This window comes from Rhinoderma darwinii, chromosome 4, assembly GCF_050947455.1.
Source record: "Rhinoderma darwinii isolate aRhiDar2 chromosome 4, aRhiDar2.hap1, whole genome shotgun sequence".
Classification (NCBI taxonomy): domain Eukaryota; kingdom Metazoa; phylum Chordata; class Amphibia; order Anura; family Rhinodermatidae; genus Rhinoderma; species Rhinoderma darwinii.
The window spans coordinates 103818369-104106726 of record NC_134690.1 but is presented as its reverse complement, the minus strand read 5'-3'; the positions used below and the strand labels follow the sequence as shown (position 1 = coordinate 104106726).

Below are 288358 nucleotides of genomic sequence, written 5' to 3'. Positions count from 1 at the left end.
GATGAATCCGCCAAGGCTACCACTAATTGGGGCGAGAGGGATACATTGAGAGCTTTCTGACTTTTGGAAGTTTATTTTAAAATTGGACAGCGCTGCAAACGAACGAAATTCGTCCATCAGGTTCGGAACAGAGATGCGGGGCTGTGAAAGGAAAAAGAGTAAGTCACATAGCATAGTAACTTACATAGCCACGAACCATATGTAGATATGTACTTCTTTATAGATCACTAACACTGTCTACGATTTAGCACTTGGTTTTGTATTGTGAGACGTCTTTTGAATAGGTGGGAGGAGCGAGGAGAGGGGCCGGGTTGTTAATACTCTACCTTTCACTTTTTCGTCTTAGCCGACCAATGAGGTGCGCATTCTGTCTGTGTGTGGCCGGCGGTGACGTCTGCCCCGTTCCTGCCTCCTATAGTGCACTCGTCATGTCCGGAATTCCTGGTACGGGTCAGGAACCCGGATGTTCGCTACAGCACTGGAGGCCGGAAGTGTGGCATTCCTCGCTTCCGCTTACGCCAGTGGATATGCGCCGATTACTCAGTGGCGCTATGTAAACCCAAAACACCTGTGACATACCCTATTTAAATAGCAATCGCTGCAACAGGACACTATACACCCCCTGAGGAAGCACTGATCGCGAAACGCGCATTGGGGTCTTGCACATGTTATGCAGGTTTCCAGGACCATTGAGATGGGTAAGGTGCCGTTTAATTCCTGATATTTTGCCTTCTCCTACCTTTAAATGGACTGTTTGGTCCTGATTACATGCACTTGCACTTTGGATAGGGTATTGCCACTCTCAGGCCATTGCACGACCTACTCTTTACATCCTTAATATGGAGACTACAGTATACTTTTTATATTATATGGTTTCTTATCCTGTCATGACATGTGAACATTTATAGAGTCTTCTCTTTTTGATACCAATTTTTAAATGTTTGTCTAACCTTCATGTCAATAAATTTGTTATACTTTTATATACATGGCTTTGTACTCCGCTTTTCTTTAATGTAACATGTGGCTACACTAAAAAGCGCAAATTCTCCATGTATTTTTTAAGCCAAAACGAGGAACGCAAGCGTGGACATGCGGCGCATGGAAGTCATTCCCGGGGGAGGAACAGAAGAAATATATAAAGGAAGGCTTTCAAGGTCTGCTCTGCTGGATCCAGTTCTAGTTTTAGCTTAAAGGGAAGGTGTCATGAAATGATAAACATTTTTTTTATCATATTTCTTTTAATATGATATTAACTTAAATTTTATTTATTTGTGTTCTTGTGTTTTACTTTTTACTTTGTTCTTACTTTTACTTCTCTATGCGGGCTGGCATTTTTTTCATCTCTGTACGTGTTCCATTCTCTAAAGCATACGCCGTCTGTGTGGGAACGGCGCATGCGCTGCTCCCACACAGACGAAAACTAAGCTCGTTCGCAGAGCGAAATTCGGCGCCATTTTCATGTGGACCAGAAGCCGCTGCCGGACAGTAAGATGACGACTTCCGGCCGCGGCTTCCGGCCATATCTTCAAGGAAGCGAAGGCGCAAGGAATAAGAGCTGAGGCGGCGGCGGCAGGAGAAGGTAATTTATGTTCATATATGTGATGTGTGTATTATGTTCGTGTATGTTCGTGTTATACTGTCATCTGAGCACTGTATCTAATCCTCCTACACTGTGCAGTCGCTCAGAAAATGGCGGCACACAGTGTAGGAGGTTTGAAGATTCAAACCCCTCCTTCTCCTGGCACTAGCCAGAATAAGGGAGGGGGGAATGTGTGAGGACACTAGAGAGAGTGTGTCTACCCCAAATTTGCAGCATAAAGCAATGAGGTTGCTTTACCACATTGACCATGCTGCAATTTTGGGAACTGCTCCCTCTAGTGACCAGCACTTGGAAATGTTATAAATTAGAATCTAATTTATAATATTTCCTGACTTGTGAAAATATTTAAAAAAATTAAAACAATGTGTAATCACTTAAAGAATAATTGTTTAACTAAAAAACAAAAATAATAATTTTCTAGCGACACATTCCCTTTAAGACCAGGGCTACACCTAGACTTTTTGTAATACTACATAATTGATTTTAAGGCTGGATTCACACGAGCATGTTCGCTCCGTAAAGGACGGAACGTATTTCGGCCGCACATCTCGGACCGAACACACTGCAGGTGTTAAGGATCTGCCAGGCACAGCTTCTGTATCTACGTCCATAGGTAATCAGTCTGCACCTGCTTCTATGTCTGTGAGACTGACTCTATCTTCCACCACTCAGGATGGCAGGCTTAGGAGTGGGAGAGCCTATAACAGCCTGTCCAGACTGAGCTAGCTCCCGCCCTCTGTCTATTTATACCTGCCTTTCCTGTTCCTCCTTGCTTGTGATTCTTCTCGTTTGGTTTCCTGGCCCTGCTGCAGCTTCTTGATCTATTTGACCCTGCTTCATATTGACCCTGGCTTACTGACTACTCTCCTGCTCTGCGTTTGGTACCTCGTACACTCCTGGTTTGACTCGGCTTGTTCACTACTCTCCTGCTCTGCGTTTGGTACCTCATACACTTCTGGTTTGACTCGGCTCGTTCACCACTCTTGTTGCTCACGGTGTTGCCGTGGGCAACTGCCCCTTTTCCCTTGCTTCTGTGTACCCTTGTCTGTTTGTCTGTCGTGCACTTATTGAGCGTAGGGACCGTCGCCCAGTTGTACCCCGTCGCCTAGGGCGGGTCGTTGCAAGTAGGCAGGGACTGAGTGGCGGGTAGATTAGGGCTCACTTATCTGTTTCCTTACCCCCATCATTACATAATCACAAGCCCATATACCTAGTCTACCCTGGTCCCTCACACTACTATGGACCCCCTTGAGACCCTGGCTCAGCAAATGCAGGGTCTCACCCTACAGGTCCAGGCCCTGGCTCAGAGGGTCAACCAGCCTGATGCCACCATGGTAGTGCCCCTCACCTCACCTCTTGAACCCCACCTCAGGTTGCCTGACCGGTTCTCAGGGGACCAGAAGACTTTTCTCTCCTTTCGGGAGAGTTGTAGGCTCTATTTTCGCTTAAAGCCCCACTCCTCAGGTTCTGAGAGCCAGCGGGTGGGTATAATTATGTCCCGGCTCCAGGAAGGGCCCCAAGAATGGGCCTTCTCCTTGGCTCCTGACGCCCCTGAACTTTCCTCCGTTGATCTTTTCTTTTCTGCTCTCGGACTCATTTATGACGAGACTGACAGGACTGCCTTTGCCGAGAGTCAGCTGGTGACCTTACGTCAGGGTAAGAGACCTGTTGAGGAGTATTGCTCTGACTTTAGGAAGTGGTGCGTAGCTTCTCGGTGGAATGACCCTGCCTTAAGGTTCCAGTTTAGGTTGGGTCTGTCGAATGCCCTGAAAGACCTGCTAGTTAGCTATCCCTCTTCTGACTCCCTAGACCAGGTTATGGCTTTAGCGGTACGACTTGACCGACGTCTCAGGGAACGACAACGTGAACATTTTTGTGTTTTCTCCTCTGACTCCCCCATGATGCCTCCCGAGGTTTCGTTGCTTCGTTCTTCCACGGAAGACTCGGAGGTACCTATGCAACTCGGGGCCTCCGTGTCCCTCCAACAACGTAGAGAGTTCCGCAGGAATAATGGTCTCTGCTTCTATTGTGGGGATGACAAGCATCAAGTGAACACCTGTCCTAGGCGTAAGAATAAGGAGCCGGAAAACTTCCGCGCCTAAGTGATCATCGGGGAGGTCACTTGGGCGCACAGGTATTTCCCGTAAATATGAAACGTAATAAAATCTTGCTTCCCTTTCAGGTCTCTTTTGGTGGTAGGTCTGCTGCCAGCAGTGCCTTCGTGTATTCAGGGTCGTCTGCTAATATCATGTCTGTGGAATTTGCTATGTCTCTAGCTATGCCTTTGATTGATTTGCCTAAACCTGTCCCGGTAGTGGGTATCGACTCCACTCCTCTTGCTAATGGTTATTTTACACAGCATACCCCTGTTTTTGAACTCCTTGTTGGCTCCATGCATTTGGAGAAGAGCTCTGTACTGTTGATGCAGGGATTATCGTCCGATTTGGTTTTAGGCCTTCCCTGGTTGCAGTTGCATAATCCCACGTTTGACTGGAATACTGGGGATCTTACCAAATGGGGTAATGAATGCTTGACGTCATGTTTTTCTGTTAATTCTATTTCTCCCCCTGAGGAGGTGAACACGCTACCTGAGTTTGTTCAGGACTTCACTGATGTTTTCTCTAAGGAGGCCTCCGAAGTGTTACCTCCTCATAGAGAATACGATTGCGCTATCGATTTGGTACCAGGAGCTAAGCTCCCTAAGGGTAGAATATTTAATCTCTCTTGTCCCGAACGTGAAGCCATGAGAGAGTATATCCAGGAATGCCTGGCCAAGGGTTACATTCGCCCCTCTACTTCTCCGGTAGGTGCTGGCTTCTTCTTCGTAGGGAAGAAGGATGGTGGTCTTAGGCCATGCATTGACTACCGTAACTTGAATAAGGTCACTGTAAGGAACCAGTATCCCCTTCCTTTGATTCCTGATCTCTTTAATCAGGTTCAGGGGGCCCAATGGTTCTCTAAGTTTGATCTACGGGGGGCGTATAACCTTATCCACATCAAAGAGGGGGATGAGTGGAAGACTGCGTTTAACACGCCCGAAGGTCATTTCGAATACCTCGTCATGCCCTTTGGGTTGTGTAATGCTCCCGCGGTCTTCCAGAATTTCATAAATGAGATTTTAAGAGATTACCTGGGGGTATTTCTTGTAGTGTACCTTGATGACATACTTGTGTTTTCCAATGACTGGTCCTCCCACATTGAGCATGTCAGGAAGGTGCTCCAGGTCCTTCGGGAAAACAAACTGTTTGCGAAGACCGAAAAATGTGTGTTTGGGGTGCAGGAGATACCATTTTTGGGTCAAATCCTCACTCCTCATGAATTCCGCATGGCCCCCGCCAAGGTCCGGGCTGTGGCGGAATGGGTCCAACATGCCTCCCTGAAGGCGTTACAGTGCTTCTTGGGGTTCGCTAATTATTACAGGAGATTTATTGCTAACTTCTCGGTCATCGCTAAGCCTCTTACGGATCTCACTCGCAAGGGTGCTGATCTCCTCCGCTGGCCTCCTGAGGCTGTCCAGGCTTTTGAGGTCCTTAAGAAGTGCTTTATCTCGGCCCCGGTGTTGGTTCAGCCCAACCAAATGGAGCCATTTATCGTGGAGGTTGACGCGCCCGAGGTGGGAGTGGGGGCTGTCTTGTCCCAGGGTACCAGGTCCCTCACCCATCTCCGTCCCTGTGCCTACTTCTCCAGGAAGTTTTCGCCCACTGAGAGTAACTATGATATTGGCAACCGCGAACTCTTAGCCATTAAATGGGCAATTGAAAAGTGGCGCCACTTCCTGGAGGGGGCTAGGCACCAGGTAACGGTCCTTACCGACCACAAGAATCTGGTTTTCCTAGAATCTGCCCGGAGGCTAAACCCGAGACAAGCTCGATGGGCGTTATTTTTTACCAGATTCAACTTTTTGGTTACCTATAGGGCTGGGTCTAAAAATATTAAGACTGATGCACTGTCGCATAGCTTCATGGCCAGCCCTCCTTCTGAGGAAGATCCTGCTTGTATTTTGCCTCCAGGTATAATCACTTCCTCTATTGATTCTGATTTAGTCTCTGAAATTGCTGCTGATCAAGGTTCAGCTCCCGGGAACCTTCCTGAGAACAAGCTGTTTGTTCCCCTTGCAATTCCGGCTAAGGGTGCTTAGGGAAAATTATGACTCCGCACTATCTGGTGATCCAGGCATCCTGGGTACCAAGCACCTCATTGCCAGAAACTATTGGTGGCCTGGGTTGCCTAAAGACGTTAAGGCCTACGTCGCCGCTTGTGAGGTTTGTGCTAGGTCCAAGACTCTCAGGTCCCGACCAGCGGGCTTACTACGTTCTTTGCCCATTCCCCAGAGACCTTGGACCCATATCTCCATGGATTTTATCACCGATTTGCCTCCATCTCAAGGCAAGTCGGTGGTGTGGGTTGTAGTAGACCGCTTCAGTAAGATGTGCCACTTTGTGCCCCTCAAAAAACTACCCAATGCTAAGACGTTAGCTACCTTGTTTGTCAAACATATCCTGCGTCTCCATGGGGTCCCTGTCAATATTGTTGCTGACAGAGGGGTACAATATGTTTCTTTGTTTTGGAGAGCCTTCTGTAAAAAGTTAGAGATTGATCTGTCCTTCTCCTCTGCCTTCCATCCTGAAACTAATGGCCAAACTGAGAGGACTAATCAGTCTCTAGAATAATATTTAAGGTGTTTTATCTCTGACTATCAATATGATTGGGTCTCATTCATTCCCCTCGACGAATTTTCCCTTAATAACCGGGTCAGTAACTCGTCAGGGGTCTCCCCCTTTTTCTGTAATTTTGGGTTTAATCCACGGTTCTCCTCCGTTTCACCTGGTAGTTCCAACAATCCCGAGGTAGAGGTCATTCATCGGGAACTGTGCACAGTCTGGGCCCAGGTTCAGAAGAACCTAGAGGTATCCCAGAGCATACAAAAAACTCAGGCAGATAGAAGACATTCTGTTAACCCCTTGTTTATGGTCGGGGATCTAGTGTGGCTATCGTCAAAGAACTTGCGCCTTAAAGTCCCGTCCAAGAAGTTTGCTCCCCGGTTTATAGGGCCGTACAAGGTCATTGAAGTCCTCAATCCTGTCTCGTTCCGACTGGAGTTGCCCCCATCTTTTCGAGTACACGACGTGTTTCATGCCTCCCTCCTTAAACGCTGCTCCCCGTTCTTGGCTCCCTCGAGGAAACCTCCTGTCCCCGTTCTCACCCCTGAGGGGGTAGAATTCGAGGTGGCCAAGATTGTGGACAGCAAGATGGTCCAAGGCTCCCTCCAGTACCTGGTTCATTGGAGAGGATACGGGCCTGAGGAGAGAACTTGGGTACCCGCCCGGGATGTTCACGCTGTGGTATTGGTCAGGAGGTTCCACCTTCGTTTCCCCAATAAACCAGGTCCATCTAGAAAGGGTCATAAAAGGGGGGGTACTGTTAAGGATCTGCCAGGCACAGCTTCTGTATCTACGCCCATAGGTAATCAGTCTGCACCTGCTTCTATGTCTGTGAGACTGACTCCATCTTCCACCACTCAGGATGGCAGGCTTAGGAGTGGGAGAGCCTATCACAGCCTGGCCAGACTGAGCTAGCTCCCGCCCTCTGTCTATTTATACCTGCCTTTCCTGTTCCTCCTTGCTTGTGATTCTTCTCGTTTGGTTTCCTGGCCCTGCTGCAGCTTTTTGATCTATTTGACCCTGCTTCATATTGACCCTGGCTTACTGACTACTCTCCTGCTCTGCGTTTGGTACCTCGTACACTCCTGGTTTGACTCGGCTTGTTCACTACTCTCCTGCTCTGCGTTTGGTACCTCGTACACTCCTGGTTTGACTCGGCTCGTTCACCACTCTTGTTGCTCACGGTGTTGCCGTGGGCAACTACCCCTTTTCCCTTGCTTCTGTGTACCCTTGTCTGTTTGTCTGTCGTGCACTTATTGAGCGTAGGGACCGTCGCCCAGTTGTACCCTGTCGCCTAGGGTGGGTCGTTGCAAGTAGGCAGGGACTGAGTGGCGGGTAGATTAGGGCTCACTTGTCTGTTTCCTTACCCCCATCATTACAGCAGGGAGCCGGGCTCCTAGTATCATAGTTATGTACGACGCTCTCCATGGAACTACTGTCTCGTACTGAAAACATGATTACAGTACGGGACAGTTGTCCTGCAGCGAGGCAGGGACTCCTAGCATCGTACATAACTATGATGCTAGGAGCCCGGCTCCCTGCAGTGTGTTCGGTCCGGGACTTGCGGCCGAAATATGTTCCGTCCTTTACGGACCGAACATGCTCGTGTGAATCCAGCCTAACTATTGAGCTACAGCTGAAGTGCAAGTGAACGAATTTAGTTGCATGCAATCTTGGACTGCAGCTGTCACTTAAAAGTTAAAATCAATTAGGTAGTACTACAAAAAGTCTAGGTGTAGCATTGACCTATAAAATGTATGAAAAATCTGCATTGTGTGGACAAAGCCTTAGGGTGCACTCACACGCCGTGTACTTGCTTTGTAAACATATGCAGTGTAAAACTTTACAATGTAAGTTTATGGTATAAATTGTAGTTTTCTAACCCCTTCCCGTCGTAAACAACTTTCAGATTTTAATTTTCGTTTTTTCCTCCCCACCTTCCAAAAGCCATAACTTTTTAATTTTTCTGTCAATATAGCCCTATGAGGGCTTGATTTTTACGGGACGAGTTGTAGTTTTTCGTAGCGTCATTTATTCTGCCATATAATGTAGCAGAAAACAGTAAAAAAATTATTTGTGAGGTAGAAAACAAAAGAAAAAGCAATTCCTCCATTGCTTTTTCATTTTTACAGAATTTACTGTGCAATTAAAACAACATGTTAACTTTATTCTGTGGGTCAATTCGAATACGGTGAAACCAAATATATAGTTTTTACTACTTTTACAAGGAAAAAAGTAAGTGTAAAAAACAACATTTATTTTGTGTCGCCAAATTCCGAGAGCCGTAACTTCTTTCTTTTTCTGTCGATTAAGTGGTATGAGGGCTTATATTTAGCGGGATAAGCTGTAGTTTTTAATATCATTTTGGTCTACATGCAAGGTTTTGATCACTTTTTATTACATTTTTTTGTGGGAGATGAGGTGACCAAAAAAACTAGCGATTCTGGTGTTTCAATTTTTTTTTTTACGGTGTACACCGTGCGGGTTAAATTATTATATATTGTAATAGTTCCAACTCTAGGGGGAAAATGGGAAAAGCAGGGTTTTTTGAACCTCTAATATTTATTTTTTTCTTACATAAAAAAACAACTTTATTTTACAAATTTTTACTTTTTTTATTAGTTCCCCTATGGGACTTCAACCAGCGATCGCTGGATCGCTTGCACTATATACTGCAATACTAATGTATTGAAGTATATCGTTTTTCTGACAGCCTTCTATTAAGCTAAAAGGTAAGGCCACACGGTGGGGCCACGTTGCGTTTATGTTGCGTTTTTAAACCGCAGCAAGTTATTTTTCAATAGAAGTCAATGGTGACATTTGTGTTATGGACAGTCTGCAGCTATTATATTACAATGTGGTTTTTGTGCAGTTAACTGCATCTTCATAGTGTTCGACCGCATGCAGTTAATGACCGCGCTGCCAAAGTTGTTGCGGGACTGCTTGTGTTTTTGCTAACAGTTCTGCAATGCCTTGTAATGAACTATATACAGGAAGCACCTAACAAACTTCAACAAGGGTGAAAACGATGTCCATCAATTATTTGCTTAAAAACGCAACAGAACGGCAGCATTACAGAGACAAAAAACGCATGCAACAAAACCACGTCAAAGATGCACCGTGTGGCCTTACCCTAATAGGAGAAAAAAGATGGCAGACCTGGGGGCCGTCAATAGGCCCCCAGGCTGGCATAGCAACCATCGCCACCCCGCGATTGCATTGTGGGGGGCACGTTGAGCTGCTAGAGGGGGTCGCCCCCCTCTTTCGAACGATTTAAATGCTGCGGTCGCTATTGAACGAGCGAGATTGCTCTCGAGCGATCGCGCTTGCTACTTTGAAGTGTTGGCTGTAACATACAGCCGACACCCGCATCGTGAGCCCGTTCCATACTTTCCCTACCTGGCTATGACGTAACCATACGTCAAATGTCGGGAAGGGGTTAAACACAAAGCAAATACGCCACGTGTGACTGCACCCTAAGGGCTCATGCACACGACTGTAGTCAATGGTGGATTAAGTTGACCGTAGGCTCTGGGCTGTTCCACAAACTTGGGCCCCCCTTCCCCACCGCCGTTTTGCTGTGTCTATAGTGAACACCACCTTTTTGTGCAAGCATTGACAAACGGTTGTTACGATTCCCCTTGTCAAATGGCTGTGTCCCTACATACTGACAGTCTCCAACCATCGCTGACTGTATCACACTGTGTAGGGACACTTCCTCTTGACAATGGGAATGGTAACACAAATTTATCTATTAGTTCTGGGTACACAAAGTTATGTAGAATACAAGGATTTCCTACAACAGACATGTCAGGAGATGGGACAGATCCTCTATAGATCCAGTGACTCACAGGTGATGTCTTCTCTGTTGGGAGTCCTTTTCTTTTCTTCTCCATCTGACCCAGACCGTTATGGCGACTTCTCCTGATGAGACATCTTTGCCCATCACTTCTGCAGCCATTTCCAGCCTCTATAGAAACACACAAATTTAGACACCAAGGCCCAGAACCATACATTAAAGGGGTTGTCCGGGCACAGACCGGTTTTTATAATGATGACCTATCAATGTGCCCGGACAACCCCTTTTACTCAGACTAATAAATTTGGACCACAGACTAGATCATAGAATCAGTGGCCGATTAAGTAGACCATAGGCCCTGGGCTGTTACCCATAGTTAGGCCCCCCTTCTCCACCGCCGCCCTGTAACTATTGTTAACACTTCCTTTTTGTCCAGACATTAACAAATGGGTGTTACTACTCCCCTTGTCAAAAGGCTGTGTCCCCACATACTGACAGTCTCCAACCATCGCTGACCATATCGCACCGTGTAGGGACACATTCTCCTGACAAGGGGAATAGTAACACTTATTTGTCTATCTGTCCTGGACTGCACAAAGACTTTGTGAAATACAAGGATTTCCTATAATAAACATGTCAGTAGAGATGACAGATTGTCTATAAATCTAGTGACTCACAGGTGACGACGTAGTTTTTTTCCTCTTCTCCATCCAGTCCAGACTTCATGACGACTTTTCCCAGCCATGACCCATTTCTGAAGGATTTGCCACTCAGATGTCTTTGGCTCCTCACTTTTCCAACATTTCCACACCTATAAACAAAGATAACATTATCATGGTGCTACACACTGTGCCCCTAAATATAATAGCACCAAACACTGCACCCCTGAATAAAATAGTACAAACACTGTGCCCCTAAATATTATAGCACCATAGACTGCGCCCCTGAATATAATTGTGTCAAACAAAACAACACAGCCCCCTGTAAATAGCGCTACACAGTCCTCCCCCTCTGTAAAAAGCGTCACATAGCCCTCCCCTCTTGTATATAGTGCTACATAGCAATCCCCCTTAGATATAGTGATACACAGCGCTCCCTTCTATATAGTGCTACACAGCGTCTCCCCCCTTGGACCTGCAGCTCTTGTAATTGCTCAGTATAATGACCCCCGTAGCTGCCCCCACAGTATATTGCCACCCATAGCTGCCCCATACAGTATAATGCCCTCCATAGCTGCCCCATACTGTATAATGCCCTTCATAGCTGCCTCTACACAGTAAAATGCCTCCATAGCTGCGACACAGTATAATGACCCCATAGCTGCGACACAGTATAATGTCCCCATAGCTGCGACACAGTATAATGCCTCCATAGCCGCAACACAGTATAATGCCCCCATAGCTGCGACACAGTATAATGCCTCCATAGCCGCAACACAGTATAATGCCCCCATAGCCGCAACACAGTATAATGCCTCCATAGCTGCAACACAGTATAATGCCCCCATAGCTGTGACACAGTATAATGCCTCCATAACTGCCTCTACACAGTATAATGCCTCCATAGCCGCAACACAGTATAATGTCCCTCATAGCTGCCTCCACACAGTATAATGCCCCATAGATGTGACACAGTATAATGCCCCATAGCTGTGACACAGTATAATGCCCCATAGATGTGACACAGTATAATGCCCCATAGATGTGACAATGTATAATGCCTCCATAGCCGCAACACAGTATAATGCCCCCATAGCTGCGACACAGTATAATGCCTCCATAACTGCCTCTACACAGTATAATGCCTCCATAGGCACAACACCGTATAATGTCCCTCATAGCTGCCTCCACACAGTATAATGCCCCATAGATGTGACACAGTATAATGCCCCATAGCTGTGACACAGTATAATGCCCCATAGATGTGACAGTATAATGCCTCCACATGTGCGTACCTAATAAATAAAAAAAACATAATTACTTATCTATCCTGGTTCCCACGACGGTGGGGGATGCTTCTCCTCCTCTGCACTGTCCCGTGAGTGACTCCGTGCAGAGAGGCGCGATGACATCACTACATCGCGTCTGCCTGCACTGAGCCGCTCACGGCAGAGTGAATGCTGGAGCGAGGCTCCAGCATTCAACCCAACTGAATCTGCATCCTGCGGACGCAGATTCAGTTGGAAGCGGGCAGCGCGGCAGCTAACAGCGCTGCATAGTTTTTAAGATTGTGTGCGGTTAGGGGCGGCGATGGGCCCCCTGGCAGCCTCGGGCCCCGGGCGGCCGCCCGAACCGCCCATATTATAATACGCCATTGCAAAGAATACATGCAGACCCCAGACCTTCTAAAGCATTGTAGTCCCCAGACCAGACCCCCCTAAACAAATACAGACCCCAGAACAAACACCCTAAATAAATACAGACCTCAGACCAATACCCTAAATAAATACAGACCTGAGACCAGACCCTTAAATACAGACCCCAGACCTAACCCCCTACACTAATAATGACCAAAGACCTGATTCCCATAATACAGACCCCAGACCAGACCTCCTAATCTAATACAGACCCCTAAATGAAGACCCCTAAACTAATACAGACCCTAGAACAGGCCCCCTAAATAGGCCCCATAAACTAATACAGACCCCAGACCAGAAGCCCAAAACGCCCTATGATGATCCGTCATTAACTGTAGTGGTGTGCAAGGCATGTGATTTGCGGCTCGGACGGCCACAGAGCGTCACCCGACCGCAAATCACGGGCCGTGCACATGGCTGTGTACATTCATTTCAATGAGCCCAGACCGCAAAATGTGGCGTAATAAGACATAAGCCGTATCTTTTTGCGGTCCAGGCTCCCGGGCAATGCACGGACTGTGGGAACCACGGTCGTGTGCATGGGCCCATAGAAATGAATGGGACCACAATTCACCTGCAGATTTGCGGGTGAATTGCGGCCGCAAAAACATGTTTGTGTGCATGGGGTCTTAGGTTGGGTTCTCACAGTGCGGACTTGCTGCAGATTTTGCCTGCAATTTGTAAGCTAAAACCAGAATTGGATCCAGGAGAGCAGACCTGTAAGGCCTTTCTTAATATATTTCTTCTGTTAAGGTTCCGTTCCTGGTTTTGGCTTAAAAAACGCATTCAAAATCTGCAGCAAATCTGCACTGTGGGCAGGGCCGGCTCCAGGTTTATGTGGGCCCGTGGGCGACATAGACTTAGTAGGTCCCTTTGCGGGGGAACTCACGGCGGCAGTAAAATGGCAGAAAACGTCACTTTGTGCCCCCATATAGACATTAGGCTCTGTTTATGCCCCATATAGAAGTTAGGCCCCCAGTTTGTACCCCCATAAATTGAGTGCCCTCTGTAGATAGTGCCACACAGCACCCTCCTCCCAGGTGTACCACAAAGCACCCTACTCCCAGGTAGTGCCACAAAGCGCCCTCCTCCCAGGTAGTGCCATACAGCCCCCTCCTCCCAGGTAGTGCCACACAGCCCCCTCCTCCCAGGTAGTGCCACAAAGCCCCCCTCCCTGGTAGTGCCACACAGCCACCCTCCCTGGTAGTGCCACAGAGCCACCCTCCCTGGTAGTGCCACACAGCCCCCCTCCCTGTAGGTAGCGCCTTTGGGGTTCCCTGTAGGAGTGGAATCCCCAGCCAGAGAATTACTGACGCTCTGGCTGGGGATTCTGCTTCAGGAGAAGTCCCTGACTTCACTGTCCATATATGGACAGTGTTGTCAGGGGCAATCCCAGAGCCATACTCCCGGGCAGAGCACTACTAGCACTCTGCCTGGGACCAGGGGCGTGGCTAAAGGATCATGTGCCCTGGTGCAAGAATTCAGATTAGGCCCCCCTACCGCTCCCCAACACCACCAGACCCCTGCGCACGTTGTGGCGATACGCGTGGGGCGCTTTATACCTCCATAACCACTCTGTTTGGACACTTCACTACGCCTTCAGGACTCATTTATTCAAATGGTCTGATGCAATATTCTTTTTATCTGTGTCTATATCTTTGTCATCATTACGTGAGGGTTATTTAAGGTAGGTTCATTTCTGGGGGAGTTAGTATTGGGTTGTGTTTGCGGAGTATTTTTGGTTAATAAATTTATACGCTTTATTATATATTCTTTGTGTCTATACACTTTTTGCCATATACATACCCGTGCGTGTTCTTTGTTTTCATCCATTGTAGTTTCTAAGGGTATGTGGCAACATTTATGGGGTGCCCGCTGGTGCATTTTATTCAGTTACAGAATACTTTCTGTACTACTTTTGTGGATTTTTTTCCCGCAGCGTGGGCATGAGATTTTCTAAATCTCATCCACTTTGCTGCTACTGTAAATGCTGCAGAATTTCCACACAGAATTCTGTTACATAAATTCTTCAGCGTTTGCGCTACGTGGGAGTAAAGTGGAAATCCAAGTGAAATGATCTGATGTGTCACAGATAAGTTTAAGATCACGCTGGCATAGAGCCCTGATTGCCCTTTATCACTACTCTGAGACTTATGTAAGTAGACATTATTATAATAGTAACTTGCTTATGTTGTGTCAGTTTTGTATGAAGATGTAATAGCGTGGCCATAGACGTGGTTGCTGTGTTCATAGCACTGCTCTCAGCTATAAACGGACATCGCTTATCTTTATCATTAACCTCTTCCCGGGCTGCTCCGCAAGAGTACGTCCTGCAGAGGGGTTAGTTCCCGCATCCAGACGTACTATTGTGGAGTAGATCCCGGCGCACACTGTCCTAATGGACAGTGTCCGGGAAACGGGAGGTCAGCTGTCCCTGACAGCTGACACTCCAGCCCTGTCAGTCAGCGGACCATCGCCGCTGATTTTGGCAATTAACCCCCCGGATTGCCGTCGCCGCATTTAAGTGGTTTGAAGCACATCGGCAGCCCCCACGAAGTGATCGGGGGGGCTACCGATGCTTGTCGTGGCAATCGGAGGTCAGACAATGACCTCCGGGTTGCCATGTACGGAAGCCTCGGAGGAGCAGCCTCCTGCCGCTCCTCAGGCTTCCTGTCAGTGTGACTGTCACGTCACAATGACAGTTGGAGTGCATTACACTACGTGTGTAGTGTAATGTACTCTAGCAGCGATCAAAGCTGCAAGCACTGGCTTAGCTATAGGGGTCGCAGCGGTCGCAATTGCGACCGGGCCCCGAAGCCAGGGGGGCCCACGGCCCCCCGCACCACATCAATAAAAAGTTACTATAGTAACTCGGGCCGCGGGCCCCTATTACTATAGTAACATACTTTACTTACCTTCCTGGTTCCGGATGGCAACGGAGGTCCTGACGTCAGGCGCTGTGCGCAGCGCATGACGTCACAGCGCTATGCGCCGCGCACAGCATCGAGACGACAGAACTCCCGCCGCGGCCGAAGAGGAAGGTAAGGTTAGCCCTGACTGGCGGGGACCGACTCCCGGGACCCGCCAATCAGCTGTTTTGAAGGGGCCGCAGCACTCGTACGAGAGCTGCTCCCCTTCATTCCTGTCACTTCATTCCGGTCACACTGTGAATCCGTGTCGGCGTTTCAAAGTGTGAGCGAGTAGTGAAATGAAGGGGAAGCAGCTCTCGTACGAGTGCTGCGGCCCCTTCAAAACAGCTGATTTGCGGGTCCCGGGAGTCACATCAGCTATTGATGGCCTATCCTGTGGATAGGCCATCAATGTTTAGGGACTGCACAACCCCTAAGCCTACGATGTAGCAGGCTTAGGGGGCCCATGAGACAGGATCACAGATTGTGTGATCCTGTCTGCTGGGCCCTGTATCTAAGCCAATCACATGGTAGGCTTAGATACATGGCCCATGTGTGATCCTGTCTGCTGGGCCCTGTATCTAAGCCTACCACACTGTGGGTTTAGATACAGGGCCCCAGCACACAGTAATCTTATACTGTATAAGATTACTGTCTGCTGGACCCTGTATCTAAGCCTACGTTGTGGTAGGCTTAGATACAGGGTCCCACAGACCGTATCACACATGGGCCCTATATCTAAGCCTAACACACGTGTTACTAATCATTTTTTGTGTGTTTTCTTACAGGTTCGGTCGTTGGACTACGTCGGATTCCAGGACTACTTCGATGACAGCTTTTTTTTTATTATCAATAAAATGGTTAATGAGGGTTGTGTGGTTTTTTTTTTTATTTTAATAAAATATTTTTTCTATGTCTTTGTGGTTTTTTTTAAACTATATTACTACCGCCTTAGTAATGGCCGCCGGCTGATTGACGACGTCCATTGCTAAGGCGGGGCTTAGTGTTAGCCGATGCAGAGGCTAACACTAACCCCCTTTATAACCCCGGTACCCACCGCCACCAGGGGTGCTGGGAAGAGCCGGGTACGATCCAGTACCTGACCATCTGTAGTGATGGTCGGCCACTGGGGTGGCCGCAGGCTGGTATTACCAGGAGGGGAAAGGCCAAAAACAGTGGCCCTTCCTACCCTGGTGATGCTAGGCTGCTGCTGCTTTATTGTATCTGGCTGGTTATGAAAAATGGGGGGGACCCCACGTCATTTAAAAAAAAATAAAAAATAATTGAAAAGAACGATGTGGGGTCCCCCCCAATTTTCATAACCAGCCAGATGCAACACAGCAGCAGCAGGCAGCATTACCAGGGTGGGAAGGGCCACTATTTTTGGCCTTCCCCAGCCTAATACTACCAGCCTGCAGCCACCCCGTCACTACAGATGGTCGGGTACTGGTTCGTACCCGGCTCTTCCCAGTACCCCTGGTGGCGGTGGGTACCGGGGTAATAATGGGGGTTAGTGTTGGCCTCTGCACCTGCTAACATTAAGCCTCGCCTTAGTAATGGACGTTGTCAATCAGCCGGCGGCCATTACTAAGGCGGTGATAATAACGTTTAAAAAGATACAAGCACATAGAAAACATATTTTATTGAAATAAATAACACAACCCTCATTAACCATTTTATTGAGAATAAAGAAAAACGCCGTCATAGAAGTCCTCGTATCCGAAGTCCAACAACCGAACCTGTAAAAAAACACAAACACACAAAAATAATCAGTAACACAAAGAAGCAGAATTATTATTCTTACCTGTCCTGGGTCCAGCGCTGGAGCCGCAATGTCAGCGAGCTGGGCCCTGTATCTAATCCAATCATGTGTGATACTGTCTGCTGGGCCCTGTATCTAATCCAATCATGTGTGATACTGTCTGCTGGGCCCTGTATCTAATCGTATCTTGTGTGATACTGTCTGCTGAGCTGTGTATCTAATCCTATCATGTGTGGTACTGTCTGCTGAGCCACGTTATCTAATCCTATCATGTGTGGTACTGTCTGCTGAGCCACTGTATCTAATCCTATCATGTGTGATACTGTCTGCTGAGCTGTGTATCTAATCCTATCATGTGTGATACTGTCTGCTCAGCCACTGTATCTAATCCTATCATGTGTGATACTGTCTGCTGGGCCACTGTATCTAATCCTATCATGTGTGATACTGCCTTCTGAGCCACTGTATCTAATCCTATCATGTGTGATACTGTTTTTGTTGGGCCCTATAGCTAATCCTATCCTGTGTGATACTGTCTGCTGAGCCAATGTATCTAATCCTATCATGTGTGATACTGTCTGCTGAGCCACTGTATCTAATCCTATCCATAGTTTATAGGGTCGTAGTGCTATAGATATGCTGTCTCTTATACACACACTTTTTTTTGGGCGGACACATATGTATTGGGGCTATTTCCCCTGACATTTTAAGCCCTGAGGGTATGTTCACACGGCAGCGTCTGTTACGGCTGAAATTACGGTGCTGTTTTCAGGAGAAAACAGCACCGTAATTTCAGCCGTAATGGCATGTGCAGGCGTCCATTACAGACGTAATTGGAGCTGTTTTTCTATGGAGTCCATGGAAAACGGCTCCATTTACGTCTGAAGAAGTGACAGGCACTTCTTTGACGCGGGCGTCTTTTTTACGCGCCGCCTTTTGACAGCGGCGCGTAAAAAAAATGACCGTCGGCACAGAACATCGTAAGACCCATTCAAATGAATGGGCAGATGTTTGCCAACGCTTTTGAGCCGCATTTTCGGACGTAATTCAATGCTAAAACGCCCGAATTACGTCCGTAAATAGGGTGTGTGAACCCAGCGTTAGTGACGCCCCGGCTGCTAGTGCTGCATTGTTGGGTCACTTAGGAGACCCAGCGATGCAGCTGAAAGCTGCGGACCGTCGGCCATGAGAAGTTTGCGGGGGGGGGCCCAGTAAGAATTCTTGCATCGGGGCCCATGAGCCTTTAGCTACGCCCCTGGCTGCAAGTCTAAGTGTCCCCTAGTGGGACAAGTGAAAAAAGTAAAAAAAAGATAATAAAAATGTTTTAAAAAAGTGTAAAAATAAAAGTTAGAAGTTATATAAACAAACACTTTTTTTCCTATAATAAGTCTTTCATTATAGGAAAAAAATGAACCCGTTAAAAAAAGTACACATATCTAGTATCACCGCGTTCGTAACGACCCCAACTATAAAACTATAATGTTATTTTTCCCGCACAATGAACACCCCAAAAAAAATCAATAAAAAACTACACCAGAATCGCTATTTTTTGGTCACCACCCCTCCCAAAATAGAGAATAAAAAGTGATCAAAAAGTCGCATGTACCGGAAAATAATACCGATAAAAACTACAACCCGTCCCGCAAAAAAACAAGCTCTTACACCGCTTTTTTGACTGAAAAATAAAAAAGTTACGGCTCTCAGAATATTGTGACACAGAAAATAAATTATTTTATAAAAAAGTGATTTTATTGCGCAAACGCTGCAAAACATAAAAAAAAACTATATACATATGGTATCGCCGTAATCGTACCGACCCGCAGAATAAAATATAATGGTCATTTATAGTGCACGGTGAACGCCGCAAAAAATAAACTAAAAAACATTGTCAGAATTGCTTGTTTTTGGTCACCCGGCTTGCAAAATTTTTTTATAAAAAGTGATCAAAAAAATCGCATGTATCCCAAAATGGTATCAATGAAAAGTACAGATTGTCCCACAACAAATAAGCCCTCACGCAGCTCCGGTGGTGAAAAAATAAAGACGTTCTGGCTCCCAGAATATGGCGGTGCAAAATGTGCAGTGTTTTCTAAAAGCGGGTAACATCCGACACCATTTATCAGTGCGACACCGGCCACGCATCTATGAATTATTATTTATTTACCGCATTTTTATACCCTCTTATTATGCCCTGATGTTCTCCGCACAGATTACATATACCCCCACATTATAAACTAAAATACCAGCGAAACCCAAAACAGAAAAACTACCAAGCAAAATCTGCGCTCCAAAGGCAAAATGGCGCTCCCTCCCTTCTGAGCCCTGCAGCGTGCCCAAACAGCAGTTTGCGCCCACATATATGGCATCGCCATACCCAGGAGAACCTGCTTAACGTTTTATGAGGTACTTGTCTTCAGTGGCACAAACTGGGCACGACATATTATGCACTAAAATGGCACATCAGTGCAAAATTTTAATATTCACACCATCCGCTGCGCATTAACCCCTTTGAGCACTATGACTTAATAGCGCGTCATGGTGCGGGGGTTGATGTATGGAGCCGGCTCACGTGCTGAGCCCGCTCCATACGCTGCGGGCGTCGGCTGTGTATTACAGCTGACACCCGGTACTAACGGACAGGAACAGCGATCGCTCTGTTACAGAAGCCTGTAAAAATAACAATATACTGCAATACATTAGTATCGCAGCATATTGTACCCGCGATCCAATGATCGCTGGTACAAGTCCTCTAAGGGGACTAATAAAATGTGTAGAAGAATTCAAGTTATTAGTAGTGAGAAAGAAAAAAAAGTTAAAAAAAAAAACCTTTTCCCATTTTTCTTCAAAAGTAATGTAAAAAAATAAACAGAATTGATATCGCTACGTCCGTAAAAGGCCGAACTATTACAATATGCCATTATTTAACTCGCACGGTGAACACCGTAAAAAACTTAAATAATTTAAACCGCCAAAATCTCTGTCGTTTTCGTTTTTGCCGCGCGGCGAAAGCTGTAAAAACGAAAACCCCAAAAAATGGAATGAGATTTTTTTCCTATATTCCTATATTTTCCTATTTTTTTTCAGTTTCCCAGTACTTTTTATTGCACTTTAAATGGTTTCAATAGAAACTACAATTCCTCCCACAAGAAATAAGCCCTCACATCACTCTACTGACGGAAAAAGAAAAAAGTTATGGCTCTTGGAAGGCGGGTAGTGAAAAACGAAAATAAGAAAGCAAAAAATGGATCAGTCCTGAAAGGGTTAATTCATTTCTAATGAAAAAAAAGTATGATCACATGTGGGGTATTTCCGTACTCGGGAGAAATTGCTTTATAAAAATTGGTTGTTTATTTCTCCTTTATTTCTTGTGAAAATGAGAAAATGCAACATTTTAGTGGAAAAAAATTGTGATATTAATTTTCTCCGCCTAATTCTAATAAATTCTGCAAAAGACCCGTGGAGTCTATATTCTCTCTATACTCCTAGAAAAATTCCATGAGAGGTGTTTCCAAAATTGGGTAACTTGGGGGGCTTCCACTGTTTTGGTCTCTCCAGGGCGTTGCAAAGGCGGCATGGCACCGAATAACAATCCATCAAAATCCGTGCTCCAAAATCCAAATGGCGCTCCTTCCCCTCTGAGCGCTGCCATGGGTCCAATCAGCAGTTTATTACCACATATGGGGTATTGCCGTAATCAGGAGAAAATGCTTTACAAATGTTGTGGTTCTTTTTTCCTTTATTCCTTGTAAAAATTTAACATTTCTATGCTTTTTCATAAAAAAAGTTGATTTTCATTTTCACTGCCTAATTCCACTAAATTCTGCAAAAAACCTGTGTGGTCAAAATGCTAACTATACCCCTAGATAAATTTCTTGAGAGGTGTCGTTTCCAAAATGGGGTCACTTTTGGGGGGGTTTCCCCTGTTTTGGTCTCTCCAGGACGTTGCAAATCGACATGGCACCGAAAACCAATCCAGCAAAATCCGTGCTCCAAAATCCAAATGGCACTCCTTCCCTTCTGAGCCCTGCTGTGGGTCCAATCAGCAGTTTATTACCACATATGGGATATTGCTGTAATCGGGAGACATTGCTTTACAAATGTTGGGGTGATTTTCTTCATTATTCCTTGTAAATATTAAAAATTTCTAAGTTTTTTCAGAAAAAAAGTAGATTTTAATTTTTACAGACTAATTCCAATATATTCTAATAAATTTAGCGAAAAACCTGTGCGGTCAAAATGCTAACTATACACCTATATAAACTCCTTGAGGGGTATAGTTTCCAAAATGGGGTAACTTTTGGGGTGTTTCCTCTGTTTTGGCACCACAAGACCTCTTCAAACCTGACAAGGTGCCTAAAATATATTCTAAAAAAAAAAGGAGGCCCAAAATCCACTGGGTGCCCCTTTGCTTCTGAGGCCTATGCTTCAGTCCATTATCACACTAGGGCCACATGTGGGATATTTCTAAAAACTGCAGAATCTGGGCAATAAATATTGAGTTGCATTTCTCTGGTAAAACCTTCTGTGTTACAAAAAAAAAAAAAGGATTAGAAATTAATTTTTGCAAAAAAAATAAAATTTGTACATTTCACCTCTACTTTGTTTTAATTCCTGTGAAACGCCTAAAGGGTTAAAACACTTTGTGAATGCTGATTCGAATACCTTGAGGGGTGAAGTTTTCAAAATGGGGTGACTTCTGGGGATTTTCTAATATATAAGGCCCTCAAAGCCACCTCAGACTGAACAGGTCCCTGAAAAAATAGCCTTTTGAAATTTTCTTTAAAATATGAGAAATTGCTGCTAAAGTTCTAAGTCTTGTAACGTCCTAGAAAAATAAAAGGACGTTCAAAAAACGATGCAAACATAAAGTAGACATATGGGAAATGTTAACTAGCAACTATTTTGTGTGGTATTACTATCTGTTTTACAAGCAGATACATTTAAATTTAGAAAAATGCTAATTTTTGCAAATTTTTTCTAAATAGTGGTGTTTTTCAGAAATAAATACCAAAATTATCGACAAAATTTTTTCACTAACATAAAGTACAACATGTCACGAGAAAACAATCTCAGAATCGCTTGGATAGGCAAAAGCATTCCGGAGTTATTACCACATAAAGTGACACATGTCAGATTTGAAAAAAACGGCTGGGTCCTGAAGGGGTTAATTACGATTTTTTAATTTGTCCGTAAAAATTGTTGTGTCTGTGATTTTCAGATAAGTTGTAGAGAAAAAATAAAGTCATATGAGTAACCCTCTACTGAACCTGTGCGGTGACAGCCCATATGGCCTCCATACACTACTATACAGGCTGCGCACACTGGGCTCTGCTGTGTGAGTCCTAACAAATCTCTGAGCAGTGCTATAGGGGTTTGTGATCTCTATATAAATCTTTTGGAAATCAGTGGTGATCCCAGCTCACAGACTCCACCATAACATCTCACATACATCTATCACATGTCACTTTTGATTTTAAAAATGACCCCCTTCTTTGCCTCGATTGCTGCTATGTCTCTCATAGCGTCTAGTAATTGTCAGCAATGTGGGGCCCTGTTCACACTGCACACAACATTGCCGGACTAGTGGCTGCACAGTTGCCGGTTCCTCTATAGAGCAGTAGTGGTGCGTATTACTACGCTCATGCTTCGCACGCCCCTAAGGGCGGGGCCTGGTCACGTGGTCTCGCGTATAAGAGGGAGGTCACTTATGTACGACAGCATCTGCACAGCTGGGTCAAGGGAGAAGGTGACCGCAACTCAGGAACCACGCAGTAATCGTCTTCACCGCGGAGATGGCAGGTAAGTGCCCGCGGTGGTGAGGGGGAGAGCCGGGGACATAAGCAGCATGGTGGTCAGAGCTTCAGGTAGTGTGCGGGGCGGGAGGTGCGTGTGGTGTTCCAGCTGCAGCGGTGTCCGGAAGCCGGCACAGTGGACCTATCCCTTCCATGGATATCATTCCACATCTCCTGGCCGTCGCTCCGCTGGCCGCACGCTGCATTGGGTCCTCCGCTGACGTTCATTACTTCTCTCTTACTATGGCTTCCTCTGAGAGTGAAAGTGATCCCCGGCTCGTCAGTGCGGGCTGCGTCCCATGTGCAGCTCGTTAACCCTTCCTGTGCCCCTGTCCTTACACCTGTGCTGGAGGTCCTCACTCCTCTCTGGATGTCCACCCAATGTACAGAAACGTTATCATAATTGACCGGTGTGTACAGTGATCTTAGCGAAGATGACCAATTCCTGGGACAAGACCTATAGACTCCAGGATACTGCAGCTGCATCTCCCTCCTCCCGCTGCTGTTTACTATAGAACAGTGGTCTGTAGCCCGTGACTCCAAATGTTGGGGGCCTGAATCTCCCAGCAGGCCATGGTGTGCAAGGAGTTCTGTCCCCCCACAGCTGGGGAGCTAATGGTCTGCAGCCCACTGCTCTGGTGCCGTTTTACCAGGACTGATTGGGGTTCTGGACATCTATCGAGAGCCTGCAGGGAAGGGGTGATGAGGTTATCGGAAGATGAGGCTTCTTTACCTTATGAGATGTGGAAGTTTCACATGTTGGGATTTATGCAGATTCTGTAACTGGTATCTTTTTAAATGATCTTCCGGTCTGATATACATTAGAAATATATAGTCCACTTACCTACTGCCTTCTAAATGGTGCGTTCTGGTCCCTCTGCTTTCCAGGATGTCAGCTCTGACTATGGGGGGGGGGGGGGGTTTCTTTGGTAGTCTGAGACCTGCCCCCCTCTAATGGATAAGCATTGATTATGTTTGTGCTGATGTAATTGGCCCCCATCCATTGGGGGGTCTGGGGTGGGTCTCAGACTTCCAAGAAAATGTTCCAGTCTAAGACTATGGTGGCCGTCTTGTAAAATGGGGGGGGTCACAACAAAGGCCTGACCATTCAGGAGTGGGGCAGCATGCGTGGTAAATCCTGAAATATACAGGGGGGGGGGCTGGATGGCCTCTGGAGTGATCTAGTAGAACTATTAAAGGGGTATCCCAGCTGCAATTGCTTTTTTTTTTTTTTCGTTTGTAGCAAAGTTTCTGCCAGTTCAGTAGCTCTGAAGACTTGTGAGACTCCTGGCAGTGACAGCCGTCCAGCGCCATCTTCTTCCCTACATGCTGTACACATTACTTGGGTAGAGATGCTTATTTGTGTCTGTGCCCCCTAAGGTTTTTTTTTTTTCCCTGTCTAATCTGGCATTACTATAACATGTAGTCAGGTTGGACATATTGGGCACAAGCTATTTTTTTTTTTTTCTCTGACTCCTTTGTGCCGAATCAGCAGGGTAACTTTTACCTGGCAAAACCCTTTGACTACAAATCTATAGATGCCACAAGACTGACACTTCTGTACAAAGGAAAAATGGATGAGTTTTAAGCAGGATCAGTTTTACATTCTTATAAATTCCCCCTCAAAGTTCTTGCTAAGTGTGCTAAAAAAAAAGTGCTACCTTAACTGCTCTATCTTGGGCCCTTGTAGCATTGGTGAGGTTCTTGGCTTTTTTTTTTTTTTAAATCTAATACATATGGAATCTGACCAATTAATAAATCATACAGGAGACCCCATAGACTCCCTATGTAAAGTATGTCCCCGTCTGACTAATAAAATGAATAATATTGAAAAGTTCGACACAAATACACAGCGAACATGAGTCTTAAATACAGGCAACAAACCCCTTGTGAGCCTATTCCAGATCGCTCTAGACCAGTCCCACATTTAGTTTCCTTTTCTCTTCTATTTGCCCATCTGACAGTTGGAGGGATTGTGTTGCAGCGTTTCTTTGTCACGTGTCTTGATCTGTCATCCAGTTGTGATATTCTCAGAGCTCCATGTAGATTTGTTAATGAGTTTGTGTAACCGGAGTCCAGATACTACGACTAGTACTAGAATGCTACACACTTAGTGTCCTTGACTGTTTCCTAGAGGGGCTTGCTGCTGGTCAGGTGGTACGGGCCTGCAGTGCCGTATAGTTTCCAGGGGCAATTTAACGCTTGCATGCCTGGCTTTTAAAGTAGGAACCGTTACACACATACATACATATATATATGTAATTTTTTTTTTTTTCCTCTTCCAAAGACCTTTAAACAGTATGTGAGGTCAATATTTTTCTAGAGCATCTTTTTGATATGTGGTTAGAGAGATGGACTCCGAGGCCGGGACAGTAAATGGTTAAACAGCTGCTATGTTGCCTGGCTCGCTTCCTCTATTCATGACGTGCTGTGTCTTGTAAGGAAGGTGTAAACTAATAAAACGAACCATTGCTGATCTGGAAGCTGCAAAGTCCATAAGATGTGTAGTTCTCTATCTGCATAGAGGTAAACCACCCTGCAGACCAGGGCCTGTGCCCCGCCAGCTGTTGGTTCATTGGCGTTGCTTCCATCTCCTATTTTTAGCTCCTCCGTGCTGTCACTCAGCACAGTTCTCTAGTAAACAATATTTCCACATTAGATAGGCAGGTCTCTCCAGGACTAACTGTCACGTCCGGGCTGCTATTGGGATGGATGTTTTGGGAAGTTTCTATGGGTGATGCCTAAAGATGCAGAGGGCGGAGTCTACAGAAGGGAACAAGTGCATCATTTTTATTTATTTTTTGTAGCTATTCCAACGTAAGTAACCACTGCCTGGCGACATGTTGGCTGGTGGCTTGCTTTGACTGGTGGAGTAGATGGGATTATTCTCTGCCTGCGACTTGTATGGGGGGGGGATTGCTTGTAGAAAGCATCTTTGGGGGGGATTGTAGCTTGTAGAACGCATCTTTGGGGGGGGGTTGCTTGTAGAACGCATCTATGGGGGGGGGGGGGGATTGCATGTAGAACGCATCTATGGGGGGGGGGATTGCTTGCAGAACGCTTCTAGACACCGGTCACCATCTCTTTACAAGGTTTCATTCAGCAGCAGAACTACTTGTATGAACCACACAACATATTTCCTATTGATATCAATGGGATGCTATTTGCAGGCGTATTTCCACTGGCCAATCCATGGCCAGACTTTAAGCCCTGGATTTCTGCCTCGGACGTGTGTGAACATAGCCTTATATTGTGTTTTTAATAGACTGGTAACTCCTTTGGCTGCTACTCGCACAGCCCCTTGTGAGCAGGTAAGCCTTCTACTCTGAATGAATCGTGATCTGTTCTACCGTGTTTCCCCGATAGTAAGACACCCCCGATTGTAAGACGTATCGGGGGTTTCAGGGGGGTCGGCTAATATAAGCCGTACCCCGAAAGTAAGACATATGTCTTACTTTCGGGGAAACACGGGGGTATTGCCGCCTCCTGCCCACTTCCACTCCCACTTAACGCCGAAGGACGGATATATCCGTCCTCAGCAGCTGCTAGTTCGCGCCGGAGGACGGATATATCCGTCCTGTGATAGCGCGGGTACTGAGACTGTACCCACGCGATCAGCGGCAGGAGCACGGCTGTTATACACAGCCTGGCTCCTGCTGCAACTGCCGGAATCGAAGCGCGCGCCGATTCCGGCAGTTTAACCCATTAAATGCCGCTGTCAATAGTGACAGCGGCATTTAATGTGTTTGACAGAGGGGGGAGCTCCCTCTGTCACCCGATCGGCGCCCCCGCAAACAAATCGCGGGTCGCCGTCGGGTTTCCATGACAGCCGGGGGTCTAACAAAGACCCCCAGGTCTGCCTTCAGCATCTGCCTGTTAGGCGATGCCGGAGGCATGACCTAATAGGTTGCCTGTCAGTTTTACACTGACAGGCAATAATGCTTCGGTATACTAAGTATACCAAAGCATTATATATGCGATCGGCACATCGCATAGTGAAGTCCCCTGGTGGGACTAAAAAAAAAAAATGTAAAACAGTTAAATAAAGTTTGTGAAAAAAAAAATAAAAAAAAAAATAAATATTTTTTTGCCAATGTAAGACATACCCCGAAAGTAAGACATAGTGGGGCTTTTGGGGATAAAAAGAAAGTAAGACACTGTCTTACTTTCGGGGAAACACGGTAGGAGAATGTGCAGTATGAGGGAATGCAGATGTAGGTCACGACTGCAAGTCTCTGAGGGCTTTATAGTCCTGCTACAAGGACTATTTACAGAGCGGTATTTTTGTGGTTCGTAGCAGGAGATTAGACTATACGAGCTGTAATTCCACCCTAGTCTTTGTATGGTTTGCAACTAAAGCAGGTTACAATATCTGTAGGGACATTGGTCACCGGTATCCTGTACAACGGCCCCTGGTTTGCTCAATCTTCCTGGCAGTTCTGTCACTAGTGTAGTTTTTACACAACTTCCATGCTTTTTAATGTGGTTGTATTTTATGTGCAAATCCCAGTTAAATTTAAAGTTGCAAATCCAACACTTTTTTATTTTTTTTATTTTGTCCAATGTTAATTTCAGTTGTGCCTGGGACTTTCACGTTTTATAAAGTAACATCCCATTCTAGTATTATCTCGGTTATCCTATATTCTTTGAGATTAGTAATCGTTGCAGGATTAGGGCCCATTTACTCAGCTGCCGTTTTTAGTCTGTTTAATCTAAGTTAGTGGCCAAAGTTGGGATCAGGGAGTAAAAATTCACTTGTGAGTCCTGATCCTGTCATGGTGGTGTCTGTGCACACGTAGCAGAAAAATCCACATGTTAGCCCTTATTGAGAAAATCCACAGCTGACATTGATTTGGTGGTAAAAATCCGTATTACAGGAAGATATCAGCAGCCTATAGATACATAGCTGGTGCTATGCGCCGCTAGATTTTCCATCCACAAATCGGCATGTCCGCTATGTATGAACTTTACCCTTCTAGTTTTCTTTAGTGGTTTACAATGTTGTCAGGAACCTTTTGGTAAAAACTTTTGAAATGTACACCCCCAAAAAGTCCATATGTACACTGTATAGTGATTCTCTTTATAACCATTACAGAAGACTTTCTATATTAGTTGATAGTCAGTACTGTGGGGACATTGCCACCTTGAGGGTAATATGAGCCACTGATGCCACCCTCACTTATAGGCCCAGTGATTTGGGGAAAACAAGGCTGGGTGAACTGCTCTAAGCTTAGGTTGCTCTTCTATCCTAAAGAGATGATGGGCTTTTGGATGAAGGCAGTATCAGCCAGGTGGAGCCCCCTTTCTCTTTACATTAGAGGTGCACAACCTGCTGCCCAGGAGCTGCCCGCAATTCTGTTCTGTGCTGCCCCAACCATCCAGACACTGTACAATTGGGACAGACCATCATATCTAAGTGCAGTCAGGCAGCAGCTCCATTCTCTTCCTGTCACTAATCATGGATATCTGTGCAGGTCTAAGATACATGTGAGTGCCCTCTGGTTTCCATGTTGAAGGGGAGTGCCCCTTGCCCCCAGTAGTGCCAGCTGTTTACCAATGTGTAGCACACACGCGCTATCCAGGGTAACCTTTCATGGTATTTCCATCTAAGATCCTTATGGCATATCCCCTCCCGAGAAGACTCTTGAGAAGATGAGGTGGCTGCACATGAATACCATCCCCATTGTTTATAAGAGTTGCAGAACTCTTGACCATCTGTTTTTCTGCTAGATGGGAGTCCCAATAGTGGAACCCCCAACTTGTCATGACATATCAACAGTGTGTAACATAAATGTGTAAGTGTTCCTGATAAAGTTTAACTAGCCCTTAGAAATGGTACAATGTGGCTCTCAGGCCAAAAAAGCCTGTGCACCCTCTGATCTAAATACTGGTCCCTGCTTATACTATAAGACCTCTTGGTGTACTGTATGTACAATGTATAAGGACCAGTTATTGTGATATGTTAGGCCTTGTAGTGAAGGATCTGATATAGAAATATAATGCTTTTAACCTGTGTAGGTACCAGACACCGCTACTGCAGCCTTGGCATAAACTAACCTGACTCGGATTATGATGGGTTTTTAGACAAATCTGAGTTTTGCAGGTAGTTTTGGCTTATGTTAAAGGATTCTTTCTCCGATAGGAATTTCGGTCTCCTAATAACTAGAATTCTTGGCAAGTGGATCTCTTAGGAATGTGGAGGTGAACCCAAGTGTTCCTCTGTCCTGGTGTGCTTTACTCCATGCCTCTTGTGCAGGGACAGGTTATGTAATGGGTCAGACAGGAACGGCATTGTTCCTAGATGAATTGGATACTATTGCATTTGGTGGCGTCTAACTTCTTGTTCTCAATGGACACACCCCAAAGTACTATTGGGCTTTCTATTTAGCCACAAGGTAACTGTATGGTCTGCTGTGTCTGTATTCCTCAAGGAATATGGGATGACGTATAATGTTGAAAGCTATATATTTATTTTTTGTTCTGTATACATAGAAACTATCTTTCTGTTTAAAGCCAAATCAGTCATGTCAGCTGTACAAATGGCTTGGCTGGAAGCTGCGTGTCTGACACGGAGGATCCAGATTATATCAATCGCCTCTAAATTCGTAGCAGTTACTATAATTTGCACCAGAGACTAGTATAAATTATAGTAAAAATCTGACCACTGCCCTTTCTGGTGCACTGACGGCAAGAGGTGAATCTCTTAATAAACTAGGCACCTTATACGCTAGTGTGACTGGCATATGGAACGCCTGTCTTACACAATGGGGGTTTTATTTGCAGTATCTTATGCTAAATAGTGTTCAGTACCCATCAAGTTGCTCTAACAAAATGCATTCGATGGGATTTGAATTAGAAAAATGGTGCGAGTGATGTGCCACAACATTTTGTTTTGCAACACATGAGCAACTTTAAAAATAGTTGCATCATAGAAATGCAGGGCTTGAAAATCCCGACATGCACATGACTAACATGCCACTTAACCCAAATGTGCCAGTTATTTGGTCTAGAGTTTTGGGGTGACTTTAACTGTACATGCACACAGATTTTATTTAATGAAGGATATAGGGGGCAATTAAGACCAGCGTTTTATACACCAGTCTTAATAGAAAGATTGGAATTAAGTGCGACATTTAAGAGACAAGACTCTTGATGTCTTTCCACCGGGTGCAACAAACATGGCCGTGCATCACCCATAACATAAAAAGAACTAAACAAAACCTACTTGCCTCACTGCTCCCCTTCTGCCCTCCGGGTTCCTTCATCACTCCAAGCACTGCTTATACAAGGGCCTGACACCATCAATACTGCCACATAGGACGTCTGTACGTTGTATGAGCGATGCTGGAACGGGTGTGCTAGATTGTATGTCGCTGCCGCTTTCTGGCGTGAATTACAATTTTGTTGGATCTTGGTGGTCCTACAACTTTCAGAAAAGCCACACCCTCTCTGTGGCAAAACGGCCTAACCATTATTTGCCCCACTGTTTGCGACTTCTACACCAGGTCGATAAATTACCATAAGTGTCAGTGGATTATGTGAACAGATTTAAGGCACTTTTGTGTAAATGTCTTTATTTTCTTCCCTAGATTATGCTTTTGTTACACTCACCACAAATGACTCTTATGGGAAAGGAGCGTTGGTACTCGGCTCGTCTCTCAGGAAAAATACTTTAAAGAAGCTGGTTGTGCTCATCACTCCGCAGGTTTCAGACTCCATGAGGCGAGTCCTGCTCTTTGGTTACATTTACTGAAAGATGGGGAACGGTGACAATATCTTGCTCTAAATTTTCTCTACAGAAAAGTCCTCAACAAGGTTTATGATGACGTAAGAGTTGTGGATGTCCTGGACAGTGAGGACTCTGCTCATCTGACGTTAATGGAGAGACCGGAGCTCGGTGTCACATTAACAAAACTTCATTGCTGGACGCTGACCGAATATACCAAATGCGTGTTCATGGATGCAGATACAGTGGTAATGTACATTCTCAAATATTCCAGGGACCTAATGGCCTTGGATGTTACAGCTCTCCTTTTTAACCCCTTTCAGACTCTAATTTCTGCATACAGTTGCAAAGAGAAGTGACCCCCCCCCCAGAATTATCTGGTTTTCTGCATTGGTTACTAATAAAATGTGATTGTTATGAAAATCCGTCATAAATGAACACCATATAGCTAAACTAATAAAACAAACAGTGGGGCCTGTTTCAAAGTTTCTTCCAGGCAGAAAAAATGTGCCTCAGAATTCCATCAGAAATGTGCTCCTGCGTCCCCCTCCCCCACTGGATCTCTAATGGAAGGACTGGAGGCAAAAGAAAATGCTCAAAATGCCATGGTTTCCTACCTCCAATGGATGCCCTCTGCATTATAGCAAGAATGAACATGGAAGAGAATTATATAGTGGTGGCTTTTGAGTAGTTACATTATGAAGGAGTTGGGGTTTCCATTTTTGCACACCCCCCCCCCCCCCCCCCCATATAAAACCTAAAATATAGTACAAAAAGAGAATCTAGCTTTCTAAAGCCTGATCTGTTGTGGAATTTTGTGGCCATTCAGGCACTTGCAGGACTTGGTCCTAAAAGGATTTCATTTTTTTAATTTATTTTTTTTCCTTTAGGTTTTATCAAATATTGATGACCTGTTTGAGCGAGAAGAGCTGTCTGCAGCCCCAGACCCCGGCTGGCCTGACTGCTTTAACTCTGGCGTGTTTGTGTACCAGCCGTCAGTTGACACTTACAACCAGTTGTTACAGTTGGTCGCAGAAAAAGGCAGCTTTGATGGTAAGTGAAACCGATTAATGATTCTACATATACATCTGCATGACTCTTGGGGCCAGTGTTGCCCTCCAGATAAGTGGTCTCAAAACTAAAATTCAACTCTCTACAGAAACATGTTAATTATTTTTGCACCTCTGCCGGTTTCTAGTGTCCTTATTCTAAATTTGCCAAGGAAATTGACAGCTGTTGTCCTGGTCTTTAAACTATACCTGCACTTAAAATATACATTGGTGCAAACAGGCTACCAAATTTCAGGTGCCCAGCAGTCGGGTTGCTGGGCACCCTGGTGAGAAGACAGAAGCAGTTTTACTGCTTCCGTCTTCTCTGTTCCCACATACATCTTAGTCATTGGGCACTGTATGGAATAGAGGGAGCGATTGCTGATCACATGATCGCCAGTTAGAGGAGGCTGCTGCTGGGTTTAACTAAGCCGAGCACTAACTGTCAGTGAAACAGGGCAGATTTTCAAGCCCAGTTACAGCAGAATAGTATGAAAAGTCTCCCCAACAAAAATGACCCCCCCCCCATAAAACACAGCCCACCAATGATTGTACTGCTAACCCCTGCCAAACCACCCTAAGTTGGACACATCAATATTTACAGTAAAAAAAAAATGAGTGATTTAAGGTAACACTATTGCCCAAACCTACTTTATTTTTCTTAAACTACGACTAGTTTAACAATTTCCCCCTCATGGTGTGTCCATTTTAGTAAAAGTACCACAAGTTGAACCTCTGCTCTAAATTACTGGCAGTGAGCAAGTAGTTACTGATGGTAGCCGGCTAAGACCCCAAACATTGAAACAGACCTACTTGGTGCAATGAATGTCAATTGTGCATAATGGGTGATCCCTCTCTAAATGATCTCACGTGGTCTCATGTTGTTTTGAGCAGACTTAACTAGCAATAAATGATCTAGACAATTGGTAATGGGGAAGAATTACACTTTTACAGCAGTGTAAAATCAGGGTGGTCAGGCCTATTCTATAGCAGTGTACAACCAATGTACCCCCAAGATTATCAGTCAATTGTAAACCAAACTGATCAATTATTGCAGTGCTGCTTAGGTTAGTAAAGCAAATGCCTACGTAAATCCTGAATGAAGGCTATAGCATTAGCTACTACTTACCAGGTCTATTATGGGAACCTTCTCAGGTTCCACAGGGCCTTCCTCTACCTCATTCAAGCCAACTGCAGAGTAACATGCCAGAGGACCATACTTGCCAACACTGCTTACTAGGAGTCACTCCCTGCCAGGAGGAAGAAGTCTTGGTAGACCACCTATCAGGACAGAAGCATGAATTTGGGGCACTGTACCGCTGTTGTGCACTGCGGGTCAAGCACCTGGGTTTTGGCTTGGGTTCATATATACCAACAAACGCACCATATTTCGGACTCTGCCCATACTGATGGCAAGCAATAGATCTTGGTACAGCCCTTCTCTTCCAGTATGAGCTCCACGTGCAGCGTTTTAGGAAACTTTCTGCAAAACAAATACTGCAGCTGGAAATATATTACAATTTTCTGAAGTTGAGAATTGTAAAGAGGATTCTTTACATCACATGATTAGCCTTGTGAATAACACCACCAAAAAAATGCAAGTAGCCTAGAGGTGGTAATATCAGTTTTATTGTGAAGCTTCTCTAATCTCTGGGGTAAATTCAACTGTGTGCATTTTGTTTTTCTGTTTTTAGGAGGTGACCAAGGTTTACTGAACACCTTCTTTAACACCTGGGCAACAAAAGATATACACAAGCATCTACCCTTTATTTATAACTTGAGCAGTATCGCCATATACTCCTATCTACCAGCATTTAAAGCGTAAGTACATGTTGGCCTGAAGCTGTAATTGTGCAAGTCCACTTGGGTGGGGGGTGAAGACTTAGTTACTCTGTATCAATGATGAGATGTCACATAAATTCAATCCCCCACACACCAACATCAAGTTACTTGAACTCCTTGCAATTTCTAACATAAGCGTGACTAAACTCTGCTTCTCACCTTACACTTACACATCTCAAATTTTGCAATAATTGATCCATTCCTCCTCACTCCAATAAAAAGGAAACTGACTCCCACTTTTCTGGCCAAAGGCCTCTAAAAAAAAAAAAAGTAATGTCTGTTCATAGCAGGTGTAGAAATTTCAATTAAATTACAAATGCATCTTTAATAAATAAGGTGCAATTCTTGCCAAACACCCGGTCGCAAAATACACCACTATTGACAGAGTGCCTCATTTCTGTAGGATATACCAACTCTGCTGTATGCTTACCTAACATAACTTGGTGTAAGGACCGCACTTCCCAGAAGACAAGTTACCACAGCAAGTCTTGTACATATTGGGCCAGCAAGGAATGCTGGCAGATGCCCGCTCTAAACTAGAATACCGGCTGTAGCTGGAGATCAGTAAATGCAGATTTTTCATTTAGGGCAACCTACTGATGGCAGCCGGACTGGGAGAACATAGGCTCCTGTGGTCATGAGTAGTTTAAGATGCTGTATCTCCTGCAATATTGAGCACTTGGGTTTCTGACACTTGGATGTCCACCATGGTGCCATAGCTCCTTGTGGCTAAACTAGGAAAGCTGGGTCTGCCACAGGAATAATGTAAGAGGCTGCTAAGTTTCTAGAAGGGGACATTGAGTGGTTAGGGTGGGGGGCTAAATATCCCCTCCCCAAGAGGTTGAATTTGGGGGTACCACAGGGTTGCTGTCTGAGCACTACATTGTATGCATTTTATACTAATGACTGTTGGACATGTCATATTAAAATATGTGGATGATGTGATGCTGACTGGTCTGAGATGGGTATAAAAAAAATCTTACCTGCCTGAGTCATCAGTTAGAGCAAAACTGTCTTTCACATTAAGAGCCAACTCCTCCAAAGGACATTAATGTAAGGAAGCGGGGCCTGGAGCATTTGTATATTTGCATGGGTGGGAGCTAAGTGGAGGCAGTAAAGGAATTTAAGATCTCGCACAATCTGAAATGGTTTGTATCAAAATATTTGAGTGAAGGCCCAACAGCACGTCTGACACTTGTGAAACTTCAGTACTAAATTTGTTTTATACTGAGTTGTCAGGCAATTGAGTTTTGACTTGCATCAGTCTGGTATGGAAACAGCAAGTCTTTTACGATATAGGGCGGCTAAAACGGTTAGAGCCATTATTGGTCGTAAAGTCTCGCGTATCAGGTATTGAGGAGCGGACCTAGGCGACCGATCAAACAGGCTATTACATGGGTGTAAAGCACCTTCCAGATGGTAGTAATTCAGACTTGGGGAGTTGCTATTGTATGGCATATTGGCCTAATGTGTTCATTTGTGCTGTTAGATTATATCTGCAACTTACATGTTGGGAAACGTAATTGTCATAGTTGGCAATAAAGGTCTCTGAAGTTAACTTCTAGAATAGTCCTATTGCGAAAAACTGCAATATGACCAACTTGTGACTAGACCCTTAGCCTGTCTAAAGGGAAAGCTGCAAGAAGGTCCCAATTTAAAAACTCTAGGTAGAGAAATGTAGTGCAGCGCTCCACTAGCGGCACATGAATGAGCACTTCAGTTTCCAGTGTTGACCGTGGAATATGATCAGTTGTTCTTGCCTGGCTGGGACATCAGCCAAGCTCCTGTCTACTTCATCACTACCCTCTTTCTAATGCAGATCTTTCTCAGAAGGTTCCTGTTAGACTTAAATATTTTTATGATATCAGTTTGCCTTTTTTTTTTTTTTTAATTGCATTGGGATGCTGAGCCAATACTTTGCATTACTTTGGAAAGTTCGGACAGACCTGTTCTACTGACTGCTAACACTTTTTTTATATTGTATAGAGAACTGCATAATGTTACTGAGATTTGACAGGCACTTTGTTTTTCGTTAGGTTTGGTGCTGATGCAAAGGTAGTGCATTTCCTTGGTAAAGTGAAGCCGTGGAACTACACCTATGACAGTAAAACCTGCACTGTGAAAGGAGATGTACATGACCAAACCCTCATTCATCCTGAGTTCCTCAACCTCTGGTGGAACATCTACACCTCCAGAATCCTGCCACTGTTAACAGAACATGGGGTGGTTAAAGATGCCTCAACTGGCTTAAAAGCGGTACGTCTGCATGTCTCGCCTATGACTATCATTCCAATACAATTTTTAACCTGCTTGTTCAGAGGAAGACTGGGATGGTCCAAATAGAATTAGATACTGTGGGTACCAATGTGCTATTTAATAGTTCCAGAATAACAGCTAAACTCTGGTTGCCATTGGCACCACTATTTGTATTACAAGTTGGGGGTTTTAATCCCCTTCCTACTGCACATGAGTCTTCAAAAGTTGTTTTTTGTATTCCTGCTTAAAGAATAGATCTGGCAATATGCATTGTTTGGCACCCAGCATGAGCATATGGCCAACCTGGCTCTAATAGAATTACTTGATCATGACCAATTGGAAAGTCTAATGCTGATCTGTAAAATGTATTTCCGTGGTTTGGGCTCGGCTTATTTAGAGGCATTGCTAATGCAATCTAAATGCATATTTGTAGGCTTTTTCTGCATGGTATTGGTTGACACTTTCTGGGACTTACTATGGGCTTCAGCAGCAATGTCTTAGGGCTTGTCTAAACAAGGGAATTGCTGCATATTTTCCATCCGCAATTCAAATTGCGGACAGAACACACAGCAGAATACAGAAGCAGCAAAGTGGGTGAGATAAAAAAAAATCTCCCACACATTGCATGAAAATTCCAACCAGACATTGGCCTGCGGTTTCATACTGAGGCATGTCCATTCCTGCTGCAGAAAGTGGACAGAATTGCTGCGTTTTTCAGATGAGATCACAATCTCCTATAAGGAAAAAACGCTGCAAAATCCCATTTTCTGCAGTAAAATTGCAGGAAATGGTGTCTCTTCCACAGCAGAACTTCTGCAGCAATTCTATTCCGTGTGGACACCCTTAGAAGGAATAGTATTATCCAAACAGCGCTTGGCTAATGCTATGTTCTGTTCTAACCATGCATGTGACCACTTAGAAAAGGTAGACCTGCGTGCAAGTATACAATCGTATTTGTCTTAATAAAACTTACCTGGGGAATCTTACAGCAGTAGTTGATAGGTTTTGTAAACCATTTGTCAAGTGCTGCATGGATGGGGGTCTCCTCCTGAAGCAGAGGGTTCCTCTTTAATGGGGTATCATAATTCTTCAACCTTTCCACTTTTCTATAACTGTTTACAGCTGTCGGGCTTGGTCTGCTCACTGGCTTTCTCTTGTCGCTTCTGTAGAGAAGAGGTATGAAGAACTTAAAGTTGTCAAGCTGTTATGTACAATTGGCAGACCTCATGCAGTTCATTATTTTGTAATTTTACACTTTCTTGTTTTTTGTTTTTTCTTCATCTTGGGTTTCTATAATTTTGAAATTCTGGCCAGCTTGGTGTTTAGCTCTGCTTTGCCTGCCTCTTTGCATGGAAGCTATCCATTGGTTTCCTCATTTCCTTGTTTTTTTTTGTTTTCCTTTGACTTGCATGTAGTGAACATAACTTCATGTAATTTCTATCCTGTAGGAGGCTGTTACAGAAGCCGTGTCAAAGATGTCTATAGCAGGAGCAGCACCACCGCCGCCACCACCACCACCGATAACTTCAGAAGAACGCAGGGAAAGGTGGGAACAGGGCCAGGCTGACTACATGGGAGCAGATTCCTATGACAACATCAAGAAGAAGCTTGACTCTTATCTCCAGTAAGGATTGTAATGTCTTCCACAAGAGCACAAACCTAAATGGACTTTGTTAAACAGCTGTTTGGCATCTAGGACTGTTCTACCACAATGTTTACTAAACTGCTAGGAGCTTTACTAAACCTCATTTGGTGGATTTGGCCACCCTTGTAAGTGGGATATGTAAATGGAGCATCCTTTTTGTTACATGCCCAGTTATGTGCCATGTCTCCAGGTTATTCTTTTTGAGACTAGCTTAATGGCTTAACTGGTTTTAGGGGAACTGGTTACCAATCTGCTCAGGCTTAACATGTAAGTAGCACGTAACTGGTTATTTAACCGATGTTCGAACAATTGATGCTATTGTTCCCACTGCTTCATTGTCTTGGGTGGTCATGTATGTGTGAATCTTCAGTTTGCCTTTCCATACATCAACTCTGTACACATTCCCAGCGTACAGATGTGACTGGTCAAGCAAGTTCTCACAAACTTGATCACGCAGTGCAAGCTGGGAGCACACTACACCTTGGAACGCTTCCCTTTCTGTTCTGTACCTCAGAGGGCTAATGTAATGCTTCTTTCAAACCAACTGTAACATGGCACTTCAAATAAACTGGTTTTGGTCAGTAGCTTGAATCCCTTCTTTGTATTCCCAAGCTGATGGGAAACACAACGGGCCTTAATCAGAATGCTCCTTGTTCATAGTAACCAAACAGTCTTGATAGGGCTCATTGTAAAAGCCTTGTTCCCATTGGATGGCTCTATGGAATACAGTGATGGGAGTATAAGGCCACGTACAACCCTATTCTACAGAGCAGCATGCGGTCAAGTCACATGACCATTCATTCAAAGAATGAGTCGCCAATCAGATGCTGAAAGTTGCAGAATTACTTGATGGATCATCCCAAAGCTACAATTTGGCGCTCAACCTGTGGTATCTGCAGCAGGTCCGGGGGCCACACAGATGGCCCCTAGTGTAACAGGCGGTCTCCACCGGTTTTATAGCGGTTTACTCCATTGCAGTAATACCACAATAAGGGGACACAGGTTATCAGTCATGGCTCTCCCTTCAGCAATGAGCAGAGCTGGGTAAAGAATTTAACGCTCTGCTCAGATACAGCCTGGCCATGGCTGCCTGTGACCTTTGTATACATGTGTGCTTTAATGTTAATACAGCCTAATACTTGGAGGCATATCCAAAATATAATAAAAATAGTTTTGTTCCTCCTGCAAATTCACAGGTTGTGGCCTTAACATTGAGCGCTAAATACTCCACCTTGCTGGCTTAGGCTAGCCATACACACTACATGCCAACCATCTTGTCTGGACTCCACAATGGCAGATGTCCGAGCAAAAGGCCAGGCATCTTGAATTTCAGGATGCCCGATCCTTTGTTCATTAGAAGTCTGGCAGCAGCTTTTTCACTGAGCACACGCGTGCTCTGCAGAGTAAGTCAGAAGAAATAGTTGTCAGTGGACAACAATCTAAAATGTGGCCAGCTTTGTCTTGTTCTAGTGGCTTCTGGCACTATACTATAAGCTGGTTGAAAACTTACCCCCTTGGCAATATATGACATACTATTACTGCATTGTCACCAAGGGGAATTATGCAGCGCGCTCCATACTCAGCAGGTGACTGCTGTTTTGTACAGCTGACACCTCGCTCCAGCAGGCGGAATCAAAGTTCGCTTCGATTCTGCCCATTTAACACTTTAAATGCTGCAGTCAATTGTGACCGTGGCATTTAAATTGTTAATCAGCAGTCTACAATGGTTGTTATGGCAGCCTGGAGGCCTAATAAAGGCCCCCAGGCCAGCCATCTTTGTACTCCTTTGAAGCGCTGTATGTAAACATTGCACTTAGGTCTGTACAGGTCCCACCCTGACATCTGTGCAATGTATGGGACACCTGTACACATCAGACAGACTAAGGGTCATGTATGAACCTGTGCAAAATAAATCAGGGCTTCCCAATATCTATTTTGATTTTTAAAGATGGCTAGATAAGTGCTTTAACCCTTTCACAACCAAGGACGAAAACGAACATCATGGTCGGCTGCTAGTTCCCGCACCAGGACGTTCATTTTCGTCAGTATTTAAAACTGTCACGCTGTGTAAACAGTGACAGGCGTGCACTGACAGCTGTCCTAGACAGCTGACATATCAGTCTCGCCAGACAGCGGACCATCGCCGCTGCTTTCGGCAATTAACCCCCTTAAGTGCGGCGACTGATTGCCGTCACCGCATTTAAGTGGTTTGAAGCACATCGCCAGCCCCCATGAAGTGATCGTGGGGGCTACCGATGCTTGTCGTGGCAATCGGAGGTCAGATAATGACCTCTGGGTTGCCATGTACGGAAGCCTCAGAGGAGCAGCCTCCTGCCGCTCCTCAGGCTTCCTGTCAGTGTGACTGTTGCGTCACTGACGGAGTACACTACACTACGTGTGTAATGTACTCCAGCAGCGATCAAAGCTGCAAGACTAAGTGTCCCCTAGTGGGACAAGTAAAAAAAGATAAGTTTAAAAAAAAAGTGTAAAAAAAAAAGTTATAAGTGATATAAACATGCTGCTTTTTTTCCCCTATAAAGACTTATTGAAAAAAAATGAACACGTTAAAGTACACATGTTATCACCACGTTCGTAACAACCCCAACTATAAAACTAATGTTTTTCCTGCACGATGAACACCCCAAAAAAAATCAAACTACAACAATCACAATTTTTTGGTCACCACCGCTCCCTAAATAAAGAATAAAAAGTGATCAAAAAGTCACATGTACCCGAAAATAGTACCAATAAAAACTTCTATCCGTCTTGCAAAACACAAGCCCTTACAGTTTTTTTGACTAAAAAAATTATGTCTCTCAGAATATGGTCTCAGAAAATGTCATTTTATTGAGCAAACGCTAAAAAAAAAAAGGACCAAACCTATATACATATGGTATCGCCGTAATCGTACAAACACGCAGAATAAAGTAAAAATGTCACTTATAGCGTATGGTGAGTGCTGCAAAAAGACCTAAAAAAACTGTCAGAATTCCTGTTTTGTTTTTTTTTTGCTCAGGATTGCAAAAAAATAGAATAAAAAGTGATAAAAAAAAAATTGCACGTATCCCAAAATGGTACCAATGAAAACTACAGATTGTCCCGCAACAAATAAGCCCTCACATAGCTCCGGTGGTGAAAAAATAAAGTTCTGGCTTTCAGAATATAACGATGCAAAATGTGCAGAGTGTCAAAGTGAATAAGATCAGGCGCCATCTATCAGTGTGACACCGGCCATATGAAATATTTATTTACCCCATTATTATACCCTCATTATGCCCTGATGTACTCTGCACAGATTACACATACCCCCACATCATAAACTGAAATACCAGCAAAACCCCAAACAAAACTACTGCCAAGCAAAATCTGCGCTCCAAAAGCAAAATGGCGTCCCGCCCTTCTGAGCCCTGCAGCGTGCCCAAGCAGCAGTTTGCGTCCACACATATATGGTGGCGCCATACCCGAGAGAACCTGCTTAACGGTTTGAGGTATTTGTCTTCTGTGGCACAAACTGGGCACAACATATTATGCACTAAAATGGCATATCAGTGGAAAATTGCAGTTTTCACTTTGAACCATCCGCTGTGCATTAACCCCTGTGCGCACTATGACTTAATTGCCCGTCATGGTGCGGCGGTTGATGTATGGAGCGGGCTCACGTGCCCGCTCCATACGCTGTGGGTGTCGGCTGTGTATTACAGCAGGCTCCCTCGGTACTAACGGACAGGTACAGTGATCGCTCTGTTACAGAAGCCAGTAAGAACCATATACTGCAATACATTAGTATTGCCGTGTATTGTACCAGTGATCCAATGATCGCTGGATCAAGTCCCCTAAGGGGATTGATTAATAAAATGTGTAGAAGAATTATAGTTATTAGTAGTGAAAATTTTATTTTTAAAGTTAAAAAAAAAACACCTTTTCGCATTTTTCTTCTAAAGTAATGTAAAAAAATGAACAAATTTGCTATCGCTACGTCCGTAAAAGTCTGAACTATTACAATATACCATTATTTAATTTGCACAGTGCACACCTTAAAAAAAATGTAATAATTGAAACCGGCAATCGCTTTATTTTTATTTTTTTCACCTTCGCTCTAAAAAAAAAAAATGTAATACAACTTGAGTCACTTTTTATGTACCAAAACATGGTACCAATAAAAACTGCAGCTCCTCCCGCAAGAAATAAGCCCTCACACCGCTCTATTGATGGAAAAATAAAAAAGTTATGGCTCTTGGAAAGCAGGGAGTGAAAAATATGAAAGCAAAAAATGGATCAGTCCTGAAAGGGTTAATTCATTTCTAATGAAAAAAAAGTATGACCACATGTGGGGTATTTCCGTACTCGGGAGAAATTGCTTTATAAAAAATGGTGGGTTTTTTTCCTCCTTTATCCCTTGTGAAGATGAGAAAATGCAACATTTTAGTGGGAAAAAATTTTGATATTAATTTTCGCGCCCTAATTCTAAAACTCTGCAAAAGACCCGTGGAGTGTAAATGCTCACTATACCCCTAGAAAAATTCCTTGAAGGTTTTTCCAAAATGGGGTCACTATTGGGGGGGTTTCCACTGTTTTGGTCCCTCCAGTGCATTGCAACATGGCACCGAAAACCGTTCCAGCAAAATCATAAATCCAAATGGCGCTCCTTCCCTTCTGAGCCCTGCTGTAGGTCCAAACAGCAGTTTATTACCACATATGGGGTATTGTCGTAATCAGGAGACATTGCTTTACAAATGTTGGGGTGCATTTTCTTTGTTATTCCTTGTAAATAATAAATATTTCTATGTTTCAGAAAAAAAGTACATTTTAATTTTTACAGACTAGTTCCAATATATTTAGCGAAAAACCTGTGTGGTCAAAATGCTAACTATACCCCTAGATAAATACCTTAAGGGGTCTAGTTTTCGAAATGGGGTCATTTATGGGGAGTTTCTATCGTTCTGGCAGCTCAAAGCTTCTCCAAATGTACAGTGGGGCCTAAACATTTTCAAGTAAAATAGGAGTCCTGAAAGCCTCTGGGTGCTCCCTTCCTTTTGGTTCCTGCCGTGTGTCCAGGCAGCGCATTAGGGCCACAATGTGGGTATTTTTGAAAACAGGAGAAAGAGGGTGATAGATTTTGGGGTGTGTCTCTTCATTTTCATGTTCGCTTTACAGAGAAATCGGTCTTCAAACTGATACTTTTATGAAAAAAAGTGAATTTTTTTTTTTCCACCTGCTATGTATTTAACAAAAAACTGTGGGGTCAAAATACTTACTGTACCCCTAGATAAATACCTTATGGGGTCTAGTTTTCTAAATGGGGTCATTTGTGGGGGTTTCAATCACTCTGAGGCCTATGAGCCTCTGAAAACCTGGCTTGGTGCAGGAAAACAAAATGTACTTCAAAATTTATAAAATTATTCAATTTGTAAGTCCTAAATTGCTGAAAATTTTTTATTTTTTCAAAAGTGCTGCCAAAATAGAGTAAAGAGATGGAAATATATATTTAATTAAAAAAATTGTACATTATGTGTGTACATATGTGACATATTGCAGTTAAAAATAGGGGGAAATGGTAATTTTTACAAAATTTCCATTTTTCTATTTTTGAATTAATTTCCGCAAATTGTATCAGTCTACTTTTACCACTAAAATAAAGTACAACATGTGACGAAAAAACAATGTCAGAATTACTTGGATATTCAAAACTTTCACAGAATTATTCTCTGATAAAGTCACACATACCAGATTTGACAAATCTGGCTTGGTCATTAAGGTACAAACATGCCCGGTCATTAAGGGGTTAAGGTGTGTGTCTGACAAGCTTGTCAATTGTTCCCAAATAGCCGCCTAGTCAGAGCAAAGCTGCATGCAGTTCCAAGTAACTTTTCCCAGTGTTTCTCAGTTCGTCTTCAAGTGTGAATTAGGACATATCCCATAGAGAACCTGTATCAGTTGATGCACAAACAAGAGATTTTACCTATGCAATACTAAGGATATTATGAAAACGTGACTTGGGAGTACTTGAGGATTAGAGCTGAGAAATGCTGATTAGTATTAGCAAAATGAAACCGTGTGCAATCTACACCTAGCTCGACTGTTCTTCCAAAGAAAACATAGCTTAATTTTGCAGGTTGACTTCTAACACCTTCCTGACATTCACTTTTGACTTCAGCTGTACAAAGGTGGAAGTATGGCATGGGCTCAGAGGCTGAGCCTGTTCTATACAGTTTGGGTAACCACTGCATGCCAGTCAACGCCTCACTGTAATGGGCAAGCTTGGAGATAATGAAGATCCTGGCTGTTTAACCTTCAATGCCCCTCTGGGGTGCAAATCGGTTTTCAGGGTGGCTAAGGGATTACTGAAGGCCTCCAGCTCTGCCATCCGTGTCCTATTAAAGAGGGTTTGAGGGGAAAAAACAAATATTCCCTGGGGGGAATAACTGGTATAACTAACTGGTAAAACGCTTCTTGAGTAATGAGGATTTAAAACAAGCAAATATCAGATATTGGTTTAATTACTACGCGTTTCAAGGCCGGACCGGTCTCTTCATCAGGTAAAATACAAATAGCATTTGTATTTTAGCTGAAGAGGCCGGTATGGCATTGAAACGCGTAGTAATTAAAACAATATCTGATATTACATTTGCTTGTTTTAAATCCTCATTACTCAAGAAGCGTTTTACCAGTTAGCAGCGCCAGGGAATATCCGTTTTTGTTTTTTTTTTAGTTTTTTTTTTCCTCAAATGACCATTTACCACTGGACCCTTTGGATCCGGATCGGAACCCAGGCTGCCACAATATTTTAAAACACATTTTCAAGGATGTTGTGCTCCTAGAACAACCAACCAGGTCAGCAGAACTGATCACCTATCTGTGGCTTTTTTATTTTATCATTTGGTGCACTTTGTGGTGTTTTTTTTTTTTTTCTCCTCTACTGTTTAGTGATTAAAGAGGATTTGTCACTAGTTCCGTAATGCCCAATATCCTAGCTAATCTGATTGGTGCTGTCACACTAATGCTAGTGAAAATTGTTTCCCAAAAAGTTGAGCCCCTTTCTAAATATGCAAATGAGGCTATACTTGACAAGTGGGTGTCAACACCGGCGATTCTCCTGAGGTAGAGCTACGTCGCTGACTCTGTCCGAACAGCATGAAGCGGCTTGATGCAGTGTGAGAGACTGAGGCTGGAGGGAAGTGGATCACTTCAAATAGCCATAGCTCTGGCTGATGACCACCTAGAACCAGGGGCGGACATACCGCATGTGCAGCCGGTGCAGCTGCACAAGGGCCCCGCGTGGGAAGGGGGCCCGTTCCTCTGCTGGCCGACTCAGTTCTCAGCTGCGCGATGCTGAGGACTGAGACAGAGGCCCGTGGACAGTAGCTGCGAGCCAGTGGCGTAACTACCACAGTAGCAGCAGTAGCAGCTGCTACGGGGCCCGGGGCATGGGGGGGCCCGTGTCGCCCTGACAGTCAGGCACATTACATTATATGCCACTGCCAGGCCTGGAGGCACGGGCCCCCTCATGCCTAGTAGTAGCATCACGAGTCACGAACATCACGAGTCACTAACATTACACTAGGCATCCGGGGGGGGGGCCCGGTGACAGCCACGGGGGGGGGGGGGGGGGGGGGTGTCCGGGGGCACGGTGATATTCACTGCACACTGTGCACTCCACTGATAGTCCTCCCACACACAGTGGAAGAGGACATGGTAGGAGGAGCGCTCAGGCAGGGGAGAGGACAGGGGGCGGAGCTAAACGACCGACGCGAGACTTAGGGCGGAGGACAGTACAGTCAGGAGCCAAGGACTGCCGGAGTAAAGTCAGGACTGCCGGAGTACTAGCATCCCATAGGACGGGCGGAGGACGTGCAGACTGCAGAGGACAGGTACATGATGTACATCAAATAAAAAAGTTCATTTGAGAAGGGAAAAGTTTTTAGGTAGAAAAATCTGCCTCATAATTCCTTCCGGAATTTTGAGGCATATTTTGAACACTTCCCGCGTTTTTGTTGCGTTTTTTGGTGACGTTTTTCGGCCTTCGGGCCGTGGGCAGAAAAACGCAGCAAAAAATGCATTTTCTGCCTGCCATTGTTGTCAATGGGAAGTTGGAGACAGAAACGTCCGAAGAAAGGGCATTAGGCTATGTTTACACTGAGTATTTTGACGAGTTTTTTGACGCGGAAACCGCGTCGCAAAACTCGTCAAAAACTGACAGAAAATGCCTCCCATTGATTTCAATGGGAGGCGTCGGCGTCTTTTTCCCGCGAGCAGTAAAACTGCCTCGCGGGAAAAAGAAGTGACATGCCCTATCTTCGGGTGTTTACACCTCTGACCTCCCATTGACTTCAATGGGAGGCAGAGAAAGCGTATTTCGCGGTGTTTTATGCCCGCAGCGGTCAATGGCCGCGGGCCAAAAACGCCGCAAGAATCGGCGTGCAGGCAGAGGAAAATCTGCCTCAAACTTCCAAACGGAACTTTGAGGCAGATATTCCTCCTGCAAAATACTCTGTGTGAACATAGCCTAACGCTTCTTTTTCCCGCAGGCGTTTTTTATGGTTTTCAATAGGAGGCACTTTCTGACGTTTTTTGCCATGGTTTTCGCGTAAAAAAACTCAGTGTGAACTCCCCCTAACATAGTGGCGTAACTACCGCTATAGCAGCCGTAGCGGCTGCTACGGGGCCCGCGGCATGAGGGGGCCCGTGTCGCCCGCCGGCACGGGCCCCCACCATGGCCGGAGGCTCCGCTAGCTGCCGCTATGGCTGCTACAGCGCAACACCACTGAACACTACGGCAGAGCAGGGAGGTATCTCCCCGCTCTGCCATTAAACATAAGACATGTATCCCCTCTCCACAGGATCTCCACAGGACATGTATCCCCTCTCCACAGGATATACACAGGACAGGGGATACATGTGTGATCGCTGGCATTGATAGGGAGAACGGGGGACTGAAAGTCCCCTGAAGTTCTCCATCACAAACCTCGGACTTCCGGGGTCTGTGTCGGCAGCTCCGTAGAAATTAATGGAGCGCCGGTCGCGCTTGTGCGCATGCGTGACCAGCGCTCCTTTCATTTTTCTTGAGCTGCCGACACAGACGCCGGAAGTCAGAGGTTAGTCATGGAGAACTTCAGGGGACTTTCAGTCCCCCGTTCTCCCTATCGCTGCCAGCGATCACACATGTATCCCCTGTCCTGTGTATATCCTGAGGAGAGGGGATACATGTCTTTTGTCTTTTCACACTGTAGGTCGCATTTTTTGGGGGGGTTGGGGCTGTATGGCGTTCCCTACAGGGGGGGCTGTATAGCGTTCCCTACAGGGGGGCTGTATGGTGGTCCCTACAGGGGGGGCTGTATGGCGTTCCCTACAGGGGGGGCTGTATGGCGTTCCCTACAGGGGGGACTGTATGGCGTTCCCTACAGGGGGGCTGTATGGCGGTCCCTACAGGGGGGGGCTGTATGGAGTTCCCTACAGGGGCGGCTGTATGGCATTCCCTACAGACCCCCCTCTAGGGAACGCCATACAGACACCCTGTAGATAACGCCATACAGACACCCTGTAGATAACGCCATACAGACCCCCCTGTAGGGAAAGCCATACAGACATCTACAGGGGGGACTGTATTGCGCTATCTACAGGGGGGACTGTATGGCGCTATCTACAGGGGGGACTGTATGGCGCTATCTACAGGGGGGACTGTATGGCGCTATCTACAGGGGGGACTGTATGGCGCTATCTACAGGGGGGACTGTATGGCGCTATCTACAGGGGGGACTGTATGGCGCTATCTACAGGGGGCTGTATGGCGTTATCTACAGGGGGGGCTGTATGGCGTTCCCTACAGGGGGGCTGTATGGCGGTCCCTACAGGGGGGGGGGCTGTATGGAGTTCCCTACAGGGGGGCTGTATGGCGTTCCCTACAGACCCCCCCTGTAGGGAACGCCATACAGACCCCCTGTAGATAACGCCATACAGACCCCCCTGTAGGGAAAGCTATACAGACCCCCCCCCTGTAGATAACACCATACAGTCCCCCCTGTAGATAACGCCATACAGCCCCCCTGTAGATAACGTCATACAGCCCCCCTGTAGATAACGCCATACAGCCCCCCTGTAGATAACGCCATACAACCCCCCCTGTAGATAACGCCATACAGTCCCCCCTGTAGATAACGCCATACAGTCCCCCCTGTAGATAACGCCATACAGTCCCCCCTGTAGATAACGCCATACAGTCCCCCCTGTAGATAACGCCATACAGACCCCCCTGTAGATAACGCCATACAGTCCCCCCTGTAGATAACGCCATACAGTCCCCCCTGTAGATAACGCCATACAGTCCCCCCTGTAGATAACGCCATACAGTCCCCCCTGTAGATAACGCCATACAGTCCCCCCTGTAGATAACGCCATACAGTCCCCCCCTGTGGATAACATCATACAGCCCCCCTGTAGATAACGCCATACAGCCCTCCCCCTGTAGATAACGCCATACAGTCCCCCCTGTAGATAACGCCATACAGTCCCCCCTGTAGATAACGCCATACAGCCCCCTCTGTAGATAACGCCATACAGCCCCCCCTGTAGATAGCGCCATACAGCCCCCCCTGTAGATAGCGCCATACAGTCCCCCCTGTAGATAACGCCATACAGCCCCCTTTGTAGATAGCGCCATACAGCCCCCTCTGTAGATATCCTCATTGGTGTGCTGCTGAGGACAGTAGTTCCACAGCAAATCGCTGTTGAGGGCATTGATTGGCTGCAGCGGTCATGTGCCATCGACCGCGCGTCACCACAGCAGCTTTGTAAACACAGAAAGGGATAGGGGCTGCGGAGGGGGAACGGAGGCGCCGGAGGAGGTGAGTATAGGTTTTTCATTTTCTTTGCCCACATTTAGGGACTTAGTTTAGATAAGAATTTAACCCGGAAAAAAATGTGTTACTTGTGTTCTAAACTGGTAATAAAATGTACAATATAAATCTTCCTTCATAATTTTTATTAGTAAGGTTTATTTTTATATGCATATATATGTTTAGGTAACTTTGTCGGTATTGGGGGGGGGGCGGGGGGGCCCTGGCACATTATCTGCACAGGGGCCTTTTGCAGTCTGTGTCCGCCACTGCCTAGAACAGTAGTTGTGGTGGCACATGAAAGAGGAGTTTCTAATCATATGGCATTGCAGTGCTAGCTGAAAAAACACTGGAGGTATCACCAGTTAAAGTTGAGACAGGACGCTGCATACTATATGATTACACTGTTGCTAGGAAGGGGGAGAAGCTGTATGCTGATTGGACAGGGTCCTACAGAAAACTACACTGCCCAGAGTGAAGAGTAACCCATTTGGAAAGTATAGCCAAATTTACATATTTAGAAAAATGCTCATATCTTTGAAAAACACTAGTGATTTGCAAAGGTTTATCAATTATAGTGCTTATTAGATTCGATAGGGAATTAATAATCTTGTGACAGAGCCTCTAAACCTGGTCTCGTGTGTGTTATATGCTGTTAAACACCCCAGCTGAACGACATAGGAGAATTCACAATGTAAGCGTGCGGTTTTCAGTCACCTCTTCCCAAAAATATAATTTTGGGGTACATGCAAATTTGCAGCGCACAATTGCTGGAAAATAGTTCTTAGAATATGCCCCTTTGCAGTCATTTGTTTTAAGACTTGTGCTGCCAGCCATGATGCAGTGTAAGTAAGTCTTGTGCAGCAAGTTGGGGTAAGTTTACCATGCATGCAACATGCACAATTTTGATAAATATTGCACCGGAATTAATAAAAAGGTCATTGTCTGTAAAGGCTCCTGAATGACTTGAAATCGCTCTCGTGCATGTTCTTAACCCACGTCCCTCCATCAGTGACGTGAGGTCAGGTGACTGCACTGGTCCACCCCCAGGCTGGCACCAACCACCCTCCCTCACACACTGCTGCTCTGTCCACCAACTTCTCCTAAATGTGAGCAACGTCAGGGAGAGCGGTGATGGAGTGTGAGTGAGTCAGACTCGCCAATCAGAGCCCCGCGTGCAGCTTTCCCTATGATAAGTTTGCATGGGAAAGCTGCAAGCGGAGCTGTGACTAGTGAGTCTAGCACAGTGCACAGGCAATGATTTTGGTCTACATGATTTTTAGCTCAGTTGTCCAGAAATAACTGAAGTGGAGGTTGGTGACCCTGAGTATGGCCGCTACCAACATGTCATGTGACTACTAGCATTCAGGTAATACCTTCCAGTTTTCTAGCAAGTGACTAGAAGTTTGAAGAGCAGAATACAGTATTTCTACCTACAGCAGCAGCTCATGAGGTCTGTTAGTATTTGTTTCTCTTCTCAGTCTGGTGGTTTTTCTTTCTGTGCCCCTCACAGCAGACTTGCTTTCAGCAGCTATAACTTTTGTTTGTTTTTTTCATTGTGGCTAAATGAGGTCTTGTTTTATGCTTGGGAAATTGTATAATTTCCCAGTTTGGCAGTACAAAAAAAAAAATGTGTGTGCAGGTTATATGACTCCTGTGGCTTGAATATATAAAAAAAAAAAAAGGCGAAAAGATTTTTTTTCTGTAATCTATCTTTATTTTTTAATCCCATGAAGGTTAACACTTGACTTGATTTTCTACTCCTCTAATATCATGCCTCCCAACCGTCCTGGATTCAGCGAGACCGCTCTGATTCCGGGTGGCTGGTGGTATGTCCCGGTCTCAACTGAACTGTATCTGTGTCTGTGTCCTCAGGACACCGATACAGTTGAATCCAATGCTGAAGCAAGGAACCGTCTGCTCCATGCTTCAGCATTCACTGTCCATTTGTCAAGGACTCCCCGGGCACAGCGTATTTTAAGGGCCGAGTCCAGGAAAGCCCTTGATGTCATTCCTTATATGGACAGTGATGTCAGGCTTTCAATTATGGAGTCTCGGCCAGAGCAATGCAAGCTCTCTGGCTGGGGACTCCTGTCTTCGGAATACATGGACAGTGATGGCAGTTGCTCCTCCAGGAGCCCTGGCCAGAGCGTTGCCTGGCTGGGGATTCCAGCATTTCAATGCCCCTAACATGACTGACCGTAAATGGACCGTGACGTCAAGGGCTACTCCTGGAGCTGACTCCTCTGGCTGGAGCGTTGTGACAGTGACATCGAGGGCTCCTCTTGGAGAGGAATGTCTGGCCAGAGTGGGCGATGCTCTGGCCGGCGATTTCGCTCCTATAGGTGGACCGAATGGCGCTATCTACAGGGGGGAGTATAGCTATCTTCAAGGGGTGTGTGGCATTATCTACAGGGGACACTGGCACTAGGGGCAGCTGTGGGGACATTGTACTGTATTGGGGAAAGTGGGGGGCATTATACTGTACAATGCAGCTATGGGGCCAGCATACTCTATGGGGGCATCTATGTTGGCATTATACCGTGTGGGGGGACAGCTATAGGGGCATTATACCGTATAGGTGGGGTTAGAGGTGTGGCTTAAAAGGGAAAATTTCCTGCCACATGCTCCCATATCGGTTGTCCCTTTTTGCGGTACTTTAAAGTTTGGCGGTATCTAATGTTATTTACTCCTGTATGCTAACACATTATACTGTGCCACTGACCACAAGTAACTGTTAGGGCACATTCTGTGTTACTCTAACAACATTCTCTAAAGAGCTGTTACTAACTCCGAACCCAGCTGTGTTACCCCTTTTGATCACTGAGGTCTGTGACTATGGCATGATCAAACTGTACTCCCCTCTTCGATTCTGGACCTGCGCTGCCCGGACAGTGAGCGGTCAGCAAGGGGTTAACTACATCTAGAGACTGGCAACCATGTTGTATAAGTAAATACAGATGTGAACAGAGAAAAAGTAGCAAAAAGCCTCAGTGTGCTCACCCAATATATACATTCTGGTATCTGTTGCACTCCAGTGAGGAACTATAAAGAGGGGGCTTGCAGGCTGTCAAGAGATTCACATGAAGGAAAAGAAGAAATGGATTCCTCAGCACATCCATAAAATATAAGAAAAAGCTTTATTCGAGCATCATTTGAAAATCCAGGGTGGGCATAAATTAGGCGTGTGAAGCTTAGGCCTTATTCACACGAACGTATAACAAGTCCGTGCTACGCGCGTGGAAATCACGAGCGTCGCACGGACCTATGTTAATGAATGGGGCAGTTCAGACTGTCAGTGAATTTCAGGCAGCATATGTGCGCTGCGTGAAACTTATGGCATGTCCTATATTTTCCCGTGTTTAGTGCTGAAGTCAATGGGTGCGTGAAAATCGCGCTCGGCACACAGAAGCACTTCCGGGTGCCGTGCGTGATTCGCGCAACAGCAGTAAAATAAATGAATGAAAACAGAAAACTAGAGTGTCGTCATGATGCCAGCTGCGCGAATATCACGCAGCCACGCACCATATGCTGATGACACATGGACCTTTGGCATGCACAAAATACAGCGTTTTTTTGCGCGCGCAAAACTGACACGTCCGTGTGAATAAGGCCTTAGGGTAAGAATAGTCTTGTTCGAAACTCATAAGAGTGCTATAAGTATGTTCACACAAGCTATTTTCAGCCGTTTTTCGGGCCGTAAACACCCCTAAAAATGTGGGGGCTAAAGGCCTACAAACATCTGCCCATTGATTTCAATGAGAAAAACGGCATTCCATTTGTAAAAAAAAAAAGTGCATGTCACTTGAGCCATTTTTGGAGCTGTTTTTCATTGATTCGACAGAAAAACGGCTCCAAAAATGGCTTTAAAAAAATGCAAGTTGCTTAATAAAATGGCTGAAAATCAGGAGCTGTTTTCCCTTGAAAACAGCTCCGTATTTTCAGCTGTTTTTTGTTAAGCGTGTAAACATACCCTTACTATGAGAGAAGTCTTGTTCGAAACGCGTAAGCTTCACATGTCAAATCTGTACCCTCCCTGGATTTTAAAATGATGCACGAATAAAGCATTTTCTTATATTTTATGGATGTACTGAGGAATCTATTTTTTGTCCCTTCAAATATAGGAGGAGCTTAGCATACAGATGAATTACAATGCACAGCAGAATGGTATTGGGATGTGAGCAGAATTTCTAACACATGTATAGTAGAAAACTGATTTGCTATAAAAGAAAGAAAAACAAATCACGAACAGATAAAAATCTTCCAAAACAAGATCAAGACTCCAAAACGATCCTGGAAGCAGTCAGACTGTTTTCACCAGAGATTACTAACTCAACAGCATACAATTTATTGTCAAAATTCGGTCCCCATCCAAAACCGATCAAGAGTATGATTTCGAAATTATATAAGTCCTTATTACTCCGATCCACCTTCCTATATCTCAAAATGGGAGAAAGACTTAGATACTAAATTCTCAGCAGAACAAACCAAAATAATCCTAAACCACTCTCAAGCCTTCTCAACCTCAACAAGAATCCAGGAACTTAACTATAAGATCATAGCAAGGTGGTATAAAACTCCGGAGGTTCTGAATAAAATTGATCCGTCTTACTCTCCCACTTGTTGGAGATGTGGAACAGAAAAAGGCACGCTTTTGCATATATGGTATAAATGTCCCCTAATACTCCCATTTTGGCAAAAGGTCCAAGTCATTTTAAGAAAATTTCTAGCCAAAGACATTACCCTTACTCCAGAATTAATCCTACTCAATTTAGACGTGTCGTATCAATATATAAATCGCAACTCTGCTTTGCCACATCTTATAAGTGCAGCAAAGACCTTAATAGCTAGACACTGGAAAAAGGTTGATCCCCCTACAATCACTGAGTGGTTAAGAGAAATAAATCTAATACAATCATACGAAAAAACGAAATGGCTTTTAAACCACGAACTAGACAAATTCCAACATATATGGGACAATTGGATACAATTTTATAAATCTGTAGATTTATCCTAATTAGCTAATACTACAGCTTGATCCCCCATCTACATCTTCATCAGCTCTTGTTCCTGAGGCAAGCCATCTACTCACCAGATCTTCCATATATAGATTCAAGGGATTTAATGCCATATTCTTTAAGATCAACACATTATTGTTTTCTCAAAACACATTATTACACCTGATTATATTGTTTGAGATGCATTATTATAGTAATAGATGTTTCGCATTGTGAAGATGATCTGATACCCCTTCCCTTTCCTTTTTTATTTCTATATCCTTCCTTTTTCTTTGTTGGAAAACCCTTAAATAAATAAAGAATTTACAAAATAAAAATCTTCCAAAACGGACTCTTCTGTTTCAGCCATTTATCTGCCTTTAATTTGACGCGATAGATGGAACTCCCCCATAAATTATTATACTTCACAATCAGCCAAAGTTGGTGATTAAATCTGCCCGCTGTACAGCTGGACAACCAGTTTTAATAGAGTATGTTTGACAGCTTTAGCATCTGTAACGCTCATGATACACAAAATTATTGGCCAGAATGCTGCCGATTAATCGTACTTCAGTTTGTGTATAATTTTTCAACTGTATGATTGTATCTAGTGTACTGGCAGCTTATTAGTTCAGCCACCAGCTATTTATCTCCCATGGAAACAAATAATCGGATGTGTTGAATCTGATCGACTCTTTGTATGTCTGCTTCGGTCTCCTTGAACCATGTGCTCTGGAACTCCCAGCCCGCGTCCAGCATACGTCCCTTGATTAATGACTTAGGCTGGATTCACACGAGCATGTTAGGTCCGTAAAGGACGGAACGTATTGCGGCTGCAAGTCCCGGACCGAACACACTGCAGGGAGCCGGGCTCCTAGCATCATAGTTATGTACGACGCTAGGAGTCCCTGCCTCTCTGTGGAACTACTGTCCCATACAGAAAACATGGTTACAGTACGGGACAATTGTCCCGCAGTGAGGCAGGGACTCCTAGCGTCGTACATAACTATGATGCTAGGAGCCCGGCTCCCTGCAGTGTGTTCGGTCCGGGACTTGCAGCCGAAATACGTTCCGTCCTTTACGGACCGAACATGCTCGTGTGAATCCAGCCTTACTGTTTAAGGAAAGACAAAAAAAATACATGGCGCACATAGTGCATCATCTCAGGGGATTTGAGAAGTAGTACTGGAGATGCTGGAGTTGTGCTCCTAGCACAACATCTCCAGGTGAGCATAACGTCCTGATGCATCTATAAGATGTAAGGTACTGCAGCCCGGGGTTCGTACGGAGATCCACAGAGGATTCCGTTGGCGATATAGTGAGATTGAAAAAGAAAATCCCCCTTACTGGTGCTATTCCTCTGTAGAGTGCTTTGGATATTCCTAAGGGTATGTTCACACGGGCTACTTTCGGCCCTTTTTCGGCCGGTAACACGGCCGAAAATCGGAAGCAGAATGCCTCCAAACATCTGCCCATTGATTGCAATGGGAAAAAACGGCGTTCTGTTCCGAAAAAGAAGTGAAGGTCACTTCTTGGGACGTTTTTGGAGCGGTTTTTCATAGACTATTGAAAACAGCTTAAAAAAAGTCTGAAAATCAGGAGCGGTTTTCCCTTGGAAACCGCTCCGTATTTTCAGACGTTTTTGAGTTTGCGTGTGAACATACCCTTACACTTCCATTTGGTACTATTGGATAGTTAAAGAAGGGTGATCCGTGGTATAAAGTAAAATAGCTACGCGTTTCCAGACTGGACCAGTCTCTTCCACATTTTAAAAATACTGACTGAAATCAGTCCTCATCAGTACTTTTATAGCTGCCTCAGACGTCAGAGTTCATATAAACAATATTAGACAGAAGCCTAGATACAAGGTGTATGTTTTTCACTTATACAAGTATATATACATAGACCGAGATGGTGACTCTAACGCAACCCTAAAGGTTGAATTAGTTTAAACAGTATATTGTCGACCTGTAGCAATATCTATTTTTTATCAAAACTCAAATAACCATATAAAACAGACATTTCAAATAAATGAATTAATGACTTGCAGGGCCGGCCCTAGGATAGATGGCGCCCTGTGCGAAATGATCTTTCGGCGCCCCACCCCATCATTAAAAAAAAAAAATGCCCCATAAAAAAATTATAATGCCCCTTTAGTGCCCCCATACAGTATAATAATAATATAATATATTACAAACCCTTCAAGGACACAGTATTTTGTCCTCTAATTGTGCCCACAGTATTATTTCATCTGTAGTACCCCTACACAGTATAATGTCCGCTTAGTGGCCCCCACACAGTATAGTGCCCCCCTGTAGATTTTGCCATACAGCCTCCCTGTAGACAAGTGCCATAATTCCCCACCTCCTTTTTGTAGATCGTGCCATACAGCCCCCCAACTCCCCCTTGTAGACATTGCCATACAGTCCTCCACCTCCCCCTTGTAGATCGTGCCATACAGTCCCCGCACCTCCCCCGTGTAGACCGTGCCCCAAAACAAAAATTCTACTCACCTAGGCCCCGTTCCAATGACGAACTGAGCTGCTCCATGACGGGACTCTGTAGCCTAGTACACAAGTCCGAAAAGGTTGGGAAACTGAGGCAGCACTGGAAAAACCAAATTTCCTCAGGGCCCCCCTACCAAAGATTGTTTTGAGAAAGGCAGAAAACGGCTAAGAACAAGCACTCCACTCGTAGGGCATGTTCACACACGTTTTTTGTAAGACAAAAAAAATCTGCCTCAAAATTCCTTCAGCAACTGACAGCGTTGTGTTCTTTCTTAAGCTGTTGAAGCGAATGCAAAAGACGTAGGAAAAAAAAAACGCTCCAAACGGGCGCCGCAGGTATTTTCTGCCTCCTATTAATTTCAATTGGAGGTCAGAGGTGGAAACCACTTGAAGACCATCAGCCCCCCACTCACAGATTCCCCCTGTAGGTAGCGCCACACAGCCCCCTGGTAGGGAGGGCCGCGCAGCCCCCTGGTTGGTAGTGCTACACAGCCCCGTGGTTGGTAGTGCTACACAGCCCCCTGGTTGGTAGTGCTACACAGCCCCCTGGTTGGTAGTGCTACACAGCCCCCTGGTTGGTAGTGCTACACAGCCCCCTGGTTGGTAGTGCTACACAGCCCCCTGGTTGGTAGTGCTACACAGCCCCCTGGTTGGTAGTGCTACACAGCCCCCTGGTTGGTAGTGCTACACAGCCCCCTGGTTGGTAGTGCTACACAGCCCCCTGGTTGGTAGTGCTACACAGCCCCCTGGTTGGTAGTGCTACACAGCCCCCTGGTTGGTAGTGCCACACAGCCCACTGCTCCCTGGTAGGTAGTGCCTCACAGCCCCCTGGTAGGTAGTGCCCCACAGCCCCCTGGTAGGTAGTGCCCCACAGCCCCCTGGTAGGTAGTGCCCCACAGCCCCCTGGTTGGTAGTGCCAAACAGCCCCCTGGTTGGTAGTGCCAAACAGCCCCCTCGTTGGTAGTGCCACACAGCCAACAGCCCCCTGGTAGGTAGTGCCACACAGCCCCCTGGTAGGTAGTGCCACACAGCCCCCTGGTTGGTAGTGCCACACAGCCCACAGCCCCCTGGTTGGTAGTGCCACACAGCACGCAGCCCACAGCCCCCTGGTTGGTAGTGCCACGCAGCCCACAGCCCCCTGGTTGGTAGTGCCACGCAGCCCACAGCCCCCTGGTTGGTAGTGCCACGCAGCCCACAGCCCCCTGGTTGGTAGTGCCACGCAGCCCACAGCCCCCTGGTTGGTAGTGCCACGCAGCCCACAGCCCCCTTGTAGGTAGTGCAAGGACTACGAAATGGCCCTGATAGCTGGCAAGCAATAGACATTCAAAAAAGGACAACTGTGCAGGAGCACTCAATACCCAGCTATCAAATAAATGTATGGAAATAAACTAAGATATAACTTTTATTTAGTCTGAGTAAAGGATTAATCCTTTTAGCTAGATTAAATAAAAGTTATGTCTTAGTTTATTTCCACACCTTTTTTTTTTGATACCCGGGAAAGCTGGGTATTTTTTGTGTGCTCCTGCACAGTTTTCCTTTGTAGGTAGTGCCCCACAGCCCCCCTGTAGATAGCAAGCGCCCCCCACCACCCTTCCAGTAAAGCTAGCGCCACTGTAGCTCCCTGAAGGAGCGGAATCCCCGCGCTGCTTGATGCCTCTGTCCATATATGGACAGTGACATCAGGGAAAACTCCTGAAGCAGAATCGCCAGTCACAGCGTTGCAGATGCTATGACCGTCGATTCCACTCCAGGAGAAACTCCTGTCGTCTGTGTCCATGACATCATTGGCTTCTCCTGGAGTGGAATCTCCGGTCATAGAGTCTGCAAGGTTGTGACCGGGGATTCCGCTTCAGGAGTTTCCCCCGATGTCACTGTCCATATATGGACAGAGACATCAAGCAGCGCTCCAGGAGCGGAATACCCGGCCACACGGGGATTCCGCTCCTTCAGGGAGATACAATGGCGCTAGTAGATAGCAGAGAGGGAGATACCTCCCTGCTCTGCTATAGTGCCGTCGTTATCGCTGTAGCAGCCGCTGCGGCTGTTAGCGGCGACACCGCCCTCATGCCCAGTGTCACCGCTAGCAGCCGCTATGGCTGCTACAGCGGTAGCGACAGCTGAGTAAAGAGCGCCCAGGTGGAAAGGCGACTGCAGTTAGTGTGTGTATCCCCGCTGGTAGTTGCAACAGCGCGGGGATACACACACCCACTGGCGCCCCACTTGCAGTGTGGCGGCCAGCGCCCTGTGCGACCGCACTGGTCGAACATAGCTAAGGCTGGCCATGATGACTTGTTCCGTTCAAGCCTCTGTCAACCTCCTGCCTCTTACATGGTTTCAACAGTCTGACGCTGCTTCCTCTAGCCTATGGTGGGCTACACTTTTCTCATACCCCCACACCTGAGAACAGGCATACTACTGTCTCCAAACTGAGCTTTCCAGGTCATTCCCCTGGTATCTTCATTCACATTGCACTCCTTTTGAGGTCCACACTGTGAGGGTATGTTCACATGCACTAATTACGGACGTAATTCGGGCGTTTTTTCCCCGAATCACGTCCGAAAAAAGCGCCTCGATAGCGCTGACAAACATCTGCCCATTGAAAGCAATGGGCTGACGTTTGTCTGTTCACGCGAGACGTATATTTACGCGCCGCTGTCAAATGACGGCGCATAAATAGACGCCCGCGTCAAAGAAGTGACCTGTCACTTCTTTGGGCGTAATTGGAGCCGTTATTCATTGACTCCAATGAATAGCAGCGCCAATTACGTCCGTAATGGACGCGGCGTTCAAACGCCTGCACATGCCGTTACGGCTGAAATTACGGGGATGTTTCCTCCTGAAAACATCCCCGTAATTTCAGCCGTTACGTACGCTGCCGTGTGAACATATCCTTAGACTTTTCCACCCATTCTCTCTGCAAGTGGTGATTTTCTACCACCGCCTGGCTCACTTTGCTGGCTGGCTTCCACACTTCCTGTCCTCTGAAATACCCACTCCTTATGGGTGACTTTAACATCCCATTAAAACCCCAAACTTCTCATCTACCTCTCAATTTCTATCCTTTAAATCAACCCTCCGTTCTTAGTACAACATCTTAAATGTGATGGGGTACATGGAGTAATATTACCCGGTGTCCTCCAGTTGCCTCCTCTGCTGCAGATCTGCCATTTTAGGGTCCCCTCTGTGCTGTCTCAAAATGGCCACAGAACTTGTCAGACTGTGTCAGTCATTTATCAGATCTTCAAGAGGTTCAATTACTGTAAAGCTGGACATTATTGGGCGTCCTGAAGCCTTGAAGTGCCAGGACCGTCTCCTAAAGAGAATTCAGCTACGGGATCGATTCTAAACCAGAGCAGAACTTGCTCAGTAATGGCAGCAGGCAGGGGTCAGTGCATCTGCACACGCGCACGCACACACACAGTGAGTTGGAAGCTGGCCTGGTGTCATGAAGGGCAGCAAAGAAGCCACTTCTCTCTAAGAAAACCCTCAAGGACAGACTGACATTCTGCAGAAAGTATAGGCATTAGACGGTAGAGGACTTGGGTAAAGTTATTTCCTCTGATGAAGCCCCATTCAGACGGTTTGAGACATCTGGAAGAATAATTGTCCGGAGAAGAAAAGGTGAGCGCTACCATGAGTCCTACCAGGAGTCCTGTGTCATGCAGACAGTAAGGGTATGTTCACACGATAGCAGGCATTTACGTGTGAAAAGACACTGTTTTCAAGAGAAAACAGCTGCCTCGTTTCACACGTAAATGCTCCTCCTCGTATTATGTGAGGCGTCTGTGACGCTCGTAAATCTTGAGCTGCTCTTCATTGAGTTCAATGAAGAACGGCTCAAATTACGTTGCAAAGAAGTGCCCTGCACTTCTTTGCCGAGGCAGTCAATTTACGCGTCGTCGTTTCACAGCTGTCAAACGACGACGCGTAAATTACAGGTCGTCTGCACAGTACGTCGGCAAACCCATTCAAATGAATGGGCAGATGTTTGCCGACGTATTGTAGCCCTATTTTCAGGCGTAAATCGAGGCATAATACGCCTCGTTTACGCCTGAAAATAGGTCGTGTGAACCCAGCTTAAAGCATCATGAGACCATTCATGTGTGGGGTTGTTTTTCATCCAAGGGAGAGGGCTCACTCACAATTTTGCCTAAGAACACTTCCATGAATAAAGAATAGTATCTAAACATCCTCCAAAAGCAACTTCTCCCTACGATCCAGGAGCAGTTTGGAGATGAACAATATTTTTCCCAGCATGATGAAGCACCATGTCACAAGGTAAAAGTGATAACTAAGTGGCTCAGTGAACAAAACATTGAAATTTTGGCTTTGTGGCCAGGGAACTCCCCAGAGCTCAATCCCATTGAGAACCTGGGGTCAATCCTCAAAGCGGATGGACAAACAAAAACACAGAAATTGTGATTAACTAGGCACATATTAGGCAAGAATGGGCTGACATCAGTCAGGATTTGGACCAGAAGCCGATATCCAGCATGCCAGAAGTCTCGAAAAAGGTCAATATTGTAAATATGGTCTTTGCATAAACTTTTTAGGCTCTATTTAGACAAATGAGTGTAAACTCCGACGTGAAGGACGGCCGTTCTTCACGTCCAAGTCGCACCCGTGCGGGGCTCGTTTTCACAGATTCCTCATAGACTTGAGTTTATTGAAGAATCCGTGAAGACAAAAATAGGACATGTCCTATTTTTTCACGGTCCATTAGAACAATAGTTGTGTGAATAGCCCTATTGAAATATATGCGTCCATGCGATGGCCGTTAAAAAAAAAAAAATAACAAACGTCTGTCACACGGACTATATTTACGTCCGTCTGAATTAACCCAAAGTCAGATGTCTCTGATATACTGAAGCAGCAAACTTTGTGAAAACCAAAATTTGTGTCGGTCTCAAAACTTTTGCCCATGATTGTACACTCCTTGCACCCTAATGCACTTCATGTCGGTCATACAGATATTGGCTGGTGCCAGGCTCATGCAGCTTTATATTTTATAAAAGATGGCTTGCCACTTGTTCAAAAAAATTATAAAGTTGTGTCACCCCATTTCCCTCATGGATTATAGTAGCTTGTACAACAGGGCCGTCACTCTTCTTGCTTGAATGGTTCGTTTTATCAATATGTAATGTCTGATATTGTCTGTATTGTAACGTGCTACGGATTACGTTGGCATTATATAAAGATTATTATGTCTGATCCCCTGCGAATTCTCCCAACGCATGGCGTTTTGGGGGTTGAGGAAGTTCTCATACACAAAACTCGGCTGAATCCAATGATCTTTTGTCCAAAGGGTATGGGCCTCTGAACATGCTCTGTGGTAGTTCTTCCTATTGTGACAATAAATGCAAATATTTGTGAATAAAAACCTAATGGCCAAAGTGGGGAATCACCAACTAATATACAGGGTGGGCCATTTATATGGATACACCTAAATAAAATGGGAATGGTTGGTGATATTAACTTCCTGTTTGTGGCACATTAGTATATGGGAGGGGGGGGAAACTTTTCCATGTTGACCATGGCGGCCATTATGAAGTCGGCCATTTTGTATCCAACTTTAGTTTTTTTCAATGGGAAGAGGGTCATGTGACAGATCAAACTTATCGAGAATTTCACAAGAAAAACAATGGTGTGCTTGGTTTTAACGTTACTTTATTCTTTCATGAGTTATTTACAAGTTTCTGACCACTTATAAAATGTGTTCAAAGTGCTGCCCATTGTGTTGGATTGTCAATGCAACCCTCTTCTCCCACTCTTCACACACTGATAGCAACACCGCAGAAGAAATGCTAGCACAGGCTTCCAGTATCCGTAGTTTCAGTTGCTGCACATCTCGTATCTTCACAACATAGACAATTGGCTTGAGATGACCCCAAAGATAAAAGTCTAAGGGGGTCAGATCGGGAGACCTAGGGGGCCATTCAACTGGCCCACGACGACCAATCCACTTTCCAGGAAACTGTTAATCTAGGAATGCTCGGACCTGACACCTATAATGTGGTGGTGCACCATCTTGCTGGAACAACTCAGGGAACGTGCCAGCTTCAGCGCATAAAGAGGGAAACATATCATCATGTAGCAATTTCAGATATCCCGTGGCCTTGAGGTTTCCATTGATGAAGAATGGCCCCACTATCTTTATCAGAAACTTGTAAATAACTCTGAAAGAATAAAGTAACGTTAAAACCAAACACACCATTGTTTTTCTTGTGAAATTCTCGATAAGTTTGATATGTCACATGACCCTCTTCCCATTGAAAAAACTAAAGTTGGATACAAAATGTCCGACTTCAAAATGGCCACCATGGTCAACACCCAGCTTGAAAAGTTTCCCCCCTCCCATATACTAATGTGCCACAAACAAGAAGTTAATATCACCAACCATTCCCATTTTATTTAGGTGTATCCATATAAATGGCCCATCCTGTACAACCAATTTTGCCTTTAATAAGTATACAACTCGCTCAGAAGCTTCATGGATACAGCGATCTGCACAGTCTAAGGCCTCATGCACACGACCGTATTTTTTCCCACCCGTAAATACGGGTCCGGTGTCACACGTATTCGACCCGTTTTGCACCAGTATTTACGGACCCGTGCCCGTAAATATGGGTCCGGTGTCACCCGTATTCCACCCGTATTTACGGGCACGTTTTTGGCTGCAAAATAGCACTGCACTAATCGGCAGCCCCTTCTCTCCATCAGTGCAGGATAGAGAGAAGGGACAGCCCTTTCTGTAATAAAAGTTAAAGAAATTCATACTTACCCGGCCGTTGTCTTGGTGACGCGTCCCTCTCTTCACATCCAGCCCGACATCCCTGGATGACGCGGCAGTCCATGTGACCGCTGCAGCCTGTGATTGACCTGTGATTGGCTGCAGCGGTCACATGGGCTGAAACGTCATCCAGGGACGTCCAGGACGTCGGGCCGGATGTCGAGAGGGACGCGTCACCAAGGCAACGGCCTGGAGACCGGACTGGAGGAAGCAGGAAGTTCTCGGTAAGTATGAACGTCTTTTATTTTTTACAGGTTGCTCTTTATTCTGATCGGTAGTCACTGTCCAGGGTGCTGAAAGAGTTACTGCCGATCAGTTAACTCTTTCAGCTCCCTGGACAGTGACTATTTACTGACGTCGCTTAGCAACGCTGCCGTAATGACGGGTGCACACATGTAGCCACCCGTCATTACGGGAGCTCCATAGACTTCTATGGCCTGTCCGTGCCGTTATTACGGCCTGAAATAGGACATGTTCTATCTTTTTTAACGGCACGGGCACCTTCCCGTAAGAAAACGGGAAGGTACCCGTGGCCAATAGAAGTCTATGAGCCCGTTATTACGGGTCGTAATTACGACCCGTAATAACGGGAGTTTTTACGGTTGTGTGCATGAGGCCTAACTGAACAGAAAGTTGCAACCATAGTCACCCATCTTGGAGGCTCTGGACAACTATCCTTGGTCACCCACCTGCATACAAGTATATGTACTGTTCTAGTCACATTTATGTTGTGTTGGTTACCCCTATATTTATACCGCTACTTAGAATAACACACAAAATGAAGCCTACCCTATACTGGGGATGGGCACATGTATGCCTGGGCAACTACACCTGCAAATGCCTTGTATTGAGACTCCCATATATACACCAATAAAAGGATAGCATAGCAAAAACCACTGCAATATGATAAAGCATAAAAAATCCATAAAACATATCTACAATAAACGTAATAGCAAATTAGAATACGCTTCAAGTTGCTATTTGAGTTTATTCAAGGCACTCCCCAGTTTGGAAATCCACCTTTCTTTGGACAGGTTTTATGTTTTAGATACTTTAAAAAAAACAGAACAACACAGCTCCATTTTAAACTGGAGATTTAACCAGTTTTATTGAATATCTTGTAACTGTACAGAAACCCCTGCTGTGCACATACAACATAAGGGCGGTGTATGAAGACAACCAACAACAAACAGGTCCGTCAGGTCTTCTGACAGATGTAAGCGCGGCATATGACGGAGGGGATGACGAGCTTCGGAAATCGTTTTCTATGATTTGATTTTATATTTTCATGTAGAAGGGCAGTTTCAGATGGTGACAATAACTAGATTTCCTGAATTTCTACTGAAAATAGATCATCATAGGATTCTAAGTGCAGTAGAACCACCTCAGGTCTAGGTATGGCAGCTCTAATAAAAGCTAAAATGCAGCCGTATTGCTGCTGACCTAAAGCCTCATGCACACAAAGCATATTTGGGATCCAAAACACATCTCACAAATATTGTGTCACCGCTTTTCAATTGGGCTATGTATAACAATATAGAGGTAATGTTTGCAGCGGGGTGGTTTAAAAAACAACAAAACCTGCAGATAAAAATAGTTCGCCCCTAGAAGCACTTGATCCATTAAACAGAACCTTAATCACACCTAAGTGGCCACAATACAGTTTTGTTTTGCGCACTGTATTACAAGCCAAAGTTATGAACCCTCATGCTATTTAAATGCGAATAGAGTTCAGAAGAAGCCTGTGAGTCCCGCTTACTCCGCCCACACAGATTGATTGGCAGCTTCCCTGTGAGTCTGTTCTAAAGAGCAATCAGTCATTCTGTGGTTGAGGTGGAACAGGACTCACAGGCGCTTTATTTGGCTGGGTTCCCACGAAGAGTAAATGCTGCAGAATTTCCACAACGGAATTCTGTGCAGAAACTCTGCAGCATTTACAGTACCAGAAAAGTGAATGCGATTTAGAAAATCTTATGCCCATGCTGCGGTATAAGGGAAAAAAAAGAAGAAGAAGAAGAACGCTGGAAATCCACAGGTGCACATGTACTTTGCTATTATCGACGTTTAACAGTAAGGGTATGTGCACACGGTAGCAGGCATTTACGTCTGAAAAGACAGACTGTTTTCAGGAGAAAACAGCTGCCTTGTTTCAGCCGTAAAAGCTCCTCCTCGCATTTTGCGAGGCTTCTGATAGCCGTAAATTTTGAGCTGCTCTTCATTGACTTCAATGAAGAACGGCTCAAATTACATCTGAAAGAAGTGTCCTGCATATAATGTATATAAGTGTCCTGTATATAATGTATATAAGTGTCCTGTATATAATGTATATAAGTGTCCTGCACTTCTTTTGTCGAGGCTGTATTTTTACGCGTCGTCGTTTGACAGCTGTCAAACGACGACGCGTAAATGACAGGTTGTCTGCACAGTACGTCGGCAAACCCATTCAAATGAATGGGCAGATGTTTGCCGACGTATTGTAGCCCTATTTTCAGACGTAAAACGAGGCATAATACGTGTGGACCCAGCCTAAATCTGCAGGTAAAACAGCTGCACTTTCCACACCAAGATACTCAGAAAAAAAACACACTATTTGCTGCAGATTTCTGTGACAGATTTACCAGCGTTTGTTCTTTTTATTCTGCTGCATATTTTATGTTGCAGAAAACCCGCAGCGTATCCTGTGTGTGGGAACATACCCCTAGTCGGGGTTCTCACAGTTCTGATTTCCTGCAGATTTTGCATGTATTTATTTTAAGCCAAAACCAGAAATGGAACCTAAATAGTAGAAATATATATATATATATATATATATATAAAAAGAAGGGCCTTATAGGTCTGCTTTCCTCGATCCAATTCTGGTGCAGGCATAATCTGCAGCAAATCTGCACAGTGGGAACCCAGCCTTACTCGGCAGATTTGATGCAGGAAATTCTGAAATGGATTTTCCTTTGCAAACATCAGAATGGAGTTGTTTTTATGGATTTCTGCAAGCCCCATTCAGACATATGGGACAGTTGCAGAAATTTCTGAAACAAATCTGCAGTACGTGAATATACCCTGAAAACAGTTTTTGACATGAAAATACTGTATCTAGAAAACTATAGATCCCTCGAATTCAGCATCCTCCCTCTCTTTCCTATGTTGCTCCTAGATGGAGTAGCAAAGGAGACCTGACAGATCCACTTTGAGGGGGAGAATAACCGATATGAAAAAAAATCAAAGACACAACATTAATCCTACATCTTTTGTAGTCTCTCTCTACAAGAAGATTCAAATGTTAAAACTTAAAACTGGAGCGATGTTTTGGTGGCAGGTCTTCCCCTCCACATCTTAAACTTCCTCCGATGCTCTTTGAGGTGCAGTCAGTGCACAGGAGTCCCAATAAATAAGTCTCTCTGCTTCTTCAGGAACGTAGCTGGAAGAATTTTCCCGTAAAGGAACATCTTGATAAAACATTTGCAGTGTAACCACACAGAACACTTTATAAATCAACGAGTGTCCTTATTTCGTTAATCCGGGCTTGTTTCATGTCACTCTCGCTTAGCTTGTTTGTTCCAAAGGCCCCCGCCGCAAGCTCTCGCTTTTTGCTCTGGATTTTCAGCATATTTTCTTCAACAGAATCTTTTACAACAAACTAAGGAAAAAGTACAAAATACTTTCATTTACAGGTCAGTAACGAAAATTATGTTGGTCAAAGACGAAAAGTTATATATCTGAACAACAATAATCCATCCAGCAGCAGGCGCACTAAAATACGGCGTTCCATTCTCACTGTTTTCCACGATATTTATTGTCATTTCGGCAGGTTTTTTTTAACCAGACAAGTGTCAAATTGTAAGAAATTGGTGCACAGATGTCGGACCTTGTGTTGGCCAGAAATCCAGTTTTTAGGCTGGATTCACATGTTACATATTTAGCTAAAAAAGGCAAGAGTGGAGAGGAAGTATTTCTTTATATTTCCTATTCTTTTTTTAAACTGCTTCTGGCTTTGGCTCAAAAATCGGCAACAAATATGCGATGTGTGAACTATTGGGTTCCCGTGTAGCATAAACACGGCAGAATTTCTGCAACGGAACTCTGTAGAGAAATAACGCAGCATGTAAAGTAGCAGCAAAGCAAAGGGATTGAGCAAATCTCAGTCACAAGCTGCAGAAATGTCACATGGAAAGTATTCGGCGGTAGCACTTTAAATTCCACAGCGTGTTGCGGGATCGGTGCGTAGATGCTGCGTGTTTGGCCCACAAACGTTAATGAGGAGCATAAACTCCACAACAGATTTGATCTGCCGTGTTTACGCAGTGGAAACAATAAAAACCGCTAGAAGACAGCAGGTAAAAATCGCTGTGAAAAAAACGCATCTCTGCAAAAACAAAATTTGCTGCAGATTTCTGCGACAGATTTATCTGCGTTTTTTATTTAGATTGCGCTGCACTTTTTCTGTAGCAGAAATTCTGCAGCTTACCCGGTGTGTGAAAATATACCCTTAGGCCTTATTCACACGAACATGTTTGTCATGCGTTGCAGTTCCATGTGGCATTAGTTGTTGATGTCTGTTTATGTACACATTTATGTATTTTTAATTTTCGGTCTTCATTTGTTGTGACTCACGGACAGCACACTGATGTGTGTCCGTGATTTTCACGCACCCATTGACTACAATGGGTTAGTGATGCGCAAAAAACGCACAAGAATGGCACATGCAGTGAGTTTCACGCCACGGAAACACACTGCTTGAAAAACACTGCATTTGTGAATGGCCCCATTGAATCGCATAGGTCCTTGTGATGGCCATTGTTTTAAGGTCTAAGAGTAGAAAGTGCACATGCATGTGTGTCAAACGACACCATATCCCCCAAAATGAAAAACCTTAATGTGGAAGTTTAAAGGAGAATCAGATTGGGTTTAGATGATTTACAGCATTGATATGTAGCAAAGGTAGGGTGGGAAGGGTTAAAAGGAACCAAAAAACAAAAACACACCACAGGGTAGGTGGGGCTATAGCCGTATAAGGCTCTATGGTTTCTCCGGCGTGCGCTAGACCAGCCATCAGTGTCTAGTGCACGCCGGAAAACCAAAACACTACTGCATAATATGTGCTGACCGGCAGTTAGATAGATCGAGGCAATTTATACCACTGAGGACGCTCCCCTGTGTATATAGAGGCGCAGAAACGCGTTGGGAATTTTGCTGGTTTGTGGCAACCAGGCAAACTATTATTTATTTATTACGTTTATGGAGTGTTGTAGCGATAGGTTAATGATGACCATTTGGCTTCAGACACTTGCAACCTAGTGTACTCAGTATCTGGCTATCGTCTACACTCCATAAAGCTTCTATGATCTGTGTTGCCAACGCCTGTATTCAGATCCTTGGCAATTAGTGCCCTATCTTTTATAATAATTCTTTAATAAAATTTACATTTTAAGCGTTTGGACAGGCAGTGTATTTTCAGAATTTAATTCAAACGTGTACCTTTCACACTGACTATTTTGGAATATTATGAATAATGATGTTTCATACAGCACAAGGACAGAATTAATGGACCTCCGCAGTAGTGCACATGGTTTATGTTTGCATTGGGTGGGATGTTTTTCTGCATGGCGGGATTGAGACTTCTCTTTAAAACGTAAAAATTTCAATAAAAAAACAATTCTAAAAAAAAATTATATATATATATATATATATATATATATATATATATATATATATATATATATATATATATATATATATATATATATATATATATATATTATATACACTGAACAACAGAAAGATTGCGGGCCTACCATGGAACAATTCACAATAACTAACCCAATGCCCCGCTGTTCTAATAAACAAATGTTGGAATAATCAAGAATACATGATTTTTGCAAACCACTGAACAATCCTTCACATATTGATGGGTTCCCTTTATACTCATTTCCAACCAGGTTTACCTTGGTAATAATCACTTCCCTAGTTTGTCCAAGTCGGTGACAACGATCAAAGCATTGCTCTTCGGCAGCCGGGTTCCATGCCTATCGGTAAGAGGGTATACAAGGGTCACATTCATAAAAAGGAAATATTTAAAACACATGAAATTCATATTAAAAATACAAAGTCTTGCTTGCATGAGAGAAATTAAATTTAAAAAAAGTATTAGTACTGTGTCTCTATGTACACCCTCAAGACGGGCACATGAAAAATATGATGGAACAATAAAGTGTTATTCTAAATACTCGTCTGATCAGTCTAAATGAACGTTTTTCAGATTTTTTTTTTAATGACAGGATTGTTTTACCATCAATGAGCAAGAAATCAGAGTACTATTAAGAAAAAATCTTCCAAGAGAAGTACTCACATACGACATAGTTACAATGGCCAAGAACAAACCTTTTCATTTGAACAGGACCCCCCCCCCTTGCCAAGTTCTATGCCACGTCTATGAATGGATGCAAATGACTAAAGGCGTTTTGGATATATAAGTTATATCACCTTCCCGCACCACAACATATTTGTACATCATTATGGACCGGGCTCATTGGCTGAGCCCGCTCCCTACGCTACAGCTGTCAACTGTGTATCACAGCTGACACCTCGCAGTAACAGCCGGGATTAGAGAGAACTCGGATTCCAAGTGTTTAACTTCTTCGATTCTGTGGTTGCTATTAACCGAGGCATCGGAGTAGTTAGAGAGGGATCCCCCTACTTTCCATTACTCCATTGCCTGCCCCTTCCCTCATCCAATTTTGATACCACTTGCAGACTTCCTTCACGACACAATGGAATTTAGCACAATTGATTTCAATGGCTGTGTTTAGATAAGCCACGTAAAAGTTATAAACACCTTTGGGGACACTTTTTTTGTTATTGTATTGGCTGAATTTTGAGCTAAAAAAAAAAAATAAAAAATACCTTTGCAACTGGTTATTATTAAAAATGTTGCTCAATTTGGCTTCTGCAGCCTGAATATATTCTGGTATAACTTTGATCATAATTGAGCTTAGATGATCGCTCAGGAGTCTATGGAGTTTGAGTCGTCAAATGGATTTGACTGTGAACGGCATTATGCAGCCTTCTATGTATTGCATCATTTTTAATCTGCAGATCACTTCTTGGCGATCCAGTTCACAAACAGGAGGAGGTATAGAAATTATAAAATGCATCCAAAAAATAATATTCCGCTACTTACAGGATCCATTAAAAACACACGAGAAGCTGCCGTCAAGTTGAGACCTACTCCTCCAGCTTTCAGTGACAGCAGCATAATGGTTGGAGAGTCTACGTGAGTGCTCTGGAAAGACTGAATTGCTTTGGTTCGCTTTTTCTGTGTCATTGAGCCGTCCAAGCGTGTAAACATGAAGCCAGACGCTCTGCACACAAAATTAGGACAGTGTATAGTTTCTATGACAACAGATATTACAAAGATGAAAAAAATCTGACTTGGCACCAAGCCTGTGTTATGCTCACAAAAAAAACAAAACTAGGTTACATAATGGCTAAAGGGAAAAAAAAAAAAAACAAGAGGGCAAAAGGCTAAACATGGCTGAATTTATAAAATGTCACTAGACTTGTGAGACGCTGGATGACTCTAGTACAATAGAAATTCCATTTTCGTACACGCAAATCTAGACTTTAATAAGATTTAAGTGATCTACATCCATTATAATACAAGCAGTACTAGAAAGAAGATTAGGACACAACTTTTTTATTTTTAAGAGTAAAAAATCCCCCGATTGATGTGGTTTTACCTAAGAGCGGTTTCTATCAGTGATAGGTATGAAGTGAACTGTGAAACGACGAGACTCTTCACATGTGGATCTTTATTTCGCTGTTCTATTAATGCGCACGTAAGAGCATCTATCTGAAATATTAAGAGAACACAGTAAAATACATAAAATTGTAAACGGCCCACAAATAAAATATTCCTCGATACCTGTGAACATAGTGTAAGACTCTCTGGACTCAGTCAGTATATTGCATTAGTATGTGTAAGCCAAAAGCAAGACTATAAACACAGGGGAAATCTAATAAAAAGATTTATACATCTCTTCTTTGCATCCACTCCTGGTTTTGGCTTCAAAATAATGATGCAAAATACTGACCAAATCAGCAATGTGTGAATGAGGCCGTAAGTAGTCTGGTTCTCTGCTCGAAATGAGTGCTGGAATATAAAAATAAAACTTCTGGATGGTGTGGAGGAAAGAAGAAGAAAAAAAAGAAGACGACACCGTGTTGTTATGGGCAACTACTCTTTTTTTTTTTTAACAAAATCATGTATAAAAAAAAAAAAAAAAAAAAAAAAAAAAAAAAAAAAAAGCATTGTTATCGCTGTGTTCATTAAAGTCGAAACTATCAGAATATACTGTTATTTAACCCACACGGTATGTGGGCGGAAAAAAATAAAGACTGCCAGAATTGGTCACCTCACATCCCTGAAAAAGTGGACTTAAAAAAAAAAAAAAAAAGGGAACAAAAAGTCGTATGTACCCCAAAATGGAACCAAACAAAATGCCAGTTCGTCCCGCATAATATAAGCACTCACACCGCACCATCAATGGAAAAATTGAGAGAGTTATGCGTCTGAGTTTAACGACACAAAAACAATTTGTTCAAAAAAAAAAAAATAAATTTGTTCTATTTTGTCAAATAAGTAAAACCTAAAATAAAAAAATATATAAATTTGGTATCGCCGCAATCACATTATCCCCCAGAATAAGGGTGATGTGAAATTTTTAGCACATGGCGGTGTATAAACTAAACCCAATAAACTTTGTAGGAGTCGCTGTATTTTATTTTTTTTTCATTTCACCCCACAGAATTCTACTTTAAAGTTTCTCAGTACATCATATAGTACATTAAATGATGCAATTAGAAAATACAACTCATCCTACAAAAAACAAGCCCTCATATGTCCGTTACTGGAAAATAAACATTATCTTGGACGACTGGGAGGATAGAGAGTAAATATAAATAAAGGAATATAGTAATAAAGGAATATAGACTTGGTCCCCTTCCTGTCACAGTAACTTTTAGTTTTTATATATTTTTTTACTTCAAACCTTCCAAAAGGCATAAATTTTTTGTCATTGTGGGTATGGAAGGTGTGCGATAGGCTGTCTGAACACCTATTCATTGTTGCCATGGGTAAAAGGGGTGATTTGTCAAAGTTGCAAAAAGGGATTATTGTTGGTTTTGGGACCACGGGTGACAGTATTTCTCAAACAGCGCAGTTTGTGAACTGTTCGCGTGCTGCTGTGGGGAAAGTGTATAGTGAGTGGACAAATGGCACCATTGGGAATAACCGACATGGAAACTGCGGAGCACCACGTGCCACTGATGTGAGAGGTGAACGTCGGTTATAAAGGTGCGCGAGGGACGCTACAGCGGAGCAGCTCACCGTGAAAATCAGCCAGGGGGCTACCAGACATATGTCTAAAAGACAGTTGAGCGAACCCTACTGTGTATGGGGCTCCGAAGCAGACGGATGGTCACTGATACTATGCTAACAAAGGTGCATCAGAAAAAAAGGCTTCAATTTGCACGGCAGTATGGGAGTAGGACCATCGATGATTGGCAAAGGGTTGCCTTCTCCGATGAGTCATGTTTCTGCTTCATTGAATGGATGGACATTGGCGTGTCAGACGAGAAACATCAGAGAACAAAACACCCTGCAACCATTGCTGGAGAAACACAAGCTGGTGGCTGCAGCGTTATGGTCTGGGGAATTTTTTCATGGCATTCTCTGGGCCCACTAATCTATGTGGAAGGCACTCTGAACCGATCTGGGTATGAATCCAGCGTTGAGATCACGTCTACCCATACATGCTGTTTGTCTTCCCTGGGGCAGATGGAATCTTCCAGCAAGACAATGAGACATGTCACACAGCTAGAAATGTCCGACAGTGGTTGGAAGAGCACGATCAAGACTTCCCCTAATTCACCAGACTTGAACCACCACAATCGTCTTGTTCACTCTATGGATCTTCCCCCTCACACCCACCAGCAAATGTGGGATACACTACAGTCAGCATGGTTCCAGATACCGGAGAAAACCTACCAGCACCTCATTCAGTCACTCCCAGGCCAACTAGCTGCTCTCCGTGCTGTACATGGCGGATACCCTGGGTATTAGCTCGTGGTCATAATAATGTGACTTGACTGTGTATATATATATATATATACACACACACATACAAAAATTATATATACACATAAAAAATATATTATATATATATATATATATATATACATATATATATACACATACATACACACACACACACCTCTGGGACCAGCACCTCTCTCTAGAACGGGGCACCTAAATTCCGTTCTACCTTTCATTGCTCCCGCTGCTTCCCGGCCACTTCCGGACTATATGGTCGGGAGTTACGAAAACAGAATAGCTCACTGAGTTACGCGGTTTCCATAAGTCCCATAGTAGTGAATGGCAGTTATGGAAGAAACGTAGCATGCGGGCTACGCTTTTTCTGTAACTACCATTCAGTTTTATGGGACTTCCGAAAACCGTGTAGCTCAGCGAGCTACGCTGATTTCTTCTTTATGGTCGGAAATCTCCTGCTCGAGCCGCAACACAGAGCTGCAGAACTGCAGAACTGGGTTTAGGGGGCCCGGTTCTAGAGATAGGTGCGGGTCCCAGAGGTGGGACCCAAATCTATCTGCCTTTTATGACATATCCTGTGGATATCTCATAAATGTCTCTGATGGCAAAACCCCTTTAACTAACAGAAACAGCTTATAACTGGATGGGGAACAGCCAAACTCTGCTACAAAGGTGAGGTTGTGGAAGAGTTTCATGTCACAGGTCCACCATGGCAAGACTCAGCACAGCAACAAGACGCAAGGTAGTTATACTGCTTCCGCAAGGTCTGTCCCAGGCAAAGATTTCGAAGCAGAGTGGGGTATTAAGATGTGCTGTTTAAGCTCTTTTGAAGGAGCACAAAGAAACGGGCAACGTTGAGGACCGTAGATGCAGTGGCCAACCAAGGAAACTTAGTGCAGCAGATCAAAGACACATCATACTTACTTCACTTCAAAATCAGAAGTTGTCCAGCAGTGCCATCAGCTCAGAACTGGCAGCAGTGGGATCCATTTACACCCATCTACTATTCCGAGAAGTATGAGAAATGAGGCCAAAAAGCCATAACAGACGTGGAAACAGGGCCAATCGACTCAACTATGCATGGAAACTGGGGTACAGAAAAATGGGAGCAGGTGCTCTGGACTGATGAGTCAAAATGTGAAATATTTGTATGTAATAGAAGGCAGTTTGTTCGCCAAAGGACTGTAGAGCGGTACAATAATGAGTGTCTGTAGGCAACAGTGAAGCATGGTGGAGGTTCCTAGCACGTTTAGGGCTGTATTTCAGCAAAGGGATGTGGGGATTTGGTCAGGATTAATGGCATCCTTAATGCTGAGAAATACAGGCAGGTAACCAACATGCCCTATAAATGTTATACACATTCACCCATTGTTGCTTGAGAAATGTCCTGGGCACAAGGACTGAAACGTTGCATAAGGGCTAAAAAGTCCAAACTTTTTCCGCTTATTTTTTTTTTTGAGTGCTGCCTATTTTCTTAGTGTTGTTATCTATCTATCTATCTATCTTTTTTTTATTATTTTTGTTGTTAAGTTTCTTACTTTTGAACTGGATATCCACTTCTGATCTTTTTTTTCAGTAGGATCACATTCTTCCTCAGGACATTCCAGCAAGTGTTCCAGACATATTTCACTTCTGCAGAGAGGGCATTTGGCACATGGCTGGGAGAAGGAAAAAAAATAAATAAAAAAAAGTTGAAAATATTTTAAATTACATTTTCTTTAAACCATGGGAATATATTAATTAAAACATTGATTTGAAATAAGAGTTTCAAACAATAGTCAATCCCCCCCGTTAACTACATCTACTTACTTTTTCACGGTGGATAACCTGACAAATGCAGGGTTTACAAAAGACATGTGCACAACGGGTAATGACTGGAATGTTCAGAGAGTCCAAACAAATTGCACATTCTTCATCCGACCCAGAGTTCAGAACCAACTTTATCTTATCCACAAGTTTCTCACGTAACTCTTCTGGGGTTGATCTTGCTAAAAAAAATAAAAAAAAATAAAATAATTCTGTATAAATTTGACTTGGCATACTGTGTATACATGGCATCAATGGTTTCCCCAAACATAATCCTTATTTTACCCACATTTACAAAACGGAAGAACCATACACATAAAAGGCTTTTCCCAGAATCATAAATGATCACCTATCCACAGGATAGCTAAAAAGTTTGATCGCTGGGACCCCTCATCAATCGTAAGAAAGTGAGTCTCGAACTCTCCTGTTCCTCCTCACCAGTCCACCATATTGTGGTCAAGATTGAATGGAGCGGGAGTCGTGGAAGAAAAAAAATCTGGTTTATCAACTTAGATGTGGTGGTTATAAGCCGGATCCTGCGTGTCACAAACATGCAGGACCAGCTTTCAGCCGAGCAGTCAGTCCAGCTGACCTGATTAAATCGGCAACAAATACAGCTTCTATATACACACAGGATACATAGAAGCTGCATCTTAAAAAGTAAAAAAAAAGTTTCAAAGTCACATGATAAAGTTGCTTAAAATCACCTAAAACATTTTAATAAAAATTTTAAAGAATTTGAGTTCAAAGGTGTACATAGCCTGGTTTCTGCTCTAGAGATAGTGGGGGCATCAGGTCTATGAAAGAACATCCATTTAGAGACAGTAAAACTTTTGCACTGCTAATCTATGAACTAATTAAAGACTTCAGCCCTTTTACACAAGAGATCCCTTCCCCGACATGTCAATCAGCGCATGGAGCAATGATCCTGTTAACATATAGTCACGATCGTTCCTCCGTCCGTATACAGTTTTCTTATTTTCAGCAGCACATTCCCTGCTTACAGGCGGAGATGCGCTGTCGACAAACGATCATTTTTATGGCAGCATAAAAGACCAGACGATAGTTTGCTTGTTGACTGATCGCTGCCATGTTTACACAGGCCAATCGGGAACAAGTGTTCGTATGAGCGCTCGTTCAGCCCATCATCGGGCCCGTGTTGGAGCCTTTGCGCTCCATACTCATTCGGTTGTATTTTTAAATGACCATTTACTACACCACGTCTGTTCTTTTGCGTGTCTGTTGCTTTGGATACTTTGTTATACCACGTCTGATAAACAAACCTAAGTGGTCTGGAAAACTCAAGGTTCAACATCACTTCTTTTTGTTAGCCATTAAAAGGTATTCAATCTGCAAGACTGCAAATTTTTTTCCTCATACGGAGACCAATAAAAAATTTTTTTAACTGGCTAACACAATACCAAAAAAATAATAATAATTTATATATATATATAGTACTAGGTAGTAGCAATTTATGTTAAATAAGTTTTTATTGATTTTAGAACAATAAGCAACATACAAAAGGAAGACTTCAAAGATAAACATTCCACAAGGGTCGGTTGCAGATTTTGAGCAAAATAGCAGAGTTTAACTCCAGTCTTGTTTACTGGGCACTAATCCATATTAAAGGACATGATTTTGATCCTTGTCCATCCTCTGAACAATACTTGGTGTCCATGCTAAGGGGCCATGACATCAGCCTGCACTGATCACCTATTCATGGCATATCCTAAGGAAACCACCACCTGATAAGGACTATGTTATTACACAACAACATGGTATTGTAAAACTGAAACAGAGTTCTCACCTGCTAGGGAAATTGAAGACAAATTGCTTGAAACAAGATGTGGATGACAGCAAAGCTGCCTTAATCGCACCAGCAAAGCAAGCACATCTGCATAATGTGTCAGGACAGTCCCTTCTTGAAAGTATCTGGATAATACAAAGCATTTTAATTCATCTTATTTGGAAGCATAATGTGAACATAGTACTGATCACGTAGAAGAAAAAAAAAAGCAGCATAGTAAATTAATTTAATACCTCTCTCCCATCTTATAGGTGCATTGGCTGGAAAGCTGCCGTGATTTATCCAGTCCTAAGATAATAGGATTTTTGTACTCACCTTAAAATATTTTTCTCGTTGAATTCTTTGGGGGACACAGCACCATAAGTATAGGCCATTGCCACTAGGTAGGAAAAAAGTCTTGGCTTTGGCCAGCATACCCTTTCTACAGACACTGGGTATATCAGTTTGTGCTAAGCACTTCGGACAAGACAATAAACGAACAAACAATGTCCTGGTCCATATATATATATATATATATGAGAAAAAGAGTAAAGCAGCACAGCAACAGTAGTGGGTGCAGGCCTCCTAGGTTGAGGCTAGGAACCCTTGTTAATGAAATCCAAAAAAATGAAGAGGCAACACTCCAAGGAAATTGGTGAAAAAAAGTGGTGTGTTTATTCACCCCAGGCAGGCAACGTTTCGATCCGTCTCTATGGGATCTTTGTCAAGCCTGACGGGCTTGACAAAGATCCCATAGAGACGGATCGAAACGTTGCCTGCCTGGGGTGAATAAACACCACTTTTTTTCCACCAATTTCCTTGGAGTGCTGCCTCTTCATTTTTTTGGATTATATATATATATATATATATAAAAAATATAAATAAATGAAGGCGGGTGGGATCTGTGTCCCTTAATTAATACAACGAGGAAAAGATTTTACGCCGAGTACAAAAAAAACGTACTTTCGCATTAATATTATTGGGGACACAGCACCATGGGACGTCTTAATGCAGTCCCGGAGGGTGGGAAGAAAACTAAAAGGAAAAAGCACAGGAGGTTGGGACGAGATGGAAGACACCAAGATAAGTCTGTAAAGATTAACTAGGTCGGCGTTACCAGTGCCACCAGAATCACCGGAGTGCCTTCACTCTGGAGCACCCTCAGCAAAAGTGGAAGGGTAGGATAGAGATACAGGAAAGCAAACTCGTCCTACAGAGAAACCAGGGTGTCAACTACAATGTCCCTGGGATTGGGCCAACTGGCCACGCATGTTGTAACCTTGCGGCTGAGATGAGTCGCAGAGAGATGGACGTCTGGGGTGCCCCCCTTTTGCAAAGTTGATAGAAAACCTCTGGGTGAAGAGACCTGGATCCAGTCTTTCCAGACTGATAAAATCTGTGGCACAGCTGTCCACTCATATGTAGAATGCTGACAGCACTGGTCCATGATGCTATGACCATAGAAGGATGCAAGAGAATTTCCACAGTGCCACCCAACTCCTGGTGTCACCTTGGTGGTTCAGATAGGCAACCACCATGGAGTTGTTGGTCTGGATTCTGGCCACATGACCCTGAAGAAGAGTCCAATAAAAGAGGGCCAGGAAGACTGCCCTCAATTTCAGAAGGTTTATCTGCAAGGAAGCTTCCTCCTGTGACCAAGTGCCCTGGCCCGCGTGGGCCCAAAAATTGCACTCCACTCGGAGAGGCTGTCATATATTGAGAGGTCAAGCTACTGGAATAGAAGCATGTTGGCTGGTGAGGTCTCCCACCAGAGCAACTTCTGAAGAATCTGAGAGGGAAGGAGAACATACTTGTCCAGGAAGGTCTGAGGCTTGTCCCAGCGCAAAAAGATTGCCCCCCCCCCCTGGTGGGGCCTCGAATAGAACGCGCATATGGGACTGCCCATTCTGCCCAGCACCCACATGCAAAAACGCATGGATCTTGATCTTGTCCTCTGGGAGATTGGCCTTCGCGGACCTCGTATTGAAATTTAACCCAAAAAACTCAATGCTCTGAGTTGGAACCAAGGAGACTGATGTGGGGACTGAAGATTGTCCTTTCCTGAGGGGGCAAAACTAAGGAAATGTCGGTGGGTACTTTCTAATAGGGATGAGGAGGTATGGATCGTGAATAATTAATTTCATCCAGGCGCCTTACATTCCAGGATACTGTGGTGCAGTTGTTTTCTCCAAAATAAGCAAGACTAATTCACCTAAGCGGATAAGAAATCTGGGAGCAGAAGCTCAATTCACATATGCAGACTTGGTTTTAGAATCCAACTTCTTATCAAGAGGGTCACCGAGTGTTGCCGCATCTGACAGTGGGATGGTGATGCTCTTTGTGGATCCACCACTCATCATTGTCATAGGGAGAAACAAACCATTTTGAGATAAACACTAGGATAAAACAGATTTATCCAGTGTCTGTGGGCAGGGTATGGCCTGCCTTTGCAGAGCTGAGACTTCTCCTACCTAGTATCAGCCTCCTAGTAAAAGGGTGGCCTACTCTTACAGTGTGGGTGTCCCAATGATCTTAATAAGAAAAGCAATTTATTGACACTAGTATTTCCAGTATCAAAAATATCAAGATGACAGTATGGCAGCCAGATTAGCGATTAGATTAAAAAATAAGACCAACAGGGCACATCACTAGCTGACCGCAGACTAAGGAAAGTGAGGAGAAGAATAAAGGGGCATTAGCTTACATAGCGGTCTCCAAAAAGTAATAAACAATTATAGGATTAAAACAAATCACAAGCAGCAGACATGTCTCTGTACAACAAGTCACCTTAAAGAGGCTCTGTCACCAGATTATCAAATCCCTATCTCCTATTGAATGTGATCGGCGCTGCAATGTAGATAACAGCAAAGTTTTTTTTAATAATTTTTGCCCAAGTTATGAGCAATTTTATATTTATGCAAATGAGCTTTTCAATGGACAACTGGGCGTGTTTTCTCGTATTTCCAACTGGGCGTGTATTGTGTTTTTACCAACTGGGCGTTGTGAATAGAAGTGTATGACGCTGACAAATCAGCATCATACACTTCTCATCGTTTCCACCCAGCTTTTTTCACAGCAGACACAGCGTGACGTCACCCACAGGTCCTTCAACCTTGTCGTCGGACAAAGAAGATACATCGGCTCCAGGCATCCAAAACGTTAATATGCTCGTCTCTAGGGAGTTTGCTATGCTTACCTGCACATACCCTGCACTGTACTCTCTGACGCCTGGTGCTGATGTGTCTTCTCTCTTCCGACGCTAAGGTTGAAGGACCTGTGGGTGACGTCATCATTCCCAGCCAGCTTCTTTCACTGCAGACACAGCGTGACGTCACCCACAGGTCCTTCAACCTTGGCGTCGGAAGAGAGAAGACACATCCGCTCCAGGCGTCAGAGTACAGTTGAATTTTCAGCAGCATCACCATGTGCAGGTAAGCATAGCAAACTCCCTAGAGACGAGCATATTAACCTTTTGTACACCTGGAGCTGATGTATCTTCTTTGTCCGACGACAAGGTTGAAGGACCTGTGGGTGACGTCACGCTGTGTCTGCTGTGAAAGAAGCTGGGTGGGAACGATGAGAAGTGTATGATGCTGATTTGTCAGCGTCATACACTTCTATTCACAACGCCCAGTTGGTAAAAACACAATACACGCCAAGTTGTCCATTGAAAAGCTCATTTGCATAAATATAAAATTGCTCATAACTTGTGCAAAAATTATCGTTTAAAAAAAAAACTAAATAAAAACTCTGCTGTTATCTACATTGCAGCGCCGATCACATTCAATAGGAGATAGGGATTTGATAATCTGGTGACAGAGCCTCTTTAAAGAGAGTCTGTCATAATTTTTAGAGCCTCCAAAACTGCTAACGCCACTAGTTAGCTATAGGGAAAGGAGTAGAAATATTACTATTTCATATCTTAGTTCTAGCATCAGTGTAAAAACGGTTTTATTCTGCCATGTGCCATTCAAGTGTCTAGCATCTTGCAGTCCAAACCCTCCCCTTTGCAGTTGACTGACTGCTCTACTTGTATGATGATGCTTAAAGAGGCTCTGTCACCACATTATAAGTGGCCTATATTGTACATAATGTGATCGGTGCTGTAATGTAGATTACAGCAGTGTATTTTTATTTAGAAAAACTATCATTTTTAGGGAGGCTTAAAACGGATGACAAACGCTCTTTAACCCGTTGGCGACAGGTCATGTACAAGACAGCCGCCATGGGGATGCATGGAGCACGCGCACAGGCTGAGCGCGCTCCATAATGAACGGGCCTCGGCTGTATGTTACAGCCAACAACCCACTGCAGCAGGCGGAATCGAAGATCACGTCAATACCGCCTGTTTAACCACTTAGATGCTGAAGTCCATGGCGACAGCAGCATCTAAGCCGTTATAATAAGGGGGTAGCCCCCTCTGACTGCCGTGTTCGTAAAAAAGTCCAAACTATTTGAATATAACATTATTGAAACCGCACGGTGCATGCCGTAAAAAATTATTTCAAAATACAGAATTGCTGTTTTTGGTGATGAAAAATCCGTATGTACCCCAAAATAGTGCCAATAAAAACTAGAGCTCGCCTCGCGTCTCATACCGTTCAATCAACGGAAAAATAAAAAGTTATGGCTCTCAGAATGTAGAGTACCCTTTAAATTCATGTAAGAAATAGAATGGGTCATAATGGGAAAAAAAGTTGTTTTTTTATTTCTATAAATGCAGAAATAAATATCACCTTCCGATAACGGCTTTTCCTTCGTTCTGCATAGATTCGTATATTTGCCGTTCATCTGTAGACAGTTTGATATATTGGATATAAACTTTGCGCTCTGGCAAATCCAGTACAGGTTTCCCGTTGACTTTGGTTGTTTTTGTCCTTCTTAGAGTGATATTTTTAATAAGTGCTTGGAGCCGTCTACAGAAAAAAAATGAAAATAAAATAATTGTATTTCTATATAATGAACTCTAATTTAATATAGTTATTAGGTATAATTACTTTTAAGCAAAATCAATAAGTCATTATTTAATTTTGCCGCATCAAAGAAAATGCTAGCAGCAACCACATAAAGCTTGACGCAGATTGGTTGCTATAGGCAACAAGGCCATTACAAGATCTCTAGGTGAGCCCAGGCTCTGATACAATAATAGGCCCCTTATACAACAGGGCCAAAAAGGTGCCCCAACAGACAAGCCCTATTTAAAGCCAATCACCTGCCACTAGGGTATATTTCTTATGAGTTGATTCACAAATAAAAATTATTATTTATTATAATCACGTTAAACCTTCCGGATTATATATCCTGTATGTACAATGATAACAGATTACAAATTAAAGTGGACGTGCACAGGTTCTATATAGATAGATGGGGGGGGGGGCCTTAGAATCATTTCCCCCGGGGGCCAAGGAATTTTGAGATTTTGGGTCAAGGTGTGATTTAACTTGTAAGGTAATTTGGTCATTTGTTATAGCTATTCCAAATTAAAAGTAGATGGACTGATATAAAAGGCTCATGGTCCAGTACTATGTGATACGGTTGATGTGAAAGTGATTAAAATAATGTTAAGGCCCCATGCACACGACCGTAAAAAGACTTGCGGACCGCAATACAGTCTGCAATTACGGACCCGCCCTGTTCTATTGGCTGCGGACACCTTTCCGTATCGCTACGGATAGATGTCCGTGCCGTAGAACCGTGCGGGGAAATATGGAGCACGTCCTACTTTTTTTTTTACGGGCCGTGCTCCGGGATCACAACACAAAGATGCGGCCCGCGGCCATGCGCGCAACCGCGGGCCGCGATTACAGGCACGGCCGTGTGCATGAGGCCTTAAATGATTTCATTTTGTGCAGCAGCCATCTTGCCTGGAGTCTCTATCTTGTTTCAATTGTAGTGAATAAGAAAGTCATTGTTCCTTTAAGACAAGTATATTAATGCTGATTTTGTATGTTTCTAAGTTAAGTTATCGTTGGCCTTCATTCTCATGTAAACTTGTGGAAAGAAGGAAAGGGGAGGGAGCGAGATAAGAAGGGTGACACGTTCACATATGTATGTCAGTAAAACACCCCATCTTAGAAGAACAATCTATTGTATCCCTGCCAAGAGAAATAAGCCAGCTGCAAAACTGACGTTAATTATAATATTATATTTTAAAGTGTAATGTGTGTCTGTGATTGGCTTAAATATTCTCATTGTATGCTATTGGCTGAATAAGAGTTATTATCATATTGTAAATGATTGGTTAAGCTCACGCCTACAGCCCTTTTGAATGATATTATTGTAATGGAGTTTGGCAATAAACCTCAGAGGAGTATTTTAAGCATACGAGCAGCGTCTGTGTGTTATTCCTCTCTCGATATTTCGATAAAACATGATTTGGACCTGGATAAATCCCTGGAGGGCGGGTATCATGACATACCCATTACAAATTTCCATCTAATATATTTTGGCTCAGTTGCTGCGTCAACAGTTGGTATTCAGTGTTCATTTATCAATTGTACGACATGCGCCAGAATTAATGATTCTCATAAGGCCAGACAGAGACACACAAACAAAACAAAGCTAGGGATCCATTAGCTTGATAGACAAACCAGAAAAGGAGGGAAAAAATAAAATTTCTATCCGCCCAAATAGACTCGTGGAGGTAAGGATTTTCTCGCTCGCGCATTAAGGGACACAAAAGATTTGGGATGTCCCTTTGCCGTTCCTGAGGGTGGATTGTAATTTGTAATGGCATAGAGTTGTATACACAGTTACGCCTATATCTGCTACTTTTGTGGAATGATAACCTCACTAGTGTACCACTCCAGAAAGAAATAGGAAGTTCCACTGTTCTACCTTAATCCTCCTTGATCTCCCATGGTGACTGGTCTCTGAATTGTACGGTGCCACCACTCCCTGTCAGTGAATGGTTTCAGTTTCAAGAAAGAAATAATGGACCATAAATCCTTCAAGGAGTTCTGAATAGGTGTACCTGTGTTTAGAAATGTGAAAGTATGCAACTAAAAACATTTTAAAAGAAACCAAATAATTATAGGGGTTTTCCAATCCCATACATTTTTTTAATCAATTAAATAAGGGTAAGAAATCCAAAGTTACATTTCAAGTCTTGCTGCTGCTCGCACATCAATGTTTTCCTTGTTCCCCTGCTGGTCTCTAGACATGACCGCAGCAGTAAATCGCTGGCCACAGTGGTAACATGTCCAGCTCACTGAAGCCACTGCTGACGCCAGTGAGATTGTTTACACCACTTCAGCAACGACATGTCGTCTCAACACGTGACCACAGCAGCCAAAGACTGGCGGGGTACCAGGGAACCTTTGACATGTGAGATTTGAAAGGCAAATCAACTTTTTAAATCAAGTGCATAGATGTTAAAATTACAATCTTTTCATAGCTCTAGAAAACCCCTTTAAAGCCACTCCAGATGGCCATACCAGTCTCTTCAAATTCCAATTTATTTTGGAGATGGCTGCAAAGACAAAGGGAGCAGGGGGATGCAATAAGGCCACATGCCACTGTGATGAGCCAACCACTGGGGGCATGGGGACCGGTGGTTGTAACCACTGGTTACCAATGCACTGCGGGCTCTGCCTTGGTCATGTCAGGGGAACAGCGCATTTGACCAACACAGCGTCTACATATAAGAAGGCCGTGCGCCTTTGCCTTAAAGAGAACCTGTCACCCCTCCACACACGTCCGTCTTAGTAAATAATTATATTCCCCATGAAATAACAATTCTGGAGAATCTTTTCTTAGATTTGTACATTGAATCAATCCTCTGTTATTCCTATTAGAAATGTATAAATAAATTGACAACTTGGGGTTACCAGTTTTGGGTGTGCCCATTCATGGTCTAATCTGTGGTGAAAGACAGACTTGTAGGAGTCTTACAGCTGTGACAAGGGGCATGGTAACACCCAGGTATCAATTAAATTCACACATTTTGGGGAGGAATTACAGAGGAAAGGCACAACGCACAGTTCTAAGATAGGTGACCGATCCTTTTTAAAATAAATTCCGATCTCAGAGTTGTTTATCTTTATTGATTACCATCTACCAATGAATATTTACTAGAGCGAAGATAAAGAAAATGTCCTAATACATTATAAAGCTTGGCATCCATTGGAGAAGGCAATACATTAAATCAGATTCAATAATTCAACAACGAGGCAGTTTACCTTGCAAGATACCCACATTGAGGCTGGGTTCACACGACCACTTTAACGTCCGTAATCGACGGACGTATTTCGGGCGGAAGTCCCGGACCGAACTCAGTGCAGGGAGCCGGGCTCCTAGCATCATAGTTATGTACAACGCTAGGAGTCCCTGCCTCTCTGCAGGACAACTGTCCCATACTGTAATCATGTTTTCAGCACGGGACAGTAGTTCCACGGAGAGGCAGGGACTCCTAGCATCGTACATAACTATGATGCTAGGAGCCCGGCTCCCTGCATTGAGTTCGGTCCGACACTTCCGCCCGAAATACGTCCGTCGATTATGGACGTTAAAGTGGTCGTGTGAACCCAGCCTAAAGCTCACCAGAACCTGTAATGGTTTTATTGTACCTGTTAGAACCCATCTTCTAACTGCTTCTAGACTATGAACAGCTTTTGTCTGCTGTGCATTTGGGTTTCGGATAGTGTGCCCTTCATCCAACACCACTCTCAACCATTTTATTTTATGCAGTGGGCTGTTATTCTGCAAAAGAAGAAGAAAAATATATAGGTTTTCCCCAAGTATAGTCTTCTATAAAAGGTTCCTCCCTGGCTGCTCAGTTGGCATCACTTGTTTCAGCTTATTCCTAGGACGGATAGAGGGCCTAGTTCTTGCAATAACTGCTAGACAAGTACCAGACAATTCTACCAGTTACCGCAAACACTAGACAGCCTCTTCACTCTCTTATCGAGGCGGAATAACCATGTTACGTTAGACGCTGTATCGGACATGGTAACGCAGTTATTGCGGGCACCAGGTAGCCACATTATCCACTTCTTAGACGGAGGAATGGTGTCATGGCAGCTCCCTGTACCTGACATGGGTGGGCATCCATTGAGTCACCGTGCGAGCGCTAGACACTACATCCATCGTTGCTACCGTTTTTTGCACCTTTTTTTATAGGTGGTGTTATTGCTGAACTCTGTTCCTGATGTGGCTATACAATTCATGCAAACATCAGAAGGTCACATTATCCCCCCAGGCAAGGTTTTTTTGGTGTAGTTTACGCTCCTTTTTTTTTTTTTTTTTTAGAGGGTGTACATGACTAATACTGGAATGGTCTGAGCTTAGTGAGAGAACGACCCTTATTTTCAGGAAGGCTCTCTCAATTACAGCAGTCAAGACTGAAACACGAGATAGAGGAAACTAGAATTACAGTGCCTGGCAACGGGCTTCTAAAAACTTGGACCGAACATTATTGTTTATCTAGTTGCAGTGCTACGACCGGTTTACTCTGAGCCGGACCGAGCACGATCTACGTCTTTAGAGGTGACCCTCTAAATGTCAAGTATATTCAGGGCCACCTACACCCGGACCCCTTCCCAGGTAGCCGATCACAGCACCAAGGCTTGACTTGCTGAGGTTCATGGTGAAGGGCATCAGGTCTGATTCCCACTCAATCATCTACGCCCCTTGACAAGAGTCTCGTTCGGTCACCTCCCTTGTCTAGGATTTTGTCTATGCGCCAGCATGGTCTAGATCTGGGGCTCGGCCTTCACAGGAATTATGAACATGCAACTGCAATGACTGAAGGCTCAAACGGAAGACAGGACATTCTGGAGAAACCATCAATATGGTCGCCAGGAGTTGAAAATGACTAGACGGCACTAATCGCAATGATGATGAGTTTTATAAACTTTATGTAAAGATCTGGATTATTGGTACTTGTAAAGCTCACATTTTGCTAACAGCCTCTATATGTTACACCTACCCCATAATCGTGGGTCACAGTGCTATAGGAGGTCAGCACAACATCCTGCTGAGAAAGAGTATTTGGATTTTTGCTTCGCTCAGGTCCATAATATACATAGATATTTAAATCCACTTCAGTTTTGACATGCTGCTCAAACTGATCCTGAAAAGTAAGATTTATACATTTGATTATTAACTGGTATGTTATGTTGACACAGACAAGTTTTGTTTTTTCCTCCCCTCCATCTAAATGGCATTTTTTCGGCACAAATTTTTTTGGCAGGCCTTGTTTTTTGTGGGACAAGTTGGAGTTTTTCACGGCACCATTTAACGTATTATAAAATGTACTGGAAAACGTAAAAAAGTTATTTGTGGGGTGAAATGGGAACAAAACAAAACAAAACAGTGATTGCGCCATTATTTGGTTTGTTTTGCTTTTATAGAATTCACTATGCGGTAAAAACTACACGTTTACTTTATTCTACGGGTTGATACAATTACGGCCAAGTTTCTATATATATTATTTTTTTAAAGTTTTACCACTTTTATAAATAAAAAAACTATTTTTGTTTAAAGCAGAAAAAATAGTTTTCGGTCGCCATATTCTGAGAGCCATAAATCTTATTTTTCCATTAATTGAGTAATGTGAGGGCTTATCTTTTGCGGGCGAGCTGTAGTTTTTATTGGTACTATTTTGGGGTACACGCGACTTTTTGATCACTTTTTATTCTAATTTGGGACAGTTAAGATGACCAAAAAACAGCAATTTGGGTGTTTTTAATGTGTAAAAATTTTATTTTTTTAGTCATTCACCAAGAAGGTTAAAGAATGCTTTATTGTAGTAGTTCAGACTTTTACGGACGTGGCGATACCAGTTATGTTAACTTTTATTTTTCTTAACATTTCTTTAGGGGAAAAACTAGCAAGAGATTTTTTTTTGTTTTTTTTAACTTTTATTTTTTTCCCACTAAGAACACTAAGCGCGTTAGCACGCTCCATATTTCAACCCCCACACCAGGACGTATTGGCACATCTCTCCTATAATAACCTAAGAAAATACATGTGATTAAAGAGGTTGTTCCAAAGAGGACTTTCAACATGTCTGTCCTGTTGCAAACCACCAATTAAGGCCGGATTCACACGAGTGTTGCGCATATCGGACATCCAAGGTGCACCCGTGCTCAGCGCTGCGGGACGCCTTATTACGCATCCCCATAGACTAGAATCCATGGAGGGACGCGTGAAGCGGAAAAAATAGGACATGTCCTATTTTCTCACGGACCCTTCCACGGTCCATTGAATCAACGGCCGTGTGAACAGTCCCACTGAATTACATAGTATTACATGTTCGTGTGAATTAGGCCTAAGAGTGACAGTGCAAGTGTGGGGGCACTTCCTAAGGGGAATGTACCAGGACACAATGTCTATTCACACTCCTGACACTTCGGTAAAGTTTTTGTGGGACTTACTCACACTGCACTGTCATTCACAGCGTGATCTCGCGAGATCACGCTTGCGGTCATTAAGTCCCACACAAACTTTACTGAAGTATCAGGAGAGTGAATAGACATCGCGTCCTGGCTGGAGGCAATGTCTATTCACTCACAGGACACTTCAGTAAATTTAATGTGGGTGTATGTGACAGCAAGCGTGATCTCGTGAGATCACACTGTGCGGAGTACAAATGGACATGAATGAAGAGAAGTGTATGACGCTGATCGGTCAGCGTCATACACTTCTCTTTACAACACCCACTTGGTCAAAAGGTAAAAAACACCCAGTTGTCTATTAAGAAAATAATGAGCATAAATCTAAAATTGCTCATAACCTGGTCAAAAATTAATAGTTTTTCAAAATAAAAACCACTGTTACCTACATTACAGCGCCGATTAGATTATGTAGGAGATAGGGCACTTATAATGTGGTGACAGAGCCTTTTTAAGGCTACATTCACACGAGCGTGACATATTTACGTGCATAAAAAACGTGCGTAAATCTGTCCATGTGCGTTGCGTTTTTGCATCAGTGTGCTCTGCGAGTGGCGTGTGCTTTTCACACACTTGCAAGCAGTTTTTTTCTCCACTAGAATTCATGTGTGAAACACGGACTGCACATGGATGTGCGTCCGTGTGCTGTCCGTGGTTTTCACGCACCCATTCACTACAATGGGCGACTAGGTGCGATAAAACGCACCAATACAGGACATGCATTAAGTTTTACGCAACACACACTCGCTGCGCGACACCTCATTAATGTGTGAATAGCCCCATTGAAATCAATGGGTCCGTGTGAGGTGTGTTGTTTCAACACAAAGCACAGACGAGAATCACGCTAGTCTGAATAACCCTGAATGTACGTCCGCCGAAACCACCGGGACTGGCCGAGTAATGCGCATGGCGACGTCTCGATTGCTGTCAACCAACTATTCCTACTGACTCCCCCATACACGCTTGGCCAAGCGCGCACGTGTTCTTATGGAGAAAGCCACTGCCAGTCACCTCTCGCAGTGGATTATCCAATAACGAACAAAAGGATCAGGTGTGTTGAAATTCAATATGCCCTACCCCATTTCCCTCTCTACAACAGATGTCTGCATACGTGATTCCAGCCTGACTATTGATTGGCACCAGAACATGCGTGCACACACACTTTTTGATGATATTCTAATTCATTGAGAAGTTAATTTATTTCAGGTATTTAATTCAAAAGGTGAAACTCGTATATTATAGATTCATTACACACAGAGTGATTTATTTCCAGCATTTTTCTCTTTTAATGTTAAAGATTATGTCCAACAGTTCATGAAAACCCCAAATTTTGTGTCTCAGAAAATTAGATTATTATATAAACCCAATTTCAAAAATTATTTTTAATACCAAAATGTTTGCCTACTGAAAAGTCTGTACAGTATCTGCACTCAATACTTGGTCGGGGCTCCTTTTGCATGAATTACTGCATCTGGGCTTACGTAACACCTCAGCAGTGCCACAGGCTGATCGCCCTCATGCCACGCCGCATTGATGCAGTAATTCATGCAAAAGGAGCCCCGACCAAGTATTGAGTGCAGATACTGTACAGACTTTTCAGTAGGCAAACATTTTGGTATTAAAAATAATTTTTGAAATTGGGTTTATATAATAATCTAATTTTCTGAGACACAAAATTTGGGGTTTTCATGAACTGTTGGACATAATCTTTAACATTAAAAGAGAAAAATGCTGGAAATAAATCACTCTGTGTGTAATGAATCTATAATGTACGAGTTTCACTTTTTGAATTGAAATAAATTAACTTTTTGATGATATTCTAAATTCATTGAGAAGGACTAGTGTATATATAGATCTATCAAAAGTGTTTTTGGGAGAAGCCCCTTTGAAGTAACATTTAAAGGCCCTGTTCACACTAGCATAATGTCTTCTGACAGATTCTGGCAAATCGCGACAATTTTCATTAACTTTAATGGGGTCTGCCGGTGTTTCAGTATTTTTGACAGCAAGAAAAGTGTCATAGACTGCACTATTCTTGTCAAAAATACAGAAAAAAAATAAAAATGATGGCAACCCTAATAGAGGCTCTAAGGGTCCTCTTACACAGCCCGACATGGGCCGTGAATTTGAGTGCCGATCAACGAGACAGCTCGTTGATCATCGTCATTTGTTCTTTTAACAAGGAGCCAGTATGGGGACGAGCGCTTGTCCCCATTCATTTCCACAGGGAGATGTGTTGCCGACAAGGATAATATTTAATGCTGCATAAACAACACGATCAGCAGATGAACGAGCGTTTGCTCGTTCACAGACCAATCGTTTCCTTGTTTCCACAGGGCAAAGATTGGCAAGGAGTGTTCATATGAACGCTCGTTTGCCCGATAATTGGCCCGTGTAATGATCGTGTAAACTGAGCCTTACAAGGGAGTACAGTTTTCTAGAACAAACATAAATTGAATCCACGTATCTCTGGTCCAGATCTAAGACAATTGTTTTGCGTTTACTTCTAAAACAGACTCACAATTTGAACATACAATACAAAAATTTCCAACATACAATCCAGTTACTTATCACTGATAAGGGGCAAATGATCAGCGTTGGTCTAGGAAGTATTGGTTCACACTTTGAACGACTCTGCACTGTAGTTTTTCCTGAAAACGAAAAAAGTAAATGCATAAAACATTAATGCTTACATTATTCTGCCCATACAGACTGAGTCGACCAAGACACACGGGCTAATTATCGGGCAAAGGAGCGTTCATTTGAACGCTTGTTCCCGATTATTGCTCTGTGTATACCAGGTAACGATCAGCCGATGAAGGAGAAAACGCTCATTCATCAGCAGATCGTATCGTTCATGCAGCTAAGAAATATTATCAGTCAGCAGCACATCCCCCTGTGTAAACAGGGAGCTGCGCTGCCGACACTATGGAAATGTAGGAGGACGAACAATCGTAGTAATAAGTGCTCGTCCACATACATAACCAATCATTGCTCCTTGTGAAAGGAGCAAACGAATGCTGATCAACGAGCTGTGTCGTTGATCGGCGATCGCTTTCACGGCCCATATTGGCAGTTGTAAAAGGACCTTTACTTGTTGATAGTGGGTAATCTGCAACGGATTTATCCATCTATAATCATGCACACTGATATATCTGGAAAACGTATCACATGAATCTAGAATATGATGCCCATATAATTCTATGAGCCCAAGCTGAAATATCTGTGCGTCTCCCACTTTACACAGTTACGCAATGGCGATGATCATGTCAAGAATTTAATTCTATATTAATGGCAATAATCATGTCAAGAATTTAATTCTGTATTAAAGAGGCACCATATGGCGACACTCCATGTCAATGGGAGTATTTCCCCACACGCAAATGCAGCAGATAACAAGTTTTAAAACATGTCATCTCTGAAGTGAAAATTTGGATTTTTATTTTTTTATTACTTTCTATAAAATCCCTTTCAAACAGCGTTCATTGGAGGACACAGGTGACCATGGGAATATCTGCTGCCACTAAAAGGTGTACATCAAGTAACAAAAGTGTTACCTTCTCCTACCATGCTATACCCCTCCTGCAGACACAGAGCTAACCAGTTTTTAGAGAAGCAGAGAGCATAAAACAGTCAGAACTAATAATGACAGTCATGAACCACATAAGAACCTGAGAAAGAATACACCCTGGAGAAAACCGTCGCAACACCTAAAAAATAAAAAAACATTGGACGAAAAAAGTATTTTACAGTAATGGAAAAAAAAAAAAAAAAATCCTGTTCTCTCGTCCATGTCATTGGGATGAACAGATGACCTTGGGACACCCAAATGTAGTCCCCTAGGAATGGGAAATTAGAAATACTGAGCATGGACTAGTGCAGAGCTGCTTTCAGGACCCTATGAAAGACAGGCATTAGGAGACGGAAAAGGTATGCACCTTGTACAATTCTGAGAGTGTGTGGAGGATAGACTAGGTAGTCGCTTTGAAAAATGTAAAGAAAGACTCTATGCTAGACCATCTACGAGCCACTCACTGCTCTGGTGGAGTGGGCCATCACAAGAAAGGTAAGTTCTTGCCCTTGCACAATACACCTTGCCAATGGTGGACAGCATCCAGCAGGCTATGGTTACATTAGATCAGGGGTCTCAAGCACGCGGCCCGCGGGCCGCATGCGGCCCCTGGGGCTGTCATCTGCGGCCCGCGGGACACAGAGCCGCTAGTATCGGCTCTGCACTGAGACTCTGGAATTCCCTGACATCGCTGTCCACATATGAACAGCGATGTCTGGGGCTTCCCCAGAGCCGGAGTCCCGAGCAGAGCGCTGGTGTCAGCTCTGCTCCGGGACTCTGTGGAATTCCCTGACATCGCTGCCCATATATGGACAGTGTGTCAGGGTCTTCTCCAAAGCGGAGTCCCGGGCAGAGCGCTATTATCGGCTCTGCTCCGGGACTCTGGGGAAGCCTCTGCCATCGCTGTCCATACATCGACAATGATGTCAGGGGCTTCCCCAGAGCAGGAGTCCCAGTGATGTCAGGAGCACAGCTGGAGTCCCAGGAAGAGCCTACTAGCGCTCTGCCTGGGACTCCAGCTCTGGGCAAGCCCCTGACATCACTGGGGCAGCCTCTACAGAGGGCACTGGGGCAGCCTCTACAGAGGGCAATGGGGCAGCCTCTACAGAGGGCAATGGGGCAGCCTCTACAGAGGGCAATGGGGCAGCCTCTACAGAGGGCAATGGGGCAGCCTCTACAGAGGGCACTGGGGCAGCCTCTACAGAGGGCACTGGGGCAGCCTCTACAGAGGGCACTGGGGCAGCCTCTACAAGTGGGTGTGTGACAGCCTCTGAAGAGGACACTGGCATTATCTACAGAGGGCACTGTGGCCTTATCTACAGAGGGCACTGTGGCCTTATCTACAGAGGGCACTGTGGCCTTATCTACAGAGGGCACTGTGGCCTTATCTACAGAGGGCACTGTGGCCTTATCTACAGAGGGCACTGTGGCCTTATCTACAGAGGGCACTGTGGCCTTATCTACAGAGGGCACTGTGGCCTTATCTAGGGGTGTGTTGCATTATCCAGAGGGCACTGCGGCAGCATCCACAGAGGGCACTGCGGCACTATCTAAAAAGGGGCTACCCAATCTTGACATGTGTGCTAACTGAGCCGCCGGACTGCATTTAGCGACACTTAAACTGGAAAGCTGGATTGTTGAAATAAGCACGTGGAGAAATATCTCAAATTTTAAACCTAGCGCTATTATTATAGTAATGTAGTATTATTATTCTAGTAATATAGTGTTATAGTAGTTCAAATAACTAATTGATTAACAATAATTTTGTATTGTATCAAATTTGAAAGTAATGCGGCCCGTCAACTTCCCATTTTTTCTATATGCGGCCCACTTACCCGGCCGAGTTTGAGACCCCTGCATTAGATGCTGCCAGAACCTGCCTAGCACTGTTCGGAATAACAAAGAGTGAAAATGGCGAATAGAGGAAGTTTGCGCAAGATAAATTTTTTATGAATGGACAATATCCAGATATGTAAAAAGGATGCTTACTAGGACGGGAAGGAACAAAAAGGAGAGAAGAACAATGTCCTCATTGATTTGAAAAGTTGACACCTTGGGAAGGTAGGGACAGGACAATGGAGGAACACTTTGGTAGATCAGGCTGTCAGTTCTGATACACAAACGGAGGCGAATACCCAAAAAAAAACAAAAAAATTAAAACCACACACTTCCAGGCTTCATGACCTCAAGGATGAGGTCCCAGGGAACAGTTGGCGGACAATAGGGGGCTCCACATGGGCCACCCCGTGGAGAAAGTAGGTACAGTTGCATTGATGGCCAAACACACACTAGAATACAATAGAAAGACTTTTGCGAGAGCGAAGTCCAAGACCCAGACAGTAAGCGCTGGTGAGCTGGACATATTGAAATGTGGAGGTAGGTGCTTGATGTCTACTGAGGAGAGATATTCGCATTGCTCCAAGATTTGGTGGTAACTGCACCTCCATCTGAAAGTACAATTATATGAGAAAACAGAAGGATCAGCAGTGCGCTATCTCTTGGAGCACTATATATTCCAGCACCATGCACGTTCCCCGACACAACTCACATCAATCAACAACAGGTGGTGCTCTGTGGTGTATGGAATCAAGTTCTTAAAATGCGCATCTGAAAGAGTCTGATGTAGTGTTTGAGATGCTTTCGGTCCAGCATAGGGCCAACTGGAATAAGGCGTGGAACCTCGCCTCATGAGGAACATGAATGATTACGCCTTGGATAAGAGGGGCCATTGTATGTGATATATGTATTGATTGCTTGCTACAAAGTTTGCAAAAGTGACATTATTTAAAACCATTTTTCCTTTGCAGTTTCCTTCCTGAGTAGCTGACTAAGGGGGAGGTGTTAGCTGGTACCAGGTGCTATAAATCAGGCCTCAGTACTCTGTAGAGCCTGCTCTGTGGCTTGGAAAAACAAGTGGGTTGTAGATCAAGTGGAGTTCCAAAAATCGGAGTTAAAAAGAGGAGTTAAAGCCCAAGTAAGTGCTCTTCTACTTCTTTTTCTTTTTGATTAACACCTGTTCGCTGTTTTTTTTGTAACTTGGATAATGGATAGCAAGATTGAAGGTTTTCTTCAGTGCACAGTTTGCCATATGTATGCACGACTGGAGCCGGAGTTCCAGGGTGAATATCTCTGTGGCAGATGTGAGCATGTTGGTCACCTGGAAGCTCGTATTAGAGATCTGGAGGAGCAGAATGCAACACTGAGGAGGATAGACAATCTTGAGCTGAGCTTGCTGCTCACCGAGCATGCAGTTAGTGGGTTAGAACTGGAGGGTGAAGACATGGGTGAGCAGGATCAGGTAAGTAGCTGGGTTAATGTAGTTAGGGGCAGTAGAAAGGGGTCAAAGAAAAGGAAGGCCGATCCGGTTTCTGACATTCCAGGCAAAATTGCCAAGTTGGGTGATGATGCGAGGGTGTCAGTCTCAGAAATGGCAGCCCTAGTGGATACTGATCTCTCTAACAGCCGGGAGAACAGCCCATCTAGTAGTCGGTGGGATGGTAATGCAGGTAAGCCAAGACAATTGATAGTCGTAGGGGATTCTATAATGAGGAAGACGGATAGAATAATTTGTCGCCAAGACCACCTCAACCGAATGGTTTGCGGTCTCCCTGGTGCCAGGGTTCGGCATGTGGTGGAACGGGTGGACAAATTGCTGGGAGGGGCTGGTGATGATCCAGCTGTCGTGGTCCATGTCGGTACCAACGACAGAATAAATGGTAGGTGGAGGAGCCTTAAGAATAATTTTAAAGAACTAGGATACAAGCTTAAGGGAAGGACCTCCAAAGTAGTATTCTCAGGAATACTGCCTGTGCCATGCGCATCACAGGAAAGACAGCGGGAGCTCGGAGTTAAATGCATGGCTGAAGTCTTGGTGTAGAGGAGAAGGATTTGGGTTCCTAGAGCACTGGGCTGACTTTTCATTGGGGTACAAACTGTATTCTGCAGATGATTTGCACCTAAATGGAAGGGGGTCCGCTGTGCTGGGGGAGAGAATTCTAGGTGGGGTGGCGGAGTATTTAAACTAGGGCTGAGGAGGGAGGTCAATGTAGAAAAAAAAGGGGTAGCCAGGTTAGAGAGGGGTCAGACTATATTGGTGGGGGGAGAAACAGAATGTGGGGAGAGGACTAGACAACAAGATAAGGAGATCCTTTCGTTACAAAACATCAGTGTAAATAAAAAGGCCCGATTAATGTCAAATCACATTTCTGATAATAAAAGTGAAAAACTGGGAACTTCCGGTTCCGGCGCTGGGATGTGAGGACGGAGCTGCATGAGCTCCTGAAGCCCTGATCCCCTAACCCATCTACGCCGCACACCCGCAGGATATAAACACCCAGGCATTAGGAGGAGAGGTGGGGGACAAGAACCGGGAGGTTTATGGAGAGATATCTCCTCCGGAGCGGCAGCAGAGAGATCTCCTGTCCGGCCGAGCACAGCACACGAGGTGAGGGGCTATCCAAGATGGCGGCGCCGCTGCAGCCACCACTTTCACAGAGCCGGTCTCAGAGCCCAGAAATTCAGAGGGAAATGCTATCGCCGTCGGTAATGACTGACTCACAGATTGATTATCGGAAGCTGGCAATTGAGGTAGCTACCCAACTGGCCCCCGACATCAGAGAATCCTTAATAGCCACAGTCACAACAACGCTCCAAAAACTCCAAAATGAGGTGACATCTCATGGCAATCGACTAGATGAATTGGAGCAGCGGGTTGGCCTCATGGAGGATGAATCAGCAGGGGCACATACCTGCATTAGAGACCTAATGCGAGATAACACAAAACTCAGAGACCGCTTAGAAGATCTTGAGAATCGGTCCAGAAGAAACAATTTAAGGATAGTGGGACTGCCTGAGCATATTAGACCGCAGCTCCTCCAGGGCATCTGCGAGACGGAGTTACCAGAAGCGCTAGGTCTGACCAGATCTTGCAGAGTGGAAAGGGCACACAGAGTGGGCCCCCCTGGTCCGAGCGCCAACGCCAAAGGAGAGCCGCAAAGCAGACCGCGCCAGGTGATCATGCGGTACTTGGATTACAATGACAAAGAGGAACTTTTGCGCACTTTCAGGAACCGCAATACCCCTTTGCATATAAGGGGGGCAAAAGTCATCCTGTTTGCAGATTATTCGGCAGAAGTCACAAGGCGGCGGAGAGCATTTGGAGGGGTTTGCACCTCCCTCTACAAACGCAAAATTAAATTTCAGCTACAGTATCCGGCCACTTTGAGGATCATGCAGACGGATGGCGCCACCAAGGTATTCCACAATCCTGAGGAGGCGGCATTATATGTAGACAAGATCCCTGGACTTCGGGGCCCTAGACAATCGGGAGAGGAGACGGCGAGTCAAGATACAGGAGGTGAAGGTCCCCGTACACCAGTTTCTTCATCGAGGGACTGTACATGGTCAGATATCGCCCGCAATTCCACTTCCTCACCCAAGCAACAACGGGCAGAATCGTCGAAGATGCCACATCGACAACGCTCAGAAAACCGGCTTGCAACCATCCCGGACTGATAAGTATCGCATAGAGGCTCCATGAGCGCATTTGATTGTGCCTTATATATTAATGTGGCAATTGGTTCTGGTGGGATATTATGCCGACAAAATTCCTGCTATAATAGGCATAAGCACTTGTACCCGTGTTGTATAGGAAGCACAACTTATTTTTTGATACTTTAAAAATTAAAATGTTAAGTTCCAATATATCACCAAAAGATGGCGGGAAGGGGAGGGGGGGAGGGGTCACAGACCAGAAAAAAGTGAAGTTATGTATGCCAATTTAAAGTTTGTCTCACAGGAAATGCTGGTGACATTCCTGGATGGGCATTTTGTTGTTAAAGGTTGTGCCAATTTTCTGGCACCGAATGTAAATGTTGTTATTGTAATGTTGGGAGCAATCTGGAGCAGACGCCGCCGGGCGGCTACCAAGGCAGCAAAGCACGCTTGCCTAGAATTAGATATTTATGACCAGTCAATTGTGAACCTTTTCGGAACGCCCACTTTATGCAGCTGACCTCGTGGAATGTAAAGGGGCTTAGGTCCCCTAACAAGAGAATGATGGTACTCCGTCACTTAAAAAAACTCCATACGGACATCGCTCTTCTTCAGGAGACACATTTGGAGGAGAGCGACTTCCACCGCATGAAAAAGTTGTGGGTGGGCCAAGTATACGGCTCTTCAGCTTGTGGCCGTAAAGCGGGGGTACTTATTTTAATAAATAGAAACCTGGTACACGAGGTAATTCATACTGATGCAGATAAGGAAGGGCGATTGCTCCATATTACTCTAAGCACACCATGTGGGGTATTAAGCATTTATAATGTGTATGGACCTAATAGTGATAATATTGAGTTTTTCAATGGTTTGGAAAGGGCCCTTATGTCAGATAATGTCCAGCACAAAATAGTGGGAGGTGACTTTAATTCAGTTTCTGATCACAAGGAGGATAGACGCACACACAGTTCACAAAGCACGGGATCCATTCCAACAGGGGCTCCCAGAAAACAGGACCGAGTGTTGGGACCTCTGATGGAAAGAATACACTTAATAGATCCCTGGAGAAGGGGTAACCCGGATGCCCGGGAATTTACACATTACTCCCACGCTCAACAGTCCTGGTCCAGGATTGACTACCTCTTAATATCCCCAACACTACAACCGAGGCTGAGAGCCGCTGAGATAGGGGACCTAGTGATCTCAGATCACGCCCCGGTACGAGTAGATTTTCAGGAAATATATCCCAGAGGATCAGACTTCATATGGAGATTCCCGGCTCATTTAGCAACTGATGACACCTTTGTGAGACAGCTAAGAGGGTGGTGGTTAGAATACACGTCGACGAATTCAGAACACAGAGATGACCCCTCACTGTACTGGGATACGGCCAAGGCAGTGCTGAGGGGAAGGATAATGGCGTATACTGCCAGCAAAAAACGGGAAATAACACAAAAATTTAATGCTTCTAGTGCTGCACTGAGGGCAACCTATACAGCATATTTGGCACACCCTACATTAGATGCCAGACAGGCCTGGATTCAGGCAAAACACTCTTTTGACGAGTGGGCAGCTCAGAAAGAAACAATATATACTCGAGACTTTGAAGCTACTTTACATAAGTTCGGAAGTAAGGCGGGGAAACTTTTGGCCAATATGGCTCGAGGAAAGCGCTCAGTGCAGCACATAGCGAAATTAAGGGATCATAATGGGCGAGAAACATGCGATCCAACTAGTATTAATTCCATCTTGGCTAAATTTTATGAGGAGCTGTACTCTGATACATCTTCCCTTCCGCTGACAGACACACTGTTAGACAAGGTCACTTTACCGGTCATCTCCGCGGAACAGTTGCAACTTCTAAATGCCAGGGTCACAAGGGGGGAGGTGGATGAGGCAATAAGAAACCTTAAAAATAGTAAGGCGCCTGGTCCAGATGGACTGACCGGCGAATTTTTTAAAGTAATGCGGGAACAGATTACGGAGACTTTGGTCTCCTTGTTTAACAATGCTCTGGGAGAGGAGGGGTTACCACCATCAGCAGACACATCTTATGTGAAATTATTGCTTAAACCTGGAAAGGACCCCCTACTACCAGGATCATACAGACCCATATCGCTCATAAACGTGGACGCTAAACTCCTTTCCAAAATCATAGCTGATAGGTTAGCGAATATAATGCCGTTCCTCATAGCCCCAGAACAAGTAGGTTTTATTAAAGGTAGGTCGGCGGTCACCAACATCAGGACGGTTCTGGCAGTGCTAGATAGAGTACAGCATAACCCATTTCCGGGGGAACATTCGGCTTTACTTTTACTTGACGCGGAGAAAGCTTTTGACAATGTCCGTTGGAATTGGTTGGATGCTGTCCTGGATAAGATGGAAATAACGGGGGCATTCAGGATATTATTACACCACATATACAAAGACTCTAAGGCTAGAATCTCCACACCAGGCTTTCTGTCTAAACCATTCCGTCTATGTAAAGGTACAAGACAGGGGTGCCCGCTATCGCCACTGCTGTTCAATCTGGCTTTGGAGCCGCTGGCACGTTATCTGGCGTCATCCAATTTATATACGGGCATAAGGGTGGGGGAGATGGAGGTCAAGGAAACGTTGTTTGCAGATGACATCTTGTTATTTCTCGCAGACCCCCTTAAAGATGTTCCGCGTATCTTCCAGGCATTGAACGACTTTGGGAGCTACTCAGGGTACAAAGTTAACACGTTAAAATGCCAGTTATTAGATTTAGGAACGCAGGACCCAACATATAGGCGGTCCCTAGCCTCCCTGGATGTTGAGATGGCTAAGTCAAACATTACTTATCTGGGTATTAAAGTGGGTCGGGCACCCAACTCGCTGTATGATCTAAATTATCCCCCCCTTATACAAGATATCCAAGCAGATCTTCTGAGATGGCACAGTCTACCTCTATCACTGATGGGAAGGAGCTGTTTGGTCAAAATGTCAGGATTTGCGAAATTACTCTACCCGCTCCAGACTATCCCACTTCTGGTCAAGCACTCAGATATCAATACACTCAACTCATCATTTACCAAATTCATATGGGGGGGGAAGAAACCAAGAATAGCGCTCACGAAACTCATGATGAGGAAGGCGGAAGGAGGGGTCAATTTCCCTAACATTCGGGGTTATAACCTGGCCTGCTTGAGTAGACATCTGCTAGATTGGAAACACAACACAGAGTTCCACTCCAATACTAGACTGGAGAGACAGCTAGCAAAACCTTGGGATCTCATGGCTCTGGTACACACAACGTTCACTTGTCTCCCAAAGATCGTCAAGAAATCATCTCTGTTACGAGATACCATCATTGCCTGGAAGGTATTGCGCAAACACTATAACCTCTCTTATCGCATTTCAAAACATATGCCCTTATGGCAGCACCCAGAGTTTGCAGCAGGAAGATCTAACAAACTAATGTCAGAATGGAGAGAGAAAGGGGTAGCGACTCTGGGGGATATGTTCCACGCGCAGGATAAGAGGTGGTTAACCTTGCAGGAGCTCCAGAATAAATATGTTTTTGTTCGGCATCAGCACTTACAGTACTTACAAATAGTTAATCACTGTAAAACTAAACTAGCGGATGTAGCGGATGAGGTCCCCCCCAACCTGTTTGATTCATGGTTCACGGACAATCACAGACACTCCATTTCCCAATTATATAGTACACTCAGACCAACACTAGTGAAGATGTCCCCGGGGCAGGCCTTTGGGAGATGGGAAAAACTGTTTAATTTACCAGGCATTGAAAAGCATATTGAAAAAGGGCTGGTGGATTTCAGGGCACACGTGCACAACGAAAACTGGAGGGAAACTCATCTGAAGATCATTCACCAAGCAATATATGCATTTACCCTGGCCCCCTCCGCCTCACAACCAGATAGGAAAACGTCATGCCCTAGATGTAATATCTCAAAGACAGACATGTATCATGGCCTTTGGGCGTGTGCACATATTCAGCCATTCTGGGGGGAGATAACATCCTTATTGCAGCAGGTGGGCAGGTTCCATGGGAATTTAGGGCCAATGGAGGTCTTATTCCATATACAACATGATGGAGAATTAGAAGAGACAGAAACGACACATTTAGCTCCCATGGCCCATGCCACACTGATAGTGGCAAAGAGGTGCATACTCCAAAACTGGCTGGTAGCTGAAGTACCGACTCAGAACATGGTGGTCCAGGGGTTGAGGAAACTGTTTTATCTAGACCGCATTGGTATATTACAGAATAAAGACACGCAGAGCAAAAAATTCTTTGAGAAATGGAAGCTTTTCCTCACAAAATATTTCACCAGTGAAGAACGAAGGGACATCATAGATCCGTTTACGGGAACGGCATGGTACTTGATTGAAGATCTTAAGGGCACTTTAGGGGCACTGAAAATATCACGGGAGTAAAGCATATATATCCACTGGGATTTCTTTATTCTTGCGGACTAGCTGCCTGAGTTGGTGAACTGCTTCACGAAGCTCCAATTGTTATGTATGCTCCAATTTCTTATTTGTTCTGTGTATTGTTTAGTTATGTAAGTTAGGCAGATATGCAAAGTTATGTAACAATGTTTACAGGAATACCCGACAGGTGGGGTTAAAGGAAGGGAAGGATAGAGGAGATAGAGGAGATGAAGGAGGGCTGATAGCCCATGGGGAATAACTTCCAAGATCAAACCTAGTTTGCTGGGAAGCACTCACTATCACATGTTCATTTATACATTTTTTGTAATGTTTATTATTATGGCAATGCATTACTGTATGATTTGTGTTTTTTTTGTGTGGTGAAAAAAATTCAATAAAAATATGTTTAAAAAAAAAAAAAAAAAAGTGAAAAACTGACAGACAAGTTAAAGTGTATGCTCACAAATGCCAGAAGTCTAGCAAGCAAAACGGGGGAGCTGGAGGCCTTGATACTGGAAGAAAATATAGATATAGTTGGTGTTGCTGAAACATGGCTGGACTCTTCACATGACTGGGCTGTAAATCTACAGGGTTTTACAACTTTTTCGGAAAGACAGGACAAATAGGAAAGGCGGTGGTGTATGTCTGTATGTGAGAAATGATATGAAGGCGAGTGTGAAAGAGACAATAGTGGGTGAATACTGTGAGGAGGTTGAAACCTTGTGGGTGGAACGAGAAAGGGAGGTAAACACTGAAAAAATAACTTTGGGTGTAATTTATAGACCCCCTAATATAACTGAGGAGATGGAAGGTCAGCTATATAAACAGATGGAGCGGGCTGCACAGGCGGGTACTGTAGTGATAATGGGAGATTTTAATTTCCGAGATATTAATTGGTGTCATGGTTTGGCTTCAACTGCAAAGGGGAGACATTTCCTCAACCTGTTGCAGGAAAATTTTATGGGCCAGTTTGTGGAAGACCCGACTAGAGGTGAAGCTCTGTTGGATCTGGTCATTTCTAATAATGCAGATCTTGTTGGGAATGTCAATGTTCGTGAAAACCTCGGTAACAGTGATCATAAGATAGTTACATTTTACCTATACTGTAAAAAACAGACACAGGCTGGGAGGGCAAAAACATTTAATTTTAAGAAAGCCAATTTCCCCAGGATGAGGGCTGCAATTCAGGATATGGATTGGGAAGAACTAATGTCAAATAATGGAACAAATGATAAATGGGAGATTTTCAAATCTACTTTGAGTTATTATAGTGCAAAATTTATTCCTATAGGTAACAAGTATAAACGACTCAAATTAAACCCCACATGGCTTACACCTTCTGTGAAAGGGGCAATACACGACAAAAAAAGGGCATTTAATAAATACAAATATGAGGGTACAGCTGTAGCCTTTGTAAAATATAAAGAGCTTAATAAAATCTGTAAAAAGGTAATAAAATTATCAAAAATACAAAATGAAAGGCAGGTGGCCAAGGATAGTAAAACAAATCCCCAAAAATTCTTCAAGTATATAAATGCAAAAAATCCAAGGTCTGAACATGTAGGACCCCTAGATAATGGTAATGGGGAGTTGATCACAGGGGATCAAGAGAAGGCAGAGTTACTAAATGGGTTCTTTAGCTCTGTATATACAACTGAAGAAGGAGCAGCTGATGTAGCCAGTGCCAGTGCTGTTAATATATCAGTTGATATACTGAATTGGATGAATGTAGAGATGGTCCAAGCTAAATTAAATAAATGTGCACAAGGCCCCGGGATCAGTTATTTCTGTCCCCCTTTTCATAATATTCAGAGAATCTCTAGTGACTGGTATAGTGCCAAGGGACTGGCGCAGCGCAAATGTGGTGCCGATTTTCAAAAAGGGCTCTAGGTCTTCCCCGGGTAATTATAGACCAGTAAGCTTAACATCCATCGTGGGGAAAATGTTTGAGGGGCTATTGAGGGACTATATACAGGATTATGTGACAAAAAATAGCATTATAAGTGACAGCCAGCACGGTTTTACTAAGGACAGAAGTTGTCAAACTAACCTGATCTGTTTTTATGAAGAGGTGAGCAGAAGTCTAGACAGAGGGGCCGCTGTGGATTTAGTGTTTTTGGACTTTGCAAAGGCATTTGACACTGTCCCCCATAGACGCCTAATGGGTAAATTAAGGACTATAGGTTTAGAAAATATAGTTTGTAATTGGATTGAGAATTGGCTCAAGGACCGTATCCAGAGGGTTGTGGTCAATGATTCCTACTCTGAATGGTCCCCAGTTATAAGTGGTGTACCCCAGGGTTCAGTGCTCGGACCACTATTATTCAACTTATTTATTAATGATATAGAGGATGGGATTAATAGCACTATTTCTATTTTTGCAGATGACACCAAGCTATGTAATATAGTTCAGTCTATGGAAGATGTTCATGAATTGCAGGCAGATTTAAACAAACTAAGTGTTTGGGCGTCCACTTGGCAGATGAAGTTTAATGTAGATAAATGTAAAGTTATGCATCTGGGTACCAACAACCTGCATGCATCATATGTCCTAGGGGGCGCTACACTGGCGGATTCACTTGTTGAGAAGGATCTGGGTGTACTTGTAAATCATAAACTCAATAACAGCATGCAGTGTCAATCAGCTGCTTCAAAGGCCAGCAGGATATTGTCGTGTATTAAAAGAGGCATGGACTCGCGGGACAGGGATGTAATATTACCACTTTACAAAGCATTAGTGAGACCTCATCTAGAATATGCAGTTCAGTTCTGGGCTCCAGTTCATAGAAAGGATGCCCTGGAGTTGGAAAAAATACAAAGAAGAGCAACGAAGCTAATAAGGGGCATGGAGAATTTAAGTTATGAGGAAAGATTGAAAGAATTAAACCTATTTAGCCTTGAAAAAAGACGACTAAGGGGGGACATGATTAACTTATATAAATATATTAATGGCACATACAAAAAATATGGTGAAATCCTGTTCCTTGTAAAACCCCCTCAAAAAACAAGGGGGCACTCCCTCCGTCTGGAGAAAAAAAGGTTCAAGCTGCAGAGGCGACAAGGCTTCTTTACCGTGAGAACTGTGAATCTATGGAATAGTCTACCGCAGGAGCTGGTCACAGCAGGGAAAGTAGATGGCTACAAAAAAGGGTTAGATAATTTCCTAGAACAAAAAAATATTAGCTCCTATGTGTAGAAATTTTTCCTTCCCTTTTCCCGTCCCTTGGTTGAACTTGATGCACATGTGTCTTTTTTCAGCCGTACTAACTATGTAACTATGTAAAGCACAACAGACAGATGCCCTGGGAGGGGGGGGGGGGTGACGCATGTGAACAGACTGAAATAGATAGCCTGGGGGCATGGATCTAAATTTGAATTTGTAGCCCATAGAGACCACCTTGCAGACCTATACGTCTGAGAAGCGTCCGATCTAAAAATCATGAAAACGGAGGGGCCTGCTTGCCACATAATCAGATCCCTGTTTGGAGGGTTGCGGGCGTGAGCGCCACGTGAGAAGTGGCTTGAAGCCTGGTTTCCTCCTTGACTGGCTGACAGACCAAGTAGAACGGGGGAAGATAGTCACAATGGGTGCCATGAAGAACACCAGCTGTTTACCTGCATCTGGAAAAGCTTCAGAGATACTTTTTTGCATTGGATAGCTGGTGAGACAGGTAAGCCAATTCATACTGGGGGGCCCAGACATGATAACCTCACAAAGGCGATGGGCCCATTCCATGCAGGCCTTGCTGACCCAGGCAGATGCAAAGACTCGCCTAAGAATGGAACCTCCCATCTCGGCAAAGGATTCCAAATGTCGATCAAGGGGGCCACGGTAGAGTTAGCCATAGGAAGAGTGGTAACCTTGATAAGGCATGAGAGACTGGAGACTCCACTGAGGGGGAAGTGGTCCACTTGGTTAGTATTTCCTTAGGGATTGGGTACATCTGATCCAGGAGTTTAGTGTGGGAGAAACACCTATCTGGGCGCTTCCACTCTTTGAAGAGGACATAGTCAAAAGTCAGAGCGGTTAGAAAAAATCTTAGCGAACGCTTGGCCCAGGAAAATGAAAAACACTCTCGGGGAAAAAATTAACATGACTGCCAGGAAAGGAGAGAACATCCTCCCCCCCCCCCCCATCTGCGATACTGACACACTTTCTACTCTTCAGATTCCACAGGGAACCAGCAGTGTCACCCATTCAGCACATCTCAAACTGTTGTGAAAGTGTGCTGGAAAGGGGAAGCAGGCAGGAAAATGGGCACCCCCATGGCTGGCAGGAAACAGTGAAGTTAGGCTGCTCTGTTGCTACTTTGTCTTCGGACATGAAGGGGCAACATTGCGATAAAATCGACACGGTACACCTTCCGCAAGAGGGGACACCAGGAAGACCTTCAAAGGGCAAGGTTAATTCTCCTCAAAAAAGAAGTAAACTTAACAAAATATTGGATAGATGGAATCATTCCACCGCCACAATAACACCTGCATCCAGGTAGGTGTCCCACTCGTATCCTCTTAAGAAGAAGCCCCTTTACATCTTCCAGACAAGACCCCTCATAGACTAGTCTCATCTCTCGGTGTTATAACCTTGCTTGCCTTTTGCTACAGAATGGCTAGTGATTTAGTATTGAAAAAGATGTGCATTATCCTGATCCACCAGTCTTTGCTCAGATACATGGATCTCGTTGCTTTGTTATCTGCACATCGTATATATGTTTTTTTTTCCAATTCAAAGTTTTATTGACATTTTTAAAAGACAGTAACTCATCCAGATGGCATTCACCCGACCGTAAAATGAAACACAAAAAGCATGGACATAATTGAGGAAGGGGCAGGAAATGGAACAGGGGAAGTGCAGAAAAGGGAAGGGAGGTAAAGGGATCACAGCATCATATGTTGGTACACCCCAAACAAAAAAAATAATAAAATGTTTGAATACAATAGCGGTATGGACTGGTGGATAAGAATGGACCTTTAATCCATATAGCAAATGAGGAAGAGACGAATCACAGAGAAGAAACAGGAGTCGCGAGACCCATGAGGTCAGGGAGAATTTGTGTGGAACTTATATGAATATTGCAAGTCAAACCAAGCTCTCCAGGTACGGACAAATCTGTCCCTGAGCCCCGAAGTGTTCGCTATATAAGATATTCGATTCTATGAATGTGGGAGACATCAGTATACCATTCCTCTATAGGAGGGGGGTTCTCACTCTTCCAATGTTGAGGGAGGACATCTTTCTCTGCCTGGAGTCTAAAGCCTTTTTGGCAACGAAAGAAAGGACCGTAAGGGGGATACCCCTGGACTGGACATTTTGGATAATGTCCAGGATTTTCAGAGTATTGTCGCGGGCCTCCCTCCCCAGGACGAATCCCACCTGGTCTAGATGAATGTGCTTAGAAAGAAGAGGCTGGAGCCTATTGGCTAACATTTTAGCATAAAGTTTAAGATCTATGTTCAGTAGGGAAATGGGCCAATAGCTGGAACAAAGGTAAGGAGCCTTACCAGGTATAGGGAGGGCCGCCATAGGTATATACAGTTTTTATTCATTGTCACGACTTGTGAATCCTACATGCTGATTTACTGGTCTGAACTGATATTCTGTTTCTTGTATGCTCTTAAATTTCAATAATAAACGTTGACTTTGAAAAAGGGGAAACGCCAAGTATAAGTAAGTATAGAAGTAATGCAATTTAAGTAAATCGACATATATAATGAATGAATATCTTCGCGCCCGCAGTGGTGGCATCCTCCCGAGGAGAAGACATGATAGAAGAGGGGAAAAAAAAAAAAAAACAAGCAGAAATGCTGTAAGAAAAATTTTTTTACCGTAATTATGAACCCCTTGGGAAGTCACAAAAAAAAAAAAAAAAAAAAACACAGCTAAAAGGGTGGCTACCAGACCCTTGAAGTAGTGTACACCTGCCTGTAGATCAAAACAGGAGAGGGACAGCCCACAAAACTAGCTGCAGCAGAGCAGAAGTCCTCTAGTCCGTTTTGAATATGGCGCTGGCTCAGAAAACGACGCCATCCCTCTACAGATGGGCCCCCCCCCCAAAAAAAAAAACCCTGCCTCTCAAGAAAGCCTCCCTCCATTTAAAATCAGACATGGAGGAGGGTGGCCATAGATTGAAAAGGTACACCTGGCAGGCAGGGGCAAAACAGAAAGCAAACTGCTGCCTAGGCTAGACTAAATTACAAAGCCAAACCACAGTGTCGGAGGAATGAGCCAACAGAGGAAGCGATGCTGGTCCCGAAAAAGGACCAGAAACAAAGCCCCAGATGTGGGTAAGTAGGCATTAAAAAAACAATATCCCCTATAAAAAATAAAAAAAAAGGGGCTTAAAGCACTTCCCAAGACAGGTCCCTGTCTGAAAGCTGGAGATGGTTACAAACTTACCCTCAAGTGTCCCCAGTTACACACAAGCTAACCTTCTCAGTAACCCCTAAATAAAACTAAAATATAAAATAGCAGCAGACCTGAGTATCAGGTGATGTCTGCCTCCTACAACACTAGGCTAAAAACTGAATATGCCAGTGTATGGCCCGGTATGTGTCGCCACCTACTGGCAGGAGCATATACTATGGTGCAGTGTCCCCCAATGATTAACGAGAAAAGTGGAAAGCCATTAGGGATCTTAGGTGCGACTCCTTTGGAACTAGCATTTAATCTATAGGGTCCTGCAAACGGCAACAGAGAAAGCAAAGGCATGGGCCAGCAATTATGTCTTGTCAAGCGAGGCCTTACAAAAGTACTGACCTGAATGAGAGTTGGCGGGCCAGTTTCTCCAGAAAGCACTAGCAAGGATGTCGTGACTCAGTTGTCTGGCCCATTCAGTAGCAGCCCTACTCACCCTGGTGCCTGGGAGAAAACACCTAAATGTGTACCTGCGGTGAAGGTAGATAAAGCAGGAGAGACTGACTGTTTATGGGAATGAGCAGATCTGGCCCGTTGCAGGGTCTGCCATGTAGTGGGTCTGTGGGGAGGAGGCACTGCAGATGAACGTGGAGGAGTCTTTCAGGTAACCAGTACAACATGCCTAGCATGGACTGGGAGAACTTGTTGAGGTCTGAAACCACCAAGGTTTCACTCAGGCCTACACTCAGGCCTCTGTGGGGGCTGAGAGGTGGGAAACAGGAGTGAAGGTTCACCAACAGGCTGTCTCTGTCCCAGGTAGTGCAGAGGGGTCCAGACTGGCAACACTGAAGTTTAGTGCTACAGCAGACAAAAATAGGTAGTCATGGCCGTTACTTGCCAGGGTGCTTCACCGCTAAATTCAGGAAACTATTACACCACTGTATGTAGAGGATTATGAGGCAGGGGCACTCTATGTGAGGCTAACAGCTGTAGGGGCAAGCTCAGCCTTGAATTGTGGCCATGGGCTGCAGGGGAGAACCACCAGAGACAGTAGATACACTGAGCTGGAAGCAGGGTCCTTATAAGCAGACCGATTGTTCCAGGTACTGTGCTGGCTGGCTCGCTGGGAGGAGAGGAGGAAAAAGCTACTGCATGTGGAAAACCCAATGAGAAGGGAAAACGCACGCTCCCCTCTTATTGGATCGGCATGCCCCTGAAACTGTAGATTGGCACGGGGCCTTCCAGTCATGCTGGAAGAGCAGGAAAGAGCCGAGAAACATGAAAGGTAGACAGCACCCTGCCATCAGAGGGGAGAGGACCCCCCTAGCGTTGTATTCCAGAGGAAGAGTGGGCTCACGAGGAATGGTGACAAGGGAAAGGAGAAAAGAGCTGCTTCCTTGGAGAGTAAGGAGAGCCAGTGCAGAGATTATGGGAAGAATCACTGCTATGAGAAACCCCAGTCCCAAGGAAAATAATAAAAAGATAGGAGATCACATGGAAGGGGTTGGAGGTGGATACTATACTCATCTCAAGGATACTTTCCGGAATTTAGCAGTTTCATCCCTTCAGCTACCTTGAAAAGGGAGGTACCGCCGTTAGAAAGCCAACTAGATAAATGGGTAACCCCATGGCTGGCGGGTTACAGGGGAGCAGGAGCTCTGCTGTGCCTCCTTTTGTTTTTGGAAGTATGGCGGGCAACAGCAAGTTTAGGACTCACTGTCTTCCCTCCATATATTGGGATATCATGTCATCTACTCAACCCTGTATTCCTAACCTAAAAGGGAAGGGGAAAAAAAAAAAAGTTGATTTGTCGGCCTCCTTCGAACACGAAGCAAAAACTGCTTAGCTCAGTGTCTGCAGGAGGGGTATAGCCTGGTTAGAGGAGGGAACACTTTTCCTACTTAGCATCTGACTCTTTTTTTGGCAGCAGGTACATCCAAGGTCATCTCTGCCCCCCCAATGACACAACCGAGAAATACATATGTACCATTATTATAGAGACTGCACTACACACCATGTGCTACCCAGGAAAAATACAAACCTATGGTTTTTTTCTTAGATTTTTTTTTCACTCCAGGAGATGCACCAGACAGAGCCATCGCAAACTGATCATCATCAACAAGACTGCAAGCTGGAGAAGCTAAATAACACAAAATAGTAAATGTAAACTGCCTTTATATGCCTTTACAGCAAAAGAGAAACAAAATACACACACACACACACACAATGTTGGTTCTTTCTATGTCATACTCACATTTCATTTTTCGTGGAAGCCACTCTTCTTCTTCAGAATCATTGAAAACACACTTAGCTTTTCTGGGTTTCTGCCTGGGGAAAAAAAACCTTCATTATAAACATGCCACAGTTGTTGGAACACAAAAAAACAACAAAAAAAATGTAGAGCCTGACGTATTAGAACATGATATTTCTCTGTATACTTACCCATTACAGAATAAACACAAGGACCCTGCCACCCTATGGTGGATGTGTAAATATCGGCTAATGACAAGCGAGGCCATACAGAAACACTACATGGTTGAATATAAAAAGTAGGGCTGTAGCCACTTAACAATTTTTACTGCACAGCCGCTGCACAAGTACTGCGGTGGTCCCAGTGGGAGTTCTGCCACCTATCAGAAAGTGAAGGCATATCACAGTGATAAACCGTCACTTAAAGGGAATGTGTTGCCAGAAAAACATGTTTTTTTTTAAAAAAATTAAACATTTAGTGTGTGGGTGATTAAACATTGTTCAAATTTTTTTTATTTTTTTCACGAGTCAGGAAATATTATAAATTAATTCTAATTTATAATACTACCCATTTTTGGTCACTAGATGGAGCTATTCCCAAAATTGCAGCATTGCAACATTGGGTTAAAAGCCCTCGCTCTAGTGAGCTCTCAGCATCCCCCCCTCCTTTATCCTGGCTAGTGCCGGGATAAACGAGGGGTTTGAACGGTGTAACCTCCTACACTGTGTGTCGCCATTTTTTGAGCTAACACACAGTGTAGTAGGTTTACATACAGTAGTAAACACACACAAACACGAACATACATTGAAATCTCTTACCTGCTCCTGCCGCCGCGGCTCCCTCCGGCCCGTCCGCTCCGTTTGCTGCCGCTGGTCCAAGTGCACAAATCCGGAAGCCGCGACCGGAAGTAGTAATATTACTATCCGGCCGCGACTTCCGGTCCACAGGAAAATGGCGCCGGACGGCGCCAATTTCGAATTGGACTGTGTGGGAGCGGCGCATGCGCAGTTCCCACACAGACGCCGTACACGGAAGTCAATGGGACGGGAGCCGTTCGCAGTCCCTATGGGACTGTGGCTGCCGTATTCCATGTCTGTATGTGTCGTTAATCGACAGACAGAAATGGAAAAAAAATGGCAGCCCCCATAGGGAAGAAAAAGTGTAAAAATAAGAAAAAGTAAAACACAAACACACAAATAAATATAAACGTTTTTAATAAAGCACTAACATCTTTAACATATAAAAAAATAATTTGTGATGACACTGTTCCTTTAAGGTAAAATCCAATGGCGCTATCTGTTCTCTACAACACATTAAAGGGAAATCTGTCAGCCATTTTGAGGCCTTAAAACCGTTGACAGCGCTATATTGGGGAGGGCTCTGTAACAATACCGGTAGTCTATGTCATGCAAATTGAATAACCAAGAAATCTACGTTTAAAAAAATATGGACCCGTATTTACGGGCACGGGTTCGTAAATACTGGTGCAATACGGGTCGAATACGTGTGACCAAGGACCCGTATTTACGCCAGTATTTACTGGAGGACAAAACTACGTTCGTGTGCATGAGGCCTAACTTTGTTGTTAGCCGATTTGCTATGTTTATGAAAATCTTGTTTTCTCTCCTGCACTCAATAGTATATTGAACTGTAATTTGTTTATAGTGCTGTACAAATGGCATCTGGTTTTGTACTCGGGGGAACACTTGCATGCAGAAATGATGAAGAAGTAAAGATATTAAGCATTAATACATACCTTTTAGGCCTTGTACCTGTAGCTTCTTGGCTATTACCACTCTCAAATGTTTCTTTAGCTTAACAAAAGAAATTAAAAATAATATTTATATATACATATACACACACACACACACACACACACTATGTGTATAATACAGATTTTATACACACGCACACAAAAAATATTCTCCCAGCTTAAAGTGGTTGTCTGGGAACCGGACGGTTTTTGATACGGATGAGTATATATTAAAATAGGTAGGGGTCAGACACCCGGACCCTGCACCGATCAGCTGTGTAGACTGCCTAGGGCACCGGACGTCTGTGCCAAAAGCAGATGACTCAGGGTCCCAGCACATCGACCTGCAGCTCTGCTCCCATTATACAGCACGACCGATATACAGTGTATGTTTTACACTGCACCGCGATTTATAAAATCCACAGTGAAAATCGGTGGCATTTCCCAGTTTTGCTTTGACTAGATCCAAGCCTATTCTTTATGAGGAGATAATAAAACGGGCTGAGGCCAGTTGTACGAGACACTTTGTATTGGAGTGAACTTCCTTTGTGTGTTGTAAACTATAAAAGTTTCTTAGAAGTTGATAAGTTGGATTTATATTCGTATATAATTACCACTGCACTGCCCTTGTGAAGAATTATTTCTTGATAGTTCACTTGGCTCATTTGTCAGAGATTTATCAGCTGTATTCATTTTCTGTACAGAAAAAAAAAAGGGAAGAGATATTACTACATTTACAACGTCAGAAATCCCCCCCCCCCCAAAAAAAAGAACCCAAACTCTCGCATGATAATAAAGAAGAACTCCCAGCAAAAATGGCTTCCCTTCCTTTACCCATTTGTAAATGAGGTGGTATAAAGGATACTGGGGTTAGAAAACTCAACTAGTAGTCTTGTAGTTTCAGCCTCCGTTCCGGAATGTTCGGTCACATGACTCCTGCTCGGAATATTTGAATCTTACACGTCTGATGTGTGGATAGGAAGTCAGTCTCTCTATTTATTCCTACGAGAGCCCTGATGCGAGTCTAACGAATAGAGACCGACTTCCTGTCCACACATCAGACGCTGTAAGATTTAAATAGAGTGGGAGTCATGTGATCGAACAGCAGGCGGAACATAGGCCGAAGCTACAAGATAAAGTCATAGGTACGTTTTCTAACCGCAGTATCGTTTATGCCACCTCAAATACAGACGGGGGAGGGAGGGTTATATTTTAGCTGGAAGCGCTTCTCTAACACAAACCTCACCTGTCGTCCCAATTTTACCTTCGTAGTTGGCAAAGGATGTCCATCATGAAAGTTTGTAAGAATTAACGCAATAATTGACAGGGTTTTTCCCTGGAAAACAAAAAATAACAAAAGAAAAAGTAAACAACACTTACATAATAGATCACTAAAACACTGAACGTTACTTTCCTAGGGGTGTACTACATCAAAGGAGCGTTCGCTCATAGCAACCAATTCGGTTTTGCATTTCTTTCAAAACAAATATGGATGAATCACTATTTGGTGCAATGAAGGGGCTGCGGCACAGTCCAGACTGCTGTGTTTTTCACCTCACACTGATTTCACTCAATCAACATCAAGTCGGCCCATTGGATAGAACAAATGTTCATTAAAATAAGAGGCGTCAGTCAGGAGGTTGCAAGAACATCTCTACAAGCCTCATGGACGCCTGTAAAGGCTCCTGAACGCCTTAGAATCAGTCTCACGTGAATTCTTTCGCCTGAGACGGAGTTCACTTTGAGCGGGAGGTGGGCGATGGCAGAACAGTATGAGAGGTAATAGAACATCATAAGAAGAGGTGCTCAGAACATAACTTTATGTACTTCTTTGAACTCCAGTGCTGATCTGCCAGCGCGGCTCTGTCGGGCTACTCCTAACTACATCAGTCAGGCGCTGGCACATGGAACCAATAAACCTCTATGTGGGCGCATGTGTGGAGTCATTTGGAGGCACCCAGCAGTCCCACTAGAAACGGAGGAGGGAGACAAGTCGGTGGCAGCGCCCAGGTCAGAGCCCTCCGCAAAGAGAGATCTGGAGAGAGGAAGATCGCCTGTGGTTCATTCCCTGCGCCATAAATCCCATTCCTTTATTGCCTCCTCCTCATTTCTCACCCTCCCCCAGCCCCTGTGCTTATGTGTGCCCATGATTATTGCCCAGCAATGTGATCCTCTAGGGTATTTTGTGATCCTCTAGATAAAATTGCCCCATTTTGCCAATATTTTTGTTAAAAATTGTGTCCAAATTGTCCGTATGTTTTCACCATTCCAGGCAAAAATAAAAAATAAAATTTTTCACCACGACATGTGTGAAGCCAACCTGATTGGAATTGGATCTATGCAAATCCCACTTCACACTGCTGCAAATTAATTTCTAATGAAGATAAATTTAAAAAAAAGAAAACATGTATGCCTACATGTTATTAATTTGATTTACCGCAAATTGCGCACACCTCCATGAAAAAAAAAACAAAACACATTTCAAAAATGCTAAGAGGATTATTTTTACTCTGATGGAAAATATGTAGTGACACCTGGCTGCGCTGTCCTTTCAAGTAACCGTCACTGGCTTTACTTAGATGGTGTGATTAACTATAATTAGCTGACCTTGTGTCTCCCAGGTGACGAGTGCGGGCAAGGGGGAGCAGCGGAAAACTATGTCAGCCCCTTAGTTTTAGTGATTGTTGGCGGCCTAGTGGTTGGACCACCCCCACTGATCATACATTTACAGCATAACTTTCCATAAACATAAAAACAAAGGAAACTTGAATTACTGCAGCCTTGTACATGTGGACGTGTAACATGACAGACAATGAGAACTTCCCATTAATGAAATAGTAAGGACAAGAGGTATGAAGAAGAGATTCAACTCAAAAAGGAGGCACGTCTTAGAATCTCATTCGGACTGTAAGGTTAAGGTACATTTTATTTAGTATTTATGGTCATTTCAACACCGAAAATAAGATTAAATAATGCTTAGTAGTTAGACTTAGCAGAACTGAGAAATACAAACCAGGCCCATGTCATCCGCCAAAATCCCTCCACAGACACTTTCAGGTCTTTCTTTTTCTGCAAAGTTCGTAAGTGTGTTGTAATAAAGGTTGCTCCTCTGTTCCCAAAAAGGGGGCAGCTCTTTACTGTTCTCACGTGAAATCATCCACGCCAGAGCCTGCTTCTGATGTGGGAGAAGTACTGTTTGCACGGCCTACACAAAACAAGAGGCAAGTGATTTCATTGAAGACACAGTCGTATTTTGAATCATACTGAAGCTCAGCCTTTAAGGGCAATGTATTGTGATTATTTTAACAAAATTAAATGTATTAACATTTACTAATACTTGTAATATAATTTTCAGCTTACACACAATCTACAACACGTACCATAGTGAATGCTGTAGTCGTCATTACTCAGCTCCCCTCCGTTATTAGGTTGTAGTATGGGAGAAACCGTGCCGAGTAATTACATATTCAGACTACAATACGTGGTGTAGACTGCCATCTATAAAAAACGAGTGGGACACGAGATGCCGTAGAGTAGATGGAGGTGAGGACCATATAATGCCAGCCACAACACCCTCTCTACACTACAGGCAGAAAAGCACTTTCCAAATTAGACAATGTATACAGCAGCATAGCTTTTATTCTCTTTTTGCGTTACTATTGCATTACATCAGGTCACCACAAGTTGTATATCATCCAATTGCCGTTGATAGTCAGAACCAGTACTGGTAGAACCATCGTAGATAGTGGATCCACGTATCGGTCAGACTGCAGGTAAGGGATCAGAAAGGAATTTTTCCAGTCTAATGGATAACGCAGCAAATATCGGTCAGTTGCCAGACATCGAGAACCTAGGTGGGAACCCCTTTAATTCCATCAATTTATTATAGCTCCTCTGATAATTTCCTTACAGCTTCACCCTATTGGCCTTAAACACACTGCTCTCTCTTGATTTTCTTCCTACCTCTATGACCACTTGTTCGGTGTGTCATTTACTGGCACTACTTCTGCTCTTCCCCACGCTGTCGGGGTTCCTCAGGGATCAGTCCTAGGTCTCCTCTTTTCTCTCTAAAGAGCCCCCATTGGGCAACCTATCAGTAGATTTGTCTTCCAGTGACATCACCCCCGCTCAAATACAAAACACCAGTGATTGTCAGCTGTCTCTAACATCATGTCCTCTATCTAAAACTGAATCTTTAAAATATACTGAGCTCTTTGTATTTGCACCATCTACTATCCTACTTAAACCGGATGTCTCCAGGTCAGTGTGTGGTACTACTATTACTACTAGGTGCATGCCCACGGTCTTGGGGTTATGGTTGACTCAGATATTTCCTTTACTTCGTATATTCAACTACATTCACACTCCTATCACCTGCACCTCAAAAATAATATCCAGAACCCACCCTTTTCTTACAGTGGAAACAGTCAAAATTATTATTGTCATTCTGATTTACTCACGTCTTGACTACTGTAACTCATTACTAGTCAGTCTTCCCCTCACTAAACTCTTCCCTCTCCAATCTATCCTGAATGCAGCAGCCAGGCTCATCTTTCTGACAAACCGCTACACCAACGCCTCTACCCTGTGCCAGTCACTGCACTGGTTGGCCATTCACTTTTTAAAACAATTTACTCTCACCCACAATTCTCTCCATAGTGCTGCTCCTTCTCCATCTACCACCCTACGTTCTGCCAATGATAGAAGATTAACATCCTCCTTAATCCGAACCTCCCACTCCGGTCTCCAAGACTCTTCTCATGCTGCACCAGTCCTCTGGAACGCGCTAACCCAGGTGATCAGATTCTCAACCTTCCCAGTTGTAAGCGTGCCCTGAAAACACATTTTTAGACAGGCCAATAACATTCCCTAACCTGACTACTTTCCCTGGCCCCCCCATTTACATTAGTCATCAGAGCCTGATCCCTTCTTTCAACATTATCCCCCACACACATACACAGACACTGGCTGGTGACCGGCTCATGCAGCTTTATGTGTACTACCCCAAGTTTATAAAAGTTGGATGGACCATTGTACAAGCACTTTTTACATTATGTCACCCCTATTTCCTCATAGACTAAGCTCCTGCGAGCAGGTTCCTAACTCCTCGTTTGAATTGCGGATTATTTTGTCAATATGTAATATCTAATATGGTCTGTGGCGGGCAGAAAATAAATGGACAGACAGAGTGTGACTTTTGACACATTAGGCCCATCTTGAGGCAGCACTTCCAAAAAATATCAGTAATTTATTCACCCGTGCGACGTTTCAGTTCGATAGGACCTTTCTCAAGCATGCTTTCACGGATAGCACCCTGACCCATTCATTTCAATAGCCCCATGCACACTTCCGTTATTTTCACAGATCCGTTCCGTCAGAAGTAGAGCATGTCCTACTTTTGTCAGTGGTTCCGTGACCCATAGAAGTCAATGGGTCCGTGAAAAAAAACCAGACGGAACATGGAAGGCTTCCGTGTGCCGTCCGTTTTTGACGGATCCGTTGCCATAGCAACGGCAGGGCGTGCCAATGTTCACAGACTACAGTACACATTCATTCCTGAAGATGGACGTTGAGAGACTTAACGGATCCGTGAAAAACGGAAGCACAACGTCCATTTAACCCCTTAGTGACCAGCCCATTTTAGGCCTTAATGACCAAGCTATTTTATTTGTTTTTCTATAGTCGCATTCAAAGAGCTATAACGTTTTTATTTTTTCGTCTACATAGCTGTATGAGGACTTGTTTTTTGCGGGATTAGTTGTGCTTTTTAATGGCACAATTTTTGGGTACATATAATTTTTATATTAACTTTTATTAACCTTTTTGGGGGGGGGGGATTATAAAAAAAACTGAAATTCCGCCATTGTTCTATGCGTTTTTAAATTGACGCCGTTCACTGTGCGACGTAATTAACATGTGACCTTTATTCTATGGGTCGGTACGATTACGGCGATACCACATATGTGGAGGTTTTTTTATGTTTTACGACTTTTGCACAATAAAAACACTTTTGAACTAAAATTATTTGTTTTTGCATCGTCGCTTTCCAAGAGCCGTAATTTTTTTATTTTTCCATCAATGTAGTGATTTTTTGAGCTTGTTTTCTGCGGGACAAGACGTAGTTTTGAATGGTACTGTTTTGGGGTACATGGGACTTATTGATTCATTTTTATTATGACTTTTTTGGGGGGCAATGGAAAAAAATTGCAATTTCGCCATAGTTTTTTGCGTTTTTTTTTTACGGTGTTCACTTTGCGGTTTAAATTACATATTAACTTTATTAATGGAGTCATTACGGTCGCGGCGATACCACATATGTGTACTTTTTTTTTTTTTTTACACTTTTACTAAATAAAAACCACTTTTTTACTTTTTTACTGTACTTTTTATTAATAATCTTTATTTCACTTTGATTACTTATTTTATTAGTCCCACTAGGGGACTTTACTGTGCGATATTCCGATCGCTGCTATAATGCTCTGGTATATTTCGTATACCAGAGCATTATTGCCTGTCAGTGTAAATCTGACAGGCAATCTGTTAGGACGTGCCTCCGACGCGTCCTAACAGGCATATGTCCAGGGCAGACCTGGGGGCTTTTATCAGTCCCCCGGCTGCCATGACACCCCATCGGAGACCCGCGATTGCATTCGCGTGCCGCCGATGGGTGACAGAGGGAGCGCACTCCCTCTGTAAACAAAGTTAAATGCCGCGGTCGCTATTGACGGCGGCATTTAACGGGTTAAACGGCCGCGATCGAAGTAAACTTCGATTGCGGGCGTTGGAGCAGGAGCTCAGCTGTCATCAGACAGCAGAGCCCCGGCTCCTGCCTGCACGGGAGACCCGTGCAGGACTTAGACTAGGCTGACGTGAAAAGGCGTCAGCCTAGCCTAAAGCCCATTAGTGAATCACGTAAAAAGGCGTATTAGTGGTCACTAAGGGGTTAAAATGGAAACACGGAATGGACACGGAGTACACACGGATACCATAATGGACACGCGGATCCGTGAAAAACGGTGATGGAAGTGTGCATGAGGCCTTAGGCCTCATGCCCAATTCAGATATTTTCTTCAGGCTGCTATCCGTTTTTATAACTGATAGCACCTCGACACATTAATTTCTATGGGGACATGAACACTTCAGTCTTTTTGACGCTTCCGTCCGTCCGTTCCGTCAAAAGTAGTGCATGTCCTACTTTTGTCCTTCGTTCAGTGACCGTGGGGCCCATTGAAGTCCAAGGGTCCGTCAAAAAAAACTAACAGCACACGGACGACATCTGTGTGCCATTCATTTTTCACGGACCTGTTGCTAAGCAACTGCAGAGTAGGGATGTCACGATACCAGAATTTGGACTTCGATACTGATACTCCGTGTAATATTGCGATTTCGATACCAAAACTATACTTTGCCAACAGTAATAAAAAAAGTTTTCGTTTTCTAATGTGAGGCGCGAGGTGTGATTACTATTAATGTGAGGCACATTCAAAATTCATTAACCCCATCATGTTTCGCAGTCATAATGGGTTAATGTGTAAGGTAGATGATGGGGTTAATTACTATTAATGTGAGGCACATGGAGGTTAAATTCATCACACCTCGTGCCCCACAATAAGTGAAAGAAAGCAGTTTTTATTTAATTTTTTTACAGCGTACACATCATAAATGACGCAAAAAAAAAATTGTTGTTCAGGTTATTACGGCCGCGCCAATACCGAATACGTATATTTTATGTATTGAGACTTAGTTTAATGTTAATTGTAAAAAAGGTGTATGTGTATTTTTTTATTTAACATTACTTTGTTTTTACATTATTTTTTTTAACGTACTGGCATATATTTATATACCAGTACATTAGCCTGTATACTGATAGTACACAGGCAGTTGTTAGGACATACCTAAGTATGCCCTAACAACGGGAAATATGGTAGGAAAGCCCTGGGGTCCTTCAATGGACCCTGGGCTGTCTGCCCATATATGGTATGGCCCTCAATCGCGTCACAGGGATTCCTGTGATGCGGTCCAAGGGGCATCCCCCCTTCTCACTTCCTCTTGAATGCTGCGTTCAGCTTTGACCGCAGCATTCAGGAGAATAGCGTTGGAGAAGAGAGGTTTCTCTGATTTACGCCGTTATAGAGCGGGGCTGCGGCTGTGTAATACAGCCATTGCCCCGTTCCTGACAGTAAGGGCTTATTCAGACGAACGGGATATACGTCCGTGCAACGAGCGTGATTTTCACGAGCGTCGCACGGACCTATATTAGTCTATGGGGCAGTGCAGACAGGTGCGTGATTTTTACACTGCGTGAGTCCGCAGCGCAAAAGTCACGACATGTCCGTTCTTTGGCCGTATTTCGCGCATCACGCACCCATTGAAGTCAATGGGTGCGTGAAAATCATGCATGCCCCACGGAAGCACTTCAGTGCGACCAGCGTGATTTGCGCAACAGCTGTGAAAAGGATGAATGAAAACAGAAAAGCACCACGTGCTTCTCTGTTTACAAACATCCAAACGGAGTGTCATAAGGAGTGTCATAACGAAAAGCACGCAGCTGCGCACCATATGATGCTGACACACGGAGCTGTCAAGTGCCTTTTGCACAGGCAAAACGCTGCGTTTTTTGCGTGCTAAAAAAGCACACGCTCGTGGGAATCCGGCCTAAGTGCGCGTGCGGTCAGCATGATGTGATGCGGCCGGCGCTGCACTAAAAGCGGCTGCGCAGGCACTAAAGACAGAACATGGGGGTGTTTTGCACAGCGCCCGCCATGTTCTGTCTTCAGTGCCACCGCTCATTAGTGCAGCGCTGATCGCATCGCAACATCCTGACGGCGCGCACTTGACAGGACTCAGGAGCGGGGCAATGACTGCATTACACAGCCGCAGCCCCGCTCTCATACATTCATGTATTACAATTCTGAGCTGTGCGGCCGCACAGCTAAGTATCGAAATACATGAAACAACGGTATCGAACCGTTTGGGGAGGCACAGTATCGAAGTTTAGATGCATCGTGCATCCCTACGGCAGAGCATGCCAAAGTTCTCTGCATTCAACACACAAGATGGATTTTAAAAAACCATTTAAAATGGAAGACAAACGGAAGCACAACATCCGTTTAAAACGGAACGGACGCGGAGTGACAACGGAAACTACACAGATGTCACAATGGACACATAGATCAGTTTTATACGGACGTGAAAATGGTGATGGATGTCTGCATGAGGCCTTATGGGCAGGGACCACTCTTCTTTATTTGTTTGATTATTTTTAATTTTCCTACAAAATGACAGAAGTTCACCAAATGTATAATTCACAAATACCAGCATAAAACCTCACCTTTGCAGGCTCTAATGCTTGTGTTTTATCATCTTCTTTCAAATCTTCAAATAATTTATCAAATTCAGTCTTTAGCTGGAATCAAGATATTAAAAGAAAATATATATCAGAGCACATGTATCAAACTATCCTGTTTCCACCCAAAAATTCTAAACCGTAGATCCAAGATACCACTTCTGAGTAAGGCCTCATTCACCTCCAAGTGAATGCAAAACATTTTGCGCGAAAAACCAACGCCTTCCCATAATGCGATCCAATCCCCTTTTTGGTGCTAAATATATACTCAAAATATCAGGTTGCCAAAAAAGCAAATCAGGGGGGGTAGTGTAGAGCTATAGAAGTCGGCAAACACATTTTGACATGTGCCCCGCACCTTTGATCCGTGTAATTATGCCACACCCTAGTGACACCCTCCGGGGTTCAGCTCAATGTACGTACCCGCCTCTTCCACCGTACGTCTCCTTACGGCTCATCATTCTTTCCCGCCCCTTCCGGTACCGCTTCATATGTAATGCACGTAGAATGATTGTGATTTGGTGCTCGCTGTAACAAAGATGCGATTGGTGCGTACTGCGTTGTGGGTGTGTTTATCGAACTAAAACATGCCTGGACAAGTCTGGGACGTGTCGGAACATGTTTTATAAAATTATAAGTTTGCTTGTGCGCATGACAGGTGCATATTTAAACACATTCAGTAATTATTTAAAATAAAGCGCAAAAAAATTATTTTTGTATATTTATTATAAAAAAAAAAAGTTACGATTTACCTGGGGAGGGATTCAAACACTCGCCGACATACGCCGAATGGATTTTGAAGTCCAACGCCTTAGGCTGGGTTCACACCGTTTTTTGCAGGAGGAAAATCTGCCTCAAAATTCCATTTGGAATTTTGAGGCAGATTTTGCTCTGATGGCACGCCGATTTTCGTGGCGTTTTTCGGCCGTGGCCATTGAGCGATGCGGGCAAAAAAACGCCACGAAATTCGCTTCTTCTGCCTCCCATTGATGTGGGAGGTCAGAAGCGTAAACGCCCGAAGATAGGGCATGTCCCTTCTTTTTCCCGCAAGCCGGTTTTTGCGCTCGCGGGGAAAAAACGGCTCCGCCTCCCATTTAAATTTTTGTCCGTTTTTGGCACGTTTTCCGAGGCGGTTTCCGCGTGAAAAAACTCAGTGTGAACTGGCTCTAAGACCGCTCGCCACCTTGTTATAGAATGGTTGTTGTGGAGGTAGAATAATACCAAAAAGTGTATTAAGGGGATGATTGAGACTTACCAGCATCTACGAATCCATCAACTTACTAGTGTGCACTTTATATTTATTAATTATATTCAAGGGTCTGGTCCGGGTTGGTCCTCTTAATTTATTTATTTATGGGGGGTTTTCTAAGACACATGGTATTTTGCATTAGATTTGGTACAATTATATTTAATTATTTTTCCTTTTGGTTATAGTTGGTGGTATAGTATTTGTTTAATTACTATCTTTGTAATGTATTATTAGAATTTTTATGGAATTTTAATATATGGATGGTATTTAAATATATGTACAATCATGCAATTATTTATTTAATGAGCAATCCATTTTTGGTATTTTGTAATACGCATATAAGGATATTTCGATATAGTCAGGTCTATTTCATGTGCATGTACATGGGTATTTTTGGCTTTCTAGGGACCGGTATGATTAACGACACTTTCCCCATTGACAGTACGCTTCTTGTCTCACCTGTTGGGTACTTGGTGTGCGCATGCGGGTCGCGTGATCTCCCATGTGTCGGACCGGAAGTTGTCTTTAGGTTTGAGAACGACTCCTGGTTTCCAGGTACAACTTCCGGCCGTGACGCGGATGGTCTGACGCATGGAGATGGGCGTGACCTGTCTTGCGCCGGTTAACATCACCTCATTTGGAGGTGTACTTAAGAGGGGAAACACTAGGCATACTTCACCTCCTGACGAAGGAAGCGAAACGCGCGTCGAGGTGGTCCTCGGATCGGAGTGTGTTCTTTTCACCATGTCCACTTCAGGTAAATGACTAGCCCATTTAGACATTGATGTTCTTTTGCATACTCATTGAGTTATATTTTGCCATCTAAAGTTGATCATTCTAGATATCTGATCTTCTGGTTATTCTACTATAATATCATACTGCTGCAATTATGTTATAATTTATGGTCATTTCCATTGGACTTGGTGAACATTCCCATCCGGGGTGTTTTTAGCTCTTTGTATTTTAAATGTATGTTTTTGTGGGTAATTTTTCCCGTATGGGACAATAAAGATTTATTTATTTTATATTCTTGCTGTCTACTTGATGTTATTTATACATCAGGTATATTTTTGGATTTTGATGATTGAGATGCTACCTTAGTTCAGGCTTAGCTAAGCAAGGCGGCGCAATGTACATTTAACGTAGTCAACCATTTAGGGTTTACCACCTGCACAGTAAATATTTCACCGGTGAACATCTGTTTATAGCCTTTGCTGAATAGATCCTTAAATTTCGAAATCCTGAGCTGGTCGCCGTCGTTCAACAACAGTTTAACTAATTTCGCTTTGAAATATTCTCCGTAAAAATTCTTCCAAACGTCTAGCGAATTTATGTTTGTGACATCCACCGGTGGACAGCGTATTGTCTGGTGTACTGTATGGTTATAACTAAACATTAAATCCTGCAGTACATATATATATATATATATATATACACACACACACAGTTCAAAAGCAAATGAACACAGCACTCCAACATACCTATATATTAGGCCATGTGCTCGTTACTAGAGGATGAATCAGTTCCCCAAATTGAATGTAGAAAAACCATAGAGCAAAGTAACGGCACCAGGACTTCAGAGTAGATGAAATAGGGTGGATTTATTCACCTCAAGATAGCGACGTTTCAGTTAGTCAAGCTTGAGAGAGGTTGTGACGTACCGAAACGTCGCTCACTTGAGGTGAATAAATCCACCCTATGTCATCTACTCTGAAGTCCTGGTGCCGCTACTTTGCTGGTTTGCAATTTTTGGGGTATGCATCCATGGAGTAAAATGATCTGAAAGGCACCTGCGACACTTGAGCCTGTTTTCGCATGTGCCCAGGCATATTTTAAGAAAATACATTGATAACGATCAGAATATATATTTTCCGCCTCCGTTGAAATTGGCAAAATCAATCATGGACACAAGATATGCCTGCCACTGAGCGTCTACACTAGATACACAAATCATATTTCTCTTGAAATTATGTCGTAATCCCTTAAAGGGAATGTGACGCTAGAAAAAGATATTTTTTTTTTTAGTTAAACAATTAGTGTATAGGTGATTAAACATTGTTATAATTTTTTTAATTTTTTTCACGAGTCAGGAAATATTATAAATTAGATTCTAATTTATAATATTTCCCAGCGCTGGTCACTAGATGGAGCAATTCCCAAAATTGCAGCATTGCATGTGGTAAAGCAACCACATTGCTTTATGCTGCAAAATTTGAGAAAACTCACTCGCTCTAGTGAGCTCTCAGAATCCCCCGCTCCTTTATCCTGGCTAGTGCCGGGAGAAACGAGGGGATTGAACGGTCAAACCTCCTACACTGTGTGTCGCCATTTTTTGAGCTAACACACAGTGTAGTAGGTTAACATACAGTAGTAAACACACAGTAAAACACTTACATACACAGAAATAACTTACCTGCTCCAGTCGCCGCCGCTCCCTCCGGTCCGTCCGCTCCATCTGCTACCGCCGCTCCAAGTGCACAAGCCCGGAAGCCGCAACCGGAAGTAGTAATCTTACTGTCCGGCCGCGACTTCCGGTCTACAGGAAAACGGCGCCGGACGGCGCACAGTTCAACTTGGACTGTGTGGGAGCGGCGCATGTGCCGTTCCCACACAGACGGCGTACAGCATAGTGGATGGAACGGGCCCCGTTCGCATTCACTATGGGACTGTAGCTGCCGTATTCCATGTCTGTATGTGTCGTTAATCGACACATACAGAAATGGAAAAAAAAAATGGCAGCCCCCATAGGGAAGAAAAAGTTCAAAAATAAAAAAAATGTAAAACACAAACACACAAATAAATCTAAAAGTTTTTAATAAAACACTAAAATCAAACTGATGTGAAAAAAAATGTTTTCGTGACACTGTTCCTGTAAGTGAATAGGCATCTTGATCCAATAACCAATTTTTGATTAACCGGTTAAGGACTAGGCTGTTTTACAGCTAAATGACCAGAGCAAATTTCACAATTTTGCTATGCGCTTCTTTAGATGACTATAACTCAGCAGGTGAATAAAGTTCATCTTTGAATTTTACACTCTTTTTAAAGGACAGATAGGGCTTTGTTTTAGTGGCATTTGTCAGTATATATCATTTTTTTTTTTTTCACTAAAGTGGGCAAAATTGGAAAAAAATGCAAGAATTTAACAATTGCGTCGGTTTATGCTAGCATTTTTCACACACGGTATGAACCACGGCCAAAATTAATCTCCTTTCACATTCTTCCACTTCTCCCGTGCATGGGGATACCAAATATGTGAGCCTTATTCACTGTGCGGGCATGTGCCAGGGCTTGGCATAAAAGGAGGCTTTTTGGCCTTTTCGGTCCAGGAATTTTGCATTTGATTTTAGAGCCGTATACTGTTTTCTGGGGGGCCTAATGCTGCTGAAACATTAGAAACACCCCATAAATGACTTCATTCACACAAGTAGACCCCACAAGGTTTCCTTCAAGGGGTTTATCATATTTTTAGCAAGTCCAGTTTTCTTCTGAAAGTTTCTTGAATAAGATGGAACAAAATAAAATCAGCACTTTTTTAGCAAATGCGTCAGTTTAGGCTAGTATTTTTCACACACGGTATAGACCACGGACAAAATTCATCTCCTTTCACGTTCTTCCACTTCTCCCGTGCATGGGGATACCAAATATGTGTGCCTTATTCGCTGTGCGGGCATGTGCCAGGGCTTGGCATAAAAGGAGGCTTTTTGGCCTTTTCGGTCCAGGAATTTTGCATTTGATTTTAGAGCCGCATACTGTTTTCTGGGGGGCCTAATGCTGCTGAAAGATTAGAATCACCCCATAAATGACTTCATTCACACAAGTAGACCCCACAAGGTTTCCTTCAAGGGGTTTATCATATTTTTAGACAGTCCAGTTTTCTTCTGAAAGTTTCTTGAATAAGATGGAACAAAATAAAATTACCTTTTTTTTTTAACAAATGCGTCAGTTTATGCTAGCTTTTTCACACACAAAATGGACCACGGACAAAATTAATCGCATTTCACATTCTTCCACTTCTCCCGTGCATGGGGATACCAAATATGTGTGCTTTATTCACGGGCATGTGCCAGGGCTTGGCATAAAGGGAGGCTTTTTGGCCTTTTCGGTCCAGGAATTCTGCACTTGATTTTATAGCCGCATACTGTTTTCTGGGGGCCGTAATGCTGCTGAAACATTAGAAACACCCCATAAACGACTTCATTCACACAAGTAGACCCCACAAGGTTTCCTTCAAGGGGTTTATCATATTTTTAGACAGTCCAGTTTTCTTCTGAAAGTTTCTTGAATAAGATGGATCAAAATAAAATTAGCAATTTTTTAGCAAATGCGTCAGTTTATACCAGCATTTTTCACACACGGTATAGACCACGGTCAAAATTAATCTCCGTTCACATTCTGCCACTTCTCCCGTGCATGGGGATACCAAATATGTGGCCTTATTTATCACATAGAGATGTAGGAGGGCGGAGGATAGAAGATTATTTCACAAATCGCTTTTTTTCAAAGCTGGTTTTACAAAACTCAACAGAGTTTCTATAACACTTCCAAAATATCTGCTCTTGAAGCAGAGATCCCAAAATATTCATCTAGGGGTATAATGGGAATGTATTTTTTGGGGTTTTCTAAAATAAGAAATTGCAGGTTTATGCAAATGGGGCTCTCCAGCAGATGAACTTTAGAAAACATCAAACATGACATCCACCCCCCACCCATCCCCTCCCTCACCCTTGGAGTAAAATCAGGGGAAAAATAAAAACGTAATGTAGGGCAAATATATTTTCAACAAATTAACTAAAATCTAATAATTCAGAACAGTGTGGTATTTTTTAAAACATGGCTCAATGCACAGGCCTGGTTGTGAGGGACAGAAATATCGGGAATCTTTGCGGTGCCCGTCTTTTCTGCAGACGCGGCACTTTTTCTGGGGGTTGCTTCTGGTTGCTGTTGGGGGAATCCGACTGATGAAGTGTCTTTCAGTCAGTCGCGTGACATCCTCAGACTGGGGGCATTCTCGGGTGTCCTGAACATCAAAAATGAGGCCTTCAATAATTTTCTCCTGGAAATCCAGGTATGTGTCTCTGCCTCTGTTTTTTTTATAGAGCACAAATGAGTTGTGGATGGCCACCTGTAACAAATAAATGGCCACCTTTTTGTACCAGGTTTTAGTTTTGCGTTTTACTAAATAGGGCTGTAAAACCTGGTCGCTTAAATCCACCCCCCCCCCATGTACTTGTTATATTCGGACACGCTCACTGGTTTGTGCTTGTCCGATGTTGCCCCTCTTTCCCTCACTGCCACTGTTCCTGCGGTATGAATCGTGCTTAGCACATACACATCTTTGCGATCCCTGAACTTGACCGCCAGCAATTCTTCAGATGCATAAGCACAGGAGTCCCCCTTTACCATGCGCTTCCCCACTAATTGCTATGGAAAACCAATTCTGTTTTCGCGCATGGTACCACATGCCCCAGTCCTTGCAGCATGCAAATGCCTAAACAGGGGCACACTCGAATAAAAATTATCACAGTACAGGTGGTACCCCTTGTGAAGCAGAGGCTGCATTATCTCCCACACAATCTTACTGCTGGTGGAAAGATCAGGGGGGCATCCAGGAACATTTATTGTGTGGTCCCGCCCTTCATAAATCCTGAAGGCGGTGGTATATCCTGACCCGCTTTCACACAATTTGTAGAGCTTAACGCCATATCTTGCCCTTTTGGAAGGTAGATATTGGCGAAAGCTAAGTCTGCCATGAAAGTTGAGGAGGGATTCGTCCACACTTACATTCTGCTCAGGGGTGTAGAGTTGCAGAAATAAATTATTCAGGGAATTTATTAGCGGTCTTATTTTGAACAACCGATCCCGGTTTGCATCGGTACTTGGGGGGGCCTGTGCGTTGTCATTGAAGTGGAGGAACCTCATTATTGTCTCATAACGAGACCTGGGCATTACTGCAGAATACACTGGGGTGGCTTGGGCGGGTCTTGTTGACCAGTAAGACCTAATGGAGGGCTTTTTGACAATACCCATATTTAGGGTGAGCCCCAAAAAATTTTTTAATTCCTGCAAATTGGTGGGCGTCCAATCTCTGGCATGGGTGGATGAAGGTTTCTGCCTTATATATTGCGTGGCATATAAATTTGTTTCGTGGACAATCTGATTTAGGATGTCGTCCGTTATAAATAAATGGAAGTAATCCATTTGGACAAAATTTGTATTGTCCACGGTTATGCCAGGAGTGGCCGTAAATCCGTGGATTCTAGGCCCAAAAGATGGGGCAGGTGCCCATACAAGAGCCTGGACTGGAGGGACCAGGCTGTCCCGTGCTACAGCGCTACTTGGCCCTGCGCTTTCATGTTCTGCAGTTTCGACTGCATCAGGGACAACGTCCCCTGAAGATGAACCTGAAGTGACGCTGTCATCGTCACTACCTAAAACAGGTTCCATCTCGGACGCCATCTCTGATGCGGTCTCCGACTCAGACCACAGCATGGCGTATGCCTCCTCGGCGCTAAACAACTTCCTCGCCATAACGTAACCAACACTAACACTAACTAAACAAATGTTTTTTTTTTTGTTTTTTTTATAAAACACACAAACTAACTGCTATATATATCTACACTACCGCTAACAAAAAAATAAACCGCTATTGCTATATATATTATATATATGTGGATATATATATAATTATATACTCCCTACCTGCCTATTCTAATAGAATAAAAGAAAGAAAGGTAGATAGATAGAAAAAAAGATAGATGGATAGATAGATTGTATAGATAGATAGAAATCTATCTATACAGAGAATGTTTTAGTGTAACTGTATTTTTTTTCACTGTATTCTTCTGGCAGCAATTCTCCCGAGTCTCTTCTTCTCCTCAAACTGAAACAATGTTTGAGGAGAAGAAAAGAGGCAGGAGATTTACTGCCAGAAAAGTCAAAATAAAACAAATGTGGTCGCTGTGATAGGTTTTCACAGCGACCACATGATCAGGGACCATCAGATTGGTCCCTGATACTCTGCCCAGTGCCCAGAGCTGTTGGTAACAGCGAGGGCACAGGGCTGTGTGCACGCGATCGCGTGCACACTGTTTTCTATGCAGAAATGCATGTGATCGCTGTGATTGGTTGTCACAGCGATCACATGTTCAGGGGCCAAAAGATTGACCCCTGACATTCTGCCCAGTGCCCATGGCTGTTAGTAACAGCCAGGGCACAGAGCTGTGTGCACGCGATCGCGCGTGCACAGTCTCTGAAGTGCGGCCGTATATATACTATACGCCGGACTTTAGAGACCCTGACTGCTGGCCGTATATTTACGGCCAGCGGTCGGGAACCTGTTAAGCCATGCTTATTCGCCTCTTGGTACAAATTTTTGACCCCTCCAATACCACGGACATGCTTAGCATGAAATATTTTGTTGTTCCTGTCATTTTTGATCTGTACGTGTATTGTTCTGTAAATATTTACTAAATATACCTTTTTTTTTAAAGTTTTATTATTCGCTTGAAATATTTCAAATAACTTTGCCTTTTCATTATACTTTTATGCCTTTGTTTTTATAAAATAAACGTCTGCTTTTAAATTTGTTTTTTTGATGTTACCTCATGGTTCACACAGAGTTTTTTGCAGGCAGAAAATCTGTCTCTGCCTGCACACAGTTTTTCGCTGTGTTTCTCGCCCGTGGCCATTGAGCGCCGATGGGCAAACACACAGCGAAATACGCTTTCTCTGCCTCCCATGTCAATGGGAGGTCAGAGACGCAAACGCCCGAAGATAGGGCATGTCGCTTCTTTTTCCCGCAAGCCGGTTTTACCGCTCGCGGTAAAAAAACGCCTCCCATTGAAATCAATGGGAGGCATTTTCGGCGCGTTTTCCGTGTGAACTGGCCCTTATTGTTGACTACGTCAAATGTACATTGCTCAACAATGTTAGCTAAGCCTGATCTAAGGTAGAATCTCAACCATCCCCTTAACACCGTTCCAACTTAGCTCGTAATATTCTACCACCACAATATCCATCCTATACCAGGGTGGCCGAGCGGTCTAGGGCATTGAACTTCAAAATCCAATTAGAACAGATCATATATGTCGGCAGGGATTCGAATCGCAGGCACGTTCCCGGTAAACATTTTTTTTTATAATAAATATATGCAGCAATTTTCTGTTTATACAAAAAGGAGTTGCGCTTTTAGTCAAAAAACGTCATGTCATGGGCACAAGCATCCTTATAATTTCAGAAAACATGTCTGGACATGTCCCAGACGTGTTCGGGCATGTTTTTGTACAATGAATACTCCCACATCGCAGTACGCATCAATCGCATCTTTGTTAAAGCAAGCACCAATCACAATCATTCTAGGTGCACATCATATGAAGCAGTACCGGAAGGGGCTGTATGGCGAATCCGAAAGAGGCGGGTACATTCATTGAGATGGACACGGAAGGGCGTCGCTGGGGTGTGGCCTAACTACACGACTCAAAAGCTGGGGCACGGCTAACCCATAGCACCGCCCCTAATGGGGCACCTGTCGAAATTTGTTTGACGACTTCTAAAGCTCTATACTACTAGGGGGTCTCTTAGTCCCTAGTAAAGGATTAAATACAGCCTTCCATATGTAAAGGCCAGAATATTACAGGAACAGGTCTAACTCTACTATTTATCCAAATGGCACAAAGAAATATTGTGTCGTTTAGGAGGTTGTGTTTGTAATCACATAGGCTATACCATATGGGGATTAGCTATGACAAATGGTCCTTTAAAAAAACCAAAACCCTATTTTTATACATTCTGCCGACAGAAGTTTTTTTTGTTCTTGAACTTCTGAAATACAATGCATCACCTATCTTGTGCAAATACGACATGTATGTTACAGATTGTGTAAAGAGCCTTTTACACCGGCCGACAATAGGCCGGTGCAGCAAGCGCCGATCAACGAGACATCGTTGATCGCGCGCTCGTTTGCTCCTGTCACACTGAGCTTTGGATGGGGACGAGCGGTCATTACTCCGATCGCTCGTCCCCATCCATTATTATCACGGCAGCAGGATACGGGAGAATTGCTGCCCCATTGGGGCCATACACACGACCGTGGTTTCCACGGTCCGTGCATGAGCCTGGACCGCAGAACACGGCCGTAAAAAGACATGCCCGTTCTTTCTGCGGTCCAGGCTCATAGGAAATAACGGCTGCGGCCATCTGCACGGCCCACGATTTGCAGGCGGCTCGCGGGTGACACTCCCCTGCCGGCCGACCCGAAAATCACAGCTGTGCACATGGCTACGGTCGTGTGCATGAGGCCCAAGCTGGAAATGTCCAGCATTTCTTGCCAATTCAAAGTCTAAGGCGGGAAAGAGAAAAAGGAGAGAGAAACAGAGGGAGACAGAGAGACAGGGAGACAGGCAGAGAGGGAGAGAGCGAGAGACACACACGGAGAGACAGAGAGAGTCGCACAGACCTGTTCAATGGTCAACTGCACAGCTGGAAGAGAAGCACTGCAACTGGATCCAGCACCTTCTGACAGGTTTGTTCCAAAACCTGGTTCAAAAACATGTATATGAAAAAATATGAGAAAAATATCAAAATATGACATGTAAATTCAAGCAGATCTCTATACATTTGGTAGGTTAGGAAGTAGGGGACATTAAAAATTAAAACGGCTGAAGATTCAACTAGTGTGTTACCATGGAGACACATAGGTCTGCAAGGGAACTGTAGAAACCAAACAAAAAATGTATTTTCATTTAAGACCATAGTAAAAGGCTCTGTTCACATCTGCGCTAGGTTGTTCTGTCATAGGAACAGAACGAGAAAAACAAACGACAGATCCGTTGCATGACTGACACAAACAGCGCCCGATGGAACCCATTGACTTTAATAGGTTTCAGTTATGGTGTCGGTTTTCCTGGACAAAATAGTCTGAGTAGCTCTTATTTTAACTGAGATTATTATATCTAAAATTGTGTGTATTTCACTGCATACATTTTTTTGTCTTGTCTCATGAAGACAACCCCTGTCCATAATTCCTACTAGGGCATATGGACGTCACAGAGTGGGGGGGTCACCCACTCAATGAGCCAGAACGGAGAGCAGCTCTGCAAGACCAGCTAGCGTTCAGTTAAATGGCTGTCCATGTAAGACATGAATGGCTCATTTATGTGTTACATGGACAGCCATTTAACTGAATGCTGGCAACAGCTCCCCCCTGGCAAAATCAACTGTTTGCTGGAGGTGCCAGGAGCCGGGCCTGCATTGATCAGCGGATTGCCGCAGCTTCTCCACTCTGATGAGACAAAACTAAAAAGGTATAATTAGTCTGAGAACATAAAAATTTATCATCCTATTTGTGTACAATCTGATGTGTCAAAAGCGAGCAGCGCTACTAAGCGCCCGGTCATTAACACATCATGTATCTCCTCAGATAGGGCAGCATAATCTTAGTGACAGCTAAGAAACATGTGCGATTATGTTCACCAATACAAAATAGGAAGTACTACTACTCACTTTTGGGAACTGGTTCAAGCTTATATCCATGTTTCTTCAAGTGGTCTAAAACACCTTGCTTGTTTTCTTCTCTTCCCCAAAAACTCAGGTTTACTGGCATAGTAAAAGCATTGCGAGCACCATAGGGAACTAGACTAATGAAGGGGAATACCATTATTAGCACCAAAAATAGATTTATATACTTTTTATAATCTTTAATAGACTAAAGTCCAACGCACACGACCGTTGTGCCACTCGGGCTGTTTTTGACGGACCCATTCACTTTAGCGGGTGAATCGGGTCCGTTAAAAACGGTCCGAGTCTCCGATCAAAGGAGAGCTAGAACGCGTCCTATCTTTCCTCGGATCACTGACGGCACACTCGGTGGTGTGCATGAGGAGTTATAACATAAAAGAGAGTAAGATTACACTGCATCATGGTGGCTTTAGGCCGGATTCCGCGCGCAAAAGGTCAGTGTGTCATCAGCACATGATGCGTGGCTGCGTGATTTTCACGCAGCCGGTATCATTATGACACTGTCTCACGTGGTGCTTTTCTGTTTTTATTCATTTATTTTACTGCTGACGCGCGGCACCCGGAAGTGCTTCCCTGTGCCAAGCGCGATTGGCACGCACCCATTGACTTCAATGGGTGCGTGCAGTGCGAAACACGGGCAAATATAGGACATGTCATGAGTTTCACGCAGCGCACATACGCTGCATGAACTTCACTGACAGTCTGAACGACCCCATTCATTAACATAGGTCCGTGCGACGCACGTGAAAATCACGCGCGTAGAACGGACGTAAAGCACGTTCGTGTGAATAAGCCCTTAGAGTAAATATAATTAAGGACTGCAAAACCGTAAATAAGGCCTAATCTAGATAAATATAAAAGGTCAATAACTGCGATCAACTTGGATTAAACACATAACAGGGTTTAACCCTTTCCCGCTGCAGCCACTTTTGGGCTAAATGACAGTGCCCCATTTTGCAAATCGGACATGTGTCACTTTATGTGGTATAAAATACCTTTGGAAGGCTTCTACCTATTCAAGCGATTTGGAGATCGTTTTCTCGTGACAAATTGTAGTTTTTGTCAGGGGTAAAATTTGGTCGATAAATTCATTGATTATATGTAAAAAAAAAAATAAAACCTAAATGAAGAAATTTTGCAGTAATTAGCATTTTCCTGAATTTAAATGTATCTGCTTATAAGACAGATAGGAATACCACACAAAATAGCTACTAATTAAAGGGGTTTTCGGGAAGTAAAAAATTACATTCATTTAAATTAAACAATGAAAATGATAAAACTTTACAATGTACTTACGTTTCATCAGATGGCTGTAGCGTCGTATATCCTCTTCCACCACCGCCCCCTTAGTAAAGCAAAATCTACACTTCCTGTGCAGACCCGTCCATTTGGTCTTCTGCCTTACTTCCGGTTTCCGGCTTTCACACTGTACGGTTACGTCACAAATGACGTAACCGTACCACGTGCTTCTTTATCTGATTAGAGCATGCGTGGTTAACACACTCCACCGCGCATGCTCTGTGAAATTAGCAATGGACTATGAAGTTGCGGGAATAACGGCCGTTTCGGCCGTCTTCCCGACAGATGCAGGAGCTGTGACAGCTGCTGTCTCGTACAGCAGCTGCCGCAGCTCCTACAGCGGGGACCGATCGCTGTGTCCCCGCTGTTTAACCCCTTAAAAGCCGCGTTCAATAGAGATCGCGGCTTTTTAGGGGTTAAGTTACCATCGCCGGCCTGCTACACGATAGCGGCCGGCGATGGTTACTATGGCAACCGGACACCAAACAATGGCGTCCGGCTATGCCATAGACGGAAGCCTAGTGGGTCCTGACAATGTCAGGACCCACTATGCTTGCTGTCAGTGAGTAGCTGACAGTTCTAATACACTGCACTACGCATGTAGTGCAGTGTATTAGAATAGCGATCAGGGCCTCCTGCCCTCAAGTCCCCTAGTGGGACAAAGTAATACAGTAAAAAAAAAAGGTGTAAAAATAAGAAAATAAAAGTTTGAAAAGTGAAAAAATCCCTTATCAGTCATTTATTATTAATAAAAATATATAAACAAATAAACTGTACATAATTGGTATCGCCGCGTCCGTAACGGCCTGAACTACAAAATTGTTTAGTTATTTATCCCGCGCGGTGAACGCCGTAAAAGAAAATAATAATAAACCGTACCAGAATCACAATTGTTTGGTCACTTCACCTCCCCAAAAATTTATTAAAAATAGATCAAAAAGTCGCATGTACCGAAAAATGGTACTGATGGAAACTGCAGTTCGTTACGCAAAAAATAAGTCCTCGCACGGCTTTATTGATGGAAAAATAATAAAGTTCTGGCTCTTAGAATAAGGTAACACAAAAAGTGAATGATTGTTTACAAAACGTATTTTATTGTGCAAACGCCAAAAAACCTATAAACATCTGGTGTCACCGTAAGGCCGGGTTTACACGAGCGTGTGCGTTTTGCGCAAGCAAAAAACGTGGCTTTTTGCGTGCGCAAAAGGCACTTAACAGCTCCGTGTGTCAGCCCTTTATGATGCGCGGCTGAGTGGTTTTCGCGCAGCCGCCATCATTATGACACTCCGTTTGTAAACAGAAAAAAACGTGGTGCTTTTCTGTTTTCATTCATCCTTTACAGTGCTGTTGCGCGAACCACGCTTGTCCCACGGAATTGCTTCCGTGCGACATGCGTGGTTTTCACACACCCATTGACTTCAATAGGTGCGTGATGCGCGAACAGCGCACAAATATAGGACATCGTGCGTTTCAACGAGCGGACATACGCTGCGTGAAAATCACGCACCTGGCTGCACGACCCCATAGACTAACATAGGTCCCTGCGACGCGCGTTGCACGGATGTATAACACGCTCGTGTAAATGAGCCCTAATCGTATCGCCCCGCAGAATAAAGTGAATGTCATTTATAGCGCACGGTGAACGCTGTATCAAAAATAGAATAAAAAAACAATAGTAGAATTGCTGTTTTTTAGTCACCGCGCCACCTAAACAGAATAAAAACTGATCAAAAAGCCGCATGCACCCCATGAAAACTGCAATGGATTCCTCAAGGGGTCTAGTTTCCAAAATGGGGTCACCTTTTGGGGGTTTCCACTGTTTTGGTACCACAAGACCTCTTCAAACCGTTTAACCCCTTAATGACCGGGGCATTTTGCACATTAATGACCAAGGGTTATTTTTGTTTTTTCACGGTCACATTCCAAGAGTCGTAACTTTTTTTTTATTCCGTCGACATCGCCGTATAAGGGCTTGTTTTTTGCGGGACGAGTTGTATTTTGTAATTGTACCATTTTTAGATGCTTATAATATATTGATTAACTTTTATTAACTTTATTTTAGGAGAGCATTGAAAATAAGCAGCTATTCCAGCACTGATTTTCACGTTATAAGTTTACGCCGTTTACTATGCAGCGTAAATAACATGTTAGCTTTATTCTATGGGTCGGCACGATTACGGGGATACCAAATATGTAAAGGTTTTATATGTTTTCCTACGTTTACCCAATAAAAAGCCTTTTAGAAAAAAATTACTTGTTTTTGCATCGCCGCATTCCAAGAGACGTAACGTTTTTATTTTTCCGTCGATGTGGCCGTATGTGGGCTTGATTTTTGCGGGACAATGTGTAGTTTTCATTAGTACTATTTTGGGGTACATAGGACTTATAGATTAATTTTTATTTAATTTTTTATGGGGGAATGGGAGAAAAGAGCGAATTTTGCCGTTGTTTTTTTTGCGTTTTTTTTGGACGCCGTTCATTCGGCGGTTTAATGTGTTCATTTTATTGTTCAAGTTGTTACGATCGCGGGGATACCATATATGTGTATGTGTGATTTGTTTTGACACTTTTACTAAATAAAACCACTTTTTGGGCAAAAAAAAGTAGTTTTATTTGATTTTCACTGTAATTTTTACATTTTTTTTTCACAAACTTTATTTAACGGATTGACATTTTTTTTTTTAGTCCCACCAGGGGACTTCACTATGCGATCTGCTGATCGCATATATAATGCTTTGGTATACTTAGTATACCAAAGCATTATTGCCTGTCAGTGTAAAACTGACAGGCAACCTGTTAGGTCATGCCTCTGGCATCGCCTAACAGGCAGATGCTGAAGACAGACCTGGGGGTCTTTGTTAGACCCCCGCTGCCATGGAAACCAGACGGCGACCCGCGATTTGTTTGCGGGGGCGCCGATGGGGTGACAGAGGGAGCTCCCTCCCTCTGTCAAACACATTAGATGCCGCTGTCACTATTGACAGCGGCATTTAATGGGTTAAACTGCCGGAATCGGAGCGCGCTTCGATTCCGGCAGTTGCAGCAGGAGCCAGGCTGTGTATAACAGCCGTGCTCCTGCCGCTGATCGCGTGGGTACAGTGACAGTACCCGCACGATTACAGGATGGATATAGCCGTCCTCCTGCGCGAACTAGCAGCTGCTGAGGACGGATATATCCGCCCTTCGGCGTTAAGAGGTTAAAAAGGCAGATATCCAGTGATTTCAGCTTGTGCTATCAGTAATAGAATGAGAGCACCAAAATGAAGACTGAGATTGCAGAAGTTAGTAGAGCTGGGTGTAGTAGGCGGAGCAAGTGCACTGCTGCATACACATTGCATGCTGGGACTAGAGCAGTGCATGCAGGGAGGAGAAACACAGGAAGAGAAGAGGAATGAACTTACTGAGCAAAACAAACCTCTCAAGGTAAACAATAGGGAGTAATGTTACTAAAACCATTTATTATCAAGAAAAAGATAGTCAGAGTGCACTAATATATTAATAGAGCAACATTGCATTGATTTAAGAAAAAGAAAAAAAGGATTGGAAAACCCCTTTAATATTTCCCATATGTCTACTTTATGTTGGCATCATTTTTTGAACGTCCTTTTATTTTTCTAGGACATTACAAGGCTTATAAATTTAGTAGCAATTCAGTTCTGAAGTGGCTTTGAGGGGCCTATATTTTGGGATACCCACATAAATCACCCCATTTTAAAAGCTTCACCCCTCGAAGTACTCAAAACAGCATTTATAACGTTTCTTAACCCTTTAGGCGTTTCACAGGAATTCAAGCAATGTAGGAGGTGAAATTTACAAAATTTTTTTTTTTTTTTGTTTGCAGAAATTCAATTTTAATCCATTTTATTCTGTAACACAGAAGGTTTTACCGCAGAAACGCAACTCAATATTTATTTCCCAGATTCTGTCGTTTTTAGAAATATTCCACATGTGGCCCTAGTGTGCTAATGGACGGAAGCACCGGCCTCAGAAGCAAAGGAGCACCTAGTGGATTTTGGGGCCTTCTTTTTATTAGAATATATTTAAAGAGACTCTGTCACCACATTATAAGTGCCCTGTCTCCTACATAAGGAGATGGGCGCTGTAATGTAGGTGACAGTAATGCTTTTTATTTAAAAAAACGATCTTTTTTCACAACTTTAGGAGCGATTTTGGTTTATGCTAATGAGCTTTCTTAATGCCCAAGTGGGCGTACTTTTACTTTTGACCAAGTGGGCGTTGTACAGAGGAGTGTATGAAGTGTCAGGATTCTGAGTACACATGACGTCCAGGCTGGATGGTCATGTGTATTCATTATCAGGACACTGTAGTAATGTTAGGGTTTGTGTATGAGGCTGCACACAGTGATATATCTATATCGCTAGTGCAGTGTAAATGAATGGAGAGGAGTGCAGGATGCCGATTGGTCAGCGTCATGCACTCCTCTGTACAACGCCCACTTGGTCGAAAGTAAAAGTACGCCCACTTGGGCATTAAGAAAGCTCATTAGCATAAACCAAAATCGCTCCTAACGTTGTGAAAAGAGATCGTTTTTTTAAATAAAAAGCATTACTGTCACCTACATTACAGCGCCGATCTCCTTATATAGGAGATAGGGCACTTATAATGTGGTGACAGAGCCTCTTTTAGGCACCATGTCAGGTTAGAACAGGTCTTGCGGTGCCAAAACAAAGGAAACGCCTTACAAAAAAAAAAAAAATACCCCATTTTGGAAACTACACCCCACAAGGAATTGATCTAGGGGTGCAATGAGCATTTTGACCCCACAGGTGTTTTATAGATTTTATTAGAATTGGGCAATGAAAATGAAAAATTTAATATATTTTTTTTTTAGTAAGAAGTCTCTACAGATGAAAATTTTTCATTTTCTCAACAAATAAAGGAAGAAAAAAAAGCACCCCAACATTTATAAAGCAACTTCTCCAGAGTAAGGAAATGAAATACCCCATATGTGGTCAAACTGTTGCTTGGACACACGGCAGGGCTCAGAAGAGAAGGAGCGCCATTTGGCTTTTGGAGCACAGATTTTGCTGGATAGGTTTCTCAGCACCATGTCGCTTTTGCATAGCCCCTAGTGTACCAGTACTGTAGAAACTCCCCAAAAGTGACTCCATTTGGCAAACTACACCCCTTGAGAAATTAATCTAGGGCATAGTGAGCATTTTGACCCCACAGGTGTTTCATAGATTTTATTAGAATTGGGCAGTGAAAAAGAAAAATTACATGTTTTTCCAATAAGACATAGTTTTAGCTGAAAGAATTTTTCATTCTCTTAACATATAAGGGAGAAAAACCACCCCAACATTTATAAAGCAACTTCTTCAGAGTAGGGAAATACCCCATATGGGGTCATAAACTGCTGCCTGGGCACATGGCAGGGCTCAGAAGAGAAGGAGCGCTATTTGGCTTTTGGAGAGCAGATTTTGCGGAATGGATTCCTGGGCACCATGTTGCATTTGCAGAGTCCCTGAGGTACCAGTACAGTGAAAACCCGTGAAAGGTGACTGCATTTGGTAAACGACACCCCTTGAGGAATTGATTTAAGGGTATAGTGAGAATTTTGAACCCACAAGTTTTTGCTGAATTTATTACAATTAGGACGTGAAAAATAAAAAATAAATGTTGTTCTAGCTCAAAATGTTTTATTTTCACAAGGACTATAGCAGAAAAGCACCTTAACGTTTGTAAAGCATTTTCTACCGAGTACAGCAATACCCCATATGCAATCGCAAACTGCTGTTTGGACACACGGCAGAACTCAGATTGGAAGGAACGCCATTTGGCTTTTTGATCGCATATTTTGCTGAATCGGCTTCTGAGTGCCATGTCGCATTTGCACAGCTTCCAGAGGTACCAGTACAGTAGAAATTCCCCAGATGTGACCCCATTTGAGACTATACCCCTCAAGGAATTAAATTAGGGGTGTAGTGAACATTTTGACCCCACAGGTGTTTCATAGAATTTATTAGAATTGGGCCATGAAAATTTAAATCGACATTTTTCCTAATAAGATGTAAAAACCTGAAATGTTGAGCTAAAACTACAAGGAGCACAGAAGAAAAAAGGCATCCCAACATTTGTTACACAATTTCTCCTGAGTAAGGCAATACCCCATATGTGATTGTAAACTGCTACTTGGACACACAGCAAGGCTCTAAATGGAAGGAGCGCAATTTGGTTTTTGGATTGGAGATTTTACAAGATTAGTTTTCTGACACCATGTAGCATTGAGCTAAGGTACCAATACAGTGGAAACCCCCAAAAATTACCCCATTTTGGAAACCACATCCCTCAAGGAATTAATCTAGCGGTATTGTGAGCATTTTGAACCCACAAGTGTTTTGCAGAAATTAGTGCACAGTTGATGTTGCAGATTAAAAATTGCCATTTTTCCACAGATATGCTATTTCAGTGCCCAATGTGTTGTGCCCAGCTTGTAGCACTGGAGACACACATCCCATAAATTGTTAAGCGTGTTCTCCAGAGTACGGTAATACCCCATATGTGGTCATAAACTGCTGTTTGGGCAGACTGTCAAGGTTCAGAAGAACCGCCATTTGGCTCTTGAAGCGCAGATTTTTCTTGGTAGTTTTGTTTGGGGTTTTACTGGTATTTCAGCTTATGATGTGGTGGCATATGTAAGCTGGGCGGAGTACATCAGGGTATATGTTAGCTGGGCGGAGTACATCAGGGTATATGTAAGCTGGGGGAAGTACATCAGGGTATATGTTAGCCGGGCGGAGTACATCAGGGTATATGTAAGCCGGGCAGAGTACATCAGGGTATATGTAAGCCGGGCGGAGTATATCAGGGTATATGTAAGTCGGGCGGAGTACATCAGGGTATATGTAATCTGTGCGGAGTACATCAGGATATATGTAAACTGTGAGGAGTACATCAGGGTATATGTAAGCTGTGCGGAGTACATCAGGGTATATGTAAGCTGTGAGGAGTACATCTGGGTATATGTAATCTGTGCGGAGTACATCAGGGTATATATAAACTGTGAGAAATACATCAGGGTATATGTAAACTGTGAGGAGTACATCAGGGTATATGTAAGCCGGGCGGAGTATATCAGGGTATATGCAAGTCGGGCGGAGTACATCAGGATATATGTAAGCTGTGAGGAGTACATCAGGGTATATGTAAGCTATGAGGAGTACATCAGGGTATATGTAATCTGTGCGGAGTACATCAGGGTATATGTAATCTGTGCGGAGTACATCAGGGTATATGTAAACTGTGAGGAGTACATCAGGGTATATGTAAGCCGGGCGGAGTACATAAGGGTATATGTAATCTGTGCGGAGTACATCAGGGTATATGTAAGCCGGGCGGAGTACATCAGGGTTTATGTAAGCCGGGCGGAGTACATCAGGGTTTATGTAAGCCGGGCGGAGTACATCAGGGTTTATGTAAGATGCGCAGAGTGTATCAGGGCATAATAGGATGATGTAATAATGGGGTGAATGAATAATCCATGGATTGGTGTGGTCGCTTTGAACCAATCCTTTATGCACAGGCCGGGTTTATTGGGTATTATACAAAATATCTGCGCTCCAGTGTTGCCTAATCTTTGACTTCTTCACTAGCCCTATAAGCAGCACAAGGCCCTAAAGTGTCCTCATCTCCGCTGCATCTGCAGGGTCCAGCAAATGACGATGTGGGGTATTTAGTGAAAGACTACTGGACCTAAAAAAAAAAAAATAATTGTCTGGACCGTCATTTAGCATTGAGTTAAGAGTCATAACGTGTTATTTTTTTCGTTCATGGAGCTGTGTGAGGGCTTGTGTTTTGTGGAACGAGCTGTAATTTTTATTGGTTCCATTTTGACGTACATGCGATTGTTTTTTATCACTATTTATTCCATTTTTTGAGAGACGAGGAAACCAAAAAACAGCAATTCTAGCACTGGTTGTTATATTTTTTTTTACAGTGTTCACCGTGCAGTATAAACAACATGTTACCTTTATGCGGTGGGTCGATACGATTACAGCGATACCAAATTTGTATTGTTTTACATTTTACTACTTTCCCACGATAAAAATACTCTGTTCTAAAAAATAAATCATATTTTAGTGCCTCCATTTTCTGACGGCCATAACTTTTTTATTTTTCAGTTGAGATCACTGCGGGAGGGCTTGTTTTTTGCATGGCGAACTGTAGTTTTTGTGGGTACAATTTTAGCGTACGTGTGACTTTTGGATCACTTGTTATTACATTTTTTTTTAGACAAGATTACCACAAAAAAAAATCTGTCATTGTTTTTTTTATGGTGTTTACCATGCGGTACAAATAACATGATATTTTTATAGTACAGGCCGTTCCGAACGCGGCGATAGACATATATATATTTATATATAGTTTTTAAAATGTTTTCCAATTCTAAAAAGACATGATCAGGGAAACAGGGCGATTGTTTTTATTACTCAAAACTTTTATTTATTTTTCTTAAATATCTTTTTTTTTTACCCTTATTTGGGGACTTGAAGATCTGATCTTCTGGTCCTCTGTACAATACACTGTACTACGTATGTAGTGCAGTGTATTGCAACGGTCATTTTTCAACTGACAGTTAGCCTATCAGGACCTGCCTTGGGCAGGACCTAATGGGCTTCCATACACGGCCAACCAGGAAGCTTCCATCGGCATCCCACGAACGCGGGGGGCGGGGCCAGTGGTGTACAGAGCGAGCCACCTCCCTCTGTCAACCACTTAAAATGTTGCAGTCGCTATTGACCGCTGCATTGAAGGGGTTAAACGGCAGTGATCGGTGGTAACTGATAGTTGCCATTGCAGCAGGATGTCAGCTGTATATTACAGCTGACACCTGCTAAAGATAAAGCGAAGACAGCTCCTGTGCCCGCTTTATCTTCAGGATGTGCCTGGTACATCGGATTGCACTAAGTTACTTGCAATCCCGACTTACCAGGCACGCCCATTTGCGTGAAGGGGTTAAAGGCTTTTTTATAAAAAGGTTAGTGTGTTTTGTGCAACTTCATAATTTGTTTTTATTAAAATTTATTTTTACTTTTTGAGATACAGCTGCTTTGTATCCTGTATACAAAGCAGCTGTATCTTATGCTGAATCCTGTACCTGTCAGGTCTGCATGTCTGGCGGGTTCAGTGTCAGCGAGTCCTGCCTGTCTCTGGCCACCGGTTATCCATCCCATCTAAGTTTATAATCTAAGTTCCCATCTAAGAGTATAGGTGGATTCTGCATGTCAGACATGCAGTATCCACTGACACTGAACCAGTCAATCCCGCGGACCTCACGGATTCATGTCTCCGTGTACGATACAGCTGCTTTGTATACAGGATACAAACAGCTGTATATCAAAAATTAAAAATAATCTTTAATAAAAACTAAATATAAAGTTGCACCAAGTACACTGATATATATATATATATATATATACACACACACTAAAAATTCCTTTTAAAGGTGTACATAGCCTTTATAAGGGGTAATCCCTACAGCGGAGCCGACACTTACACTAGAAATGCAATATAGAGCAGCTTTGCACAATTATCAAGATTTCCGAATTGATGGCCTATCCTTAGGATAAACCATCAATATTAGATTGGGGGCGGGGGGGGTCCGACTCTCAGCAACCAAAAATCAGCTGTTTAAAAAGGGCTATCACTTTTGAAATCCTGGATAACCCCTCTAATATAGTTTGGCGCATTTTTGGCTGTCCGTGCGACAAAAATGCAAATCTGCGTCTGCTATGAGCAGGTGTAGATTTGCGGCATAACCTACACCAGTTTCTGGCATTCATTACAATAAATTTGTTGTTACGGCGGAGGTCCCACAAACGTTGGCAAAATCCCACCCTTCTCATGCCACTTTTGGAAAGTGTAGAGAAAAGTAATATGTCACAAATTTTAGCTCCACTATGGCGCGCGACAATATTTACTACGTTATTACGTAAATCTGTTGATATATTCCCAACATTGTTTTTACTGGCCTGTGACAGCGCCATCATGTGTTCAATAATGATATCTATGAGCAGTGACACCTATAGCTCTGCTCATGCATGTACATCGGCATTCTTTCTGGCTGTCATGGAGAAAGCAGAGTGTGAGCAGTAGGACGCTCCTGCGGCAACAATAGAGTGGCGCAGAGATAATGCCAATGCACAATGTGATTTGTAGAATGAAACGTCTGAGCTGCGATCACGAGTGCTGCATTCTCTGCCCACCCACCCACAACATCGCTCCATGGGCACGGTGAAGAAAACCAGCAGAAAATTTACCTAAAAATTTACTTAAAGAGGCTCTGTCACCAGATTTTGCAACCCCTATCTGCTATTGCAGCAGATAGGCGCTGCAATGTAGATTACAGTAACGTTTTTATTTTTAAAAAACGAGCATTTTTGGCCAAGTTATGGCCATTTTTGTATTTATGCAAATGAGGCTTGCAAAAGTACAACTGGGCGTGTTTAAAAGTAAAAGTCCAAGTGGGCGTGTATTATGTGCGTACATCGGGGCGTGTTTACTACTTTTACTAGCTGGGCGTTCTGACGAGAAGTATCATCCACTTCTCTTCAGAACGCCCAGCTTCTGGCAGTGCAGACACAGCCGTGTTCTCGAGAGATCACGCTGTGACGTCACTCACAGGTCCTGCATCGTGTCAGACGAGCGAGGACACCGGCACCAGAGGCTGCAGTTGATTCTGCAGCAGCATCAGCGTTTGCAGGTAAATCGATGTAGCTACTTACCTGCTAATGCTGATGCTGCTGCAGAATCAACTGTAGCCTCTGCTGCCGATGTGGCCGTCACGATGCAGGACCTGTGAGTGACGTCACAGATCTGCACTGCCAGAAGCTGGGCGTTCTGAAGAGAAGAGGATGATACTTCTCATCAGAACGCCCAGCTAGTAAAAGTAGTAAACACGCCCCGATGTAGGCACATAATACACGCCCAGTTGTACTTTTACTTTTCAACACGCCCAGTTGTACTTTTGCAAGCCTCATTTGCATAAATACAAAAATGGCCATAACTTGGCCAAAAATGCTTGTTTTTTAAAAATAAAAACGTTACTGTAATCTACATTGCAGCGCCGATCTGCTGCAATAGCAGATAGGGGTTGCAAAATCTGGTGACAGAGCCTCTTTAAGACCGGTATACATGGAGTTTTTTTAATGTTGATATTAAAGTTACACTAATATAGGATGTTTAATGTGTGAAAATGCATCGTGGTCCAATCCCTTTAACCCCTTAGTGACCAGCCCATTTTAGGCCCTAATGACCAAGCTATTTTATTCGTTTTTCTATAGTCGCATTCAAAGAGCTATAACTTTTTTATTTTTTCGTCTACATAGCTGTATGAGGACTTGTTTTTTGCGGGATTAGTTGTGCTTTTTAATAGCACCATTTTTGGGTACATATAATTTTTATATTCACTTTTATTAACCCTTTTGGGGGGGTGATTATAAAAAAAACCTGAAATTCCGCCATTCTATGCGTTTTTAAATTGACGCCGTTCACTGTGCGACGTAAATAACATGTTACCTTTATTCTATGGGTCGGTACGATCACGGCGATACCACATATGTAGAGGTTTTTTTTATGTTTTACGACTTTTGCACAATAAAAACACTTTTGAACTAAAATTATTAGTTTTTGCATCGTCGCTTTCCAAGAGCCGTAATTTTTTTATTTTTCCATCAATGTAGTGATTTTTTGGGCTTGTTTTCTGCGGGACAAGACGTAGTTTTGATTGGTACTGTTTTGGGGTGCGTGGGACTTATTGATTCATTTTTATTATGACTTTTTTGGGGGGCAATGGAAAAAAATTGCAATTTCGCCATGGTTTTTTGAGTTTTTTTTTTACGGTGTTCACTTTGCGGTTTAATTGACATATTAACTTTATTAATGGAGTCATTACGGTCGCGGCGATACCACATATGTGTACTTTTTTTTTTTTTTACACTTTTACTAAATAAAACCATTTTTTATGGAAAAAAATGGATTTATTTTTTTACTGTACTTTTTATTAATAATCTTTATTTCACTTTGATGACTTATTTTATTAGTCCCACTAGGGGACTTTACTGTGCGATATTCCGATCGCTGCTATAATGCTCTGGTATACTTCGTATACCAGAGCATTATTGCCTGTCAGTGTAAATCTGACAGGCAATCTGTTAGGACGTGCCTCCGGCGCGTCCTAACAGGAATATGTCCAGGGCAGACCTGGGGGCTTTTATCAAGCCCCCGGCTGCCATGGCACCCCATCGGAGACCCGCGATTTCATTCGCGGGCCGCCGATAGGTGACAGAGGGAGCGCACTCCCTCTGTAAACAAAGTTAAATGCCGCGGTCGCTATTGACGGCGGCATTTAACGGGTTAAACGGCCGCGATCGAAGTAAACTTCGATCGTGGGCGTTGGAGCAGGAGCTCAGCTGTCATCAGACAGCAGAGCCCCGGCTCCTGCCTGCACGGGAGACCCGTGCAGGACTTAGACTGGGCTGACGTGAAAAGGCGTCAGCCTAGCCTAAAGCCCATTAGTGACCGATGTAAAAAGGCGTATTAGTGGTCACTAAGGGGTTAAAGGATGAACAAAAGCAAACACAAGCTGCAGAGATTTGTAAGATTAGTAGTTCACCTGGTGAAAAAAAAACAAAACTGGTCCTTGTGCCTGCAGCCCTGAAATGTACGCGTTGACTTAGTTGGAACGCAGTGCCATCAGCCATCTACACACAGGACAGGTCATCAGTATGTGATCGGTGGGGGTCCGATACCTGGACCCCGCACCAATCATCTGTTCCAGTGCCCGGAAGCAGCCGGAAGTTACGCAGTGTTCGGTGCCAAAAGCAGATGGCTCCGTGCACTGTATAGCGGCCATGCTGGGTTACTGCAGCTCTACCGCTATACAGTGGTTGGAGCCATCCGCTTCCAGTGCCTGGATGCAGCAGAAACAGCAGATCGGTGCAGGGTCCGGGTTTCGGACTCCCACTGATTATATACCAATGAACTATCCTGTAGATGACAAAAAACTTGAGGACAGCGTCCATAATGGCAAAATAGTTGGGATGTGTTAATGAACACCAACACTAATATACAAAAAAGCTAAGATTCGACCCCGTCTGGGTCTTTCTCGCGCATGAAACAAAGTGAACAAGGCAAGTTTAAATACATATATCACCTTATACATACGCCAATCAGTAATGGCGTACAAAACACTTCTCTTAAAACACGTGTATATAATATAATCAATCCCCATGTGAACCGAGTGAATAGAAGATCAACTTACTTGGGCCCAATTCAGATGAGCGTGTTCGGTCCGTGATATACGGGGTCATTGCCTCGCTGCCCCGTACTGTAATCATGTTTTCAGTACAGGACAGTAGTACCGCGGAGAGGCAGTGACACCTAGCGTAATAGATAACTATGATGCCAGGAGCCCGGCTCCCTGCAGCGTGTTCTGTCCGGGAAATGCAGCCGACACATGGACCGTATTTCACGGCCCCAACACACTCGTGTGACTTAGGCATTAGATGAATGTCAGGGCAGCGTCACAGGTAGCACATCTGTGTCAGCGTTCATCAGTACCGAGGGCGCTTGTGCGCACTGATAGAAAAAAAATAATGTAACGCCAGCAACTTCATTGCGCATGTGTCGGGGCCATTTTTATTACTGGCCACGAACTTCATTTAAAAACTACGAATGCGCAAAAGACCCTGGAAAAAAAAATTTGTGCAGTAATAATATATGTGCTAATCCACCAATAATCTCTTGACACATCATGAGGGCCCGACCACTGTGCACCAATAGGAATGAATACAAATATTTTTTAAGCGTTCTTGTCCAGGCGATACTTTCTATTTTGAGTTACGTGAACCCAAAAATGTCAATAACTATACTTCTTTATCTCGTATTGTCAACCCACAGTCAACGGAGATATTAACTCCTTAACGCCGAAGGACGGATATATCCGTCCTCTGCAGCTGCTAGTTCGGGCAGGGGGACGGATATATCCGTCCTGTGATGGCGCGGGTACTGAGACTGTACCCACGCGATCAGCGGCAGGAGCACGGCTGTTATACACAGCCTGGCTTCTGCTGCAACTGCCGGAATCAAAGCGCGCTCCGATTCCGGCAGTTTAACCCATTAAATGCCGCTGTCAATAGTGACAGCGGCATCTAATGTGTTTGACAGAGGGGGGAGCTCCCTCTGTCACCCGATCGGCGCCCCCGCAAACAAATCGCGGGTCGCCGTCGGGTTTCCATGGCAGCGGGGGGTCTAACAAAGACCCCCAGGTCTGCCTTCAGCATCTGCCTGTTAGGCGATGCCAGAGGCATGACCTAACAGGTTGCCTGTCAGTTTTACACTGACAGGCAATAATGCTTTGGTATACGAAGTATACCGAAGCATTATATATGCGATCGGCACATCGCATAGTGAAGTCCCCTGGTGGGACTAAAAAAAAAAATGTAAAACAGTTAAATAAAGTTTGTGAAAAAATAAATAAAAAAAATTAGTCAAAGTCAAATAAAACTACTTTTTTGTCCCAAAAAGTGGTTTTATTTAGTAAAAGTGTCAAAACAAATAACACATACACATATATGGTATCCCCGCGATCGTAACAACTTGACCAATAAAATGAACACATTAATTAAACCGCCGGATGAACGGCGTCCAAAGAAAACGCAAAAAACAAGTCAAAATTCTCTCTTTTCTCCTATTCCCCCCATAAAAAATAAAATAAAAGTTAATCTATAAGTCCTATGTACCCCAAAATAGTACTAATGAAAACTACACATTGTCCCGCAAAAATCAAGCCCACATACGACCACATCGACGGAAAAATAAAAACGTCACGGCTCTTGGAACGCGGCGATGCAAAAACAAGTAATTTTTTTCTAAAAGGCTTTTTATTGGGTAAACGTAGGAAAAACATATAAAACCTTTACATATTTGGTATCCCCGTAATCGTGCCGACCCATAGAATAAAGTTAACATGTTATTTACGCTGCATAGTAAACGGCGTAAATTTATAACGTGAAAATTAATGCTGGAATAGCTGCTTATTTTCAATTCTCTCCTAAAATAAAGTTAATAAAAGTTAATCAATATGTTATAAGCATCTAAAAATGGTACAATTACAAAATACAACTCGTCCCGCAAAAAACAAGCCCTTATAGGCTATGTCGACGGAATAAAAAAAGAGTTACGACTCTTGGAATGCGACCATGAAAAAACAAAAAATAATCCTTGGTCATTAACGTGCAAAATGGCCCGGTCATTAAGGGGTTAATCATGTGTAATATTAGTTATATTACATGGGGATAACACTTACTATCAAAAGATGTATATCAATAGGTTACGCTCTACATTCAATACAACGACCAAAACCTTATTTGCTTTTTTCTGTTTGAGATTAAGTGAAGTGGAACATATATATCGTCTTAGCACTAACTTATTGGGTCTCTATATAGATTGGATTGTGAGAAGAGTAGTGATTTCAACTTTTTGGTGTAGATGAATCGCCATTCGGAATCCATAGTATACGGGTCACACTGTTTGGGAGGTTTTTGCACACTAGGAGTGTTTACGATCACTTTGTGGTTTTTGTGCATTACATATGGAAGTTTGACTTCCGTAATAATCACCCATTGGTTGTGTTCCTTTAGTGGGATAGTCTATTATATATACTATGTTATATATCTTGAGAGCAAATAAGGTGTTGATAGGTATATTACATGGGGATAACACTTAGGGTATGTGCACACACACTAATTACGTCCGTAATTGACGGACGTATTTCGGCCACAAGTCCCGGACCGAACTCAGTGCAGGGAGCCGGGCTCCTAGCATCATACATATGTACGATGCTAGGAGTCCCTGCCTCGCTGCAGGACAACTGTCCCGTACTGTAATCATGTTTTCAGTACGGGACAGTTGTCCAGCAGCGACTCCTAGCATCGTACATAACTATGATGCTAGGAGCCCGGCTCCCTGCACTGTGTTCGGTCCGGGACTTGCGGCCGAAATACGTCCGTCAATTACGGACGTAATTAGTGTGTGTGCACATACCCTTACTAATATTACGCACGATCAATATCTCAGTTTGACAATACTTTGTATTCATTCCTATTGGTGCAGTGGTCGGGCCCTCATGACGTGTCAAGAGATTATTGGTGGATTAGCACGTATAACATTAGTGCACGATTTTTTCCAGCACCTTTTGCGCATGCATAGTGGTTCAATGAAGTTCATGGCCAGTAATAAAGATGGCTCAGGCGCATGCGCAATGAAGTTGCTGGCGTTACACTATTTTTTTTTCTATCGATGTGTAATGATAGGCGCTCACACCGATGTGCTGCCTGTGACGCTGCCCTGACATGCATCTAAGGAAGTTGATATTCTATTCACTCGGTTCACATGGGGATTGATTGATTATATTATATACACGTGTTTTAAGAGAAGTGTTTTGTACGCCATTACTGATTAGCGTATGTATATGGTGATATATGTATTTAAAACTTGCCCTGTTCACTTTGTTTCATGCGCGAGAAAGACCCAGACGGGGTCAAAACTTCGCTTTTTTGTATATTGGGATGTGTTAATAAAACACCAGCGCTATTTTGCCATTACGGATACGGACGCTGTCCTCAAGTTGTTTTCCATTTAAGAAATATCTGGATGGGATTTCTGGATATGGAATTTGCATTCATCCTTCTGAGCAGGAAGTTCTTGTTACAGTGAGTGCTGTGGAAATCTTTCTATACTATCCTGTAGAGAGGTCATCCGTATATAAAACCGCCACATGCTCGTATAACCCCATTAAGTCTGGTTTCTCACATTTGAACCAATTTGCCAAAGAATCCATCATATTAACAGAATTGTAAAATGAGGACCATTGACAACAGCGAAGTAAACAGATCTGGCTGACGCTAAAAGAAAAGACAAGTGTTAGATCCGTGGAATGATTCTAGGAAAATAAGACTTGTCTTCTGTAACTATCGCTTACCCTTCAATCCTCACCAACTTCCGGTCCATAATCTGTGCCAACGCTGCAGCAAGTTCTTTCCGGATGTGACCAACTTGTTCTCCATTTACATTATTCACTTTTACTGCGTTCCGATCGTACGGATTGTTGGGCTCTCGCTGCAACGCTACCATTTCATTATTGTTCACCTGCAAAAATTAACATGGTGTAGTTATTCGAGAAACGTTCAACTTTACAATTTTTATTATATATCTTACATTTCTGTATTTAAGAAGATGAATAAATGTATGTAAAAGCTGCAGCGATGTTTTTTGGTTTTTTTAAGGCTGGGTTCACACAGTTTTTTGCAGGAGGAAAATCTGCCTCAAAATTCCGTTTGGAATATTGAGGCACATTCTCCTCTGCCTGCACGCCGATTTTCGCGGCGTTTTTTCCGCCCATGGCCATTGAGCACCGCGGGCATATAACGCGACAAAATACGCTTTCTCTGCCTCTCATTGATGTCAATGGGAGGTCAGAGGCGTAAACGCCCCGAAGATAGGGCATGTCCCTTCTTTTTCCCACGAGGCGGTTTTTCCGCTCGCGGGAGAAAAACGCCGTCGTCTCCCATTGAAATCACTGGGAGGCATTTTCAGCCGTTTTTTGCGGCGTGGTTTCTGCATCAAAAAAACTCTGTGAACTTCCCCTAAGAGGAAATATGTTACAGCTGCTGAAAGTTATCTTAACCCCTTCCCGCTCCTTGACGTACTATTACGTCATGGCAGCTGTATCGTTCGCGCTCCATGACGTAATAGTACGTCACGGGAGTAACGGCCGTTTCGGCCGTCCTCCCGACACATACTGGAGATGTGACAGCTGCTGTCTTGTTCAGCAGCTGTCACAGCTCCTACAGCAGGGAACGATCGCTGTGTCCCCGCTGATTAACCCCTTAAAAGCCGCGTTCTATAGAGATCGCGGCTTTTTAGGGGTTAAGCTGCCATCGCCGGCCTGCTACGCGATAGCGGCCGGCGATGGTGACTATGGCAACCGGACACCAAACAATGGCGTCCGGCTATGCTATAGACGGAAGCCTAGTGGGTCCTGACAACGTCAGGACCCACTATGCTTGCTGTCAGTGAGTAGCTGACAGTTCTAATACACTGCACTACGCATGTAGTGCAGTGTATTAGAATAGCGATCAGGGCCTCCTGCCCTCAAGTCCCCTAGTGGGACAAAGTAATAAAGTTAAAAAAAAGTTAAAAAAAAGATGTGTAAAAATAAGAAAATAAAATATTTAAAAGTAATAAAAGTAAAAATCCCCCTTTTTCCCTTATCAGTCATTTATTATTAATAAAAATATATAAACAAACAAATAAACTATACATAATTGGTATCGCCGCGTCCGTAACGGCCTGAACTACAAAACTATTTCGTTATTTATCCCGCACGATGAACGCCGTAAAAGAAAATAATAATAAACCGTACCACAATCACAATTGTTTGGTCACTTCACCTCCCAAAAAATGGAATAAAAAGAGATCAAAAAGTCGCATGTACCTAAAAATGGTACTGATCGAAACTACAGTTCGTTACGCAAAAAATAAGTCCTCGCACGGCTTGATTGATTGAAAAATAAAAACGTTCTGGCTCTTAGAATAAGGTAACACAAAAAGTGAATGATTGTTTACAAAACGTATTTTATTGTGCAAACGCCATAAGACATAAAAAAAAACTATAAACATCAGGTATCGCCGTAATCGTATCGCCCCGCAGAATAAAGTGAATATTTTATTTATAGCGCATGGTGAGCGCTGTAATAAAAAAATAATAAAAAAACAATAGTAGAATTGCTGTTTTTTAGTCACCACGCCACCTAAAAATAGAATAAAAACTGATCAAAAAGCCGCATGCACCCCAAGAAAACTACAATGGATTCCTCAAGGGGTCTAGTTTCCAAATTGGGGTCACTTTTGGGGGGTTCCCAATGTTTTGGCACCACAAGACCTCTTCAAACCGGACATGGTGCCTAATAAAAAAGAGGCCTCAAAATCCTCTAGGTGCTCCTTTGCTTCGGAGGCCGGCGCTTCAGTCCATTACCGCACTAGGGCCACATGTGGGATATTTCTCAAAACTGCAGAATCTGGGCAATACGTATTAATTTGCGTTTCACTGATAAATCCTTTTGTGTTATAAAAAAAAATGGTATAAAGAGGATTTTATGACAAAAAAAAAAATGTAAATTTCACCTCTACTTTGCTCTAAATTTTTGTGAAACACCTAAAGGGTTCATAAACTTTCTAAATGCTGTTGTGAATACTTTGAGGGGTCTAGTTTCTAAAATGGGGTATTTCATAGGGGTTTCTAATATATGGGCCCCTCAAAGCAACTTCAGAACTGAACTGGAACCTAAAAAAATAAATAAATGAGGCAATACTTCGCTTCTTACATTATACTGATAATGAGCTGTGCCCACCCGGAGATGACCCCAGTTTTGACCGTTTGTATAAACGGAGACCCCTATTAGACCGTTCCAGTGCCCGGTTTTCCCAAGCATACACCCCCGAGAAGTGTATTTCTATTGATGAGTCCCTGGTACATTTTAAAGGGAGGGTTCAATTCCGCGAGTACCTGCCGGGTAAGAGGGCAAGGTATGGAGTGAAGATGTATAAGCTGCGAGAGTGCATCAGGGTATACCTACAGGTTTAGGATATATGAAGGAAAGGCCACCCCCAAACCAGACTGCATCCTGGACTACAATAGGTACATGGGAGGGATGGACTTGTAAGATCAAGTCCTGAAGCCCTACAGCGCCATGCGGTGTGGTATAAGAAGCTGGCCATGCACATCATACCGATGGCTTTGTACAATGCGTACCTGCTAAGTCGATGTGCAGGCCAGACGGGAACTTTCCTGGAATTTCAAGAGGTGATTATCAATAACCTAATCTTTAGGGACCAAGAAGGGGGGGCACCCAGTACTTCTGGAAGCGGGGCCACACGCATCGTACCAGGGCGGCAACACTTTCCAGGGGAAGTTCCCCAAACTGGCAAGAAGGGAAAAAGTCAAAAGAGGTGCAAAGTCTGCTATAAGAGGGCGATAAGGGATGACACAATATATCAATGTGACACGTGTCCCGAATAACCAGAGCTCTGTATGAAAGAGTGTTTTAAAATTTATCACACATCCCTTGGTTTATAATTTACCCCAATTTTACTTACCCTGATGCACTCCACACAGCTTATCCCCCCTCGTCTTTCCCCTCTGAGCCCTGCTGTGTGCCCAGGCAGCTGATAACAGCCACATGTAGGGTATTGCCATACCCGGGAGAACCCACATTACAGTTTATGGGGTGTATGTCTCTAGTCAAAATGCTCACTACACCTCTTGATGAATGCCTTAAGGGTGTAGTTTTTAAAACGGGGTCACTTCTTGCGGGTTTCAACTGTACTGGTACCTCAGGTGCTTCTGCATACATGACTTCGCACTAGAAAATCCCCAGTAGGCCAAATGGTGGTCCTTTCCTTCTGAGCCCCCCCATGGGCCCAAACGGCAGTTTATCACAACAAATGGGGTATTGCGGCACTCAGAACAAATTGCGCAACAGAATGGGGTATTTTGTTTCTTGTGAAAATAAGAAATTTTCAGCCAAAACTACATATTATTTGAAAAAAATAATTTTGTTTTCATTCCCAGCCCAATTCAAATTAGTTCTGTGAAAAAACTATGGGGTCAAAATAGTCACAACACCCATAAATGAATTCCTTGAGGGGTGTAGTTTCCAAAATGGGGTCATTTGTGGTGGGTTTCTATTGCTTTGATAGCTCTGGGGCTCTGCAAATGCGACATGGCACCCGAAAACCAATCCAGCAAAATCTGGACTCCAAAGAACACACAGCGCTCCTTTCCTTCTGAGCCCTCCCATGGGCCCAAACGGCAGTTTATCACCACAAATGGGGTATTGCCGCACTCAGGACAAATTGGGCAACAAAATGGAGTATTTTATTTCTTGTGAAAATAAGAATTTTTGAGCTAAAATGACATATTATTGGAAAAAATATATTTTTTTTTAATTTCCAGCCCAATTCAAATAAGTTCTGTGAAGAAACTATGGTGTCTAAATGGTCACATTATCCATAAATGAATTCCTTGAGGGGTGTAGTTTCCAAAATGGGGTCACTTCTGGTGGGTTTCCATTGCTTTGATACCTCTGGGGCTCTGCAAATGCGACATGGCAGCCGAAAACCAATCCAGCAAAATCTGGACTCCAAAGAACACACAGCGCTCCTTCCCTTCTGAGGCCTCCCATGGGCCCAAACGGCAGTTTATTGCCACAAATGGGGTATTGCTGCACTCAGGAGAAATTGGGCAACAAAATTGAGCATTTTGTTCCCTGTGAAAATAAGAAATTTTGATAAAAAATTACATCTTATTGGAAAAAATGTCATTTTTTTAATGTCACAGCCCAATTGAAATAGGTGCTGTGAAAAAACTGTGTGCTCAAAATGCTAGCAACAACCATGAATGAATTCCTTGAGGGGTGTAGTTTCCAAAATGGGGTCACTTTTGGTGGGTTTCCATTGCTTTGATACCCCTGAGGCTCTGCAAATGCGACATGGCACCCGAAAACCAATCCAGCAAAATCTGGACTCCAACAAACATATAGCGCTCCTTTCCTTCTGAGCCCTCCCATGGGCCCAAACGGCAGTTTATCACCACAAATGGGGTATTGCCACACTAAGGACAAATTGGGCAACCAAATGGGGTATTTTGTTCCCTGTGAAAATAAGAAATTTTGATCACAAATGACATTTTATTGGAAAAAATGACATTTTTTTCATTTCACAGCCCAATTCAAATACGTGCTGTGAAAAAACTGTGCGGTCAAATGGTAACAACAACCATAAATGAATTCCTTGAGGGGTGTAGTTTCCAAAATGGGGTCACTATTGGGGGATTCCTACTGTTTTGGTGCCTCAACACCTCTTCAAACCTGGCATGCTGCCTAAAATATATTCTAATAGAAAAGAGGACTCAAAATGCAATAGGTGCTTCTTTGCTTCTAGGGCTTGTGTTTTAGTCCACGAGCGCAGTAGGGCCACATGTGGGACATTTCTAAAAACTGCAGAATCTGGACAATACATATTTAGTAGTATTTCTCTGGTAAAACCTTCTGTGTTACAGAAAAAAAAATGAATAAAATTGAAATTCCGCAAGAAAAAAGAAATTTGCAAAGTTCACCTCCACTTTGCTTTAATTCCTGTGAAATGCCTGAAGGGTTAAAAAACTTTCTAAATGCTGTTTTGAATACTTTGAGGGGTCTAGATTTTAAAATGGGGTGTTTTATCAGGGTTTTCTAATACATAGGCCGCTCAAAGCCACTTCAGAACTGAACAGGTACCTTAAATAAAGCGCATTTGACATTTTCTTAAAAATATGAGAAATTGCTGTTTATGTTCTAAGCCTTGTAACGTCCAAGAAAAATAAAAGAATGTTCAAAAAACGATGCCAATCTAAAGTAGACATATGGGAAATGTGAACTAGTGACTAGTGTGGGTGGTATAACCGTCTGTTTTACAAGCAGATGCATTTAAATTCTGAAAAATTCAATTTTTTCAAAATTTTCTCTAAATTTTGCAATTTTTCACCAATAAACACTGAATATATAGACCAAATTTTACCACGAACATGAAGCCCAATGTGTCACGAGAAAACAATCTCAGAATCGCTTGGGTAGGTTTAAGCATTCCCACGTTATTACCACATAAAGTGAAATATGTCAGATTTGAAAAATGGGCTCTGAGCCTTAAGGCCAAAACAAGGCTGCGTCCTTAAGGGGTTAAAGGGGTTGTCTTGGTACAGATATTGATAGCATATTGCTTTTAAAAGGAGTGGTGTCATGAAAACAATTAGGGCATACCTACATGATTGAGGCTGGTGCACTGTTCAGGACTTCCCCTATTAGCCACAGTGGGGAAAGCTGCTAACAACAGGCAGCTGTCTCGGACCTAGCCATATATGTATTATTTAATTGGCCATTTATGGGAATGATTAGCATTTAATATTGCATTTTCCCTTGCAGCGAATGAGAAGTATGGAACTAATCGTCTGTCTCATAGTTCCCATGTCGCTCTCTCTTGTTTTACGCCGCAGCTCTGCCTGTTCACATTGTGGTAATCTAGTGTTTATACATAGCAACTAAAGTCAGTGCCTGGATAGTGGATTTTCAATAGAGTAAAAACACAATGATTATAAACTACAAATAACTAAACCAATGAGAAGACTATGACTATCAGGTAACTGCCACACATATACGGAGCCAAAACAGCCATTAATAAAAAGGGGGAAGCCTAAAATTCCACTTTATTATCAAATACGCTTCTTTCGTAACTGCCATTCACTTCTATGGGAGTCACGAAAACAGCGTAGCTCAGCCAGCTTACACGGTTTTCTGTACAATTCCATTGAAAAACAAACAAACCATTTAGAGGGGAGAAATAAAAATACCAAAACTGCAATAATGTGGTTGAAGAAGTGTGAACAGCCTCTTATAATTGTGGATGTGGTTGTGTTCAGAATTAGCCAATCACATTTAAACTCATGTTAAATAGTAGTCAGTACACAGCTGCCATTATTTAAAGTGATTCTGAGCCACCCCATATAAAAGTTCAGCTGTCCTATTAGGATTTTCCTGACATTTTTCTTTGTTGCATGTGACAGCAAAAGCCATGGTCCATAAAGAGCTTACAACACATCAAAGGGATCTGATTGATGAAAGGCATCAGTCAGGAGAAGGGTACCAAAGAATTTCCCAGGCATTAGATATACCATGGAACACAGTGAAGACGGTCATCAAGAAGTGGATTATATTTGGCACAACAGTGACATTACCAAGAACTGGACGTCCCTCAAAACTTAATGAAAAGACAAGATGAAAATTGGTCCGGAAGGCTACCAAGAGGCCTACAGCAACATGAAAGGAAATGCAGGACTTTCTGGCAGGTACTGGTTGTGTAGTGCATGTGACAACAATCTCCCGTATTCTTCGTATGTCTGGGCCTGTGGGGTAGGGTGGCAAAATGGAAGCCTTTTCTAACAAAGAAAAATATCCAAGCCCGGCTATGTTTTACAAAGACTAACATCAAGTCTGCCAAAAGCACGTGGGAAATTTTTTTATGGTCTGATGAGACCAAGGTTGAAGTTTTTGGCCATAATTCCAAAAGGTATGTTTGTCGTAAAGCCAAAACTGCACATCACCAAAAGAACACCATCCCCACAGTGAAGCATGGTGGAGGCAGCATTATACTTTGGGGATGTTTTTCTGCAGCTGGAACTGGGGCTTTATTCAAGGTGGAGGGAATTATGAACAGTTCCAAATATCAGTCAATATTGGCCCAAAACCTCCAGGCCTCTGCTAAAAAGCTGAAGATGAATTTCCCCTTTCAGCACGACAACGACCCAAAGCATACCCTCAAATCAACAAAAGAATGACTTCACCAGGAGAAGATCAAAGCTTTGGAATGGCACAGCCAGAGCCCAGACCTGAATCCCATTGAAAATCTGTGGGGTGACCTGAAGAGGGCTGTACACAGGAGATGCCCCCACAATCTGACAGATTTGGAGCGTTTTTGCAAGTAAGAGTGGGCAACAATTGTCTACCAAAAAGACGAAGGGTGCATATTTATGCAACCACATTATTTTTGCTCTTTATTTTTCCACTCTAAAAGATTTCAGTTTGTTTTTCAATGGAATTGTACAGATTATAGGTGACATTAAAAGGTGGAAAAAGTTCTGAAATGATTTAACATGACAAAAACCTGGCGTTTTAACAGGGGTGTTTAGACTTTTTATATCCACTGTACATAGAAGCTGTGACGTAAGTAGTAAAAAAAAAGTTAAAATAAGTATTAAAAGTGGACTTAACCCCTTCCTGCATTATCAAATATATGAACGTTATGGGAAGGCTCCCCTTCCCCCATTCTGACATGCATGATGGTGATCGCGCAGGGACAAAAGCTGTACCCTCACGATCCCGCTCTAACGGCAGGGGTGGATAAACCCTCATTCCCGGCCGTTTAACCCCTAAATTCTGCAGTATTTAAAGAGGCTCTGTCACAAGTTTATAAGTGCCCTATCTCCTACCTAATCTGAAAGGCGCTGTAATGTAAATTAGTTTTTTTAAAACATTTATTTTTGACCGAGTTATGATGATTTTTAGTTCTATGCTAATTTGTTCAAAATGCCCAACTAGGCGTTTTTTCACTTTTGACCAAGTGGGCATTGTAAAGAGGAGTGTATGACACTGACCAATCAGCGTCATACACTGCTCGTCATTCATTTACAGCTGTAATCACAGCACAGCGTGATCTCGCGAGATCGCGCTGTGCAGTCACTTACTCCCACAGTAACTTTACCGGAGTGTCGGAAGAATGAAAAGACATCGCCTCCTGGCTGACGTGCATGTGTGAACATACCCTAACACTATACTGAGCTTACTAAAATTAGCGATCAGAAGATCGCATTGTGAAGTTCCCTAGTGAGACTTAAGATAAGAAAATAATAATTAAAAAAAGCCCTCCCGATTGTGATGTACATGAAATGGCGGAATAGGGTTAAATAACCTTGTGTATTATACATACCACTCCAGTATAGTAACGTAATCCAACCACATTCCCTCTCAACAAGCCGAATAAAACAAGAGAATCCAGATCTTCATCTCCAGATGTAGACTCATCCGCTGAAGCCACGCTGCCCTGCACCTCATCGAAAAACATATTCGGAGCTGTGTACGACATACGGCTACCGCTTCTGTTATACTGTGGGGACTGTAAGAACTTCCAAGCAGAACCTCTGGAGATTACAATACAAAGATAAAGAGTTTAGGAGACTTGGCTCAAAATAAACAAGAGCAAAAAATCTGTTGGGTAGATATTGTGCCAGAATTAGCCCCTTCGCACACAGCACTGTAAATGTATGGTACGGCGATTGTGCGGGCTCAGGAGCTGTGCTAGAACTGTCAAGTGTCACGCTGTGATCACATCAGCGTTGTCTTTCCGTTGCAGGGTTTTGTAAAAGAAGTTTCTATCGGGGGAATCCCTCAACGGAAAGGCAAACGGGAACCTTAGCTTCCGTTTGCATCACCATTGATCTCAATGGTGACAGAAACAGGCTAATGGTTTCCGTTTGTCACCGTTGTGACAGGGTTCCGTTGATTTTGATGGAATCAATAGCGCAGTCAACGCTGATGTGAACAGGCCCTCAGTCAGCTGTCACTAACAGTCAATATCCCTCAGTGGTCAATATGCTGTGGTCAATAGCAACAACAAAACCTAAAAAAATAACCCCTTAACGACCGCCCGCCGTCTTTTGACTACAGGCGGTGAGGGTGCTTAGTTACTCTACAGCAACGTCTTTTGGCGTCTCTGTAGAAGAGGATGATGAGCGCTTATCCTCTAAGCAGAAGCTGTAACTTACAGCTCCTGAACTTAGAGCAGCCTGCTGAACACAGCTGGGATAGGAAAACATTCCGACCCCAGCTGTTTAAAGGGAGTCGGTCACCAGATGTCTGTATTGGAACAGGCCATTATAGATTAGGCTAACCTGATTCTGACTGTCTTATGTCTTTCCACAGAGGGCCTCCTTTGAAAAGAATAAGCTTTTATTACATTGATGGAAATTAGCATTTTGGAGCAACGAGGGCATCACCATTGCTCCAAAATGCTCTCTCGTCATTCCCCAGTTCAACCCCCCTCCCTCCCTGCTTCCTTTGATTGACAGGGGCCAGGCATGCGCAGTACAACCTTTAAGTCACTGTTCTAAATCGGGACTACTGCTCATGCGGCGATTAGGATGTAGGGATGCGTGCGCGTTCACTACGAGGAGAGGAATGAACTCTAATAGTACGCTGCCTGGTCCCTGTCAATCAAAGGGGGAGGTGGAACTGGGGAATGACGGGAGAGCATTTTGCAACAATGGTGACGCCCTCTTAGCTCCAAAATCTTCATTTGCATAAATGTAATAAAAGCTTTTTCTCTCCAAAGGAGGCACTTTGGGGAAAGACAAAGACACGTCAGAATCAGGTTAGCATAATCCATAATAGCCTGTTGGAAGTTCAATACAGACATCTGGTGACAGACTCCCTTTAACACAGTTAGTGACCACGGCATGATCAAAGGGAACTCCACTCTTTGATCGCGTCACCGGAAACCCAGTGACGTGATCAAAGACCAGTGAATCCCTCTGCAGTCAGCCCTGGTGACCTAGAAAGGACCTCAGGGCTGTCTGTTCAGTTTGCCTGCCGTTAGGGCACACTGTCATAGTAGCCTATGACACAGCAGCCATTATTATCCCAGTACACACTGCCACCAGGGGCATCGGGAAGAGCCGGGTACGATCGAGTACCCGACCATCTGTAGTGATGGTCGGGCACTGGGGCGGCCGCAAGCTGGTATCATTAGGCTGGGAATGGCCAAAAACAGTGGCCCTTCCCACCCTGGTAATGCTAGGCTGCAGCTGTTTTATTGTATCTGTCTGGTTATGAAAATGGGGGGACCCCACTTTGTTTTTAAAAAAAATAAATGAATAAATTGACGAAAACGACATGGGGTCCCCCCCCGCCCCATTTTCATAACCAGCCAGATACAATGAAACAGCTGCAGCCTAGCATTACCAAGGTGGGAAGGGCAGTTTTGCCGCGTCTTTCCCATGCGGCCAAAAACCACATCGAATAGCGATTGCGTTATTACCTAAATTTTTTCAATGTATTTTCCGCTGCCTGTTGAAAACGCGGCAAAAGTGCACTGTTTGAATACACCCTAAGAAAATATTTTTTTATTCAAATGAAAACTCCCCCGAACAACAATTTTTATTTTTTTTAAACTTAGATCAGCGAAGTAGTTAAGCATATCTACGACGTAGTCAAAACGGCCGAGCAGAACCTGCAAAATTAAAAAATCGTGTTGTATGTACTAACGGCACGCTTTCACATTGATGTAAATGGGAAGCTTAATCAAGCGTTTGACTCGTTTTTCAGCGTGTAAAATGCGTACAAACCGTGTCAAATACACGCCTTGTGAACCTATCAACTGAAAAGCCATTCATCACAGGGGCTTCCCTCTTAAAGAGGCTCTGTCACCAGATTTTGCAACCCCTATCTGCTATTGCATGTGATCGGCGCTGCAATGTAGATTACAGTAACGTTTTTATTTTTAAAAAACGAGCATTTTTGGCCAAGTTATGACCATTTTTGTAGTTATGCAAATGAGGCTTGCAAAAGTCCAAGTGGGCGTGTATTATGTGTGTACATCGGGGCGTTTTTAATACTTTTACTAGCTGGGCGTTGTGTATAGAAGTGTCATCCACTTCTCTTCAGAACGCCCAGCTTCTGCCAGATCACGCTGTGACGTCACTCACAGGTCCTGCATCGTGTCAGACGAGCGGGGACACATCGGCACCAGAGGCTACAGATGATTCTGCAGCAGCATCAGCATTTGCAGGTAAGTAGCTACATCGACTTACCTGCAAACGTCGATGCTGCTGCAGAATCAACTGAAGCCTCTGGTGCCGATGTGTCCTCGCTCGTCTGACACGATGCAGGACCTGTGAGTGACGACACAGCGTGATCTCTCGAGAACACGGCTGTGTCTGCACTGCCAGAAGCTGGGCGTTCTGAAGAGAAGTGGATGATACTTCTATACACAACGGCCAGCTAGTAAAAGTATTAAAAACGCCCCGATGTACGCACATAATACACGCCCAGTTGGACTTTTACTTTTAAACACGCCCACTTGGACTTTTGCAAGCCTCATTTGCATAACTACAAAAATGGTCATAACTTGGCCAAAAATGCTCGTTTTTTAAAAATAAAAACGTTACTGTAATCTACATTGCAGCGCCGATGTGCTGCAATAGCAGATAGGGGCTGCAAAATCTGGTGACAGAGCCTCTTTAACTTTCATCATTCTTAGCCTTTTGGCGTGTCCTAGAGCTCTGCCAGCTACATTGTAAAAGCACTCCCAAAATGGGAGCCGGACAATGCTTAGCAATTTGAAGACACCTTTTCCTGGCTTGTAGCCAAAAATAGGGAGGGCGGGTGAGTCTCCCTCCCACATTTACAGCAGCTACTGTAGGTCAGGCTGCTCTGCCTGATTCACCATGCTGTAATTCTGGAAAGTGCTCCCTTTGGTGGCCAACATAGGAAAACATGTCAAATTATTATTTCATTTTGAATACTTTCCACCTTGTGGAAAAAAATAAGAAATACAGCAAAAAAAACATAATAAAAATAAGTAACTTACTTAAGATTTTTTTTTTTATTTGGCGACATTCCCTTTAAAGGATGTTGTCCACCCACAGACAACTGATGATCTAGCCACAGAATAGGTCATCAGTATTTGATCAGTGGGGGTCATGCACCGATCAGATGCCTCTGGGCACCAGATGTCCATGCCTGAAGCAGATGGATCCAATCACGGGCCTAGCGAGCGAGCTGCAGCTCTACTTCTATTCAAGTGAATAGAAGCAAAGTTGCAGCACGGCAGCTATGCAGTAGTTAGAGCCATCTGCTTCCGGTTCCAACTACTGAATACCCTTCAAAACATCTGGCGCCCAGAGGCAGCTGATCGGTGCAGGGGTCCGTGTGTTGGACCGGGCAGCGATCATATACCGATGACCTATCCGGTGGATAGATCATCAGTTGTCCGTGCATGGACAACCCCTTTAAAGGGGGCGGACTCAGAAAGAGACACCCCCCTTTAAATCAAATCACACATGGACCTGCTCATAATCATAAGAAAAAGATCCTAATCTATCGCCACCAATGTAACAGAGTGTCATCTGTAAGAACTGACCATTTTAGTAACATACATATAACAAGCAACACTACTTCACATACATACATCAATAATCCACACTAGCTCACACACATATACAGGGTGGGCCATTTATATGGATACACCTAAATAAAATGGGAATGGTTGGTGATATTAACTTCCTGTTTGTGGCACATTAGTATATGGGAGGGGGGAAACTTTTCAAGCTGGGTGTTGACCATGGCAGCCATTTTGAAGTCGGCCATTTTGTATCCAACTTTTGTTTTTTCAATGGGAAGAGGGTCATGTGACACATCAAACTTATCGAGAATTTCACAAGAAAAACAATGGTGCTTGGTTTTAACCTTACTTTATTATTTCATGGGTTATTTACATCAATAATCAACACTAGCTCACACATACATACATCAATAATCCACGCTAGCTCACACATACATCAATCAATAATCCACGCTAGCTCACACATACGTCAAATAATCAACACTAGCTCACATACAGCAACACTAGCTCACACATACATACATCAATAATCCACACTAGCTCACATACATAATCAACACTAGCTCACACATATATACATCAATAATCAACACTAGCTCACATACGTAATCAACACTAGCTCACACATATATACATCAATAATCAACACTAGCTCACATACATAATCAACACTAGCTCACACATATATACATCAATAATCAACACTAGCTCACATACATAATCAACACTAGCTCAAACATATATACATCAATAATCAACACTAGCTCACATACATAATCAACACTAGCTCAAACATATATACATCAATAATCAACACTAGCTCACATACATAATCAACACTAGCTCACACATATATACATCAATAATCAACACTAGCTCACATACATAATCAACACTAGCTCAAACATATATACATCAATAATCAACACTAGCTCACATACATAATCAACACTAGCTCACACATATATACATCAATAATCAACACTAGCTCACATACATAATCAACACTAGCTCACACATATATACATCAATAATCAACACTAGCTCACATACGTAATCAACACTAGCTCACACATATATACATCAATAATCAACACTAGCTCACATACATAATCAACACTAGCTCACACATATATACATCAATAATCAACACTAGCTCACATACATAATCAACACTAGCTCAAACATATATACATCAATAATCAACACTAGCTCACATACATAATCAACACTAGCTCACACATATATACATCAATAATCAACACTAGCTCACATACATAATCAACACTAGCTCACACATATATACATCAATAATCAACACTAGCTCACATACATAATCAACACTAGCTCACACATATATACATCAATAATCAACACTAGCTCACATACATAATCAACACTAGCTCAAACATATATACATCAATAATCAACACTAGCTCACATACATAATCAACACTAGCTCACACATATATACATCAATAATCAACACTAGCTCACATACATAATCAACACTAGCTCACACATATATACATCAATAATCAACACTAGCTCACATACGTAATCAACACTAGCTCACACATATATACATCAATAATCAACACTAGCTCACATACATAATCAACACTAGCTCAAACATATATACATCAATAATCAACACTAGCTCACATACATAATCAACACTAGCTCAAACATATATACATCAATAATCAACACTAGCTCACATACATAATCAACACTAGCTCAAACATATATACATCAATAATCAACACTAGCTCACATACATAATCAACACTAGCTCACACATATATACATCAATAATCAACACTAGCTCACATACATAATCAACACTAGCTCAAACATATATACATCAATAATCAACACTAGCTCACATACATAATCAACACTAGCTCACACATATATACATCAATAATCAACACTAGCTCACATACATAATCAACACTAGCTCACACATATATACATCAATAATCAACACTAGCTCACATACATAATCAACACTAGCTCACACATATATACATCAATAATCAACACTAGCTCACATACATAATCAACACTAGCTCACACATATATACATCAATAATCAACACTAGCTCACATACGTAATCAACACTAGCTCAAACATATATACATCAATAATCAACACTAGCTCACATACATAATCAACACTAGCTCACACATATATACATCAATAATCAACACTAGCTCACATACATAATCAACACTAGCTCACACATATATACATCAATAATCAACACTAGCTCACATACATAATCAACACTAGCTCACACATATATACATCAATAATCAACACTAGCTCACATACGTAATCAACACTAGCTCACACATATATACATCAATAATCAACACTAGCTCACATACATAATCAACACTAGCTCAAACATATATACATCAATAATCAACACTAGCTCACATACATAATCAACACTAGCTCAAACATATATACATCAATAATCAACACTAGCTCACATACATAATCAACACTAGCTCAAACATATATACATCAATAATCAACACTAGCTCACATACATAATCAACACTAGCTCACACATATATACATCAATAATCAACACTAGCTCACATACATAATCAACACTAGCTCAAACATATATACATCAATAATCAACACTAGCTCACATACATAATCAACACTAGCTCACACATATATACATCAATAATCAACACTAGCTCACATACATAATCAACACTAGCTCACACATATATACATCAATAATCAACACTAGCTCACATACATAATCAACACTAGCTCACACATATATACATCAATAATCAACACTAGCTCACATACATAATCAACACTAGCTCACACATACATACATCAATAATCAACACTAGCTCACATACATAATCAACACTAGCTCACACATATATACATCAATAATCAACACTAGCTCACATACGTAATCAACACTAGCTCACACATATATACATCAATAATCAACACTAGCTCACATACATAATCAACACTAGCTCACACATATATACATCAATAATCAACACTAGCTCACATACGTAATCAACACTAGCTCAAACATATATACATCAATAATCAACACTAGCTCACACATATATACATCAATAATCAACACTAGCTCACACATACATAATCAATACTAGCTGACGCATACATACATAAACACTAGCTCACACATATATACATCAATAATCCACACTAGTTCACACAACAATAATTAAGATCAGTCATTGCTGGACGTGGTGTTAACAATTATTATAACGCGAAACTACTGTATGGTGAGGAGAGAACAGTCAGGACTACCAACAACCTATAATAGACCGGCACCAAAATACCTGTACATGCGCAGTACAGTGCTGGACGACATACTGTTCTCTATGCCCATGGATTGCACTGTACATAGATGAATATTCAGCGCAGAATTACCTCATGAATCCCCACGACATAGTGACACCGACTGGTAGTGATGAATGACAGAACACGGCGGAGAATCACCACTTCTACTCTTTGGTACAAAACCCAACAGGCCGCTTTCCCGCCCTCCGCAATGGTCTCGTCCACGATTTAACCATAGCCAATCAGCGCTCGGCAAATATCACAGCGCAGGCGCCCAATATTATAATATCCAATAAGAAACGCGCAGGGCGGGGCGATGACCGGTAAGCGCGACGGGCTCGTGTTTACAGGAGGGGCGTCACGTGTGGGGTTGAACTGTTTCGGGTTACAGATGTATCCGGTCTACACTGCCCCGTGTCGCAGCTATAGTCGGGTGTTATTGTTCTGTCTGCCCGGATCTAATGTCTTATGACCTGATGACTTTTTTTTGTGTTGCAGAATAAGGCTAGAGCTACAGCGACAATGGCCCCGACACAGATCGCACGACCAGAGATCGCTGTGTTGCCCTGCCTGTGTCGTAGGTAATGAAAGTCAATGTGACCGCGTTGCCGCGGCTGCGTCACTACAGTCGCAAGGATTTCGAACCTGATGGATTTTTTTGCGACTGTTGTTTCATGGCCGATGTCACTGCAGCCCTAGCCTGACAAATGTCCTGCATTCACATGATTGACAAGTGCATGTTACTAGTATGCAAATTACAACACAGCCAGTGATAGGATAGACCATCAATCAAAAACCGCTCACCAGTGACACCTAGGCTGGATTCACACGCTGCAGATTTTGTAGCATAATTTTCTGCTACTGAAAATCTGTTGGAGAAATTTCTGCAACTAAATCTGACGCATGTGAATTCAGCCTTATGTCCCCTGCACCCGTAGCGGAATTGCTGCAGATTTTCCATCTGGTTTTGCAGATTAATAATCTACAGCATATTACAGTAGCAGCAAAGTAAAAATCTCATCCACATGTTACGGAATAGGCCGTGCAAAAATTGACCTGCGGTGAGGATTTTTTCATCCGCAGAATGTCAAGTTATGCTGCAGAAAGATTACATATTTGTTGCAGATTTTCCTCATTGAGTTCAATTGGAAAGTGAAAAACTGCAACAAATGCTGCTATTTTTGTTGTGGAGTAGCTGCTGCAAAAATCGCAAGTAGAAAAAATAAATCGATATTGACGTTTCGTTCCATGTGACCGATGCAGCGAATCACAGGCTGCTGTGTCACATGGAACGAGACGTCATCCCAGGAAGCCGGCTGTACGCAGAACAGAAAGCAGGGACTCTTCACTTCGGGGGGCGAGTACTGATCTTTGTGTTTTTCTTTTTATCCCCTTTACGCTCCACAGCGGCAAATCCGGCCAAAATCTGCACCAAATGAAACCTGATTTGGTGCTGATTTTTTGCCCTAATTACCTGTGGAATCTGGGTCGGAGGTGCTGTGGGGCTTTACAGTGCTTCCTTTTAGGGTATGTTCACACACAGTGGTTTCAGACGTAATTCGGGCCGTTTACGCCTCGAATTACGCCTGAAAAAACGGCACCATTATGCCTCCAACATCTGCCCATTGCTTGCAATGGGATTTACGGTGTTCTGTTCCCACGAGGCGTAATTTTATGCATCGTTTTCAAAATATGGCGCGTAAAGAGACGCAATGTCAAAATAAGTGCAGGTAATTTCTTGGGAAGTTTTTGGAGCCGGTTTTCATTGACTCCATTGAAAAACCGCTTCAAAAACGGACGTAAAATACGCAGCGAAAAACATGAGTTGCTTCAAAAACGTCTGAGTTCATAACTAAGGCTTCGTTCACGTCTGCGTCAGGGTTCCGTTCTGATGCTCCGTCTGAGCTTTCCGTTAGAACAGGACCCTGCCTGAAGCAAACGGATACCATAGGTTTCTGTTTGCATCACCATTGATGATTTCAATGGTGACGGATCCGGTGCCAATGGTTTCCGTTTAAGGAAGCAAAATGGTGTGCAACGGCACAGAAAATCCCAATTTCCCAGCTGCTATTGAATTGTTGAGTTCATTAAAATATAACTTTTATTATTTTTACACAGCAGAGAGAAAATAAACGTACAACATTGAGATACATAAAAAATGTTCAGAGTCGCACGCGCGTATATTACGCTCATGTAAATGATGCCTAAAGCACAGGAGCCCAATTGTGAGGGGTCCATCAGAGTTAGGGCCTGTTCACATCAGCGTTGGCTTTCTGTTCTGGGGTTCTGTCGGAGGTTTCCGTTTCCAACGGAATCAATAACGCAGTCGACTGCGCTATTGATTTAGTCGTTAAAACGGAAACCAGAAGGAATGGTGATCAACGGAAACCATTAGCAATGTTTCCGTCCGCATTGATATCAATGGTGACGGAAACGGAAGCTGTGGTTTCAGTTTGACTTTCCGTAGTGGGGTTCACCCGAAGGAAACCTCCGATAGTACCCCGGAACTGAAAGCCAACGCTGATGTGAACAGGCCCTTAGTAGAGAGGTAATTCACCAGACCAGTGTACACCAGACGTTCTAGAAGTTTAGAAGCACGGAGGATAGAGACAGGGCGATAGTTAGCAGAGGAGAGGTCACGTGTGGGCTTTTTGAGAATTGGGTTGATTAGAGAATGCTTAAAAGAGGATGGGAACATTCCAGATAAGAAAGATTGAAAATGTTGGTCAAGTGGGAAATGACAGCTGTGACACAGCACATAAGTGAACCGTGACGATAATAGGCCAGTATAAAGAGGCCGTCAAGCATACTGATGATGTCCACCGAACTTCTGAACCCAAGATTCTTCTGGAAAGATGCCCATCATTCAATGCAGGAGAGAGGAATAAAATGGTAGTATGTGAAGTGAAAAATGTTGGGACATAAAGAAATGGCGTGAAATCTGTATGAAGTGGCATCCACATGGTAATTTCCTGAGCTGAGGAATTTTTATTGTAGTTTTGGATGTACTGGACCACGGTTTATAGCAGTGACCAGAGTTTAGGGCTTGTCACTTGGAGAAGATGTAGTGTCACCTTTAACACCTTCGACTAGTCTCCGCAAACTTGAATTGATGGACCAAAACACATCTCCACTTCTGGACTAAGGGAATCAGTGAGGTGAATTAAAGGACAATCTCCTTATTATGGTCCTTCTCCCTTAATAGCTCACTGTCTACTCATGGAACCTCGCATTTGCCTAATAAATTGGTGGCCAGCTCTGGAAACTTGAGCCAAAGTCTAAGGTTCCGAAATATGAATTGGAGAATAAAACACGTATTAACTAGACGGCCCACATTCAAATAGGCTAATCCGACGGCTTTTCCATGCAGAATCTGGGAGAATAAGGCCCCATGCACAAGACCGTGCCTGTAATCGCGACCTACGATTGCGGGCAGGGCCATCTGACGGCTGCCCACATTTTCGGGCTGTGCTCCGTTACAAAGTATGGGAGCACGGCCCGTAAAACAGGAAAAAAACTGACATGCTCCATAATTCCCGGCACAGTTCTATGGCACTGCATAGCGATACGGAAATGTGTCCGTGGCCAATAGAACTGAATGGGTCCGTAAAACAGCGGACCGTGTTACGGTCCACGGTTTCATGGGGCCTAAGAAGCATGCTACTTATTCTTGCAGACGTTTTTTCAGTGGTGCAGATTTTTTTCCACTGCATGTGAACGTGGTTAGAAAAATCCCATCCCGGAATGTTAGCAGATTCCATGAACGTAAGAATGGGGTCTCACTGTCATCTATCCCCCTGTACAGCCTTCCAGTGACCCAAAATCTTATCAAATTCTGAACGTGTGATGGGGCCTTACTGTCATCTCTCCCACTGTACAGCCTTTTAGTGCCCCAAGGGGTGTTACAAAAACGTCTTCATATTATCACCCCTATTAGCAATGAGAAATATATGAGGATATATTCCCTCCGATTGCCACATTTAGGGTTTGTTTTTTTCCTACTGAAGGTATGACAAGATTAAAGAGAACCTTTCACTTCCCCATACATGTGCAGCATGTAATGGGCAGGGCTGCACAAACCCTGGGACACATTACATTTTTTTTCTACCCTCCTCCGTTATTTAGATGGTGATGATCGGTGCCATTATATTTGGCGCCCGATATTTAAATAACCCCCTGAACTGTCAAAGGGGCGTATATTGTCAAGGGGGCGTGTTACTATGGCTGTGACACTATCCAATCAGATACGGACAGTGTTACAGCAAGAGCGAGGATAGAGGACAGAGTGTGCGCGCGTGCTCTCACTCTTCAGCTTTCAAGATCAGTCTTCTGCCGAACTGGCAAGGGGGCGTGTCACTGCTACAGACAGTGCAAGCATCTGTGGCAGTGACACGCCCCTTACTAGTTTGGCAGACAAATTACAAGACTGATCTCTCGCAAGAGCTGAAGAGAGGAGAGCGCACACGGTGCTCTCCTCTCTCCAGCTCTTACACTGTCCGTAGCAGTGACACGCCCCTTGCCAGTTCGGCAGAAGACTGATCTTGAAAGCTGAAGAGAGAGAGCGTGCACGCGCGCACACTCTCCTCTATCTTCGCTCTTGCTGTAACACTGTCCGTATCTGATTGGATAGTGTCACAGCCATAGTAACACGCCCCCTTGACAGTACACGCCCCATTGACAGTTCAGGAGGTTATTTAAATATCGGGCGCCAAATATAACGGCATTGATATCTAAATAACAGAAGAGGGTAGAATTATTTTTTAAAGTGCCCCAGGTTTTGTGCAGCCCTGCCTATAACATGCTGCACTCAGCTGCACATGTATGGGGAGGTGAAAGGTTCTCTTTAAGGGTATGTGCACACACACTAATTACGTCCGTAATTGACGGACGTATTTCGGCTGCAAGTCCCGGACCGAACACAGTGCAGGGAGCCGGGCTCCTAGCATCATAGTTATATACGATGCTAGGAGTCCCTGCCTCTCTGCGGGACAACTGTCCTGTACTGTAATCATGTTTTCAGTACGGGACAGTAGTTCCACGGAGAGGCAGGGACTCCTAGCATCGTACATAAGTATGATGCTAGGAGCCCGGCTCCCTGCACTGAGTTCGGTCCGGTACTTGCGGCCGAAATACGTCCGTCAATTACGGACGTAATTAGTGTGTGTGCACATACCCTAACAGTTACAGATCTAATCACTTCCTGCGCCTTATCAAGCCATTAGTCAACTCCATGACTCTGATGTTTACCGGCATCTGGATCATGAAGATTTTTGCTCTTTTCAGTTCCGGTGATTGTAAATATATGTTCCTGTAGAAATAGGTATAAGCTTGTCACATCCTAAACTTTTATTTTGTAGAAGGGGTTGCGCGTCTCTCAGGCTCTGCTTGTGTCCGACTTTTAGCTACAGACATTTATTTTTGTGTTTTTCCAAAACTTTAGGCTTTAATGCAAAATTGCATGAAGACTCCCATGAGTTGGGTGGCCTTTTCAAAATGCCCTGGGTGTCTAATTTCAGAAAATATGATTGTATAATATGATTTTAATATAATTCAGGTTTTGCAGAATATGTAAAAAAAAATCCCTGATAGTTGGCGGTACCACCTCCGATGCAGTAAGTGAATTCTGTAATTGTAAATCAGACACTTACAATAATTACAAGTTTTGCCCCTATACAGCCAAGTGGGCTTATAAAGTGTGGGGGATAAATCCCCAAGTTAAAGAGGATCTGTTATGACTTTATCAATTCCCTATCTCCTAACTAATCTAATAGGCGCTATGATGCTGATAACTACAGTGTCTTTTTTTTTTTTTCAAAAACGTTAATTAGTTGCAAAGTTATGAGCTTTTTTCTTTGTATGCTAATTTGGCTATACTTGCCAAATGGGAGGTGACTCGTTCTTTTCCCTCTGGGCGGTGTAATGTTTTCTGTACGACGTTGTCTAATCAGCATACCGCTGCTCCCGCTTCCCTGCCCAGCAACACAGCGTGATCATATAGTATACAGCTTCCATTCCCTACTGGCGATATCTCCGGTTGTGTCACAGCTAGAACTGCGATCCCGGTGCCAGATATGGCTGTTTTAAGTGATCTCCCTTCCCTCCACCCGGAGTCTCACACACTGTGTGAAGCAGCTTAAACATACCTCCCAACTTTTGAATTCGGAAAAGAGGGACATTTTAAAGGGAAGTTGTCATGAATTATTTTATTTTTTTTATAATATTGCTTTTAGTATGATATTAAACGAAATTTTATATATTTGTATCTTTGTGTTCTACTTATTCTTTTTTTCTTACTTTTACTTTTCTATGGGGGCTGCCATTTTTTTTTTCATCTCTGTATGTGTCGATTAACGACACATACAGAGATGGAATACGGCACATACATCCCCATAGAGAATGCGAACGGGAGCCGTTCCATTCACTGCAGCGTACGCCGTCTGTGTGGGAACGGCGCATGCGCCACTCCCACACAGACCAAAACGAAGCTCGTTAGCAGAGCGAAATCTGGAGCCATTTTCATGTGGAGCGGAAGCTGCTGCCAGGCAGTAAGATGACGACTTCCGGCCATATGTTCAAGGAAGCGAAGACGCAAGGAATAGGAGCGGAAACAATGTGTAATCACTTAAATAATAATTGTTTAACTAAAAAAAAATAAAAAAATTCTATCGACACATTCCCTTTAAGCCACGCCCCCTAACCACGCCCAATATCCCGCATAAATACATCAAATCACGGCCAGATCCTTCTGCAAATAACACGCGCACACTGCGGATCTATAGACTGGATATCACAGATATTATGGATCCGGTTATGTCGTCTTTATGTTACTTTTCCTATCTTGGGTATAACATTTGCTCATCACGGCGGCAGCAGCTACAGGACAAACCAAAAGGCTGAGATCAATGAAAGTCAAGAGGGAGACCCTGTGGTGGATGACTTTTCAATTGACAGGTAGCAGAGTTACATGATGGGGATTTTATTTTTCCAGTTGTGTAACTCTGCTACCGGTCAATGGAAAATTCATCCACCAGAGCCCCCCTGTAGATTGCTCCACACACAGCCCCGCTGTAGATAGCGCCACACATAGCCCCCTGTAGATAGCTCCAGATACAGCCCCCCTGTAGATAGAGCCACACACAGCCCCCCTGTACATAGCTCCAGATACAGCCCCCCATACATAGCGCCAGACACAGCCCCCTGTAGATAGCTCCACACACAGCCCCCTGTACATAGTGCTACACACAGCCCCCCTGTACATAGCGTGAGACACCGCCCCCCTGTAGATAGCTCCACACACAGCCCCCCTGTAGATAGCGCCACATACAGCCCCCCTGTAGATAGCGCCACACACAGCCCCCCTGTAGATAGCTCAACACACAGCCCCCCCTGTAGATAGCCCCACACACAGCCCCCTGTAGATAGCACCACAGACAGCCCCCCTGTAGATAGCGCCACACACAGCCCCCCTGTAGATAGCTCCACACATAGCCCCCTGTAGATAGCGCCACACAGCCCCCCTGTACATAGCGTCAGACACAGCCCCCTGTAGATAGCTCCCTGTAGGTAGCGCAACACAATCCCCTTATAAGAGGTAGCCGGCCCTACTGCTGCCACTCTCCGCTCTGCTTTCACTCACCGCCAGAAGAAGGCAGGAGTCTTGCGGCGGCATTCTCACTGGTGTCGATGCCGGCCCGGGAGTGGACTAGTCCAGTCACCAGACCTGTCACCTGACCGGTGAGGTCAGATGACAGGTCAGGTGACTGGACTGGTCCACTTCCGTGCCGGCATCGATCCCAGTGAGAACACCGCTGCAGGACTCCTGCATTCTTTTGATCGCTGCTCCAGTCGTCTGGCATGCAGCGCGCCTGTCAGCAGCGATCAGCTGTTTTGATACATCTGCAGCGCCCAGCGGGACATTTTGCAGATCGCCCCGGACAGCGGTGAGAAACCGGGACTGTCCCGCCGGATCCGGGGCTGTTGGGAGGTATGGCTTAAAGAGGCTCATTATAAGTGCCCTATCTTGTACATTATGTGATCGGCGCTGTAATGTAGATTACAGCAGTGTTTTTGATTTAGAAAAACGATCATTTTTGACTGAGTTATGAAGTATTTTAGCTTTATGCTAATGAGTTTCTCAATGGACAACTGGGCGTGTTTTACTATATGACCAAGTGGGCATTGTGTAGAGAAGTGTATGACGCTGACCAATCAGTGACCAATCAGTGTCATACACTTCTCTCCATTCATTTACTCTGCAGATAGCGATATAGCTATATCGCTATGTGCAGCCACATAAACACACTATAACGTTACTGCAGTGTCCTGACAATGAATATACATTACCTCCAGCCAGGACGTGATGTGTATTCAGAATCCTGACCACTTCTGTAGCGTCTGTGATTTTCAGCACAGCACAGCGAGATCTCGCTGTGAATGACAGTTTACAGCGTAATCTCGCGAGACTACGCCTACTATGCTGTCAATCACAGAGACGCTTCAGAAGTGGTCAGGATTCTGAATACACATCACGTCCTGGCTGGAGGTAATGTATATTCATTATCAGGACACTGCAGTAACGTTAGTCTTTGTGTATGAGGCTGCAGATAGCGATATAGCTATATCGCTATCTGCAGAGTAAATGAATGGAGAGAAGTGTATGACGCTGATTGGTCAGCGTCATACATTTCTCTCCACAACGCCCACTTGGCCATATAATAAAACACGCCCAGTTGTCCATTGAGAAACTCATTGGCATAAAGCTAATATAGGTCATAACTCAGTCAAAAGTGATAGTTTTTCTAAATAAAAAACACTGCTGTAATCTACATTACAGCGCCGAACACATCATGTACAATATAGGCCACTTATAATGTGGTGACAGAGCCTCTTTAATGCTGATAGGACAGTGTCAGAGGCTGTGAGGTAGCTCCACCTCAGGAGAATCTTTGGTGTTGACACCCTCTTGCAGAGGCGTAGCTAGGTTCTCCAGCACCCGCGGCAAAGATTCAACCTCTTTCCCGACATCTCCTTCCCCCTCGCCATGTTTTTGTTTTCTCTACCAATCAATGACGTGTCATTTCTTTTCCACATTTCTTTTTATGTAACGCGAGCATAAAAACATTTGTACATCTTACAAGCAATATGGTTCTATACACAACACCTGAACCAAGCTCAGTACATAAATACAGCACCAGCACAAATACAGCTCAATTTAGTGCAACCCCTGCTGTATAGGTTTGCACTAATTTGTTTCCAGCTCCCATCATGGCCTGAACAATGGTAAGGATATGCTGGGAGTTGCTGTTTAACCCTTTCACGACCAATGAAGAAAATGAACGTCATGGTCGGCTGCTAGTTCCCGCACCATGACGTTCATTTTCGTCAGTATTTCAAACAGAGTGACAGGCGCGCGCTGACAGCTGTGCTAGACAGCAGTCAAATCAGTCTCGCCGGATAGCGGACCATCGCCGCTGCTTTCGGCAATTAACCCCTTAAGTGCGGTGACGGATTGCCATCGCCGCATTTAAGTGGTTTGAAGCACATCGGCAGCCCCCACGAAGTGATCGTGGGGGCTGCCTATGCTTGTCGCGACAATCGGAGGTCAGACAATGACCTCCGGGTTGCCATGTTACGGAAGCCTCGGAGGAACAACCTCCGGCCGTTCCTCCTCGGCTTCCTGTGTAGTGTAATGTATTCTAGCAGCGATCAAAGCTGCAAGTCTAAGTGTCCCCTAGTGGGACAAGTAAAAAAAAGTAATAAAAATGTTTTAAAAAAAGTGTCAAAATAAAAGTTATAAGTTATATAAACACAAAATGCTCTTTTTTCCTTTAATAAGACTTTTATTCTAGAAAAAAAATGAACACGTTAAAAAAGTACACATATTCGGTATCACCGCGTTCGTAACGACCCCAACTATAAAACTGTAATGTTATTTTTCCCGCACGATGAACACCCCAAAAAAAATCAATAAAAAACTACGACAGAATGGCAATTTTTTTGGTCACCACCGCTCCCTAAATAAAGGATAAAAAGTGATCAAAAAGTCGCATGTCCCCGAAAATAGTACTGATAAAAACTACAAACCGTCCCGCAAAAAACAAGCCCTTACACAGCTTTTTTGACTAAAATTATGGCTCTCAGAATATGGTGACACAGAAAATTATTTTTTTTATAAATAAGTGATTTTATTGTGCAAACACTAAAAATAAGGACCAAACCTATATACATATGGTATCGCCGTAATTGTACCAACCCGCAGAATAAAGTAAAAATGTAATTTATAGCGTACGGTGAGCGCCGCAAAAAGAAAACCTAAAAAACGGTGTCAGAATTCCGTTTTTTTTGGTCAGGATTGCAAAAAAATTGAATAAAAAGTGATCAAAAAAAATCGCATGTACCCCAAAATGGTACCAATGAAAACGACAGATTGTCCCGCAACAAATAAGCATCACACAGCTCTGGTGGTGAAAAAAAAAAAAAGTTCTGGCTCTCAGAATATGGCGATGCAAAATGTGCAGAGTGTCCAAAAGCGGATAAGATCAGGCGCCATTTATCAGTGCGACACTGGCCACACATCTATGAATTATTATTTATTTACCCCATTATTATACCCTCTTATTATGCCCTGATGTACTCCGCACAGGTTACATATACCCTGATGTACTCCGCACAGATTACACATACCCCCACATTATAAACTGAAATACTAGTAAAACCCCAAACAGAAAAACTACCAAGCAAAATCTGCGCTCCAAAAGCAAAATGGCACTCCCTACCTTCTGAGCCCTGCAGCGTGCCCAAGCAGCAGTTTGCGGCAACACATATGGCATCGCCATACCCGAGAGAACCCACTTAACGTTTTATGAGGTATTTGTCTTCTGTGGCACAAACTGGGCACAACATATTATGCACTAAAATGGCATATCAGTGGAAAATTTAAATTTTCACTTTGAACCATCCGCTGTGCACTAACCCCTTTGCGCACTATGACTTAATTGCCCGGCATGGTGCGGGGGCTGATGTATGGAGCGGGCTCACATGCTGAGCCCGCTCCATACACTGCGGGTGTCAGCTGTGTATTACAGCTGACACCTGGGACTAACGGACAGGAACAGCGATCGCTCTGTTACAGAAGCCTGTAAGAATAACAATATACTGCAATACATTAGTATTGCAGTGTATTGTACCAGTGATCCAATGATCGCTGGATCAAGTCCCCTAAGGGAATTGATTAATAAAATGTGTAGAAGAATTATTGAGAATATTTTTTTTTTTAAGTAAAAAAAAACACCTTTTCCCATTTTTCTTCTAAAGTAATGAACAAAATTGGTATCGCTACGTCCGTAAAAGTCAGAACTATTACAATATACCATTATTTAATTTGCACGGTGAACACCTTAAAAAAATTTAATAATTGAAACCGCCAAAATCACTGTTTTTTTTTTTGTCACTTTAGCTCTAAAAAAAAAAATGTAATACAACTTTTTTATCACTTTTTATGTACCAAAAAATGGTACCAATAAAAACTGCAGTTCCTCCCGCAAGAAATAAGCCCCCACACCACTCTATTGATGGAAAAATAAAAAGTTATGGCTCTTGGAAAGCAGGGAGTGAAAATCTAAAATAAGAAAGCAAAAAATGGATCAGTCCTGAAAGGGTTAATTCATTTCTAATTTAAAAAAACGTATGACCCCATGTGGGGTATTTCCATACTCGGGAGAAATTGCTTTATAAAAAATGGTTGTTTTTTTCCTCCTTTATCCCTTGTGAAAATGAGAAAATTCAACATTTTAGTGGAAAAAATGTTGATATTAATTTTCGCGCCCTAATTCTAATAAACTCTGCAAAAGACCTGTGGGGTCTAAATACTCACTATACCCCTAGAAAAATTCCTTGAAGGTTTTTCCAAAATGGGGTCACTTTTGGTGGGTTTCCACTGTTTTGGTCCCTCCAGTGCATTGCAAATTCGACATGGCACCGAAAACCATTCCAGCAAAATCAGAAATCCAAATGGCTCTCCTTCCCTTCTGAGCCCTGCTGTGGATCCAAACAGCAGTTTATTACCACACATGGGGTATTGTCGTAATCGGGAGACATTGCTTTACAAATGTTGGGGTACATTTTCTTCGTTATTCCTTGTAAATATTAAAAATTTCTATGTTGTTTCAGAAAAAAAGTACATTTAAATTTTTACAGACTAATTCCAATATATTTAGCGAAAAATCTGTGTGGTCAAAATGCTAAGGGTATGTTCACACGGCCAAATTTCAGACGTATACGAGGCGTATTATGCCTCGTTTTACGTCTGAAAATAGGGCTGCAATACGTCGGCAAACATCTGCCCATTCATTTGAATGGGTTTGCCGACGTACTGTGCAGACGACCTGTTATTTACGAGTCGTCGTTTGACAGCTGTCAAACGACGACCCGTAAATTTACTGCCTCGGCAAAGAAGTGCAGGGCACTTCTTTGCCACGTAATTTGAGCCGTTCTTCATTGAAATCAATGAAGCACGGCTCAAGGTTTACGAGCGTCTCAGACGCCTCGTAAATTACGAGGAGGAGCTTTTACGTGTGAAACGAGGCAGCTGTTAACAGTCTGTCTTTTCACACGTAACTGCCTCTCAGCGTGTGAACATACCCTAACTATACCCCAAGATAAATACCTTAAGGGGTCTAGTTTTTGAAATGGGGTCGTTTATGGGGAGTTTCTATCGTTCTAGCAGCTCAAAGCTTATCCAAATGTACAGTGGGGCCTAAAACATTTTCAAGCAAAATATGAGTCCTGAAAGCCTCCGGGTGCTCCCTTCCTTTGGGGCCCTGCCGTGTGTCCAAACAACGCATTAGGGCCACAATGGGGGTATTTTTGAAAACAGGAGAAAGAGGGTGATAGATTTTGGGGTGTGTTTCTTCATTTTGATGTTCGCTTTACAAAGAAATCGGTCTTCAAACTAATACTTTTATGAAAAAAGTGGAATAATTTTTTTTTCACCTGTTATGCATTAAATTTAACAAAAAACTGTGGGGTCAAAATACTTACTATACCCCTAAATAAATACCTTATGGGGTCTAGTTTTCTAAATGGGGTCGTTTATGGGGGGTTTCTATCGTTCTGGCAGCTCAAAGCCTCTCCAAATGTACAGTGGGGCCTAAAACATTTTCAAGTAAAATATGAGTCCTGAAAGCCTCCGGGTGCTCCCTTCCTTTGGGGCCCTGCCGTGTGTCCAAACAACGCATTAAAATAGACAGATGCAATGTGCTTGAGCACAGATATCCCAATTTCCCAGCTACTACTTGAACAGTGACTTTAGATAAAACGTAACTTTTAATATTGAACTTTAGAATTGAGGTACCATAAAGAACAGTGAACGTACAACATTGAATTAGAATAAAAATATACTGAGTCGGTTAGCGTGGTATTAGAGATGTGAGAGATATTAACATCTCGTGGATGTAATGGGGCTCGTATGTACGGCAGCTGCAGACTGCCTGAAGAGCCTGTGTCCTCCGTAGGATAAGGTGCAAAAGCTAAACAGCGACTGAGTTAGATTTTAAAAGAGCACTAGCCCCCCCGACATGTTTCACTGCTGAGCAGCGTCTTCAGGGGATAATTCGATAATTCAATAGCCCCGAATTATCCCCTGAAGACGCTGCTCAGCAGTGAAACATGTCGGGGGGGCTAGTGCTCTTTTAAAATCTAACTCAGTCGCTGTTTAGCTTTTGCACCTTATCCTACGGAGGACACAGGCTCTTCAGGCAGTCTGCAGCTGCCGTACATACGAGCCCCATTACATCCACGAGATGTTAATATCTCTCACATCTCTAATACCACGCTAACCGACTCAGTATATTTTTATTCTAATTCAATGTTGTACGTTCACTGTTCTTTATGGTACCTCAATTCTAAAGTTCAATATTAAAAGTTACGTTTTATCTAAAGTCACTGTTCAAGTAGTAGCTGGGAAATTGGGATATCTGTGCTCAAGCACATTGCATCTGTCTATTTGAATTACACATCCCTGCCAGCTTCTAGGGTCTCCCCTATCTCAATTCAAACAACGCATTAGGGCCACAATGGGGGTATTTTTGAAAACAGGAGAAAGAGGGTGATAGATTTTGGGGTGTGTTTCTTCATTTTCATGTTCGCTTTACAAAGAAATCGGTCTTCAAACTAATACTTTTATGAAAAAAGTGAAATAATTTTTTTTTCACCTGTTATGCATTAAATTTAGCAAAAAACTGTGGGGTCAAAAAACTTACTATACCCCTAAATAAATACCTTATGGGGTCTAGTTTTCTAAATGGGGTCGTTTATGGGGAGTTTCTATCTTTCTGGCAGCTCAAAGCCTCTCCAGATGTACAGTGGGGCCTAAAACATTTTCAAGTAAAATATGAGTCCTGAAAGCCTCCGGGTGCTCCCTTCCTTTTGGGTCCTGCCGTGTGTCCAGGCAGCGCATTAGGGCCACAATGTGGGTATTTTTGAAAACAGGAGAAACAGGGTGATAGATTTTGTGGTGTGTTTCTTCATTCTCATGGTCGCTTTACAAAGAAATCGGTCTTCAAACTGATACTTTTATGAAAAAAAGTGTTTTGTTTTTTTTTCACCTGCTAATTATTAAATTTAGCAAAAAAACTGTGGGGTCAAAATACTTACTATACCCCTACATAAATACCTTAAGGGGGTCTAGTTTTCTAAATTGGGTCATTTGTGGGGGTTTCCATCACTCTGAGACCTATGAGCCTCTGAAAACCTGGCTTGGTGCAGGAAAACAAAATGCACTTCAAAATGTATAAAATTATTATTCAATTTGTAAGTCCTCTAAATTGCTGAAAATTTATTTTATTTTTTCAAAAGTGCTGCCAAAATAGAGTAAAGAGATGGAAATATATATTTATTTAAAAAAATTGTACAGTATGTGTGTACATATGTGACATATTGCAGTTAAAAATAGGGGAAAATGGTAATTTTTACAAAATTTCTTCCATTTTTCTATTTTTTTATTCATTTCCGCAAATTGTATCAGTCTACTTTTACCACTAAAATAAAGTACAACATGTGACGAAAAAACAATGTCAGAATTACTTGGATATTCAAAACTTTCACAGAGTTATTCTCTGATAAAATCAGACATACCAGATTTGACAAATCTGGCTTGGTCATTAAGGTACAAATAGGCCCGGTCATTAAGGGGTTAACAAAAAATAAATCATATCATACTCATACCACCCATCATCTCGCTGCAGATCATACAGTGACTACATTACTGATTAGAGGCAGAATAAAAATTTACATTAAGTGACTCACCGGTGACGTCCAGATTCTAGTTATTTTTCTCCATCCGATCCAGACCTCTATGATGACTTCTCACGGTCACAGCCCATTTCTGCAGTTTGCCGCTCAGATGTCTTCAGCTTCTCACATTTCCAACATTTCTACACCTATAAACAAAGATAAAGCTCTCATTATACCACACACTACGCCCCTAAATATAATAGCGCCATACACTGCACCTCTAATTATAATAGCACCATACACACTGTCCTCCACACACACTGTGCCCCAGTAGATAGTGCCTGCAATAGAGCCCCCTGTAGATAGTGCCCACTGTAAATAGTGCCCCCCATAGAGCCCCCTGTAGATAGTGCCCCCCATAGAGCCCACCCCTGTATATAGTGTCCCACAAATAGCTCCCCCTATAGTGCTCCACAGATAGCCTACCCCTGTATATAGCCCCCTGTAGATATAGCCCACCCCTGTATATAGTGCTCCACAGATAGCCCACCCCTGTATATAGCCCTCCTGTAGATATAGCCCACTCCTGTATATAGTGCTCCATAGATAGCCCACCCCTGTGTATAGCCCCGCTGTAGATATAGCCCACCCCTGTATATAGTGCTCCACAGATAGCCCACACATATATATAAAGCCCCCCCTGTAGATAAAGCTACACACTTTTTTATTACGATAAAATAACAAACTATTCAAACTCACCTTAATCCCGTTCCCACGCCGTCCGGCAGCAATGGAGACCTGCTCTCTTCTGCGCAAGTCTCCTGTGGTTGAATGAAGCGTCTATGAAAGGCGCTGATGGCAGGGCAGAGTGACTTTCCCTGTCATTCAGCGCCTTTCAATGACGCAAGCGGCGAAAAGTTTTGCGCCGCTTCACTTGTAGAAAGCGCTGAATGGCCGGGCACGGAACGTACCCGGCCATTTATTGCTTCTAATTGTACCTGTGTCCTATAGGCGCTGGCACCCCCCTCTAAGTTGCGCCCGGGGCACATGCTCCGCCTGCCCCCCCCTAGCTACGCCCCTGCCCTCTTGTCAAGTATAGGCTCATTTGCATATTTAGAAAAAAGCTCATAATTTTTGACAGCGCCTATTAGATTAATTAAGAGATTGGGCATTACTAAACTAGTGACAGATCCTCTTTAGGGTATGTTTACATAGAGTTTTTTGCAGGCAGAAAATTCTGCCTCAAAATTCCGTTTGGAATTTTGAGGCAGCTTTCAATCTGCCTGCACACCGTTTGCCGCGTTTTTTGCTGCATTTTCCGCCTGCGGCCATTGAGCGCCGCGGGCAAAAACGCAGCGAAATACGCTTTCTCTGACTCCTATTGATATCAATGGGAGGTCAGAGACGTAAACGCCCGAAGATAGGGCATATCGCTTCTTCCCGCGATACAGTTTTTCCGTTCGTTGGAAAAAAACGCCTACGCCTCCCATTGAAATCAATGGGAGGTATTTTTGGCTGTTTTTTGGCGCGTTTTCTGACATGGTTTCCGCGTCAAAAAACTCTGTGTGAACTTACCATTAGTTTATATTCACACAGTTTTTTTGGCACTGTTTTTAACCCAGAAACCGTGAAACCCAGAAACCGTGGGGGGCATTTTTTTCCCGCGAGCGTAAAAAAACGCTTATGGGAAAAGGAAGCTTCATGCCCTTTCTTCAGGCGTTTTCATCTCTGACCTCCCATTGATATCAATAGGAGGCAGAAAAAGCTGTTTTCCTAACTCCCATAGTAGTGAATGGCAGTTACAGAAGCAACGTAGCATGCGAGCTACGCTGTTTCCATAACTACCATTCAGTTCTATGGGGCTTACGGAAACAGCGTAGTTCAGCGAGTTATGCTTTTTCCGTAATTCTGAGTCGGGAATCACATGTGTCAGCCACAACACAGACTGGTAGAACGGGGGTTTAGGGGGCCCCGTTCTAGAGATAGGTGCGGGTCCCAGAGGTGGGACCCACATCTTCTTGACATTTATGACCTATCCTGTAGATAGTTCATAAATGTCTCTGATGGGAAAACCCCTCTAAAGGGAATAAGACTTTACATGTTACTGTATTTTTGGCCCATTGTGGCATTGTACCCATCTGATGTGATGATTAGTTAAGTAAAAATAGGCAGTAATTTTTCATCTTACTAGGCCTGTATTGCGGACCAACCCCTACATCAGGGAGCGGTGCCCATGGCCCCGTCTGCGACAGTATCACAATAAGCCAGCCATCATAAACACCTGCCTGAGCCGTGTCTAAAACAAGTGCCTCCCATATTGGGAAGATCTGCATTATCACACGGCCGCGTGCACCATAAACACCGGTCTAAAAATAAAAGTCTGTGTTTAGCAACCAATCCTCTGCTTTATTTCATATTTTACCACAACATTCCTGCAAGAGCTGTTCACCATTCAGGACACATCTTACGGGCTCATACTTGAACACTATTGTGTGTGTGTGTGTGTGTGGTGTGTATGTGGCATCATCTACAGAGGGGGTGTGTGTGTATGTGGCATCATCTACAGAGGGGGTGTGTGTGTGTGTGTGTGTGTGTGTGTGTGTGTGTGTGTGTGTGGCATCATCTACAAGGGGGGTGGCATCATCTACAAGGGGGGTGGCATCATCTACAGGGGTGTGTGGCATCATCTACAGGGGGGGGTGGCATCATCTAGAGGGGTGTGTGTGTGGCATTATCTACAGGGGGGCTGTGTGGCATAATCTACAGGAGGGGCTGTGTGGCATCATCTACAGGAGGGGCTGTGTGGCATCATCTACAGGGGGGGCTGTGTGGCATCATCTACAGGGGGGCTGTGTGGCATCATCTACAGGGAGGGCTGTGTGGCATCTACAGGGGGGCTGTGTGGCATCATCTACAGGGGGCTGTGTGGCATCATCTACAGGGGGCACTGGGTGGCATCATCTACAGGGGGGCGCTGGGTGGCATCATCTACAGGGGGGCGCTGGGTGGCATCATCTACAGGGGGGGGGCTGTGGCATCATCTACAGGGGGGGGCTGTGGCATCATCTACATGGGGGGCTGCGGGGCATCATCTACGGGGGGGGGCTGCGTGGCATCATCTAAGGGGGGCTGCCTGACTTCATCTACAGGGGGGGCTGCGAGGCATCATCTACAGGGGGGCTGCATGGCATCATCTACATGGGGGGTTGCATGGCATCATCTACAGGGGGGGCTGCGGCATCATCTACAGGGGGGGGCTGCGTGGCATCATCCACAGGGGGGCTGCATGGCTCTGTCTACAGAGGGCACTGTGTATTATCTATAGAGGGCAATATGGTACTATCTACAGGGGGTCATGTGGAACTATCTTCAGGGCACACTGTGGCATCTACAGGGAGCATTGTGTGGTAATTTCTACAGGGAGCAATGTCCTCAGGGCGCAGCGTGTGGCAATGTCTACAGGGCACAGCGTGTGGCAATGTCTACAGGGCGCAGCGTGTGGCAAGGTCTACTGGGGGCAGTTTGGAGCGCAATCTACAAGGGGCACTGAGTGTAGCACTTTCTACGCTGGTTTTTAAGCTACCCTTAGTGGTCTGCACATATCACCTAGCCCTAGTGATAAAGTGAGATATCACCAGCCTGTAAACAACCAAATAACCAGAGACATACCAGCCACGATAGTAGTTGTCAGCCGAACTCGTGTAGACATTTTGTTTGTTCTTTCTATGCAATGTTAAATACTTTTGTGTCAAAAAAGTATAATAGGTATGATACCTTTATTGGCTAACCATAACCATGGTTAGCCAATAAAGGTATCATACCTATAATACTTTTGTCTTTTTTGACACAAAAGTATTTAACATTTCATATTGTCTCTGGCTAACACGGTACTACACTATTTTTTACTGTACTTCTTTCTATGCAGAAATTCTGGAAAGCCACGCCCACCAGATATACCATGTCCCCATAAGACACACCCACCAAAGACACCACACCCTAAGGCCCCATGCACACGACCGTGCCCGTGATTGTGGGCACGGCCGACTGACAGCCGCATTTTCGGGCTGTGCTCCCATACAAAGTATGGGAGCACGGCCCGCAAAATGCAAAAGAACGGACATGTTCCATAATTCCCGGAACATTTCCACGGCACGGACACCCTTCCTTAGTGCTACGGAAAGGTGTCCGCGTTCAATGAAAGTGAATGAGTCCGTTTTTGCGGACCGCAATTGCGGTCCACAAAAGCTGAGCTTTTTTACGGTCGTGTGCATGGGGCCTAAGGCCTCATGCACACAGCCATGCCCGTAATCACAAAGTATGGGAGCACGGCCCGTAAAATGCAAAAGAACGGACATGTTCCATAATTTTCTGAACATTTCTACCGCACGGACACCCATCCGTAGTGATACGGAAAGGTGTCCGCGGCCAATAGAACTGAATGGGTCCATAATTACGGACAATTTTTACAGTCGTGTTCATGGGGCCTAAGTGTCCCTGGAAAACATTTTCAAATATTGGCAACTATGCAGACTCAAGGTGTACAAACATTTGTGTAGGAGCCGTAGACTCCATATATATTCAAGGAAAGACGACAGACAATACAACGCAGTGACCTGACTATAACTGGCCATAGACGCCAACGATTCAGCCATGACGCACTCGGCATTCAGAGATTTTTTTAAACGATTTACCATTTATATTGTACGATTGCTCCACCACAATTTAGCACATAAATGTTCTGAACAATCGAGATTTCCATCTAATCATTTTATTATTAGATACTTCATGACATTGCCATTGCGCCCATATTGTTTACATAGGACTGCAGCTTTCTGACAGCAGGCTACCCTGGCACAATCTGTAAATAGGTTTATATTGGTGTCTTACGTTTCATTATCTATACAAATTGGCCCAAAAATCGTCGGATTGCGGAATAACTGTTCTATCTGCCAAACACGTCCAGCGTGCCCAATAAACTCAGAGCAAGCTCTATGAGAACTACGTGAGCTATGTGCGTCGCTACACCCCCTTCTCCCTCCTGTAATGAACGCGCCCAGTCTCCGGAGCATGTGATCTCGTAATGGGCGTCACATGCTGCGCTAGGAAGAGGGGGGAAGTGTCTTGTCCTGGATTTAGGTGCAGCCATAAATGTCATGTTATTCTACAGCAGCCGCTGATCTGCAGGACGTGCTGACGTTAGAATGAGGAGGGGGACAGGTGACAATTCTCATCATACGTCACCTTGTGCTTGTTGATCAGAGTTAACGTTTTCTATCTATGTTTATGTGCAGAGCTTCAGAGGACTACTCTTCTCATCATAGCTATGGATCTCAGCAGCTTCATACTCCAGCTTCCTAAATAATCCCCTATATGGATCCAAACATGGGGGGCTGCAAAAGATTGTGATGTCCAGTTGTGGGTTCATCCTGCAAGTCCCAGTCTAAGACAATGGTGCAGCTGTACAACTGTCACCCCTTTGGATCCCAGAGGGTCGTGCCCACCAAGCAGGCACCAGAGGTGTTTTGCTGCGGCCGGGATAGCGTGTTTGTCACCTGCGCTGGTGGCTGTAAAGTGGAAGTGTTCAACGTGGAACAGGAGCTATGTCACCCGCTCTGCAGCTTTAACACGCTGGGGAAAGTAGTACATATGAGCTACAGTGATGTAGGTAAGTCTCCTGGGGCCGTCAGCTGCTCACAGAGGTGACAATATTTTTGTTTCAGTGTTTGGACCCTAAAACAAATTTCTGAGCCCTCTGACGTAAGTTTTTGAGTTGTTGTCTTCTAACAAGTTGTTAAAACTTCTACGTTCTCAGCCGTTTCTTAGTTATATTTGTTCCCGTGAAAGCTTTGTGGGAGCTGCTGTCACCCAACTTTTCTTGATAAAGAAGAAAAAAATGTTACATATTGGGATCTCTAATCAAAACAACGCAAACTAAATAGTATACACTTCTTTGTCAGGACCTTATTATGACTACATGGTTTTCCCATAATCATAATTCTCGTTCTTATAATAACTGATTAATGAGGATCTAACTGCTGGGTCCCCCGCCTATCACTAGAAAAGACTTCCCTTGCCCTTCCTGGGAGCCCCATAGCACTTACCTTCCCGTTAGGAATAGAGTGGTAGTGTACGTGTTCGGCCACCACTCCATTGGTTTCTATGGGGCTGCAGATGGTAGGGCTTGGCATCCCATAGAACTGAATGGAGAGGTGGTCAAGCATGCGCACTACTGCTCCATTCCTATGGGATTCCCAGGAACGGCAAGGTAAGCCTGCTCTCGGGATCGGTGGGGGTCCCAACGATCGGACCACCACGGATCAGATATTTATCACCCATCCTATGGCCTCATGCACACGACCGTGTTTTTGCGGCCGCAATTCCCCTGAAAATCCACGGGAGAATTGCGGCCCCATTCTTTTCTATGTGGCCGTGCACACGACCGTAGTTTTTGCGGTCCGTGCACGGCCCGGGAGCCCGGACCGCAGAAAGAACGGGCATGTCTTATTACGGCCCGGTTCTGCGGTCCGGGCTCATTGAAAACAATAGCCGCGGCCATGTGCATGTCCCACGATTTGCGGGCGGCCTGCGGCTGACAGTCCGCTGACAGTCCGCAGCCGGCCGACCCGAAAATCACGGCCCTGCACACGGCTACGGTCGTGTGCATGAGGCCTATGGATAGGTGAGAAATAATAATTATGGGGAAAACCCATTTAAGGCCAAGACTCCACTGTGACTTTTTGTAGCACAACTTTCCAGTCTTAAAGCGAACCACTTTAAAGAGAACCTTTCACCTGCACATACGAGTGCAGCTGAGTGCAGCATGTAATAGCTTCACAAGCACTGTCTCACTTTACATATTTTTCCTATCTTCCTCCGTTATTTACATATTGGTGCTGGTATATTTGGTGCCCGATATGTAAATAATCCCCTGAACTGCCAATGGAGCGTTTCTATCTAACTAAATAGCAAGGGGGCGTGATCTCTTCGCTCTGACACTATCCAATCAGCTATGGACAGTATCAGGGCGTCTTGTGCTGTGTTCCCTCCCGCTAGAACACACACAGACTGAGAGCGCTGCAGAACCACCAGCCTGTGTGTGTTGTCGCGGGAGGGAACACAGTGTTAGAGCGAAGACATTACGCCCCCTTGCCATTTAGTTAGATAGAAACGCCCCATTGGCAGTTCAGGGGCTTATTTACATATCGGGTGCCAAGTATAAATATAAGATGGGAAAATAATTTCAAGTGAGACAGTGTTTGTGAAGCCCTGCCTATTACATGCTGCACTCAGCTTCACATGTATGGGTAGGTGAAAGGTTCTCTTTAATATAAGAGGCAGCATATGACAGGGACAGGTCTGTTCTACCAATAGTTAAAACGGCACAAAGAAATATCGTGCCACATGGCTAATAGGAGCAATCAAAGAATACACTCAACTTTTACACGGGCCAATGATTGGGCAAAAGAGCGTTCCTACGAACGGTCATTCCCATTCGTTGCCCTGTGTAAACAGGGCAACAATCGGCTCATAATCGGGCAAATTCTCGCTCATCAGCTGATTTGATAGTTTACGTGGTCAATAAAATGGTCGCTAGTTCTCAGCACATCTCCCGGTGTAAACAGGAAGATGTGCTGCTGACATAATGGAAACGTATGAGGACGAATGATAGTAGTAAGGAGCGCTCATCCCCATACATAACTGATCATTTCTCCTTGTAAGGCCTGATTCACACGAACGTGTTAAACGTACGTGGGACAGCTGTTGAAACAAGATTTATGCTAATGACTTTCTTAATGCCCAATTGGGAGTTTGTGTTAGCTTTTGACCAAGTGGGCATTGTACAGAGGAGTGTATGACGTCGACCAATCAGCGTCATACACCCCTCTCCGTTCATGTACTCCGCACATAGTGATCTTGCGAGATCACGATGTGCTGTCACTTACTCGCGCATTAACTTTACTGAAGTGTCTTGAGAGTGAATAGACATCACCTCCAGCCAGGACACAATGTCTATTCACAATCCCGACACTTTGGTAACGTTTGTGTGGGACTTAATGACAGCAAGTGTGATCTCGCGAGAACACGCTGTAAATGACAGGACAGCGTGATCTTGATGTGCTGTGTGAGTAAGTGACACACAAACATTATGTAGGAGATAGGGCACTTATAATGTGGTGACAGAGCCTCTTTAAATACTTGGGATTTGTTTTACTATCCTTGGCTATCACCTGCATTTCATTTGGTATTTTTGCTGATTTTTATGACTTTTTTTTACAGATTTTAATAAGCTCTTTATAATTTACAAAGGCTACAGCTGTACCCTCCGATTTGTGTTTTTCAAATTTGTGTAAGCCGTGTGGGGTTTAATTTTAGTTGTTTGTACTTGGTACCTATAGGAATAAATTTTGCACTATAATTATACAAAGCAGATTTTAAGATCTCCCGTTTATCATTTGTTCCATTATTTGACATTAGTTCTTCCCATATTTACTTGACAGATCTACTTCAACTATTAAGTAACAGCTTCAGTCCACTGAGTCACATGCAGCCTGCTTAAAGTATTCCTCCGCTCTGTAGCCTGAAAGTTAGAACTGGAAAGCCTGACTAACAAAAAAGTCAGGGTAGAGCCCCAGCCTAAGCTGTAGCTATTCTTATGAAGTATGCCGGCTCACCCGCAGAAGCTTAGGGGTGACAACAGGAGATACTCTAGGGGAAGCATGGCAGACCAGGAGCTTTGTAGATGAGACTTTAGCATCCTACAGTTGCCTAAGCAACCGGCCTGCCCTACCTCGGCTGTCGCATCGGTTGTAAACTTTAGGTGGGCCGTTCACACATGGTGATATTTGTCATGTTTTGTTTCTGTGTTATATTTCTTTTAAATGGCAGGAAAATGCCACATGTGACCATACCCTTATTGCTAGGTGTAAACGGGTTTCAGTTTATTGTATTGGATTCTGTATGTATACCTCCGACGCATGGCACTAAAGCCGTACAGCAGCAGTACAAAAAAAAAAGTTACAGTTATAAAGGTATAGTTTGTTTTTTTGCCGTGGCCCACTGTATAAAACAGTCTGTTGCGCTTTCCTATACCAAAAAAAAAAAAAAAAGGTATGCCAATGCATACTACCCTGGAAGAGGTTAAAATGACACTCTTTTGGCCTTTGTCGGGTGAATGGGAACCTCTGTGTATGTTCAGCGTATGCATTGGGAGCTTTCCCAAACGTGTTCACTAATTTTGATGTGAACACAGCCTAGTATTGTTCTGAGCGCTTGTTATTTGTATTCTATAAAAAAAGTTTTCTTGTTCTTTTAAAATTAAAACAAAAAAAAAAAAAAAGATTGCAAAGCCTATACTTGTGGATCCTAAGCGGGTTCAGCAAGTGATGGCATTTTGCCAGAACATTCCGTCACCTGCTGATCACTGGGAACCCCACTGATCACTAAAAGGAAGCTTTAAAGAGGCTCTGTCACCAGATTTTGCAACCCCTATCTGCTATTGCAGCAGATCGGCGCTGCAATGTAGATTACAGTAACGTTTTTATTTTTAAAAAAAGAGCATTTTTGGCCAAGTTATGACCATTTTTGTAGTTATGCAAATGAGGCTTGCAAAAGTCCAAGTGGGTGTGTTTAAAAGTAAAAGTCCAAGTGGGCGTGTATTATGTGCGTACATCGGGGCGTTTTTAATACTTTTACTAGCTGGGCGCTCTGAAGAGAAGTAACATCCTCCTGTCTTCAGAACGCTGGGCGTTCTGAAGAGAAGAGGATGTTACTTCTCTTCAGAGCGCCCAGCTAGTAAAAGTATTAAAAACGCCCCGATGTACGCACATAATACACGCCCACTTGGACTTTTACTTTTAAACACACCCACTTGGACTTTTGCAAGCCTCATTTGCATAACTACAAAAATGGTCATAACTTGGCCAAAAATGCTCGTTTTTTAAAAATAAAAACGTTACTGTAATCTACATTGCAGCGCCTATCTGCTGCAATAGCAGATAGGGGTTGCAAAATCTGGTGACAGAGCCTCTTTAATGTTTTCTCTGCATAGCGCCTCTTCTGACCGGTTCTTTGGGTACTTTTTGTCAAACCTCAATTTTCAGGTTTTGGTTGGAGTTAAAGGATCACATGCATTTACTAAATAAACATGTCTTCATTTTTAGGAGACTATTTGGTTACAATTGAAGAGAAAAACAATATTTCCTCTCTAAGAGCATATGTGAACTGGAGATGTCAGACTACAGAGAGCTCTCGGATCAGTGTACGGATGCTTGGCCTCCAGTTAGAATCTCTCCATAGTGGAATTTCAAAGGACCAGATGGAAATCATAGAGATGCCCCTCTCTGAAAACCCGCTGTGCCTCTCTTGTTGTCCTGTTCGAGGAGATCTTCTGGTTGGCTGCAAAAACAGACTAGTGGTCTTCAGTTTGAAGTACATTGCCATCCATGATACAACAATGCTGGATTTTGACAGATCCTTGGTTTTACACGTAAATGGGATTGTACCTAGTCAGCTGTGTTTTTGCTCCGGGCACATTGGTATCTCAAATGATCTGGAAGTTTTGGTGTTTAGACTGAACTCAGAGCCCCCAAAAGGAACCAACACTATCTTGAAAAACACAACAGAAGTCGAAATGTTGCCAGAGAAAGGTAATAATTTAATGGGTCTTTTTTTGATCGTGAGTTTAAGTACAATATTAGAATTTTAAAAATGTGTGATTAAATGTAAGGAATAACTTTTCATCTTGTATTGTGTGTCCACATTTTGCCTGTAAAATTCTGTTGAGTTTTACAGGCAAATTCCGTGCCTAAATCTGGACGGAAATCGTAGCATTACGCCAGCAATGCATGTGAATGGGCTTTCAGATGCTGGACATGGCCTCTGGTGGCTAATTTTTGGAAAATCATAAATCTTTTTGCTGTTTCCCTCAATATTTTCCTTGCTCTGAACAATAGACTGCAGTGTATGGCGATATTGCACCAAGTTACTCGCTGAGCTGCGCTTTCTGTAACTCCCATAGTAGTGAATGGCAGTTACGGAAGCAGCGTAGCATGGGAGCTACGTGGTTTATGTAGCTTCCGTTGCGTTCTATGGGACTTACGGAAACTTCGTAGCTCATTGAGCTACACTGTTTACGTAACTCACGACCATACAACCTTTTTCATGGTCGGAATTCACCTCCTTCAGCCGCAACGCAGAGAGGCTGAACGGGATTTAGGGGCCCCGTTCTAGAGATAGGTTCGGGTCCCAGAGGTGGGACCCGCATCTATTTGACATTTATGACCTATCCTGTGGATAGGTCATACATGTATCTCATGGGAAAAGCCCTTTAACTCTGGCCCATTGATGTAGCTGAGCTTTTTTATTTTTATTCTAATTTATTGAACTATAGTTTTGTCATCATCAACATTTTTTTTTAAATCTCTAGTTGTACACCCTACTATGGACTGGGCAATTTGTGGTTTTTTTTTTTTTTGGCCCATCAAATAAAACTTTTATAGACGGGATAGTAAATAACCCAGAACGTTCGCCACCAGTAGCACGTTTCTTCTTATGTTGGCTACGAGGCTCCTGATAATTGTCCAGCCCTATGTTAACTATAAAAATAATGTATAAATTAATCTTGCTTCTATTTTCCAGGTAGTAAAAATGATCTTGTTGCGGCAGCATCCCATCCGTTAGGGTCTGAGGACTTTGTCATGTGTCAGAGGCCGGTGGAACTTGTCGGAGAGGACTGCAAATCGTGCAATATAGTAGTGACGCCAGAATCAATAGGACTGTCCATAGATGCACAGAGTCCTTACCATGTGAATTTTATGTTGTACAGGTAATAAAAGTAACGATTAACAACCTTACCTCTTTCATGACCAAGCTGCCCAATACTGAAATGTCCAAAGCAATTTTTTTGGATGCCCCTGATGACATCATGATTTTCTGTGTTTCCATGGCAATGACCCAACCTGCATTTGGGTCCCATTACTAAACACCCTTTGAACACTATATTGAGCACTTTGTGACCAGGAATTGATCATTTCATCTCCCTGTCACCTCTTTAATGGTAGAGCACTATACAGAGTGATGACATTATTACAGCATGTATTATCGATGTATAGGGGTCCAGGGATCACTATAAACCAAGCTCTAGTAGCGTCAGGGCGGATGATTGCTCACTGTACATAACTTTTTATTCTTGCAGTATTACCTATTGCTATGTTTTTGGGGTGTGGGAAGAAACCGGAGTACCCGGAGGAAACCCACGCAAACACAGGGAGAACATACAAACTCCATGCAGTTGTTGTCCTTGGTTGGATTTGAACTCAGGACCCCAGCGCTGCAAGGCAAGAGTGCTAACCACTGAGCCACCGTGCTGCCCTCTGCCATTGAGCGCCGCGGGCAGAAAACGCTGCGAAAAAGGTTTTCTCTGCCCCCCATTGATTTCAATGGGAGGTCAGAGGCTTAACCGTGGCAAGAAAGAGCATGCCGCTTTTTTTTTATTATTATTATTTTTACTGAGATCAGCTATAAGACGCCTTCAGGGGGAAAAAAACGCCTCCGCCTCCCATTGAAATCAATGGGTGGCATTTTTTTTTGCGTTGATTCAGACGTGGTTTCTGCGTCAAAAAAAATCTGCGTGAACTGGGCCTTAGAAAAGTCTTTAACGTAAACTTTGGTTTGTGATGTTTTATTAACCCCTTCCCGCACCTTGACGTAACTGCACGTCAATTTGTGCAGTAAGTTCGCGCACCTTGACGTGCCGTTACGTCTGTGCTTTGACAGTTAACCGCCGCGCGGCGCTACACCGCAGCGGCGGTTAACTGTGCAGGGTGTCTGCCCTGCATTCTCCGTTGCCGATCAGCGGCCTATCGCCGCTGATTTCGGCAGTTAACCCCTTAATTGGTTTTCCGGGTTGCCATGTACAGAAGCCTATGAGGACCACCCGGAGGGTGGTCGTCGTAGGCTTCCTGTCAGTGTGACTGTCACGTCACAATGACAGTTGGAATGCATTACACTACGTGTGTAGTGTAATGTGTTCCAGCAGCGATCAGAGCTGCAGGTCTAAGTGTCCCCTAGTGGGACAAGTGACAAAAATAAAAAAAAGAATAAAAATGTTTTAAAAAAAAGTGTAAATCTAAAAGTTATAAGTGACATAAACATGAACTGCTTTTTTTCCTATAATAAGTCTTTCATTATAGGAAAAAAAATGAACACGTAAAAAAAAAGTACACATATTTGGTATCACCGCGTTCGTAACGACCCCAACTATAAAACTATAATATTATTTTTCCCGCACGATGAACACCGCAAAAAATAAATAAATGAAAAACAAAGCGAGAATCACTATTTTTTGGACACCACCCCTCACAAAATATACAATAAAAAGTGATCAAAAAGTCGCATGTACGCCAAAATTGTACCGATACAAACTACAACTCGTCCCGCAAAAAACAAGCCCTTACACAGCTTTTTTGACTGAAAAATAAAAAAGTTATGCCTCTCAGAAAATTATTTTCTAAATAAGTTATTTTATTGCACAAACGCTGCAAAACATAAAAAACCTAAATACATATGGTATCGCCGTAATCGTACCGACCCGCAGAATAAAATATAATGGTCATTTATAGCCCAGGGTGAACGCTGTAAAAAATAAATAAAAATCATTGTCAGAATTGATGGTTTTTGGTCACCTGGCTTGCTGAAAAATGGAATAAAAAGTGATCAACAAAATCGCATGTACCCCAAAATGGTACCAATGAAAATTACAGATTGTCCCGCAACAAATAAGCCCTCACACAGCTCCGGTGGTGAAAAAATAAAAAAAGTTCCGGCTCCCAGATTATAGCGATGCAAAACAACTGTGGTGTCAAAATGCTAACTTTACCCCTAGAAAAATTCCTTGAGGGGTGTAGTTTCCAAAATGGGGTCACTATTGGGGGGTTTCCACGGTTTTCATCCCTCCAGTGCATTGCAAACGTGACACGGCACTGAAAACTATTCCAGCAAAATCAGAAATCCAAAATCCAAATGGTGCTCCTTCCCTTCTGAGGCCTGCTGTGGGTCCAAACAGCAGCTTATTACCACATATGGGGTATTGCTATAATTGTAAAAAAAATTGCTTTACATATGTTAGGGTATTTTTCTACTTTATTCCTTGTAAATATTTACAATTTTTATGTTTTTTCACAAAAAAAGTAGATTTTTATCTTCACATACTAATTCAAATAAATTTAGCAAAAAACTGAGGGTTCAAAATGCTAACTATACCCATAGATAAATTCCTTGAGGGGTATAGTTTCCAAAATGGGGTCACTTTTGGGGGGTCTTTACTGTTTTGGTACCACAAGACCTCTTCAAACCTGATATGGTGCCTACAATATATTCTAAAAAAAGGAGGCCCCAAAATCCACTAGGTGCTTCTTTGCTTCTGAGGTCGGTGTTTCAGTCCATTACCGCACTAGGGCCACATGTGGGATATTTCTAAAAACTGCAGAATCTGGGCAATAAATATTGAGTTGCGTTTCTCTGGTAAAACCTTCTGTGGTACAGAAAAAATGTATTACAAATTAATTTTCGAAAAAATAATTTGTAAATTTCATCTCTACTTTGCTTTAATTCCTGTGAAACGCCTAAAGGGTTAAAACACTTTCTGAATGCTCTTTTGAATACTTTGAGGGGTGCAGTTTTGAAAATGGGGTGATTTATGGGGACTTTCTAATATATAAGGCCCTCAAAGCCACTTCAGAACTGAACTGGTCCATGCAAAAATAGGCTTTTGAAATTTTCTTGAAAATATGAGAAATTGCTGCTAAAGTTCTAAGCCTTGTAACGTCCTAGAAAAATAAAAATGTTCAAAAAACGATGCAAACATAAAGTAGACATATGGGAAATATAAAATAGTAAGTATTTTGTGTGGTATTACTATCTGTTTTACAAGTAGATGCATTTAAATTTAGAAAAATGCTAATTTTTGCTAATGTTCTCTAAATCTTGGTGTTTTTTACAAATAAATATTGAATTTATCGACAATTTTTTCCCTAACATAAAGTACAATATGTCACGAGAAAACAATCTCAGAATCACTTGGATAGGCAAAAGCATTCCGGAGTTCTTACCACATAAAGTGACACATGTCCGATTTGAAAAATCTGCTTCGTCCTGAAGGCCAAAACAGGCTCAGTCCTGAAGGGGTTAAAAAGACTGTTTTTTTTTTCAGTTGGCTGAAATGGCTTTTGTAATAAAAGGTGTCTGTGGATGGATGTAACGTGCAACAACATGGTTAATATTGTAAGGAGAAGTGGCCAAGAATTTTTATTGCATGTTGTTTGTTGCAATATATCCTGGATAGTAGAACCCAAGCTGGGGGGTTATCAGTTGGAAGGACAGAGTGTGACTTTTGACAGATTAGGTCCATCTTGTACAAGCTTCAAAAGATGGCAAATTGACATCTGTCTAGCTAAATCCTCTGAACGCTCGTTCCCGATCATTGCCTTGTGTAAGCGCCGATGAGCGAGCGCTCCTTCATCGGCTGATCTACTCCTTTTATGCGGTTGATAAGATGGTTGCTAGTCGGCAGCACATCTCCCGGTATAAACAGGGAGATGTGCTGCTGACATGATTAAAATGTATGGGGGCGATGATCGTTGAACCATGGCACATCCCTATACATACCTGATCATTGCTCCTTGTGAAAGGAGAAAATGAGCACTGATCATCGAGCTGTCTCCTTGATCGCTGCTCGTCTTCACGGCTCCTCTTGGGGTGAACTAAGGGACGATGAATAATTTAATATTTGTAATATTCCTCCCCTCTTTACCTCACTGTTCGATCACCAACGTCACATTTGCCTAATAAGTTGCTCTGCGGCTCTAGAAATCTGAGCCCTGGACTGAGGATATAAAATATAACTGGTACTATAAAAAGTGTTCACATCCTGGGTCGGCATCCATTGTTTCCCTACCCTCAAGAAAGCAGAGCACTCTACAGATTGTGTTAGGCCTTCTGTTATTTCTCCCTTTCGTTTTGTAACTGTTTTGCATGTCTTGGCACCTTATTTTTGTCTCTTTTTTTTTTTTTTTTTTTATATACTTTTTGTACCTTTTTTTTCTTTTAAAGCTTAAAACTTTAATAAAGGATCCTCAGCCTGTCCTAGTGTGTTGAGTGGATGGTGACTACCAGATTGTCAGTGGAGCTTTATTAACCCTTTGCAGTTGCCTCCACGTCATACAGTATGTTGTGAAGGTGTGTACATGACGGAAACATTTTCTAATATACTTTTTTGTATCAATCTGTGGAATGGAATTTAAGCAACACCAGCCGAAAGAAAAAGTGCAATTGTCAATAGAAATGATTTACGTTCCTGATTTAATTTTCCAGCATGTCAGTAAAATTAAAGAAGACCCCCAGTGGTAACACAACTTTCCATGTCTGCATTCCCCACCTGCCTGTATACCACACTCTCCACTTCTTTTATGTATACTCTACTTACTTTACGAACTGATGCCTTGTCTGTGCTTTAAAAAAGCCTCCGTCTTGATTCTTCGATTTTCCCAGATTTTTTTTGCTTTGCTATCAATCCCATGATGCTTCAGCACAGCATCACATGACCAGATAAAGACCATACCATTTCTGATTATAAATCCTTCCACATTCTCCTAAAGAAACTATAAGTATACAGACAGGGAGCCCTCACTATATTCTCCTACATTATACCTGTGTGGCATAAACCTGTCTAAGTATCAGTGGTGGGTGATGATAGAAGTTTCTGCCCCCACCCCCAAAACTAGTGTGGTCCAGTAACTGCTGAAGCCTGTTATGGGTGACACATAGATCTCCATAGACTCAAGTAGAGAAAACCTGTCACCGAGCCGGATTCACATTGCTGCTAAGCAACCATCCCAGTCTGATATATAGAGATAAATAACAGGTGAGAGACTGACACATGGAATACCGTAATGGCACACATGGGAAAGTTTAGTTTTGGTCCGGAGTGTCCCTTTAAGCTGTCCTCTACTGGTAACAGGTTGATATTGACAACTGCTCAAGTATCCCTCTGTACTAAATGTTATATAGCTACTCCAAATTATAAATTCCGTATACCAAGATCTTAGGTGTCAACAACAAGAGAATATCTTCTGATATGTTGAAAGATAACTTTGGTGAGGGTCCATCAGCTGGAATACCAACCAATTCGTGGCATCGACTGAATAGCTCATGTGGAGAAGAACATCTTCTGCTCAAGGATTATTGAATTTGAACGAAACTCTGTCATGAAGGGAAGAAGAGGCAACCAAACTGTTTCTCTTTCTCTGCGTGAAAACTTAAAACACTGTGTGTGTGTGTATGTATATATGTGTGTATATATATATATATATATATATATATATATATAATATAAGCAATTTGTTTTTTCCTTTTAGGAGGTTTGCACCGGACTTTACGGACGGCTTCAGTGTGGAGAGCACCAGACTTCATTCTCTACAGCTGCTGCCTACGTATAAGACAGGTATCGTAAAAATGTAATAGTCACCGTAAAATGCTCTGCTAGGAAATGCATCCTATATGCAGTGTTACATGTATGTTTTTTTTATATGCTCTTATTATAATCCCAAGTCTAGGACTACAGTGCGGACTACGCGCTCTGTTACCACTGCACACATGTACTACTAGCAATTTTACACTATCACTGGTAGGAATTTATAGAGGACACTGTCCAGCTCCATTCACTTAAAAGGGGATAAGCTGCAATACCAAATACTGCCCATGGACAAGAGTGGGGCTGTTTGTGGGAGAAAAAAAGCAGGACAAATTCACTTCCTCACCAGAGGCTTTACCCCCGTTCTTGCCCAGGCCCGTTTACAAGTTTTAGCCATGCCCTAATTCAAAAGTAAATTGTTGTTCTATTACTCTTCCAACCTACATGTGTTTAGTGATATACAAAAAATATATTAAAGAGGCTCTGTCACCAGATTTTCAAACCCCTATCTCCTATTGCAGCAGATCGGCGCTGCAATGTAGATAAGAGTAACGTTTTTATTTTTCAAAAACGAGCATTTTTGGCCAAGTTATGACCATTTTTATATTTATGCAAATGAGCTTTTCTTAAGTACAAGTGGGCGTGTATTGTGTTCGTTACATCTGGCCGTTTTTACTTGTTTTACTAGCTGGGCGTTGTGAATAGAAGTGTATGATGCTGACGAATCCGCATCATCCACGTCTCTTCGTTAACACCCAGCTTCTGGCAGTGCACAGACACACAGCGTGTCCTCGCGAGATCACGCTGTGACGTCACTTCCTGCCCCAGGTCCTGCATCGTGTCGGACGAGCGAGGACACATCGGCACCAGGCGACAGAGGCTACATCGACTTACCTGCAAACGCCGATGCTGCTGCAGAATCAACTGTAGCCTCTGTCGCCTGGTGCCGATGTGTCTTCGCTCGTCCGACACGATGCAGGACCTGGGGCAGGAAGTGACGTCACAGCGTGATCTCGCGAGGACACGCTGTGTGTCTGTGCACTGCCAGAAGCTGGGTGTTAACGAAGAGACGTGGATGATGCGGATTCGTCAGCATCATACACTCCCATTCACAACGCCCAGCTAGTAAAATAAGTAAAAACGCCCAGATGTAACACACACAATACACGCCCAGTTGTACTTTTACTTAAAACACGCCCAGTTGTACTTAAGAAAGGCTCATTTGCATAAATATAAAAATGGTCATAACTTGGCCAAAAATGCTCGTTTTTGAAAAAAAAAAACGTTACTGTTATCTACATTGCAGCGCCGATCTGCTGCAATACGAGATAGGGGTTTGAAAATCTGGTGACAGAGCCTCTTTAAGGATGGGACGGAAAAGGGGGAATAGGGAATTGGGAGATAGACAGAGATTACCACTGGCAAGTAGGCACTTGGCTCAGCATGTATGTAAAAATGATATATGACATTTTATTGAACAATTAATTAAAATATGACAAAGATAGCACTAGGTGCAACACTGTGTCAAAAATGACAAACAACACAAATACTAAAATAAACAAGCCGAGAAGACGTCACAAACCTGGCCGGGTAACTAGTAATTAACTCATATTAGTAATATCTAACATTCATATATGGTTACGTATATAGTATAGAAGAAATGTAGCGTGAAATTTACATTCTCTAATAATTTGAACATATGTGAGTGTGAGTCAGAAAGTGAACCCGTTCAGATAAGGAGTAGTGTGTCGATCATTCAATTATGCCACACCAAAGCTGAAATAAATGTCAGCTGCAAGTATAAGGTAAATTTAATCTTAGTGCACGTATGTTATAAATCAACATATATAGCCGATATGCTTTGCTGTGTCAAAGGGAGACCTCAATCAATCACATGGACATAAATAAAGGCAAAAAGCAAAACGGAGAGATTTATCCAATGGCATGTATCAGTTCGTATACTTAGCGTCAATGGTATAGCTCCCGAAAAGTCGATAAGGGAATAGTCGCTAAGTTCCTTTTCAGTACCAATCTGTTGATTTGCCAAGTCCGTGCCCTTTCGGCGGTCCACGTTGTAACTGACAACCCACAGTTAGACCAGAGGAGAACAGAAGATAACAGCGGCAGTTGAAGGGAACTATCCGTCCCAATAAGTTTCTTTTATCGAACATATAATATGTAGCACCAAATTCCAAGCGAGGATAGAAGGGAACAGGGCGCATCTGTCTCAGCCGGACGGTCTTATTCCATCTGGGTTACATCGGCATAAGCACCGTGCAATTCAATCGTGCATGTGTGGCAAGTAACTCCACAGGTGGGTTCACACACTACTCAATCTGTGACGTCAGGAAAGGGGGCGTACGCTGACGCATTTTTCTTCACCACGTGACTTCCTCAGAGCGTCAATGTATTTAGTCTTGTTTTTCTCAGAACATGTTGGGCTTCCATACTGTGTAAAAAAAAAAAAAAAAAAAAAAAAAGGGCGGAGCTTTCAATGAATTGTGCACAAACTGACTTTTGGTGAGCACATTTTCCAAAGCTGGTTCCAGTGCGATCTTTGTGCATGCGACCAGTGCCAAACTTGCCGTGTAGTTCTAGGCTGGGGCTACACAATGACTTTGGCCATGACTGGTCCCATGGGCAAAAATCGCTTTGTCCGGTAGCCTACATCGCAAGTGAAATTACCGCGACCACATTTACTGTCATTACTTGCCACGTAGGCTATGGAACATAGTGATCTTTGGCCGTGTGACTTGTGTTGCAGTCAAAGTCAGAGTGTAGCCCCAGCCTATAACTACCGGTATACTATATATTAGATAGATGTGAGTTCTGCCTATTTACTGCTTTTTGTCTAGAGGGACAGTGGTCAGTTCCCCAAGACTTGCACCCCCTTTCATTTAAGCCTGTGCTGCTGGATTCTATTTTTGTTTCCAGACACACAATATACAAAATACAAAGTATTTGGTTGAGAAAGGTCCTGTTGGACTGAAACGTCGCATTGGGTGAATAAAGATCCCTTTCTTTTTGGATGTGCTTCCTTTCTTCTGTCTTTTTGTCTATCTAAGGGGACACACGCAGCTAGACCCACACCCCACCCACACACGCAGCTAGACCCACACCCCACACACCCACCCACACACACCCACACACACACACACACACACACACAGCAAGACAGACACCCCACCCACACACACACATACACACACACACACACATACACACACACACACACACATACACACACACACACACACACACACACACACACACACACACACACACGCACGCAGCTAGACAGACACCCCACCCATACACACACACATACACACACACGCAGCAAGACAGACACCCCACCCACACACACATATACACACACACACGCAGCTAGACAGACACCCCACCCATACACACACGCAGCTAGACAAACGCCCGCGCCGCCAGACGCCCACCCACACCGCCACGCCCACCCATACACCACCAGACGCGCACACCGCCAGACGCGCACACCGCCAGACGCGCCCGCCCACACCGCCAGACGCACACTCGCACGCCCACAACGCCAGACGCGCACGCCCACAACGCCAGACGCACAAGCGCACGCCCACAACGCCAGACGCGCACGCCCACAACGCGAGACGCGCACGCCCACAACGCGAGACGCACACGCCCACAACGCGAGACGCACACGCCCACAACGCGAGACGCACACGCCCACACCGCCAGACGCACACGCCCACACCGCCAGACGCACACGCCCACACCGCCAGACGCACACGCCCACACCGCCAGACGCACACGCCCACACCGCCAGACGCACACACCCAGACGCGCGCACACTCACACCGCCAGGCGCACGCACCCGCACAACGGCAGGCGCACGCACCCGCGCACGCACCCGCACAACGGCAGGCGCACGCACCCGCACAACGGCAGGCGCACACACCGGCACAACGGCAGGCACCCGCACAACGGCAGGCGCACGCATCCGCACAACGCCAGACGCACTCACCCACACCGCCAGACGCACACACCCACACAGACCGACACCCGCGCCACCCACACACGCAGACAGACCGACACCCGCCCTGCCCCCTCACGCAGCCAGACCGACACCCGCCCCACCCCCACACGCAGCCAGACGCACGCCCCACCCCCACACGCAGCCAGACGCACGCCCCACCCCCACACGCAGCCAGACGCACGCCCCACCCCCACACGCAGCCAGACGCACGCCCCACCCCCACACGCAGCCAGACGCACGCCCCATCCCCACACGCAGCCAGACGCACGCCCCACCCCCACACGCAGCCAGACGCACGCCCCACCCCCACACGCAGCCAGACGCACGCCCCACCCCCACACGCAGCCAGACGCACGCCCCACCCCCACACGCAGCCAGACGCACGCCCCACACGCAGCCAGACGCACGCCCCACCCCCACACGCAGCCAGACGCCCGCCCCACACAGCTAGACACGCGCACCACACACCCGCCCCCCACACACAGCCAGACACCCGCCCCCCACGCACAGCCAGACGCACGTCCCACCCGCCCCCCACGCACAGCCAGACGCACGTCCCACCCGCCCCCCACGCACAGCCAGACGCACGTCCCACCCGCCCCCCACGCACAGCCAGACGCACGTCCCACCCGCCCCCCACGCACAGCCAGACGCACGTCCCACCCGCCCCCCACGCACAGCCAGACGCACGTCCCACCCGCCCCCCACGCACAGCCAGACGCACGTCCCACCCGCCCCCCACGCACAGCCAGACGCACGTCCCACCCGCCCCCCACGCACAGCCAGACGCACGTCCCACCCGCCCCCCACGCACAGCCAGACGCACGTCCCACCCGCCCCCCACGCACAGCCAGACGCACGTCCCACCCGCCCCCCACGCACAGCCAGACGCACGTCCCACCCGCCCCCCACGCACAGCCAGACGCACGTCCCACCCGCCCCCCACGCACAGCCAGACGCACGTCCCACCCGCCCCCCACGCACAGCCAGACGCACGTCCCACCCGCCCCCCACGCACAGCCAGACGCACGTCCCACCCGCCCCCCACGCACAGCCAGACGCACGTCCCACCCGCCCCCCACGCACAGCCAGACGCACGTCCCACCCGCCCCCCACGCACAGCCAGACGCACGTCCCACCCGCCCCCCACGCACAGCCAGAGGCACGTCCCACCCGCCCCCCACGCACAGCCAGAGGCACGTCCCACCCGCCCCCCACGCACAGCCAGAGGCACGTCCCACCCGCCCCCCACGCACAGCCAGAGGCACGTCCCACCCGCCCCCCACGCACAGCCAGAGGCACGTCCCACCCGCCCCCCACGCACAGCCAGAGGCACGTCCCACCCGCCCCCCACGCACAGCCAGAGGCACGTCCCACCCGCCCCCCACGCACAGCCAGAGGCACGTCCCACCCGCCCCCCACGCACAGCCAGAGGCACGTCCCACCCGCCCCCCACGCACAGCCAGAGGCACGTCCCACCCGCCCCCCACGCACAGCCAGAGGCACGTCCCACCCGCCCCCCCACGCAGCCAGACGCACGCCCCACCCGCCCCCCCACGCAGCCAGACGCACGCCCCACTGCCCCAGACGTGTGTAGCTGAGTGCACCATGTTATATGCGCAGCTGCACAGACCCTGGGGCACTTTGAATTCGCTGTGTAACCTCCACCATGGATATCCGTGCCATTCTTATTAGTCCCCGATATGTAAATTAGTCCCTGTACGGTCAGTGGTCGTTCCTGGACATGAAAAGTTCAGGGGGGACGTGATGGCGCTCTGACGCTGTCCAATCAGCTGTGGACAGTGTCAGAGTGGCTTCTTCTGTGTGATCTTTCTCGCAAGATCACGCAGTCTTATTACTGACTGACAGAAGCGGGAGAGAGGAGAAGTGTGTGCGTACGCTCCTCTCTCCAGCTCCTGTCAGCCAGTGATGCATGGTGCACTTCGCTACACACGTCTGGTAGTTAAAGAGTGCTTTAAGTTCATTAAAGGGGTATTCCGATGAAACTCTTACGGTATATCCACATATCAATAAAAGAGAGATCAGTAAGGGTGCTGCTGTGCTTTTGCTTTCTTGCTGTGTGGATATGCCATTAAGGTCTTGGGTACTCTTCAATGGTGGGTCAAAAAAGTAATAAAGGTGTTGTTTAAAGTAGTATTCTGGAACCACCAGTAACGTCATTATTAAATTATTGGAAAGACCAGTATATTATTAATACATCGTCCATCAAATGGTTCCTTCACCTTACTGGTGGTCCAGTGGCTAAATAATATCCAAGTGTTCCTGTGGTTAAATCCTATTCCTGGTGTCTAGTGGTTTATTAAACTTGACAGCTCTTTGTTAATGATATATATTTTTCTTTACCTTCCTCCTTTTAGGAAATCATGTTCTTGCTACTGACGCCAAAAACACAGCTTGTCAGAAGGACATTTTGAGCCTGTTTTGTTTCTTCTCCATGCCGCATGCTGGCTACTTGTACACGCTAGTCAGTGCTGTAGAGCTGATATCCGTCTACCAGTATCCGGAAAGGTCACAGCAGGCCGTACTGACTCCTCAGTTCCTTCATGTCATTACAAGGTATTCCTATGAAGAGGAGAAACACCTCAACCGTTTCTTAGACGTTAATGAAGAACTCCTCAAATTCATAACAATTAGAGCAAAACCGTGTGCACACTAGGTTTGGGAAAGGAGCAGGGCTTAGCGTGTTTTTATCCACGGTTATTGAAACCAGGCAGGACTAGTACCTTCTAAATTTGTAAAAGACTCTTTTAGATGTATGTCTAGACCTTTATAACCATCATACATATAACAAACAATTTCATATGCACAGCAGTACAGTATTCATAGGGACAAGACCTACAATAACTTAGTCCTAATTATTTACAAAGTTACGTCATTTATTAGGCTTTAACATCCTTTAACCCCTTCCCTCTTTGGCCGCTTTTGACCTTCCTGACAGAGCCTCATTTTTCAAATCTGACATGTTTCACTTTATGTGGTAATATCTCCGGAATGCTTTTACCTATCCAAGTGATTTTGAGACTGTTTTCTCGTGACACATTGGACTTTATGTTACTGGCAAAATTTGCCCGATACATTCAGTATTTAATTGTGAAAAACACCAAAATTTTGCGAAAAATTGCAAAAATTTGCATTTTTCTCAATTTAAATGTATCTGCTTGTAAGACAGGCAGTTATACCACACAAAAATGTTGTTAACTAACATCCCCCATATGTCTACTTTAGATTGGCATCGTTTTTTGAACATCATTTTATTTTTCTAGGATGTTACAAGGCTTAGAACTTTAGCAGCAATTTCTCACATTTTCAAGAAAATTTCAAAATGCTATTTTTACAGGGGGCAGTTCAGTTGTGAAGTGGGTTTGAGGTCCTTAGATATTAGAAACCCCCAATAAGTCACCCCATTTAAAAAAATTCACCCCTCAAAGTATTCAAAACAGCATTTAGAAAGTTTCTTAACCCTTTAGACATTGCGCAGGAATTAAGGCAAAGTAGAGGTGAAATTTACAAAGTTCATTATTTTTTTCCAGAAATTCATTTTGAATCCATTTTTTTTGTACCACAGAATGTTTTACCCAAGAAATGCAACTCAATATTTATTGCCCAGGTTCTGCAGGTTTAGGAAATATCCCACATGTGGCTCTAGTGTGCTACTGGACTGAAGCACCGGCCTCAGAAGCAAAGGAACACCTGGTGGATTTTGGGTCTCCTTTTTATTAGAATATATTTTAGGCACCATGTCAGCTTTGAACAGGTCTTGTGGAACTAAAACAGTGGAAACCCCCCAAAAGTGACCCCATTTGGGAAACTACACCCCTCGAGGAATTTATCTAGGGGTGTAGCAAGCATTTTGACCGGCCAGTTTTTTTGCAAAAATGTTTGGAACTAGGCCATGAAAATGAAAATCTAAATTTTTTCAAATAAAATGTAGGTTTAGCTAATTTTTTTTCATTTCCAAAAGAACTAAAGTAGAAAAAGCACCACAACATTTGTAGAGCAATTTCTCCCGAGTAAAACAATACCCCACATGTCGTAATAAACGGTTATTTGGACACACAGCAGGGCTTAGAATGGAAAGTGCGCCATTTGGCTCTTGGAGCTCAAATTTAGCAGGAATGGTTTGCGGAGGCCATGTCGCATTTGCAAAGCCCCTAAGGTGACAAAACAGTGGAAACCCCCAACAAGTGACCCCATTTTGGAAACTATACCCCTTGAGGAAATTATCTAGGGGTATAGTAAGCATTTTGACCCCACAGGTTTTTTGCAGAAATTTTTGGAAGTAGGCTGTGAAAATGAAAATCTACATTTTTTCAAAGAAAATGTAGGTTTAGCTAATTTTTTTTCATTTCCACAAGGACTAAAGGAGAAAAAGCACCATAAAATTTGTAAAGAAATTTCTCCCGAGTAAAACAATAGCCCACATGTAGTAATAAACGGCTGTTTGGAGACACGGTAGGGCTCAGAATGCCTTACTTGTGGCCATAAATTGCTGTTTGGGAACGCTGTAGGGCTAAGAAGGAATAGACCGCCATTTTGAGCATGGATTTTGCTTGGTAGTTTTGTTTGAGTTTTGCTGGTATTCAGTTTATAATGTGGTGGCATATGTAATCTGTGCGGAGAACATCAGGGTATATGTAATCTGTGCGGAGTACATCAGGGCATAATAAGAGGGTATAATAATGGGGTAAATAATACAATTATCCATAGATGTGTGTTACGCTGTGAAGCGATCCGTTATGCGCAGGCCGGTGTCACACTGATAAACGGTTTTCTTTCTTATCCCCCTTTTGTAACGCTCTGCACCTTTTGGGGACTTTTTCTCCTTCGTAGTTTGGGAAAAATTGCTGGGAAAGATTTGCGCTGGTATAATACGGGCGCCCTCGCTTTCAGCGGATGTGCGATGTCCCTTCCCTTTCCTAGTTCCTAAATACTAGGGCCCTGAAACTGAAGGAATGTTCCCCTCCGGCCTGCGCATTGAGATGTTTTTTCATCACCGCATTACTAGTGCCATAACTTTTTTATTTTTTAGTTGATTGAGCGGTGTGCGGGCTTGTTTTTTGCGAGACGGGCTGTAGATTTCATTGGTACCATTTTAGAACACATACGACTTTTTGATCACTTTTTATTTCATTTTTTGGTAAAGGAAATTACCAAAAACAAGCAATTCTGGAATCGTTTTTTATTGGTTTTTTTTATCGGCATCCACAGTGCGCCATAAATTACATGTTAGCTTTATTCTGCGGGTTGATACGATTACGGCGATACCAAATTTATATAGTTTTTTTTATGTATTGCGGCTTTTGCACAATAAAATCACTTTTTTATAAAATCATTTGTTTTCTGTGTCGCCATATTCTAAGACGCATAACGTTATTATTTTTGCGTGCACAAAGCGGTGTCAGGGATTATTTTTTGCGGCACGGATTGTCGTTTTTATTAGTACTATTTTTGAGTAAATGTGACTTTTTGATCACTTTTTATAGCATTTTTTGGAAGGAGATGTGACCTAAAAACAAAGATTCTGGCGTTTTTCATGTTTTTTGTTACCGCGTTCACCGTGCGGGATAAATTACATAATAGTTTTGTAGTTTAGGTCGTTACGGACGCGGCGATACCAATTATGTATAGTTTTTTTTAATTTTTACGGTTTTTCCCATAATAAAAGACTTACTATGGGAAAAAAGTCAGTTTAACTTTATTTTTATTTGAAATGTGTGTGTTTTTATTGTTTTACTACATTTTTATTAACTTTTTTTTACTTTTCTGACTTGTCCCACTAGGGGACATGAGGGCCTGATGCCCCGATCGCTACTCTAATACACTGCACTACATACGTAGTGCAGTGTATTAGCGCTGTCAGTTATTCACTGACAGCAAGCTTATGAGGACACGCCGAAGGCGGGTCCTCATCGGCTCCCGTACAAGGCAGACTCAGACGCCATTTTCTGGCGTCCGATTGCCACAGCAACCCAGCGATTGCATCACTGGGTTGCCGATCGGGTGAAAACCTATCAGATGCTGCGCTCTATTGAGCGCAGCATCTGAGGGGTTAATCTGCCGGATCGGAGAGTAGCTCCGGTCCTGGCAGTTACAGGAGGGTGCCAGCTGTATAATACAGCTGTCACCCCGCGGTGATGGTGCCGGCTCTGCTTCTGAGCCCGCACAATCACTGCGCCGTACATGTACGGCGCTTTGCGGGAAGCACCTCCCGACAGCACCGTACATGTACGGCGCATGTCGGGAAGGGGTTAAACTTCCACGAATATTTTGTTTAGATTTACCCACTATGAGGGTTACTATAAGTTTCGTTTACATTTTCGCTGGGACTCCGTTCATAGGTTCCGTCAGACCTTTCAGTCAGGGGAACCCATGAACGGAATCAAAATGGAAAACATAGGTTTCCGTTTGCATCACCATTGATTTCAATGGTGATGGATCCAGTGCAAATGGTTTCCATTTGTCACCGTTGTGTAAGAGCTCTGTTGTTTTGACGAAATCAATACCGTAATCGGCTGCGCTGTTGATTCCGTCAAAACAAAGGAACCCTTACACAACGATGACAGACAGAAACCATTTGCACTGGATCCTATGGTTTCCGTTTGGATTCCCTTCATGGGTTCCCCTGACTGAAAGGTCCGACGGAACCCATGAATGGAGTCCCGATGAAAATGTGAACGAAGCTAGCGAGACATATCTTGCACACACTGGCATTAGAACAACTCTAGGCAATACCAAAGAAACTTTAAAAAAAATAACTACGTATGAATATTGTGGGAATTCGCTCTGCAGCGGCCGTCAAAATGAGTCCAATTTGCAGTCCGAGACAGTGACGCAGAAGTTTGATTCACACGGGAGGGTTTCCTATTTTTTATTTGGTGGCAAAATACAAAAATAAACAAACATACAGCCTTACAATCGGGCACAAAACAACCAAATAAACTCTGCTCGGCTGAGCGATAACTAAACCCCGTTTTTCCCTAACTATGCAAGTGGCATGCTACAAACCACCCGAAACAAGACCCAAAATCAAGTGTTACCTCACACCAATTGTAGATGTCCAGCAGACCTCAGTGTTAGGGTATGTTCACACGCCCTATTTACGGACGTAATTCGGGCGTTTTACGCCTCGAATTACGTCCGAAAATACGTCTCCAAACCGCCGGCAAACATCTGCCCATTGAAATCAATGGGGTTACGATGTTCTGTGCACACGGGCTTTTTTTTTGTAAAAAGATGCCCGCGTCAAAGAAGTGCATGTCGCTTCTTGAGACGTAATTGGAGCTGTTTTTCATTGACTCCATTGAAAAACCGCTCCAATTACGTCCGTAATTGACGCCACAAAAAACGCGAGTACATGCAATTACGTCTGAAATTCAGGAGCTGTTTTCGCCTGAAAACAGCTCCGTAATTTCAGGCGTATTGGACGCTGCCGTGTGAACATACCCTTACTGTCTCCAGCCAGCAGGACCGGTTCTGTCTTTTCCCACATCACCTCACCAAATGCACAGTGTACAATTTTTAAAGCCCCATGATGAGCTGAACTGCAACAGCTATGAGTTGCAGAGAAAAACTTGTACTGCACAGTAAGGGAATGATAGGCCTCACTACCAACCTGCCTATCATTCCATAACAATCCAGGCCCGAACTTGGAAATGACCAAAGTCCTTAGCAAACTACTCCTTGCTAAGGATACTCTACTTTCCTGGATTCCTTCTATCTCATCCAGCTTTCCCTGGGTGGGACAGATACTTCCTGGAGCCTAATACACATATGAGAGGAATTTTAGGGAAATATAGCAATCCACAACCACTTTTCCTGTCGCTGTCTCACTATATGTTGCTCTCAAACTTGTACTCCCAAGTCTCCAAACACGCTGTTTTCCTGAATTTCTCTGGATCACTAATTAAGAATCATTTTTTTTAACCTTCTCCTTACAGTAACAACCTGCAGTGTTTCACCGTCAGATGCAGCGCAGCTGCAGCTCGGGAAGAGGACCCCTACATTGACACCACTATGAAGGTATATACCTGCGTTAAAATAGAAACTTCTAAGTGTTTTGAAGTGAATGCTTGAAATCTAAATTTTGCATTGACATCTAATATACAACTGGAATTATAACGAGCGTTCAGATCTTATTAGATGAGATTTTGCCATAGTGCAATAAAGTGAGAATGACATGCCTAAAATTTAATTATTTGTAGATTTAGAAAAAAAATTCTCCACTAGGTTAAAGGGTTTGTTTGGGATTAGACAAAGGGGGTCTGTTGTTTTTCACAGGAACAGCGCCACTCTTGTCCATGGGCTGTGTCTGGATTGCAGGTCAAGTAAATGGAGCTTAGTTGCAATACCAGACAGAGCCCATGGTCAAGAGTGCAGCTGTTTGTGGAATATAACAGACCCTTTAACCCATTTCCACACCATGCTTTACATTTATGATACGGGTGGGAAGCGGTTCCTGCGAAATTACGTATATTTATGGAACGCGGATGTTAAAATACATATTGGAAGCTGATAATATACGGCCAGGCTCCTGCTGCAACGGCCGGGTACAGAGCTAGCTCCGATCCTGGCCAATCAACCCTGTAGATGCATCGTAAATTCTGACAATTTTGGGGTCTTGTACTGCATATAGGGCTAGTGAAGAAGCCAAAGATAAGTCTCAAAAAAGGCACAGAGTGTGTTTTAATATGGGATAAGAAAGGACACAATTTATCAGTGCGAAACCTGGCCTGTGCGTAAAGGATTGCTTCAAAGCGTACCACACATTCATGGATTATTAATTTTATTATTTACTTACCCTATTATTAAACCACATTATTATGCGCTGATGTACTCCACAAAGCTTATATTTACCCCCACATTATAAATTAAAATATCAGTAAAACACCAAACAAAACTACTACAAAGCAAGTTCTGTACTACAGAAGCCAAATGGGGGTGCTTCCGAGCCTGGCAGGATGCCCAAACAGCAGTTTATTACCACATATGGGGCATTACCGTACATGGGAGAACTCCCTTTCCACTTTATCGTGTGTTTTTCTCCAGTGGTGCAAGCTGAGCACAACATATTTCGCAATGAAATGGCAAATCTAGGACAAATCAGCGTCATGCACTTTTCTTCATTCATTTACACAGCACATAGCGATCTAGCTATATCACTATGTGCAGCCACATACACACACACACACACACACACACACACACACACACACGTTACTGCAGTGTCCTGACAGTGAATATACATTACCTCCAGCCAGGACGTGATGTCTATTTAGAATCCTGATACTTCGCTAACGTTTCTGTAAGATTTACAGCAAGGCAAACGTAATCTCGTTTTCAATGACATTTTACAGCGTAATCTCGCGGAATTACGCTTACCTTGCTGTAAATCTCACAGAAAAGTTAGCGAAGTGTCAGGATTCTAAATAGACATCACATCCTGGCTGGAGGTAATGTATATTCATTGTCAAGACACTGCAGTAACGTTAGTGTTTGTGTATGTGGCTGCACATTGCGATATAGCTATATCGCTATGTGCTGTGTAAATGAATGGAGAGAAGTGTATGACGCTGATTGTTCACTGATTGGTCAGCGTCATACACTTCTCTCCACAACGCCCACTTGCTCAAAAAGTAAAACACGCCCAGTTGGTCATTAAGAAAATCATTAGCATAAAGCTAAAATAGGTCATAACTCCGTCAAAAATTATCGTTTTTCTAAATAAGACACTGCTGTAATCTACATTACAGCGCCAATCACATCATGTACCAGATAGGGCACTTATAATGTGGTGACAGAGCCTCTTTAAGTGTACCTAAATTTTCAAGTGACTTTTCAGAATAAGCTGTCGTGTGTACATGAGGAATAATAATATATGTGGCCATTATTTGACTTGTATTCTGCATTTATTAGCATTTTTTTCCTCTGCAGGCGCTATTTCTCACTCTCCATTTTTTCGTTTTTTTGAGCTAATGTGTGGAGCTATCATGTTATTTATACACTGCACATATAGAAGAGTAGAAGCCTACTCTTCTATCCTATCTATCTATCTATCACATATATAGAAGCTGCAGCAAGATGGAGAAAAATATACAGCAGTAAGGAGCTATGTAGCTGACAATTTAGCACTTGTGTGGCATACAGTATATCATCTACAAGGAAACTGCAGCACATCTGTGTCTTTCTCACTCTTTTCCCCCTCTCCTCTCCATAGACTTGTATAGACAATGTATCTGTATACACAGTGTGTCTGTGTCTCTTCTCCTGCTCCCCTGCCCCTCCCCATGGAATTCTTTTGGGTAGCAGTTTCAGTGTCTCTCCTGCTTCCTCCTCTTGCTTTCCCCTCTGTCTTTTTTTTTTTTTTTTCTCCTTCTCCCGCCTTCCCTCCCCATAGGCTTCTATGGGCTGCGTGTTTTTCACTTCTTCTCCCTCCTCTTGCTCCTCTCCATAGACTTCTATTGGCAGGCTGTGAAGAGACACACCCCCACTTCCTGAAATTCCGTCTCCTCTGCTTTGCAACCAGGGACAGATTTTGCTTGACAAGCGGGATTGAACAGTATATTAGAGGAAGGAAGACTCCTAGTGGCAGTAACTTCACACAGCGTTTGCATGGATAGAACAACTACATTTTAGCACTAACTAAACTTCAAAATTAATATATGTTCAGTTAAATTGTAAGGGTCAGTTCATACGAAAGTTTTTGTCAGGCAGAGAAAAATCCTTCAAGAATTTTGAGGCAGATTTTGAAATGCTAGAGATTTTGGAAGTTTTTGTTTTGTTTTTTTCTTGTCAAAAATTGCGCTTTTAACAAGCACCGCGGTTTGTTTCTGCCACTCATTGATTTCCGGGACTGAGTTGCTGTAGTACCTAAATGCTTCCACTTTGCAATAATACCACTCAGTTGTTTCTTGAATATCTAGGAGGAAAGACATTTCACGAAGTGACATTTTGCAACGGTGGCATTCTATTACCATAAAACGCTTGAATTCAGTGAGCTCTTTAAACCGACTCATTCTTTCACAATTGTTTTTAAAGGCAGACTGAATGTCTAGGCGCTTGAATTTGTACACCTGTGGGAATAGGAATGAATGAAACACCTGTATTCAATGATTAAGAGGTGTGTCCCAATACTTTTGTCCAAAAAGTGTAGATCCGACATCACACTGCTCCTGGCTGTGTCCGCTCTCTGCTCTCCCCCTCCCTTCTCTGTGTTAGGCCAGGCTCCCCCTCCCTTCCCTCATGGTTAGGCCGGGGCTACACCTAGACTTTTTGTAGTTCTACTGATTTGATTTTAACTATTGAGCTACAGCTGCAGTCTAAAGGAATACATTGAGTTGCATGCAATCTTGTGGACTGCTGCTGTCGCTCAAGAGTTAAAATCAGTAGTGCTACAAAGTCAAGGTGTAGCCCTGACCTTAGAGATATCAGTACATGTACATGGCAGATCAGAGTATGGAGAGGGAGGAGAGCATTCAAGTGTTCAGAGAGGGCATATCACACAAGTTGTACTGAATCAAAGTGTAGATCAGAAGGCAAGCACACAGGAGGAGGCGTTGAATCACACAGGCTGTGTAGCTGTGTAATCCGAGCGGAGAGCACCTAGGGCAGACTGCACAGGGGGAGTAAGGGGGAAATTACACACTCCGTATCAGTGCCCATCAGCACACTGCAAAATAAATCCTTCATGGGCTATAGAAGAGAAAACCGTACAGGAATGAAGCTGTGCTAGTACATGAGACCTAGGGAAGACAGTAGCCCCCTGGACACACACAACTCACATGTAGCAAGTACAGTATTACTGGGAGGGACATGTCCACATGAGAAAAGTCTCAAACTAAAGCAGATTTCAAACTTTATATCAGGGGATCTGAAAATTAAGCAATGAATGAAGAATGCAGTCTGAGACTTAGTGCAACTTTTTTAATTCAAGTTAAACTCTTGAAAATTAAAGGGTTTTTCTCATCAGGGACATTAATGACATCCACAGGATATGTCATAAATTTCAGATGGGTTCAGGTCCCAGAGGTGGGACTCGCATCTATCTCTAGAACAGGGCCCCCTAAACCCCGTTCTACCGCTCTCTGTTGTGGCAGAATCATGTGATGTCCAGACATGAAAAAGAAAACCGCGTAGGTCGTTTCTGTAAATCCCATAGAACTGAATGGTAGTTACGAAAACAGTGTAGCTCGCATGCTACGCTGCTTCCGTAACTCCCATCTGAGCTAGACTGTTTTCGTAACTCCCGACCATATAGTCCGGTATTCAGCGGGAACACAGAGATGTAGAACGCGGTTTTAGGGGGCCCCATTCTAGAGATAGGTGCGGGTCCCAGAAGTGGGACCCGCATCTATCTGACATTTATGACATATCCTGTGGATATCCAAAGAAGTAGTAGGACAACAGCACACGTCTTCAAATCATCAAAGTGGTTTTATTGTCAAGACATCCACAAACGACAAGCAACGTTTCGACCCATAGTGAGTGAAGGGTCTTTGTCAACCCTTCACTCACTATGGGTCGAAACGTTGCTTGTCGTTTGTGGATGTCTTGACAATAAAACCACTTTGATGATTTGAAGACGTGTGCTGTTGTCCTACTACTTCTTTGGATATACATCGTGCTGGAGTGGGTTTGCCTGGCTTGACAGCGTGCACCGCACCATACTCGGGACTAGTGCTGCTTCAAAAATCTCCTTTTTTCTGATATCCTGTGGATATGTCATAAATGTCCCTGATGGGAAAACCCCTTTAACATAAACTCCCATTCAATAGATACAACATAAACAAATAATAAACATATTGGCCCACATTTACTAATGCTGTCTAATAGTGAGACAGTAGAAACTTATACCAGGCAGTTACACCACTGTGATAAATTTGGCGCATTTTGTATGTTTTATGATAATTTTGACGCACCTTGCATGACCTGTTAGATACTTTTTCTCTTCCTTTTTATATCACTTTTGATTAGGCTTACTTTGCACCAGAATTTTGGTGCATTTCGGCGCATTATATGTCACTCGCCCTATCTGGTAAACCTTGCCCTTTCCAGTTAAGTCACGTCCCCTGTTCATTACACTTTTAAAAAGTGACTAGTGATGTGCAAACATCAAAAGTGCACCAATTTGCACCAAAATGTGGCTAATTTTAACACATTCTAGACCAAGACACGATAGGAAATCTGCCCCATTATTTCTCTACTACAGACTTACATTTAATGAATAACTCTAAAATGAAATAAATGGGCACAAAGAAAAAACAGCCTTTCTATAAATGACATCCTTTCTTCCCTAAAATGCGCTGCAAAATCTCCCCCCTCCGCTTTGTATTGGGAAAAGGCTTACAAAGTGACACACAGGGCGTACACAGACGTTTTCTGATAGAAAATACATCTGATCACTCCTGCCCAAAATGTGGTGTGCATCACACAGGCCTCTTGCATTGCTTATCTTCCTGTACCCACGTACAATCCTTCTGGACAAAATTTAAAACTTTTGTCACAACCCATCTCATATGTGACTGCCCTACCCCCCTTGCATTGGAGCATTGTTGGCTTCCTGCCTTCTGACTCTCCTATTAGATTCAAACACTAAAAGAAACTCATGTTTTACATGTCCGCTACTGAGCAGAAAACTATACTGCATGGATTAAATCTACCCCTACCACTAGACGTATTTTCCTTGACAAACTTTCAAGTTTATTTTGTATAGACTGGATAGAAGCCTTTCTGTGTAAAGAAAAACAAGTAAAACCGTTTTTTCAACTTTGGGACAAGTTTGTATTATTACCTACGCATATTAAATCCGTATTAACCCCTTCGTGCAAAGCCATTTTTTGATTTTTAATTTTTCACTCCGCGTTATATATATAATTTTTTTTTTTTTGGTCAATAGTGGTGTGAGGGCTTATTGTTTGCTGTAGTCGTTTTCGTTTCTTTTGGTACCATTTATAGTTCGATATAATGTACTTGGAAGCTGAAAAAAAATTCTTTGCGGGCTGAAGTTGGGAAAAAACTGCGGTTCCTCAATTGTTTTTTGGTTTCGTTTTTATGGCTTTCATCGTGCGGTAAAAACGACAACTTATCTTTATTCTGAGGCTCAATACAATTACGGTGATACCAAATTCATATAGTTTTTTTTTATATCTTACTACTTTTAGTGATGATAAACTTTTTGTTTTAAAAAAAAGTTTTGTGTCGCCACATTCTGAGAGCCATAACTTTTTTTTATTTTATCAACGATTGAGCGATGTGAGGGCTTATTTTTTGCGGGACGAGCTGTAGTTTTTATCTGTACCATTTTTTGGTACGTAGAAATTTTTGATCAGTTTTTATGACTTTTTTTGAGAGCTAAAACAGCGATTTTTGGCGGTTTTACTTTTTAACACCGTGCACATTAAATAACGCTATATTGTAATAGTTCAGACTTTTACGGATGCAGCGATACCAATTTTGTTTAATTTTTTTTATATTTTACATTACTTTAAGGGGAAAAGTTTTCATTTTTTTTGTACCCTTTAATAGCCCTCCCTAGGGGACTTGAACCAGCGATCGTTAGATCGCTGGTACAATATACAGCAATACTAATGTATTGCAGTGTATCGTCATTTTTACAGGCTTCTGTTAAGCCCTACCACATGCAAGATTTAACAGAGGCAGAGTGAAGGCAGCCCTGGGGGCCTTCATTAGGTCCTGGGCTGCCATAACAACCGTTGTCACCCCCGGAACTCACTGTGAGGGGGGGGGGTGAGCCTCAGATGCTGCGGTCGCGATTGACCGCAACATTTCAGAGGTTAAACAGCTGGGAACAGCGCTATCGCTGCTCCTGGCTGTTAGTCCCGGGTGTGCGGTGTAAAATACATCCGACACCGGCAGCATATGGGGCGCGCTCAAACATCACCCCCCGCACCCGGACGTAAAACAATGCTTTGGCCTGACCACATGGTATTTGGAACAATGCCTCACAGAGTTTGAGATGATGCCATAGAAAATGGTTTTGCCATCCTAAAGGCTCTTTTACATGGGCCAATGATCAGGCAAACGAGCGTTCAGATGAACGCTCGTTCCCCACTATCACTCTGTGTAAACAGAGAGTTGTGCTCCCGACATGATGGAAATGTATTGGGATTAATGATCGCACGTCCCCATACATAATCACTAATTGCTCCTTGTGAAAGGAGCAAACAAGCACCGATCAACGGGCTGTCTCGTTGATCGGTGCTCATTTTTCCGTTCCATATTTGGCCGTGTAATAGAACCCTTCGAGACCAGGAGTATTTTTGTCCTCTACAATTAGATGCCTTATCGCTCAACTTCTTCCCCTTTCCCGTTTTTTTTACTTGATTGCTGTTATGAATTGTCACATAGTCTTATTTGTTATATTGATTATTATTTCTTCAATTGTTACTTAATTTCAAGCTTTTTAACAAAACCATTCTTGAAAACAAATTTACATTTGATAAAAGTTGGTGGATACCCCGATAATCTGATATGTTTAGCGGCAGTCCTATGGTCTACCAGCGACCTATGTTAGGGCAAAAAGTGATCGAGCAGGATTTTTATCTGGCAGCTATTTACCCCATCCCTTTCCTATGTCAGCAAACTTGCCCGTTGGCTGATCCACCAAGCATGCATGCTTTATTCTGATGTGTAATATTTTGTAGTTCAGTAATGTCGAATACTGTTGGAAGAAAAATTCCTGTTATGTTCACACTTAATCATTATATTTTATATTATAATTCAGAAGTCATATTGTCAGTTTTAACCTTTTTGTGTATGCGTTTCTATATGTGAACAGAATAGGTTCTCCTAAATAGAATGTTTTGTTTCTTTTTTCCCTTCCCAGACTTGTCCGCCGGTGTCCCTCGATGTCTGCACACTAAGAATGCAACTATTTATTGGGTTAAAAGCCATTCAACACTTTAATAACTATATAATCATCTTGACAAAAGCGGATATTGAAGACATGGCAGATAAAATGAAAAATATCAAAAGGTTATCGTACGTTTATGCTTCAACTTCCTTATTGATTTGTAAAGAATGTACTAAGTACAGTAACAAATAGCGTAGTACCGTGTTAGCCAGAGACCATATGAAATGTTAAATACTTTTGTGTCAAAAAAGACAAAAGTATTATAGGTATGATACCTTTATTGGCTAACCATAAAGGTTCTATATGCGGCTTTCAGAGCACACAGGCTCCTTCTTCAGGCAGGTTAACAAATGAATGACTTAGAAAAAAGCACAACATTTAGATGTTACACAAGGTAACATGAAGTGATATGTCATTAAGATAAGCCGAGCCCATAAAACTGAGGTTATAGGGGTGATGTCCTAGGAGTTAAGGCATCTGGAGTCAGTCTGATGGGGGATGTGACGTGTGTCCATGTAGTGGCTCATAAATCCAGGTGTTCGATTGAGGCCTTGTGTCAATGACTGGAATTTTATCATCAGCCTGAATTCCCAAATTTTTCTTTCTCTGTTGTTTTTAAAATGACCCTTCAGAATTAGGACCTTTAAATCTGCCAAACTGTGATCAGGTCCAGAGAAATGGTTTCCCACGGGTGTATCCACCTCCTGTTTTATTGTATTTAAGCGCTATGGGTAGCAAAATGTCACCACAATATGCTAACCTGTTTATGGCCAAACTAGAGGAAGAGTTTTTATCAACCTGCACAACTAAACCTCTAGCATTTTCCGGTACATTGAGGACCTGCTGATGATCTGGACAGGCTCTGAACATGAACTGCTTTCTTTCCATAAAAACTTCAACAAGTTCCATCCTACCATCAAACGCACTCTCAACTACTCTACATCTCAAATACATTTCCTGGACATGACCATATACATGAGACAATAACATACAAACAATAATCTACCATAAATCTACCGGCCGTCCAGCCTATCTGAGATGGAACAGCTTCCATCCAAGACACCTAAAGAAATCCATCATCTACAGCCAGGCTCTGCGGTATATACGAATCTGTTCAGACAGTGAAGACAGAAAACAACACCGGCTATCACTGAGGTGTACATTCCTACAACAGGGATACCATCCACGGATTATAGATGATCAGATCTACAGAGCAACAAGAACTCCAAGGAGCAATCTTCTGGAGTACAAAAAGAAGGAAGACAACAGCAGGGTGCCCCTAGTGGTCATATACAACCCACAAATGAACATCTTGAGGAAAATTGCTGCTGATCTCCAACTTATATTCAACAAAGACAATAAACTTAAGGAAATATTCCTGGATTTACCTCTCCTTGCATTCAAACAGCCACCAAACCTAAGGAATCTCCTGGTAAGAAGTCCCTCTCATCACCATCAGACACTGGCACCTTTCCTTGCAACAATAGAAAGTGCAAGACCTGTACCAACATCTTGTCATCAAACACCATCCAGATACCAAACACGCAGCAGGACTATAAAATCACTGGCACGTTCTCCTGTACATCCTCCGATGTAGTTTACATGATCCTGTGTACAAGGTGCATAGATAAAGGAATCTACATTGGAGAAACAATACAAAAACGACAAACCAGGATGAATCTTCACAGACATACAATAAAACAGGAGGTGGATACACCCGTGGGAAAACACTTCTCTGGACCCGATCACAGTTTGGCAGATTTAAAGGTCCTAATTCTGAAGGGTCAATTTAAAAACCACAGAGAGAAAAATTTGGGAATTCAAGATGATGATAAAGTTCCAGTCATTGACACAAGACATCAAACTAACACCAGGATTTATGAGCCACTACATGGACACACGTCACATCCCCCATCAGACTGACTCCAGATGCCTTAACTCCTAGGACATCACCCCTATAACCTCAGTTTTATGGGCCCGGCTTATCTTAATGATGTATCACTTCATGTACTAATTGTCTGTGTGTAACATCTAAATGTCGTGCTTTTTTCTAAGTTATTCATTTGTTATTCTGCCTGAAGAAGGAGCCTCTGTGCTCTGAAAGCCACATATAGAACTTTTATGGTTGGCCAATAAAGGTATCATACCTACTATACTTTTGTCTTTTTTGACACAAAAGTATTTAACATTTCATAAAGAATGTACTGTAATATAACAATGGTGAAGGGTTCTCTTAAAGAGTCATGAATATGTTAGGGTGTATTTCTATTTTCTCCCTTCTACATTTGATCTGCTTATATTAAATACATGATTTAAAGGAAACTTATCACATGTTTCACATAATCTTATATTTATAATAATATACAGTTAGGTCCAGAAGTATTTGGACAGTGACACAGTCTTCATGATTTGGGCTCTGCTGCCACCACATTGAATTTGAAATGAAATAACTGAGATGCAATTGAAGTGTAGACTTTCAGGCTTAATTCAAGGGGTGGTACAAAAATATCCTGTGAAAAGTTTAGGAATTGCAACCATTTTTCTACACAGCCTCCTCATTTCAGGGGCTCAAAAGTAATTGGACAAATTAACATTACCATAAATAAAATATTTTGTTTAATACTTTGTAGAGAATCCTTTGCAGGCAATGACTGCCTGAAGTCTGGAACCCATGGACATCACCAAACGCTGGGTTTCCCCCTTTTGTGATGCTTTGCCAGGACTTTACTTCAGCTTCTTCAGTTGTTGCTGGTTTGTGGGTCTTTCTGCCTTAAGTTTTGAGTTCCATAGTTACATAGTTTGTACGGTTGAAAAAAGACACATGTCCATTAAGTTCAACCAAGGGACGGGAAAAGGGAAGGCAAAAATTTCTACACATAAGAGCTTGTGTTTTTTTGTTCTAGGAAATTATCTAACCCTTTTTTAAAGCCATCTACTGTCCCTGCTGTGACCAGCTCCTGCGGTAGACTATTCCATAGATTCACAGTTCACACAGTAAAGAAGGCTTGTCGCCTCCGCAGATTGAACCTTTTTTTCCAGACGGAGGGAGTGCCCCCTTGTTTTTTTGAGGGGGTTTTACATGGAACAGGATTTCACCATATTTTTTTGTATGTGCCATTAATATATTTATATAAGTTAATCATGTCTCCCCTTAGTCGTCTTTTTTCAAGGCTAAATAGGTTTAGTTCTTTTAATCTTTCCTCATAACTTAGATTCTCCAGGCTCCTTATTAGTTTAGTTGCTCTTCTTTGTATTTTTTCTAACTCCATGGCATCCTTTCTATGAACTGGAGCCCAGAACTGAACTGCATATTCTAGATGAGGCCTCACTAATGCTTTGTAAAGTGGTAATATTACATCCCTGTCCCGTGAGTCCATACCTCTTTAATACACAAAAATATCTTGCTGGCCTTTAAAGCAGCTGATTGACATTGCATGCAGTGTCCGTTAGTACACCCAGATTCTTCTCAACAAGTGACTCCCCCAGTGTAGCTCCCCCTATGACATATGATGCATGCAGGTTGTTGGTACCCAGATGCATAACTTTACATTTATCTACATTAAACTTTATTTGCCAAGTGGACGCCCGAACACTTAGTTTGTTTAAAACCGCTTGCAATTCACGAACATCTTCCATAGACTGAACAATACTACATAGCCTGGTGTCATCTGCAAAAATAGAAATAGGGCTATTAATCCCATCCTCTATATCATTAATAAATAAGTTAATTAATAGTGGTCCCAGCACTGAACCCTGGGGTACACCACTTATAACCGGCGACCATTCAGAGTAGGAATCATTGACTGCAACTTTCTGGATACGTTCCTTGTACCAATTCTCAATCCAATTACAAGCAAGTGAAATGCATGCTCGATCTGGTCATTGACTTGGCCATTGCAGAATAATCCACTTCTTTGCCTTATAAACTCCTGGGTTGCTTTCGCAGTATGATTTGGGTCATTCTCCATCTGTATTGTGAAGTGATGTCCAATCAACCTTGCTGCATTTGGTTGAATCTGAGCAGAAAGTAAATCCCTGAACACTTCAGAATTCATCCGGCTGCTTCTGTCTTCAGTCACATCATCAATAAACAATAGTGACCCAGTGCCTTTGGCAGCCATGCATGCCCATGCCATCACACTGCCCCCACCATGCCATCACACTGCCTCCACTATGTTTTACAGAGGATGTGGTGTGCTTTGGATCATGAGCCCTTCCAAGCCTTTTCCATACTTTCTTCCTCCCATCATTCTGGTAGAGGTTGATCTTAGTTTCATGCTGTTTCAGAACTTGGCCGGCTTCTTTACATGTTGTTTGGCAAATTCTAATCTGGCCTTTCTATTTTTGAGGCGGATTAATGGTTTTCACCTTGTGGTGGACCCCCTGTATTTGCTCTCATGAAGTCTTCTCTTTATGGTAGACTTAGATACTGATACACCTACTTCCAGGAGAGTGTTCTTCACTTGGGTAGATGTTGTGAAAGGGTTTTTCTTCACCATGGAAAGGATTCTGCGATCATCCACCACTGTTGTCGTCCGTGGATGTCAAGGCCTTTTAGAGTTCACGAGATCACCAGTGCCCTCCTTTTTTTTTTTTTTTTTTCTAAAAATGTACCAAACTGTTGATTTGGCCACTCCTAACCTTTAGTGCTTTCTCTCTGATGGATTTTTTTTAAATTTTTTCCAACCTAACGATGGTCTGTTTCACTTGCATTGAGATCTCCTTTGACCACATGTTATGGGTTCACAGCAACCGCTTCCAAATGCAAATGCCACACCTGGAATCAACTCCGGATCTTTTACCTGCTTAACTGATGATGGATTAACGAGGGAATAGCCCATGCAGCCCATTAAATAGCTTTTGAGATAATTCTCCAATTACCTTTTGGTCCCTTGAAAAAGAGGCAGCTACATATTAACCCCTTCCCGCAATTTCACGTACAGTTACGTCATGGGAGATGGCCTTTTCGCGCATCTCCACGTAACTGTACGTGATGGAGATGAAGCTGGCTCAGGAGCTGAGCCAGCGACATCACCGCCGGGTGACAGCTGTATGTTACAGCTGGCACCCTGAGGTATCGGCCAGGACCGGAGCTAGCCTCCGATCCGACCGATTAACCCCTCACATGCTGCGTTCAATAGAGATCGCAGCATGTGAGGAGTTTATAGCCATCGGCTCCCCAGCAACGTGATCGCTGGGTTGCCGGTGGCTGCAAAGGCGATCGGAGGGCTAATACTTACCTCCCGATCAGCCTGTAACGGAATCCTCCTATGTCCCGTCGTCGGCGGGGCCCAGGAGGCTTCCGGTACCATCGGCAAGATGGCGCCGGCTCAGCTTCCGGCTCAGAAGCTGAGCCGGCATCATCAGCAGTGGGTGTCCGCTGTATGTTACAGCGGACACCCCGATCTATCGCCAGGAACCGGAGCTAGCTCCGATTCCTAGCATTAACCCCTTCAATGCAGCGATTCAATGCAATCGCTGCATCAAAGTGGTTTGTATGCAATCGGCAGCCTTGCCATGCGGAGCCTGATCGGCTTGCTGTCAGTGAACAACTGACAGTTCTAATACATTGCACTACATAGGTAGTGCAATGTATTAGAACATCAAACAAACAGTTGGATCTTCAAGTCCCCTAGTGGGACTAAAGAAAAGTGTAAAAAAAGTAAAAATAAAAGTTGTAAAACATACAATAAAAGTTTCAAATAATAACACAAAACACAATCGCCCTTTTTCCCTTATCAAGTCATTTATTTTTGAAAAAAATAATAAAGCCATACATATTTGGTATCGCTGCGACCGTAACGACCTGAACTATAAAAATATTATGTTATTTATCCCGCACAATGAACGCCGTAAAAAAAATAACTAAAAAATACTGACATAATTGCTATTTTTTTGGTCACTTTGTCTTCCAAAAATTGAAATAAAAAGTGATCAAAAAGTCGCATGTACCTAAAAATGGTACCTATAAAAACTATATCTCGTCTCGCTAAAAACAAGCCCTCATACAGCTCAGTCGACGAAAAATTTAAAACCGTTATGGCTCTCACAACTTGGCGACAGAAAAAATCCATTCTCTTTGTTTTATTGTGCAAAAAGTTGTAAAACATAAAAAGTGCTATAAATTAGGTATCACCGGAATTGGACTGACCCGCAGAATAAAGGTAACATGTAATTTATAACGCATGGTGAACGCTGTATAAAAAGAACTAAAAAAATATGCCAGAATTGCTGTTTTTTGGTCACCTTGCCTCCCAAAAAAAAAGGATAAGTGATCAAAAAGTCGCATGTACCCCAAAATGGTATCAATAAAAACTACAGCTCGTCACACAAAAAAAAACAGCCCTCATACCACTACGTCTATGAAAAAATAAAATTAGTCAAGGCTCCAATAAGCCAGGAAATAAAAATATGCAGTTGTGCCGGCCCGAGGGGAACGTTTCTTCTGTTTTCAAGTGGCGATTTATCAAGGCCCCTAAAATTAGGGAACCAGGAAGGGGAGGGCCAAACATATCTGCTAGAAGCGAGGGTGCCCGTATTATACCAGGACAACACTTTCCCAGCAAAATTCCCCAAACTTCAAAGGTGCCGAGTGTGGACCAAAAGGGGAATAAGTAAAGACCATTTATTAGTGCGACACCGGCCTGTGAAGAAAGGATTGTGTCACAGCATAACACACATCTATGGATTATTTTATTGTTTTTTTTACCCCATTATTATACCACCTGACTATGCCCCTTATATACTCCGCCCGCCTTACATGTACCCCCACATTATAAACAGAAACACCAGTAAGACTCCAAACAAAACTACTACAAGCAAAATCCACGCGCCAAATGGCGCTACCTCCCTTCTGAACGATACAGTGTGCCCAAACAGCAGTTTACTTCCACATATATGGCATCGCCATACCCGGGAGAACCCTTTTAACAATTTTTGGGGTGTGTGTCTCCAGTGGCACAAGCTGGGCGCCACATATTGGCATATCTATTGAAAAACCATTTTCACTCTGCAACATCGAGTGCACACCAATTTCTGCCAATCACCTGTGGGGTTAATATGCTCACTACACCCCCTAGGTGAATACCTTGAGGGGTGTAGTTTCCAAAATGGGGTCACTTCTGGGGGGGATCCACTGTTTTGGTCCCACAGGGACTTTGCAAATGCGACATAGCGACCAGAAACTAATCCAGCAAAATCTGTACTCCAAAAGCCAAATGGCGCTCCTTCCCTTCAGAGCCCTACTCTGTGCCCAAACAGCAGTTTATGACCACATATGTGGTATTATCGTACACAGGAGAAGTTGCTTTACAAGTGTTGGGGAGCTTTTTTTCATTTATTTGTTGAGAATATGAAACATTTTCAGCTAAATCTACGTCTTATTGAAGAAAAAGGATTTTTTTAATTTTCACTGCCCAATTCTAATAGAATCTATGAAACACCTGTGGGGTCAAAATGCTCACTACACCCCTAGATGAATTCCTCAAGGGGTGTAGTTTCGTGAATCGAGTCACTTTTGGGGAGTTTCCACTGTACTGGTACCTTAGGAGCTTTGCAAATGTGACATGGTGTCAAGAAACCAATCCTGCAAAATCTGTGCTCCAAAAGCCAACTGGCACTCCTTCTCTTCTGATCCTTGCCGTGTGCCCAAACAGCAGTTTATGACCACAAATGGGGTATTGCCGTACTCCAGAGAAGTTGCTGTACAAATGTTGGGGTTCTTTTATTCCTTTATTTTGTTGAGAAAATGAAAAATGTTGAGCTAAATCTACGTCTTATTGGAAAAAAAGGATTTTTTTTTATCTTCACTGCCCAATTCTAATAAAATCTATGAAACCCCTGTGGGTTCAAAATGCTCACTATACCCCTAGATGGATTCTTCAAGGGGTGTAGTTTCCTAAATGGAGTCACTTTTTTGGTGTTTTCACTGTTTTGGTCCCTTAGGGGCTTTGCAAATGCGACGTGGTCTCCGCAAACCATTCCTGCTAAATTTCAGCTCCAAAAGCCAAATGGCGCTCTTTCCCTTCTAAGCTCCGCCGTGTGTCCAAACTGCCATTTATGACCACATGCGGGGTATTGTTTTACTCGGGAGAAATTGCTTTACAAAAGTAGTGGTGCATTTTCTCCTTTTAGTCCTTGTGGAAATTAGAAAAATTAGCTAAACCTACATTTTCTTTGAAAGAATGTAGATTTTCATTTTCACGGCCTACTTCCAATAATTTATGCAAAAAACCTGCAGGGTCAAAATGCTCACTATACCCCTAGATAATTTCCTCAAGGGGTATAGTTTCCAAAATGATGTCACTTTTGGGGGATTTCCACTGTTTTGGTGCCGCAAGAGCCTTTCAAACCAGACATGGTTCCTAAAATATTTTCTAATAAAAAGGAGGCGTTATTACCACATAAAGTGAAACATGTCAGATTTTAAAAAATTGGCTGTGTCCTGAAGGCCAAAACAGGCTGTGTCTTGAAGGGGTTAAAAAGCTGTAATTCCTAAACCCTTCCTCAAATTAGGATGTGAATACCCTCAAATTAAAGCTGAGAGTCTGAACTTTAGGCCTCATGCCCACTTCAGTTTTTTCGTCAGGGTGCTATCCGTTGTTTTAACTGATGGCACCCTGACACGTTCATTTCAATGGGGCCATGCACACTTCAGTTATTTTAATGGAACCGTGCGGCCATTCCGTCAAAAATAGGACAGGTCCTACTCCTGTATGTTTCTGATGGAATAGTCTCGGCCTTTTTATTGATTTGGTCCGTGAACCAATGAACTGCACATGGAAGTCATCCGTGTGCGGTCCGTGTTTCATGGAACAGTCATTAGCGGCCGTACAACGGCTGACGGAAGTGTGCATGCAGCCTTAAGCCCATATTGATTATATAACTGTATATTCAATATGTTTTGGTAAACAGCAGAAATGGCAAAACTTGTGTCGCTGTCCAAATAATTCTGGACTTAACTGTATATCCCTGAAATACCTTTATGAAGATTGTTTCTATATTAACAATTTTTTCAGCTCTAATGATTTTTTTTTGTAGTTTTACATGTGGATAGGGACCTTTCTGCACTGCATATGCATGTATATACTTGTCTAGTAGTAGCCATGTATGAAAACTGTATGGGTAGAACATAGGCCGTGCCATTGGAATGAGCAATATTAAGCAGTCTGAGTGTAGACCTGGGGGAGGATTACATGCTCTTTCTTATTTCACCTAAGTTTCCTACATATTAAAGCTTAATCGGTTATATGGGGACAGGTGAAAGGGATTGTGCTGCAGTTTCCCTTATGCGCCACTTCAGGGGACATGTAGATTGTTAAGTGATGTCAATAGACAAACATATTTACATAGTTAGTATGGTTGAAAAAATACATATGTCCATCATGGGAGAAATAATTATTTTGATCTTTCCTCATAACTAAGATTCTTTATGCCCCTTATTAGCTTAGTTGCTCTCCCTTTTGTATTTTTTTTTCCATTTCCAGTACATCCTTTTCTATAATCTGTTTCCCAGAACTCCTATTCATAAGGTAATGTAGGTAAGGCTACACTAAGGATTTGTAAAGCTGTGATATTATGTCCCTGTCCTGCGAGTCCATGCCTCTTTTAATAAACGACAGTATCTTGCTGGCCTAAAGGCCCTATTACACCGGCCGATTTTGGCTGGTGCAGTGAGCACCGATCAACGAGACCGCTCGTTGATCGGCACTAATTTTTCTTCTGTCACAAGGAGCTATGCATGGGGACGTGCAGTCGTTACTCCAATGGCTCGTCCCCATACTTTATCATCATCTCTGCAGCACATCTCCCTGTTTACACGGGGAGATGTGCTGCCGACAACAATATTTGACTTTTTTAGAATGATATGATCAGCAGATGAAATGCCCTGTTTACGGAGGGCAATTATCGGTCACGGGCGTTCTATGAACGAACGTTTGCCTGATAATTGCCCAGTTTAAAAGCCCATTTAGAAGCAGCTGATTGACATTGCATGCTGTTATTTAGTCTATGATCTACAAGTACACCCAGATCCTTCTCAACAAGTTTATCTCACCCTAGGATGTATGGACCATGCAGATTATTAGCACCCAGATGTAATACATTGTCACACCAAGTCCTTTGCTTTCTACATTGGCTCTCCACTCTGGCTAATATAGGGGGTCTGAGCAGAAAATCCCCTTATCTACATACCGGTATATGTTTTTGGAATTCACTATACAGGTTGCACACCGTGAACGTAATATTCTTGTGTAAATAGACCTGGAGCAGCACACACAATTTTGTTGTGCAATTTCGCTCAGCATCATCCAAGAATTGTTCCGTTATTTGTCCACATTAGGCAACATGCTGGCTCAGAAACGAGAGCACAAAGATTTTACTAATAGTGTACTTAATAGGAACAAGGAAAAATCAGCCGGTTTTATACTTTATCCACTTTTTTTATTTTTTATCAGATTGTAATAATACTAGCTTGCGTTTTATTGTAGCTCACGAAAAGCGTGCAGTGTGAAGAACAAGATCTCCAGTGAGACAGAACATGGCTGGAATCTCTATGTTGTAAGCACTACACCTATTCTCCAGCTCTACAAAGAAATGGTATTCATTTTGATTACATATTTAAGTATTTTTCTGCATGGAGTTGTATATAACAATGAACACTTATTCACCTTAAAGGGGTTGTCCAATACTGGACAACTGATGACCTATCCATAGGATAGGTCACCAGTATATGATCGGTGGGGGTCCAACACCCGTACCCCTCACCGATCAGCTGTCTCCGCGTGCCGGATGTTTTGAACGGTATGCAGTAGTTGGAGCTGGAAGCAGATGACTCCGATAACTGCGTAGCTGCAGTTCTGTGTTATGACTGCAGATGTCATTCACCACTTAGTGGCCTCATAACGAATAAAACATCACGTGATACATTACTATTTTTTTTTTAATTAATATTATTTACGTTTGACACCTATTAGAGATTGCTTATCTGTTTAGGTGTTTTTTCACAAGTTAATGTGTGTTAATAGGGAATGTTGGGATAAAAGGGCTGTGTAAATATGACATGAAAATTCAACATCCTCCTGTGAAAGCAATGTATAATTAAACACTTTACACACGCGTCCAGAAACCGTAGTCCTGGGCAGACTGTCAGATGACTGCACTAGAGCAAAACTGCAATGCAGCCCTGACTCGGAATGGAGATTGGTTCCGGGATAGCTTGAGACACTGCGAGTTTATGCCGTGAAGGTGTTGGTTAAGTATAATCCTACAAATAAGGTTTGGAAATCATGCAATGATCTGCTCGTAAGGTAGAAAGCTGTATTAAAAAAACAACTATCCATGCACTGCAGTATAGTATGGCACATTCTCCTGCCTGGGAAATCCTATTCGCACTATTCATCCTGGTTTATAAATGGGCATTGTAGTGGATGCTGTTCGTGGTTGTTACGTGTTAGGCTATGTTCACATCTGCTTTGTGACATTCCGTTCTGCTCTGTCAGAGGAGCAGAATAAAGGAATAACGGAAGCAAAGTTTCCGACAGTGGCCAACTAGACCCATTGACTTGAATGGGTTCCGTCGGCTTTTCGCTGCGGTGTCTATGATTTTACTGGACACAATAGAGCAGCATGCTGCGCTGTTGTCTCCGGTATTCCCTGTCGGATCTGCGACGGAGGCCCCTAACATCTGCGTTGGAGGCTACGTTAACAAAGCCTTATATAATGCCTATGTGGAATATAAAAAATATTAAACGGATTACACCCACACCCTGTATGGTAATTGAGAGTCCACCCAATTGGCCTCATCCACGACGCTTTAAAACGTAAGGTGCCATGGATACAGCCACATAACCTCGATCATCTGACTTGTTGTTCTTACTGTATCTGGAAGATGCACTAAATTAAAGGGGGCTTCAGTTATCCATCATTCATCATTTTTAGGTAGACTACAGCAAGAGGTATGAGACGGCGAAGACGCATGGCAGTATTCACCTCCTAAGTGAAGCTCATCTGTTACTGCGAGCGGCTTTGATTAACCCCGACTTGGTGGAATCCGAAGACAAGGAGGAACTAGTGACTGCGTTCAGAGAGAGCTGTGCTTATTTGGGAGACTGCTTCAGCAAGTGAGTGTTAGCAAAAGGATTGAGAGTTAGGGCTCATTCACACTAGCGTAATACTCGTCCATGTGCTGTGAGTTGAAATAACGCACAGCACACGGACCCATTGATTTCAATGGGGCTATTCAGACATGCGTGAGTTTTCACGCAAAGAGTGTCCGTTGCGTGAAACTATATTGGTGCATTTTCACGTACCTAGTTGCCCATTGAAGTCTAAGGGTGCGTGAAAACCACGGGCAGCATACGGACAACATCCGTGTGCTGTCCGTGTTTCACGCATCAAATGCATAGAAAAGCAGAGAAATAAATGTAAAAAAAAGTTTAAGTGCTTGCACGGACGTGAGAAACGCATGCCACACGGACAAGAAATGTAGGAAAAACACTGCGTTTTTTTACGTGCGCAAAACGGACACGCTCTTCTGAATGGATAATAATGTAATGTGTATGCTATCTACAGTTCATGATACAGAGTTCAGTTTACTTTTTTCAGCCACTTCAGGCCCAGAGCGCTTGACTATAGTGTTCTTCAAGGACCACCCCTATGGTCATTACAATATCTCGCACATCTCTAGTTGGGATATACGTGGAACCCCGTAGCGTCATATTAATTGAAATTAAGGGGATGAGTGCAAAATGTTTTAATAGTCTATCCAATGAGTATACCATCAATTACGGTTTGTGTGTTCTTAGTAAGGCTCTGTTCACACTGGTGTCTGGGCTGCCATTTATAATAGAAGCCACAGCGTTGTGATGGATTTGTCGTATGACTAAAAATAGCAGCCGACATTTGAATGGGGTCCGTCAAGGTTTCCATAGTTTTGACCGCAAGAATAGTGATAGTTTCTGCGCTATTCTTGCATTTTAAGGCTGGGTTCACACGACCACATTAACGTCCGTAATGGACGGACGTATTTCGGGCGGAAGTCCCGGACCGAACTCAGTGTAGGGAGCCGGGCTCCTAGCATCATAGTTATGTACGATGCTAGGAGTCCCTGCCTCTCTGCAGGACAACTGTCACATACTGTAATCATGTTTTCAGTACGGGACAGTAGTCCCACGGAGAGGCAGGGACTCCTAGCATCGTACATCACTATGATGCTAGGAGCCCGGCTCCCTGCACTGAGTTCGGTCCGGGACTTCCGCCTGAAATACGTCCGTCCTTTACGGACGTAAATGTGGTCGTGTGAACCCAGCCTAAAAGTGAAGTCTTTTCTGATGGAGGCTCTTAATGCCAACGTATGTTAACAGAGCCTAGCAAGATGACCATGATCACTATTGGGGTATGTTCACACACACTAATTACGGACGTAATTCGGGCGTTTTTGCACCGAATTACGTCCGAAAAATGCGCCTCGATAGCGTTGACAAACATCTGCCCATTGAAAGCAATGGGCTGACGTTTGTCTGTTCACACGAGGCGTATATTTACGCGCCGCTGTCAAAGACGTGACCTGTCACTTCTTGGGGCGTAATTGGAGCCGTTATTCATTGACTCCAATGAAAAGCAGCGCCAATTACGTCCGTAATGAACGCGGCGTTCAAGCGCCTGCACATGCCGTTACGATGTGATGCCATCACTTTTTCTGGTGGGGGAAAAGCCCTTTAAGACAAAATAGTGAAACTCATCTTATAAGACTAATAAATATTATTTAGTTCTATTTTTTTTATCGTTGTAAAATTTTTAGTCTTTATGGATTTAGGGTCTATTTTATTTGTTTTTGTTACAAGGTAGTATACTACTAAACATATTCAAATTAATGAATGTTTTATCTTCTTTCATGGTCTTCAGTCTGGACACAAAGAATTCCCATCTTGCACTCCCTTACTACAAAATGTCTTGCTTATCAGTGTCCGATATAATGGATCGTATATTATCGAAAGACTTGCAGCAGAACTATGGGAAAGGCTTCTTGTTTTACCTTAAACATTCACTTTATGAAGAACTGGAGGAGAAACTCAGTGAAGTATAAAAACATTTTTTTTTTATCATGCACATTCACCAATTATGTAGTTTTTATATATTGAATACTGTCTGTTTATAGTAATTGACTTCTATGAATTGGATTTATGGTTGTGATTAAGCCAAATATAGTCCTGCTATAGTTTGAGCAGAAAGATTTGGTAACTGTCTTTGACAACTTGGGGGTTAACAATAACCGAGTATTTTCAGCAAAATGTAAATGTCATAGGATTCCCTGTGCTGGTAGATGGGAAGGTGCAGGGGAGACATGATCTGTTTCTTTCCTGCATTTCCTTCTGTATCTATCACAGGCGAGGTTACTAATTTACACTAAATCAAACAGTGGCCTATTACCTGTTGGTATTATATTCCCCTGTTATGGTTATGGTCACATCTACAGTATGGGCACTATAACATCATTTATTTTCATCTACAGACTTTTACTCAGTGTATTTTTTCTGATCTGCGGCTCTCCTACTATGAACTGTGTAAGAGATGGTCATTTGTCTTTCATCATGTATAATTGTTATATTTTTTTGTTCCCATAGAATATGGCATTTAAAGTATTGCAGATTTTTAATGCAACAGAATCAAACCAACTTCCTCATGCTTTATGCAGTCCATGTATGACTAACGCTTGCCCTAAAATAGCAATGGGCTTTTTGGAAACATTAGATGTGTCGGGTCCTTCAGCCCTTATTTCTCTTACAAAGGCTGCCATGGCACTGAAAATGCAAGATCTTCAGACTTATGAAGCAGAGATACAGCGTTATTCAGAGGTATGATCCTGTCTGCACAATAGCAGTTATAATGCGATTACATAAACGATTACGGTATCCTGGTTTTTAATTTAACTGTATAGTTTTACTATTATTCTTGGTTTCTAAATCTGCTCTTTTTGCAGCCCTCCAAGCATTACTTCTTCTCACAAAAGTCATCTAATTGTTTTAAGACTGGAAAAACATTTCATGACTTAGGGCTCATTCAGGCGAGCGTGTATTCGTGTGGCGGCCATCAAAACCACGGCCGTCATACGGACTCATGTATAAAGCTTATGCATGAGATTATCCCTATTGTAGTTGATAGGAGTTTTCGGAAACTGCTGAGCATTTCACAACTCCCATAAACTGCCATAGAGATTGGGCGTGGCTTGACGGGAGGACTGGACGGACGCATCCTTAGAGGGCTTTGCTCCATCGAGGTCTATCAGGGGCCACCTAACCCCATCTGCCACCAACATTAGGCTCTGGTGCCTCTCCTGCTGCCCTCCACTATGTCTGGCTTGATTTTGCACCACTACCGAACATTTTGGCCGCATTTTTGGGTTGCTACTAGGGCTGAAGCCGCGGCATAAATTTTGAACGGCCGCTCCCGGGCCGCATAGCGCTCCGGTGCCTCCGTGGATTGCATGGCCGATATCCCTATCATCAGTAACTGGGGTCCCCCTGTACCCTGGATTCAAAGTGCGACAGCTTGTATTATATAAATAAGACCTTTTAAAGTTGCGCCCGCCATCTTGGATTTCAGCCTCAGTAGGGTTATACCACTCTGCCTGCTTACATCCATCTTGGAAACTCAGGACCACACTGCAGTACTACTGGGGTGAGTGCAATCTCCTCTGTCCCAGACTAGACCGCTGTCATAAAATCATACAGTCCGGATAGACTTGCGCTATACAGCATCCCATTTAAAGCTTCCCTCAATACCGGCCTGTCCGGGCGCTGGATTTCCGGTGAGGCGTTGATACCCTGCAGCCTCTAGGCCACTTTGTGCAGTGACTCGGAGGCTCATATCTACATATAGCACGACCGTGCAATGTCCAGCCTGCTAGACCTCTTTGCCTTATTGTTTGATCCGCTCGGTGGCTTTGTATGAACATTTACCGCCTAAGCTACTTTCCGGACTGTTACCCTGTTGCCAAGACTCCACGCCAGTCCTGTTTGTGGGTCACCTGCAAACACCCAGTGCTTCAAATTTCTCTAACTGACTCCCAAACTTTAATAATTGCCTCATTGTGTCCCCATATTGTCCTGTACTTCTCTGTAATGTAACACCTTGATATCGCCGGGGTGCATAATCCCCCCTCAGAGCCATACTTCATTGTGGTATCCCATACGCTTTCATTTACAGCTACTTAAAATCCAGCAATGGCGCCTCCGAAATTGCAAACTAAATTGACTGGCAAGCTCGACCAATACCGCAGAGCGGACACCTTGACATCTCCATCCTCCGCTGTGCAGCCTATTGATCCGTCTCCGGTGGGTTCAAACCAGCCTGCCTCTACCGCATCTGACTCTAATCCAGACACATTGAAAGTTCTGGCGGCTATACATACGTGCCAGTCCACCCTAACCACACAAATTGAGGAGATTAAAGTGGATATTTCCCTCTTACGCCAAGATGCGCAAGATACTAGAGAGAGACTGACGGAGATTGAAAACCGAGTCAGTACGCTGGAGGACCAAGCCCCTCCACTCAAGAGAACAGATTGAGGCGCTGTAACCTTCGATTTATTATCGGCTTGCCGGAAGGTAACTCTCCTGAGTCTTTTCTAGAAAATGTGCTCATTACCACCTTTTGGCAGAGAAAAATTCTCGGTTAGGTTTGCAGTGGAAAGGGGCTCCACCACGCACATTCATTGCTAAACTCCTCAATTACTGAGACAAGGATGCTATCCTCAAACTTACTAGAGAAAAAGGATCAATTACTCATGCCAAAACGCAAATTTCAGTTTATCCCGATTTCTCCATTGACATTCAGAAAAAGAGAGCTCTGTTCCTTACTGCTAAGAAGAAGCATAGGCAACTTGATCTCAAATACGCTATGATGTACCCTTAAATGGCCCCATTACTGTGCAGGGGATACAGGAGTCCATGGCCTCCTTTCAGACGTCTAAATCGCCCGGTAGTGACGGCCTGCCTATTGAATTCTATAGGGCACATGCTGATTCTTTAGCTGAACGTTTACTTGATGTGGACTCTGGAGAACTGCCTCATTCAATGAGGGAGACAACGATTGTTGTACTGTCTAAGCCAGGTAAAAATCCATTGTTCTGTGATTCCTATTGCCCAATTTCACTCCTCCAGACTGACATAAAGATTTTGGCAAAACTCTTAGCTAAAAGATTGAATACGGTTATGTTGTCCTTGATACACCCAGACTGGTTTTATGCCTGGCAAAGCCACTGGCATTAATCTCCGCAGACTATTCACAAATTTGCAGTCTACTCATGAGGATGTTGGTGTTTGAGTTGTAGTCTCCCTAGACGCCGCTAAGGCTTTTGACTCTATAGAATTTTCTTTTTCTGACCCTTGCAAAATTTGGCTTTGGACCAGAGTATCAAATGGGTTAAATTATTATACTCTGCCCCATCCTCCCGAGGGGCAGTAAATGATTGGATTTCAGACCCCTTCCCTTTATATCGAGATACCAGACAGGGTTGCCCTCTCTCTCCCCTATTATTTGCACTGGTAGCGGAACCTCTCGCTGAAATTCTTTGACAAGAACCCTGTATTATTGGTTTTAACCTCCCTCCCATATGGGAAAAGGTCAGCATGTACGCAGACAATACTCTGCTATATCTCGCTGACCCTGGGTTGTCCTTGCGTGTAGTACTTTCCATAATGACATGTTCAATGTCCAGATTGTCCATCAATTGGTCTAAGTCCCATATTCTACCGTTAAATATATCCGCTCCTGTAGCAGCGGCGACTTCTACCCCACTCATATCAAGATCAGTGTTTTGAATTTGAAGCGCTAAATATCTCTCCTTTTTAATTGTTTTTTTTATGCACCAAAATTGCCAGATGGAACCAACTGCTCTTATTTACAGCTGCTAGAGTGAGCTTGATTTAAAATAGCCTTTATGCCTAAAATCCTGTATATCCTCCAGCAATCTCCTGTGTACTTCCCAGTCAGTCTACTACAATGTATTGAAAGTATTCTCACCTCATTTGTGTGGAGCAATGGCAGGTCCCGAGTAGCTAGCTGTCTACATGCCCCATGGGATAAGGGTGGTGTATCCCTCCCAAGTGTTAAATGGTACTATATAACTAGTCAGTTGTCTCATCTAGCATGGTGGGATACGGTTGAATGTGAACGTGTTCAGACCCTGCTTATTTCCCCGTTCAGTACACATTACTCCCACCCCTTGGATATTCTGTTCTGTGGCCGACTACATGCAGGTTGAAACTTGCGTGATCACCCAATCCTGAACCAGGCCCTACTGGTGTGGGATGTGTCTCAACGTACATTCTAGTCCAATGACTTCACTAGGTACACACCCTTATGGCACTGTAAAGCTCTCCCAGAACTATTACAGCTCTCCTTTGACATATGCTGGCACAGCAATGGTATTTGGTATCTTTCACATATGTATACTGACTGGGCGTAGGTGAGATAACGTACCAAAGCTTTCCACTTCCCAATTTTATACTTTCTCCCCCTGTTAAACACCTGATTTCCGGACTTTATGGCTTACTATCCGGTAAGTCCAGAGAATCTGCTTGTTCCACTAAAGGGAAGATTGGAAGGTGATGTGGGTCCACTGACTGATGATGAGTGGGATAGGGCCCTCTCCTCCCCTAAAACTGTATCTTCCAATCACAATGAGCGACTCGCCCAATTTTATATAATACATAGGGCATATTATACAGCCTCCAGACTGCATAAATTCCGTCCCGAACAGCCGGACAAATGCCCTAAATGTGGGCTCACATCTGGCTCCTTTTATCATTTGGTGTGGTCCTGCCCTAAGGTAGCCGGCTTGTGGGATCAGGTTTTTACATTTTTAAATGATGAGTTGGGGACGCCTGTCCCACTATGCCCTAAGTTTTGTCTATTCACTCCTGACCCTGCAGAATGGGACTCACGAAATATCCACACTTTTGTTGTGGAGACGTTATACTATGCCAAAAAGCTCTTCGCCAAAACCTGGCTGTCCAGTCATGCCCCCACTTTTGCAGAATGGATATCCATTGTAAGCAGTATGTTGCCTCACATGAAGTGGTTGTATCAACATAGAAATTGCCCGCTCAAGTTAACAAAAATTTGGGACAGATGGCTGCAGTCCTCTGCCACTGTCCCTTCTTCCCAATATGGTCTCTTTGACTCTCTCCCGAGCCCTTAACCTGTTTACTACAAAAGTGTTTTCTACTTAAAGCATAGCTAAACTTTCGCAAAAAAAAAAATATTTACACTGCTATTATGTCCCTCTATGTGGATACATTACTCCTAGCAATTTTTTTTCACTTCAAAGTACCTTTTTTTTTTTTTTTTACAGCTTTTTTTTCTTGTGAAACCGTCCACATCTATTTTCTAACACTTCCTGATTCTGGCAGTTTCTAGGGCCGTGTCTTACTGTGTGTGATGTTACGATTTGTGTGTATCTTTCATGGGCAGTGAACTCTGAGGTGATAACTACAATACCGTGAGCGAGCACCGAGCTATTCACAGCAGAACACATTATATATAGAGATGGAAATATCTCTGCACACTGCAGAAGAAAGGAATCAGTGTTTTTCTTTTTAACTTTCCCTGGCAAGTGCAGGGAAGATAAGACAGGGAGGCAGTGTGATTGCGGTGATTGCAAGTCCATCACTGCAGCCTGACACAGCGTGGAGTGCTGCAGTGTGATTATCCTGGCTCCTCCTCCTTAGTACAGCCCAGTCAGCGTTAGTGTGGCTTAGGGGCCCGGTCGCAAGTGCTATAGCTACACCGCTGGGTGCAGGTCTGGCGCCTCTCACACATACCATACAACGGACAGTAACAGAGCTGTCATTCTCCTCCCTGCCGGTTATAGTACAGTGGACAGGGGGAAGAGGGGGCACCAGACCGGCGCTTCTGCTACTGAAGCGCCTCTCACACACACCCTATAGTTCGTACAGCAGCAGAGCTCATCACAGTCTCTTCCATGCGTAGTGTATAGAGGCAGAGAGACCTTCCTGACGTCACGATGGGGGCGTGCACATCTGACGTCTGGATGGGGCCACCACCCACCCGTACTCATAGGCAGCAGAGTCCATACACTGATACATTCAAACGGTGTACAGATTTCTGCTAGCAACAGGAGAAATACAAGAAATAAAATGTGGTAGAAAAGTGTCAGAGTGGCCATTTAAAACACATATAACACAAAAAGGACCCCAAAATCATTAATAAAGTATATTACAAAATATATTTATATTATACTTGCTGCTACAAAATAAAAAGTTGATTGAGCGTTTAGTTACGCTTTAACCCTTATTCTGTTCACCCTTTTCTCATTCCATGTTTAAATATACAAATACGCTATATATATTTTCATCTATAATGCTGTATAGGTTTTGACCCAGACCTTTTGCTGAATGGTACCGGTCAGCCTCATTCTTTACTTGTACTTGTGGAAACGGTTTGTGTTAGTTAACCAGTTAATTCCTTACATTTTGCCATTTGCCTTAGGCCGAGATTGGCTTTACATCCAAATTCATAAATATTTGAGGAATACATAATTACTAAATGCACTTTCTTTTCTATGAACCTCATTGTTTATAGCTGTAACTCTACATCTGCAATACTGTATTGAATTACTGAACTCTTTTATACTATTGGTTGACATGTGGTCGACATTTCATGATGCGATGTATGTTACTCTGTCTTACAATAAACTTTATTTGTGAATTAAAAAACTACCATGGAGAGAGGCGCTTGGATGTGCGGCCATCTTGAACTAGTCTCCTCTTTGGAGTGCCAAACCTATCAAACATTTATGTTGTATCCAGTAGATGTGCCATCAATGTATGCGATGGGAAAACCCCTGTGTTATGCTTAGTAATGAGCCTGAGGGGGGTGGTGCATGGTACAGGTGGTGCAAGAGCACCAAAGCGAATACCAGTCATGGTCTGAACTAGGAATAAAACCGTAACATTTTTCCTTGGATTGCTCCTCTAACTTGATTAAAGTAGAATATACAGTACCACAGTGCCCCCCCCCCCCTCATAACCATTCCAGCCACGTTGTACTTCACTAACTGCCAGTCACACAGTGTCCCCCAAGAGTCTTTTAAAACCATCAGGGCACAGCAGGAGTATGTCTGTGTCCTTATGGTCGGGGGACACACAAAGGCATTGTGGACCGCAGGTTGTGCACCACTGGTCTAGAGCATGTTGATGTGTTGTGGCTGTTACTTTAGTGCAGTTTTGCAGCATATACCTTCCCTTTAGTAAAATACAAAGAAATCCATCGAATCCGTTCCGACTAATAAAAGTATACACCCTGAACTCTAAATTCTATGAAGATAGAAATCCTTGAAAAATGGCACCGGAAAGCAAGATCATACCAAAGATAAGATGAAACTATCCCTTAACAACCACGTGTGCTAGTAGCTTATTAAGGTAGAAGACCTGACCAGAAAAGGCGATCTATCAGGTATGGCGTAGTTACCAACCATGTTATTCTGTTTAACTCCTGTTTACACGGTTAGGATTTAGGCACGGATTCCGTGCCTAAATTCAGACGAGGTCCACTAACATTCTCCTGGCAATGCATGTGAATGGGATATTTTACACAGCATTCACACGCTCAGGAAAATATCCAGGAATAATGAATGCGCTGCAGATTTAAAAATTCTCAACGTGCTCATTATTAACGGATGTCATCTTGTGCATTCCGCTTTCTTAGATCCCCCCCCCCCTTGGTTTCAACTGTTTCTGCATACTCAGGAAGCAAATACAGTTGAATCCAATGGTAGAGCAGGGTGCCGTAAGATCCCTACTTTACCATTCACTATGTATCGCGGGATGCTCACGGTTCGGTGCAGACAGGCGCGAGGCAATGATGTCATCACGTCTGCCTGAGCCGAGCCACACAGACCGTTGGAGCAGAGGGATCTTTTCCACTTGTCGTTTGAATGGGCTTAGGTGAGAATGTATTTTATAAGGCACTATTGGGGCTGTCTAGGTGCATTATACTGTGTGGGGGCAGCGGTGGGGGACTTTATACTGTGTGGAGAGCAGCTATGGGGGGCAGTTATTTGAATAATCTACTGTGTGGTGGCAGCTATGGGAGGCATTATACTATGTAGGGGCAGGTATGGGGGTATTATACTGTGTGTAGGGCAGCTATAGGGAGCATTCTACTATGTGGAGGGCATTTATAGGAGCATTCTACTCTGGAGGGCAGTTATAGGGGAATTATACTATGCGGAGGGCAGTTATAGGGGTATTATAATGTGTAGAGGCAGATATGGGGCAATTATACTGTGTGGGGCAGCTATGGGGGCATTATACTGTAGAGGCAGCTATTGGGGCATTTTATTGTGTGGAGGGCAGTTATGGGGGCATTATACTGTGTGGAGGGCAGTTATGGGTGCAATATACTATGTGGATGGCAGCTATAAGGACATTATACTGTGTGGAGGGCAGATATAGGGGCATTGTAATGTGTGGGGCAGCTATGGGGGCATCATACTGTATGGGGGCAATATACTGTGTGCAAATAGGGGGCGTGGCATGCATAAAGGGGTGTGGTCTAAATAATTGTTCATTAATCGTAATTGAGGTAACATGTTCAAATAATCGTGATTTTTATTTAGGTCATCATCGCCCAGCCCTAGTAGTAAAGTTCATTCAGTGTATTGTATGAAACAAGTGATACGTAGTCTCATTCATTGATGTAACCTGTAATCTATTTTACACAGTCTAATGGGCTGCACTGCACATTGTAAAGCGTGCCTTGTCCAAGAGATATTCTGATTGTCCTTGATAATCATTATATAATTATTCTGTTTGCAGATACAGCTGTTGTATGGTTTCTTGGATGAACCAAGGCTTGTTATAAGACGTGAAGACAGAGAGGTCATACCCACAGAGATGGCTTTCCACTTCCAAGACACACTACCTGGACTACTTGTAGCTCTTCTAGTGGCTTTTCATGAAAACAGTAAAATTAGTCTGAAAGAAACGGAATCCTTCATTAAGGTTCTATTTTTTATTTTGTCTTTGCTTAATAATTCCCTGTTATCAGTCATTTTAGGCTATTTTTTCCAGAGAATTTACTCGTCGGAAGTCTACCCCGGTCATCACTACTATATATGAAATATCCTCTGGTTCTGAGAAGCTCTAGAAACATTTGTGTGAATAATTTAAATGATATTCTTCTTTTTTTTTTTTTGTGGTTTTTTTTTTAGCCTTCCTTTCTACAAGTTTTCTGGAAGCCTGATTGCCTGGATAATCTAGTCCCATAGATGTCAGACTATTTGCTATACAGCCCTATTCTACTGGTCTTGTCGCCATACTTTGACTGTATGTTGTCAAACTTGCATGTCACCAACTTACAAAAAAAAAAAGCGTAAAAGCTGTACAGACTCATAGGCTTTCTATTGAGCCTGTACACCGCTCTCTCGGCTTTTCTAGGTGAGATGATCATAAACTAATGGGGCTTAAAGATACTCTGTCACCACATTATAAGTGCCCTATCTTCTACATAAGGAGATGGGCGCTATAATGTAGGTAACAGCAGGGCTTTTTATTTAGAAAAACGATCTATTTTTACGACGTTAGGATCGATTTTTAGCTTTATGCTAATTAGTTTCTTAATGCCCAAGTGGGCGAGTTTTTACTTTAGACCAAGTGGGCGTTGTACAGAGGAGTGTATGACGCTGACCAATCAGCGTCATGCACTACTCCCCATTCATTTAGTCAGCGCATAGTGACACTGTGTTGTTCGCTATGTGCTGTCTTATACTAACATATTAACGTTACTGAAGTGTTTAGACAGTGAGTAGACATTCCTTCCAGCCAGGACAGGATGTCTATTCATAATCCCGACACTTCGGTAACATTTCTGTGGTACTTACAGCAGAGCAAAGCGTAATCTCGCTGTAACCTGTCATTTACAGCGAGATCTTGCGAGATTACGCTTGCTCTGCTGTTAGTACCATAGAAACGTTACCGAAGTATCGGGATTGTGAATAGACATCCCATCCTGGCTGGAAGGAATGTCTATTCACTGTCTAAATACTTCAGTAAAGTTAATATGTCAGTATAAGACAGCACATAGTGAATAACTCAGTGTCACTATACGCTGACTAAATGAATGGAGAGAAGTGTATGACCCTGATTGGTCAGCGTCATACACTCCTCTGTACAACGCCCACTTGGTCTAAAGTAAAAACACACCCACTTGGGCATTAAGAAACTAATTAGCATAAAGCTAAATTCGCTCCTAACGTGGTAAAAATAGATCTTTTTTCTAAATAAAAACCACTACTGTCACCTACATTACAGCGCCGATCTCATTATGTAGGAGATAGGGCACTTATAATGTGGTGACAGAGTCTCTTTAACGCTTCTGACGCTTCGTATTGCAATCGGTGTGGGTCTCATTGCACGGACCCCCACTGATCAAAACTTTTTTTTTTTTGACATGTCACGATGTTTAGTTACCCTTCAAGCATTATCTGCGGTAGTGTGCGACTGATCTTTGAAATAGAATCTTAGGAATTGGAACATGCTTTAAAGCGGTCTTTCATTTTCAGAAAAAAAAAGTACTCGCTGTGTAATGAAGTTACAGTTTTCTAAATATACTTTGCGTATTAATTCCTCCATGGTTTTCAAGATTTCTGTTTGCTGGCATTCAATAGAAACCTTCATTGTTTACTTCTGGTCTATGGTCACGTGATGGACACACAAGTGCGGGGCTCATTAGAAAACACAATAGGCTTTGATAACTGTACTGTAACGAGCTGTGCACCTGTGTGTGCATCACATGACCAGGACAGATTTTTATCCCTGGGAGAAAACAATGAAGAATCCCAAACTATGACATCAAGCAGAGATCTTGAATTGATATAGAAAGTATATTAGAAAATTGGTCTACAATGAATAACCTTTTATTTGCTGAATATATTGCACCAGTTGCAGCCTATAGAGCTGATCTGGATCGTCGGGACTGAATCGGTAAGCGGTATGTTCAGAAATACAGGGTCATGTTTCAGCACAATATCGAAGGACATTGGGCAAGCAGAGAAAATATTTTGCAGCATGTTGCTTAAATTTTGCATATCATTTGGAGGAATGAGAAGAACTGACTAAATTCCTAATAAGTATGCTGTGTCATCCTTGTCTTAAACAAAACTTCGTTAAAATAATTGCGTTGAAACTTTGCGGTTGGTCATTTACTTAAACAGATTGCTGTTGTCATTTTCCTGTAGGCTTTATGTAAAAAGACTGGTGAAGAAGATAACCCACCAATACTTGTAGATTTTTGGGAAGCTCGTCTATCCTCATATCCTCCAGAATCTGTCCTACAAGACATACTGTTTAAGCTTACATCTTACTATGTGTGCAGAATATGCAAACCACAACATGAATGTGTCAAATCACTCAAGAGTCCAGAGGATCTGGTAAGTCTTCTTCCCTACCTATATGCCTTCATCTTTATCCTATATCATAGGTGTTTCTGCATTCTCAGCATTTTAGGGTGCTGTCTTTATAAACAATTCTATATCTTCTAGAGGAATTCCTGCAGTCATTTTGGAGTGATCAGCCCTTGGATAACAAAGATGGTGTCTTCGGAACCCGTGTCATGTGCAGCCTGTGGAGACTTGTTGAAGTTACAGGTCTGTCTTTGTAGTTACTATGTTTGTAGGAAAAGGAGACCCTAGTCTTTACCTCAACCTTCTGTTATTGTAGCAATGGAAAGATTGGGGTTACATTGGGGTGCGGAGCGGGTATCTTCACCCTTGCTCTCCTTTCTTATCTTCTCTGTATCCTGTTTCTGCTACTGAAGTTGTCATTACTGCCTCCCATACTGTCATGTTGGCCTGTAGAACTAGTAAGGGCTAATCCAGAGTAAGAGTACTATGTAAAACACGGTCTGTATTTTATGATAACCAGTTGTGTGGTTGTCTTCTGTCTGCATCTAGTCTCTCCTGTGTGGACCTTCACTGGACATAGTATCATTTCTTCCATTTCTGGACTCCATACCAGCCAACAACAATTCATATTTGAGCATTCACATAATTTGCGCAACACGGCTCCTGAATTACGAGGGCTCCATAGAGAGACTCCTGGATCGGTGTCCTGAAGCTGTAACATTGTATGCAAAACATGAAATAAAAGGTGGAAGCCAGGTAAGACGCCCAGATCGGATGAATGTCCACATTGTCACTGCTTTTACATGTATTTTCCCTATCGTTTCCGCAATGCATTCAGCGTCTTAGATCAATCACAGAGGAGTTGGTTTGGCGTCGACTGACCGTTTTTCCTGAACCCAGGCTGAATCTTTCTTTTACGGCTTATTTCGGTCTTTCTTTTACAAGGCATCTGCAACTTCTACATTCCCGTTTCCAGGAAAAATTAAAAATAAAATAATTTTGTGACAATTCGCAGACAACATGGATCATTTAACAGAAATACATTTTGTTCAGTTACTTGACTTATGTTTTTGCATTATCTTTATTAATCTCATGTCTTGTGAGAAAAGGTATGATGTATACCGTAGAAGCTACCCATACTCGAGCATCTTTTTTGAGTTTCGACCAGTATTGCTAATTGAAAAACGTCTATCTCTCTCAGTCCCATAGACGGTGAATAGAGCGGTGGTCACACATGTATAATACTGACACTGTCACAGAGGTGACTGGGGGTTCTGCATACTCCTTTGGATAGGTGATGCATGTCGTTTATGGGGAAAACCCCTTTTAAGTGATCCTTCCCTCATAGAGTATCAGACCCCTACTGTGCCCTCATTTCCACAGCATAGGTGGCATACTGAATATAATTGCCTGCTAGATATCACATGTATGTTGCCAACTTTATATCTCATGAAAAAACATTGTTATTATGTTAAGGGGCATTTTAAAATCCATTATTTGCATGAATAGAGAAAAGAACACAAAATAGCTTTTAAAATCTATACAAAACTAATAAAGAAAAGTATTTTCAAATTTATAACTGAAAAAGTTTTTTTGTCAATTTAGAATTCTGAACTATTCTTAAAAGCTGGTATGGTGGTTGCCTTACAGCACTGCGGTTCTAGGGTTCAGTTCTACCAGGGACAGCATCCGTGTGGAGTTTGTATGTTGCATGGTTTTCATCCACAGACATGATTACACTGGTATAAATGCATTGATTATGATGCCCAAATGTGTAACAATAGGAATTTCATGAAACTACAACTTAGTGGCACAGTATGGCCCAATGCACACGACCATAGTTTTCATTCGTAATTACGGATCCGGTAATTACGGATGACATTGTGAAACCTTCCAATTTTACCACCCACGGACACCTTTCAGTATATTTACGGATGTGTGTCCGGGCCGTATAAATGATCCGCAAAATATAGAATGTCATAATCTTTCCGCAATTGCGGCACGGGCTCGCCCACAGTAGTCTATGGGCGCTTCTGCAATTGTGGACGGCTACGGATGTGCATCCGTATTTGCAGATCCGTATATGCGAAAACCCTTATGGTCTTGTGCATGAGGCCTAAATATCCTGGAAAATAAGCTATTCTACATATGATTATCATTCTAACTTTCTTTTTTTTGTAGGCTCTGTGGTGGAACAAGTTATTACCTGAACTCTGTAATAGGGTTCGTGACACTGAAAACACTAATGAAGTATTTATTTCTTCTTTAAAAGGTAAACCTTTTTGCTGTACTTGAACATAATGTCTCAATTTTATCTTTGGCAAAAGTACTGTAGAGCCAAAAGCCATAAATCTAATACTTCAGCTCCCATTGCAGGAAGTGGATTGGGCAGGATTTACAGACACCCAGTGCCAAACTAGAAACTAACTAAACAATACCTTGGGGTGACCAACAAGGGTCTGGAAAGTTGCATGCCATATATGTCCCCTCCTACTGGGAACACGCTCGGGCATTTAGCCAAAAGGGGTCACATAATACACTTATTTACATAAGTTCCATTTAAAGTCTATGGACACCTTTGCCATGGGGAAAAAAAATATTTTAATATATGTTAGTGGTTACCTGGTGTTCAAAGCTTTGCACTAAGTTTCAGGCTGCAATATCCATTGCTTCATACGTTTTCAGACCCCCTGATATTCAGTTTGCATCCTGCTCCTAGTTTCAGACTTTTCTCATGTGGCTGTATCCTCCCAGTAATACATGCTGAATTTGAAGTCTATGTGTGTCTGTGTCCAGGATGCCGCTATCTTTGGCATCTCTCCTGTATCTTCCTTCACAACTTTTTCCTTCTAATGCAGCCCCTGAGGAATCTCCCCCCTTCCCTTGCAGATTGTGCAGCGTGTGCTTTACTCCCTAGCTTCACAGTTTAAATTGTGTAACTCCCCCCCCCCCCCCGGCACACACTCTTGTAGGGGTTCTCCTCCCTATCTACAGCGTGTGATCTCCCCTCCCCTTGCAGATTCTATAGTTTCTCTCCTCCCTATCTAATACACTAATACAATACTCTGCTGTGTACCACCTCCTCCACTCACTGCTCTGATCTCTAAGGCTGGGTTCACACGACCATGTTACGTTCGTATCGGACGGAACGTATTTCGGCCAGAAGTCCCGGACCGAACACACTGCCGTGAGCCGGGCTCCTAGCATCATAGTTATGTACGACGCTAGGAGTCCCTGCCTCACTGCACGTCAACTGTCCCGTACTGTAATCATGTTTTCAGTACGGGACAGTAGTTCCACGGAGAGGCAGGGACTCCTAGCATCGTACATAACTATGATGCTAGGAGCCCGGCTCCCTGCAGTGTGTTCAGTCCGGGACTTGCGGCCGAAATACGTTCCGTCCATTACGGACGTAACATGGTCATGTGAACCCAGCCTAATACTGGGAGTTGGACAGCAAAAGGTGCAGATGACGGCAGCACTGAGCCGACAGCAGCCAGGAGTAGCACAGCCAGCCATGTACAGGAGCTGAACAGACTCTACCGCATAAAAATGGTAGGAAATGTTTAATGAAGACCAACTAGAAAGTTGCTTTTGCATTTAGGAAACAAGTAAACAAAAAACAAAAAATCAGTATAAAGGTGTCCATTGCTTTTACCCATTAGGCTGCCATGACAATTTTCACATTTTTGACATGCAAAAATAAAACCTGAATTCTAAAATTAAAAAATCTTATTCTATACCCATATATTTTAGACGCATTGTAAAAATGCCACCCAGCATTTTACACTCATGGGTGCCTTCATGCAAAGTTTCATCAAAGCGTAACATTGCGTAAAAAATGCATACAAAGTCATGTTTGTGGCTAGTAGTCTGACCCAAGCAGAACCTAAGACCACCTAATAATGAGTTCAAGATATTCAACGTTCATACATGTCACCTATGTATATGTCTTACATGCACACAACTTCACATAATCACCAGTGCTGAATAGACCAAAAATCTCAACAAAAAGTCTGATAAGCAGTTGCACATCTAATGACCCCCATGTAGTTGGTAAAAAAAAGACCGCCCCCACCCAAATTTGACACAGAGTACTTATCCACCGGGATTGTAAGTGAGGTCGATAACATGAAGAAAAGTTCCTGTATACCCAACCTCCTCTGGGTCATTGGAAGGCTGAACCGGCTGAAATGACAGTTAGGGTATGTTTCATGCAATTAAAAACGGCTGAAAATTATGGAGCTATTTTCAAGGGAAAACAGCCTCTGATTTTCAGCCGTTTTGAAGCAGAAAAATGTTCTTGGATGCTTTTTTGCGAGCTGTTTTTGTAGCTGTTTTTCAATTGGCCCTATGAAAAACAGCTCCTTAAACGGCTAAAGAAGTGACATGCTCCTTCTTTTCACGAGGCAGCGTAAAAATAAGCCTCATGTGAACAGCCACGTCTTTCTTACTGAAATCAATGGAAACTGTTTGCAGCCTTATTTCAAGTGTATTTTGGAGCATAAGACTAGGCTTTTCTGCTCCAAAATCAGCCTGAGAATAAGCTGTGTGAACATAACCTTAGGCTACGCCCAGACGCAGCGGAAGAAATCCCCTGCAAAATCTGCATGTTGAAACTGTGAATTTGAAAGCTCCTATTTCTATGCAGACTCTTTCCGCTAAATGTGGATGAGGTTTTGAACATCCCATCCACATGTATTGTACTGTACATTGCCGTAGATTTCTGACACATCTGAATAGTCTGTGATCTTTCTTCCTGCTGTCACTTGCAGCTTCCTCCCTTCATCCCGCTTACTGAATTCAAAGTGCTGCACCTCAAATATTGCACCTAGAACAGTGATCATTGATTGGTATCATTTGAAAGCTAAGATTCTGGGCTGTCACTGCATAACATTGTAACAGATCTGAAATATTACGTTATGTATTTGTCTCATTTTAGACACTTTAGATGTGATCGCCATGGAACTTGATCTTCAAGATCTTCTCAATCTGCTACCGGATGATGGAAATGCAGAATTTTTCTTGCCTTACCTTGTAAACCAAAGCAAAAGAAAACTCGAGGCTTAAACTGCAAACTGTTTTTGCATCTCGGATGAATTTATTGCGCATGCACGGTATTCCAACAGCTGCTGTGTTCAATAAATGATACAACTTAAAATGGCTATTTCTGAATTTTTATAGAAACATTGAATTTTATTGCAGATTTCCTACAGATCCATCCAGTCTACTGTACTTTATGAGCAGTAATAATCTGTTTATACAGTATTGACATTTCCAAGCTTTGCCTTGTGACTGTCAGCAGAACACCGGCCACTATTTACAGCAATCTGTATTCTGCCTATAGCTCAGCAGATAAAGACTGTCATAACAGAACCTGTGTTTTCTGTGCAAGGCAAGCAGCAGAAATGTTACTTCCATGGGGCAGCCTCGCTGTTTTATTGCATCTTTCCGGATTCTGATGGTAGAGGTATATTAAAGGGGTTGTTTCAACCCTTTTCTATATTAAAGCTTCATAAACACCATGTACAGTAATGTTAAAAAAATAATAATAAATAGTCCATCATCATTAACCTGATACATCAATGTTATTTGTACAAGTGATATCTCTAAATATCAAATAATTTACTTGTAATTGAAAGGGGCTTGTTCAAAATAATAGCAGTAAGGAGTTAAATTGGTGAATTCATTCATTCTGTGGAATAACAGGTGTCAATTTTGGCCCTTATTTAACCCCTTCCCGACATTTGTTGTATGGATACGTCATGGAAAGCCAGTGCTTCTCACATTTTGCCGTATCCATACGACAAATGGAGGATACCGGCTCAGAAGCAGAGTCTGTGCCACCATCCCCGGGTGTCGGCTGCATGTTACAGCTGACACCATGGGGTAATGGCGAGGACTGAAGTTTGCTCCGATCCCCGCTATTAACCCCATAAATGCAGCGGTCAAAAGCGGTCGCTGCATTTAAGGGGTTTGCAGTTCATCTGCACCCCGGCAATGAAATTGCTGGGGTGCCGGTGGCTGCAAAGGCAACTGGAGGCCTAACACTAGCCTCCTGGTATGACTAGTATGGAAGCCTTTCAGGCCCCGCATTTAAAGGCATCCATTTCCACCGGCAAGATGGTGCCTGCTCAGGAACTGAGCCGGTGTTATCAGCGGTGGATGTCAGCTGTATGTTACAACTGACAACTTACCTGTATGTTACAGCTGACAACCACCTGTAACGGCAGGAATGGGAGCTAGCTCAGATTCCTGCCATTAACCCCTTTGATGCAGCGATCGCTGCATCTTAGAGGTTGGTAGCAGATCGGCAGCCCTGCCATGCAATCACAGTGCTCCTAAATACTGCTAGGACAACAGGAGGCCTAACAATGGCCTCCTGCTCTGCCATTATGGAAGCCAATTAGGACCTGCCCGGAGGCTAAGCCTAATCGGCTTTCTGTCAGTGAATGACTGACAGATCTAATACATTGCATTACATGGGTAGTGCAATGTATTAGTAAAAAAAATCTGACAGTTGGACCTTCAAGTCCCCTAGTGGGACTAAAGAAAAGTGTAAAAAAAAAAAAAAACCTGAAAAAAAAGTTGTAAAAAATATATTCAAAGTTTCAAGTAATAAAATAAAACACATTCGCCCTTTTTCCCTTATCAAGTACTTTATTATTGGAAAAAATAAACCATACATATTTGGTATTGCCGTGTCCGTAACGGCCTGAACTATAAAAATACTATGTTAATTATTCCACGCGGTGAACAGCGTTTTTTGGTCAGTTTGCCCTACAAAACTTGTAATATAAAGTGATCAAAAAGTCGCATGTATCCAAAAATGGTACCTATAAAAAATATAGCTCGTCTCGCAAAGAACATGCCCTTGTACAGCTCCGTTGACTAAAAAAGTTCTGGTTCTCACGACATGGTGACAGAAAAAGATACATTCTTTTTACAAAAGTAATTTTATTGTGCAAAAAGTTGTAAAACATAAAAAAGTGCTATAAATTAGGTATCGCCAGAATCGTACAGACCCGCAGAATAAAGTTAACATGTACTTTTAACACCGTTCTGAACCCTGCAGCGTGCCCAAACAGCGGTTTACTTCCACATATATGGCATCGCCATACCAGGGAGAACCTTTTCAACAATTTTTGTGGTGTGTGTCTCCAGTGGCACAAGCTGGGTATGACATTTGCCACTGAAATGGCATATCTAGGGAAAAATATTTTTTTTTACTTTGCACCATCTGCAGCGCAATCGTTTATGGAAAAGACCTGTGGGGTGAAAATGCTCACTACACCACTTAATAAATGCCTTGAGGGGTGCAGTTTCCAAAATGGGGTCACTTCTCAGAGTAGTATAGAGCTACATAAGTCGTCAAACTAGTTTTGACAGGTGTCACGCCCTTTAGGGGCGTGGTTAACGATGACACACCCTTTAGGGCGTGGTTAGGGCGTGGTTGTCGTTGCCACGCCCCTATAGGGGCGTTGACACCCTTTCGGGGCGTGACTAGGGTGTGGCTGGCAACGGCACACCCCTTTAGGGGGCGCCGACACGCCCCTTTAGATGCACAAAAGGGCGTGGCTAACATTGACACGCCCCATAGGCCGATGATTGGCCACGCCCTTCCGGTTCCGGTACACGCCTTTCCGGTTTTGGGGTCCCCAGACCACGCCCTTCCGGTTCAGTGACACGCCTCTTCCGGAACCGACGCTCCCCCAGACCACGCCCTTCCGGTTCAGTGACACGCTTCCGGTTCAGTGACACGCCTCTTCCGGAACCGGCGTACCACAGACCACACCCCTCCGGTTCCTGTGGGTGAACCCCGCCTCTTCCGGAACAGCATCATATGACGCGTACTTAGAAGGATTGTGATTGGTGCGCGCTGAAGCCATGCGGTGATTGGTGCATACGGAATTGTGGGCGTGTTCATTCCCATAGAATGAATGTGATTGGTGGGCACTGAAGCCGTGTTGTGATTGGTGCGTACCGAGTTGTGGGCGTGTTCATTGAACAGAAACATGCCCTGACATGCCTGGAAAGCGTCCGAACATGTTTTCTGCGGTTTTCTGAAACTATAAGTATAACTGTGCGCATGACAGGGTTACATTTTGAATAATGATTGTGATTGGTGCTCGCTGTAACCAAGGCATGACCAGGGTTATATCTGAATACGTTATTCACAAATTATTTGAATAAAAGCTCATTTTGTTCTTTTTGTATAAACACATAAAATTGCTGGGTAAATTTACTGTAAAAAAATAATAAAACAATGTTTAAAAGTTTACCTGGGGTGGGATTCGAACCCGCGACGGCTTTTATGCCGATTTGGATTTTTATGTCCAACACCTTAGACCGCTCGGCCACCCTGGTATAGGATGGATAATGTGGATATAGAATAATATGAAGACGTGCATTAAGGAGATGATTCAGATGGAATTTTAGTTCAGGCGTAGCTAACATTGCGAAGCCAATGTACATCTGACGTAGTCAACCATGAAGGTAATGTCAAAACCAAATAAAAAGCAGACGTATATTTCAACATACATTAGTTTATTTTATAAAAACAAAGGCATTCTACAGTTGAAAAGGTGGACATAATATATGTAAGGCAAATAATGTCATTTTTATAAAAAGACGCATTTACATAATATTTACAGAACAAATAAACGTACAGATCAAAATACACAGGAACAACAAATATTTGCAGCGAGACAATGACAGGAGCCGTCGAAAGCCACAACTATGCATTTACATGGTTAACCAATTTACAACAGGCAATAACCTATCAAAGCGTCTTCTTGACAGTGACCGACCTGGGAGTCCAGATAAACTTGGGGATCCTAAAGAAACATTGAGGGGTGTAGACTGTCTTTTCTGAAGTGTTAAGGTCTCAGTCACGGGCGAATTATCAGACATATTGTTAAGCATTTTTAAATGGTCCAGACGCTGTCTAGTAGTGATGTATAAAGCAGCTGTAGATTTCAACATACATTAGCAATACCCTATCAAAGCTTCTTTTGATGCTCAAAGGTCAGGGGCCAACTTTTACAGGTATCATAAATCGGGGCCAGATAACAGATGGCTTCATTCACACGCATTATAACCGCAGAACGGCAGGTTATTGATACTTAAAAGGCCATCATCCAGGATTTCAAACAAGCAAATCTATGACAGCTGCAACTGTAAAATTAGCATGGCAACTGTAGACAATACATCTCATGAGGACTTACTACATAAAATATATTATGATGCTAAGCATGTCGGTGGTTTTGGAGGGGTTAAAAATGTATACCAAGCGGCGAAAAAACAAGGCTTAACAATCAAAAATTTAAGAAATTGGTTATCGGCTCAAGATGCATATTCACTTCATAAGGGATTAAGGCATCATTTTAAAAGAAATATGATTTGTGTATCGAGGGTAGATGCCCAGTGGCAGGCCGATCTCGTGTCCATGATTGATGTTTCCAATTTCAACGAAGGCGGAAAATATATTCTCACTGTTATCGATGTATTTTCAAAATATGCCTGGGCGACCGTTTTACAGGCGAAAACAGGCGCCAGTGTCGCCGGGGCCTTTCAGACCATTTTACTCGATGGTCGTGTGCCCCAAAAATTGCAAACCGATAGAGGCAAAGAGTTTTTGAATACAAATGTAAAAAAAGTACTACAGATTAACAATATACACCATTTTCTAATCAACAACGACGTTAAAGCCGCCGTAGTAGAGCGATTTAACCGGACATTAAAATCTAAAATGTGGCGCTATTTTACAGCGCACAACACTTTCCGTTATATAGATGTTCTGCAGGATTTAATGTTCAGTTATAACCACACAGGACAATACGCTGTAGACCGGTGGACGTCACAAACGCAAATTCGCTATATATTTGGAAGAATATTTACGGTAAATATTTCAAAGCTAAAAAAGGTAAACCCTTGTTTAAAGACGGCGACCAGGTCAGGATTTCTAAATTTAAGGATCTTTTCAGCAAGGGATATGAGCAGACGTTCACGGATGAAATATTTACTGTGCAGGCGGTAAACACTAAAGGCTTGAAGCCTCTGTATAAGTTAAAGGACGCCTCTGGGGACCCGATCGAAGGCTCTTTCTACGCCGAAGAAATACAAAAAATACCGGAAAACCACGATCGGGTGTACAGAATTGAAAAAGTTTTAAAAAAAAAGCGTGTCAGAGGTGAAACATTATATTACGTGAAGTGGCGCGGGTACCCAACATCATTCAATAGTTGGATTGAAAAGCAGCAGTTAACAAGTATTTAAAAACGCAGACAGATGGAGACGGCACCGTTTTATATAACGCTTCCAAGCAATGCATCATACCGCACATATCCACAAAATGAGATCTCTAATTACACAATCAAACTTTCTAAACCGGTCACATTAATTGGCCCCTGGGAAGTCGGTCTTACAGAGATACAGTACCCACACACTTGGAATACTTTTGAAACGGATGAAGGCTACATATATTTAGGTCTGCCGGGCGGTGCACTTAAACAAGTCAACGTGAAGTCAGGATATTACAATTCTGTTAAAGAACTGGTAAAAAGCATCAACGAGAGGATTGAGAATTAGGGTATGTGCACACACACTAATTACGTCCGTAATTGACGGACGTATTTCGGCTGCAAGTCCCGGACCGAACACACTGCAGGGAGCCGGGCTCCTAGCATCATAGTTATATACGATGCTAGGAGTCCCTGCCTCTCTGCAGGACAACTGTCCCGTACTGTAATCATGTTTTCAGTACGGGACTGTAGTTCCACGGAGAGGCAGGGACTCCTAGCATCGTACATAAGTATGATGCTAGGAGCCCGGCTCCCTGCACTGTGTTCGGTCCGGGACTTGCGGCCGAAATACGTCCGTCAATTACGGACGTAATTAGTGTGTGTGAACATACCCTTACAAGCATCCGCCTATTGATGTAAAATTGTCATATGACGCCATCGAAAGAATAGTGACTGTAACAGGGCTGCATCCTTTCATACTCAGCGATAGACTGACGAACATATTGGGCTTAGACTCTAATAAAACCAATGTAGCCGGCAATGGCACAAAATGTGCCGATATAAAAAGCGGATTTTACACGCTATACGTCTATACAGATATAATCGACCATCAAAGAGTCGGGGATAGTTTTGTACCCCTATTACGAACGGTTGAAATTACAGGTAGTAACAATGAAATGATCACGCAGCATTACGTCAAACCTGATTACGTCAACGTCAGTAAAAACCACTTTGACCATATTACTATTCAAATAAAGAGCGATCAAAACAGAAATGTGCCATTTAAGTACGGGAAGTCGATCGTTAAACTACACTTTCGCCCGCTAAGAGGCCCGTACTAATTAGAAAGGCGACATGGTAATCATGAAAAACTATGGGGAGCCACATATTTACGCCAGCTACTACAGGGCCCAGGCCGGGCATGGCTTACCAGGATTTCACGGTAACGCGTACATGTCTGGTCGCGGTTTAGGTGGCGTCTTTCGAAGTTTATTCAGGAAAGCTGTGCCATTGTTTAGACGAGGTTTAGAATTAGTAAAACCTCACGTGAAAACTGCGGCGAGGGGTATAGCTCAAGATGTTGTGGGTCGTGTTTCAGCAGCTATGATGAACAAAATAGCCGGAGAGCCACAGGAAGGCTCGGGATTAGTTTACATCGCTAAGAACAAACCTAAAAGGAAACGGAAATGCAAAGAGGTGGGTCAACGGAGAGTGAACAAACGTCACAGCAGCAGGGGAGGTCCCAAAAGGAATAAAAAAAAAACCACACGTCGTGAAGCGCATAACATATTTTGAACGTTACGGCAAGAACTCTAGCAGACATGGCTTTCATTCATACAGCGTCCGTTGAATGCGCCAAATCAGAACTGGACCTATTTGAAATACAGCCTACACAGACCAGCATTGAAAAAAGCCTGTACGTCGAGGTTCAACCGCTAGCCGCCATAGCAGAAGCCGCACCGCTCGAATTCTACATAGCCGGCAGCGGTGAACACTATTTAGACCTAAATAACACGCTACTCTACTTAACGCTCCGAATTGTTAAAAACGACAATACACCGATCGCTGATGGAACCCGTGTGAGCCTGACCAATTATCCTATAGCCACGTTGTTTAGCCAATTAGATGTTTCACTAGGCGACAGACTTATATCTCAATCTAACAGTCTGTATCCGTACAGAGCCTATATAGAAACAATCCTTAACTACAGCTCGGACGCTTTATCCACGCAGTTCACAACCGGTTTGTTTTACAAGGACACTGCGGGACAGCACCAGGTACGCGCTATTGGTGGAGCTAACACAGGGTTCACAAAGCGGGCGCTAATGACCGATCGCAGTAAAGTTGTTGAAGTTCTGGGTCATCTTCATAGCGATTTATTTTTCCAAGAAAAGTTGATTTTAAATGGCGTCGATCTGAAGATAAAATTTACCCGGTGTAAGGATGAATTTTGTCTAATGTCGGCTTAAGCTGAACCTTTCAAGATACAGATTCTGAATGCCTCGCTCTTTGTCAAAAGAGTACAGATATCTCACGCAGTGCGCCTAGGGCACGCGCAAGGACTTTTAAGCAGTAATGCAAAGTACGCTATTGACCGTGTAAGCATGAAGGTCTTCAGCGTCCCTGTCGGCAGTCGTGTATGCAGCCAGGAAAATCTATTTCTGGGCCAGTTACCGAGAACGGTTATTATTGGATTTGTTGATAATGACGCGTTTTCCGGAGCCTATGATCAAAACCCTCTGTGTTTCAAACATAATCACATGAACTTTGCGGCTCTCTATGTGGATGGTGAGCAAATACCCACAAAACCCTTCCAGCCCGATTTTGAGAATGGTAACGCCGTTAGAGAATACATGTCACTGGTGCATATAGCGAGGAAGCAAAATGCAGATAGCGGGCTACTGATCGACAGAGAAGAATTTTTGAACGGCTACACACTATTGGCTTTTGATTTGTCACCCGATCAGGAAGGTGGTAGTCATTTTTCACTCATACGCAATGGAAATCTAAGAGTAGAAATACGCTTTTCAAGAGCTTTGGGCAGAACCGTTAATATGATAATCTATGGAATATTTGATAACATCATAGAAATCACTCAGACGTGAAGTTGTTTATGATTTTCTTTAAAATACAAAAAGAATGAACACTCTGGAGATTACGCATATTTTAAACAAGAACCACCACACTCATGGAATATTTAGAAGTGTGCTACCTTATGACTTGCTACCAGACCGTAAACTGGACTCGTTGCCTGCCGCCTTTATTGTAAATACCCACGACTCTAGAAGACCGGGCGAACACTGGCTGGCGCTTTACATCACAGCCGAAAAACAGGGCATTTTTTTTTACTCATACGGACTTTCCCCTGAAAGTTTGATATACCCTAAAAAAATACTGACATTTTTACATAAAAATTCTACCATGGTTGTGTTTCAAAACACACAATTTCAGAGCACTCTTTCATCTGTATGCGGCCAATATTGCATATTTTTTGTCATTCAAATGTGTAAAGGTTTGTCATTTAAAAATATATTAAATTATTTCAACAATTCGTTAAAACGGAATGACAATTTAGTGGAAAGTTTTGTGCTAAATTATCGGCGACGTATAACTAATAGACTTGTATCACGGAGGATAATGCAAACATGTGACAGTTGTTATAAAATGATGACCCATGTCTTATAAAATGAATATGTGTAATAAACATTTTATATTTAATAATTAATCACATCAACAGACTGGTGTTTTTTTTCTATGGCATAGAATGGGCATGGGGACATCCTATCTGGACAGTTTAAAGGCCATAAGATTAATGGCCAAAAACCATTTTGTTTGCCCCCCCCTTTTTTTTTTTTTTTTTCTTCTGTTTCTACTGTATAAAAGCCACAGGGTGTTAGACTGGGTGTGTTAGAATTTGTTACACAGACATCTAGAAAGCACAATGGACCCAGGTAAGCTATGTATCATGTTCTTATTTTAATGCCTCTATCATCCTTTGTTAGCTGTTACAAATGCTTTTAATGGCAGTAATGCATTTTTAATAGTAAATGATTTTAAAGTGTAGTTTTTCATTACATTTAATTGTATATATTTTTTTATTTTTATAAGCTGTTACAAACTTTTTATGTCTGCATAGTATACACATGGCATTGATATTTACTGAATTTTGTGCGCTGACCAATGGCGGGTATGGACTTCACAGTCATTGTAGGCCTTTTCCTTGTTGATAACTATTTATCTAGTGCCCTAGTAATGTATATTGACGGACTCCCGGTGCTGACAGCAAACATTGATACTCATTATTATTTTCAATGACAAATTTTGTAGGGGCTCTTGATTACAGGTCTATAATTTTTATACTATGTGGCTGAAAGTTATTGCTTTTACAAATATTGACTATTTTTGTGACTTTCGCTTAAAGGTTTTAAAAGGTTTAAATGTGTTATTGCTGTATTATGCATGTTGTAGATAGGCTTAGACTCACAAGATAGATGATGGGGGTTAGTTTTCAATGTATAAACCCAACTGTGTGTTTTAAATGCTACAAATTTTGAACTTGTCATTTAGGATTTTGTAGAGGCGCTTGTATATATTATTTATCTGATAATAGCCTGTAATAACAGGCTAAAAAAAAATAAAAAATCATGACGGTAAAGTCGCTAACTGTCATTTTTAACAGCCGTTAAATGTTATTTTATATATATATATATATATATATATATATATATATATATATATATATATATATATATATATATATATATATATATATAATGCTAATAGAATAATAATAAGCCGTCACTGTTAATTATCTAAATGTCTTTTTAAACCGCCGCTAGAGGGCTAAACTAAAAAAATCTAACATCTTTTGGGTTATTATATATAAACGAGGCTATCTGTTTCAGGCTCAAAACGGCGAGAGAACTATTAAAGCAGGTCACGGGCTTGCGGGAACGGACAAAAATAAGCCGTGCAACATTTTTTTAATACCAGTTTGGTTACTGCAAAGTCTGTAAAATTACATGGTGCAGTAACTGATAAACCAAGTAAGTTCTGATATATTTATTTATTTTTTATTTCTAATGAATTAATTTTTTATTTAAATTATTTTTATTTATTTTTTTTATTTTTATTTTTATTTTTAACCCTGCTATTAACTAATTTTAAACGTTTAAATGTATAATCAAGCAACAGGGGCTTGTCTGTCTTTAACACGCAGCACTATACTTACCGTTTGCCTATTATTTACTAATTTTATGTGTATTCTATCTGCAGCTTCAAGACTGTCTTTGGCACACAATGCTAGACGTTCAGAGGGGATTGTGGGCACTGAGAAAAAAGGATCGGCGACCTTCTTTAACATCAGCTTGATTACTGCAAAGTCTGAGGGGGCCGCAACGCATAAACCAAGTAATTTCTTATATACTTTTTGCCTACTATGAACGCATTTTATTTGTTTAAATGTATATGAGCACTACAGGAGCATCGCAAGCTTTAGCACACACCACTCTCTGCTTTCCGTTTTCCTAGTATGAACTAATTTTATATGTATTGGCTCTACAGAATCAAGGCGGCCTTTAGCAACCAACGCTAGACATTCTGATTTCAACCGACAGTGTGATAACGAAAAGCTATCAACATCGGCAGTCTACGCCTCAAAGCCTACGGGGGAAACTTCTAGAGCGGCCATCGGTGATCCGAAATTACGCAAAAAAGACCTATGATTGTGAATCTGTACAGACACGATATGGTAAATCAATGACTACAAGTGAAACAAATGCAACACAACTAAACATATCTCGGGAGTCAGTACCCTATGAATTTATGCAATGGCAACAAAGGTTTAAAAGCACTAAAATAATTCTGACTAGATATGTCTGGGAAAGGCCTTAAATGGCGTAGAGAGCGGGTTACGACACGCATACGACCAACGACCTATCGGTATGGTGTGGTAAAAACAACGAACCACCTGTATCGTAAATCTGTAAAGAAAGCGGTAAATACCCTTAATCGTCTTAGACGTCGAAAAGGGGCATACAGTATACAAAATATTGACGAAGAGGCGGCTTTCAGAGTAAATACCCCTGAGGTAAATACTCCTGAGAATTTTTTGTCTTTAGAGGCAGGCTCTCTAACACCTCCTACACATAATGAAACCACACCAGCTGCATCACCCGTACGCCAAGAGTCTCCTGAGCCAGAGCATGTTGTTGAAGTACCTGTACAACATGAATTAAATAACCCCAACGGTGCTGCAGAAGAGCCTGTATTTTTGGAGCTCATCAACCAGTACCGTAGGGCTGTTAGCAATTTTAGTGCTGTTGAGCATCATCAACACTTCAGATTTGCGAATATAGACCGTTTTACCGTCCTTTACTCTGGCCCTCCGGGGTGTGCGTAACGCTATTCAGGAACTCTTAAACCGACTGAGGGCTGATGTGGGACACAACGACTTTGTTCAGTTAAGACTAGCAGGCGACGGCCTCAGGAATCCTTTGTATTCTAACAAAAGAAACATAGAAGCCTTTGATGCAGAGTCATTTTTGAACGCCGTGGTCAATACACTGCAGAGTAACGCTGAACTTATTGGGAATGGGACATTAAGACTGGTTGTTACAATTGTTAGAAACAGAGTCGGCGGGGTTATGACACGCCGACGGCTCAGATCGACCCCTTACAGCCGAATTATTAAAACAAAGAGACGTTGGCTCTATGTTTTCTACAACGCAGATAACAATTTATGTCTGGCTGCCAGTCTCTGTGCCCTTTTAGACACCGAAAATGTTGCGGACTCTGTATTGTTGGCTAGGGCCTCCGAAATTCATAGGTCTTTGGGCATACCCGATGACAGGTTAGTCAGTTTTAGCGACATCCCTGCGTTTGAGAAGCATTTGAATGTGACCATTAAGATCTATTATCACCAGGGTGAATGGCAGTGTTTCCACAACGAAACTTACTGCAAAGACAAAGTTCTGTTTCTATTACATGATGCAGAGCATTACTACGGCATCAAAAACGTAAAAGCGTTCTTTGGCTTTAACTACTTTTGCGACTATTGCCACACACCTTTTCATCACAAAAATGACCATTCATGCCGTTATTTTTGTAAAGCTTGTCAAAGAAAGACATGTGTTGAGGCAAAAGGGTATGTCTCCTAGGTGCCCCAGTTGTCGTACATTTTGCCGTTCACACGACTGTTTAAAGGTCCATACAAATCTTGTCCGCCTGAAAAAAATAGATTGTAAACTTAAGGAATACTGCGATTTGTGCGGCAAATACGTTTCTAAGATAAACAAACACGAGTGTGTAGGTTTAAAATGTCAAATTTGCTACGCCGTGATTGACACTTTTGAAGGGCACGTTTGTTATTTGAGAAAAATCACGGCGGATGAAACGACGGAAAGATACATTTTTTATGACTTTGAGTGTATGCAGGAGACAGGTATACATGTACCTAATTACGTATACGCGTTACCGTTAGTTGGGGAGAAGTCCTGGGAATTTCAGGGCTTAACGTGTTTGGAGGATTTTGTTAAAAAATTCATCGACACTGCTTTCCGTGGCTACACGTTTATAGCTCATAATGCCGGACGGTATGATGTTTACTTTGTCGTAAAACAACTCGTCAAAGAAAAAATTTAAATTGACTTACTTGCCAGAGGTGGTAAATTACTTTGTGTCACAGTGGCTGATTTAGGAATTAGGTTTATCGACTCTTTAAATTTCCTGCCCATGAGTCTTATTAAGCTACCACAGGCGTTGGGTTTCACAGGCTCCAAAGGTTATTTCCCACACTTTTTTAACCAGGTGGCTAATCAAAATTACATTGGTACTATGCCGTCTGTAGACCAGTATGGTTTTGAAGCCATGATGCCTGATGAGAAAGTGAAATTCATGGCTTGGTACGCTGATAACCAAAACTACGTATTCGACTTTCAGACTGAGCTTAAAGAATACTGTATTCAGGATGTTAAAATTCTAAAAGAGGCATGCTTATGTTACAGAAACAGTATAATTGACATGACAAAAAAAACGACTACTAAATTTAACGCTGCTGGTGAACTTGACACTGCGTAAAGAAAAAATAGAGGTTAATCCGGCCAAAAGACAGATTGCAAAACTGTTTCTAAACTCTTTGTGGGGAAAATTTGGTCAAGTTTCTAATTTACTAAACACAAGTATTGTGACAAACCCTGATGTGCTTTTTGCCTACAGATTTTTGCCACAATACGAGGTGTCTTCATTGGATTTTTTAGATGATGAGACAGCAATGATCAGTTGGAAGAACGCACAAGCTAGTCCTAGCTTGGCGCGTAATACAAATGTTTTCATTGCTTGCTTAACGACCGCTTATGCTCGCCTAGAGTTGTACAATGTTTTGGACGCCCTGCAAGAGAGATGTCTCTACCATGATACTGACTCTGTTATTTTTGTCAGCAAAAAGGATGACTGGAATCCGCCGTTGGGTGATTATCTAGGTGACCTGACTAGTGAGCTGCCTAACAACACCTACATTACAGAATATGTATCTGCAGGCCCCAAGAGTTACGGATACAAATTAACGACTGGTAAGACGACTCTAAAAGTGAGAGGCATAACCCTGAACGCCGCCAATGTGGAGCTCATTAACTTTGACAGCTTAAAAGAGCTAGTGTTGGACTATCCTTTACACCCTGACCCCGAGGAACAAAAAAAAATTGTGGTTCGTCAGACGGGCATTGTCAGAAATAAACGGCATTGGCAGATAGAGACACGACCTTTGCAGAAAACACAGAAATTTGTATACACCAAACGTATTTTCAAATCCGACTTTACCACTATACCTTTTGGTTATTGAGTTTTTATTGTAATGGATGTAAGACTACAACATCCATTTTCATGCATACTGTCTGGCCCCTCTAATTCAGGTAAGAGCTATTTTGTTATGCAACTTTTACACAACGACAGAGCGGCATTGTCGCATAGACCTGATAACATCGTATGGTTTTATTCTTGCTGGCAGCCTTTGTATGACAATTTATTACGTACAATACCCAATATTCACTTTAGGGAGGGGCTGCCACAATCTTTTAACGATGATGATTTGTTTCCGCCTAGTAAAGTTAATTTAACCATTGTTGATGACCTGATGGACGTTGCCGGCGATAGCTCTGAGCTTGAAAACGCATTCACCAAGTATGTGCACCACAGAAACCTCAGCATCATGTACCTAGTACAGAATATATGTTGTCAAGGTAAAAGCAGTCGCACAATTAATTTAAACACAAAGTATATGGTTCATTTTAAAAACCCCAGGGACAAACTACAAATAACAACTTTAGCCCACCAAATGTACCCTGGAAAGTCACAGTTCTTTTTAGAGGCTTTTGAAGACGCTACCCATAAATCCTACGGTTATTTACTGGTGGATTTAAGGGCTGCAACTCCTGATGAGTACCGTTTAAGAACAGGTCTCTTCCCGCCTGACACGCCCTCTTTATATGTTTATAAAGGAAAATCTAAAAGGCGCTGACTTTCTGGGATATATTCATTCGTGTAAGATCCTTTAAAGGCTGTAGGTATGTCTGAGCGGATACGTCGCAATTGGCAGAGCTTAAAAGCTCTAATGAGCGCAGCGCCGCATCAAAGAAAGACTATTTTGTGCGGGGCTTCGAATGATTTGGTAACTGCTATATGCGAAATAGCTCTCAATGTGCTAAAAGGCAAAATACCCTTAAAACCACGCCATGTAGGTATTCTCAAAAAGTGGCGTAATGTTATAAAAACCCTAAGCAACAGGAAATGCTCAATTGCCAAGCGTAAGCGCCTTGTGAAGCAGTCGGGCGGTTTTATTGGCTCCCTGCTGGGTTTTGCTATACCTCTGTTGACTGGACTTCTGACTAACCGATAATGGAATATGCAGAGAAAATGTACATGGTTCCTAAACACGATTTGGAGCGTTTACAGAGAAATTCTATCAATAACGACGACAAACATATTTCGTTTACACAAAGACTCGATTCAGAAATTTCTGAGATACTTCAAAAAAGCAATTTATCAGAAGATGAAAAGATCAAGCGGTATTCAACTGTGCTCCAGAAATACTTGTTGCATGCTAAGCAACTTAAGCAGGAAAAGACGAGCTTAACTCTTTTAATGCCTCCTGAAGTATCTGACCCAACAATGCCACCGCCTTTACAATCTCCCCCGTTGAAATCTTTGGACATCGCCGATCCTGTGATTAGTGAGATTATTAGCTCTGTAAACGACCGCTATAAGAAAAATACTACATTGTTACTCGGTAAAATGTCACAAGCCAAGCAGACTACATCCTGGAATGACAAAGGTGAATTTGTTTATAAAGGCAGTGTTATACCAGGCTCTAATATACTGGACTTAATCCGCACTGTTACACAGAACCGTAACATTACCGCAAGCAAAGCACCTGCCGGTTGTAACACTTTTCTGGGTTCCATGGCGGAGTTAAATGTGCCATCTACAATTGTTGTTAACCCCTTCCCGCTCCTTGACGTACTATTACGTCATGGCAGCTGTATCGTTTGCGCTCCATGCCGTAATAGTACGTCTCGGGAGTAACGGCCGTTTCGGCCGTCCTCCCGACACATACAGGAGCTGTGACGCTGCTGTCTTGTTCAGCAGCTGTCACAGCTCCTACAGCGGGGACCGATCGCTGTGTCCCCGCTGATTAACCCCTTAAAAGCCGCGTTCTATAGAGATCGCGGCTTTTTAGGGGTTAAGCTGCCATCGCCGGCCTGCTACGCGATAGCGGCCGGCGATGGTGACTATGGCAACCGGACACCAAACAATGGCGTCCGGCTATGTCATAGACGGAAGCCTAGTGGGTCCTGACAACGTCAGGACCCACTATGCTTGCTGTCAGTGAGTAGCTGACAGTTCTAATACACTGCACTACGCATGTAGTGCAGTGTATTAGAATAGCGATCAGGGCCTCCTGCCCTCATGTCCCCTAGTGGGACAAAGTAATAAAGTGAAAAAAAAGTTAAAAAAAGATGTGTAAAAATAAGAAAATAAAAGATTTAAAAGTAATAAAAGTAAAAATCCCCCCTTTTCCCTTATCAGTCATTTATTATTAATAAAAATATATAAACAAACAAATAAACTATACATAATTGGTATCGCCGCGTCCGTAACGGCCTGAACTACAAAACGATGTCATTATTTATCCCGCACGGTGAACGCCGTAAAATAAAATAATAATAAACCGAACCACAATCACAATTCTTTGGTCACTTCACCTCCCAAAAAATGGAATAAAAAGAGAACAAAAAGTCGCATGTACCTAAAAATGGTACTGATCGAAACTACAGTTCGTTACGCAAAAAATAAGTCCTCGCACGGCTTTATTGATTGAAAAATAAAAACGTTCTGGCTCTTAGAATAAGGTAACACAAAAAGTGAATGATTGTTTACAAAACGTATTTTATTGTGCAAACGCCATAAGACATAAAAAAAAACTATAAACATCTGGTATCGCCATAATCGTATCGCCACGCAGAATAAAGTGAATATGTCATTTATAGCGCACGGTGAACGCTGTAAAAAAAAACGACAAAAAAAACAATAGTAGAATTGCTGTTTTTTAGTCACCACGCCACCTAAAAATAGAATAAAAACTGATCAAAAAGCCGCATGCACCCCAAGAAAACTACAATGGATTCCTCAAGGGGTCTAGTTTCCAAATTGGGGTCACTTTTGGGGGGTTCCCAATGTTTTTGCACCACAAGACCTCTTCAAACCGGACATGGTGCCTAATAAAAAAGAGGGCTCAAAATCCGCTAGGTGCTCCTTTGCTTCGGAGGCCGGCGCTTCAGTCCATTACCGCACTAGGGCCACATGTGGGATATTTCTAAAAACTGCAGAATCTGGGCAATAAATATTAAGTTGCGTTTCTCTGATAAATCCTTTTGTGTTGTAAAAAAAATGGTATAAAGAGGATTTTCTGACAAAAAAAAATGTAAACTTCACCTCTACTTTGCTCTAAATTTCTGTGAAACACCTAAAGGGTTCATAAACTTTCTAAATGCTGTTGAGGGGTCTAGTTTCTAAAATGGGGTATTTGATAGGGGTTTCTAATATATGGGCCCCTCAAAGCAACTTCAGAACTGAACTGGAACCTAAAAAAATAAATAAATGAGGCAATACTTCGCTTCTTACATTATACTGATAATGAGCCGTGCCCACCCCGAGATGACCCCAGTTTTCACCGTTTGTATAAACGGAGACACCTATTAGACCGTTCCAGTGCCCGGTTTTCCCAAGCATACACCCCGAGAAGTGTATTTCTATTGATGAGTCCCATGTACATTTTAAAGGGAGGGTTCAATTCCGCGAGTACCTGCCGGGTAAGAGGGCAAGGTATGGCGTGAAGATGTATAAGCTGTGAGAGTGCATCCGGGTATACCTACAGGTTTAGGCTATATGAAGGAAAGGCCACCCCCAAACCAGACTGCATCCTGGACTACAATAGGTACATGGGAGGTGTGGACTTGTCAGATCAAATCCTGAAGCCCTACAGCGCCATGCGGTGTGGTATAAGAAGCTGGCCGGGCACATCATACAGATGGCATTGTACAATGCGTACGTGCTACGTCGATGTGTAGGCCAGACGGGAACTTTCCTGGAATTTCAAGAGGTGATTATCAAGAACGTAATCTTTAGGGACCAAGAAGGGGGGGCACCCAGTACTTCTGGAAGCGGGGCCACACGCATCGTACCAGGGCAACACTTTCCAGGGGAAGTTCCCCAAACTGGCAAGAAGGGAAAAAGTCAAAAGAGGTGCAAAGTCTGCTATAAGAGGGCTATAAGGGATGACACAATATATCAATGTGACACGTGTCCCGAATAACCAGAGCTCTGTATAAAAGTGTTTTAAAATTTATCATACATCCCTTGGTTTATAATTTACCCCAATTTTACTTACCCTGATGCACTCCGCACAGCTTATCCCCCCTCGTCTTTCCCCTCTGAGCCCTGCTGTGTGCCCAGGCAGCTGATAACAGCCACATGTAGGGTATTGCCATACCCGGGAGAACCCACATTACAGTTTATGGGGTGTAGGTCTCCGGTCAAAATGGTCACTACACCTCTAGATGAATGCCTTAAGGGTGTAGTTTTTAAAACGGGGTCACTTCTTGCGGGTTTCAACTGTACTGGTACCTCAGGGGCTTCTGCATACATGACTTCGCACTAGAAAATCCCGAGTAGGCCAAATGGTGGTCCTTTCCTTCTGAGCCCTCCCATGGGCCCAAACGGCAGTTTATCACAACAAATGGGGTATTGCTGCACTCAGAACAAATTGCGCAACAGAATGGGGTATTTTGTTTCTTGTGAAAATAAGAAATTTTCAGCCAAAACTACATATTATTTGACAAAAATAATTTTGTTTTCATTCCCAGCCCAATTCAAATAAGTTCTGTGAAGAAACTATGGGGTCTAAATGGTCACATTACCCATAAATGAATTCCTTGAGGGGTGTAGTTTCCAAAATGGGGTCACTTCTGGTGGGTTTCCATTGCTTTGATACCTCTGGGGCTCTGCAAATGTGACATGGCACCCGAAAACCAATCCAACAAAATCTGTACTCCAAAGAACACACAGCGCTCCTTCCCTTCTGAGGCCTCCCATGGGCCCAAACGGCAGTTTATCACCACAAATGGGGTATTGCCGCACTCAGGACAAATTGGGCAACAAAATGGAGTATTTTATTTCTTGTGAAAATAAGAATTTTTGAGCAAAAATGACATCTTATTGGAAAAAATATATTTTTTTTAAATTCCCAGCCCAATTCAAATAAGTTCTGTGAAGAAACTATGGGGTCTAAATGGTCACATTACCCATAAATGAATTCCTTGAGGGGTGTAGTTTCCAAAATGGGGTCACTTCTGGTGGGTTTCCATTGCTTTGATACCTCTGGGGCTCTGCAAATGCGACATGGCACACGAAAACCAAACCAGCAAAATCTGTACTCCAAATAACACACAGCGCTCCTTCCCTTCTGAGGCCTCCCATGGGCCCAAACGGCAGTTTATTGCCACAAATGGGGTATTGATGCACTCAGGAGAAATTGGGCAACAAAATTGAGTATTTTGTTCCCTGTGAAAATAAGAAATTTTGGTAAAAAATTACATCTTATTGGAAAAAATGTCATTTTTTTAATGTCACAGCCCAATTGAAATAGGTGCTGTGAAAAAACTGTGCGGTCAAAATGCTAACAACAACCATAAATGAATTCCTTGAGGGGTGTAGTTTCCAAAATGGGGTCACTTCTGGTGGGTTTCCATTGCTTTGATACCTCTGGGGCTCTGCAAATGCGACATGGCACCCGAAAACCAATCCAACAAAATCTGGACTCCAACAAACATATAGCGCTCCTTTCCTTCTGAGCCCTCCCATGGGCCCAAACGGCAGTTTATCACCACAAATGGGGTACTGCCACACTAAGGACAAATTGGGCAACAAAATGGGGTATTTTGTTCCCTGTGAAAATAAGAAATTTTGATCACAAATGACATTTTATTGGAAAAAATTAAATTTTTTTCATTTCAGAGCCCAATTCAAATACGTGCTGTGAAAAAAATGTGCGGTCAAAATGGTAACAACAACCCTAAATGAATTCCTTGAGGGGTGTAGTTTCCAAAATGGGGTCACTATTGGGGGATTCCTACTGTTTTGACACCTCAACACCTCTTCAAACCTGGCATGCTGCCTAAAATATATTCTAATAAAAAAGAGGACTCAAAATGCACTAGGTGCTTCTTTGCTTCTAGGGCTTGTCTTTTAGTCCACGAGCGCAGTAGGGCCACATGTGGGACATTTCTAAAAACTGCAGAATCTGGACAATACATATTTAGTAGTGTTTCTCTGGTAAAACCTTCTCTGTTACAGAAAAAAAAATGAATAAAATTGAAATTCAGCAAGAAAAATGAAATTTGCAAATTTCACCTCCACTTTGCTTTAATTCCTGTGAAATGCCTGAAGGGTTAAAAAACTTCATAACTGCTGTTTTGAATACTTTGAGGGGTCTAGTTTTTAAAATGGGGTGTTTTATCAGGGTTTCTAATACATAGGCCCCACAAAGCCACTTCAGAACTCAAGAGGTACCTTAAAAAAAAGGCTTTTGAAATTTTCTTAAAAATATGAGAAATTGCTGTTTATGTTCTAAGCCTTGTAACGTCCAAGAAAAATAAAAGAATGTTCAAAAAACGATGCCAATCTAAAGTAGACATATGGGAAATGTGAACTAGTAACTATTTTGGGTGGTATAACCGTCTGTTTTACAAGCAGATGCATTTAAATTCTGAAAAATGCAATTTTTTCAAAATTTTCTCTAAATTTTGCCATTTTTCACCAATAAACACTGAATATATCGACCAAATTTTACCACGAACATGAAGCCCAATGTGTCACGAGAAAACAATCTCAGAATCGCTTGGGTAGGTTTAAGCATTCCGACGTTATTACCACATAAATTGAAATATGTCAGATTTGAAAAATGGGCTCTGAGCCTTAAGGCCAAAACTAGGCTGCGTCCTTAAGGGGTTAATGCCTCTACTAGACAGCGTCTGGACCATTTAAAAATACCAATTATGTATAGTTTATTTGTTTGTTTATATATTTTTATTAATAAGAAAGGACTGATAAGGGAAAAAGTGGGACTTTTACTTTTATTACTTTTAAAACTTTTATTTTCTTATTTTTACACATCTTTTTTTAACTTTTTTTTTACTTTATTACTTTGTCCCACTAGGGGACTTGAGGGCAGGAGGCCCTGATCGCTATTCTAATACACTGCACTACATGCGTAGTGCAGTGTATTAGAACTGTCAGCTACTCACTGACAGCAAGCATAGTGGGTCCTGACGTTGTCAGGACCCACTAGGCTTCCGTCTATGACATAGCCGGACGCCATTGTTTGGTGTCCGGTTGCCATAGTCACCATCGCCGGCCGCTATCGCGTAGCAGGCCGGCGATGGCAGCTTAACCCCTAAAAAGCCGCGATCTCTATAGAACGCGGCTTTTAAGGGGTTAATCAGCGGGGACACAGCGATCGGTCCCCGCTGTAGGAGCTGTGACAGCTGCTGAACAAGACAGCAGCGTCACAGCTCCTGTATGTGTCGGGAGGACGGCCGAAACGGCCGTTACTCCCGAGACGTACTATTACGGCATGGAGCGCGAACGATACAGCTGCCATGACGTAATAGTACGTCAAGGAGCGGGAAGGGGTTAACAACAATTGTAGATGGCACATTTAACTCCGCCATGGAACCCAGAAAAGTGTTACAACCGGCAGGTGCTTTGCTTGCGGTAATGTTACGGTTCTGTGTAACAGTGCGGATTAAGTCCAGTATATTAGAGCCTGGTATAACACTGCCTTTATAAACAAATTCACCTTTGTCATTCCAGGATGTAGTCTGCTTGGCTTGTGACATTTTACCGAGTAACAATGTAGTATTTTTCTTATAGCGGTCGTTTACAGAGCTAATAATCTCACTAATCACAGGATCGGCGATGTCCAAAGATTTCAACGGGGGAGATTGTAAAGGCGGTGGCATTGTTGGGTCAGATACTTCAGGAGGCATTAAAAGAGTTAAGCTCGTCTTTTCCTGCTTAAGTTGCTTAGCATGCAACAAGTATTTCTGGAGCACAGTTGAATACCGCTTGATCTTTTCATCTTCTGATAAATTGCTTTTTTGAAGTATCTCAGAAATTTCTGAATCGAGTCTTTGTGTAAACGAAATATGTTTGTCGTCGTTATTGATAGAATTTCTCTGTAAACGCTCCAAATCGTGTTTAGGAACCATGTACATTTTCTCTGCATATTCCATTATCGGTTAGTCAGAAGTCCAGTCAACAGAGGTATAGCAAAACCCAGCAGGGAGCCAATAAAACCGCCCGACTGCTTCACAAGGCGCTTACGCTTGGCAATTGAGCATTTCCTGTTGCTTAGGGTTTTTATAACATTACGCCACTTTTTGAGAATACCTACATGGCGTGGTTTTAAGGGTATTTTGCCTTTTAGCACATTGAGAGCTATTTCGCATATAGCAGTTACCAAATCATTCGAAGCCCCGCACAAAATAGTCTTTCTTTGATGCGGCGCTGCGCTCATTAGAGCTTTTAAGCTCTGCCAATTGCGACGTATCCGCTCAGACATACCTACAGCCTTTAAAGGATCTTACACGAATGAATATATCCCAGAAAGTCAGCGCCTTTTAGATTTTCCTTTATAAACATATAAAGAGGGCGTGTCAGGCGGGAAGAGACCTGTTCTTAAACGGTACTCATCAGGAGTTGCAGCCCTTAAATCCACCAGTAAATAACCGTAGGATTTATGGGTAGCGTCTTCAAAAGCCTCTAAAAAGAACTGTGACTTTCCAGGGTACATTTGGTGGGCTAAAGTTGTTATTTGTAGTTTGTCCCTGGGGTTTTTAAAATGAACCATATACTTTGTGTTTAAATTAATTGTGCGACTGCTTTTACCTTGACAACATATATTCTGTACTAGGTACATGATGCTGAGGTTTCTGTGGTGCACATACTTGGTGAATGCGTTTTCAAGCTCAGAGCTATCGCCGGCAACGTCCATCAGGTCATCAACAATGGTTAAATTAACTTTACTAGGCGGAAACAAATCATCATCGTTAAAAGATTGTGGCAGCCCCTCCCTAAAGTGAATATTGGGTATTGTACGTAATAAATTGTCATACAAAGGCTGCCAGCAAGAATAAAACCATACGATGTTATCAGGTCTATGCGACAATGCCGCTCTGTCGTTGTGTAAAAGTTGCATAACAAAATAGCTCTTACCTGAATTAGAGGGGCCAGACAGTATGCATGAAAATGGATGTTGTAGTCTTACATCCATTACAATAAAAACTCAATAACCAAAAGGTATAGTGGTAAAGTCGGATTTGAAAATACGTTTGGTGTATACAAATTTCTGTGTTTTCTGCAAAGGTCGTGTCTCTATCTGCCAATGCCGTTTATTTCTGACAATGCCCGTCTGACGAACCACAATTTTTTTTTGTTCCTCGGGGTCAGGGTGTAAAGGATAGTCCAACACTAGCTCTTTTAAGCTGTCAAAGTTAATGAGCTCCACATTGGCGGCGTTCAGGGTTATGCCTCTCACTTTTAGAGTCGTCTTACCAGTCGTTAATTTGTATCCGTAACTCTTGGGGCCTGCAGATACATATTCTGTAATGTAGGTGTTGTTAGGCAGCTCACTAGTCAGGTCACCTAGATAATCACCCAACGGCGGATTCCAGTCATCCTTTTTGCTGACAAAAATAACAGAGTCAGTATCATGGTAGAGACATCTCTCTTGCAGGGCGTCCAAAACATTGTACAACTCTAGGCGAGCATAAGCGGTCGTTAAGCAAGCAATGAAAACATTTGTATTACGCGCCAAGCTAGGACTAGCTTGTGCGTTCTTCCAACTGATCATTGCTGTCTCATCATCTAAAAAATCCAATGAAGACACCTCGTATTGTGGCAAAAATCTGTAGGCAAAAAGCACATCAGGGTTTGTCACAATACTTGTGTTTAGTAAATTAGAAACTTGACCAAATTTTCCCCACAAAGAGTTTAGAAACAGTTTTGCAATCTGTCTTTTGGCCGGATTAACCTCTATTTTTTCTTTACGCAGTGTCAAGTTCACCAGCAGCGTTAAATTTAGTAGTCGTTTTTTTTGTCATGTCAATTATACTGTTTCTGTAACATAAGCATGCCTCTTTTAGAATTTTAACATCCTGAATACAGTATTCTTTAAGCTCAGTCTGAAAGTCGAATACGTAGTTTTGGTTATCAGCGTACCAAGCCATGAATTTCACTTTCTCATCAGGCATCATGGCTTCAAAACCATACTGGTCTACAGACGGCATAGTACCAATGTAATTTTGATTAGCCACCTGGTTAAAAAAGTGTGGGAAATAACCTTTGGAGCCTGTGAAACCCAACGCCTGTGGTAGCTTAATAAGACTCATGGGCAGGAAATTTAAAGAGTCGATAAACCTAATTCCTAAATCAGCCACTGTGACACAAAGTAATTTACCACCTCTGGCAAGTAAGTCAATTTAAATTTTTTCTTTGACGAGTTGTTTTACGACAAAGTAAACATCATACCGTCCGGCATTATGAGCTATAAACGTGTAGCCACGGAAAGCAGTGTCGATGAATTTTTTAACAAAATCCTCCAAACACGTTAAGCCCTGAAATTCCCAGGACTTCTCCCCAACTAACGGTAACGCGTATACGTAATTAGGTACATGTATACCTGTCTCCTGCATACACTCAAAGTCATAAAAAATGTATCTTTCCGTCGTTTCATCCGCCGTGATTTTTCTCAAATAACAAACGTGCCCTTCAAAAGTGTCAATCACGGCGTAGCAAATTTGACATTTTAAACCTACACACTCGTGTTTGTTTATCTTAGAAACGTATTTGCCGCACAAATCGCAGTATTCCTTAAGTTTACAATCTATTTTTTTCAGGCGGACAAGATTTGTATGGACCTTTAAACAGTCGTGTGAACGGCAAAATGTACGACAACTGGGGCACCTAGGAGACATACCCTTTTGCCTCAACACATGTCTTTCTTTGACAAGCTTTACAAAAATAACGGCATGAATGGTCATTTTTGTGATGAAAAGGTGTGTGGCAATAGTCGCAAAAGTAGTTAAAGCCAAAGAACGCTTTTACGTTTTTGATGCCGTAGTAATGCTCTGCATCATGTAATAGAAACAGAACTTTGTCTTTGCAGTAAGTTTCATTGTGGAAACACTGCCATTCACCCTGGTGATAATAGATCTTAATGGTCACATTCAAATGCTTCTCAAACGCAGGGATGTCGCTAAAACTGACTAACCTGTCATCGGGTATGCCCAAAGACCTATGAATTTCGGAGGCCCTAGCCAACAATACAGAGTCCGCAACATTTTCGGTGTCTAAAAGGGCACAGAGACTGGCAGCCAGACATAAATTGTTATCTGCGTTGTAGAAAACATAGAGCCAACGTCTCTTTGTTTTAATAATTCGGCTGTAAGGGGTCGATCTGAGCCGTCGGCGTGTCATAACCCCGCCGACTCTGTTTCTAACAATTGTAACAACCAGTCTTAATGTCCCATTCCCAATAAGTTCAGCGTTACTCTGCAGTGTATTGACCACGGCGTTCAAAAATGACTCTGCATCAAAGGCTTCTATGTTTCTTTTGTTAGAATACAAAGGATTCCTGAGGCCGTCGCCTGCTAGTCTTAACTGAACAAAGTCGTTGTGTCCCACATCAGCCCTCAGTCGGTTTAAGAGTTCCTGAATAGCGTTACGCACACCCCGGAGGGCCAGAGCAAAGGACGGTAAAACGGTCTATATTCGCAAATCTGAAGTGTTGATGATGCTCAACAGCACTAAAATTGCTAACAGCCCTACGGTACTGGTTGATGAGCTCCAAAAATACAGGCTCTTCTGCAGCACCGTTGGGGTTATTTAATTCATGTTGTACAGGTACTTCAACAACATGCTCTGGCTCAGGAGACTCTTGGCGTACGGGTGATGCAGCTGGTGTGGTTTCATTATGTGTAGGAGGTGTTAGAGAGCCTGCCTCTAAAGACAAAAAATTCTCAGGAGTATTTACCTCAGGGGTATTTACTCTGAAAGCCGCCTCTTCGTCAATATTTTGTATACTGTATGCCCCTTTTCGACGTCTAAGACGATTAAGGGTATTTACCGCTTTCTTTACAGATTTACGATACAGGTGGTTCGTTGTTTTTACCACACCATACCGATAGGTCGTTGGTCGTATGCGTGTCGTAACCCGCTCTCTACGCCATTTAAGGCCTTTCCCAGACATATCTAGTCAGAATTATTTTAGTGCTTTTAAACCTTTGTTGCCATTGCATAAATTCATAGGGTACTGACTCCCGAGATATGTTTAGTTGTGTTGCATTTGTTTCACTTGTAGTCATTGATTTACCATATCGTGTCTGTACAGATTCACAATCATAGGTCTTTTTTGCGTAATTTCGGATCACCGATGGCCGCTCTAGAAGTTTCCCCCGTAGGCTTTGAGGCGTAGACTGCCGATGTTGATAGCTTTTCGTTATCACACTGTCGGTTGAAATCAGAATGTCTAGCGTTGGTTGCTAAAGGCCGCCTTGATTCTGTAGAGCCAATACATATAAAATTAGTTCATACTAGGAAAACGGAAAGCAGAGAGTGGTGTGTGCTAAAGCTTGCGATGCTCCTGTAGTGCTCATATACATTTAAACAAATAAAATGCGTTCATAGTAGGCAAAAAGTATATAAGAAATTACTTGGTTTATGCGTTGCGGCCCCCTCAGACTTTGCAGTAATCAAGCTGATGTTAAAGAAGGTCGCCGATCCTTTTTTCTCAGTGCCCACAATCCCCTCTGAACGTCTAGCATTGTGTGCCAAAGACAGTCTTGAAGCTGCAGATAGAATACACATAAAATTAGTAAATAATAGGCAAACGGTAAGTATAGTGCTGCGTGTTAAAGACAGACAAGCCCCTGTTGCTTGATTATACATTTAAACGTTTAAAATTAGTTAATAGCAGGGTTAAAAATAAAAATAAAAATAAAAAAAATAAATAAAAATAATTTAAATAAAAAATTAATTCATTAGAAATAAAAAATAAATAAATATATCAGAACTTACTTGGTTTATCAGTTACTGCACCATGTAATTTTACAGACTTTGCAGTAACCAAACTGGTATTAAAAAAATGTTGCACGGCTTATTTTTGTCCGTTCCCGCAAGCCCGTGACCTGCTTTAATAGTTCTCTCGCCGTTTTGAGCCTGAAACAGATAGCCTCGTTTATATATAATAACCCAAAAGATGTTAGATTTTTTTAGTTTAGCCCTCTAGCGGCGGTTTAAAAAGACATTTAGATAATTAACAGTGACGGCTTATTATTATTCTATTAGCATTATATATATATATATATATATATATATATATATATATATATATATATATATATAAAATAACATTTAACGGCTGTTAAAAATGACAGTTAGCGACTTTACCGTCATGATTTTTTATTTTTTTTTAGCCTGTTATTACAGGCTATTATCAGATAAATAATATATACAAGCGCCTCTACAAAATCCTAAATGACAAGTTCAAAATTTGTAGCATTTAAAACACACAGTTGGGTTTATACATTGAAAACTAACCCCCATCATCTATCTTGTGAGTCTAAGCCTATCTACAACATGCATAATACAGCAATAACACATTTAAACCTTTTAAAACCTTTAAGCGAAAGTCACAAAAATAGTCAATATTTGTAAAAGCAATAACTTTCAGCCACATAGTATAAAAATTATAGACCTGTAATCAAGAGCCCCTACAAAATTTGTCATTGAAAATAATAATGAGTATCAATGTTTGCTGTCAGCACCGGGAGTCCGTCAATATACATTACTAGGGCACTAGATAAATAGTTATCAACAAGGAAAAGGCCTACAATGACTGTGAAGTCCATACCCGCCATTGGTCAGCGCACAAAATTCAGTAAATATCAATGCCATGTGTATACTATGCAGACATAAAAAGTTTGTAACAGCTTATAAAAATAAAAAAATATATACAATTAAATGTAATGAAAAACTACACTTTAAAATCATTTACTATTAAAAATGCATTACTGCCATTAAAAGCATTTGTAACAGCTAACAAAGGATGATAGAGGCATTAAAATAAGAACATGATACATAGCTTACCTGGGTCCATTGTGCTTTCTAGATGTCTGTGTAACAAATTCTAACACACCCAGTCTAACACCCTGTGGCTTTTATACAGTAGAAACAGAAGAAAAAAAAAAAAAAAAAGGGGGGGGCAAACAAAATGGTTTTTGGCCATTAATCTTATGGCCTTTAAACTGTCCAGATAGGATGTCCCCATGCCCATTCTATGCCATAGAAAAAAAACACCAGTCTGTTGATGTGATTAATTATTAAATATAAAATGTTTATTACACATATTCATTTTATAAGACATGGGTCATCATTTTATAACAACTGTCACATGTTTGCATTATCCTCCGTGATACAAGTCTATTAGTTATACGTCGCCGATAATTTAGCACAAAACTTTCCACTAAATTGTCATTCCGTTTTAACGAATTGTTGAAATAATTTAATATATTTTTAAATGACAAACCTTTACACATTTGAATGACAAAAAATATGCAATATTGGCCGCATACAGATGAAAGAGTGCTCTGAAATTGTGTGTTTTGAAACACAACCATGGTAGAATTTTTATGTAAAAATGTCAGTATTTTTTTAGGGTATATCAAACTTTCAGGGGAAAGTCCGTATGAGTCAAAAAAAATGCCCTGTTTTTCGGCTGTGATGTAAAGCGCCAGCCAGTGTTCGCCCGGTCTTCTAGAGTCGTGGGTATTTACAATAAAGGCGGCAGGCAACGAGTCCAGTTTACGGTCTGGTAGCAAGTCATAAGGTAGCACACTTCTAAATATTCCATGAGTGTGGTGGTTCTTGTTTTAAATATGCGTAATCTCCAGAGTGTTCATTCTTTTTGTATTTTAAAGAAAATCATAAACAACTTCACGTCTGAGTGATTTCTATGATGTTATCAAATATTCCATAGATTATCATATTAACGGTTCTGCCCAAAGCTCTTGAAAAGCGTATTTCTACTCTTAGATTTCCATTGCGTATGAGTGAAAAATGACTACCACCTTCCTGATCGGGTGACAAATCAAAAGCCAATAGTGTGTAGCCGTTCAAAAATTCTTCTCTGTCGATCAGTAGCCCGCTATCTGCATTTTGCTTCCTCGCTATATGCACCAGTGACATGTATTCTCTAACGGCGTTACCATTCTCAAAATCGGGCTGGAAGGGTTTTGTGGGTATTTGCTCACCATCCACATAGAGAGCCGCAAAGTTCATGTGATTATGTTTGAAACACAGAGGGTTTTGATCATAGGCTCCGGAAAACGCGTCATTATCAACAAATCCAATAATAACCGTTCTCGGTAACTGGCCCAGAAATAGATTTTCCTGGCTGCATACACGACTGCCGACAGGGACGCTGAAGACCTTCATGCTTACACGGTCAATAGCGTACTTTGCATTACTGCTTAAAAGTCCTTGCGCGTGCCCTAGGCGCACTGCGTGAGATATCTGTACTCTTTTGACAAAGAGCGAGGCATTCAGAATCTGTATCTTGAAAGGTTCAGCTTAAGCCGACATTAGACAAAATTCATCCTTACACCGGGTAAATTTTATCTTCAGATCGACGCCATTTAAAATCAACTTTTCTTGGAAAAATAAATCGCTATGAAGATGACCCAGAACTTCAACAACTTTACTGCGATCGGTCATTAGCGCCCGCTTTGTGAACCCTGTGTTAGCTCCACCAATAGCGCGTACCTGGTGCTGTCCCGCAGTGTCCTTGTAAAACAAACCGGTTGTGAACTGCGTGGATAAAGCGTCCGAGCTGTAGTTAAGGATTGTTTCTATATAGGCTCTGTACGGATACAGACTGTTAGATTGAGATATAAGTCTGTCGCCTAGTGAAACATCTAATTGGCTAAACAACGTGGCTATAGGATAATTGGTCAGGCTCACACGGGTTCCATCAGCGATCGGTGTATTGTCGTTTTTAACAATTCGGAGCGTTAAGTAGAGTAGCGTGTTATTTAGGTCTAAATAGTGTTCACCGCTGCCGGCTATGTAGAATTCGAGCGGTGCGGCTTCTGCTATGGCGGCTAGCGGTTGAACCTCGACGTACAGGCTTTTTTCAATGCTGGTCTGTGTAGGCTGTATTTCAAATAGGTCCAGTTCTGATTTGGCGCATTCAACGGACGCTGTATGAATGAAAGCCATGTCTGCTAGAGTTCTTGCCGTAACGTTCAAAATATGTTATGCGCTTCACGACGTGTGGTTTTTTTTTTATTCCTTTTGGGACCTCCCCTGCTGCTGTGACGTTTGTTCACTCTCCGTTGACCCACCTCTTTGCATTTCCGTTTCCTTTTAGGTTTGTTCTTAGCGATGTAAACTAATCCCGAGCCTTCCTGTGGCTCTCCGGCTATTTTGTTCATCATAGCTGCTGAAACACGACCCACAACATCTTGAGCTATACCCCTCGCCGCAGTTTTCACGTGAGGTTTTACTAATTCTAAACCTCGTCTAAACAATGGCACAGCTTTCCTGAATAAACTTCGAAAGACGCCACCTAAACCGCGACCAGACATGTACGCGTTACCGTGAAATCCTGGTAAGCCATGCCCGGCCTGGGCCCTGTAGTAGCTGGCGTAAATATGTGGCTCCCCATAGTTTTTCATGATTACCATGTCGCCTTTCTAATTAGTACGGGCCTCTTAGCGGGCGAAAGTGTAGTTTAACGATCGACTTCCCGTACTTAAATGGCACATTTCTGTTTTGATCGCTCTTTATTTGAATAGTAATATGGTCAAAGTGGTTTTTACTGACGTTGACGTAATCAGGTTTGACGTAATGCTGCGTGATCATTTCATTGTTACTACCTGTAATTTCAACCGTTCGTAATAGGGGTACAAAACTATCCCCGACTCTTTGATGGTCGATTATATCTGTATAGACGTATAGCGTGTAAAATCCGCTTTTTATATCGGCACATTTTGTGCCATTGCCGGCTACATTGGTTTTATTAGAGTCTAAGCCCAATATGTTCGTCAGTCTATCGCTGAGTATGAAAGGATGCAGCCCTGTTACAGTCACTATTCTTTCGATGGCGTCATATGACAATTTTACATCAATAGGCGGATGCTTGTAATTCTCAATCCTCTCGTTGATGCTTTTTACCAGTTCTTTAACAGAATTGTAATATCCTGACTTCACGTTGACTTGTTTAAGTGCACCGCCCGGCAGACCTAAATATATGTAGCCTTCATCCGTTTCAAAAGTATTCCAAGTGTGTGGGTACTGTATCTCTGTAAGACCGACTTCCCAGGGGCCAATTAATGTGACCGGTTTAGAAAGTTTGATTGTGTAATTAGAGATCTCATTTTGTGGATATGTGCGGTATGATGCATTGCTTGGAAGCGTTATATAAAACGGTGCCGTCTCCATCTGTCTGCGTTTTTAAATACTTGTTAACTGCTGCTTTTCAATCCAACTATTGAATGATGTTGGGTACCCGCGCCACTTCACGTAATATAATGTTTCACCTCTGACACGCTTTTTTTTTAAAACTTTTTCAATTCTGTACACCCGATCGTGGTTTTCCGGTATTTTTTGTATTTCTTCGGCGTAGAAAGAGCCTTCGATCGGGTCCCCAGAGGCGTCCTTTAACTTATACAGAGGCTTCAAGCCTTTAGTGTTTACCGCCTGCACAGTAAATATTTCATCCGTGAACGTCTGCTCATATCCCTTGCTGAAAAGATCCTTAAATTTAGAAATCCTGACCTGGTCGCCGTCTTTAAACAAGGGTTTACCTTTTTTAGCTTTGAAATATTTACCGTAAATATTCTTCCAAATATATAGCGAATTTGCGTTTGTGACGTCCACCGGTCTACAGCGTATTGTCCTGTGTCCTGTGTGGTTATAACTGAACATTAAATCCTGCAGAACATCTATATAACGGAAAGTGTTGTGCGCTGTAAAATAGCGCCACATTTTAGATTTTAATGTCCGGTTAAATCGCTCTACTACGGCGGCTTTAACGTCGTTGTTGATTAGAAAATGGTGTATATTGTTAATCTGTAGTACTTTTTTTACATTTGTATTCAAAAACTCTTTGCCTCTATCGGTTTGCAATTTTTGGGGCACACGACCATCGAGTAAAATGGTCTGAAAGGCCCCGGCGACACTGGCGCCTGTTTTCGCCTGTAAAACGGTCGCCCAGGCATATTTTGAAAATACATCGATAACAGTGAGAATATATTTTCCGCCTTCGTTGAAATTGGCAACATCAATCATGGACACGAGATCGGCCTGCCACTGGGCATCTACCCTCGATACACAAATCATATTTCTTTTAAAATGATGCCTTAATCCCTTATGAAGTGAATATGCATCTTGAGCCGATAACCAATTTCTTAAATTTTTGATTCTTAAGCCTTGTTTTTTCGCCGCTTGGTATACATTTTTAACCCCTCCAAAACCACCGACATGCTTAGCATCATAATATATTTTATGTAGTAAGTCCTCATGAGATGTATTGTCTACAGTTGCCATGCTAATTTTACAGTTGCAGCTGTCATAGATTTGCTTGTTTGAAATCCTGGATGATGGCCTTTTAAGTATCAATAACCTGCCGTTCTGCGGTTATAATGCGTGTGAATGAAGCCATCTGTTATCTGGCCCCGATTTATGATACCTGTAAAAGTTGGCCCCTGACCTTTGAGCATCAAAAGAAGCTTTGATAGGGTATTGCTAATGTATGTTGAAATCTACAGCTGCTTTATACATCACTACTAGACAGCGTCTGGACCATTTAAAAATGCTTAACAATATGTCTGATAATTCGCCCGTGACTGAGACCTTAACACTTCAGAAAAGACAGTCTACACCCCTCAATGTTTCTTTAGGATCCCCAAGTTTATCTGGACTCCCAGGTCGGTCACTGTCAAGAAGACGCTTTGATAGGTTATTGCCTGTTGTAAATTGGTTAACCATGTAAATGCATAGTTGTGGCTTTCGACGGCTCCTGTCATTGTCTCGCTGCAAATATTTGTTGTTCCTGTGTATTTTGATCTGTACGTTTATTTGTTCTGTAAATATTATGTAAATGCGTCTTTTTATAAAAATGACATTATTTGCCTTACATATATTATGTCCACCTTTTCAACTGTAGTATGCCTTTGTTTTTATAAAATAAACTAATGTATGTTGAAATATACGTCTGCTTTTTATTTGGTTTTGACATTACCTTCATGGTTGACTACGTCAGATGTACATTGGCTTCGCAATGTTAGCTACGCCTGAACTAAAATTCCATCTGAATCATCTCCTTAATGCACGTCTTCATATTATTCTATATCCACATTATCCATCCTATACCAGGGTGGCCGAGCGGTCTAAGGTGTTGGACATAAAAATCCAATCGGCGTAAAAGCCGTCGTGGGTTCGAATCCCACCCCAGGTAAACTTTTAAACATTGTTTTATTATTTTTTTACAGTAAATTTACCTAGCAATTTTATGTGTTTATACAAAATGAGCTTTTATTCAAATAATTTGTGAATAACGTATTCAGATATAACCCTGGTCATGCCTTGGTTACAGCGAGCACCAATCACAATCATTATTCAAAATGTAACCCTGTCATGCGCACAGTTATACTTATAGTTTCAGAAAACCGCAGAAAACATGTTCGGACGCTTTCCAGGCATGTCAGGGCATGTTTCTGTTCAATGAACACGCCCACAACTCGGTACGCACCAATCACAACACGGCTTCAGTGCCCACCAAACACATTCATTCTACGGGAATGAACACGCCCACAATTCCGTATGCACCAATCACCGCATGGCTTCAGCGCGCACCAATCACAATCCTTCTAAGTACGCGTCATATGATGCTGTTCCGGAAGAGGCGGGGTTCACCCACCGGAACCGGAGGGGTGTGGTCTGTGGTACGCCGGTTCCGGAAGAGGCGTGTCACTGAACCGGAAGCGTGTCACTGAACCGGTAGGGCGTGGTCTGGGGGAGCGTCGGTTCCGGAAGAGGCGTGTCACTGGACCGGAAGGGCGTGGTCTGGGGGACCCCTGAACCGGAAGGGCGTGTTGTGCACCTAAAGGGGCGTGTCAACGTCCCCTAAAGGGGCGTGCCGTTGTCAGCCACACCCTAGTCACGCCCCGAAAGGGTGTGTCAACACCCCTATAGGGGTGTGACAACGACAATCACGCCTAACCACGCCCCAAAAGGGCGCGCCAACGTTGACCACGCCCTAACCACGCCCCTGAAGGGCGTGACACCTGTCAAAACTAGTTTGACGACTTATGTAGCTCTATACTACTTCTCAGGCTGGGTTCACACAACCTATTTTCAGGCATAAACGAGGCGTATTATGCCTCGATTTACGCCTGAAAATAGGGCTACAATACGTCGGCAAACATCTGCCCATTCATTTGAATGGGTTTGCCGACGTACTGTGCAGACGACCTGTAATTTACGCGTCGTCGTTTGACAGCTGTCAAACGATGACGCGTAAATTGACTGCCTCGGCAAAGAAGTGCAGGACACTTCTTTGCAATGTAATTTGAGCCGTTCTTCACTGAACTCAATGAAGAGCAGCTCAAGATTTACGAGCGTCTCAGACGCCTCGCCTAATACGAGGAGGAGCTTTTACGGCTGAAACGAGGCAGCTGTTTTCTCCTGAAAACAGTCTGTAATTTCAGCCGTAAAAGCCAGCTAGCGTGTGCACATACCCTCAGGGGTTTCTTTTATTATTTCACATCTGAGCCTCTGCACTTGTGAACCAATACTTTGTAAATCGCCAAATTAGGCCCCCCCTTCGCATGGTACTCTTTCACTCCTGAGCCCTGTCAAATGTCCAGGCAAAAAATTAGGGCCACATTTAGGGTTTTTCTAAAACCAGGAAACACAACACAATAATTAGAGGGCTGTCTTGTTATGGTGGCACAAGCTGGGCACCAAATATTGGCATATCTATGGAAGAAATCCCATTTTCACTCACCAACATCGAGTGCGCACTAATTTCTGCAAAACACCTGCGGGGTTAACAAGCTCACTACAGGTGAATACCTTGAGGGGTGTAGTTTCCACGGGGGCTTTGCAAATGCGACATAGCGACCAGAAACTAGATTTATTTTATTTTTTTTCCACTGCCCAATTCCAATAAAATCTATGAAACACCTGTGGTGTAAAAATGCTCACTACACCCCTAGATGAATTCCTCAAGGGGTGTAGTTTCGTGAATGGAGTCACTTTTGGGGAGTTTCCACTGTACTGGTACCTTAGGGACTTTGCAAGAGCGACATGGTGTCAAGAAACCAATCAAGTGAAATCTGTGCTTAAAAAGCCAAATGGCGCTCCTTCTATTCTGATCCTTGCCATGTGCCCAAACAGCAGTTTATTACTATAAATGGGGTATTTCCATACTCCAGACAAGTTGCTTTACAAATGTTGGAGTTCTTTTTTTCCTTTTATTTGTTGAGAAAATTAAAAATTTTGAGCTAAAGCTACGTCTTATTGAAGAAAAAGGCTTGTTTTTCTTTTCACTGCCCAATTCTAATAAAATCTATGAAACACCTGTTGGGTCAAAATGCTAGATGAATTTCTCAAGGGGTGTAGTTTCCAAAATGGGGTCACTTGGGGGTTTCCACTGTTTTGTCCCCTTAGGGACTTTGCAAATGTGACATAGCCTCCGCAAACCATTCCTGCTAAACTTGAGCTCCAAAAGCCAAGGGGTGTAGTTTCCCAAATGGGGTCACTTACCACTGTTTTGGCACCGCAAGAGCCTTTCAAACCTGACATGGTGCCTAAAATATATTCTAATAAAAAGGGAGGCCCAAAATCCACTAGGTGCTTCTTTGCTTCTGAGGCCTGTGTTTCGGTCCATAAGCACAATAGGGCCACATGTGGGATATTTCCTAAAATGGCAGAACCTGGGCAATAAATATTAAGTAAAACTTTCTGTGTTACAAAAAAAATGGATTAAAAATGAATTTCTGCAAAAAAAAAATATTTTTTTTTTATACATTTCACCTCTACTTTGCTTTCATTCCTGTGAGATGTCTAAAGGGTTAAGAAACTTTCTATATGCTGTTTTGAATACTTTGAGGGGTGGCGTTCTTTAAAATGAGGTGATTTATGAAGACTTTCTAATATATAAGGCCCTAAAAGCCACTTCACAGCTGAACTGGCCCCTGTAAAAATAGCCTTTTGAAATTTCCTTGAAAATGTGAGAAATTGCTGCTAAAGTTCTAAGCCTTGTAACGTCCTACATAAAAAAAGGGGTGTTCAAAAAACGATGCTAATCTAAAGTAGACATATGGGGGATGTTAATTAGCAAAAATGTTGTGTGGCATAACTGCCTGTCTTACAAGCAGATACATTTAAATTTAGAAGAAAAATGCTAATTTTTGCAATTTGTCGCTACATTTTGGGGTCTTTGACAATTAAATACTGAATGTATGGAGCAAATTTTTCCATTAACAAAGTCCAATCTGTCACGAGAAAACAGTCTCAGAATCGCTTAGGCTGGGTTCACACGACCTATTTTCAGACGTAAACGAGGCTTATTATGCCTCATTTTACGTCTGAAAATAGGGCTACAATACGTCGGCAAACATCTGCCCATTCATTTGAATGGGTTTGCCGACATACTGTGCCGACGACCTGTAATTTACGTGTCGTCGTTTGACAGCTGTCAAACGACGACGCGTAAATTACTGCCTCGTCAAAGAAGTGCAGGACACTTCTTTGGACGTTTTTGGAGCCGTTTTCTCATAGACTCCAATGAACACACCTCCAAAAAACGGACGTAAAAAACGCTGCGAAAACGTTGCGAAAAACGCGAGTTGCTCAAAAAACTTCTGAAAATCAGGGGCTGTTTTCCCTTGAAAACAGCTCCGTATTTTCAGGCGTAATTGCAGTTATCGTGTGCACATACCCTTAGATAGGTAAAAGCATTCAAAAGTTATTCCCAAATAAAGTGAAACATGCAGATTTTAAAAATGAGGCGCTGTCAAGACGGTCAAAAGTGGCCAAAGCGGGAAGGGGTTAAGGTAGGAGGGTGGTAAATGTTGTACATGTTGATTTATAGTGCATTTCCTTCTGAAATACTGGGGAAATGGGTCGTTCCAGACATTGTTCTGATGAAAAATTTACTTTGATTAAAAAGTTGATTGGAGAGCGAAAAACATAGCGAAGTGCTGCAAATTATAGCTGCTCAGCTAAAATTATCTCAAATGCCTAAAAGTGGCAACCAAAAGCTGAAAGATCTAGAAGGAAGTTGGGGAACTAATGTTCGAATGGATCGAGGAATAGCCAAAATCAAAGAAGATCTGAAGTTACCAGCGAGTACTGCTACAATCAGAAGATGATTAAGTGAAGCCAAGTTACCAGCAAGAACTCCCTACAAAGTCCCGTTGTTGAAATAAAGACATGTCCTGAGTAGGTTAAAATTTGCCAAGGAACACATTGACTGGCCCAAAGAGAAATGGCACATTTCGTGGACTGATGAAAGCAAAATTGTTCTTTTTGGGTCTACTGTCCGCAGACAGTATGTCAGACGACCCCCGAGCGCGGAATTCAAGGTATAGTAAATTGTGAACAATGTAAAGCATGGTGCTGCAAAAATCATGATATGGGGATATTTCTCATACCATGGGGTTGGGCATATTTATCGCATACAAAGGATCATGGATCAGTTTGAATATATCAGTACTTGAGGAGATTATGTTGCCCTAGGCCGAAGAAGAAATGCCCTTGAAATGGGTGTTTCAACACGACAATGACCCAAAACACACCAGTAAGCGAACAACATCTTGGTTACAGACAAACCGTATAGAGGTAATGAAGTGGTCAGCCCAATCCCTTGACCTCAATCCCATAGAGAACTTGTGGCGTGACAACAAAAATGTGGTTTGAGTCAAAACCCAAAAATGCAGAACTCTCCAATGGTCCAATCTTCCTAGACTGGAATACCTGTTAAGAGGGGCTAGAAGTTGGTTTTTGGGAGTGATTTTCTAAAATTGCAGCTTGTGAATAAGTCTTAACACTGATTCTTTTGAGGGATTAAAGGGATATTCCTACCATACACATTTATGGCATATCCATTGAATATTACATAAATGTCTTACTGGTGACCCCCACCAACTGACAGAACGGGGATCCATTGACTCCCATTGCTGACCTAAAACCCATTCTCTACATTTAGAGGAAAAAGGGTTTCACAATAACAGATAGGGATTCTTTACTGTAAGAGCAGTGAGACTATGGATAACTCTGCACATGATGTTGTGATGGTTGATTTATTCAAAAAGTTCAAAAGAGGTCTAGACGCCTTTCTTGAAAGATATAATATTACAAGTTATGGGTACTAGAATCTGGAGATGGGACGATAATCTGGGGATTTATATTGATTGCCTTAATTTGAGTCGAGAAGGAATTTTCCCCTCTAATATAGGCCTTATAAGGGTTTTTGCCACAGATTTTGCAAAAAAAGCCACGAACATGAATATGGCCCAAAACTTGATAGGTTCTGCAGAAAAAACACTTGATTTGGCCTGTCCAGCCCCCTCTTGAGTGTGCTCGCAGTCAGT

The 288358-nt window shown here is 43.1% G+C and overlaps 3 protein-coding genes and 2 long non-coding RNA genes across 10 annotated transcripts; 3 read left to right on the top strand and 2 right to left on the bottom strand.

Annotated features, from left to right (window-relative positions):
- The first annotated feature begins 22764 nt into the window (after positions 1–22764).
- GYG1 (glycogenin 1) lies at positions 22765–37981 on the top strand. Its single transcript, XM_075861450.1, is given in 9 exon segments — positions 22765–22869; positions 22871–22886; positions 30469–30601; positions 30679–30853; positions 31496–31658; positions 33349–33475; positions 35533–35752; positions 36875–36928; positions 37201–37981. Coding segments are annotated over 9 exon segments (1143 nt in total). The 5' UTR covers positions 22765–22794; the 3' UTR covers positions 37381–37981.
- A 25620-nt stretch (positions 37982–63601) lies between these two features.
- Positions 63602–187471, bottom strand: HLTF (helicase like transcription factor). Of its 5 annotated transcripts, XM_075861449.1 has the most exons (25): positions 187143–187471; positions 182328–182461; positions 159467–159677; positions 150873–151039; positions 132557–132690; positions 131511–131590; positions 120790–120864; positions 114472–114663; positions 112723–112794; positions 112073–112154; positions 111462–111519; positions 109709–109782; positions 109496–109594; positions 90170–90264; positions 86146–86289; positions 84785–84917; positions 83055–83190; positions 80954–81133; positions 76239–76363; positions 74435–74613; positions 74164–74283; positions 70254–70366; positions 69695–69875; positions 68460–68540; positions 63602–66154 (listed from the first exon to the last, which is right to left on the bottom strand). In XM_075861449.1, the coding sequence occupies exons 3-25, from the start codon at positions 159620–159622 to the stop codon at positions 66002–66004; spliced, it is 2829 nt and encodes a 942-aa protein (XP_075717564.1). In that variant the 5' UTR covers positions 159623–159677; positions 182328–182461; positions 187143–187471; the 3' UTR covers positions 63602–66001. The 5 variants fall into 5 exon arrangements, with proteins under 5 accessions (XP_075717564.1, XP_075717561.1, XP_075717562.1 ...); XM_075861446.1 differs by lacking the exons at positions 182328–182461; positions 187143–187471 and adding an exon at positions 167115–167229; XM_075861447.1 differs by lacking the exons at positions 182328–182461; positions 187143–187471 and adding an exon at positions 167115–167229 and having other exon boundaries at positions 131511–131569.
- Positions 187337–250222, top strand: HPS3 (HPS3 biogenesis of lysosomal organelles complex 2 subunit 1). 2 transcript variants are annotated; one of them, XM_075861442.1, is made up of 18 exons: positions 187337–187472; positions 187547–187920; positions 192416–192901; positions 193893–194079; positions 199667–199752; positions 206125–206323; positions 211705–211786; positions 219609–219763; positions 230123–230231; positions 231573–231754; positions 233538–233712; positions 234257–234487; positions 242477–242662; positions 244897–245088; positions 245200–245304; positions 245611–245817; positions 247243–247333; positions 250004–250222. In XM_075861442.1, the coding sequence occupies exons 2-18, from the start codon at positions 187704–187706 to the stop codon at positions 250129–250131; spliced, it is 3018 nt and encodes a 1005-aa protein (XP_075717557.1). In that variant the 5' UTR covers positions 187337–187472; positions 187547–187703; the 3' UTR covers positions 250132–250222. The 2 variants fall into 2 exon arrangements, with proteins under 2 accessions (XP_075717557.1, XP_075717558.1); XM_075861443.1 differs by having other exon boundaries at positions 187337–187920; positions 219609–219757.
- A 9795-nt stretch (positions 250223–260017) lies between these two features.
- On the top strand, positions 260018–261076 carry LOC142760808 (uncharacterized). Its single transcript, XR_012883412.1, has 3 exons — positions 260018–260131; positions 260361–260495; positions 260649–261076. It is a non-coding gene; the product is annotated as an uncharacterized LOC142760808 (long non-coding RNA).
- Positions 261077–275828: 14752 nt separating this feature from the next.
- Positions 275829–276887, bottom strand: LOC142760807 (uncharacterized). Its single transcript, XR_012883411.1, has 3 exons — positions 276774–276887; positions 276410–276544; positions 275829–276256 (listed from the first exon to the last, which is right to left on the bottom strand). It is a non-coding gene; the product is annotated as an uncharacterized LOC142760807 (long non-coding RNA).
- Between the last annotated feature and the right edge of the window lie 11471 nt (positions 276888–288358).

Bases quoted from the DNA above. Each gene is read 5' to 3' on its own strand.
- HPS3 (XM_075861442.1), top strand. From the start codon at position 187,704: ATGGTGCAGCTGTACAACTGTCACCCCTTTGGATCCCAGAGGGTCGTG. The intron at 230,232-231,572 runs GTATTCATTTTG...CATCATTTTTAG, and splicing joins TCCAGCTCTACAAAGAAATG to GTAGACTACAGCAAGAGGTA. The intron at 247,334-250,003 runs GTAAACCTTTTT...GTCTCATTTTAG, and splicing joins ATTTATTTCTTCTTTAAAAG to ACACTTTAGATGTGATCGCC.
- HLTF (XM_075861444.1), bottom strand. From the start codon at position 167,073: ATGGGCATAGAGAACAGTATGTCGTCCAGCACTGTACTGCGCATGTAC. The intron at 159,678-167,023 runs GTATTTTGGTGC...TGTAATCTCCAG, and splicing joins ACTGTACTGCGCATGTACAG to AGGTTCTGCTTGGAAGTTCT. The intron at 86,290-90,169 runs GTATGTTGGAAA...CTTACTTTTCAG, and splicing joins CAGTGATAAGTAACTGGATT to GATCAGTTTGAGCAGCATGT.